We start from the raw sequence: 256,330 nt of genomic DNA, 5'->3' as shown, positions 1-256,330 counted from the left end.
AAACTTTCTGTCTGGTGGAATTGTTAAATATTCTACGTAAACTAACCAGAACCCAGCATAAAGGATGGTACATATCATTCCACAGTTCTTACAGTTGTGGCACACGTACACTAGCCTGAAGTGAATGTTAATGCTTCAAGTTCCACCCTGAGAGAAGAGAGAAGGCTTTAAGAAGCTATCCCCTCATGTTTTCTACATATTTCCAGTTTTTTATATTGTAATAGCAAGTGCAACAATGTTAACAAATAACCTTTAATTCAGTCTTTTTGTTTGGCCTTCACTGAGTACTGAGAATCCCAACAGGATCTGCCTCTAATGGGTTTGCATTGCAGGAACGCTGCAAATAATTTGCACCTGACATAAGTCTGTAAATGTCAGTAGAAGTGGACAGCACAGAGGGTAATTCAGTTAAACTAAAACACAAGGAAATCTCTTCCATTTTCACCGCCTCACCTTTCTTTCTGTCACTTTTTACCAACACCCAGCCATTCCTTATGACCTTAAACTGCCTTCTTCCTTGTTGTCTTGACATTTTCCCAGAGAGAAACAAATTCAGACAACAAATGTTAGAAGTCTACTGTCAGGATTCATCCTGATCATGTCTTTGTTAAATTCATTCAAAGTGAGTTTCCCATGTTATTTTTGGTACTTACCTTCTCCTCTCGTTTGAGGAGTCTTCACTTCCCTGGTGTCCTCCTGCTTATGATCCCACAGAGGTCTGAGCTGTTCTGGTCACAAAACATATCTAACATTTACAACCTTCACAGTCTTTAGCTGACCACACACGTAGATGGTTAAGTCACCTTTCAATGGGTACACATGAAATAGATTAGACGCCACGAGAGTAGAGACGATGTTTCAGATAATCTTCACAAATGTGATCAGCGCTCAATCCCAAATTGTTTTGATCTTGTTTGTAACTGATTAACAGGTGATGAATAAAAGGAAATGCTGGAGTTCATTAGTTCACAGCAGATGTTTCATTATCATAATTAATAATTCAGAAAATATGTAATCCAGAATTCACAGCTCGATTTCTTTAAAAGTAGACTGACTTATTGGTTTAGATACAACTTCAAATCATTGGCAAGTCACTGCATCACATTACAATAACACCTTTTTACCCCTTCTTTGTATCCATCCTTCCATGCATCCATTTTCTTGAAGATGAAACAAGCACAACCAGCTCGTCTTCACCTCCTTTTCTGCTTTGCAGGTCGCGGGAGTTGCTGGAGCCAATCCCAGCCTGCTTCAGTCTGGGTACACCCCAGGCACGTCGCCAGCGCATCGCAGGACCACATGAAAGAAACGCAACCACTAACACACACTAACCCCTATAGGGGACAATTTGGAGTAATCACTTCACCTAGGCTGCATGTTTATGGGAGGAAATCCCAGTACCTTCACTGGGCTCCCAGTTGACTGTCTGGACGATATGGGTAGAATTATCGTACTGCTGCTCCAGGCAGATGCTCCTCAATTTGAAAATGTCCCTTTCATGGCCAGGAGACTTTCTGAGAGATCTAATTATCGCACATCTGCCGTCGTAAACGGTTAAAGCATTAACCTCTCTCACCTAATTGAACACGCATCTTTCATTGACAATTCCACTTTATCTACCTTTCATGCCGCTATTGCTCAGAAGATGTCTCAAATTGTGAGTGGATTATAAATGGATTCCATTTGTCTGTCGTCTGTGTGTACTCTTTTAAGTTAAAATACCACACAGCAAATACATTCCTGAGGAGTAGAAAAACATCTTTAGTGCAGAAATGATAAGCAGCCAAGAAACAGGATGGTGTAAAATTACTTGTGGGTGATTTTTAACACGGTTACAAGTAGAGGGAAGTCCTGCATGGGTCTAAAATGAGTCACATCCAACAGTCCCGCAAAGTAGTGATTGATAGCAACGCTGCACAGCACCCACTGTCATTTCAAATGTAGTATCTATACTTATAATGCATTGGATTAGGTAAGAAAAGGCAGTGACTCCACTCTACTTAATAAACAACGCTGGTAAGACCTCATTTATTTGCTTGTGCAAGATGTTTGGACCACTAGAGTTAATAATCTATGTGCCTCATCACGTAAAGTTGCTGAACATAAACTAAGCTCATAAATTAGGTGTAACTCAGGCTCTTCATTTATTTGTGCAAAGTAACGCGACCAGTTTATCTGTCATTATTTTCTCAATTACAAAGAAGAAGAGGAAACAAAGCAAAAGATTGAAAGATCTCCAGAGTGGAGAGTGACGTCCAGACATTTATCATCCAGACGTTCTCAGGAGAGGGATTTGATTAAGTGTCACACAATAATAAGGTTTATATGTATTCAGACATCTAATGAAAGCTTGCTTTTTATACCTGATGATTAACATTAAAGTGTGTATCAGTGTGTTCTTGTGTAAGGCAGTGTCCAGAGCTGTTTTTGCGTGTGTGTGTGTGTGTGTGTGTGTGTGTGTGTGTGTGTGTGTGTGTGTGTGTGTGTGTGTGTGTGTGTGAGAGAGAGAGAGACATCTATCACTGTGGAGAATATTTGAGTCCATCTGTGCAGCTGAAGGTCACAGATAAATGAAGAGGAGACACCAACAGGCTTATTACACACACACACACACACACACACACACACACACACACACACACACACACACACACACACACACACACACACACACACACACACACACACACACGTTGGCACACACTGCAGTGACTTATTACTGTGGCGACATCACTTGTTCCTCCTCTGATTCACTCTCCTCACCTCTCTGGAAACCCCAGAGTGACACCTGGGTCGCTGAGACGTACTGATGTGGAGCGGCTGAGAAAAAAGGATTCAGAACATGTTGATGATATCACACAGCAGAGTTCACAAGACCTGCAAAATGACATCTTTTTCCTGAAGCTTGTGAAATCTGCCAACCTCGTGTCGTCTTTTCCTAACATGTTTATAAAAGAAAAGTCGGCGATTGGCCCGAATGTCATTGGTTTTTACGAGTGTGTTTTATTAACTCCCGATTCATTTGAATGCAGAACTAGTTACAGCTAATAAAATGCTTCAGTAGTCTGAAGCTTGAGCTTCTTCTCTGTCCACATAAAGACTGAATGTCTTGAAAAAATATTGCAAATTGCATTGTAAATCTCCAACCATTGTCATTACAAATTGCATGTTAAATTATAATATTAATAATATTCAGAAATAATGACATAAAAATAAGAATAATAAAGAATAAACACAGCTTTATTATCCCTCTAGGGGAAATTATTTTTACACTCTTTACTGATGCATTTTTAAAGTATGAACATTCATTTTTACAGTTTTTGTTGGTATAGAGCCCTGAAACAAACACACAACACACACCAGGGGTCTGTAAGCATGCAGTTAATACACACAGAGTGGGAAGCCCCTCAAAGGGAGTGTGGATGCAGATTTATACTACAATTTACAGCGTATATTACACATGTAATGGAAATATAGAAAAAAAATAATTTAGAAATGTATGCCTCAAATTTTCCATCCCCTGCACCACATCAGAGGTGTGTTATGTTGTGTTACAACCTCTCTCCACCAGTAACATCTCAAACGGAGTGATGCACATGTCCTATTAAAATGATAAAAAAATTCCATCCCATCTGACGTGACAACACAGGACCAAACAAAGCAGAACAAGATCAACACTTATTCAGTTTATACCACAGTTGTGTAGTGAGTTGAGTACATGCTAGGGGCCAGAGAAATGTGATTTTATGGACACTTTTGAATGGCATTTGGAGATAAGTGACCATAAATCTCTTCATAAGTCTGGTGGCCTATCTGGGTTTCTCTCTGGAACACCACAAAGGGTTCGCCCCCCTGATGCTGCACACTTCGAGGACAAAAATAGCTGTTTTCATTAACTCCTGTTCAGTCATGGCAAAGGGGAGTTGGATGGTGAGATTGTTGTTCGCTCTTGCAGTGTTATTTTCTCTGGTAACTGACAATTTTCCCTTAGTTGAATTTTAAGAGAAGAAAAAGAAATGTGTTTGGGTCTTAGAAGAGGGAGTTTGTCATCTCGGTTTGCGCTCTTTTGTAGGTTTCTTTCTTATATTTATAGCCATGACACTTTGATATAAATAAGTGCTTCATAGCTGCACACATCAAATGGGTCACTCTAACAGCAATACAAACACTTCCCCTCAAAGAGGATGAGTCAACTAAGTTTTAAAATTGCACCATTTGTGCAACAGTTTTGTAAAAAATATAACAGAAAAGAGAATATACTGCACATTAATATCAAATAGTAATATTCATCTTCTCATGAATAGACTTTCCTAACTTGCTTGCCATGTTTGCAATCTCATTTTATAGAGAGTGGAAAGAAGAAGAAACAGAGAATATGGCAGAGAAAAATGATCAAACTCTAACTCCACATCTAGTAAACAGATTCTAAAAGAGGAACTTGGTTTTTTGGGAACACGATGATCTGGATTCTCTTGTCTGTTCATTCATCCTCATTGTGTCACATCTTGGCTTGCACACAACCCTACATAGACATTTCTCAACATCCAGATTATGAAAAAAAAAAAAAGATTAAGCAGCACTTTTGTCAGCTCTAATGAAATCTGATAAGTGGATATGTTATGCTTATGTTCTGCTCTCTCTGTTGTGGGAAGAGGTAACTGAAATAGAAATAAACAAAACATTTGAAAAATACACATATTTGTGTGTGATGAATGCATCAACAGAAAACATGACACTGAATCATTCTCCGGTTATTGAAAGTTTGAGTAACAGATGTTCCAGCTAAAGTTGGTTCATGGGGCAAATCAATTTTTCACACTTGAGATTTTTTTATTTTATTGAATTTTGAATAAAATAATCATTCAAAACTTACCTTTTCTGTTTACTCAACTTCCATCTGGCCTCGAAATTTCGTTGTACCATCTCTGTGTGTGTATAATGACAATGAAGAAAGTTTGACTTGACTTGACTTTTGAACTTGTATTTGATTGATGTTCAATTCTTTTTGAAGAGTCATCAAAGTTTTGAATGAGAGCCAATCAAAAAAACAGAAGCAAGTTCAATTCACAGCACCAGATGATGCTAGAACACAATTTCCCCTAGAGTACACATTTATTGAGTATAATCTGCAGTATGGTATGTATTTATATAACTTTATGATTGTGGTTGGTTTTCTGATGATAGAAGATGGATGTCAGATGGATGTGTTTCTCTTTTCGGTGTGTGTGTCTGTGTGTGCGCCAACAAGTAAATTCAAGGTGCAGCACTCCATCAAGAAAGCCCCGAGGTCATTTTTAGAAATAACAGACAGACGAGTGTAGGAGGCTTTCCCTTTTTTTCCCCTTCTAACATCCTTTCCTTTCTTAATTTGTCTTTCTTTCTGACCACATGTCCTCCTCTCACTTCCACCCATTTTCATTTGAGACGGTAAGTATCCTAAGAGAAGATATCTCCCTTTTCAAACCCCAAATCCCTTGTGTGTAAATCTTCTTTTCTCCCATCCTCTCTCTTTCACCAGTCACTGAAATGTCAAACACATGATTATCTGCCTTTATTTCTCTCCCTCATCCCTTCCAGCTTCCCATCTCTTCTATCTTTCTTTTCTTTCCACCCCTCTTTCACAATCTGGTTGCTCTGTATTTGATGGTGTCTTAATTAAGCCCATAAAAAAAGCTGATTTATTGTTGGTTCAGTTTAGGTTTCCCAGTGTAAAGCTGTGTTCAGAGTTAGAGTTTTAACTTGATTCCAGCATATCTGGGTTTGAAGTGGGTGTAGAAAAGTAGGCCAGACAAACTACTGCATTTGAATGATGTATTTCTTTCCATTTCAACCTCATCAGATGCTTATCTGTCAGGATGGTGTTTAAAGTCCCTAAAATTGTTATGAAATCTGCAAGAAAACACAAAAATGCAGAAAAAATCGGATCAAACATTAAAGACTGTTGTACAGTCACATGTTGCTATGTTGCTTCGGTTGCCGTAGAGAGGGGCGATTAGGTTGACCCTTCATATGCACACACATGTTTCAGAACACATGACTTTGAAACAAATCTTACCTTAATTATGCTCAAATTCTCTAAAACTAGATTTGCCTTGTTTAGAAGAAGCAGCTAAAAAAAAAAAAAAAATTGGGTTGTCCTTCAAGAAAGGTAAGGCAGTGGGGAGCTGTTAGTGAAGGAAAGCAGGAACGTCTAAACCTTAAAGAGATGAAGGTAATCTGCAGAGCTGCAGCCGTTCCACAAAGAGGAGCACATGAAAGCTTCTGGCAACAATCTGAATGAATCTCCTCCAGTAAAACCTGCTCAGAACTTCCCACTAGTTGAAGTACCTGTTCTACATCTCTGCTGGTACAGATGAAGGATAGTGCACACTAGATAGAACACTCATAGCCCCACCTGATGTAATCCAGTGTTATAGATAGCCACTAGATTCTGAAAGGTCAGATGAAGACTATCAAGTCTATCTATCTATCTATCTATCTATCTATCTATCTATCTATCTATCTATCTATCTATCTATCTATCTATCTATCTATCTATCTATCTATCTATCTATCTATCTATCTATCTATCTATCTATCTATCTATCTATCTATCTATCTATCTATCTAGCTATCTATCTACACACACACACACACACACACACACACACACACACACACACACACACACACACACACAGACAGACACACGCTTTGACATCACATATACATTGATCGGATGACGCAAAAACATGTACTTTAGCAAGATCACTAGTAAATTTACAAAAAAATCGTACCCAAGTCAATCAATACAGTCAGGATACTCTCAAAACAGCAAATATGAACATATCCAATCCTGAACACTCAAACTGAATTGACTTTCATTTAATCCACTTCAGGGACACACAAAAACATGGGATGTACTCGCTGCAGTCATTTTCCAAGACAAGAAACTTGTGAAACACAACAAGGTCCAGTGCCTGTAAACACCTTTGACCACTGAGTGACAAATATGAGATGTGCTGCACACACACACACGCACGCACGCACGCACGCACACACACATGGGGCTGTAGTTCAGAGGTTGGGTAAGCACAGTTCACAGATGGGACCACACAGAGGAAGAATCAAACCAAATAGCAGCCTGTGCCTCCAGAAGTGCAATGCTCTCTTCCTCTAAATGAGCTGCATAAACCAAATGGGGCTCTTGGGCGCAGGAAGGCCTTTAAACAGATCACGGCCAGTTTGTTTTGGTCCAGAACGCAGAGAGATATGAACCAGTTTCTCAGAGATGTCCATAAGATACACAGAATACACATCCAATAGCGGTGTGCACCTGTTTTGAAATCAAGGGGCTTGTTAGCGCATTTTAAATTCAAATATAACACTTGAGATAATGAGCCAGTCTCCTTCTCCATATATCTGATCAAAATCTCAAGAACAAGGTCAAAATCAAACTTTCTCAACTATGGATTGGATTCAAAGCTCTTTTTATATGTCTCAGATGTTCCCACATCATTTTCAGGGGTATGGACTAAGTGAGTGGTTAAATGCAGTGGTATTCTTGAAGGAAAACTTAACAGTGAGTACAAAGGGAATTTTAAAGTTGTAAGAAAAAAAGAAAAACTGATGGAGACAGTGAGAGTTCATCAAGAGGTGAGGAGGTTTGTCTGCAGCTTGTCTGACTTTTATCAGAGAATAACGTAGCCAGACACAGCTGAGGACTTTCCTGCATTAAGAGATAACACACATTTTCTTGGTTGATACCCATGCCCATTAGAGTATATTTTCTGTACCAAAAGCTCATTTCACCCGACCCAAGTCAAGTAAGAAATAAGGTTTCCCTCTATTGAGCTACACCCACCAGCTGTATCACTGGATGAAAGAAAGTATACACCTACTTGTTGGGACTTACCATCCAGCTCTATTTGTAGGATTTTGAGCACCACAATCTGAGTATCAAGAGCTTAGAAGGAGTAAACAGACACCTGTATGACTGATGATCCCAAACCCCTACAAAAGCCGAAATGATTAACACTATTAAGACAATTTAATCAATCAACTTTTATTTGTAAAGCACTTAATCACATCAACAGACATTTCCAAGTGATTTTACAGGGAGAGTAGCCCAACAAAACCCTCCTGAGCCAACATAAACGACAGCAGTCGGGAAGAACTCTCTCATGAGGAAGAAACTCCGGGCAGGAGTGAGACGGTAATAATAAATTTGACGATAAAGACTAAGAAAGAAATGAAAATTTCAAAAACTCCAAATGCAATTCAAGAGTAACTTCTTTTAATGGGAGAGGGAAAAATACCTTCAGCAGTCTAGACCTATAGCAGGCTATCTGAAGGAATCTATGTTGTTTCAAATCAGTCTTTAACAAAGAGGAAGGTTTTAAGTCTACTGTTAAAAATAAGCCAAGGGTGTCTGCCCCCCCCCCCCCCCCCCCGAATTGAGATCGGAAGATTGTTGCAAAGTAAAGGAGGCTGAATCATATTATAGGTAAGATGAAAAACTGTTTTAGATTCATGACTGTCCTTTCAAAGTAATCGTTTAGGTGTCATTGCCAAAGACTTTCTGGTTTGTGAGGACATTTTTGTCCGCGTTAGCCGACACTCACCCCTGTGGTCTATTATATTTCTAAGTAATAGTTATGCCTCTTTCTTAATTCCCTTCTTTGGCAATGACTAATGGAGGGCATTCAAAACATAAAAAGAAATTGTTCTAGCCAACTGAAAGAAAGCGTTACAGAATGTGATTCCTGGCAGGTGCATGAACCAGACTTACTGAGCACTCTGTGAAAGTATGGCATCTTAAAATCAGATTAATGATGGAGTTCAAGCATATTCATATTATTCAGCCCCCCCCCACCCACCCAGTGGATGCAGGATCTATTCAGACTTAATGTTCTTGATAGATTGCAGAGACTGACAGTAGGATCGGATCTCTCGGTAGGGCTGTCAGACAGCTAACCTCATCCTGCTGTCAGATTTTTGATATGTAATAACACACTTTGTACTTTGAGCCTCCTCCTCTTCATCATCCTAACTTGAGACACCCTCTATTCCGTTCCTCCTCATTGTAGTGTCCTTTTTCTCGGTCTTTCTTTCCTCCCATTAAAATTCAAGGGAAACTTCCAGAGTTAAGAGAGTTCCACTGCACTCTTGTTCCACTATCATCTTTCCCTCCCATGATGGCTGATTAGCAGCTGCTCTCTTACACTTTTGTCGTGGCTTCTCACCCCTGTTGGAGCTCTGAGAAATTATCTTGACTTAGAAGGAAGCATGGTATTTAATATGAAGTCTAACCTTCATATTAAATAGACGAGAGTAGAGAAAAGGACGATGGAATGAAGTAGAGTCCATCCGTCATCGGTCCGTCCATCAGTGCTTACACACATCTGTATGGCTTTAATTTGACATTGATACAATAATGGACCAACTAAACGCCAAACAGAGGTCCCGAGGTGTTCAACGTGGGCTTGTGAGGCCATTACTGTACATCAAAACTTGAGGATGGACAGTTTCTCCACTTCATGGTCTCCGTTTGTCGTGCCCTACTTGGATCGTAGTTCTCATGTCCACAAACATTTCCAATGTTAAATCAGAGTTATGTGACCAAATGGAGCGAACCTGCAAGACAGTTCCGAAAACAACTTAAGCTTCACTGCTTCAGAAACACTTAGGCACCTGACATGCCATATCTTCCTCATAAGTCATCAACCGCCCCACGCCCCCCCACATATGGTGGTTTATTTAAGGTGCAACAATTTCCCAGCTCTCTCTCTGTCTCTCTCTAGGCCTGTCAGGGCCACTGCTGCTCAATGTGCAATTGCTGCTGCAATTTTAGCTTCACCACCACCCCAGCATCCACCTGTGGGCGATAAGGGAGCTGGAGAAGTTTTCTCATCACTCCCGAATGGATTCCAGCAAACACAACTGTGGGGACTGATGGTTTTGGAGTCAAGACATCAAACTCAAAGTCTGCATGTCTTACTGTAAAAAAGGACATACAGCAGTTAAAAAGAAAGAAAGAATGAACTTAATTTCAAAGATAAAGGGAGTACACACATGAGAGATAGATGACCTGATGTAAAGGGGGAATGAGATGCACATGGCAATCCTGCATTCAGATGGGCAAATAAGCAGGTACTCAGCAAACCGGGTGGAGCAGGAGAAGAGACAGGAATGCAGAACCCGCGAACAAACAGCCAGGTTTGGCAGACAGGCTTGGAGGTGTGTAAATATGCAGTCAACTGGATGGGCAGACACACAAACAAACAGAGGCGAGCAAACTTTGAAAGGCAGGATCCACAGACAAGTAAGCAAACAGAAGCAATGAAAGACATACAGACAGAGGAAGAGATGGAGATGGGAGGGATGGACACTCAGCATCTTATCACGGTGTTGCTTTACTCTTCTTCGTCATCGGACACACTCTCTCGTGCATACACAAAAACACACAAATACACAGAAACACACACACAGGGGTACATCCAAGCAATCCTGTGCCAGGCTGTGTGCCATCGTGAGCCACACACACACACACACACACACACACACACACGCACGCACGCACGCACGCACGCACGCACACACACACACACACACAAACCTGAGTTTCATTCAAACTCATTCCAAGCAGCTGACAGGATGTTAAACTATACATCAAATATTCTTCCCAGGATTTATTTTGCTGATAGAATGACTGAATTTCCTCCAGGTATCATTGAAGTTTCATCATAAGAATCTAAAGCTAAATTTATGGACACTGGTTAATGCTTGCAAAGGAAATTTAAGAGCTGGTTAAGCTGCAGCTATCATCATGCTGCTTCACGCTCTGAGACTTAGCAAACCGATACACACATTTAAAAAGCTGTCAAACTGCAGTCACTAATATGCTGGACTATGACAAGCTGTGCCTGAACCATTATCCTACTTTGCAGTTTTTGTGAGGTTCAGCTTCAACTTTGTCCATAAGATAAGGGACCACATTTTTTTTTATAATCAAGTAATGCCTTCTCCTTCAATATTTCTCATTCACAGCACCAAAAAAAAATTCTCCACCTCTAGTTCTGCTTCTGTAATTTAGGTGTGAGAACCAACATTTTCAGTCGTTGTGTTCTGGTTTGCCTTCTTCTTTTTCCCCCGACCACCTCTTCCTCCTTTTTTCATTCTATTACCCCCTGAGGGAGAGAAAATGATCCAACTTAAAATGAAAGTGTGAAATGAGCATGAGCTAACAGTAGGAGTGAAAGAAAATATTGTGTGAAAATGGTGGAAAAAAGACTGTGCGGTGGGGTGGGGTGGGGTTAAGTCGGGAAAAGATGAAGTAGAAACAATAGAAACAGGGAATAGAGGTCTTGTAGGAGATAATTTATATAGCAAGATCTGGTAAGTGAAGACTTGCTCTTATTCCAACTGGAATCATTCAGGAATTAATAGCTGATGGTGAAATAACTTAAATTAAATGGTTGAGAAGAGAATGAAGGTATTCAGAATGCTTTTAGCCACCAAAAATGTGTGCAAGTTCCATTTATAGTAGATATGGTTAGTATTTATAAGACATCTAACAGATTGTTGCATGCTAATAAAGAGCTCAATATTTTTCTCCAGTTATGATAAGATGATGCTTATAATGCATTGCACTGGGAAATGGCATTAAAGTGAACTATTGAATTAGATGTCTGTGAAAGTTCTCATTCATTCAGGTCATGGTCATCTAAAGGTGTTTAAATCAAACCACTGGATTTGTAGAAAGTTGTTGAAGATGTTTCACCTCTCATCCACCTCTAATTTCACCCCTGAATGTTGTAATTTTACCAAGTAATGATGCATTTGGTTTTAATGTGCACTCTACATGAACATAAACAAAACTGTATGAAAATGGTTTATAAATTGCATGAAAATGCATAAAAGTTTGCATAGACAAGATTTATTTATTTTTTTAGTATTATGTGCTATTACGCTTTCTTTCTGGGCCCTAACTCAAAATGCATCTCTCTACATACAAAGTCGTATATTTTATATTAATGCAAAAAGTAAATATAGATTAGTGTTAGTGTAATTATTTGATGTCAAGGCTTAAACCATTTTTCTATGCTGCTTGATAGAATTTTTTTTTGCCATTGCAATGACAACTGCACAAATTCCACGTGTTGATAAAAGCCATAATGTGTGGTTAAAAGCTCTGGGAAATACAGGAATCTTGAGTTATGTTAATTTTAACAAATTTGCATCTACAAAAAACAATTTTTTTTAGTTTAAGTAATAGAAATATATGTTTTAAAGCCACGAATAAGTTCCCCCAGAGGAAAAACAAGAACTTTTTTTTTTCTAAATGTATGATGGACAAGCGGGTTGACTTTTTTCTGTCGACTAACAATTCTATTTAATGCTCAGCAAAGTTCAGTGAAATCAGTAACAGCGGATTATATGTTGTATTTATGTGCAGGTAAGCACCTATTTGTCTCAAGACTGTTCATGATAAAACTGTCCCCATGTATGTGAGCACCAATCAAAGGACTTGGGAGATACAGTACATGTGGTAAACAGTGTAAGGTAAAAGTCAACTTTGCACTGTAGTTCATAGTTTCTGTGATTATATTGCAATGTTTAAGAGGAATTAAGAGTCTGCAAACCATTTGATTTCTGTGTGAATGGGATTGGATTTGTGGTGTTTGCACTATTTTAAGTGCAAGTGAGGGATAGATTAACCTCTTCTGAGACACAGCTCAAGATCTTAAAGATATGCAATCTGTTCAAGTTTGCCAGTTAAAGAACCACATAAGGCGCAGTATTATTGATGTGGAAAGAGAAGCAGGTGCTCCATCATGAGCTGGCATCTCATCTGGGGTGTACCCTGCTTGTTACCCATAGCCAGCGGCAATGGGCTGTAAGGAAATAAGCAGCTGTAGACAAAAAATGGGCTGAATTGATTTATTTTATTCTGGCCATACTGACAAACATACTGATGTTTCTGTTTAGTGGTAATCGTTAGAATGATGAGTAGAGATTCAATTTTAGTGTTTACAGCAGAGGCTCTGATGAAGGTCATTGTGTGGAAATGTTAAAGTTTGGTCAGTTTATCTTGACATTGTTTTTGGGTAAAAGTTAGTTTTAGGTATTTAAGATTTGCAGCATTTACATTTGAAAAAGTCACTTTTCATATCAAATAGTCACCTTTTGTGATTGATCTGAAACCATGAAACATGCTGTACAGTAAAGTTGTAGCGAATGATGTAATTCTTAAACTTTGGGAATGTACTTGGTGATTTAATCCAGTTCATCAGTGCTATTACTTTGTTTTTATCCTCTCAGAACAACATTCACTGATACTGAGGGTGAATGCCTGAGGTATTAAAAAGCATCTCAGTGCATTGGCTCATTTAAATTTGTACCACAGTTGATGAACAGATTTCTTTAATGTGTAAAGTATCCTACCTCCATTGTTTCTCAATGCCTTTGCATTAAAAGGCTTTCATGGTGTAATGAAAAAAAAAAAACCCCTGATAAACCATTAATAATTTATGATTCTTTAGATGTTTGACCTCAGAAAAGGACTTTGTGATGTCTTTGATCATTGATGTAATCTTCAAACTGATGCACAGGGAAGCGGCATCTCGGAAGACATTTAGAAGCTTTTAGAAATATGAGCACAGATTGAATCTCAGAAATATACATACCTGTCACACAGGCTGCGATATTGTCAAATCACGTAAACAGAATACTAATGATGGGATGTCCACAGATGGAGGATGGCGTTGTTTTCAGCCTATGCATTTAAAGCAGGAGAGGCAGATAATAAACCATCCACGAAGGGTCAGGTAATAATGGAAAACTCAGTTGACCAAATGTCTTAGTTAAGACGCTGATACCCTCAACAATGACTGAATTTGTAATATGACACTCAAGCTGTTTCAGATGTGACTTCATATAGCCTTCACTGATTCCGTAGCTGCAGGGTGAAAGTGTGTGTTACTTCCAACACACAAAATTGTGATCGTTTGTGTCATAGTGAGTAGGATGATTTGGCAAGAGCAAAGAGGAAATGTGTTTGCTTGAAGACTTTTTAATGCTTTTTTTTTTTTTTTTACCCCTCATGTTTCTTTTCCTTTATTTAGAGCATATCTGAATGCCGCTGACATCCAAAATGATATCTTCATTCACGCAATTTTATGATTACTGGCAGAGCTTTTAGCTGAGCCTTATGTGAATACCCCTTCTTCTATTCCCAAAGCAGTCACTGAAACCATGAAGCGTTGTGTTGTAAAATTTAACTAAATTGTACTAACACAAAAAACAAATAAGAAAACGCTTTAGGAAATTAAATTGGTAGGATGCCAGGGATTTGTAGTTTTTCCCAAGAAAAAAAGCTGAAAAGGTTTTTTATTGTAAGTTTTGACTCATAAATAAATAAATACTGTATATCATATTTTTCTGAAATAATGAATGTGATGTTTAAGGTAAATTTTTATGCGTAGATTTGTGCGAGCTGTAATGATTAATACACAATATGTCTTCTGCACAAAGGTGTTCGATGTGAGTTTAGCATTGCCTCGGGGCAAAGCTGATCAGGGCCATAATAAATACGTAAAACATATGAAGAAACAAATTACATGAATGATAACATGATTATGAGCTACAAAGTTGTAGAGTCGATGGATTTAAGCACATGGTCAGTTTTCATTCTCATCGAGCCTTTGTAGATGAAAGTATGTTCCAAAGCACAAAAAAATAAATGACAAAAACATGTCAACTTCTTTCATTCTCAGTAAGAGTCTACAGCTCTAAGAGGAAAAGCTCAGTGCAAGTTCTGGTGGTTAAATACCAGAGGAAGATCAGTACTCTTCAGATCAGAGTTGCAGTACCATGAATCTTTCCTGGTCCCTGCCTTTCCCTTCCTTGTCTTTATATGTGTGTCAGTTGGTGTCCCTGGGCGTGCCTGATCCTGGCATCGTGGTTGGCAGCAGCCACAGATGAGACTCTTTCATTAATCAAGCTGCAGCTGTATTTAACTCCCCGGTTCACCAGATCTTTCCTCTAGCTACAGTGGTTATCTCCTTCTTGACGACTGTATTGTTTTTATTTCTTTCAGATCTCAGCTCTGCTTACCAACCGTCTCTACCTACTGCCTCCAGCAGTGAGTGTGGAGAACAAGAAGTCCATCGGCGTCAGAGCTGGAGAACAAAGACATTAGGAGATACTTTCTGGTAGCTTAAGCTACAGCTGTGACCAGACTTTATTCTGGTGTCTGAATCCACCATCTAGGTATTCCTGATGGATCACATGACAGTGACCTCCCCCAGCTTGCAGGAACAGTCAGCAGCTGTCAGCAGGTGGAATGGAGAGAGTCGCCTCCCTGTGAAGGATGATGCAGAGGATTTGGAGGCGCCTCTTTAGCTTCTGTCAGATGGGCACTGAAGGAGAAAGGAAGATGATGCCATCTGCAATACCACTGAAGTGTCAGAGAGAGCTTCCAGATGGCTCAGGAGAGGAGAGTCATTCTAGGTAGGGAGCTGGACGTGAGCTGGATCAGCCTCATCTGGGGGCGCGTCACCCTGAAGGGCAAGAGAAACCCAATGATATCAGGGTTCTTTTGGTTTTTCAACTGGTTCTTGCCAGTTCTGTTTCTGTTGTCACTAAAAGACCTTGTCCACACAGATAAAAGGCTCACAGGGGTCTCTTTCAGTCCATTAGCTTAGCACACTCGCCATTTTTTAGGTTTTGAAATGAGGCAGTTGACGGAACCCCACGGATGACAACCAAGACACCCATCCAGCATGGCTTTATCTACTTTCCTTTCAACTTTGTGACGCAGTAATTGTTATAATAATGGTTTTCATTCATATCTTTGTTATCTCCTTGTTTCAGCATGCCTGTGGGCGATGCAGTCTGCTCCACCAACACAGTCGCTCAACTCAAACTATTTAGTAAGATTTTTCATGTCCCATGAAAGTGAGTTAGTCTGCAGTCCATCTTTACAACCTGCTCTCAATGACACGTGGATAAATCATTGTGCAAGTCATCACGCTTTCAGAGTTAATGTGTTGCACTGCGTTCACATTTTCGGTCTTAATGCTGTTTGAAGCGGCACCGTCTTTCATATGTTGCATTATGCATTATATATATATATATATATATATATATATATATATATATATATATATATATATATATATATATATATATATATATATATATATATATATATATGTATATATATATATATATGTATATATGTATATATATATATGTATATATATATATATATATATATATATATGTATATATATATATATATATATATATATATATATATATATATATATATATATATATATATATATATATATATATATATATATATATATATATATATCAGATTATTTGAAGAAAGCAAAAGGTGAAAATGCTGTGGAGTTACTTAACGTCCGCATACTGCTGGCAGCCTCCATCGTTCAGCAACACCACATATGCAGGTCTTTGTGAAGTAACTTTTAGGTCATGATGCAGGAGAGAACTGTAACAGCTGCTGAAAGCCCACGCAGTTGGTAGACAGATTATGAGATGAGATGCCCTTGTTACTCCCAGGTTTTAAATCCACTGGTGGTTTCACAGTGTAAATAGTGGATGAACGGGATTAAGATTTAGTGATAACATTGTAAACATCATCCACTCCCACCTGTGGTGTTTATCCCACTTATCCAGCTAAATGAATTTCATTCCTGTTTTCAAGTGTTTTTGTCAAATGAAATATTTATCATTCTAATGATTGTAATGAAATGATGGTTAGTCTTTCAGTTATCTACATTGAATTCTGTACAATATGTTTTAATGAAATCAATTTGGGTGACAAAGTTTAAAAATAATTCTGCTGCTTCCATCTCAACGCCAGCGGGTGGAGAAAAAAAATGACCTCATTTAACTCCAATTAGTTCAATTTAAACAAATTTAAATGAGCTGGAAGTTCCTTTAAAGAACCAGCAGTAATATGATAAAAATGTACTTGGACAGATACTTTTGTGCTGGGGGCTTGTAGAAACTTTGCAGCAAAGGTCCTGGTGTGTTAATAGTCCAGCTGAAATATGCATTGCCTTAAAAGTTATGACAGAGGCAGACAATGTTCTGACCAGAAATTTACCTTGTAACCTGACAATTCCAGCAAATAGCACCCACAGAATAAGTTACCATGAAATGAGAAAATGTCATTACTGGCTTGGAAATATAAGTGAATTCCCACTGAATTATTTTTTCCCTCTCCACCTTGAATGTATGAGAAATTATACATTTTTACTTAACAGTGAAAATGTCAGGTTTCAAATATTTTTATTTTATGTGTCACATATTTCCAGCATTTCTGTCTCAGAAAGAAAAAAAACAACAACCATGAACTAGTGACACTCAGCATTAGAATTGAAACTGTGAGGCTTGACTAGAAGAAAAAGAGTTTTTAAAGAAGCTTGTTTAAACATTTAAACTTCAATTTTTTCTAACTTCATTTTGTATGATCAAGCAAAAGTTGAAGGTCCTTAACTAGATGGGATTTATTTGAAATAAAACTAATTGAAGCATGTGTATGCAGTTCATGGATGTTGTCTATGTACTGATTTTGATGTACTAAATTTTCCTGCATATATTAACTAATTTTTTTTAAACCAAACCAGACTATAACCTGAACTCTACATGTATTCCTCCAACATAAAACACCATCATTTATAGAAAATACTAACAGGATTTCAAAATGTTGGAGAGAAATCTTCTCCTCTCCATCCTCATCAGGTCATGTGATATTAAAAACACACACACACACACACACACACACACACAAACACACACACACACACACACACACACACACACACACACACACACACACACACACACACACACACACACACACACACACACACACACACACACACACACACACGCACACAAACAGAAAGAAGGCAGCTTTCATGCTTTGAGAGGCATTGATAATTCGAGTTGAAATGAGCTTGTCTTCATTAATGGCAGTCACTGCTAAATCCTTTATCTTCACATACCCAGGTTACTGTGCAAAATGACTCCTCCGATGTGATTCCTACTAATAGCTCTCTTTAATGTCAACACGAGTGAGAGCACAGCCCCGAGGAGAGCGCTTTTCTTTCAGCTTGTGATAAATTTAAAATATAGATGATGCATACATGTGAAGAAATGTCAAAAGGTAAGATTACGCCAGAGCCAGAGACTCGTTTCCCTCTGTGCCCTGGTTGTCCTTATAACCCAAAGCGATGACATGTGGGAGCTAATTAATGTAATTCACTTACCTACAGTGAATCACAGGAGACAGGGATATAAATGAAATGAATAGACCGTGCTTGGCTGGGTCATGCACGGTTACTTGGCTTTGCTCAGCAAGGAATGAGGAGTATAAAATCTTTAAAAAATATTTAAGATTTGGAGGCTGGCAATACTAGCACCAAGATATGCTAATATTGTTATATGAGTGCATAGGTGTGATGTCTGTGATGTCACAGGGCGGCAGAAACATTTAGAAACAACCTGGTGAGATGAGACAGTCACTAAAGAACCTACTCAGGATTAAGTAGAATATTCTGAACATATTAGCTCAAACAGTTAATAAATTCTTGTGCCCGACATCCATTCTTAGAGTTACGTCCTCATTATTTTATTTTATTTCATTTTAGCTGAGGCTATCTACAAAATGTCACATGGCCTTGTGATTTATGGAATTGTGATTTTTGTTAAATTTTGAGGAACAATCTTATAACATATGTGTGCTTTCTTAATTTCCCTTGGGGGATTTTAACAGTTTATAAAATTAAAAATTAAAATTAAAATTAAAAATGATCTGCAAGGGCCAAAATCTGACTTGACAAATCTTTTTAAAGGATTATTAAATAATTAAGGTATGGAATACCTTCCTAGTCAATTGGAGAATCTGCGCTGATGTGAGGTTAAAACATGGATGGGTTACTAGTCTAATCAAAATTTATTTTACATGGTGAGCTCTTGTTTTTACAGGGTAGGATTGTGTTTTAGTATTTGTACTATGTTTTTTCTTATCTAGTTAACTTCTAGTTTGTGTGCCTACGAATGTTCTCCTTCAGCTCACTGGGACTGCAGATAATTTAGCTAGCAGCTAAATCTGGTGCAAACCATGATTTCTCCCTTTTTTTATGTTACACAGACCCTGATATCACTAGACCCAATATATGAAAATCAAAATAATTAATGATGAAATGTTTTTGGGGCAAATTGCAAACATGTTGATTCACTGATAACATATTTAATAAGATATTGGGAGCATCACTTTGAGATTTCTGAACATCAATGATGTCTCTTCATGTATCTGCAGCAGCAAATTAGTCATTTTAATCAGAATTTCTGGAAGATTGCATGATTGAATGATGTCCCATATTGGATTACCAAATGCATTAATACTGTAATGGAGGGCAGGTTCTATCTGAAACAGACAGCCTCTTGCTGAGTTTCTTACACCCTGCACATCAACAACATTATGGAAAACATTCTCAACAACGAACCTGCAGAAATAAATTCTGTAAAATTCAAGACTTTTAAACAAAGTTGAGATCATTGACGTCCAATTGTTTGTTTTTTGATAAATATATTGAGTCCCTTTCAACATAAAAACAACATCCTATGTCAAAACCCGTTTTCTGCCCCGCAGGTCGGTGCAGTGAGTGAAAGCTTCTGGGTTTTTAACTGCAAACTCATCAACTCTGTAGTTTGAAGCTGCTGTTCTTTCTGCTGACTCACCTAATTTCTGTGTGACTTCATAAGATAAATATGAGGCTAAAAACGATGGATAGGGCGAAAAAGGGAGGTTGAAGCTTTGTGTATTAACTCTTCTTCACTGCGCCGTTCAGATCCCTATAGTATCTAAAACTTTACTTCCTCCCCCCTCTCCTCTCTGTCATCTGCTTCATCACAGAATGCTGTCGTCATTTTTCTCCTCATGTCACCTGCAGCTACATCAGCACATATTAAAACTGCATATCTACAATAACATGCGCTAAGCTAGACATCAAATATAGAACCTTCTACATTTGACCATATATCAACCCTGAATGTTCTAATCCATTTATAAACAAAGCTAAGCTCCAAGGTTGTTTTTGACATAAATGACTTCATCACATAAACTTCCTAAAAATTACTCATGAAAAACAAAATTATACTGTAATGTGTTTTATAATATCCAGTATCGGTTAAGTATTTAATATTTAAGCATGCTGTGACAGGTTGTGGATTGTTTGTGCACTGTTGCACTCGCCAGCAGGTGGTGCTGCATGCCATCGATGACGTGACAACCCACCAGAGAAGAAGTTCCAGTGGAGGTGGCGTGGTGCTTTGTCCTGATGTGTCACTGCTAAGAGTTCACATGTTTTGTCATCGAAGAAATAAAAGTGACACCTTGTCTTATTGAACTGGGAAACATTAATTAGTGTTAATTTCTAAGTATCTGTTTACCAATACGTTCATAATAGAGCAGACGTTACATTTGACAGCTATATCGCATTAGTGCACTCAGTGATGGACAACCTTGTCAAAGCATGTCATTCAGCTGAAGCTACCAATTAAAAATGAACAAACATTTATTCCTGTGCCACATTATAATGATTTGAAAGCTAAATAAAACTAAATCTAACTTTGTTGTTTCGCAGAGGGCAAAGGTTATGCTGTTAAATTTTCGTCTATTAATTATTTGTTTGGTAAATATTTTCACTCACAAAGATTTATTAAAGGTGTCAAACTTTTTTTATGAGGGTGAGGTACGTAGTTATTCAAGCTTGTTCATAATCATGAACTCTTCTGATAGATACTGCAATTAGAAGGAGGCTCTAACTTCAAACTGTCAGATCCATCAAAGCAGCGTTTCAGTAACATTTTCAAACCCATGCTCAGCATCAGACGGCTCCGTCTTCTTATAATAAAACAAGTCCTCCAACAGACTTAAAAAAGAAGCACTTTCTGACAACTCCACCATATTCTGGTTTTATTCGCACATGGTTTCCCCAACAGTAACTTCACTGTTGCAAATGCTGCCCCACCCCATAGGCATGTGCAAACAGTCTAAAATGAAAAACACTAAAGTAAAAAAAAAAATAAAAAATAAAAAAAAATAAATATATATATATATATATATATATATATATATATATATATATATATATATATATATATATATATATATATATATATATATATATACATATATATGTATATATACATATATACATATATATATATATACACTTATTAAAAGACTTTTAATAATAATAAATTGAATTTGCCTGCTTGATTTCAGTTAGATTAGTCTTCCATGATCTGTTGGATCATGGAACAACATCCAGGCAATTTGGGATCAAGGCTATTTAATGCTGTAAAATTATTGGTGGAATGTTGCATGCAATACAAAATAAATATCCTTGCAGCATAACACTCTTTTGTCTGAAACAATTCTGCAAAATTCTCTGGTCTAGCTACCTTTACAGCATTCTGCCAGACTAGTGTATATTTTTTGTCAGGCAAAACTGGTTTGTTCCCATTTACTTTCATTTTTTTGATCAGGTGTTGTGTTGGGTGATGGTCAAGTTTAGATTTATGTTTTTTTCCACATGAGCAAAAAATAATAATAATGAATGGACACTAACTTCTAGAAATGGTTTAAAGTGTAGTAATGTTTGTGGAAAAAGTGGCCTTTTTTTAAACTTGGAATTTGGAAATGACACCACTGAATCTGGGAGTAGATTAGTGCAGAGTGAAACCAAATTTCTAAAAGCAAAGCAGAGAGTAAAGGAAATAAATGACGATCCTGAGATACAGGATTATGTCAGTGTTTTATGGGCCGAAGAAAGGAACCAGAACAAAACCAAGGGCAAGACCGTATTGAGGGCTTGGTTTTTGTTGGATATGTAACTTAATCAGAATAGACAGGACTGACCACTTCAATTTAAGGGTAAGACAACTGTCTTGAATCAGAAGTCAGTGTCATCAACATACAAGAGAGTAAACGTGTTGGAGCAGAGGAGGCTCTCTGCTGTGTGCTGGCTCTCTAACTGACTGGAACAGACTGAGGGATTCAGTTAGATTATGAAAACCCATTGATATGGGATGTGAACATGAAATTCTCCAGAATGAGCATCCTATCATAGATGGGTTAAATAAAAGATGTACAAAAATTCTGTAATAAATTTATTATATCTTGGAAGTCTATGAAGTAAAAAACGCAGTACTGAGCTGGGCCTGTAATGAAAAGCTCAAAACCTCAAATGATTAAAATCTATCAAAAGAAATTAAGCAGCACTTAACATTTGATACAGACAGCCAAACCACCACCTGAAATAGTTTCAATATCTCATAATAACCTCCAGTGACTAAAAATTAGCCACACCTGTTGCCATAACAAAGTCCAGATTCATGCATTCATAAGAAACAAAAGGTACCGCCTCAATTACGTGAAAAATGTTACTTCAGATTTAGATTTTAAGAGATAATTGTGGAATAAAAATGAGACAGAATATATGAGAGTGAAAGAAGGGAAAAGATGGGAGAGGGTGAGATGAAAGCAAAAAGAAAAACGATGGTGAAACAGAGATTAAAAAGGATTATCCAGTCAGCAACAAGCTGCCTTCTCTTGTCCAATTAAGTACATGGACTAGAAAAAACAAAAAAAAGAAAAAACTAAAAGAGAAGCTTGATAAAATAAATTTTACTCTAATGGTGCGTAATTGACCATCAGTTAACAAATATGCAGATAAGAAGACGTGAACATTTATATTATGTCCTGTTAGGACTCACAACCTTGATCTCTACACAAATATTTGCTACCACAGGATTTCCATATCAATCTATTTCTACAATATCATGTGCAAGCACCATTAGCATTAAATAAACATTAATCTAATTCATAGAAAGGAAAAAAAATGGGTGACAAAACTATTATTTGTACGAGAGAAAAGCATACACAAGTAATTTTATCAATGTAAACATGATTTAATCTAAAGGAGGCCTAGAGGAAGACCAAAGAGGAGGTTTATGGATGTAGTGAAAGAGGACATGAAGGTAGTTGGTGTGAGAGAAGAGGATGCAGAAGACAGGGCTAGATGGAGGAAATTGATTTGCTGTGGCGACCCCTGAAGGGAAAAGCCCAAAGGAGAAGAAGAAGAAGAAACATGATTTAATCTAAAAAAAAAAGGGGTTAATTTTTTTTACCTGAGCACTGATTCCTGAGCTCGTGTCACATCGTCCTTGTCCGTTGTTCCCGCCTGCAGCAAATGAGAGCGTATTGTTATAATAGCATGGGGTGATAGCATGACTGTCTCACAGGCCGGTCACAGATGTGAACAGCATATTGCTCTCTCAGCACTCATTTGCTGACAGAGCAATAGGCTTCTGTTTATTGTGAATGTAACCTGGCGTTGGAGCTGGGTGACCCTCACTACAGAAATATAAAATGCGCCCACACCAGAAGACGGGATTGACTTCAGTGCAATGCCCATCAGTCCGGCCAGCTTAGACTATTATAATTGCTTAAAGAAAGTTTATGAAGTGAAATAAAAACTGAGCTAATCAAATCAGCTCGCGAGAATTATCTCAGCTGACAAATACAGACATAGCTCACTTCTTATTTTGTCAGAAATCACTAATACATCTCTAACTGTGGTTTCTGTCGCTGTTATTACTATAAAGTCTAAGAGTCATGTTAGGAAGGAGCTGCAAGGTTGACTCACATAGCAACAGTATCTCAGGAAGGTGGGGCGTAACAAACCATGCAAAACACACACAGACACACAAACTCACACCCTACGCATCTCTGCTCCTCAGCTTTCAGTGCACAGATTCAAGGTCTCCACCCCTATTGAACAGTTCTGGTTAGACACAAAAAGGAAAAAAAAAAAAAGCAAGCAAGATGGAGAACAGAGAGCGTGGGAGAGAGTGGTGAAAGGATGGAAATGTGAAGGACTGATGGAGAAAGACGGGACCTTGACAAGGATGGTTCTACTTAAGTCTGTAAAAACGTGTAATTTGAAAAAAAAAAAACAACAACTGCAAAAATAAATAAAAAATCCAGGCATTCAGAGAACTTCTACAAAGATGGAACACATGGACACACACAATAGTCGGTATTGGCTCTGCTCTGTTTGCCTTTGTTTGTCTTTTGTTTGAAACTGTATGCCCTGTTTGACACACACAAAGCACCAATGAGAAAACAGCATTATGTTGTCAAGATGCTTTACTACGCAACATTTACTATCATGTACAATACAGAAGAATGTAAATGATTTAAACACAGTTTTAGTCTTGTTTTGTAAGAGCAATTTGTCATGAAAATGTTGCATTGGACAGTATTTATGTGTATTTTAAAATATTTTCATTACCTACTGTTATGCTATAGAACATGTGGAGATGGAGCCGCATAAACCAGTAACACTCACCAGTTGCTATGAGTAGAGGGTTTGTTTAAACTCAAAGAAGAGATGCTGCTGATCAGTAGGGAAATCCAATCTGCACAGATTACCAAATTCATTATCTACAATACTTCATCTACCAACAGGGTCATCGGCCACCACCACCACCAAGTGTGTCTGGACTCCCTGGGAGGGTTATTTTACTGCTGGTCAGAGCAGGTACCCTTCAGTTCAATTCACCCTGAAGAGTGCAGATGACAAAGACATTCTAACAGACTTTATATCATCTGCCATTAGAAAAAATAATTTTAATTTGTCTTTCCTGATTGGATTCTGGACGATTATGCCAAATTCAGGATTACCTAATGCTTCTCTCTGACTTTGGGACTATTTGGTGAGGAGCTCACAACACAGATGCTTTGTCTACAGTGGTAGGAAGAAAAGTAGGTACTGTATGTCAAAGGAATCTCATTCCACCACCCTTAACTGAATTTATTGAGCCCTTTATGAGCACCTTTGGATTTACGATGCATTTTCTTCCTATTACTGTATGCTTCCATTCCCAGGTCCTAACTGTAAATGCAGTCAGAGCCACAGGAGACCAGCTCCATCTATTTAACAGCACCTGGGAAACCCCCTGAGGAGCAGCTACCAGCATCAGGAGCATCAGTAGGTTGGAGGCTGCTGCACTCTTGCACGGTCCCTACTTTGACCAACCATGCGCTTCCAACAGACAACTATCTGGCGTTTCTCCACTGCTGTTCAAAAAACATCCATGCTGATGAAATTGTTTATTGTATTACACATAGGCACTGCTGTAGTTATTGTCGAAGCTGCACTTCAGTTGTTGTAAAATACAGGCTTCTCCAGGATTATTGCTTGAATCTTTCGAGGTCATACAATAGAGGCCAAGGTGTGTGGGGCCAATGCTGTGTCAATACTGATCACTCATTGCATAAAGCTACGCTTTTGGATAGCGATGGAGGAAGTATTGCTTATTTTTTGTAGCCATTGTTGTGCTTTAATAGATTTGTAACCACTATCTTTAGAGACGGTTATAGTAACTCACGCGTAAGAGAGGTCTTTTGTTTTACAAAATCTCTGCTTTAATAGTCTGGATGCTGTTTTTCATGGTTTAAAATCTGGGTGTTCATTTATCTCTATGACTGTGACAAATAGTTCCTGTACTTAATTATTATGCAACATAATTATAGCACAAGTAAGCTTTGTTTGCTTTGGAAATCACATAGGATATGCAGTTACATTAGTTACAGTTAGTTATGTGTGCAACAACAAACCAAAATGTGGGCGATCACATCATCGCTTCCACCTCTTGCTGTCAGAAATGTGAAAGAAGTTAACTTGAAATTCAAATGTTTCAACACTAGGAAGCCTATCAAGGGTGTAACAATATTAAAATACACATGTATCCCTGTTGGTCAGCAAATTAATGCATAATGTGTCTTTTACAAATACGGTGTCACTGTAAAATAAAAAGTATTGCTGCTTCTAAGTCATGAAAATAATAAAAGAAAGGACATTGAGAAAGACAAATTTCCTCAGACTATGTGATCGTTTTCTTGACTGCTGTCATTGCTGAATGTTTTGTTTCCTCTGAAGCCTTAAATTCACTCCTGACCTGCAATACAATCAATCAGTTTCCTGCATACATATTTTTGTACATACAGTATATACACAAAAACACAGTCGACTAAGTGATAATACGCCAACTAGCTGATTATGAGCAGGCCTCTCAGTGGAAATATTTACCAGATCCCCGAATAACTGACAAAATAAACAAATATAAACAGGGAATAAATTACTGTTGATTGAAATCTAAGAGAGAATAATATCTACTGGTAATAAATATTTAATCACAGGAGGAGATAGGAGAGACAGGGGAGGAGGTCCACCTCAGTAACTGCAATGACAGTCTGCAACATGGGAATGAAGGGAAATAGAGGCCTGTGTAGTATCACATGCTGATTTGGCATATGGGATATCTGCTAATGCTGCAGCACATAAGCTGATACAGTGGCACAATTTGACATTTGAACACGAGGCATTACAGGATGAAAGTTCAACTCAAATGATCTGATCTTTAAGTGAATCCCAACTCACACCCAGTCGAAGAAAGTTCAGTTTCAAACTCATCAGATGTTGTTCACGCAGGAGTGAGTAAAAGGTCAGTCATATTATTGACTGCAAAACTTCCAATTTTATCCCTGTGGAACGATCCACTGAAAAGACTGTCTGACCACTCATCTGCACTTAGACTTGGCTCTACATTTAGACTTGGCTCCATCTCTTGGAGGCTTAATATTCTAAGAAGTAAATTCTCAAATGTTTTTTTTGCATGTTTGTTTGAATGAATTATTGTACATACAGCTGCACATGTTATAATATCATCTATATTTATGAGTTCAGATGTAATATTATCATTTGAACAATGCTTGTAGAGTCTATGCCAAGGCTCTAATGTAATTTGCTTTTACTTTAGCCCAAGGCTGAAGGTGTCCGCTGTGTATAGACAATAGCAAGTTTACAGGTAGTGTTTCTTGTTCTGAACTGAAGGCAAGCCATATATCACTTGTACAAAGCTTTGGGAGTCCAGAGGCAAAGGAGGAATACGTTTCAGAAACAGCTCTACATTGTCACGGAAAAAAACAAAAACAAGATAAAACAAGAGTAAATGCTCCTAGAAAGTTGTTGGCCTCCTCTCCTATTGGACTTGGAGGAGAAGAAAAATAATCAAAAGCATAAATGCAAAATAAACGCCAAATGCAGAGCACAATAAGGAGAGGTAATTATCCCAAAGCTTTGTGTTTTAATGACGCCCACCATGACATCTCCTATCTTTCTGTGGTATTGAAGAGGTTTCCTTACCTCTTAGGGTGAAGACCATGATAAGCTTTGATGGAGGTTTATTCTTGGGATAATTAATCTGCATTCTATCTACTTTGATGTGCTCTATTCGTTATAGAAATGATTTGATTTAGTTCTGGCACATAAAAACATCACATTTCTAAGACAGTGATTATTACTACATAGGATAACAGAAAATTTCATGTCACAACTTGCAGATGCGTGAAGCAAACTGACCATAACAAACTTCATACTGACAAGTTATCAATTGTTTAATTATTTATTGACCTACCCATACTGTTTTTGGTTGTCCTGAGGTGTTTTTAAAGTTGTTTTTCCTCCTGTAAAAAATGAATGCCTTGCACATACTCAATGACGGTGCTTGTTGCAAAGCATCACTTTGCCCTTTCTGACCTATAGGCTCTACAGTTCAGACTGTGTGCTGCTACAAATTCATAATCAGTCAGCTTGGGACAGCAGAGTGGCACACAAGGGACAAATACCCTGATCCCCAAGGTCCACGGAGCATTAGAGTGCTTTCACATAGATAAGCAGTAGCTGCAGGTGCTTTTTTTGTCCTTATGCTGCCATCCTTGTGGCTTTACATACACACTGTCAAATATCTTTATTTTATTTCTTCGTTTTTTTCAAGTTTTTCACATTGTTGATGCTGACAGAGGAGGTACTGCCGCTTACACCTGTTTGTAGATATATTCTGGTAATCAATTAATGTGTATATCAATGTCTTTGTGAAATTAAGTGGTTGCTTCCTAGTTTCTGTTTTGCGTATTTTCATCATTTTCTACCCTGCAAGAAACCATTAGTATAATGCATTGACAATATGGTGGTATTATCCTATAAAAATGCTTTAAGATTGGAAAATTATTATGCAGTATTATAATATTATATTACACAGAACAGGACCCAGTCAGCCAATGACTGACAGCTTTTTTGTTTGCTCACTGTTGGATGATAATCTCTTGGGTTTCTGCATTAATGATGGACTTTTTTATTCAAATGAACTATTCTTGGTACAATTTCGATTGCCTTTCCATGCAAACTCGATATAAAAAAAAAAAAAGTGACTATTTCTATTTAAAAAATATATATCCACACTCACCCACAATGGAAAATGAGCATTAAAGTGTCTTCATAGAAATAAAATTGAAATGAAGTCATTTTTTCTTTATTGACAGAAAATATCAAGTTATAGCACCACACTTCATGCATAATTAAATTCTGAACCAAAAGCATAATCGTGGGCTTCATGGGGTGACATTTATTAACTCTGGCTGTAACTAAAGCTGTTGCTATGTGTTGGTGTTGATGTTTTGATCAGCGAGTATTGCAGGCAGAAATGCTTCTCAGAAGATGACACTAGACCGCAGGGAACATTCTGGAGAGCCCTCCACGTCTGATCAGTGCTACCAGGTCTCATTTGTATTCCCCCAGAGGCGTCCTCTTGGATGCATTTGCTATGTCGCTTGTTGAGAATCATCCCAGTCAGACCCCCCCACCATCATGTGGTAGCGGGTAGTTGTGTATGATCACCGTTTGGTACACACAGATCTGCCAACATTTTTATTCCACCTGTTTTAAGATGTCATTTTTCTACTTTCTAGTGGGCAGCGATCCATAATAATTACACATCCAAACCCTCCAGACATGATTCCTGTAGCACAACATTCCCTTCTATAGCTGTGACACCCTTGATCGTAGGGTTAGCTTTAATGTTTGCTTCAAATCCTGCCTGAATCTCTTTTATTTCGTTAGTTTGATGAGGAATACTGGGCTCAAATTTGACTTGATCCCTCTATTCTGTCACTTGGTTAGTTAAACAGTCTGAAAGATAAAAGATAAACCACTCTGCAAATTCGCATGTTAATTCAATCAGTTAGTGTGATTAGTTGTACCTGTAGCTTATTTCAAGCTCCATTACCTCCAGTAGTGTGTACTGGTCCGGACGCCTCACCACCGATAAACAAAAAAGACAGTACTTCCCATTCAATCAAGTGAACTTTTGACTGGTAGTGTCTGTGAATTTGTTTTATATATTTATATATTTATGTTTCATAGTCGAATTTTGTGCATTTCAAGGAGGTATGATGCCTTTTGGCAAATCTATAGTATCTACCTTTTATCTGATCTCCCTGCTTTCAGGGTAATCCCGTAGGGATTACACTAAAATACCATTGGCATTTATCTTTCAATACAATTCTATTGGTTCCAGTATTTTAATTCTAGTGTAAAGCTGTTAGACTCAAGACTGTGATCTCCCCCTTCAAAAGCTGTGAAACCATCTGCGTGATACAGAAAATTAACTAGAAACTATAAAATATATTGTCTTCAGCAACACTTAAGTGAAAGCTTTGGTTTTCCAGCCAACACACAGAAGCCCACACGTCTACCAACTTACGAAAGTGGCAGCACTGAAGTAGAAGGATATAAAGAGATCAATAAATGTTATTGGCACCATGAATGGCTGTTTGAATGGACTATTTCAGGCTCTATTAACTTCACTGATGGAGGAAAAGATTAGGTTTGTCCGCAAACAAATCTCTAGTCTCGGACTTCTAACCATCTGTACATCCATCCATCCATTTTGCTGTATCGCAGTCATCTCATCGATGGCCACGTATCCACCACGCGGGACAGGGTACACCCCAGATAAGACGCCAGCTCTTTGATGGGTGCCATCTATCCATTCTTATTCTAATTATACGGTATATCCATCCTCCTGTCTATATTTCTTCCCACCTCCACTTCTCCAGAATGACTAAAAAAACACACACAAAAAATATAACAAATAACTGCAGAAAGTAATCAAATAATCCTCATTGTTTAATCTTCTTCACCTTTACACAAATATAGTAAATTAACATACTTAGTTGTTTATCGGATTCTTAAAGTTGGAAAGTGTTTTTGATCAAAATTTTGATTAATTTATAGTTTAATTTAATGTTATTATTTGATGGCCTTATTAAACACTGTTGTGATTAATCTAACATTGGTTAAAAAAATAGAAAATTACATTCACTTAGGAAATTCATATTATTTGCTCAATAGAACTAATTATGATTTGGAACTATTTTGATAAATTGATATAACAGAAGATTTTTTCTACAATTTTTTTTTTTACCAAACAAACTAACAGACAGACAGACAGACAGACAGAAAAAAAATAAGCAAATATTTCCAAGCAAATATTTCCATAATAATATTTGCAGATACTGTTTCCCTCTTTTTCTCTTTCCTTTCTTTCATCACTTGCTCAAACATGATCTGCTCTCGACATATATGCAAAAAAAAAGAAAAAAAAGAAAAAGCTTTTGTTGGCATGATTGCTGTCAGCATGGTAAAAAAGCCATTTCATTTCCTGTGGCGTCTTCATAATAAAAGGCAGCCTTTGCTGGACATCGAAGGGCTTTTAATGTGAAGCAGTGACAACAAGATGGATTACATGCATATAACAAATCCCCTGTGAATCCCTCATGCATAGGTACAGCTGCTGGATCTAGAGACTTAAGTGGATTCAGAAGGGACTGAATAATAACGATTGTCAGAAAAAAGGCACTTGAATAGCATCAAAAAGGCTGATTTAATTTAATTTAATTATATGTGTAGGAACTTCTGTCTTTTAACATGTACAAATGTTTTTCTGTAAAACATAGTGCTTTTATTCACTGATCATTAGAGAGAAATCCAAACAGATTTCAGTGTGAAGGGTTTCAGTCTTAAACTCTTGTTTTATATATCAATTCCTATTGAATCAAGCACCAATAACTGTTCAGGAAATAATTTTAGAGACAATCATTTTCATCAGCTGCAAAAAATGAACTTGTAGTTAGCTTCAGTGCGCTTAAGATACGGCAATTGCTCTCTCAAAGTTTTGGAAGAAGTTTGGATATTTAGAGATGTCAAATTAAAAGTCTAGGTCTGTCAGTCTGGCTCTATCCATCCACCCATCTTTCTATCCATTTCTTTTGTAACACAATGACGAGTTAATATCCTCATATTGTTAAATGGAGGACAGCTCACATTTATTCATGGAATTGTTCAAGAACCCACCCCCACACACCCCCACCTTAATGTGAAGTAATCCAGGAAGGTGCAGGCACACTCTGCATCTAAAACCAGTTACTTGGAGTAGGCTAACCTGTTGTACTCTGCATGATGAAGAATTGGAAATGAAGTACTTTGTAGGTGTACTGATTCTGAAGTGGGGAAGTCCATTAACTCCCACTATCGTATCACTATCACGGTCCATTTTTTGGCACAATGACTCTGGGTGGAGTCCATCTGAGCAAAGAGTATTCATGCAGCAACAGGATATTAGTGTGGACAAGTGAGCAGGTCAAAGGTTAAGTATTTCCTACTCAGAAAAAAAATCACAGACAGAGGGAAAACACAGAGGGTCACTGGGAAAAGGTAGTAAGATCAAAACAATTTTAGACATGCAGAAGAAGCCATTCAAATTTGGATCCAGACATGAGGGCACTCAGTCTATTTTTTACCATGAAACTGAGAAGGGAGGGTAGGGAATGTGCAATGGAGTAATCATCACATGTTGGCACTCAATCCTAAATAAAACCTTCATTATTGAAAAATCTTTCTTTTGACTGTCAATGATATCAATATGCCTTTGAAATTCTATCAAGTCAAACTATACTAATATATTGATTTATCAAAATCTGTTTTCCTTACATCGCTACTTACCTAAATGTTTTTAATAAAGTTGAAATATTGAGGCATCAGGGTTGGGATGAGAGGTTCCTTTGTGGAGTTTGCATGTTCTCCGGGTTCTCCGGCCTCCTCCCACCACCAAAAACAAGCAATGTGGCTGAATTGGCCAATATCTCTTACTTTCTATGTAGACACAACTGACAGGTATTTGTAGCAATACACTTAAAAATATCAACCATCAATGAAAAAGACTTTTTCAGATGAAGTTTAAATTTGGAAATAGTTAGAAATACACAACGTAAAAATTCAAATTGCAGTCTTAAGACCAAAAGATAGATTGTAATCAGTAAACACTATTTCTGATCGGTGACCTGATCACCTATGTCAGCTGCAGAATGTTCCACTGCGTCTGGGCTAGTGTCCCCTTCCTGACCTATATATAAGCCAAAGCCTTGAATGCCTCCCTTCGTTTCCCCTCTCTCTATCTTCCACTTTCCTTCATCTGTAGGCAGGTGCTTGTCTGCTTGTACTGACAAGGTAATGGAGAGCCGAGATGCACACTGACTACTGAGCAACCATCCACGCCCACAAACGTACAAGATTAAAAAGAAAAAGAAAAAAAAAGAAAGTAGGGAAGAAGAAAGAGTGGAAGCCAACAACAATAAAAAAAAGAAAGATGCGTGAGAGATGAGGATTAAAAAAAGAGAGAATTGCAGCTCAGATTGAGCAACAACTTACAGAAACTGAGACTCTCCTGGGAAGAAAGACAGCTCCAAGGACAATTTCAGCAATAATGCCAAGAATCCCTCGGAGAAAACCGAGTTGTTGTGAGTGTGAGTTGATTGATGCTGCTAATTGCTGATTTTTACGTTTGCTGCTTCTGCATTTCCATACAAAGCAGCTGACAAGATCCAAAAGCCAGCAGGAAGGAAACAAGTACTGTACTGATTTTTTTTCCTCGGGGTATTTTGTTGCTTTGAGGATATGATGATATAAGCTATGAATAATTTAAAGAGTTTGATGGATTCTTTTGTCCACTGATTCTTCTAGGGTGGTCCTAAACTTTAACTCTCTAGTTTATGTTAAGCCAACCAGTGTCAAACAATGCAAGAAATGATAATTTCTTTTGAAGTCAATGGTAGCTGTTCTGCTGGTTGCATTATATACAAGTGCTATACACTACCAAACATCTGCTCCCACTTCATTTGTTAATGGTTGTGATGCTGCAATCATTTTCATAATGGTTACGCTCCTGTTTTTTATTGGATATCTATCATATTCAGTGTCACTATAACCAAATGCGATCTTCACATTAACATTAAACCTTGTTTTACCCTGAAGTCTCTAAGCATTTTATATATCTGTCTCTTTTTACAAAAAAACCGGAGAAGGAATGTGAGGAAATTAAAAAGTCTGTATTTTGTACTTGTTAGTGTCACATCTATCTATCTATCTATCTATCTATCTATCTATCTATCTATCTATCTATCTATCTATCTATCTATCTATCTATCTATCTATCTATCTATCTATCTATCTATCTATCTATCTATCTATCTATCTATCTATCTATCTATCTATCTATCTATCTATCTATCTATCTATCTATCTATCTATAATATCTATATATCTATATATACTGTATATCTATATATATATATATCTATATATGTATATATATTTATATATTGGAACTCAGGGCTTACTTCACATCCACCAGAGGGAAATAACCACAGTCATGTCATGCTAGTGTTGAGCAAAAAACAAAATGCTATCAGCACTGTGTCGTGATGTACTTTGCACCAACATGGGACTTCAGTAGAGCCATGATATTTATATTATATAAAGTAAAAGCAAAGCGCTGCCATGGACTTAAAAAGTCTTTGTGTGACATGAATTGACGTCTCAGCTGAAGAACCTTTTCAGCTTTGGATCACCAAGCAATGCCTCTATTTATATCAGATCTGTCTTGTTTTATTTTTTTGTCTAAGTCTGAATGGTGACAGCTTTAAGAAGATATGTTCACACCTGACAAGAGTAGAAGTCATGGTCCAATAACTGGGATGTGCCAACTGAGGAAATTGTCTGAAGGAATTGCTGCTATTATGGGGTAGCTGTCTATTATTACTTGGTATACTGTACGTCCCAGGGCAACAGTGTGTGTTGGTCTGTGGTTGCCCTTCCATGGAAACTTAATTCCAGTTAGCAAAGGGCTATTATCATCAGCTGGTTTACAGAATAATATAAGATATGTGTGTGAGTGTGTGTGTGTGTGTGTGTGTGTGTGCGTGCGTGCGTGCGTGCTTGTGTGCGTGCGTGCATGCGTGTGTGCGTGCGTGCGTGTGTGTGTGTGTGTGTGAATGCTCACTTCAGCTCCATCATGCAGCAGGTGGCATCTCACATCGTCTTTGACCTGGATGGATTAACCGCTTCATGCTCAGCAGAGCGTTGGTTTATATATATACTCTCAAGACCAAACACGTCTGTGATGTGAAAATGACATTTAACCTGATCCAGAACTCTGAAGCCATTAGAAGAGTTTGATTTACCCACTATGTGATGAGATGTAAGAGATTTGTCCTCCCACTCCATTTGTGTCGAAGTTATGCAGCAGTTCACAACAGATGAGCAATAATTCAGGTGAATGAGTCTTTAAAGTTTAAAAAAACCCCTGTACTTTAAGACAAAAACAATTACATATTGCAAGTGCCAATTTGATTATACAATTCCATTGCTGATTTTATGAAAAAATAAAAACTGTGTACCTCCGCTAAGACTCAGCAGTCCCCCACCAGGAATGGCTGCAATGAGTAGCCGTGCAATGAAAAGCAGAAGTCTGCTTCCTTATGATAAAATACTGAAAGTAGAAGAAACTTATTCCTTATTCCTGAGACCCACTCACGAACATTCCGAATTAATTGGTTTAAACAGTGAGCCACATCTCAGCCTGACCCAGTGTGAAGAATAAAAATAGATATAGGTGCTTTAGGTTCTACCGAATATCTGTATACCTTTGAGCTAAAAGCTTAAGGCAGGCATTTTAAGAGCCTACATGATTCTTAAAAAAAATACATTACTACTTTCAATAAATGAAGATGGGGTGAAACTATCATTTAAACCTATAAATGCTTATTTTTTTTTCCAATTTGTCCTGTTATTTATTGAAGTAGCTCCATCAAACAAATCCTCTCAAATGCTGACTGAACAATAGAATTGAAACCTTCACCGGTTAGGCATGAATGTTAATTTTTGATATTAATAAATTACATGCAAGATTGTGAGCAGATCCTGGCGGTGATAATTTTTTTTCTGACAAAGTCCACAAATTCTTGCTTTGTCTTCTGATTATTAAAATGCATCCAAATACTGTTACGATAGCCATGTTGGATGCTTTTCTCTCATTGGTTTATGCGTCCCACAGCCAGACAACATTTGCATGGATGGGGGTGTGGTTATTAAAAGAGCCAATTATTGTGGGGGTGCAGCAGCAGGTGGGCATATTACTATTTAAAGCATCCCAGCAGGGTTTCCAGTCAGCTTTAAAAAAAAACAACAACACAGGAGTTGTTTTTTTTTCTGTTGTGCTATGTTATAAAACTAGTGATGGGCAGATGAAGCCCCGTGAAGTATTGAAGCCTTTCATCCAATTAGCTCACTTTAGGGCAAAGCTTCTTGAGGTTTCATTTGCTCTAGTAGGACATCTACTGGATGCTAAAATATTCGTTGGCATGACTTTGAAGTGTGTGGCATTTTACAGAAAGCCAGTGAATAAAACTGTCAGCAAAATAAAGAAGTATGCAAAACACGTGTATTTTAGTGATGTGTGTATATGTGTGTGTATGTATGAATATGTCAATAGTATCCTGCTAACTTCATCCCTTGCTTCCTCCATGGTCCTCTTCTTTTCTGTTCTTGCGACTGGGCTGTGGGCTGAATCAACCATCCTCTGCTGCCAAAATATGGAGCGTGGTGCAGAATGAACCTGCCCTACACTACACATTTAATTTTTAAAGTATTTTTATTTTTGTCTGAACACTAGTACATCCAATTTACATTCACGTTAGGGCGCTGATTCTTCTTCTTCTTCAGTGTTTTTGAGTGTTTAGTGTTTTTGAAGTTTCATCTAATGAAAAATTGTAAAATGTTCTAAATGTTCTAAATGTGATTGAAGTTTTTTTTTTTCAAAAAATCTTCTTCTGAAGCACTTTAGTGCTTCATCTAATGTAAAATTGCAAAATGTTTGAATGTGATTAAAGTGTTTTTGCAAAAATCAAAAAATCTTCTCCGCGAGACTCACCTTGTCTCTGCACACACAGTCTAGCACACGTGCCCTCTGCTGGTTGGAGTTAAACATTGCTAGATAACTTTTCAAACTGTTAAAATTAACCAGCCTTTAACTTTACAGAAAACAATGTATGTGTGTTAATGCGTTCCAGGAACCACACGCGATTAATGAATTCCGTGATAGAGCGACAAACTATTTATCTTATTATTTACGGTAATTAAAATGTTTATGAACCCTCCCCATACTGATATTAAATCACGCTTCGAAGCCTCGATACGGAACGCCACACTAGAATAGAATAGAATAGAATAGTATAGAATAGAATAGAATAGAATAGAATAGAAAGCCTTTATTGTCACTATACATAGTACAATGAGATGTTGGGCAACTCCTTGCAGTGCAATAATTTAACAGGGTAGAAAAAGAGTTAAAAAGAATAAAATACAAGTACAAGTATATACAATGATTACGGTTTCGATTATTTACAAAAATATGATGAAAATAGTGACGTCCCAATGGCGCCCCATGGGGCTTCAAACCGTTTGGGACAATTGTGCCTCGGCGCCCCATTCAGTGGGAACGTGTGCGCCTTCTTTGGCAGGTTGGCTGTACTGCAACCACACAACGATGGATGAGCCTAGAAAAGAGCGCTTTGATGTTTCCTGTATTGCATATATGTTCTAAATAAAACCGAATAAAATTTAATTTAATGTATTAATCTTTGCTTGCTATAATGTAGCCTTACATTATAGAAGATTGATATATGATTATTGATCCTTGAAGGGTTCAATAAAGCAATAAGAGATATAGATTACATGTTCATGCATGTCAATGTAATATAAATATATACATGGGTGTTTGTGTACGTGATTTACATTGGAGGATTAGTGTCACTGGAAAAAAAAGAAAAAAAAAAGGTATGTTGTGAGACAAAAGTCTGAATCTTGAGACGTCATCACAGCAGCACCACCGGCGTTACTCTAATGTCTGGCTCGGTCATCATTGATGACGTGTTGTTATTGTACGTCAGGTGCTGGAATAAAGCAAATACTTCATCTGCAAATTGCATCTGCATCTTCAAATAAAGATGATGTGTTTATTCTTTTCTACCGTGTGAGCAACAAAGCTTGAAAATAAGTTTAAAAAAAAAAAATTCAAATCTACTTTGTTCGGCGGCGCCAGTTCTAAATGTTCTCAGACTTGAGATGTCTTTCTAGTTCGTTCCATTGCAAAGAAATTAGAAAGCAAACTGTCTGTCATCAATCGGAACGCTAATCTGATTAATCCAAGGGATATTGACACGTTTCATCCATTCTAACTCATCTGTGACCGGCCGGTGTTTCCAATCCCCGCCCATTGATGGGAACCACTAAACTGGTTCACCTGGTGAATGAAGCGCCAGTAGGTCACCTGTGAATGAACCACTTTTGTAGTTCAAACACCATCAATAACGTTGATTTTTCCTGGTTTTAAGTAGGCTTCAAAGCAGTGGTTCACAAAGAAACGCCTACCGAGTCCGGGGCGGACATCACTACGTCACATCACTGCTGGATATAAAACCTCATAGACGTATTACAAGTCAGCTACCTGTTTCTCCCAGAAGAGACAAAGTGCTGAGTTATTTTTAATTTTCAAATTGATTACACAAGTCATCACAATTTCAGATGTTACTCAGAGGATTTTGCCTTTGAACTTTAATTATGTGACATCTATTTAGTGACCTTCATGAATATTTAGAACTGATAATTATTTTACCATTTTTATTTGCTTAAGGTGGTGGTTAGGGTTATCATCCAGTGCTTTCTTGCTATTTTCTCTTATAATTCGGCAAAGACAAAGCATGCTTGCCTTGTTTGCAATCATTTAGTCATTGTCGCATGGCACACAGGGAAAACCCAAAACCACGACAGTAGAGCCAACTCCAAATACACAGTTTAATTACAGAGTCCAAAACCAAGTAATCAAAAGATCAGGCAAACTCATCCAATGAGGAGTGGGCAAACAGGCAGACTCAGAACACAGTAATCACATGGATCAGAATATTGGAGAGTAGCTACTACCAATCTGGCAAAGAACTGAAGACTGATCAGAAGACATGTAGTTGGATTGGATGCTGAGCGGCAGGTGAGCAACACAGGTGACAGGAATAAACTGATTGAATGCTGGAAGGTTGGATGGGGTTCTGGAAAGACAGGATATATTAATGACAGAAAAACACTAGTGTGGGTAGAATAAATGAATGGACCCAAGGCCTGACAGGAGTTGTGATAGTCATTTATAGTCATGGGCCAGCTTCTGTTCTGTTATTGTTTGGTTTGGTTGTCATGACTGGATGGAAAGAAGGATCAAACGTGTGAACTACCAAAGTATGTCGGAGTGCACTTTATTTTCTGTCCTGTATTGGATTCTTCATGTCAACAGCTATCATGTTGAGAGCATACAATATTTCCTCCCTGACAGGTTTGAAGCCAGCTTATCATGTCAGCCAAGCATAGAAGTCTGGATGAGGTAAAGACCCTCATTCAGGGTACCGAGGGCTTTAACTCAAACCAGATGGCCAAGTTCTATGACAGCTGGGCCCCGACATACGAACAGGTCAGTCTACAGAAACTGTTAAGGAAACATTTATCTTTAATTTTGGTTGTGGTCACAGCAGTATATAAATGTAGCCATGTCAAGACTGAGATGTTTTGGGGTTTTTTTTTGACAGGATATCAACATGCTGGGCTACAATTTACATCCTCTGCTGGTAGATTGTTTGCATGCAAACTTCTCTGGGAATCGTGAGGCGGTTCAGGTTCTGGATGTTGCTTGTGGGTCTGGAAGTGTTGCCAAACTGGTAAGGCAAAAACTTCAATACTCCTGCCTTTTTCATATCTGCATAAATTGACCTTTGGCATGCAATATAATTCTAGAACAATGCTTGGAAATTAAAAACTGTTACACGTATAATTTCACTCCTCATTTCTCATTCATTTTCCTACTTGTTTTTTCCCATGTTGATAAACTTTTGTAGAGGTCTTGACGGACCCAAACTTTTCTTAAACCCTGAGCGGTTTCTGTCAGGATTGCCTCAATGTTTCCCTGCTGTCTCACATAATCACTGTTAATGTTTCTCATCTTCTGTCTCTGTAGATGGTTGAGTTGGGCTTCAAGAACTTTGTGGGAGTAGACTGCAGTAAAGGCATGTTGGAGCAAGCTGCCAGGTTGGGCATCTATCAGGACCTCAAACTGGCCGTATTGGGAACCAATCCTTTGCCTGCAGAGAATGGTTTGTGAATATTACTGTGAAAATAAAGGCATAAATTATTGCAATCATCGCTATTCCTGCAGTTATCCACTGCCATTTATTGTCTCCTTCACTTAAAAGATGATTTCTTCAGAGTGACTTTAGGTCTTTCTTCAGAACCAACTTGTGGCTGTTCAACACACCACTAAAATTAGCCTGTATTATGCCTTTTGCTTTAATTATGAATTTTTACTTCCCTCTCCAAATGGACATTGGAAACTGCTGTGTTATGCTGGTGCTCTTTGGCTCTATCAGTTCTTAATTCACTTTCAGGCTGATTTTAATTTTAGTTTCTATTTTTATTTTCCAACTTCCCTCCTCCTGGTGTCAGGAACCTTTGATGTGGTGATACTTGCTGGTGGTTTAGGTGAAGGATTTGTGCCGGTGAGCGTTCTACAGGAGCTCCATAACGCTGCTAAACCCGGTAACTCTCCAAACACATCAATTTATAAAGTCAACCTTTCTATAACGGTGGATTATTGAAATTCACCATCGTCCCTCTATTTGTACAATGAATGTTTTTAAACATATTAATTGATCGGTTCCAATCAGTTTGTTTTGCGTGTCTTCTACAGGAGGTTTGATTGGCTTGTCAAAGGGGGCTCATTCAAACTCTGAGGGATACACAACGGATTTAGACAGAGAACTGAAGCGGATGGTGGAAGAGGGACTGTGGAGTCTGGTGGCAGCCAAAGAGTTGGACAGATACATGAAAGACCCTTACGTTAACACTGACAAGGAGGAGGAGCGATTCATCAGGGGGACTGCATGTCTGTTCAAGAAATCTAATCAGTGAAATTAAATATTGATCATATAGCTACTCAAATAATGGCATTGCTCGACAGACAATAAAGAACGTTGCTGAACCTTCTGTGCTAGTAGGACTTTCCGCCATATGAACAAAATAATTATGTTCATGGTTAAAGTACTGTATTTAAAGTGTAGTTCTATAATGGCTCTACTCATGAAGAGACCCCTACAGTGAAGACGAAAACGCCTTTCAATGAGTAGAAACCTTGAGTAGATCCAAGACTCGAGGTGGGTGGTTCTCTGCTTGGACTAGTTTGGGAGAGGGGAGGGCAGTTCAGGACATCAATTTGAGAAAGGGAGATATGGGAAGAGAGAAAAGGTGATGGTGTGGTTTTTTTTTAAACATTCCACCAACACTTTGTAAATTTTCTAGCCTCCTTCCTGCAGTCCTCAGCAACCTCTGATGCATGTTCTTTCAACCCTGGTCTGCATGGGACAATGTGGAATATTCTATCAGCAGAGTCGGACATAAATTTTGTGCAAATACTACAAAGGTGAGAAGAGTTGAAGCAGAATCGAGCCGGCAATGTGTATTGAAAATGTAGCTATACAATAGTGTTCAGTCTTGGGCTTCCAACGTTTTTTTTTTTTTTTTACAATTCTATACCCTTACCCCCACTTGAAATCCACGGAAACTTCTGTTTGTGTGAAAGCAAAGCAGTCACTAGAGCTAAATTGACCCTGAAGCAGTTGGATATTTGAAAACCTTGCAGCTACTCTTCATATAAAAAGGGTTAGGAAAAGCAGGAACAATTTCATAACAGGGCAATGTGAACATACGTGTAAAAACCTTGGTAACCATGACATCAATTTGAAATGTTCTAAAATTTAAAAGAATCTCAATTACTGAGACCCTGATGCTTGAAAAGAGAAGAGGTCGTTGGGGTGTTCCAAACACTGTTGAAGATGTAGTGAATGTTTTCTGTGGTGTTCAGCTTTATAATGTGCTTCAATTATTGCTTTAAAGATGTTGAAAATGTCCTGTTGTGATAAAGAAACAGAGTAGGCATCCACACCTAACAAAGCAGAGATAGAAGGCTTCCTCTGAGACACACTAACACAGTGAGAGGAAGCTACACTAAATAGAATCTTTACCTCTTCGGGTAGCAGAGATAGAAAAAAAAAAAAACTGCCGATGTAATTAGTTTTATTCCCATCATGGGATTACGATTCCTTGTTAATCTACAGAATTATTTTGCTGCGGATATTCAAGGCATGAGAACCTTACTTGTAGATGAATCTCAAGCTGCTTGGGTCACTTGTAGGTCGAGTGAATTACTGAACGTAACAAGGGCACTTCAAATTCTAATTTTTTTTTTAACCTAATAGTTAATATTATAATCAATAAAATCTAATGAAACACAAACACCCAGCTTGATATAAAATAACTCCATGAAAATGCATCCCAAGTGTGCAATATGTTTCATAGCAGAAGGAGAAAATAATGGTTAATTTTTCCATCCATCCTCCATCCTTGCCAGAAGGGGCGTCTAAGACAATAACCCTACTTCTTACTGGTTTTAGTACCTCGGTAAACAAATGTGTTCTGTCAAGTTTATGATCTTGTGCAAGATTTCAATGAGGCACCCTGTTCAATTACTGAATTAGATTCTCCTTTTTATAAAACATGCAATAGGAAAGGGTAATCTGTACAGCGTGGTGATTTTATGATTGAGACGAGCTCTTTGTCAAATCCAATCAGGATAGATGTGTAGGAAGACATCCTCCAGGCTTCACTTCTGGCTCCATAAAAACAAGATGGCCATGACCCTAATGCAAAACTCCCACCTGCAAAATTCTACAGTCTGTAAAATTCTGGTGCTTTTATGTTTGAGCTGCCCCGGGGTCTCTTTCCTGTTGGGACAACCCAAGAAAAACTTTAGCGAAATGCGTCCAAAAGCCAATTTAAATTGGATACCCAAAACATTGAGTTTAATCAAAATGATCAGGGAGATGCCAAACTCACTGCCGATGCTACACAAATCTACCTGCTGTGTTCATGCATGAATAAGATTCTGATCATTCTGGTTTTGTAGTTGATAATAGGTGTAGTTGGAAAATTCCCAGTAAAAATGTGGATGAAATGATTCATGATATTGACCCCATAAGTATGAGTATAAAATATAAAGTCAGCGCAAACACAAGAGTAAAGTTAGTGGAGTTTATTCTGAGACCCCCCCAAAAAATATTTTATTTATTTGGCAATAAAATTGATTAAACGGATGATTGATGTGACTAAAGGAATGTGTTATGCTGATTGAATAATTAATAAAAACTAAATGGATGGTTCATGTAAATAAGAGTTGGTGATATGCTTATTGAATAACTAATCTGAGTAATGAATGGATTTATTTTCTGATAAGTGTAACGTTAATCGAATGCTGTGTCTGATCACATTTTGTGTCATTCGGTACTTTATTTGACGTAGATTTCCGTCATCCATCCAGTCCACAAATCCAACAGCACTGGTTGGATCTGTTCCATTGTTTAATGCAATACTTCCAAGTGTCCATGTTTAGCATTTTTTTCTACTGTACATCTGAAACTGCAGGAGATTTGAAAGGATCAGCATGTTTTTTAACAAAGATTAAATCACAGCATTACCGGAAGCCATTGGTACGTCTGCCAAATACGTGGTAAACCTCCGGTCAGCAGGGAAAGAAGCTGTATAACGTACATTAATGAGAAACCATTTCAACCCAAGTACCATATAAAGGAGTAAGAATTGCTGGATTGAGTGAGATGAAAAGACAAAAATTAAGTCACTCATAAAGAAGCAGCAACACTAATTACACCGCTCAGTCCATGGTACACAATTGAGTGCGGCTAAAAAGTGAATGTTATGGATTAGTTTTATGGAAAGGTAAATGCTTCTCTTAAAAAAATGTTCTTGGGCTGTGATGTAAAAAAAAATTAATTCAAGAAGGTACAGTTAAAATAAATGGCATCCATTATCAACAGATAAAACATTATACATATGGTTTATTGTGTATATTTAACAATGACAAATCACATTAAATAGGGGATTCTGTAATTCACAGAGCAGACGTTATTGTGCAGAGGAGATAATATAAAGAAGGAAGGTTTTTCATCAGCAAACAGAGGGGAAGACAAAGACAGATACACAGAACTGCACAGCGTGACACAGAGGGGTCTATAGTCTTGTGCCAAATCTTCTTGGTTTTGAAGAGCAGCCAAACATGCTGTTTATATGACTGACTTTGCTGGATAGAGCGCGCACACATAAAATCACACACGAACATACAGTACCCACATTTCATAAGGTCTATGTGTATTATTGATTTTTGCATGAGCAAATAAAGTGGAACTTCAGATTTCTCCTACCAAAGCAACCAAATGCTAAGTGGAGTTTGTTAAATGAACTGCAAAGGATATGCAGATATCATGATGAATTAAAGGACAATAACAGGAAAACAAGACAAACCATGTCATATGTAGAACTAGATCGACGGAGACGCATGATTGCAGAGCATTGCCGATTTCACTACCACTTTGACAGCCAAGGATGCATGGGAAATGGAGACTAAGCAATCACAAAGAAAAACTTCTCCAACTATGGTATGAAGTGTTGGCAGCTATCACTATCGCTGATAATCTAGCCTTTAACCAGGAGTAGTCATTGCTTCAATAGTTAGAGAAGCTGTTGGAGAAACTTGAGTCTTACCTACACACTGACATACAAAAGACAAATTAAACTTTTTATAAGTTGAACATGAGCCAACATCTATGTCTGTTATATATTAAAAAGTAATGGCTTATAATCTATCCTGATGTTTCTGACTGCAGGGTGTGAAGTTAATTTCCTCTAGTTTAGCCTTAAGGGAATTAAAGGTTTTCCTTCCTCGAACTAATTTTGTTTTTCATTCCATAACACAGATGCGTCTTTGCATGGCAGCAATTCAAAGATTGGGAAATGGAGCTTACTCAATCTTTAGTGTGCTTCTTGTATGTAATTAAAATTTCCATGATTAGCTTATGCTTAAGTAATGTGTGCTGTGTGTCGACAGAATATTAATGTATGTAAACGGGTCAACCCTCATCTCTGGTGAGCTCCATGCAGCATTTTTAAAGTGATTCTCTGTTGATGATGTTTATCTTTAGAATCTCATTTAGATGTATGGAATTGAGTCCAAATTAAATTCAAGTCTTTGATTGTCCTAACGTAATGACTGACTGTAAATCTCGTGAACCGTGATTAAATATGAACACCACAAATAGTATATGGACATGTTTTGCCCTTCCGATGTAGCCATGCAGGAGTGGAAACGTGTACAGAAGCCCTCTTATGCACACACTAATTCCATGACGGTTCCCCCTTCATCTGCATTGCCTTCATCTGAAGTGTCCTCTCTGTTATCTTGAGCCTTCCTCCTCCTCATCCTCCTACAGGATATCCCCCTCTGGAGTAAAGATATTAAAAAGGATGCAGCATTCTTCTCTCACCTGAGGGAGGAAACAGATGCTGGATCTCCACCACCCTCAGAATGGTGGTTGCCAGCAGACTTGGCAAAGATGCATTAAATGATGCTACTCGTCCACTGGGTACAGTGTTTGTTTTAACGTGCTTCAGCTTGCCTCGCTTATTAAAATGCAGGTGAATTATTAATGTATTGTTTTGAATGCAAATTGACCAGTGCAGAGCGGAGCAGGTATCACGAGGCTGACTGTGTATGCATGTTTTGAAGGAGAGTTATTCCCACCTACAAGCTGACAGTCTGGTCGTGATAAAACAGATTGCTGCGGCGGTGACTTTCTCTTGGCTCCTGAAAGAAGAAAAAAAAAACCCTCTGGAGAGATCAAGTTCTTTTCTTATTTTTACTTTTTCTTTACAAAAGAAAATCTGTTGGACTGGTGCTGTATTGACAGCAAATACACCAAGAACTGTGCTTTGGCGTGGCAGACACCCTGCTGTAGCATTGTAGCATTGATATAGAGTGTCTTGTGCTGCCCGGGGGAAAATCATAATGTGGTGACCAGAATGCCCCACAGCTGGATAAGCGAGTAAGTCTTGCCCCCTCTTATCCCCTCTGGCATGAGAAACTGAATTTCACCTTGGAAGATCCAGGAAACAGCGGCCAGCTCCTTTTTGGTGGCTTTTGACAGGGAAAGATCTGAACCAGGATTTTCATTCTGTTCCATCACAGCAGGTTGGTTCTCAGACAGGAGAGAGGTTCTTCGTCCTTGAGAAGATCTGAAAAGTCCTTGAACTAAATTAACTTTACAAAAAGAGTTGGCCGGTAGAATTACGAGTGAAATAGTGACACTCTTCATTGACCTCATAGCAACATCATGCTAACTTCAATGGTCAGACCAGAAGGAGTTTTCTGGCCACTTCTGTCATTGACACCTGGCAAGAGATTATATGTTTCATGTGTTTTATGCCAACGCCATCCAAATTGTTTTTCATCACTATTGGATGAAACTTTACAAGTGCAACTCCAATTCTATGAATTCTTGATGGTGCACATATTATCCCGGCACTAAAATGTCTGAACACGACTTTAAACGACACATAACTTGATAAGAAATTGCTGTTTTGGTCCACTTTTTAAAATGCATGAAAGGTTTCTTTTGTTTTTAAGTCCATCCTAGTTCAGTGTCAAAGTATTGCTGACGTTAACTTATTGATACTGAGTAGAGTTAATAATGACAACAAACCAAAGAAAGTGGACTTTAAGCATGGAATATTTTGCCTCAACAGAGGACTTGTAGGAACATCTCTTTTTGCATCCATTGCTTTGCCACCAGAACAGAAGACGGCATTGGTCAGCAGTAAGGATACGAAGTAACAGCATAATAAGGAGCTGTTGAAATGCAGCCAACTGCTAACTAATGACTGCTAATGGTTCCTAATAGGCTCTCATCTTGTTTAGAAAGGAGAGGCAAATGGTGGATGGATAAACCGCTTTATGCAGCCAGACTTATAGCATGTCCCTTTTTGACCCCAACTAGTTTCTCTTTCATTCCTTTTCATTCTCCATCTGAGTCTTTCTCCCAATCCCAGAATGCCAAGGCCCTTGAAGAAGCAAGTTAAATGGTCGTATTGAAATAGAGACATAGAAAAAAATTACTCTACCTGCATGTGTACTAAAACAAATAACACAAAAACCCCAGAACATTCTTATGGCAAGGACCGAGACCACTAAAACCTACACGCGTACTGATCACACTAATATAAATCTTATATGAGGACATTTCACTGACAACTTACATCATGAAAAGGTATGTTTCACATAAGACTTGCCTCGCATTTGACTGGATATATAGCAAAGCAGAAGGTATTCGTAAAACATTCATGTTCTAATTAACTGTCCATGTAAGCCATGTTCTTCTGACAGTAAATCAGTATACGCAATACGAGAATCTTGAAATGGATTCCCTTGCATGTAATTAATGTCATTTTTCACCTTGTTTTTTTTTTTTTTTTTTTTTTACTTTTACACTGCAATTTTCATGTAAAATGCCTCAAAACCTGCATTCCACTGAATTACACTGTCTCCACTTAAGGTGCATTACTTTTGTCGTATGTCATGGTAAATGTAAATCCAACATTCTCCTTCCCTTTATTTCTACTTCAGTCTTTATCAACTCCTGAGGTAAATACACGACCCTTCAGCTTCCATATGTTCTGCTGTCTGAACATCTGCCTGCTAATAAGATTTACACTCTGAACGTGAGCCTCATTTTTATTAGTTCTATATGTCTGTAGATTGGATTACAAGCACAGAGGAGGAGAATGTCCCGACAAAAATACAAAGGAACACACACACACACACACACACACACACACACACACACACACACACACACACACACACACACACACACACACACACACACGCACACACTATTCTGTATCAAGACAACCTATGATGAAAAGCTGCTCTTCATCTAACAGGCAAAGAGGGTCATGAAAACACAACATTTCCATGAAACTAATCACACCCTTAAGTGAGAACTGTGATAAAACTCAGGGCAACGCTAACCCCAACTCATTGAAGACACCACTGGTCACAGACAGAGGATGGATGGGTGGACAGATCGTAGGTCGTAGTCACCGCATGTGGTTTGCTTCTTGTTGAGACTTTGAAGACTTTGCATAATCTCCTGAATAGCGTTATGTTGAAGTATCAAAACAGCCTCAGGGTCTGTTTAGTCGTGAATAAAAGAACGCATGTGACAAATGAGCATAAGACACTCACACACAGTAACAGCAGTAATTTTTGTTGTTTTCTTTTCACCTAGTTTGTAGAGAAGATAAATCATCAGACAGAAGTTATTCATATCAGCATCCTCTGCATTGTCGCGTTATTGAATTATCCCAAACGCACTTGTGGATTACAGCGATTTATTGCACCCACCATAACTCCCACCGCCAATGACCACCCCCCTACAATGACTACAGCATTTGCAGTGATGTGATATGTTAATGAATGCATGTTTACATTTGAAACTGACTATTATCTTGGTGAAATACCTTGTGAGACGATTGATTCCTTCGGAAAGTGTTTCTTTTAGACTCTTTCAGACTCAGCATATTGTTTGGAGACTCCCCAAAAATGCGATGAAATCATGAAGCTCTGTGGGTCTAACTAAAACTGGTTCTGTTGCTTTCTAAAATGGCCTCATTTTCTCAGAACTGTGTGTGCTGTTTTTGATTGTAATGTCATTTCTCTTTATTTGTGGTCTTAAGTCTGTAACGCCTCTGCAATTGTGTTATGTCCTTTGTAATTCTCACACTGACTCTTCTTTCTGTGACTTTATATAATGGTTCCCCGCTTTGTAATTCTTATAATCGTCACCTTTTCCAGTGCTCACTTCCTTGCATAACTGTCCTCTTCTGTATTTATCTCAGTTTATCTCAGGCCAGCCTTGACCTGCTTCACCATTGGATATCATTTTTCTTTGTTAGCGCATTGTCCTGCAGCAACAAGACCTGTTTTATAACATGGGGACAAAAGGCGTGAAGGAAACATTGAATGTGCTGGTGGTGAGAGCAAATGTCGTGGATTTCCACTTGTATTCATACACGCGACTACAGCAGTGAGTTTGTACTTTCATTAGTTGGAGACAGGAGGTCATCCATCACATTGCAACATGGGGGCGTTTTACATTGCTGTACAAACACCTAACCTGACGGAATCAACAATTTGACGAGAGAAAAAGTGAAATACTGACGTACCAAAGTGTGCTAGATATTTATCATAAGGGCATATTATTGTCAGTTACTCACATGATTGACAAAATTGTCTAACAGTGTCCTACAAACTACCCCTTTGTAGGAAACTGGCATTTAAAAAAATAAAATAAAATCACTGCTATTACATTATCTTACAACACTTTGTGTAATAAGATGTTCATTTGTTTGACTCTAAAATTTTTGCAAGAAAATGTGGGAAAGTGTTTTTTTTTTTCTTTCTCAACACACCAATGTATTCTTTTCTTTAAAGGGTGTGTGTTTCTCAGTGTATGTGTGTCATTATTTGCTGTGCTGGTGAATACTCTGTAAAATTAATTGAGTTTTTTCTTTTAAAGTAGATAATAGCTTTGGTAGGTGTATACTGTACAGATTTACACACACACAACAGAAAAATACACAAAAGCCATAAAAACAAACACGTAACCTGACGGAATCAAATATTTTTACTTTTAAAGTAGATCATAGCTTTGGGAGGTGTTTAGTTTGAATGGAGAAAAATTATACTGTACAAATTTACACAGATAAAAACACACAAAACCCTTAAAATATGCACTAAAATGACAGGACACAAAGCTGTCATTGTGTCATTGTACCATAAAGCAAATCCATCATAATCTGACTCTGACAATATGAATCCTTGTCCATGATAACCTGCCCCGAGTTGCCCCAGAGTCCTGAATCACATTATTATCATTGTAGTTTGATAGTCATAGAAAATTATTCAATGTCCCGGTTCTAAAATGGTTAAGTTCAGTGTTTCCTGTTGCCTTTGGGAGGAGAAAGAGGATGAGCCAGAGCCCGGACTCAAATTGGGCACATGAACAGATTAAAATAGTGATGATTCAGTTGTTTTTTAATCAAACTGTATAATGCAGAGCTGCTGATGCACATCTGATTGTGTTGAACCTGTTGATTGGTTCTGGTTGTCACTCTGCTGGAAAAAAATATTGTGTGCATCAACGCTGGTCTCTCTCTCTCTCTCTCTCTCTCTCTCTCTCTCTCTCTCTCTCTCTCTCTCTCTCTCTCTCTCTCTCTCTCTCTCTCTCTCTGTTTGACTGCTGCTCATCTCTCATACATACATCTGCATACATCGACATATTCTAATAAAAAGTGGCCAACTTTATGTTTGTGTAACTTTTTTCCGTGGGGAAGTTTTTCCAATGAACCGTCAGATTTTTGTCACGCTGCTAGTCTCAGCATACAGTTTACAGACAAAGCACATCATGATGTTGTGTGGATCCATGTCAGTCTATTTTGTGTTGCTTTGTAATATGTGGTTCATTGCTTTGTGTGTGCTTTTAATTTATTGTGACATCCTTTCTCTTTTTTTGCAAGTGTGATCACTATTTTTTAAGACCTCCCACCTCTTGTGAATAAATTGCTGATCTGCTCTCCAACAATCTCTCCCCTTGACTCTATCTTTTATGATTTGATATTGAGGCCTCGCCACTATTCATAGCTGTATTGCCCTTTCAGTACTGAGTTTCTTTTGTTTTACATATCTGTCCTCTACTGTTATTTTCCCAGTTTATCTTTTGTCCAACTTTAACCTACATATTGTTTCTCTCTTTACTTACCAGGATCCTTTTTTCCCTGTTCCTTGCAGCGACAGACCTGTTTTCATAGAACGGAGACCAAAAGGTGGGAGCGAAACATTGATTGTTCTGGTGGCGGGAGCAAAATGTTATGGATTTTCACTTGTATTCATAGATGTGAATTCAGCAGTGAGTTGGTGTTTTCATTAGGGGAGGACAGGAGGTCATCCTTCACATTATAAACATTACAACCTCGGAAAATGTAGCTACAGAAGCCCGATGTGGCTGCACAACAGCTTCTGCTTATAGAGGAACGGAAGTAAAATCTATGTGCTGCAGAGCAGGAAAATGGGTTAAATATTAGATTTACAGCCAACACAGAGCTGCACTTATAGTTCTGGTGCAAACAGGTATGATACAAAAGACCCATTTCACCATTATGTCTGAGGGTTTGTGTTTTTCTGCAAGTGAATCTTCAACACAAGACGCTGAGTGTTTCCATCACCAAAGGAGGGTTGGTTAAGCAACACAAATACTGCCTGAATATAAAGCTGAATTTCTTGCTCTTTTTGTCTTTAAAATGTTTTGCACTAATTCAGTACAGGAATAATGTATATATCTAGGGTCACAGTTTCATTTGTTTGCTGTTGTCTGTTCTGAAACTATTTTTATGTAACATCTTATTTTGTCTGTATATCTCACTCATCTTTTATCACTTTGTTTTCAATTGTCGGTGGCAAGCTTTTTAGCCGCTTCCATTGAATGCTCTGTGTTCATATAGCACTTAAGAGATGAAGATTATGGATCAGTCTTCTTTGTTTGCAATACCAAGGGCTTCTTGGTTTTCCTCTCCTGCTTTATTACACTTCGTCACATTCGTTCCCTCTTATTCATTTCATTTATGCGACTTTATTTCAACATGCCAGTTCATTAAATGTTTCGAACACTGCAATGACCGTGATGAGGGTTTAGGTAGGTGGATTACAGGAGCAATAGAGAAATGGTCTAGACACTAATGAGGAGTGTGTGTGTGTGTGTGTGTGTGTGTGTGTGTGTGTGTGCGTGCGTGCGTGCGTGCGTGTGTGTGTGTGCGTGTGCATGTGTGATAAAACTCAGTGTTCAAATGGAACACTGATTTTCTTCTTTACCTTTTCTTGCCTCTCCATCTTGTTGGACTCTTTATTTATTAGTTCATTTTTCAACAGACGAATAAATCATAGAGAAAAATTATTTCAAAGTTAAAAGAGTAAAAACTTAAACTTGTGTTACTGTCAGCAGAACAATTCAGATTCAGATAGCATAGTGTATGCAGAATCATGTTACTTCAACATTAGCTCATTCTTTGTTATGGTATTAAAAAAATAAAATAAATATATATAAATATACTATATATCTATACTGTATATATATACTGTACTGTATATATGTGTATATATAAACTTTCAGATATTGGTTCGCTATTTTTTTCTTTTGAGAAAGAAACACTGAAAGGCTCCAGACATGTTAAATACATGGTCATATAGATTGTGAGACGAACCAGGAGGCTCCAAGTGGAACCCAGAGGGGCGCAGAGAATATGCAAACTCCCCTCTATCCAACAACAATGAAGCAATTTAAAAAATCTCATTATTCATAAATGACTCGTAGAGGCTTCAGAGAGGCTGTGAAGTAAATGTACTGAAGGCAGAGATAACTGTCTGCCCACTGGTGATGCTCGGGAAAAAAAACAACATATTATTAACAGCACCAATGACGCACGTCTGCAGAGATACCTTCAATACTTTTATATTGGTCACAAATATTTCTCTGTATAGGGAGCAGGGAGCTAATGCCCCAGATTTTATTATAGCAAACAGCTGCTTATTGCCACATATACAGTGTGTACTGTAGCCAATATAGCCTCAAGGGTATTTGATATGTTCTGTATGGATTAAAGATTCAAGCTTGGTGGACCAAACCGGAGTTCTTAAAGATCTTTTCAGTGCACATTTTTCATTCAGGGTCCTCTAGACACTGTTTTGACCCACTAGTGTTGTTTCTGATGCCCTTCCTGCATCTCGATACCCCCCAGCGTACACACTTGTATGAGGGGACTTTCTGCATGTAGCATAGACTACATGTCATTATTCACATCTATAAGCAGCAGCCTTTACATACAAATAAATCTGTATTTAGTTTGATCCCTACTGTCTTCTCCTAGCTAGAGTGTTTTAGAGTCACTGTCTTCTCACATTCTCTCTCATTGTTTGGTGTCATTTCACTGTGTAAACCATACTTGCCATATACAAATGCCTTTCTATACTGTATACATATAATATTATGTTATATGATTCTCACCGCAAGCCATGATTCAAGTGAGATGAGGAAGGAATGAAACACTGTGTGTGTGTGTGTGTGTGTGTGTGTGTGTGTGTGTGTGTGTGTGTGTGTGTGTGTGTGTGTGTGTGTGTGTGTGTGTGTGTGTGTGTGTGTGTGTGTGATACTCACATCATATGGGGTTTTGTATTTTCTGCAAGTGGAAGAACAGAGTAATTTTACAACATATTAGTTTTTTTCATAGTGACTCACAATGTCAGGATATAAAAGGGACATAGAGTGTCAAGAGTATAAAGAGGAAATTGCAGGGTGCTAAATCATGTATTAGGAAATCCACACAACTCTCCATCTTCATGCTCTAGTCTTGTAACAAAACATTTTACAATACATGTTGATGCCCCATGACATTATCATGTCTGCCTGGGCTAAACAAACCTCCTCAAGAGTGTCTACAAATAACTGCCTTCAAATCCACTTTAATGTAATCAGAACTGCTGTTTTGGAAAAAATAAATAAATTTGAAAGCACCTAAAATTGATATCAACAAAAAAGACGTTCAATTTCTGGATGTCAGACTTGTTATCAGTGGGTTATCTTTGGTCAGTTTTGATCCGAGGCGCTCGTAACTGTCCGTATTCGCAAATGAAGCAAAGACTTCTTGTTAAACTAAAGCTGACATTTGTTCTCCCACATTTATGAAATTCGGAGGTCATAAATTTCACTAAGCAAAGCGCTGCTATTCATTCATATTGAGAGTATTAGTGCACCGCTGCGGGGATGTCTGTGTATGTGTGCCTCTATTACTGTTTGTCTATGTTCTGTTGTCTGCGAGATTTAAAACAGCAGTGTGATAAACATCTTAATCCCTTATAATTATATTGGATCACACACACACATGCACACACCTCGGCACGGAGCCTCTCAGGTGGGACCCTTGTACACTTTCTGGTAATTACCTTGTCTGTCAAACAAACAAACGAGGAAGGAACTAACAAGGCAAAGATAAGGAAGAACGAGACACGAGAGGAAGAGGCCGGGGTGAGGGCGATGCCGCGGGGGAGTCAAAGTTGAATTGAGGGGAGGAAAAGATTGATGCTGATAGAAAAGAGGAGTTTTAGTGAACAGAGTCAGAGAAGTCTCATACTTGTGTTTCCGATGCTTCCATCCTGTTGTCAATGTTCCTTTACTTCCTCGCCACCTGCAGATGTCAGACATAATTCTATACATTATCTCTTGCTGCACAGCATTGTCTAAAAATCATTACAATCAAACACCTGCTCGTCTTTGCACTTTCCCTCTCAAACCCAACCATATGCTTTCTCATGGCATGTTATTTTATTGCCAATAAATCACAGCACCATGCCGGATTTTTTTTTAGTTTTGTCCATTTTTTTCTCAGTCTTTTAAAAAAAAAAAATTCTTTCATCAGATATTTGCCTGTCCTTTTATAGTGGAAAATATTTTGTCAGAAAAGCTTTACCCTTCTTTTCTTCTCTTGTGTCATTATAGTTTAAAGCCCCATTCTTTTATTTTTCACCTTCATCCTGTGGCCACAAGCTGTTAAATTGTCGAATTTGTAAAACATGTAATTTCAGGCACCCTTCCTCAATAAGTCAGCTATAATGAAAGGTTTTGACCAAACCATTGGGAGCAATTTAAGGTTAAGGTGCTGCCAAAAGATTTGTTTCAACATAGAGATTGGAAAGATTACAGAGACCAAACTTTGTGATGAGTGGATGACCTGCTCCAACACTTGAGACCACATTTTAATCTGTGAGAATAAATGGGTAGATAAACCAATACCCAACTATAATATTTATATTTGGTGCTGGATATGTTAAAAAAACCCCAAAAAAACCTTGCCACCAGCTTTTCATAACAACTGTCAGCATAAGGTTCTGTTTTCCACTTTATATTCATTTGTTTCTGCACTCTGCAACCTGATTGGCACATCCAGTTCAAAGACATCCAAAGATAATTGGACCATCTCTTCTCGTTGTGCACCACATCAGATTAACAACTCACCACAAAACTGTGCCAACCATCGAGAAAACAGAGAGTAGAGATTCTACACCGGCTGACGCAGCACCTGTCGTCAAGAAGAATGTTACCTGGAGTAATGTTGGACACTTCCAGCAGCCAGCTTTGGAAATGATCCCAGTCGAAAACAACTGGGGCAGAGTGAGAAAGTCAGCACATTTACACCATTTGCTGGCACTCCGATTGTGCATTAGCATTTTTTCTATGACGATACCCCTTAGGAGCTCAAGCAGGCCTGCAGATTGTACATGGCAGAACACAGCCGGAGCCAGATTTGGTGTTTACACGGAATTCTCTTTTGGCACAGTAAGTGGTATTCATTTAGAATTAAAGTCAATTACAACTAAACTTCATTTAGAAAAAAATGTGGCCAACTCATTAAAGCATGAAGAAATCAAGCTCAACTTTGAACTTTGAAGCATTAACGTCTACATGATCACTTTTTTGTCTTATGTTTGAGGAGAGGCCCCAACATGGAGTTCCTCTCTGTCTTTGTTTGCATACTTGCATTTGCCTGCTTTGGCAACAGGAAGTTATTTATGAGACACGGAACAGTTTCCAGTTTTCCCTGGTGGGGTAAAACGGCCACATCGAAGGTACAATTTGGCAAAACAACAATTCCCTTCAGAAGACAAATTCAATGTATCTTACGGCTGTGAAGATGAGACAAGAACACATGTAAAGCATCCTGCTTTCTTGAAAAATGCTTGTTAATTTACCTGGAATGGACTATTTTATGCTACTTGAAAGATCTTACATGTAAAACATACCATGATTTCGATATAGTAAATTTATCTACCTTTAACAAAGATGATAAATGACTTCAAACCCTTTTACCCTTCTGACTCACCTCATACTTTTTTCACTTTGTTTCCTTTCCCCTTAACTAAACAGCATTTTTATATTTACTACAACTGTGTGTTACAGAAGTAAAAGCGAGGTTGTCTCTGATTGATTAACACAAAGCGATAAATTACAAGGCCCTGGATGAAGCTGACACTCGACATGGGGTATGTGTCGATAGAGCCGCTGTAGAGCTTCACAGCTAGTGACACAAGGTGTTTTAAGCGTGAATATGATGGAAGGCCTCTGTTTCAGTTGCCAAACATCATCCATACCTCTGACTTCAGCCCGACTTTGCAAGGTCACCAGAAAGTACAGCCTAGTCTTGGATTTTGTGTGTGTGAAACTATATCCTGCTAGCTCTTGAGGTAATTAAACTATAATCATCTTGAATGTTCTTATTCTGATCTCCTGAAGAGTTCACCTTTCAGAAATATACACAGTGGTACCTCTACTCATGAAATTGTCTACTTACAAATTTCTCAGCAGGAAAATTTTGCCTCTAGTTACAAAAGAAATTTCTACTTACTTAAGGTAAAAATACAGTATCGGCTGATACTCCCAGCTCCCACAGGTTCCTGAACGCACCATTCTCATAGCTGCTCTGCCATTGGGTATTACCTAGTATCTTCCTGGCATCCCATTGGCTAAGAGGGATGCCACTCCACCTCTGTATGGAGCTAGATCAGTGTTTCTTCAGTGTCCTCCTCATTCGGCTCTGGACCCGTGAGGTGTACAGATAGTTTTGCGCAAGTATACTGTATTAGCTTCTTGAGTATTCACTATGGACCCCAAGAAAGTGACGGAGAAAAGAGGAAAATAGTTTTTTTTGTCCGTGCAAACAAAGCAAGAGGTAATAGAAAAGCATGAGAAAAGGATGCGTTTGGTTGATCTCTCCAAAGAATATGGCTGTAATGCATCTACAATCACCACGTTATTAAAACTAAAGGAAGTTTAAGGAGTTTAAGGCGTTGCGTGGGTGGTTGGAGAAGTTCAGAAGGAGGACTGGAATTCATTCTGTTGTTCATGGGGGGGCAAGAGGGCATGAACCAAAGAGGGCAAAAAACAATGAGGACAGCAGTTAAAAGGTAAGTGACCGTCATTTTTATTCTTTACTCTATTCTTTGTTTTTTACATTATGCACAACTCTCATTTATTGTGTAATAATCTAATTGTAACGTGTATTTGTTACATGTTTTGCATTTTTATGCTTCATGAAACATTTATGTCTGGATTTTTGGGGGGCTTGGAAGGGATTAGGCCATTTGTATGGAAAACGCGTCTCTACTTACAAAATTTTCTACTTAGGTAATTTCTTCCGGAACCAATTAATTTCGTAGGTAGAGGTACTAATGTACAGTAATCCGTATTCGCGCTACAAGATGCCCGGCTTCACCACATCACGGATTTTTAGTAGGTAGTCACGTGATACCGTATGTGTATTCTATTGGCTGACCGAGACTCACGGAACGCAGTGCACATCGTATTTTGAAGAAACACTTAGAAGCGCTTTAAACAATTTATAAGAGCATGGGAAAAGGTAATACAGATATAAGGTGGTTTAATATCAGTATGGGGATGGTTCATAAATGTTTAAATTAGGAGACAAGAACACATGTAAAGCATCTGGCTTTCTTCAAAAATTAACAAAAAAATTGTTAAAAAATTGTTAAAAAATTAACAACTGTAATAAAATAAATAGTTTGTCACTGTATCGCAGGATTTCATTATTTGCGGGTGGTCCTGGAACGCATTAACGGCGAGTAACGAGGAGTTTACTGTAATATAATGGTTAAATGTGATATGAAGTACTGGACAGTTCATGAAGTACTTAAAATGGGCTCAACCGTAAACAGCAGAGCCATAAAATAAGTCATTAATCCAACAGCAACACAAACATAATTGTCTACATATTGCTGTTGTGTGCTCACAGTGGATATTTTCACTTTTTCTCCCTAACATTTTCTAGCAGTACTTAAATTTATTAAGGTTTTGAATAGAGAGCAGTTACTGTGGACTATTTTTACACTATGGTCTATTTACCCCACTAACGGTGATGAACACTTTGTCCACCTCTGTGCGTTGTTAATCCTGAAGCTATTGAGATGGAGAACGATATGATTACAGCCATAATAACTTCCCTGGGGTGAAAAATTTTACCTATAGAATTGTGAACTACCGTGAAGTGTTTTGGCGCCTCGGACGCCTTCCAGCCATGGATCCATTACATAACCCGGCTGCCCTGGCTCATATTTCTTCATCTCACTGTTACCTGAAGAAGCACCCCCCCACTGGATAGACCTTTGCATTTTATAGCAGTGCTATTTTCTGTCTGAACGCCCCCTAACACTGAAGCTACTCCGCCTGCAGCTGGCAGCTTCTGCAGACTGACAGAGATAAAAGAAAACACAAATGCGTGCAGAAATGAGAGAATTAGTGCAAGTTTGCCCACACAAACACACAAGTGGATTCACACACACAACATTTCTAAACTCGATGCAAGTTGTTTGGTTATGACCTGTCATAGGGAAAGCAATTCAAACAGATTTTTCCACCATGTGCAGCAGAATCTCTCTCCCTCTCTGTCTCTCTTCTTTTTTTTTTGTTGTTGTTGACATTTTCAGGTACACAAAGGTAATTTTTACTGTGGCTTTATTCTGTTCAAGCTTGAAACATATGCTAGTTCACTCTAAATTTTAATTATCTTTAGACGTCTGTGTAATGTTTTCTTCATCATCAATACCGTGAAGTTTTTTGTTTTTTTTATCAAGCGAGCTGATTGAGGCATTTTGCTGGATGATTTCCACTCGACTGGAGAAAATGAACACTCCGGTAACAACAGTGCTAAGACCTTTCAATGTCATCTCATGTAAAAGCACAAAGAGCAATTCTTTGTCCTTTGTTATTCACTGTATGAATGTATCTGTGTGATTTCTCTCCAGGATCCCTGAGATCCCTCCATCTCCTGAAACATGTACTATAGGTTGAATTTGTGACTCTAAATTAACCATGGGGGTGAATGTGATACTGAGCGGGTGTTTGTCTTTGCCCCCCATGCCTCCTATGATCCTACACAGGATAAGCTGTTATGGAAAATGGATGGATAAATGAAATGCTCAAGACCCTGGCCTGAAATGGAAACTTGTGGTTTTAGCTCTGCTCACATCTGGGCCTGGATGTGGATACAGAAAATGTATTTGACCTCACACACAGGTCTTCATCTCTAATCTGGACTCTACAATGCATTCATTGCTTCATTCAATACTTCATTCATTGCTTCATTCAATACATTTTCAACATTGCATTAAACAACAGAAAGTTGGAAAATCTTCCTAAACAAACAGAATGGAGCAGCGTTGTGTATTCTTAATTTATAAGGTGCTGTTTTGCTGTCTGGTTGATTTGAATACATGATTTGCAATTTTAGGATGCAGAAGGCTTTTAAGATCCAATGTACACACTGCAAATGAACTCAACTGAACTTGTTTAATTTTTTCTTGCTGTGGCTGTGGCAATCAAAATATATGTGAGCGTCTCTATAGGTGGTGTTTAGTTTGACCATTCAGGGCTGCTGTAGAAACGTGGTGGAACACGGCAAACCTTGGCTAGGAGGACATTCTCCCTTTGTAGATATAAAAGGCTAATTCTAAGGGAACATGACTCTTTGTAGTGCTTATACAATAGTAATGAAATAATATTGTATAAGCATATCTCCTGAATACTAATCCTTTCCCCAAACCTCTTGAACTCTGTGCAAATCAATTCACAGATGTGTCAATGGCAAACACAGGACTTCGTGGATGACTACAAGCAAAATTTAAAGCTCACGGTTCACACAAGTTTATTTAATTACCACAATATCAACTGGTTTAATTAAATTCAGTAAAGATAAATGTCTGATACATCACAGAAAGAATCGGTACAAGCCAGTAGTAATGTGCGCTGAAATCTTTGCCCGGAAGGCACCTTTCAGTGTGGCATGTGTCCACATTCAATGCAGCAAACCAAGTATATCTTATGCATGGATAGGCAAATATATATTACTGAGGCTATAAATCAACAAATATGCTGAGACAGGACTTGGTATTAACACTTGCCATCTTGCCCACGGAGAGTAAACTCGTGGCAAGTGCAATTCCTCCTGCAGTCGTCTGATTGGATGACATGTAATGTAATGTTAAATAAAGAGCGTAGCGTTTTGCTGAAGCGAGTCTTTCCAGCTGAGTTGTGTGTCGACATCCCAGCACCGTGGCTGCTTCCAACCTCACATTGGTTGTATTGCATGTTAGCTTGCAGCACATAGCTGATGGAAACATATGACATGGTAGAACAAGAGAGTATCACAACTTTGGGTGGATTCTGTTGCAGTGCATGTTGGGAAACCATCATCATCTGACTCCAGAAGTGTGGGGGCCAGCGAAACCCAACAGCTGGAGCAGAAATCTGCTCTGGGACTCGGGTTCAGTACCGGTGTTGTGTCCAGATTGTCTGGTAATGAGTAGTTTACAGATCCTGCTAGGCTGTTGGCAGACTCATTAGGGCCCACCTGATAATTCTGGTCATGTTTGATATTTTAAAGTTAAGTACAAGATGATTACATCAGCACTTTTCAGGTGAATCCTTTCTCTCTTTTTCTTTTCTTTTTTTAACTAACACAGTTGGTGCTCCTACGCAAAGTCCACTGTTACTTATTTTTCACACAGCGATGGGATAATTTGCAGTGTAGCTGACAGTCATTAACAATATAGTCTCCCTTGTCGTGAAATCAAATTTTACTGTCTGTTCTTTTTAAATGAATTAAATGATATCTAAAATCCTAACCAACAGGGGGTGGAGGGGAGTAAATTGATAATGTTTTTGAGGAGCGATGCTAGCGGCGGGAAAAGAACGAGGATGTCACTAATGTACAATTTCTTACAGATGCAGAGCAGGACGGACACAGATGATCGATGGATGGCGATGACAACCATCATCACATGGTGAAACAACAGCAGATAGGTCAATCAGACCGGAGGCGTGCTCTGCAGCTGTCAGGGAAAATGTCGAGGAGCTATAAGACGGCATTGATCTATGAAAGACCATGTGTTTGTGCATGGGTGGCAAGTGATGCAGTGAGTGTGCCGGAGCCTAATTTGCATAAGCAGTATTAGAATAAGCCATTCCCCCCACTCAAAATGCCATTAAATCATTAAAACACCATCTATACATGTAAATCCATTATAACGCAAGGAAAAGCGCATGTTGTCCACACACAGTCATCAATTTCAATCAACGCAGCACCTGCTGCACATTCTGCACACACACTGTGTGTGTGTGTGGCTGCTAATGTTATGTTAGTCCTCAGACATTCTTTTTTAATTATATGAGGTCACTAGATCTGTTTGGCATTTGGCATTTGGACAGAGATAAGAAGGGAGATGGAGGTGCACCGAGCAGGTTTCATGTGTTCCAAGATGACAATCCTCTATTTCCCTCAATCAAGCGAGCATCGCATGACTCGTCTGATGAACTGGAAGAAAGATAGTTTTGAAAATAGATTTATTGTCCACTACTTCAGCCTCTTCTAATATTTCTACTTGTTTTCATGTTTAGCTTGTATGTCTCCTAGCATCATCTCCGCATGGACACCAGCGTGCTTCGCATGTCAGAGGATTTTCTCCAACGCTGCATGGAGGAACATTAAAGCCAGAAACAGCCACAGTCATACGTTAATTATCAAGCGAGGAGCTGCACGCAATTGACTGAGTTTCTGAACATCAGGAAACTGCTCACCTCCGCCAGGTAAACACCTTCTTTTACATGTCTTGCTGTGTGGGAGAAAAAGTATCCGATGTTTTTTCCGGGGCCCGTTTCGACCTCATGTCACTGCCTAGATGAGCCCACTGACAGTGATCTTAAAATAAGGTATTCACGGAGACACCTAGTTTGTTATGCTAACCAGAAAAATAAGACGCAGATGTCATTCTTTTGCCCCGCTTTGATAAATCACTCAAGCAAAGTATCTCTAATTAAGAAAACATTGAGGCTGGTGTTATATTACAAGTGCAGGGGGCCACATCTCCTCATGGGCGACTGAGCTGCCTCTCAAAGCCGACTTCGTGAAGCTTTCACTGTGCTGTTGATACGCCACTCTATGTTTGTGAGGACTGTTCTGCACATCGTCATGGTTACCTGAAAGCAAACAGAAAGACACAGTGAGTGTGGTGAGAGAGAGAGAGAGAGAGATAATAAGAAATGGTACAATACCAGCACCCATTCAAATTGCATAAGCACAGAGAAAGTAGTCCATAATTTAATGGTCATCCTGTTATTATCATCACAAAATAGACTGCAAGATGAGGAGTGACACCATATTTGGGCAACATATTCACCTTTTTTCTCCTTCCGATGCTTTTTTAATTGCCTCTGTGCAAACCTCTGCCACCACAATGACCACCTGCATTAGAATCTTATGTCCACGAACTGATGATGTCTTTGTTTCCTGGACACATCCATGGATCAAACACCTGCAGCAAATTTCTCCCATTAGAACCAGGATGAAGGAGATGATGAAGATGATACCTCCATCAGGCAGCAGCATCATATTGTACATGGTGTATGTTAAGTGTTTGTTCCATTAAGTATATCTGGTTCCTTTTGTGAATTTTGATTTTTTTTCCTTTTGGAGATGTTCAATAAAGAAACATTTAGTCTGAATTAGAAGTGGACAGAAGATCTAAAACCCTAACATCACGGGAAAGAAAAGTTTAAATTTCTAATAAATGTTCAGGAAGAGAAAAAGTATCTCACTGTGGTCAAAGCAAGTCAAAGACAACACTTCTTTTTGATTGAACAACATTTTATTATCAAATTAACAAAAGCTTTATCATCGACAGTAAAAAAAAAAAAAAAAGAGCAATCAAACATTGTTCTGTCGGTAAATTTATATTTTAAAACCATGGTCTGACTCCAGGAGTTTGGGGCCAGTATAATCCTGATGCTTCCCACTCAACCCCAACAGCTGGAGCAGAAACCTGCTCTGGGACTCGGGTTCGGTCCCGGTGTTAAGTCCAGATTGTCTTTTAATGTGATCAGTTTACAGATCCAGCCTTACACCTGCCGAGCTGTTGGCAGACTCATCAGGGCCCTCCAGATAATTCTGGTCATGTGTGATATTTTGGAGTTAAATGCAGGATGATTACGTCAACACTTTGCAAGAAGGATTTTATATTTTAATTCAATTTTTTTGTCACTCTGACACAGTTGCTGCTTTTGGAGGTGCGTCTTCGACAACTCCAGTCTTACTTATCTTTTACTCAGCGCAGGATATTTAGCAGTTTAACTGGCTGTCATTTGAAATATAGTCTCCCATGTCGTGAAATCAAATTTCTCTTTCTGCTCTTTTAAAATGTGATCTGAAAATCCTGACCTTTATAGGAGGAATAAATTAATAATGAGAAAGTCTGAAAAGAAAATTCAGGACATGGCTTTCATGTTGGTGAATGGAGAGGAGAGGATTAATGTGTTACAAAAAAAAAAGCATGACTTTGAAACCTTGCAGGTGGTTTAATGCCCCCTGATTTATTCTTTATTATTATGCAACATTCTGATACAATTGATCCAGGCATTTAAAGATTCCCTGAAAAATACATGTCAGTTTTTAACACAATTCTACCACCCCTATCACAGTGGTATGCTCTAATGTCTTCCACCCCCCTCCACAGGTGTGGCTCATTGAAAAGGTGCCGACCAGAACAGGAAATAAGTACTTTATATGTATGTTTAACTACGAGGTTGAATAAATGATTAAATCAGCGATGAGGTGGAGTCATGAGCGTCGATGCGTGAATACGTGAGGGCACACTGTATTGATATGTTGAAAATCCCTCCTTAAAGTAAATATTTGTCTCAAATTTACTATGTTCCTTGAAATACTTTTATCCACTTTTGAATCATAAATGGCGACATGGTGCAGTGCATTTTTTCTGCAGATTTCATTAAATATACTGTATATATCTAAAATATATATTGTCAGATTTTATTATTCCATCCTATTATTTCCCAAGTGCATGATTGGGAGCAGAAAACCCAAATCCTCATTTCAGAACCTTATTAAAGCGTCTCCAAGCTGGGATGCTGAAGGAGCAATATTGTCTCTTTTGCAGAAACTGTCATAATTCTGTATTTCGACTTATTTGCTGTTTTATTTTCTGAGCTTTGGTTTTGATCTGCTTTGTTTTTTCCTGTGTTTGTGTCATTTGTGTCCCGTGCTCTCTCCACCATGCATAATGCTAAATTATTTTGCTTGTGATTCCTGTTTATTCCTTCAGCCTTTGGGGCTACTTTAATTAACTTTTTATTAATGTCTTACTCTTATATTTTCAATTTCATAGACTGACACATTTGCTGCTTATTAAGATCCATGCTAATTCGGTTTAATGCCAAACCTTGTATCAGAAATAACTGGTTAGACTAAATATGGATTAATCCCAGTACAATCCAAGGTCTTGTTTTTCAATCTCATGTCCTCGAAAGAGACTGTTGAAAGTTTGCATTAAAAGTTCTGAAAGATTCATAGAAATCATAGAAATCAATACCTGTAGTGTAATCTTGTATATGTCGTCACTGCCAATCCTAACACTTTAAATATTTCAGTCCACTGCAATCACACTTGACTATTTTGAGAGAGAAAATGATGATTTTCTGTACGGTTTCTTACATGTTGAAGCTGAATCCATGAAAAAATGCCACAAAATGAGATTTAATCAGATTTTTTTTTATTTGCTCTAACAGAAAAATAAACCTTAAAACTCCATATTTTCCACAGTGCCCTTGGAGTGTGGAAATGACTTTGGCTGGGAGGATGCATCGCTTGCTTCTAAGAGGACAAATCAAATCCGCCACTCCTATCCTCTATCTGCTATTTCCCCAGTTGGCCCTGGATGCTATCAGAGTTCTGAACAGTGTTGGCTGGTTCATTTTTCTCCGAATGGGAGCCTGAAAAAGTGTTTTGTGCAAACACAATGAAGGTAAGGTGTGATTGCAAGTAAGCAAACACAATAAAATATCACACAAGTAGGTTTAATAAGCGAAGGAAGAGCTCACAAAACCTGAATCAATACAAACACATGATTCTTTTTCATTTTTGCACAAAAAGCAGAGAAAGCCAGTGATGCAACATGTCAACTACATCTTTGAGCATTTTCCAACCTTGCGGCCTGTGTCCTCTTATTATCTGGTGAGTAAAAGCTGGTTGCTGATTGTTCTTTTTTTTTTATTTGTGTGCGCTGGTCTAATGGGAGTTGGATGACTAGTAATAAAACCATGACTGAATATTCCAACGTCTTTCAGGCTTAAAAAAAAAAAAGGTCAGTCTATGGCATTATTCAAAAGATTAAAAATAGAACGCTTCAGTGGCTTTGTTGAATTGAGAATTACTAAAACAACTCCCCAGTTTGTGCCATTATGTCAGTTTAATTATCCATCCATTAGCATCCGGGAGACGGGTGATGAAACAAAGTTAAAAAAAAAAAAGGTCATTTGGTGAGGAGATGTTCAGTTTGTGTCATCTGCATAAAATGTTAATTGACCTGGTGATAGTTAATAAAGTTTACAAATGGAGGCATATAAAATAAGAAAGTTAGACTCAGGATGTTTCCTGTTGGAATGGATCGACACTGCCACGAGTTTCGAATACTCATCACTTAATCAAATTCGGCTGTGACCTACTTAATGATGAGTCACAGATCATTTCTACTAAAATACACCGAATGGTTGATCGGGTCCAAAGCTATACTGAGGTCTTAGAGAAGATGAACATCCACATCCTTAGTGTCTACAATAATTCCCAAACCATTTCCAATTTTTAGAGGCCCAGTCGCTGCCCTGGGATTTGGAAGATAATCAAGTTGGAGCTTCTCTAAAATGCAGCCTTTGATTAAATTAAGTTGATTAAAAACTATTTCGTTTAAACGTTTAGCAAGGAACAGCAGATTCTAAAAAGTGTTGTGTCATTATTTAACTGTGACCCTTCTAGATTGGATTCTTTTTTTTTTTTTGGAGAAGAGGTTTTACAAAGCATTGACTGAATTAAGAAGTGTTTATTATACCAAGTTGTTGCTTAAGAACGCTTTGGGATCAGATCATTAACAACTTGGTTGAGATGGGGGTCGAGAATGAAGAAGCAGATTGTTAAATAATGGCATCAAATAGTTTGTTTCTCTGGATTTTATTATTCCCGGTCCAACAGAAACGATTCAAAAAAATGAAGAAAATTATTGATCAATTGAACAGATGATTTAAGGTGGTAATTATGTGACAGAAACACACTTTTCTGATAGCGACTACTGGTGTTGCTGTGTCTCCCCTACCTCCAAGATTCCACCTCCCATCCTCTCCATCCACAGCTGAGAGTAACCTGAAGCTGGGGCCACTTACTGTAGCTAATCCATATGGAGCTCTGAGAGCCCTGACAGCCCCTAATGGTGAGCCAGTGGGCCCTTGGGCAGCAATGGTGCTCTGCTTCTGAGGAACTCTTCTTCACTTTGAAGAAGAGGCGATATCTTCTGCTTAGTGTTGGCTTGACATTTTGATTTAACGTTATGTTCTGTTTCTGTTGCTCACTGGCCTCATCCTTTTGAAGTTTGCTTTCTTTTAGTTTGAACGGTTGGCTTTTGTTAAGTGGTATATAAACCATTCATTTTCCTGTGGCCTTCTTTCGTTTCGCTCCTTTCTATTCTTGCTTTAAAAATCTTTATTAGTCCCCCCCCCATCTCCTGGACCCTTCAGGGACAATAAGCTGATATAAACTAGTGAAAGGACGACTGGCCTCAGCAGAGTTTTACCATCTGAATGTTTCCTCTTGCTGAACTGAAAGAAACCTCTTGTAATGTGCTTCGTTGGGGTAAATGTATTAATTTAAAATAGCTAATTATAAATATCTCTTCACTGTAAATAAATAAATAAAGACAAAATAGCACCAGCGCTAGATATTGTTAAAACCGTGTTGATATGACCTCTGTGGCTCACCTCTCAACAACACTGAGGTGTCACAGTGAGGAAAGCTCTCACAAAGTCAGGTCATGTAATATGGGGACTGACAAAGTGTGCGACATAATTAAGGTCTCGCTGGTCACTTTCACCCAGGAGACTGGGTTGATGTCCCTCGAGAAGCCTTCTGTTTGCACGTGTAGAAGTCACAAGAGTCAAACATTTCTTCTGCCTCAGGTACGTGACTGTACCCTTAAACAGCATGGAATATTTCTTAACCATTGGTTTCATTATTTTTATTATTGCTAGTATTAGTGCATAAGTGTGAATATCATTCTTTAAGCATGCCACAGTGCATGTACTATGTAAGAAAAGTAAGAGAAATGTGGATGAGGTACATAAATCAATCATCTGATGGGAATCGGTCTGTCGTCCTCTCTCCCTTCAGGTCCAGGGTTGTAGAGGTGAGTCAGACGCTCCACCCACTGAACCCACACCTCCCCCTATGGAAAGCAGTTATAATGTCACACATCTCTGAGGTCTTGACTCAAGGTCATGAAAACCGTAAGCCGTCTTGAGTGTGAAGTGAACGTGTGGGAGTTGTAGCCTCAGGACCTGTGAACATCTGATAAGATTAGCAACCCGTTGTTTCTGGCAGGTCAGCCTCATCCTTCTTGTTCCTGTTGTCTCAGTATTTACAAAACCCCCCCCAAAAAAACCTTCTCAATCTCTTGTTTCCAGGATCATTTATGATTAAAGGTCTCAGTTATGAGAAGTAAATAAGTGGTGGGGTTGTGTTTTAGGAGCTGTTTGTCAAAGCACATTACCCACGTCACTGTTAGAGTAGCATCTTGTCAATAATAACATACAGAATTACTGCCCTATTCTGATCAAGGCATACACACATGTTCTTGTGTGTGTGTGTGTGTGTGTGTGTGTGTGTGTGTGTGTGTGTGTGTGTGTGTGTGTGTGTGTGTGTGTGTGTGTGTGTGTGTGTGTGTGTGTGTGTGTGTGTGTGTGTGTGTGTGTGTGTGTGTGTGTGCATGCACCAGCCTGTAAGCCTGTCTATGTACATTTGCATATATAAGATGGCTGATGTGCAGTTTAGGTGAGTAATTTGCCAGCTGGCTATCTCATCCCTGAGCCAATTAACCAATGAAGATTGACATTTAACCAGCATGACCACCGGATTGTTCACTTCACAGCTCGGTGATTAGCCATTGCCCACATAACAACAATTATGTTTGGCATTTGTGCAACATACACACACACTCAGGCACGGGTTGAGAAATTGCCAAAGCTAGGGTATCAAACGATGGATTTAAATGACTCTAGAATAGAAACAAGCTACTGATCAATATTAGCATCTTTGGCAAACTATTAAACTATGGTGGTAGAGAAGGGTTAAGCGTGAGTTATTTCTTCTTGTTATAGAGTTCAGGTGGCTGTTTCTCATTTTATGGGTACCATCTGTCCCCAATTTATTTGCCTCACTAGATAATCAATTTTCTGTTTTAAAGAAGGTCTAAAAAACTCAATCAATTCAATTATTACAATTTGGGAATATTTATCTGGATTCTATTCTATGTCCTGCCTTTGGTTCATGGAAGCAATGTGTGTGTATATATATATATATATATATATACATATATATGATTTACCCCTCATCTGACATGTCCAGATCTCTAAATCTGTTTCTCTTTCTTCATTACATTCATCTTGACTTGGATGGAAACATATGTCATGCCTTTGTTTTTTTGATTTTATACATTCCAAAGCCGTTCCTAAAACAAAGTGAAAGGCCCGTCCGTCGTCACACCAGATTTAGGTTGAAGGGACCGTCTCTTCCACCTCTTGCCATGCCGCTCACACACAAATACAAATGTGCCCTCAACATGGCATTCAGCACAGACAGAACAAATTCAGACTGCTCGTGGACAAGCACCGAAATCTTCCTGGCAGGCCTGTCTCGGATGGAAATGAAAATCGAGGGTAGGAGGAGGAATGGGAGCGGAGGGGATGAAAAAGAAATAGAGGGTAATAGACATGATAGAGTTAAAGATGGTGGAAAGGAGAGAGGCGACGAGAGTGACAAGGAGAGGCAGAGGGGAAGAGAGGAAGAGTCACGATGACACATGAGGGGAAAGAGAGTTGAAGTTGGCAGACAGCAGCTGGAGGGAATGATCAACTCAGCTGACACATCAGCTCATATCAACCGAGCGACGGGACAGATGGAGGGAGGGTGGGAACGAGAAAGTGAAAAAAAAAAGGACAAGTGGTTAAGAAACGAATAGATGTGGAATAAGTGAGGGGAGGGATATGAGGAGGCAGCGAGGAGGAGACAGGAAGAAGTCAATGCCAGACTTATGGATGGATAGTGGCGCAGTGACAGGATGGAGTTTGGTTTAAGAGGTGAGGGTTGGTGTTGTAGATTGTTTAACCCTGGCCTCCATCGTCAAAGATTTTTGTGTTACTGAGTTATAAATAACCCGATGCTACATGGATCGACGCCCCCGATGTGCCTCTAAACAAGCTAGCAGCCTTCATCTTTTCTTTTTTCGGGGGTTTAGCTGATTTAATGGCAGGGAAACCTACAAGATGTTTGGCTTCTCAAGATCAGGGAAGACAGGAAGATCATTACTAAGTGGACTGTAGATTAAAGAAGAGTAGATTGGGGAGGATGGATGGATGGATTGATGAAGGGGTGGGGCGGTGTATTAGAAGGAGGGTAAAGATCAAGAGATGTAATACTCTTTGTTCCTCATCCTCTCCTTTCCCTTCATCCTATAAGACATTATTTATTTATTCATATATTTTGACAGACAGGAGCAGCAATGACAGACAGATGGTGAGACAGATGGGCAGATGGACGGACAGAATCAGACAGATGATCAGGCGTACAGACAGGAGGAGGGGGGGGGATTATCAGATGGAGGTCAAATTTAAAGGGAGATAAATAAAATAATGGACAATTTTCAGAAAGTAATAGTTAAGAACAATATTATTAAAGAGAAGTTATTAAAAAAGTATTTATTAGCAACAATATTTACACACCAACAAAGAAGGTAAGTAGCAATGAAATTAATGATCATTAATTATTCAGGAGGAGGAGAAAAAAATACAAGTAGTAAAATAAAGAGTAAGCAGGATAACATCCACCAAGGCCCATCAGTTTCATTTCATTAAATTAAATCCTGAACCCTTCTCCGAAAGAGAAAAGGAAAATCAAACTGTCAAGGTTCATTGGAAATTTTAAAATTTATAATTAATGACAGAAACCAAACTGCATGCACAAGACTGGAAAGTCTCCAAAGGGAGGAGTCCAGGAGGCGTCACTTCAGATCCTCAATCACATCAGCTCACAGAGGAGCAGGGCTTCTCCTCTGGGCTCCCTCAGGATGTCGCCTCAACCCCGTCGCTGAAGCTGAGGAGGAAAGTCATTTAAGATGCACGCATATGTGATGGAGTTAACAGATAATGACAATATATACAGCTCCAGTTGTTACATAAATAAGAACAAGGTGAAGAATCAAAGGAGAGTAATGCATTTTAAATTGAGATAGAGGATTAGATATCGACCTACATTGATGTAGCACCAGAAAGAACGTCAATGCTGTAGAACACGCTACATATAGTGTGCACATACACACAGTTATTGAGAGCAAATTAGTGTTAAGTCTCATATTTGGTGTAATTATCTTAACCATGGTGAGAAAAAGCATCTTCAAACACGACAAGTTAACATCTTTTTTTTTTTTTAGCTCATTTTACTCCACAAATGACCACATATATTTTTTTTCTTTTTTTGTAAGTCATCATTCAAAGTATGGATGTCAAACAATTTCACATTTAAATGTATGGCTAGTGTCCATTAAAGAATAATCAAGTCAGATTAAAAAAATTGAAAAAAAAATCTATATACCTACATTCATTCTATTTGTAACTTACTTTTCTGTTTATTCTCTTTTTTTGTATATATGTTTAGTACTTTATTTGTTTATTTTTTATTTTTTGTACTATGCACTCTATTACTATAAGTAGGGAATTCATGTCAATGGAGAAGTGAAAAGGGATATGATTAAATAAGTTTATGCTTCATCCTGCTCCTTTTCAGGCATGTTTGGTGTGTTATTAGTATTATTGTTGTCTTGATTATTGTTATTCTGCGCACATGTTCGAAATAAAAAAAGCATTCATTCATCCATTCATTCATACATAAAACGTGGACTATTCAAAACAAAAAAGAAAAATGTTCATGCAAATATCTCCTGATATTTCATGCTCCTTCTGATGTCTCTTTCAGGAAACACTTGAATATGTAGCCTCATCGTAATCAATAACAAATCAAGAATCAAGCTCAGAAAAAACGAAATTTTTGCTTTAACAGCTGCAGTTTGTGCAAAAAAAAACAAAAAAAGTCTGCAGCTAACACATTACTAAGAAAGCGAAAGCTGGTAGTCATTTGGAAATACAGTAACTACAGCACAGCCTCCAGAGACATTTAGTGTGCAGAGTTATATATAAATCAATCAAAAGGCCTGCAGCAACAGTCAGCGACAGGAGCTTTCAAAGAAATCCCGACACCACCCGCTATCCTTCACCATATATACATTAACACATTATATACAATCGCTCCTAAAGCTGCCTGAGGAGATGACACATTTGATTTATGTGTTGTTGTGGTTAATGTGTTGCTGGTCCCTGTCCACGCTCACATTTATATAATACATGCTTTTATTTTTTGCCATAACTTTATCCAGACATTAATTATTTTGAAGCTTTAATCTGGTACAGTGCAGTAATATGAGAAGTTTAGGTTTGAATGGTATTTTGTTCCTTTTAAGTGAATAAAATTAAAATGTGAATATATTTAGTGAAGTGTAAGGGGTTCGTGTTTTTATCTCGGAATTCATCGGATGACACTCACAGATCCAAATCCGACTGAATAAACCTACTCAGATTGATTTGTGATGTTCCGAATTCTTGAGGTGGAAATGTTGTTTTCTTTGTGGGTGTTGGAACTAATGAGAGAAAATTAAATCTGCTACCCACCCTGGCTTGACTGTGTCGGGCCTTGGGATGAAGTTTCAGGCACGTTTTGTAATTAAAAAATGGTGGATTCATTCTGTTCGTGCTAATCTTGCCTCTGCGACATCGACATTTAATAACTGCTCGGGTTTTTTGGCCCCATTCATAAATATTCCCTCATTTTAATTTTCAGACTCCTGTATTTTCTACTAGATGAATCGAGTTTCCAAAAACTGGGGCAGATTCACTGTCAGCTTCGCAGTGATCAGCAAGGAACTGAATGAGTGTCCAAACTTTTCTCGTTTGCATCTCATTCACGGGTGCCAAAATGTCTTTGTTTGACTTTTGCAATATGAACATGAATTAAATGCTTTCTCAAGGGCAGAGCTGTGCTAACAATGATGGATAGATGACATAAAAAAATCCCGGGGTTACTGCATCTACGTATTTTGACCTTGTTGCTAAAGTCTTGAAAATCTGCTGAAGACACGACGATCATTGGACTCATCCAGGACGGCTGGAGGTCTGCAGGGTTAGGAGGTCAACGCATGGTGCCTCCGAGTTTCTGAGAATCTTAATTCCTGGAGACATGAATTGGGAATCTGACACCAAATTTAATCCGCAAAGTATCCTGCAGCGGGATGTACTTTCTTCCACTAGAGCTGTTGATCCACTTCTATATTGCATTTGCTGAACCTCTGTGCACATCCATCACAGTGTCAGCCTGAGCAGCCTCAGTGGGATAGGAAAAAAAAAAATCATTGAGCCTCTCCTACCTTACCTGCAGGAGTTGTGTTTCTCATAACTGGGAAGTGGGCAGGAAAAAAAATCATTAATAATACCCCCGGACACAACCTTTTCAACTCCTCCCCTTCAATGGGCACTACAGAAAAACACCCTCGTAATAGGAGGAACAGCACAAGCGGTTCTCCTGTTCACAGAAATGCTATTCTGATTGTCATCTTTCAGATCCTACACGTGCATTACTGCGCTACACAAAGACATGCATCACATTTAAATTGTCATGCATGCTTCTAGTTTTACTCTATCGTGGTCCACTTCATGTATTGACTGAGAACAGTGAGGACATTGTGTTCCTATGATGCTACAGAGACTCCGACAGCCGCAAACAAAGTGAATTGTGAGAGCAAACACAGTAAATAAATCGGATTCCCACTCTCTCAGCATTGTTTCCCCCAGCTGTATCTGTGATGCAGCATATACAGGCATTTTTGTCATGACCACAAAATCTGCAAAAAAATTATAGTTCTACACAAACTGTATACCACAGTACCTTTTTGGCTCTGTGAATTCATGATATTTCGTATCTTTTTAAATGATCTTTTGTGCTATGGTACCAGACATCTGTATTTTTATACCGGTGGTGTTGCTGTCAATGTTGTGTAGTGTCTTTCCTAATAAGTGCTCAAGTGTCATAATGATGCAGGCTAAGAAAGCTTTTGAGACAGGATGAGAGCGTGGGAGTAATTGCATTTTGTATGAGGTCTCTGTGTGAATGTGTAAGTGCAAGGATATTTGTGTGTGTGTGTGTGTGTGTGTGTTTGTGTGTGTGTTTATCCATTTTAGTTTTGCTTTCTTCCAGTTGCATTGTTACATAACTTTATACTGCAATGGTGTTGTCAGCAAAGACGACCAAACTTCTGCAACTTCTGGACACACCCATGCACACACACACATACACACACACACGCACACACATACACACTGGTTTGACCTCAGTTTCCTCTCTGTCACATTCACAAATACACAAACCACACCTACACACACTTTTGGCGCAGCATCTGTACTCCAAGTATTATATGTATTTACAGATGGATGTAATTTAGTTTCCATCAATATAAATATTTTTCACAGATTTCAGATTAGTGTTTAAAATGGTTGAGATTGCTTTTTCTAATGTCTTATCAGTTCTGTTCCCTGTGTATACCGCATTGAAGTCGACAATACTCAGACCCGACTGAGCGAGCGCATCGATCTGCTGAGGCCCGAGGCTGATGTGCAGTTACAAATGTAGTTGAAGAGAAAAACAGAAGAGTGAAATTCATCATTTAGAGGTCAACACATTGATATGCAAACACAATCAATTAAAATGACTAATGCTGTATGTGTGTGTGGACAAATGGTGATTGTGTTTCTTAATTTGGTTGCATTTGGGATATACACTAATGTTTCGGGTCTAAATGCAGAAAAAGTCAAACGTAATGAAAAACAACTTTCAGTAAGGTCAGTGGAAATGAATGTCATGGCGGCACAGTTAATTGTGGCACAGTGGTTTAATTGTGTAAATTATTACATCAGACAAAGTTTGCATCCCATTTTTGCAAGATCATAATAATCAGTGGACAAAAAACTGAATAGGCATCAGAAAAAAAAGGAATTGTTGTTCTGAAATGTTTCGGGCCTTGAGCGCCTGGTATGAAAAATCAAGAAGATCTTGTTTGATCATAAAAGGAGAGAATAATGAGTCTTATTTTACACATGGATGGTCCCAATAACTCCAGTGTCTGGCTACCATGACAATAATAACACCAGCATAAACCAACTGCAGCACATTGGGATGACCTGTAACATTCCATTAAAAATCATCATATTTCAAAGAACATTAAGTTTAATTTATTATTAATTTGTTGGAAAATGAAATTACTTTATTGGTCACGGCCACGTCTGAGCGGAATAATAAAGTGGTGATTAAATATTGATGTTGAGGGCAAATATTCACTAAAAAGAACAATCGGAGGGAGAAAATAATCTCACGAGCCAAATGTTAAACAAAATCTCCAGTTGGTCATTAATAGAATGAAGGAATTACTGCTTTCAGTGGTGATCTGCATCCCAACTAGCCAATCAAACAAGCTTGGTAGAAATACTGTGAAGTACTAGAAACACCAAAGTAAAGGGATTTGATTTGAGCTATTATTTCCAAGTATCAGGGCTGCATGATCAAATACTTTTTCTAAGTAATAAAATTTTTTAAAAAATTCCTTAAACATCCCTTTCCAGCATTATAAACATTTCAACTACAATACCTCTCAGCTTTATCATCTTAAACCTAGTTAGTGATGAAAGCCTTTGCTTTTCCCTGAAATGCTGTTAGTGTGAACTTGAATCGAGTTTCACTCTTGCTGTTTTAGTTTGCATAAGTTTTTCTGTAAGCACCAAAGCCTCCAGACTGTCTGAAGACAATCTGTTCTTTGACGATAAAACACCTGATCAGGGGGAAAAATGCTATTTTAAGCACATTTAAGGGGTCATAAAATGGCTCATATATTCGACTGAAAAAAAGTTTATTTCAAACCAAAAAAAAAAAGTGTTTTAGTTAATCACAGAATCTTTTTCATCTCTGAGTGCTCTGTAGCTCAGGTGTTCTGGCATTTGGCCACGTCAGCAGACGGCGGGACGGTCGAGGGTGTTGGTCTTTCATTCTGTACATCCTGATAACCTCTTAATGCAGGTTAGCCTCTGACATTTTAAACTTTAATTTAAAATACTACACACTGACTATTACAAATTGCAATGTAAAATTGTAATATACGTTTATAACTTTGAGTAGAACAAAAGGAAGTACCTTCAAACCAAGACTGAAACGTTCCAAAAACAACCTGTATTAAATGTCGCCATTACAAAATTGTACACCTATGTTTTGTCTTGTATTACTGAAGTTCAAGCATCTAAAACTCCTTGGTCAACGATGCAATGGCGATGCAATGACGGTGCAACCGTAAGTCTTCTGGGACAGGCTTTTCAGCAACCCCCGTAACCCACGAAAGCAGAAGAAACAGCTTGGAGAATGAATAAATCAATAAAACTCCTTGGCTTTGGTTGGGGAATTATTATAGACATGGTTAAAACAGCAACAAAGGAATAATAGCAACCAAAGTTCAGTCGCATTTTAACGTGTGATAGCATAGCATGATACATCTGAGGATATGTTCTGTGTTATTTCATACATTCTGTGTAAATCCGCACTATCTCAACAGGTTTTTTTTGAAGTTTAGTAATAAAATTTTGTGGTCACTGACCTACTTTGTTGGGATTATTTACCATAATTTATCAGCTAGATTTAGGAGACTTGGGGTAAATTTGACCCATCCATCCACCCTCCCGCCTCTCCAGATATGATCTTTGCACTTTGCAACTATTTTTCTTTATGAAGCCTGAACCTTACAATACAATAATTAATTGGACTATTTAATGATTTAGAGGCACACAGAGACCAACTAAAATCCTAGCGTGTAGTGCAGACCATACAGCATCACGTCACATTATGTGCGGTACTGGACAGACTATAGAACACTTTATCATGTTTTATCTACCATAGGATTATCCGAGGGGACTATTTGTGTTGTATATCTCCACTCTCTGGGACCAATCAGAGCTACGATCTGTATTGTTTTCAAGGAGACAATTTGTTCATTCCCCTGTGCATTTGTCATTGTAATATTTCTTTACATAATTCTTATTGAATCAATATCCATCACTTTGTTTGCTGGAACTTATTACTTATCATCCTCCCAGCATCCCAGCTAATCTTACACAACCAACCCTAATTACCTTCTGATGTCAGATATTATGGTCTGACAAGTGCAGGGAGGCCTGACCTGCACCATTTGCTTTTAACGTGCCAGGATGTGTTAAGTAAATCCACCACGGAGCAGCTCAGGCTGTGCTGAAACATTTTCCTGTTTTACTCAGAACCCCCCCCCCGCCCCCCGGATGCTGGTTAAGAACATTTTTTTATGGACAGAGGTTGAACACCTGGTTTTTAAAAGCATCTGTCATCTGCAGAAAACATCCTCATTTTTCTTGCTAGTTTCTTTGCTGTCCATCATTTTGATAGGACACATGCTTTGCATCACTCCAGACACCTTCTCTGAAGAAAATAGCTCTTTTTTGTGATTGATCGATAGATTCTGATAACTGTATGAGTAGACAACTGAAAACAGACAGGATGCAAACAGGACTGCTTTCCTCTCCTGTGTGTCTTCAGAAAAAAAGGATCACACCCCATGGCTGCAGCCAATCAGGATGTTTCCACTGACAGACAATCAGACTTATCAGTCATTCACCTGCACTCCAGTGACTGAACCAGCATGCTGCTCACGGTCTGAGCTCATCTGTGATTGCTTGTGTTGCAATGAAACACCTCAGCCAAGTGGTTTTCTTTTACAATCTATGGGCTGCAGTAACTCGTATTCCAAACAATCACATCCCGACTTTTGGGAAACCTAAGCAGGCCAAACAGAATCACCCTCAGCACGCTCTGATAATGTATGAATAAAGCAATGCAGGAATTTAGAACTCACATGCAGACACAGGAAGAAGTACGAGTTCAAGACAGTCAAGTCCAATAAATGATCTAGAGCAAAATCCAAACGACAGGTAAAAGTGATAAACTGAGCACGAGGAACATGAGAGGAAAGGTTCAAATTGACAAGTTTCAATGACAAACAGGCACCTGAAAAAGGAAATTGCACACTAAATACTGTATGCTGAGAATGAGGCAGTAGGAGGTGTGAGGAACAGCCAACAGGAAACAATGAGACGCAGGTGGGAACAATCAGAGGATCAGAGTGGAGGGAGAAATGGAGGAGACAATGGGGAAGGAAGAAGAGACGATAAACTAACTTTTATTAGAAGGCATAAATCAGCAAAGTAAGAGATGGATAGAACAAAAACCGAAAATACAGAAGACTTGGAATCAAGATGGAGGGAACTAAAGGTACAAAAACCCCCCACAAAACACACTATATGGAATAATAAGCTTACAAAGTAAGAAAGGAAACACTTAACAGAAACCATGAAGGTTCAAAACCATGACAATCAGTTTTCTCCGATTGGAACACCCCCCTGACTGATAAGCATCTTCTGTGGCTGAGTGTTTTCATGAAGATTACATCAGCGACCACATTGTGTTCAAAGTTGGAAACTGACCGACGTCGTTAACTCAAGTCAAGACACAAATCTTATTATTTAGGTTTGTAGAAGGTGTGGAAATTCATTCTGTGTTGCAACAGGATGAACTTTAACGCATCTCAAGAATTCACTCCTTCAACGAACATGTTGAGTTTTTTTGGTGGCTTCGCAGAAGTTTCCAGTGCCAACTCAGGTAATGTGAATGAAGCCAATTCTGTTTTGAAGCACATGTAGACTGGATTTCAAAATGTGGAATTGAGCTGTCTAACTTGCCAAAGTCTTGTTGCGATAGTTGAACTCAGACACAAGTGATATGTCAGTGAAATATGATTTTTTTTTTTTACTAGTACAACCAATGAGTTAACCTCATGTCCTTCACTCAACATCTTCACACTTTATTTCTGTGTTTTTTTCTGGGAGGACACAGTCCAGACACCCTGTTCCTTCCTCCTCTCTCAGGCTGCAGACTGGGTTTATTGTGGCCCACCTACACAAAAGTACAGCGTGATAATGGCTGGAGCTGACAAGTATTTTCTATCTCAGGGGACCACTGCACAGCTAAACAAAGAAGAAGTGATTATGCAACAGGATCCTCCGCCTGTTGGAGAGGTGAGGGCCAGGTCGGGAAGTTGTGTGCATTCTAAATACCTGCAGGGAATTCTGTTAACTAGGAGAAAAAAATAACCCAGAATAAATCATCAAAAAAAAGACTCCTTTTTCTTGACGAATGCAACAGTTAATCGACTCTTAATTAATTAATATATTTAGTTAATATGAACAAATGACAAAATTATGAAACTGACAGCAGAACTGACATTAATAATCTGCTCCAGAGCCATTCTGACAAAAGAAATGAAGTGATTTAGTGCTCTTTAGGATTTCCCCCTATTGTCCTCTCCTTGAATAAAATATGGGTAATAAGGCTTCAATTGATTCTGTCCCTTCAGTGTCAAAGCTGCATATCTGCAGTTAATTGCATTATTATTCTGCTCTCATAACATGCCGTCAAGCATACAAAGAATTTAAATTGAACATAAATGTAATTTCGTTGACAATGGAAACGCAGTGTAATTAATGACTTGAACGACAATTTTTTTAAATTTTTTATTTTAATGAAAGTTAGCATCACATCACACAGTTTGTCACCCCCGACTCACTGATTTACCTTAATAATCATCTGGTAAGCCAGCTGATTAATTAGCTGTAACTCCTTTACCGACGGTTGTACAGTTTTAATCAGGACTGTCACAACTAACCCGCTTGTTGACTGACTTACAGCTGGAGCTAAAGATTTCATTTAACATTTGAAAGTAGGTGATTAATTAACTGACTTGATGGCTCACATGCCAACTGAGTGATTTATTGCAAAGAGGAAAGTCCTATGTAATTTTTCACTTCTCTTGTGCATCTGTATTTAAATGACTTACCCTCATTCATATTAGTTTTCTGTTTTGCATCTGTGAGACTGTGTATTGAGGGAGTTGTGAGTATGTTATAACAGATAATTTTAAACTGCCATCCTCTAACACCCCTCACTATCATCTCTCTACCTTCTATCCTGTTTCTCCATTTCTTAAAACTAAAACAAAACATTTGTTTGCAATCTAGTGGAAAGTTTGGAGTGATCACAGCAGCCCGTTTTACAGAAGTCGTTTAGTAGCCGGTCATCCTGGGAAAAGGTTCAGCTGCGCTGCTGTATAATGAGGTGAGTCCTGTCGAGCTATTTATGTCTGTAGATAGAGAAGCAAAAAAATGTGTTTGAGAAATCGATATGATATTGTAAACCGCAGCTGAATTAATTGTTGCGGTAAAAACAGACATTGATTTATGAACGCCATGAAAGATGGAGGTGTCAGAGTCACATCAGTTTCCAGCTTTGTAAATTGTTGTACATGAGCTGTTTAGAATACGGAAGTCAATTGTTATTACCATAGCTGCTGGTGCATTTCCCATTCATCCTGAAAGAACCTGGAAAACAATGTAAGCGATAAGGGGCGGGGGGGGGGGGGTAGAGACCAGAGCTCAGCGTTCCTGCATCAAAGGAGACACATCATGGAAAAGTTCATTTTCTAAAACTCAAACATTAAATGTAAATTCTACAAAAACAAAATTGTGAAAATGTTTACTTATCATACAGGTTTCTATGTTTCTATTAACTTAGGCTGTTCCATTTGTGCTGCTGTTAATTGGAGAACAAACGAAGATGGTATTTCCTTAAAATAGCATTAAAATGTCTGTGATTTGAATTAATGTATGTATATTGAAATTACTGCAGGGATGAATATAATGGATGTGATATGGAATATTTTCAGTATTAAATTAATTTAAAAGCTCAGTTCTCTCTGAAAGAAAATAGCATCCTGGATGATTTTCAAGCTCTAGAACAGACTGCAGCACCATGGTGACTCCTACTAAAATAATCAGTGACCTTTGAAAGTCAGCTGAAAATAAAATCCCGTCCTGTTGGACCTGGAGTTGCATTTCATTTGACTGACTGTGACATGTTAATCAGTTGTTTTGTAAAGTAAGTTAGTCTGTCTGACTGAAGCAAACAGGTTCAAATCTGGATCATATGTTCATGTCATATGGCTTTAATGCCGTAACAGATTATGTCCTGGTTCCTGGGTGGAGAACACAGTTCATTCTGCAGCTCGGCTGTAAATCAGGATCAGAGCCTTTCCCCTTATTTACCACATTGATTAATGATAATAATTGGAAATTCCCAGAAATATCCATTAGAAAACAGTTGATGCACTGTGGGTAATATTATTATAATATCCAGGGGGCATTTAACAGATATTTAAAGAAGTGGTAAAACGCTCACAGGCAGAATTGAATCTTTATGCTTGAAATCAATGGTTTAACACTTCCTGAAAGATCAACAGGATCCATCCATTGTGCTTTGTTTTATCTGTTTCTCTATCATTCTCCATTCTTTAATCTCTTCACCTATCATTTCCTGTATTACTTCCTGCTTTCTCCTTTATTACTCCCCTGATGCATTAAAGGTTCACACATTTTTGGAGCAAGCCGGGCATCATTACCGACATGCATTAAAGTCTCCATCATATCTGAATCTAATTCCTCGGGTCCTTTTTATGTGAAAGATGCAACGAGGACACCAGATATGTGATAGCGTCACCTGTGAGTAAATCTTCTCATTTTACAACAACGACAGTTGAATACTCCCCCACTCACAATTTACAATACGCCACACACATTTCTGCATTTCCACAACACGTTACCAAGTTTCAAACCATCCATCCATTTCAGTTCCATTTCCACCTTTTTCCTCTTCATCACTCTCTCTCTCTCTCTCTCTCTCTCTCTCTCTCTCTCTCTCTCTCTCTCTCTCTCTCTCTCTCTCTCTCTCTCTCTCTCTCTCTCTCTCTCTCTCTCCTTTCTGTGTGTACCCCTTTCAACATGAGAGTACCAATTAATTAAAATAATTACAGACTGCAATTTAGCAGATAAATATATGTTTACTGCTCGTGGATGTTGTGTGGGCCCCGACAAACAAACACACATGAAAGTCACATGTGAAAAAGAGATTCATGTGGTTGTCCAGAAAGGGGGGTGCTGTCAGTGAAATGGAGCCATTATTTCCCTTTTATATAGTGCTGTAGTGAAAGAGACCAGCGATGGACAATAAACAAGATACTTTACCTTTTTCTTCATGCTCGAGAAAATGTCAGCTGACATTTATGTTCTTTCCCCTGCACCACTTACACATAGTGGTCAGACCATCTGTTATTGTGTCAAAGAAAGTCAGATATGTTTTTAGAAGTGATGGGAAAGAAGTTTCAATCGCCATAAAAAAATGTGTGAATACTTGCTTCTCTAGGCAAATGAATAAATATCCCTGGAAGATCCTTGGACCAAAGTATTGAAAAATGTTTTAACCATTATGTGATCAATGAGGTTGGCTTTTCTAACGTTTCCAGGCTTGTTTATTTCTCTTAATATTTATAAATGTGAAATCAAGAGAATAAGCTGAGGATAACTTCAGTCAAAGTATCCTTTGCTGCTGACCTTGAACAAGTCTTTGGCTGACATCATTACAGATAGTGTCCCGGTATCATCCACGTGAAATATGTCCGTATCTGTTCTCATGATGAAGAATGGGGGTGTGAAGAATGGTCAAAGTACATTTACACAACAGCTTGGTTTAAGGGGTTATTTAGATGTTATTGGGGGTAATTCATTGCACCTGCAGGAATCGGGGGGTCATCCATGATTATCTCACCAAGAAACTGAGTTGGTGCAACGGCTGGTGGTGGTAAATTGCAGGTTTGTAGTTTCAATTGACCTCTAAAAGGGTAAAAAAATGTCACAATCCGCTCCTGGTTTTCCTCTCATCTGCCCAGCTCTACCTGCCTTCCACTCCCACCTCATCAGTGCAACTGCCTTCACCTCTGTTTCCTCACCTGATTATCACCTGTCTGTTCAGTACATATGCCCTCCCATTCCTCTCAGTCTCTGCCAGATTGTCTTCGTATCATGCATAGCTCTCTCGCGTTGATCCCCGGACTGCTTCCTCGGTTTCGACCCTGCCTGTCTTCAACCAGTCTTCCTCGTCTCTGCCCCGGTAAACTGACCAGCCTTCTGTCCTTGACTACTCTGCCTGCTCGTTCCTTGTCTGACACCTGTCACCTGGGATTCCTGTTTACTGAGACTGTTTTTCTGGAATATTGCTGCCATTCTGTGCGAACCTCAGAATAAACTGTTGGACTATTCCTGATCTGGTCTCAGTCTGTGCTGTACTTGGGTCGTACCTCTGACCTGTTAGAAAAAAGGCTGTAAGAATCTTACAAACGTCGGAGAACCCTTGCCGCGTCTTCTCTACACGCTGCATGTTGTAAAGAATTCGGAGTCATCACAAGGAGTCTGTAATTCCTCAGAGAATTAGCAACTCTCAACACTGAATAAAGAAGAATTTCCCCGACAAGGAAAGTCCTCACTGGGCAGCAGTAATTCAATCAAGGTCAGAATAAAACCTTGAACACTGTACAGTATATACTTCTTTTGTCCGATGGTGATTTAAAAACCCCTGAATGAAGATCATTCATTAAGCTCCTCTCTGGTTATGTAAAATAATGAGGCTTGTGGGATGGCATCCAGCATGTAGAAATATCTCTACTTGATTTAAAAACCAAGCTCAATAATGTTTCCCTTATTCTCCAGGGTCGTCCATACATCAAATGTATTGTTGTACGAAAACAATTTTTGCAAAATATGTTCAAATGAAAACAGTAAAATAAGAACAGAATATAGCAGAAGGAGTGGTAGATGAAACGGCTTCATGTCATTTCATAATGCAAACTCTGATTCATCCAAAATTGTGTGAAAATGGTAAGAATGAGGTTCCTCTATATGCCTTATAAAAACAATGCAAACATATATTTTTACTCTGGGAATACATAACACACAAATATGTAACAAGCAAAAATAAGCAGAATGAAGGCTTATAATAAAAATATTCATTAATTTTAGTTGGAATAGTCACACAAACTCCCACTCCATGTTTATGGACAGTTATTTATGGAAAGGAATGGGAGAAAACCACCAAAATATGAAATATAACCGGAGCATTTCAACAGAACAAACATACACAGCATGTGTAAAGCACGAATAAATGTCTGCAAATAGAATCTGAGGTCAAAATGAAGAACATGTGTCGATGTAGAGGAAATTGGAACATATTTAAAGTCCATTTTAAGTGGTTAATAAATATCCTTGAATGCTAAAGTAATAATTTGAAAAGACAAGATGCACTTTTGCATAAGTATGTAAAATAAGTTGGTTTTTTTTTGCTTCTCCATTTTTTTTTCATATTTTATATGGTAAAAGTGTTTTTTTTTTCCCACGTCGTCTGTGTGAAAATCATGTTGGGGCACTTTGGAAGAGGGCGTGAGCAAAACTCTTTGCCTGAAATGGACAATTTTTGGTGGGTTTGCAGTGTTTCTGAGCTCTTGTGGTGCAGTTGGCTCGTGGAACATTGTTGCCTCAATTGATCCATCTTCCCTGAATGTCCAGCCTTTATCGGTCAGGATTCAAGGGAAGTGATTTTGGAAGAGGGCGATGATAACATTGCTCTCAAAGTCTGCAAAGGCTGCAATCTCCCTCCAGACGCTGTCACCCGGGGCATGGAGAGTCAGAAAGAGACCCTGCAGAGAGAAGAGCCCCGCCATCAGTGGTGCCAATGGTTCCTTTGAATTTGACAGTTTCTGGTTCGCAATTACAGCGTCAGTTTCCTTTTGCAAAGCCGGTCTTTGTTGCTTTCCTCATGCTTCCATCTTCAGTGATGGGGAGACAAGAGCAAGTTCAGGAGACATTGTGGTGCACAGGGAGGGGTGCAATTAAGATGTGAAAGTGATTTATCGAATGCCTGGTGTACTAAATTACCCCTGTGCCAGTCAAGATCATTCAATCACATGATAAAAAAAACCCATAGTCATAATGTTATTATTTAACAGGGCCTGACAACTTGAACATCGGTTGGGTAAAGTGTTATTATTATCATTCACAGGGAGTGCCATAAATACCTGTCAATTTACACACATTTACAGTCAAATATTCTCATATAAAAATCAATTTCATAGGTGAGAGGCATTAGAGAGTCAGAAAAAAACATTCATTTTATTTATTCTTCCTTTGGGAGTGGTCATAAAAACCAAAGCAAAATTTGGGGAGACTTTTCTCAATTCTTTGTAGGTATATTATTGATATACTTAAAGGAGAAACACAGCATAAATTATTTCTAAGCTTAAATTGACAATATATTCATGCAGTCATCTGTTCGTAGACATTAATATTTTAGTGGGATTTATCAACTGTTATTAATGATCTCCTCACGTATTCCTAGGTGCTGCATAAATCTCCTGCCAATATCAGTCAACAGATCAATGCAGGGCTCGCTCCTGATGAATGATGAATTGAAGGTAAAAATGAATAAATTAGCCAAGAAACACCACAAACAGATTTCTAAAATGTAGCTTGACACCAGAGTCTTTAGTTCGGTGTTCATGAAGCAGTAATCTATAGTAATCTATTGTTCATCATTGATTTATCAGACAGCAATATGTGTCTCATTCTCTGTCTGTTCTCTTTTTTCCTCAGGAACCCTTCATGTAATCTTCTCCCCATTTGGCACATGTCTTGCTGGGGACACAAGGATGTGCAAGTACCAAATTTGGACTGTGACACTTTTGTGTTAATCATCTTTGAATAACCAAGCATAAAAGCTCTGGGGGAAAGAGATTCGGGCCTCAACTCACTGGGCGAGACATGCACAGACACAGAGACAAGAAAAAGAGGGATAAACACTCAGAAAATTAGGCTGAATGAGTCAGAGAAAAGTAATTTTACATGCTCTACATAGAGAGAAGGAGGGAGCGGAGATAAGACTTCAACAGAGAGTGGCCGGCACGTCCCAGTTAACTTTGGAGAGACAGCAGTACAGGTGAGTGACAAATTCAACTAAAACTCTAAGGTCACCCGACAAACACAAGGCCTGTTACGACCCAGATTGATGGTTTAAAGCAGGACTGTCAAACTCATTTCCACCGAGGGCCACATCAGCATAACGACTGTCCTCAAAGGGCCAGATGTAACTAATAAATGTAACTAAATGTAACTCAATGTAATGTGAAATATATGTAACTACTCCTTAATGTTAAATAACTCTGAATTTATTACTTAAGTTACAGACATTACAGTTACACAGAAAAAAATATGTTTGTTCACTGTTTTAACATAAATCCTTTGAATTTGTCAGGTTATTAAACCCACAGAACTCCATCAATTAAGGATCAAACTATCAATAAAGAAAAATTTCATCAAACACAAGTTAGGTGACGTGTTCACAAAACACAGCATATCGCAACTGAGGCGGACTATCCACCAGAAACCAGGGAACCCAACAGATATCCACACACACATGCAGGGCCGTAACAAGGCCCATCTAAAGTATCTGTATATGATTAATATTTAATGATATTTCCCTATACAGTACATTACATGCAGCTCAGGAACGGTGAACCCTTTCTCAGCGCTGCTTAACCCTAATAATGTAATGCCTATTTCACTTTTCAATCGTATTAGAATTTTCATGCAGGACTATGAATAAAATATACAAATGCAAAATATATGTGAATAAATGATATAGTTTGATTAATTTGCAAGAGTCGTCAAACTTTAATCTTGCAAATATAGTTCCAGGTTCTTCACTGGCCTGTTTTTTTTTTTTTTTTTTTTTCCCTGCACTATTGTTTTCTTCTTATTTACTTCCACTCTCTTAATTTATCTGTCTCTCCCCTGCCTTTCTTTTTCTGTCACAGGAGGAGCCTCCTGTGGAGACAAATCCTCTGCTTGATTGCTCTCTTCTGATTTCGTCTCTTCGGGTGGTGTTTGTCAGGCTTGGGTGGGGAGTCAAAACAAGCAAAACTCAACAATTTTGAAACATCATGAATCTGCCGACTATTTGTGCCTGTTGGAAAGTTTCCATCTGAGTTTTTCGAAGTTACAGAGCCCAAACTTAGTAGTGGATTTACCAATTAAGTGTAGTTTATCTCTGTGTCTGTACATTATTGTAGAAAAAGGTATGTTCCAGTGGTCAAGAAACATGGGTGACGATAAACCCCTCAGTGCTTTGGTGATGGTGATTGGTTGTATTCATACAACTTAAAACCAGTAGGAAAAAGCTAAGCTTAGTGTTACGAACTACAATGTCCGATGACCAGATAATCAAAATCCACACCAAACTTTATGCTATTGGTAATCATTAATACTTTAAAAATATAATTGTGGTTTAGCATGGTTGTGAATGCTGGAGTCTTGGCTTGAAGCAGTGATTCTCAAATTGGGGGTGCACCTACCAAGGATGGGTGTGTGGTGATGAGGACCCTTGGGGAGATGTGACCCCTAGAAACACACAGCGAAACTCGCGTTTGTTTTTTCATTGACTTACCAGAGTAAAGTGTAATTGCTCATCCGCTACAGTAGGGGGCAGTGGCGCTTTCATACATGCTTAACAGAACAAAATTGAGAAGCGCTGGCTTAAAGGGATATTTTGTCCAACCTCTTATTTAACTGAATTTTTTTCTTTCTTTTGTGCCAAAAAGCTTAATGACAAGCAGTAAGTAATGTATAAATCATAAAAGGCTTTTCGATACCCTCAAAATGACTTGATGAGATATTGGTTTGTTATTGGTATCCCATTTGGCCTGATCAGGCTGTCCATTATAATGTTTCATGTAGCAGAAATTATAAACATAACCTCGAAAAAAGAGAAATGACACATGCATAGAGAAAAAAATGATTCAGAAGGTGGTGGTAAGGCAGGAGAGCAAGATGGAAGGAGTTATAATCACCAAGATGGAAAGGTCAGGTGGCTCAGAGAGAGAGAAAGAGAGACAGAGAGAGAGAGACAGAGAGAGAGAGAGACAGAGAGAGAGAGATCTTTTAGTAATAAAACCCCACCAGGAAAAGAGATGGAGAGAGACGGACAGGACGCTCCAGAGATGTGTAGGTAGCTATAAAATATTGCTGGAGGGTTACTGTCAGAAGACGAGAGGAAAGAAGCAAGTTGAGAATTTAATGACATACATTCGGATGGCTTTATCATGTTCCTTTTGAGTTTTTCTGGTAAAGAACCCATTCCAGCACTTTAATGCTAATAAATTCCCTCATCAAATGTAAGAATCTCACAAAGAAGACTGTTTTATTCACCTGTCTAGAAAAATCACATCCATGTCAGATATCACTAACATAACAAAAACCGCAAAATGCTGAAGGCTACATTTCAGTTCTACAGAACTCCACCCATGTCAAAGTTAGACTAGACATTAATTTGAGCTTTGCTCACAGATTAGAGAGCCGATCAATAGCTTTGTGGTCAATGGTGCCACTTTGGGCTGGGCTCTGTGTTCCAACATTCTCCTGCATCGGTATTCATCAGTATAGATTAGCCAGCAGCCTCTAATTTGAGGGATGTGCTGTGCATCTCCCAAAGCACTTTGCAATTATGCACGCTTTGGTGTGGGTGTCTTAATTAAATCTTCCATTCTAGCAACGCACACGACTACAACAAAGCGGGTGCACAACCCTCTGTCACTCTGTGCATTCGACTCATAAACTGACTCCAGAACAGCTGCAATGTTTAGGCTCAGTTAATGTCACAAAATTTAAACACCGTTCAAAGATCACAAAGGTATTTTTGTTTGCTTCATCTCATTTAGTTTAAAAGGGCTGAGCAGGACTGACTATTTTTAGATTGGGATGTTTTCATTTTTGTGAAACCAGACTTCAGGGACTGTTTTTGATACAATAAAAATATTTACTGCTAATTAGACAAATCTATGCTGAGTATACTAAGTAATGTTCTAATAAGTATTTTGTAAAGAACACAAAAGTGAAGAAACAAAAATAAATCTTCTTTTCCTTTCGGCTTTTCCCTTCAGGGGTCGCCACAGTGAATCAATTTCCTCCATCTAACCCTGTCCTTTGCCTCCTCTTCTCTCACACCAACTACCTTCATGTCCTCTTTCACTACATCCATAAACCTCCTCTTTGGTCTTCCTCTAGACCTCCTGCCTGGCAGTTCAAAACTCAGCATCCTTCTACCAATATATTCACTATCTCTCCTCTGGACATGTCCAAACCATCTCAGTCTGGCCTCTCTGACTTTATCTCCAAAACCTCTAACATGTGCTGTCCCTCTGATGTACTCATTCCTGATCCTATCCATCCTGGTCACTCCCAGAGAGAACCTCAGCATCTTCATCTCTGCTACCTCCAGCTCTGTCTTACTGCGGCTAACCTTCATTCCTCTCCTTTCCAGGACAAACCTCCACCTCTCTAGCTTCTCCTCCACCTGTTCCCTGCTCTCACTGCAGATAACAATGTCATCTGCAAACATCATAGTCCATGAAGAAACAAAAATAAATAAAGTCAAATATTCACTTAAATTCGATAATGTATGCCAAACATATAACATTTAAAGTAACCAAGAAAAGAAAAGCTACAATAAATAAACTCAACTAAAGTCTCAGCCTAAGTCACCTTTGCTAACCAGAACTCACTGTCTGTCCACTGCACTATTACATGTGTTAGGGTTTGGCAAAACTCTTAATGTGCATTTGTGGTGACTGCTGGCTCTGCATGCACTGAGCTATATAATAAGTAGAATTAGAAATAACTGCAGAAATGTACTGAATGATGCCTCCCTCCATGAAGGAGGTAAATGAGAACTGAAAGATCTGTTTGACAAGTGTTTGGTTCCTAGGGAGAAACAAAGGAGCAAAAAGGAGATGCAGGAATGCCAGCATCATCAATGCAAACGGCGGAAGTGGGAGAAGCTTTCTTTGTAGCCAGAAGTCCACTAAAAGCTATCATTACTGCCTTATTAGAGGTGTAGACCAGCTTTAAATCAGAAAACCCTACTCTAGCACCCTTATTTGCCAAGTCAACTGAGGGAGCAGAAAGAGTCGGGGAGCTTTTGGTGTGAAAAGCAGAGTAACTTTATAACAGCAGTGAGGTGAGAAGCAGTGATGTTTGGTTGCCCCAAAGAGCTTGAGGCCCACAGTGTTGCTCCTAGTTTGTGTTGTACCAATGGCCGGTCACCTGGGCCACATATAGACATTTTACACATTCATAACTCACTTCCATCGTCCAGAAACAGTTTGCAGATACCGTTCGGTTTTTGCAAAATTGTGCCCACGCTGCCAGTTAAGAGCCCTTTTTCTTCAGCACCGTGGACTTTGCAGGCACACTCAGAGGAGTAATGCAAGTCACAGATGTACTTTAGTGACTATGCTACAAGATATCCCGAGGCGTTCCATCTATAAAGGGTCAAGGCCTGTCAGATTGCACTATCTTGAGCACGGGAAGGCCACATATGCACAGTAAACAGCTTTACACAGCTGAAAGCTTAAATGACCACTTTTCCAGATCCCTAAAGGGGTTTATTTTGGATGGAGCATCATTTATGATGGCAATAAAAATGTTGTTACGTTACCACAGGTGGGAAAATAACGGAATAACGCACAAAGCATTCAGAGCTTTTTAATTTCGACAGACAGAAAATACATGATGTTCCATTCCCATATGTTAAATAGATACCCTGAGGTTTTAAGTGGATAAAACTAAATGACGGTAACAGCGTAATCAACCGCAATGATATGTAAGCTACTTTTAAGATATTTATCGTTTTGCTTGGAGTGCTCCTAGGTCAGGCATTTACTAACCTCTTCTCAAGCATTAAAAAATGACCAAAATCCGGAACAGAATAGTTGCAGGTCTGGATGACTGCAGTCTGATCATCTGTTCATCCTCACATTTTGTCTCTGGTGTATTTGTTACATGTGTGAGGCACAAATGACAAATACTGTTCATAATGATTAATACATCTCTAAAAAAAGATTGCAAGCGCTGCTTATGTCATCATGCAGATTTGGAGCGTTGATATAATAACACACAAGCAGGCCTTGCCTCTCATTTCTTTCCAAATTCATAAGACTGATTCTACAATACAATAACCGAGCTGCTGGAACACAATTCTGAATGCACAGATTACAAGCTGGGTCATGATGACCACAGACAGTATTGTGTTCCACCGAAATATTCTATCAACTTTCTGCAAGAGGCATATTATATCCTTGAAGCATAGCCTAACTACATATTAATATTTGACTGGAGCGATATCAAATTAGCTGGAAAATGAAAATCATATTACTTGGTTTATGAAACAAATATTTTTTTGAATACCAAAATAAAAACAAAAAAACCCCAGAACATCCTGAGAACAATTGCTCCGGGGAGCAAATTTACACACATTGTTTATGATCTGACACAGTTAATGCAATTTTAATGAGCATCAGCATCGATGACCCACAGATCGGTCCGGTTGCAAAATAGAAAACCCGGCGGGTTCATCATCTCTAAATATTTAATCAGCGTGTGAATGGTTAACTAGTAGATTAACAGATTTCCAGTGAAGCTAATGCGCTTTTAACGAGAATCATGTGTCAATTTCTCCACTCACAATCTCAGCTGAGTTGAAATGATTCTGATTCCAGGCGGGCGAGCGACCAATGAAAGTATTTTTCCTCGTGACACCATCAGGCCCCACACGCATTCACCATCGTGACAAAACACCACGCTCAACACCAGACTGGGTAAAGATCCCTCCCTTATCTTTAATCCTAGCTCCTGTTTCAATTTGCTGAATATTTAAAGAGTAAATAGGGCTTATCGTCTGAAACAAGTGATGTTCCTTCAACAAGCAGCAGTTTCAACCAAGAATCTGTTATTATCTGCACTCCCAATGAAAGAAAACACTCGACTGGTGCACACAATGCTTTGGTAAAAAGCTGGGAGGCTAAAAACACAACTATTCCTCCTTCAGACAAGCTGCACCTCTGCTAGCTATATCACACACACACACACACACACACACACACACACACACACACACACACACACACACACACACACACACACACACACACACACACACACACACACACACACACTGAGGATTGAAATATTTTGTTATCAATCAGTAAGTTACACAAGAAATCATTTTAGCTCTAATGGACGTTTTTACATTTCATCATATTTTCATTTCAAACAGATTTTAATTTAAGTTGCTATTGTTTGTCTATAGTTGGTCACAGTGTCTCCTTAAAATGGATGTCATGAGGCGTCTCATAATTTCTTATTCTCCTATTAAAAACACCTTTTCTGTTTCCATGTGTCTTTTTTTATATGTCCATCTCTCTCCTCTCCTCTGCTCTTCTGCCTCTCTTCCTTTATAGCCTCTCTCTCTCTCTCTCTCTCTCTCTCCCTCTCTCTCTCAGGGTAATGAGATATAAATGTTTCAGGACTGTGATCGCCTGCAGCACTAGACTTGTCTGTTTCTTTCCAACCAAAATACACTCATGCACCTACTGTTGCAATTACACAGAATGCAGAAAAAGATGCAAGTGATATGCACAAACACTGGGACTGACGTACATAATGTGTCGTAGTACTAGTCTTCCTGAATCTCATAGCAATTAAAAGACAAGCCGGCTGTGAGCGGAATGAGGAGCGTGTGTTTGTGTGAGCTCAACTGCATTCAAAAATAAGAGTTTAAAAAATGTGTTTGTTTTTCTTTGAATGTGTGTAGGTGGCTGCGGGGTGAGTTGGAGGTTACATCGGGGTTGCTTCACCAAATATAACCCTACTATTTCTGCGCTGAGATCAGAGGTCTCATCTGGTTCCTTCTACATTAGATTTGTTTTGTTATGTCAGATCTAATGTGTGTGTAAAAATCACTTGATCTCAGCTCCACACAGTTCATGTACAGGCTCATGTGCAGCAGCTCTCAATAGAAGCCAAGTCTGCATTCTGTGGGTTTGAATTGCTTCCTGAACGTTTATATAATAATGAATAATGTGCATAGATTATTTTGGTATTTTGGTAGATGTTACAGTATGCTTTCACATTTTTGGCAGCGAGACGTCAGTGAGCCGGGAAAGGCATGAATGGTTTCATCCCAGCAGCGAATATATCACTTGTTGGTTTTGGAAGTGAGTATATCATATTATTTTATTATGATCAGGTTTAAATTACTTTAATTTATACCTCTAAGAAGATTTTACATTTTATACTTAGCAAAATGGATGTAATCCTCTTCTGTGCAGGTGAGTTCTCAAAATCTGTCACAAACAAGTGGTTGAAAGATTAAATATCCACAAGTCATATCAGTTTCCTATAAATTCTGTTGGAACATGATGTTCCTTAACGTTAATAATAAATTAGTAAAAAGCACTGTAAGACCATGAAACTGCCAAAGCAGCTCAGATTCCCGATATGTCATTGCACCTAAAGAAAATGCTCCCATGATAGTTTAACCCTTACGAAGTGACTCTTTAGCTGTGGCAATGCAGCCCTAGAATTCTGAATCACATTGGTGCCATTATTAGCTGCTAGAATCGGCGCCAATGTCACCTTAGTTCAAGTCTGTAAGATTATTTATCTCATAGTAGCAAATTTCCCATGAGTCTTATAAATTTAAACAACCTGGATCTCCAGATTGCGAACATTCCATGAATCCAGATTATGTGATAGATGCGTGGTGGGTCACACGGTGATTGTTGTCTCATTTATGTCTGGATATCGAGGCATTTATCTCTGAATTTAGGAGCAAATATCCTGCAATTGTACCCAGAAAGAAATTCTGGTTCCAGACAACGATACAGGTTGCCACTGAATCCAATAAACTGTTCCTTAGGATATACTTTACCTAAAAAAATGCAATCAAAATCCAATCGAACAAACAGACCAACAGCAACAAACACATCCCTTTGCAGGAGATAATAATCAAAGATTAACTTTTACAATGGAATGAAAATAAGCAAAAAAGGAATCGTAAAATCTGGGAATAATCCAGGCCTTTAAACTGACGGCGGAGGTCGTGACAGGCGGCGAACTTTACCAATGGTGACACTGAACTCTTCATTCAGCAGAAAGGATAACGAGACATCGGGGGGAGTCTCGAAGGACAGAACTGTGTCAATGACTGCTGTACCATTGGAACTTAGCATCTCCTTCGTCAATAAAATGTTGGTGACTTCATGACAGCCACAATAAACCAGTTTGAGATTGTGTCTAAAGTGCTGTCATTCTTCACTGCAGAGCGATGATGGTGGGACATGTTTGTCTCAAGAGGTTTAGAAATAAAAACCCAACTTAAAGAGTGCACACTTTCTTTCCTTTAATGATGATATTCTTACTTTGAAAACCAGGAGGTCGGAACCCAAAGAGGAGCTGAGAGAGAGAAGAGCAAGAGAGAGAAAATCCACTCTGCCCAGAAGACATTGGACCAAAGGTAAAATTACACGATAGTTTAGAAAGTTTGTGTATTGAGCTCTTTAATTAGAACTACACACATCTCTGCGGCTAAACACACACCTCCTAATTTAGCTGTGCTCATTTCACCATCTCACAGCACAGAGGCCCACTCACCTATAGGAATTATCTACCAAAATATTTAGACAGAACAGTAATAATCTACTTTAATGGCAAACAAAATACCCAAACACACAGCTAACTAGTAAATTTAACAAACTTTAATAACTTCACAGAGCAGGTAACAATAAGTTTTATACACCATTTAGGCACTGAGTCCAATCATATTGCAATTGTTCCCCATCTGGGAGGTCTTGTATCATATTCTGGCGTGATGCAGCAATAAAATAAGTTCATATAGTGCAGTGTTAGACGTTACTAGATGCTCCTAAATTAGCAGTAGAAATCATGCATTAAATGACATCCTAAAATGCTAACTGGAAATGAGGTGCAGTGCATGACATCGATTATATTTTGCTTAAAGATGTTGTTAAAATCTGAAAAGAAAGCCTATTAGAAAAGTTATATATTAATGGGTCCACCATACCCTTAAAAATAAACCAGTTTATATGAACTACAAATTTGTATCTTCCAATAAACCCTAAATCACAAGTATGACCTTGTACAATAAAATCACACCTGAGGAAGTGTCACAAGAGCCACTGTACTTCGATGAATCCTTACATGGATTCATAACTTGTTTTACATTGTACATCAGTGAAATTACCAGTGAATACAAATTATATTTTTCCATGGAAATGAAAGATTTTACTGAAGTTATTAAAATATGCAAATATCCATCCATTTAATTTCCATATCTGCGCATCCTTACGGGGGGTTACAGGGAGGCTAGTGCACATCCATCTCCGCAAGGACCAATAGCGTGGGGTTCAGTCTGGTCAGGGCCAATAAAACTTCACACTTACAGAGAAATACATTAATACATTAATCTACATTGCATGTCCCAGAACCCCCTTGCAGACACAGGGAGGACATGTACTCGCAACACGGAAAGCCCCCAAGTCAGGATCTTCATCCAGACTGTCTTGCTGTGAGGTAACAATGCTAACCAACGCGCTGCTGCGAAGCCCATATGCTGCTATGTCTAGTAATATATCTGACATATTCTGTTTCTCTATGGAACAGAACATTTGTTCTTGTGTGTTTAGAATTTATATCCAGCTGGGTTGCAACTTGTTAAACAGTCTGATCAAGAGTTATTCAGAGCATCCAATTTAATAACAGCTTGATGAGGAGGAGGCGAGGAGGGGGCAGGTTCTCGTCTGAAATAGAACACAAGCATTGAAATGATATAAAATGTCAAAATGATATGTCCTTACATAGTTGCAGCCAATTTCATTTTAACTTGCTTTGGCTTTTTGTGTTGATGCAATTAATAATCTAATAACATTTCTAGTTGGTGTACTTAGATAATTAAATCATAGATTAAAATGTTAATGAGGCAAATAATAGCTTGGAACCCAATTAGAACATTCCAGTTCTGTCTGCTCCTCTGCGATCATTTCAAGCCTCTCCCCTCCCTTGTCTTTCTTTTCCATTTTCTTTGTGTTATATTTGGTCCCTTCTTAACTGATGGCCGCAGCAGCAGCATTCTCTTCAGTGTGACTGAGCGCTGAGTATATTAGTTATGTAACCGCATCTCTTATAGGACTTCATTTCATACAAGCAATTTACCCCTTTCATGTCACTTTTCATTCACTTTGCCTCTGTGATGTTCAGCCTTGTATATATGATAACATTAAGAAGTCTTGGACTTTGGCACATTTTCATTAAGAGGCCCAGTCTTGTTACTCAAACACACTTTATGAAGACGCTGCCTCGCTGTCCTGATATCCTGACACAACTGACTGATGTTTTCCTTCTGAGAAATGAGCCAATGTGCCGTAGCCGTAGCTTCCAGGGGTGACAAATTGCCCCTGATGTGATGATGTATTTTATTTCAGCTGTAGCTTAGCATAATGTGTGTCATCCACTTAGCATTAGGACGTTCTGTTGTTTGTGCACAACATCCCTGTTATAATGTGTGATGAGTAGGAGCATAAAGAAAGTTCTGCTCCGTATTTGGTCATTACCCTTCCCCCCCAAAAAAAGTGTTATACTTAGACTTCATGCACTCTGTCTTGTTTGTTTCCCTGAGGCGTTGTTATGTTGTGTCCAGCGTTTTCTATCAAAATATAATAAGCATTCCTCCTGTGTCGTGGTTATTATTATTTTTAGATATGCCATTTCTCATGTGCATTTAAAAGTTATGTCCTGGACTTTTTTAAAATGTGTTTTTCATGTGTGAATTTTTTTTTTTTTTTAGCATTAGTCCCAACTTTTCTCCCTCTGAGTCTTATTCATAATGTGTTTTAGCTTCCAGTCTATTGTGTCCAATATGGGATCCTATACTCCCATTAGTTCCATTCGATTGTGTGTTGTTGCGTAAGCGGCTCTGTTTTGTATGCATAGGGCTCAGGTTGTATCGGTCCATTTTTTTCTCTTATGCTCTGCTCACATCTGTCCATCTCATTCCATGTGACGTTAGAGCTTGGCACTACTCACTATTGTCACATGACATCTGTGTTCTGTGTTATATTTTCCTATGTATGCTGTTTTTATTGGCATTCTGCAGATTTTTTATGTGTAATATTTCCTCAGCATTTGCTGCTGTAGCCACTTATAATGAAGAAGAGTCCATTAACAGTTATCCACACTTCTCCTAATGGGCAGAGCTGTGCTGTGAGCCACGGTATCAAAATGCGTTTTCTTTGTGCCGTTTGTGTTGGATAATATGTGACGCGTCCCATCGGCTTGGCAATCTGATAATGGCAACCGTAACATTCTGAACTCCAACGCTGAACAACTGTTAGCGAGGACACACACACATCTTCATAATCTCTTTAATGGACTCTGTAGGCTAAGATCCTTTGGGACACACACACACACACACACACACACACACACACACACACACACACACACACACACACACACACACACACACACACACACACACACACACACACACACACATACTGTTTATGAGAGGAGACACCTGCAAAGATATTCATACATTATATAATTCTGGAATCAAAAGAGTCTTATTCACTTTTAATTACTGTTATTATGAACTGTTTCTGCTTTCTTGTCTCGTGTCCTCCACTTGGTGTGAAATAAACAACTCTTTCCGTTGAAGTCGTCAAATATCTGCTTTCTCTCGAGCCTGTCGTGTCTCATTTGGAAGCAGAAGGTGAATATTCTTTAGCAACTCCTGAAGGTTCTTTGTTCTATTTTTTTTTTTCCTACCAAGAATCCTCCCCATCAATGCTAAAGAAACAGTGATGGAACACGGAAGGCATGGGCCCCTCCCAAATTACTGTAACTTGTTTGGTGCCTGTTCTCAACGCTCCTGTTGGGGTTTTGGACTATTTGCTTGGAATGCATCATATTGCTAGCTTTCTTGACAAACACTCAAAAACAATTTCACAGTTCATGCTTCCTCAGGCACTCAACACACCTGCCATGATAAAGTTGCTTTGTACGACAAATACAGGACTCTACACGTTCTGTTGGTGTCAACGCTGACACAAACATTTTATTGCCTCAATTATTAAGTGACTACTGAAATCAGAAACACATTCTGCGTGTTTAAAAAGAAAGAATGTAGGGACTTGTGGGGTCTTTATTTTTGCCATTTTGACAAAGTGCTTCATCGCACTTTTGTGATAAAACACAGACAGTTTCAGAGCTGACAGAGCGACGCATCTCTCGGTTTCTTTTTTAAAGTCTTCCACATTTCAGATGATGGAAGATTGAGGAACCGGCCGCATCCTGTTACTCATTTGATGCTTCTTGGCATTACACCATTCTGGTGCCTGATGATATCACTTTCGTGCATGGAGTTATTCACCTGATTATTATAAATATACCAATCTCAGGCATATTACATTCCAAAATACTCCAGATTGACACCGCTCGGATTCCCTGGTGACTCATATACCAAGTATAAAGATTCTTTCACATCTGAAAAATTGTCTGAAAGAAGCTGAAGGAAATTCATACTCTTATTGTGCACTTTGGGTTTAAAGAATACATCCAGACCCACTGATGCTGGAGAAGTCGTCTCACGGGAACTATTGTTATCCAATAAGACGCTTATCAAAACAAGTTTTGTAGCAGATAACGACACACACACACCCGAGTCACAGTAACACATGCCTATTAGTGCTATATTTAGATATTCAGCCCTTCCTTGGGACAAGGGCAGGTAAGAATCTTATTTGGCGTAATTCTAGTAGATCAGAAGTCTTCAGATTGTAAACATCTGCATCCCTATTTTCTGAGCTGGTTCTTGTGTGTAGAGCAGGCTTATCTCAGTTTTACGCACCTAATCTTTATCCCTGGGTGCATATCAGCTCTGCAGACAGATGTAGGAAGCACATGTGACTGTTGTCAAATAACATCCATGTCTCTCAGGATGAGGTGTTATTCAACAACCTCAGTCAGTCCGAAAAAAAACCCCAAACAGGTTATTCAGGGTTTCTTGGCAACTCTAAATACATGATTGTGGTTCAGATTTTATAAGATCTTCATCAGGAAAGGGATTTTTAATGTTATATTGTATGATTTTTCACAGAAAACTCTCCAATTTGTTTTCAAATTATGTCGTAAAATAACCATAAGAGCCTTGAGAGATTTCTTTTTTCCAGTTTGAGTAATACTAATAGTATGAAAACCCATTAGTGAGGCGTGCATTTGAAAATCACCTGTTGCAGCTACGTCCTGACCTTGATAACCTGTAAGCAGAACTTATTACAGATTTGTATTGACGTAAGTGAATACGAACACAACCTTGGCACAGCCAATGTGGGAACTATCTTTTTTTTTTTTTCCTTCAATTCTTTCTTAATGGGAGCTCATCTATTTTTGTTTTTGGATTTTTGCTCAGTCCAGTAATTTTACTTTTCTGTACACTCACTCAGACGACCCCACGGATCAAATGTCTTTTTATACAATGGAACAGGACAACAGGCAGAGAGGCCATCATGCTGTCATTCAGCAACTTTCACTTGGTGGAACAGCAGTGAATGACAAGACTTAATCACTCCTACTGCATCCTTCCTCCCGTTTTTTTTTTGTTTGTTTTTTTAATTTCACACACACAGCTGCAGGACAGGAAAGTGTGACTTAGTGCCTGCTGGGATTTCTTCAGGAAATTAGTGAGGAGGGGTGACTCAGAAACAATAGCAAGAACATGGCTTCTGTCATTACTTTTAGCTACATCTTCAAAAGTGTCCTCCTTACTTGTTCTCCAGCCCCAGATTCTTCATCACCGCACCATCACCACGGAAATAGGTAATCACAGGATGAGAAATGGATCCCAATTCACAATGAGTAAAGAAAGATTGCCAGAATTTCTCTTAAATTACAGTTCTGTCACACAGGAGATAAATAAGTGGTTTAGGGACCAATTTAAATATGTATTAGTTAGCCTGATAAATGTGATGATTGATTGATGGTTTGACAAGCATTTTATTTTATATATATATATATATATATATATATATATATATATATATATATATATATATATATATATATATGAAACCTTTGTGTTGAAGAGGCAAATTCAGCAAAAGATGTACGGTGTTTGCTTGTCATCTAATACTATTTAATACTATCTAATACTATCTTATTGACTGGAGACTCTTTCACACTGATTGCTTTGAACTCTCACATTTCTCAATTTGAAACAAAATTCATAGAGCTTGTATAGTTGTAATAATATAACATACATACTGTATATTGGATTAAACAGCCTGCAGATCCAGATCAAAATACAGTCCAACAACAAAATAGACGTCTGTGTCCATTTCATACTGAAACATTGGTATTTTGTTTTTGCTTTTATCAATGACTCATTCCATTTATAGAAAATTACTCATCAGAAAAAGCGGTGATGATTACAGGATCCTTGGCAACTGAGTCACATGGTCCACATACAGTAGATGATGATGTCAAGATTGTTATTTGGTAAACTTGTAAAACTGAACTGATCTGATCACAGGTGTAAAATATAAGAAAACCCCATTCCTGGTTCAGACCTCAGTTCAGGAAATCAGGTGTGACGGCACCCTGAGACGATATGTCAGAACAGCATTGGTAACATGCCGACTGTTGTTCAGACTCATCGATCATTGGTTGATTATCAGCCATGACTGTACTCCCACTGAGTCTGAGGACTCACTGGAGCCAGACTTTTTCAAGGTAGCTGCGGTGAGGTAAGCGCTTCCAGGATTGTTGAGAGATATTAAAATGATGAGACAGTCATGAAGTCAGGTGCCGGAGTAATTCGCTTGAGTCTTGACCCTTTTTGACCTAGTCCTAAACGATCCTGCTATTTCTTGAATGTTTCCCCCCTTTAGCATAGATTTTAGATGGATCAGCTCTCTAATGGGAAACCAGCAAGGGCATCTATTTTCTCTGTCCTCTAAACAAATGAGGATGCTCTACCACTGTTCCTTCTTGGTAGGATGTCTTTGTCTGTGAGTCAAAGTACTGTTAACATCATCTGATGTCTTGCTGTGTAATGTATCCAATAAATTTCATAAACTGCGGCCTCAGACATTACCACGGAGCTGGGCAAACATCTCTCTGGAACACTGTCAACAATAATTTCACATAATAATCTTCCTCAAGTATTTGTTTCAGGGCAGGCATATTGGATGTCATCAGATGAGATAGGTATCCATGACATTGTGTCCACCCCCTGTAGTGAAATGTTCTGCTCTTTAATTAATCAATAATGGTTGTTTAAATTACAGTAATTAACATGAGAGTGCTGCAAGTATGAATTCATTAAGGTTTGTACCGGCAGAGAAGAAGTGGTGAGAGAATGTTCCAGCATAAAGAACTGACTGTGTGTAAACTACAGGTATTGTATGCATCTATATATAGCCTTGGCTTCCTATACAAATCCCCTTGTTTTGAATTGAAACACGGAACAATAGGATGTTTGCGGTACATCAGCAAGAAACTGATTCTTTCAACGTATGAGATCACGGAGGCTTTGAGAAAAGGAGGGTTTTGTGTGAGTAGAAGGCGGAAATGAAGAAGAAAGGCGACTGCCTTCACATATTGGAAATTAAAGATCTTTAATTGAATGATTTTTCAAAGTTTCATACATATACAGTATATACAGCAACAATAGAAACACACATATACAGTGTAGTTCCTCTTCACACATCCCTATGTAACAAGGTCTTTCTAGCGTCTACCATTCTATAGAGGAAAATCAGATTACATATTGAGGTATAATAAAAAGTGTCCTCCTGTGTTTTTGTTGGAGGGCATATGATGGCTGTTTCACTGTCATCTGCAGGTAGCCTTTATACCAAACTATGCTTTTAGAACCGGAACCATGTTACTCATGTAATTTTCTCCCCCTGCATCACTGAGTATACAGTCACCTTGATTTGATGCTCCTACATTCACTAAACAGATGTCATTCCTGTTATTGTATTACACTGCAAATGTCCTTCCTTCAAAGTAGATGAGTATACTACAGTATGTGCATGGATGGTTCAGTGGTTCAGGTACTGTTATCCACAGAGGGCGCCTTAAATGCCTGAAAATACAAAGCTCTTCTGAGAAACCTTCAGGCGTTGTAGAATAATTTATTTTGGCCTCATCTGGCTGGCATCAGTTGTTCATTTCCTTTTAATCCATTCTATAAAGTTCTTATAAACAATTCATCCAAATCTTGAATTGTATTTACTTTAACTTTTTTTTTGTATAGGGTTTTATAACCAGAACCTGCTGATTGTAAAGTTATTCTAAGCCACACTTATGCACGGCCCAAAGCATAGTCTGTTTGAAACTCTATCCCATTAAACTGTAATCAGTCATTAGTAATTATGGAGGTTTGAATGAAATTGGTTCCCCATTCTTTCCATGAACAGCTGGGACAATCCAAAGCAAGTTGTGTGAAGAGTTTCACTTCAATGGAAGTACACCGAAGGGATGCTAAACGGTGGCTGGTAGCTGTAATGTGTTTTGTGTATCGGTGCAACATTCTGTTCACCCAGACGACACATGTTGATGCTAAATAGTAAAGAAATTCCAACATTTAGGACCTTTCACTGAATATAGATGAAATATTCGACAATCTATATTTTCAACCAAATATATTTTAGTCTGATTGGTACCCAGGAGGGTCAGGAGTTCAACATGATGAGGTTTAGGCTTAGACTAGTCATTGCTATTTTATGTATATCTCAGTATTAACTGATGGGAATTGGATGTATTGAGTATTAACTGTTTACTAAACTGATTTAGAACGGAATCCACAACTCAGACACAGTTACCTTGGAAATACGTCCTCAGTTTATGAGTTCACCCTTATGAAAAGCACACGGCTCAGGGAAGATATTTTAGCTGGGTACTGGGAAGGTAGGAGGTAGAAGGATTGATTTTGGAGATGGAGCTGTAACGCTCTGGGACCAGACAAGTTGTCTCTGTTACTCAGCTGAAGACATTTCACACACTAAGACAGAAGTGAGCCGATACAACAACATTACAGGTGTAGAAGCGGAAACAGTAGTGAGTGTGTTTTTGTATGGAGGTGCAGTGTGCAGGTTTTTGTCTTTATAATGCAGGATGGTTTGAACCAACTAATTTTCCTTAATCACATGCATGGATATCGACACATTTTTCTCAGGTGACTCATGCGTTTGCAGCAGAGAGAATGGATGAGCTAGCTTAGAAGCAAAGTGATGGCTGGCAGGCCAATAAGTACACAAACCAAGCTCCAGGCAGGAAGGTGATGATCCATGGAACCACGACAGGAAGTACGGGCACATGAAACACAAAGACTATAAATCATCCGGAGAATAAACTGAGTTGACCCAGAGGTTAACCAGTGCTATGAGTGTGAGGGGGGCCGGGGTTAACGCATTGGAGGCAAGCATGGGAGACCGTTCCTGTGGCACAAAGATACTGGAAACATAAAGCAAAGCAAATGACTACAATAATAATAATATTAATAATAATATTATTATTAATAATAATGATAATAATAATAATAATAATTCCTCAAACTTTGCTAAAATATGTGGCACATTCATTTTTGATTCTGATCAAAATTTACAGCTTCAGGAATTTTGGAACCATGTGCCTTAACAAGTTTTAAAAATATTATTACAAAAACTGAACCAGTTATCACAAAACCTTGTGTAGGAGTGGGGCATGAGCTGATCAAGCTAAATGCTACAATTGCTTGATTTGGTGGAGGCATTAGTTCTACTCTCTGCCATTCTAGTTGATGCATAATTCGATAGGACATCAGATTTGACAGGAAGTGGGTATCAGAGCCAGCTTCGTGGGTCATACTTTGAGGATGGCGTGCTAAGGTCTTTGTACAGAAATACGCTATACTTGATCAGCTCCTATGCTCCAGATTTGGACACAATGTCACAAATGGCAGCTGCTTGTGATTTTAAAGGCAAAGATGATGATGAAAATGATGAATTAGAAGCTAAATTAATTTGTCAGGAAATAATAATAGGTAAAGAGTCAACTGGTGAGATGGATTGAGACAGTGGCTCTTCTCAAAGGGAGCACACTGGACAAAAACCTGGTCCAGACATTTACATTATACATGAAAACACAAAGTCTCATTTTTTAAATGATGCAATCTCAAGTAGATTTTTTTTTTTTGCAATTAATGCTCAGGGATTCCCTCAAAATCACTAAAATATTGAACTATCCTGATGAAATTGGAGGATTTTTTTTTTTAACCTGGAATGCCCCGTCAATCCTTTTCATTTTATTTGCCTGTAACCGTCGTCATGGTTGCGTTACAGCTGGCTGGTAGAGATGGAGATTGATTGGCTTGTAAAGACAGACAGATAGCTGTCTCACGGTGCATTCAGATAGTTCTGGAGATGTTTACGACACAATATGAGATGCAAGAAGACTGATTAGCTGCATCTGATAGGAATAAATATGAACAACAAGCCTTTTAATTTCGTTCTGGTTTGTTTTCTATTGTAGCACCTCCTTCTGTCATGTTTCATATTGGGTTAATTTAAACCATCCAGACGATTGAGGAACATATTCCTGTTGTGTTTCATAACTTGAGGCTCACAGTGGCGTATTACAGTCATATATCACACCTCGTCTCCAGGTGAATGAACACATGTCAAGTCTGCTTTTTTTGCTTACCCACGTACACATACAGTACACATACTATATGGGAACACTAGCAGGGAAACTTAAATATCCATGCAAGTGTGGGCTCATTTCTAGACAGGGAATAATGATGACTTTATTAATAGCACTTGCCAATGTGAATGCAAATAAGTAATATTTTTACATTGTTCACCCTCCAACAGGTCTCAGTGGGAAGCTGAGTGAGTTTTCGACCGCCCACATTGTAACCAGGCTGCCAACAGTGGTGCATAAAGGTGCAGTGTTTCACTTCTTGACGATGACATTCAACCACAGATTGTTAATTCTGAGTCTTCTACAGGGCTGAACTCTTGTCCTGACATTGATTTGCTCCATCATAACTCTTTTTTTTTTTTTTTTAAATCTGTGTACATAAATAAACAGTGCAGTGTGTGTTGCATCTATTTACGTCACGTACTTGATATAATCTTTTTTGTTTTTGTACCTTTGGACCGGCAATGTGGACCAGAATATTCCTGACGCAGCACCCAGGTTCGGAATAAAGCTAATATTAAGATTCCACTATCTTGATTTATGGTTGTAGACCTAAATTGTTTTTGCACCATCCTAACTTCGGGCTGTACCTGAATTAATCACAACTACAGGGAGAGGAATATAAAATGGGAATGTGTTGAGTAGTGTAATGTCATTATGACCTACTTTCTAAGTTCATTAAACACAGTGTAGAAAAAACTTCCTTCCCTTATAATATGGATGAGTACAATTCTGCTCATTCTGTGGTGTCTGTCCACAAACAGGATGCCCTTGTTTTATTTTCTTTTTTAAATATACAGAGAATCCATGCATGCATTATGGCGACACGATGTGCTGATCTGTCGCTTGAATCACACTTTTAAATCAACTGCATGCACAGAGCAGAATTCCTGACTGAATGCTAAAGTCCCATGAGAAACCCAAAACCGTGCATTCTAATTTCAGCCTAGAAATCACTTCTTACATCTTTGGTTTACTGGGCAGTCAGAGACAGTCAATGTTTGGCCTTCTGTTGCTGGACCTATGGTGGTATTTAATTGCTTGCGGGTATACAGAACCAAACCGACAATGTTGAAATGAATTTAAAATAAATAAAGCCTTTCGCTGTGCCTTACATTATTATTATTGCTACTAAATGATCTTTGTGCTTTGTGACCTCCGCTGGTACAGACGTAATATCTTTGGAACAGCAGATTTTGTTTCCCAGGTTCTCACCAGTAGAACAAACACAAAATGAGTTTGTATGTTTGTATAATTTTTTTTTTTTTTTTCGCATCTCAGTAGTCATATAATATCGAATGCATGCAGAAATGTTGGGTTGTTTTGGTAGCTGTGATTTTGGAAGTTGTCCATCATCATGACAGCCGTGTAACAGGTGAGCCGCGTCCTCGTAGCCGCTCTGGCTCCCATGCAGCTGCAGTCGATCACTGTCTATCCTAGTTTTCTTTGTAATGCAGTCATTTTGTAGAATGAAGGGTTTTTTTGTTGTTGTTGTTGCTTATCTATTCACAGCAGGTTTACACAGGCTATTCCACCTTGGCTTGTTTTTCACTTTTAGTGCAACGTAGCTTTTCATGTCGTCTGCCATTGATATGTGTGTTCTCTAACTCTCTGGCAGGTTAATTCCTACTGAATAACTTCCTACTCCTTGCAATTCACCTTTTAGAGACTCCTATTAACTAGTGATTAACAGTTAACTGGGACTAATTTGTTGGGAATGTTTGCCGTTGACTGATGCATCCTGGTATTGATTAAAACCTTTTTAGAAAGGCTGCTGCCTCTTGCTGCGATCGCTATCTATTCCTGACAGTCTACTTTTTCCTCTAGTGAGTCTTTTTGTATGTGCAGTGAGTCAGACATTTTTCATCAAACCTCCTGGGGGTCTGCACTCTCTGCCCTGTCTACACCGAGACCCTGCCCCACCCCACCAACACCACCACCACCACCACCACCCCCAGCATCAGCTGAGCAGAGTGGAAGAGAGGGAGTATATCAGCTGTATCTTGCAGCAGAAGGTGAAGGCAGGTTAGCTTGGACAAAGTCCTGCAGGGTTTTGTGGTTTTCGTTCCACTTCAGTGTTTATTCAGTTTTTAATTTTTGTAGATTATATTTTTAAATTCCTTTCCTCTCATTTCCTTTCCTTTCGTCCTCTCTTTTTGTTTTTTTCCTTTCCTTTCCTTTCCTTTCCTTTCCTTTCCTTTCTCTGCATTTATCTATGCTGTCGTTTCTCATTTGCTCTGGTGGTGTTGGTTTGTGTGTGTGTGTGTGTGTGTGTGTGTGTGTGTGTGTGTGTGTGTGTGTGTGTGTGTGTGTGGAGGGTGTGTGTGTAGGTAAGACCTGCTGAACCCCAGACAGCACTTCTCCTCCTATATCACTGACCTCTTGTCTTTCCACCCACTCCCCCGGGACCTTCGCCTGCCCCAGGAATCGGCTCCTGGGTGAGAAGCTTTCTCGGGGATTACTTTAAATAGACGGTTGCGCTTTGAACACTCATTAAACAGCATCCTTCAGCTTGTCCCCACCTATATACATTTCATAATGAATAAACGCGGCAGGTTGGGGGAGGAAGTTAAAATAAGCAAGAGTATCTTCAGAAACAACTTGAGAAGAGAGAGATAATCATGTGTGCACATTTAAAGTAAACAGGTTGCAGCATTGTATGCAAATGAGCTCTCTTATTACCTGGCTTCTTAAAAGAATGCAAACACATAGTGGTATTATTCCACTGACACATTATAGAAAACTATTTCCCACAGCATGACAATGAAAAAATATCTTTTAACATTTAATCTGTAGGAAAATCCAAAAAGAGGAAGGATGGAGAGAAAGAGCATGAAAAACTCTCGTAAAACTCTCTGTTAAATCCCACAGGAATAAATTCCATCACTGACTGTGTTGTTTTGTTGAATGACGTCTCAGAGCTTTTTCACTCCATTGTTTCAATGTGCTGGGTATGTGGACTCCCCGGTATCACACAGCTGAGTGTTGCTTTAGCATGAAAAATGAGCTTTATGAAAAGCCAGTGTGTGATCAGTCACCAGGTTTTCCAGGCTGGAACAGGGCAGCCTGTGTGTGTATGTATGTGTGTGTGCGTGTGTGTGTGTGTGTGTGTGTGTGTGTGTGTGTGTGTGTGTGTGTGTGTGTGTGCCACAGCCGTGTGCCATGATGATTCATTTGCTGTGGAGCTCTCCTTTGCATTTGTTGTTGTTGTGGACATTTCTGGGTGTGTTTGCACGTGTGTGTGTGTGTGTGTGTGTGTGTGTACGTGTGTTTGTCACATTTATGTGACTCAGCATGCTACAATGTATTTACCTGGTCAAATCTGTTGTGGCATTTTTATTTATTTTATCCGTACATTATGATGAGAAGGAGGACGCCACCAAACCCGATGGCAGCAGTCCTACAGCCGAGGCTACCATCTGTTTGTTATTTAGGGAAGGACACGTTTAAATCTCTTCACAAAGCTTCTCCTTGCGATAAGAACCAAACAAAACTGTTTCAGGATGAGCACAAAACTTAATGTATTGACACATGAAGCAGACATTCAATACTGTATTATTTCTCTTTCGCATTCAAGGTTTGAATAATCGCTTATTGAGTCTGGATTCAGCATTTCTTGCCGTGACTACATGATGTTCTGAAACTTAAATAACTATCATCTCAGAAAAAAAAAAAAGTGAGTTTGCTTTACATTGTTGTAGTTTATATGTTCCGTAGTGTTTCTAGCTAATTGAATCATAAAGGATCTAAAGTGTTTTTATAGAAAAAAAAAAAAAAGTAATTTAAGAACCTGCAGCCATAGGTTTTAACTTCCCCTAAAGCACAATAACTTTTTATGTGACATTTCCGAGCGATCGATATGTTTGCTTGGCAGTTTTATGTGTTTGCCTACATGTGGTGTGGAATTAAACAAGAGTGTTTCCAGACGAAAAAAAAGAATTACATCGCTCACACAGGAGAAACAGGGACTTATGACCCTGTTGGCATCTAGGAGTAAAAGAAACAGCAAGGAAATGTCAAGGTAACAGGAAAAAAATCAAAATGTTTATTCTAACTCATTATTTTAACGCATAGCTGGAAAGAAATAAAGGAAAGGTGCCAGATATTAAAAAAAAAGCTTCCTCACTGCTAGTGAGAGGAAAGGAAAAAAACTAAACCTTTCAAGTTAAACTACTCCAACCTGTAAAAATAAAAGTAGAGTCCGGGTTCCACTAATAAAATCTAAAGTGGAAGCTAAAGGCAGTTAAGCTACATTATACAGGGAGACCCCGGCCCTATGCACTGTATCAGAGATGAGCTAGCAGCAATTATCACACATAATAAATAAACGTAGGAATAAATGGACTCACACAATCTCCCATTTGTCTGCACAACTGGATGTTCTTCCTCTGTGTGAAGCGGGATACATGTTCACGGTCCACAATTATTTGCATCAACGTAATTATGAATCCAATTATCGGTAAGAAAAGAGGATCTGGTGAGATTTCAAAGTCAGTTGTTTAAGGCGGCCATTCAGTGAGGGGGTTTTTTTTTGTGTCTGTCTTTGTGAACACATTTGTAAGGTTGGGCTTCTGATTGGATCTGTAATATTAATGTGTGGTCCAATTCTGGTAAGGATGTGAATAATAAATGAATTTCGATTAACGTGTGTCTGGGTGTGTGTGTGTGTGTGTGTGTGTGTGTGTGTGTGCGCGCACATACGTGTGTTTCTTTATGTTCAGTGTATGTATTGAGGCAGACGAGCCGAATGTCCTTCACACTGAAAAGATCTATAAATGTAAAGTTCATCCAGTGAATGGTTTTGTATCTGTGGGGTCGTACATCTCCTGGGTTGACCTTCACAGCAAGAAAATGCTTGAGTGAATGTTTGTAAAGGGAGGGCAGATAAGATCTTTTAAAATATTAATCTAAATGGGAAGAAAGGCAGCCTCCACATTCGGAAGCAGATGTCTGTATTACTCCTGACATGTTGTAGGTTTGTTCAGTCTGAGAACGGGGCAAAGTTCCTGATGACTCACTTTGACTGAAGAGAAAGTAAAACTAGAAAAAAGAGTCTTAATTAATGCTCCGTTTTCCTCTTACTTATACAGCAGTACCTCTACTTACGAATGTCTCTACATACGAAATTTTCTACTTACGAAACGCCTCAATAGGAAATTTTTGCCTCTGGTTACAAAAGAAATCTCGAGTTACAAAAGGTAAAAATACAGTATGGGCTGATACTCTCAGCTCCCACAGGTTCCTGAACGCAACATTCTTATAGCTGCTCTGCCATTGGCTATTACCTAGCATCCTGGTATCCCATTGGCTAAGAGGGACCTCTGTGTGGAGCTAGATAGGTGTCTATGCAGCGTCCTCGTCATCCGGCCCTCGACCCATGAGGTGTTCTGATAGTTTAACGTAAATATGTTAACTTTTAGAGTATTCACTATGGACCCCAAGAAAGTGACGGAGAAAAGAGGAAAAGAAAAACACGAAGAAAAGAGTTTTTTTTTGTCCGTACAAACAAAGCAGGAGATCATAGAAAAGCCTGAAAAGGGATGCTTTGGTTGATCTCTCCAAAGAATATGGCCGTAATGCATCTACAATCACCACGTTATTAAAACAAAAGGAAGTTTAAGGAGTTTAAGGCGTTGTGTGGGTGGTTGGAAAAGTTCAGGAGGAGGACTGTAACTCTGTTGTTCATGGGGGGGCAAGAGGGCATGAACCAAAGAGGGCAAAAAACAATGAGGACAGCAGTTAAAAGGTAAATGACCATCATTTTATTCTTTATTCTTTGTTTTTTACGTTATGCACAACTCTCATTTATTGTTCAATAATCTAATTGTAACATGTATTTGTTACATGTCTTGATGCATTTTTATGCTTTATAAAACATTTATGTCTGAATTTTGGGGGCCTGGAACAGATTAGGGCATTAGCATGGAAAACGCGTCTCTACTTACGAAATTTCTTCCAGAACCAATTAATTTCCTAAGTAGAGGCACCACTGTACTTTACTTTTCTGCACCCTCTTTCCTCAAATATGACGCCTTAAGCCAACACTAAAACTGACTTTTAGAATCATAAAAACCATAATCAATATCTTTACGACACAACAAAGCATCACGTGACGTCTTGTATGTAAATGTCTTACATACTAATGGAAAACCTACAGATCTTTATCAGGCAGTGCTGCAGGTCCCTTCAGCTCTGCAGAGATTTATAGCAACTCTTAGCCAACCTTTCTGCTTGTAGAACCTGTCGCTTTACTTGTTCATGAGTCTCACTGTTCTTAACACACCCAGCAGCGTCAGCTGAAAAAGTCGGCAAAAAACCTGGACGCCACCCCACACCATATGTTATCTTAAGTTAGCAGTAGAATGGTAAACATTTATAGAAGAGTTTCCAGATGAAGACGTATGTACTGTACGTCTCTCAGGAGTTGAGGAAAGTGCAAAAGAGCTAAAAGCAGAAACATGAGGGGGACGGAGCGAACGCTCCAAATGAATGCTGATGCTGCTCTGAGTTTGCTCCATGTGGAAATTTGCGACAGTTATCCAGCAGGTTCACTATATCAGCATAAAGAGGTGTGTCAGGGTTGTGTTTGCATTCTGCAGAAAGACTACGACAGCTACAGTGCAAGGAATAAACTGTGAAATTGAGAAGGGAAATCATCTGCCCATGCAGCCGGGAGGTTTTACTTTAAATCTCAAAATGAGTCGGTTGTCTGGGAAATATTATGATAATAACCAAAACGCTAGTAAATAACTTACAAAACCTGATAATAACCTTGTGTTTGCAGAGATAAGATTTAAATAATGTGCAGTTTGTTTTGGGTTGAAATTCCATTTTTGATATTTGAAAGTTGCCGAAACAATTTTTCAAAAAGAATCCTTGGATGCATCTGGAACTTAACACGTAAAATCATTCTCATTCAAAAACCAAATATTTTGTGTTTCAATCGACTGGTAATTTTAATAATTCATGAGTTTGAGAACACGACTAACTAACCTCTGCTTGTTCAGCTAAAAGTCACAGCACCGTATCCAAAATGTCACTTTACTTTTCTTCAGTCTTCTGAGCTCAGATGCAGGGAAATGCCTCCATTCATTTTTTTTTTCCCCACATTCTAACTATTCCTTTGAACTCGCTTTATCTCTCCAGTTTTGGAGGATTATTCTACTCTGGATGAAAATTAAACTCATTTTTTGTCCCCTCTCCCTTCCCTTATGGCTCTTCCTTCCCTCTTCTCTTTCCAGCTCTTTGCTAATCCCATCGTCTCTTCCTCTCTTCTCTTCCCCTCTTCCTCTTTTTTTTCCTCTCCTCCGCCGCTGTCCCATCTCATCCTCTATTTTCGTCAATCCTCACCTCCCTTCTTATCCCCTTTCCTCCTTCATCCCTCCTCCTCCTCCTCTCTCCCAATTTCCCCTTCCCTCATCCCCTCCCCTCTGCTTCCCTCTCATTTTTGCTTTGATCCTCCTGCAGTCTTTCTTATTTCCTCTCCAGTTTTCACTCTTCCATCGCCCCTCCACTTAACTCATCCGTCGCTCTGCTCATGTTCTCCCACCCCCCATCCGTCTACTTCTCCTGCTTGCCTCTGTTGTTGTTAATGTTGACCTTTTAATTCTCGATTCCTCTCATCTGACTTTATCTCCAGTCCCAAAGAGACATTTCTCTAAACAGAGAAATGGAGAAAGAAAATCTCGACAAAGCCCATGGATCTATTCTTCCTGTCCCTTCCGTCTGCTCATCTCATCATTTCTATTCCCCTTCCTCCCCCTCCCTTCCTCCCTTTGCTCTGACTCTGGTGTGTATCTAACTGTCCCCCCGGCTTGCTGGCCAACACACACACACACACACACACACACACACACACACACACACACACACACACACACACACACACACGCATAAACACAGATGCATGCACACCCAGGCTCTGATTGCGACCTGACGGAGCGTTAAATTACAGCCTCACCATCAACGCTGCGAGGGAATTGCTGTGTGCTCTGCTTGCTGTCTCTCATCCTCTGCTCTCGCCCCCCCCATCCTCTTCCTTCCGTTTATCTTCACAGATCTTCCTCTCCACTTTGAGAAAGCTCCTCTCTCATCTGTTGTCTTCCACTTGTGACTTTTCTGTCAGTGATTTTTTTTTTTTTATTGTTGTACATCTTGTCTCCTTCTGTTTCCTTCCATGCACCTGTTGTTGCACACTTGGGTCCATCTATTATCTGGTTTTCTCAGATCTTCTTATTTTATCTTTCCCTCTTTTGGTTCTTTTTTTTTTTTTTTTTTGCTCACTTATTTTGTCAATGTTGGTGTTATCTTGAAAACATTATCCTCAAACTTCTCCCCAAAGCCAGCACATTTCTGGAATTGCCATATCAGTCTCCCTCTCTTTTGTTCCCCATCACCACTCTCCTCATCTCTCCTCCATTTCTGTGTGTGTGTGTGTGCATGTGTGTGTGCATGTATGTCAGTTTTCATTCCATCAGTGAAAGGTCAGCAGCAGGGATTTCCCTGGGCATTGCAGCTTTAGCACTCTGCATCACCAGCCTTATGTTCTATATTAATAATAGCGCCATTAGGCGTACCCCATAATGCCACCAACCTGCATATTAAGCAGCTAACACCTAGCCCCAAGCTTGAGCAACAAAGTCTTCCACAAGTGTAGGTTATTTAAAAGACCAGCGGCTTTAGCGCTAAGTGTCGTCAGCTGGTGGCTACAGCGTAGCTTAACATCAGCCTTTTGCTGGGAAATTTGAACGGCTCGCATCTGTGGCAAAAAGGGGTTAAACTCTAAGCTGCGGTAGTTTTTGCTTTGAAGGCAGGACTCGGGGGAGGTCAGGCATCAACCGGCTTGAAGATCATTTGTATCAACGATTCACTCCAAGCCAGTTAAGCCATGAAAAGTATTATCAGCTGTGTTTAGTAAGTATGAATCAGAAGCAGGGTGGTCGACCTCAGTAAAAGGTTAAGTGTCGGTGCTCAGTAAATGCCAGCGTACCAGAGTTCTGATGGTAAACGGGAGTCTGCTGGCTCAGCTCCCAGCATTAATTGGAGATATTCAGGAAAGTCTCTCCCGACACTGAGTAATAAGCTTCTCACTACTTTTGACAAAAAAAAAAAAAAAAGCTCCATTACAAAAAAAGACCACCTTGGAACAGAGTGAGTAAATTATAAGAGAAGAAAAAAAACAAAGCTTTTTGTTAGAAAAGAATGGTTTCATGGGTTATAATGATGAAGAAAACCCATCATAACTGAAGAGTTCAGCTGAGAGCACCAGAGTTTAGCTTTAGATGAAGGGGGTTTGGACACGAAGACACTTCATTACATTGTTCTTATCTTCACTACATAGGTTTGGAAAAAGAGCTTGATGTGTCCCCACATGCCCTCTGTCTTGTTAGCTGAGATTTCATTTTGCACTTGCTGTCTAGAGAGCCTCACAACCGGCCGGGTGCAGCGCTAATAAATTACTCTGATCAACACAGGATTGTGTCATGTGCAGGGAAAGATATCTTTTAGAGAAAGGAGACACATTATTCCCCTTTTTTTGAAGATTGGTTTTATGTAATTCAGATATGTTGTGGATATAAATGTGCCCAAAAGCCAGTTAAGATAGTTTTTGTGTTATTCTAAAGGTATTCTCCTTCTTTACCTATTAATAAAAATATGTCCTTGGTGAATGGGTCTGGTCTACTTTATATATTTTTTTACACATTTGAAGATACTGCTGCACTTTTAAGCTGTAAATCTTTTAATTCTCATATCTAAACATAGTTAATTCATGTCTGAGGTCAGGAAAGATTCAAAAATCTCTTCAATTAGAGTCCGGTATGGTGGAAAATAATGTTGTGCACTATGCTCTAAGCGGACGTCAGACTCAGTTAATTCTGTGTTTATCACCATCCTATTCATAAATCGTTGTGTGTGTGGCTCCAAATTTGCATATTTTACCCCAGTGACAGGCCTAATGCATTAAAAGGTGATTGACAGCATGGATAAATTGTTGCTCAGAGAGGAGAGACAAATATTCCTATCCCAGCAAGATAAACACAAGCACATGTTGGCATAACTCAAGGTTATGACCATTGGCAATTTCAAAAGAATTTGTAGATTTACTAGCAGGAAAATATGGATTAGAATCCGATCTGTGGTCTTTCTGTGGTTTCTTACCAAGGCCTGGAAATATGGAATGTTCAAACTGTCCAAAGGTGTGCATTTGAATGTCCCCATGACCCTTCAAAGTGTGAACAGCTGGAGGGAATGGATGGACCCCAAAGCATGAAGGATACAGCACAGGTGAAGATTCCTTCATTTCCCATTCTCCCAATGGACTCAGCAAAGCATTGAATGTCTGTGTGCTGAAAAAAATACTGATTCTAACTTTTATCATTTTCTGGGAAACATTAATATGAGCCAAGGTCAGCCTCCAAAATTTTAATGCATCCTTATATCTGTACTTATCCATTCTAATCGCATCTGTTCTTAGTTGGTCTTTTGTTTTATGTATTTTAAATAGTCCATTTTACCAATTTAATGTTTAAAGTTTGTTTAATGCTTATTTCTGCATATAAACGATTTATTTAGAACAAAATGTGTTAAAACTGTATGTAATTTTATTGCTGACATAATCGCGTGATTTCACATTTACCTGTTTTATAGTTTTAGTTCTACAGTAAAGTGATGGAATATGACAGTGTGATGACATTTACATTTAAGATTTTTGAAAAAAGTTAAATGGGAGAGGGATTTATCACGTAAACGTCTTCAAAAGATCCATCAAGAATAACGATGATACAGAGTTGATTAATAACATTATTAGAATCATCACTTCCAGTCAGGGAATTAAGATGCATCGCGAGCCTTGAAGCTGAAATCCGGAGACAAAATGACAAAATACTCCGCAGTCACATGGACTGTAAAAAGAAAGGCCCGAATATTTTCTCAGTGGAGATGATGCTTTCTATTCAGATTTATTAATAGATGTAGCAGCAGGATGACAGGGCGGTAATGTCAATGGCAACTCGGTGGTTCAATAACCCTCCGACGCAATCGAGGAAATAATTGTGTGAATTTGACACAAAACCTATGCTGCTGTCACTTTTTTAATATACAGTGCTCAGCAGAGTTTAACTGTTGTGCTTTGATTTTTGATTTATTATCACTATTTTTTTTAAAAAGAAAAATATCACTTATTTTGAATTTATAGCTTCAGAAATAAACCTGCTTTATGTCAGAGAGGAAATCTAATGTGTGAAATCTAATAAAATCAGAATAAGATCCTAGGTTTGAAAATGACTTGTTTGGAGACGCATAGACTTGAGCGAGCTGAAACATAAGAACTGCACAAACATTAGCATTTATAGCTTGGATCTTCCCTCTATAAGAGATGAAATTGTCCACTTACTGGTGATACTTTGATTAACCCAGATAATGTGTTTGCTTTGCCCACAGCTGGTTTACTGCAGCTACAGGGTGTTGCTTCCAATTAGCATATTCTCTGTGTGTTTGCAGCTTATTGTTCACCTCTTTCATTTACTTGATCTAATATGGATAACAGCATCCTATTATGGAAGTCCACAGGCCTAAACAAACGCATGCGAACGCATCTGTAGGCGCACACGTAATATCTAGCACCAGGCGATACAAAGACTTTAGGTAATGTGACATTAGTGTCGCCGCAAACGCTGGCGTTCCAATCCTAATGGTGCAGCGTGGCTGACAGTCTTTCTGTAATCACAGGAGATTCTAGACAGCGAGAAATCTCTCGGGGATTAGGGAGTGGTGGGAGAAAATACTTGTTTTCAATCGATAACAAGTAGCCTTCTTGGTATGTAAGTGTGTAAGTGTGATGTCCTCCCCCCACCCCACCCCCCACCCCGCTCCCAGGATGCACTAGAGCAGGAAGATAGACAGAAGGAAGGCCGGGACTTAATAACCAGAATGCAATTTAATGAGAGAATGTGTGTTTTTTTTCGCTGTGTGTGTGTGAACTATCAGAGTGTGTGTGAGCTCCAGGACTAACAGTAGAGAGGTTAAGAGTTTGGTGTGTTTTCAGGGGAGACAGAAGAACAGAATACTCCACCATCACATCATGTTATATATATATTTTTGTTGTTTTTTTTAAACCTGGAGTCGATAAGGTGAGAACAGATGTAGTGCAGGTTCCCATGCCGCGCCTCCAAAACCCCGCCCCCTGCAGAGGATGCTGGGGTGTGCTTGACCTGGTGAGAGCATATTGGGGAAAAGGGTGGGGCACACATTATTTGTGATTGACACACCGTCACACGCCCCCTGGCTCTGATTGGTGGGACAGAGTCAGGTCTCGATTCCTACACAAGGCATTCGGAGCAGCGTGTACGACTGTAAGGGTTTGATTTTAAGACTTTAATTTTAAGAAGCAGCTGAAATAACTTTTATATATAGGGAATATTTAACATCTGCCCCAAATAAATTCAGAGGACATAGCTCAGTATTTGCATCTGCTGTGACCTCTGACCTGCAGACGAGTCCAATGACTCATCACTAGACCGTCTCCATAGGGATTTAATGAAAAAAAAAATAGAAAAAAAAGTCCTCATGCTCACATTTTGCTAACTGTTGCTGAATAGGTAAAAAATAAAAAGTGTCTTGTAGAGCCTCTACCTGAATATAGACCAGACTACAGGTTGTAGGTTAGGGTTAGGATTTATCTGAGCACCATGACGCTCAGAGCACCTGCAGAAACTAAAACCTTTAACACGAAATTATTGATTAATGCAGCTCAGGAAAAAAGCTCAGATATAACATCAAGTCACCCGAGGTAGCGTTTTGTTATTAGCATGCTATGTGGTAAGGTCAAAATGTCACAAGAATCAGGGAGACATGAGATCATCAGTGGAGCAGAAAACAAAGTGTGTGTGTGTGTGTGTGTGTGTGTGTGAGGGACGTCGGAGGGAGAATGAGGAACTAAACACATGATAAATGGAAAGAAAAAGGAGATCAACATGTTTTTAAATTTTAAACAGCAGCAGATGGTTGAGGGTGATTTTGGAAAGTGTTCCAAGTGTCATTCATTCAGATCCAGTAATCATAAATTGATCATTTCACAGGTCACAGCAGCCCTGATGGATGGTCTGAGTAGAGATCTGTCCTCCAACGTTTCAACCCCTGTGCTTTTTAAATGTCTTTTTTTTTTCTTTTGTAAACTATAAGCTTCCAAATTTCTAATCCTTCCTGTTCTCCATCAGTGTCTCTCCGTCTCTCTCATTCTTGAAGTCACTTTTGCATCCTCATTCTTTACTCTCTCACATACCCCAGCAGACAGGGCATTGGAGCAGATTCACACGGTGTTCTGCACCAGCGAAGCAGAACAGTGCAGTTAGCCGGCTTCACATGAAACCAAACGCCGCGGCACGAAAGATGACAGATCACGGCATGACTGAGAGTTCAGAGGAGCGGCAGGAGAATCTAGCAGACATGTCACGCTATAGGTGTGTAAGTCCAGAGCTTCACCTGTTGCTCCTCGTGCACACACACACACACACGCACACACACACACAACCTTCCCTGTGTACTCTCCCACTTGTTTATCACTTCAGGTTTGGCAGCTGTAAATCTGTTCGGTTCATGAAAACCTTTGACCTCAAACACACACTATAATAAATTTAGAGCACTCGCAGGTTCAGGAAAACATCATCAGGAAACAACAGCTAATATGTTTTGACTTTTTTTTTCCAATTAAAATGTATAGTTTTGTTCTTTTTCAGTAGAAACATGAGCCATAACCGGGGTTTGATTTGTGACATAAATCCACCCATTGAAACGATAATTGATGCGAAGCATGAATTCATCCGAGAGAATAGCACTAATTGAAGGTCAAAGCAACAGAAAATGTATTTAAGTTTAGATTTGAATGCATCAATAAAGAAAGATCTCGTGTTGGAATCAAGGTTAATGTAGAGGAACGAAAGAGGAAGGAGGACTCCCTGCAGCCAGATGCCCTCCATTGAACTCCAGGGACACACAGGAGCCCCGAATTCAAGAGCTTTAATGCATGATGTGAGAGTTAGTTTTAATGGGGTCACGAAAGTGCAAAAGTTCAAGCCCATTTACAAAATTGTCAGTTATCAGAAGCCCCTTAGTCTGATCTGACATGAATAGGAAGCCAATAAAGTAAGGCCTCTGTAAGATTTCCAGCTTTTAGTAAGAAACTCGCTGCCCACACATGGTGTATGACATGATAAATTCAATTCCATAATGATGCACCCAGACAACAAACTTTAATACTTAATAATAAATAATAATAAATTTGCACATCTATCCCGAGTTAAAATTGCTTGAAATGACAAGAGTCTATGACTTGGGGCCGAAGAATGAAATCTGTATAAGGGACAAATTATGTAACATACTTTTAGTTTCTAGTTTTTCAGTGTAATCTTTGTAACTTGTGAAAACATAACTTGTTTTTCTGATAGGTCAGACAAAAGTCAAGCACAAACACGAGCATAAATGTCAAATTAGCTTTCCAATCGCGATTCTTGATTTGAAATGTTTCTCGAGATCAAGGACAAACAATCATCAAGGCAGAGTTTGAATCAGTGCTGAGAAAAATGTAAATTACCACTTTATTAAGGGCAGTGTCAGTGGAATAACCAGTCTTGAATGCAGATGGAAAAGGTTCAAAAATATTCTAATTATTTTTACTGAATCAAAAGTTGCAGACTCCTTCTGATTAGCTTAGAAAACAAGTTTAGGGAATGGTCTACAGTTAATTAGAGACCCTGGATCATAATGTGGTAAGTTTGAAAGGCTTAACCACCGCAGTCTAAAAAGCAGTGGGAACAAAACCTCTCCTAAGTGATAAATTAACAATAATTAGATTTTTCTGACGCGGAGATGAGCAGACGTTGTTGAACAGTTTGGGTAGCCGGTATCTGGATGACGGATCGATCATTTTGAGGTTGAAACCAGATGAGACGACGTTGTGAAAGAGTTTCCAAAGCATGTGGAGAAGGAGAGAAATTATTTAATACGTTTGTTAAATTATCAGAAAGATATCAGTTTGTGCATCAGGATGAACGTGTCTTAGACCAACCTCTGATTGTAGTCGAACAAATCTATTTAAAGTTCACGTGTGTTTAAAGGTGGATAGCCGCACCGGCAGCGTGTCTCTACGGGGAATCAGTTGGTCAGTCAACATTTTTCATCCTGGCTGCAATACTTACATAAGATGGATGAAAAACATTTGCTGTCCTCAGAGATTGAACCCTGCAGTGTGTTTGGGGGGGGTTATGCAGGTTGTCTGCTAAATGGAGAGCTGATGCCTTGATCCCCAGCTGTACCAACCTTGCATATGAACTTTATTTGTGATGACTTCTGCAGTAAATCATTGCACTGATCAATGAAACTAGGAGAGTGTAAAAAAACAACAACTTGCATATAGGGTGATGTGGAAACAATCCCAGCATGCATTGGGCAAAATACAACTGGATTTGACAGTCTGTCAAAGGACTTCACATCTGCAGGCAATATAGTTTTCATTTCTGCCTCACCCGACAGAGGAAACAGGACATTGAGAAACCATCGCACTAACTCAGACTGCACCAGGGTACTATGCTAAACATATACAGGACGTTAAGTGCATTGCACGCCTATAAAATTCAAGATCCATTTGGGCTGGTGGTCTGTGCTCTTCCTGATTTAATCCAGACTCACACAGGCCCAACATCCTTCGCTGTGTTCTTTTTAATCTGCCCTGCTAGTTGTCAAATCGTGCTCAACGTGATTTCCTCTGTCGCACTGTGTCACACCTTTACGAGACGCTGTGCTTTCCCACTTCTCTTTTTACAGAACTTAGGAAGGGTGCCGTTGCTGCAGTCGCCTTGCCCCCCCCCCCCGATTGGAACTATAAAATTCTTTAATGAGCAGTTTGGAGCAAAGCCACAGCCATTTGAGAGTCCTGATAACAGCTGCTGCAACTTCATCGAACCGTCTACAGTGGGGAAATATACCATCAGCGGCGACATGTTGTATCACGGTATTTCTTACAGGGAAAGGTAAGGGCTGCCCCAAACTGTCATCTTTACCTGTTGAAACTGTGTGACAAAAAGCAATAATTACTGTTTTTTACGTCAGTATCGTCTATTTACAAGGACTCAATAGGAAGCAGGTGGCTGCAGGGGCAAACATAATTATGCTAATGGAGTTTGACTGTTTGTTTTATGTCTTTGCTTTGAGTGTCACGCAGTAGGATGAGTAGTTTTAAATACACTTATTGCAAAAATGAGAACAAGGGGTTTCAGTGACAGCTGCTGACTCCCCCAATGTGGCCAAAAAAGGTGTCGACAATGTGTCACAAACCAGAAAAATCCAACAAACCACTTCATTCCTGTCTGTATTTCTTTACCCCCCCCCCCCATGTCATACCTATATCATTACACAAACCCACACACACACACATTATCTCTCCTTATCAGCGTGAAAAAGCATTAAAGCCTTTTTCCCTTCATTATTCATTCCAGGCGTGTTTCAGTAAATGAAAGGATTCCTTTTTGCCTTTTTCTCTCCCCTTAATGGATTCAAGGAACATAACAGAGTGCTTTCACCGAATCATCACTTTCTAATTTGGGAAGCAACACATCTGGTACTAATTAACATTGAATCTGGGCTTTTGCAGGCACACACACACACACACACACATGCACACACAAACATGCACAGACAGTCACAAAAACATGCACACACACTAACTCACACTTGTTAATTTCAGAAAGTGAATAGTCTCTCTGGTTGAGGGACACGGGAGGGTGTGTGTGTGTGTGTTTTTTTTTTTTTAGCGTCTGTTGCCTTAATGGTGTTTGTGTCAATGACATGGGTGTATTTAATATACCCTCAGGGCAACACTGAAAGATGACAGGGGAGTCAATTGTAATAATAAACAGGAATGGGGTCAAATTTTCTTTAATAAATATGTCTAATGCCAAGTTTTAATTAAGTCCAATTGCCTTGTTGTCTGTGTGGCATATAGTTGGAAAGAAATGTATTTAACTTGCATTGTCTGTCAGGTTTATTGGGAAAATATTCCACCTATTAAATGTTCACAAATCAAATAAATTGCTCAGTGTAACAGACGTAAAGGTCATTATCCAACACAAATGGGGTGAGGTCACGGTCACGCCTGACGGAAATCCTGCAGAAAATCTCAGTTGGATTAGATGGAGGTCATTGCAACATGTAATCGCAACAATATTACAAACGTGTGGGCCTTGTGCCCCCGAGGAATGGGCTAAGATTCCACAGGAATGCTAATGTTTCCTGCAGGTCAGTGCCCCCTGTTGTATCAAGGTCTTGGTTTTGAGTTTTTTTTCCCCCTGTAAGCAGATAAGAAATATAATTTGAAAATAAACATTTTATGATTGGGGCTGAATATTGTTGCTCTAACTTCAAAAAAACAAAACAAAAAAACAGACATTTATTTGATTAACTATCAGTCACGTTTGCTGCTCCAGTATTTCCCTGAAGCAGCAGCGTTCTGTTTCTACCCTTTGAATAGAATAACTGGCAGAGTTTTAACCTGGAGATTTAAGTGAAAGCCATTAGTTTCTCTGTCACACTGTGGACTCCGGCATTTGCCCTCTGACCTCTGTCAGCTCACTGTTCACTTCATTAGTCGGCTTTTCTACCCCAACACTGAATCTTGACACTCAAATCGCTGGATAATAGATCATCATCTGAACTGCCTGTACGACTGTATCTGAAGCAAACAGTATTTCATAATGTTAGTCCATTATATATGACACACACACACACACACACACACACACACACACACACACACACACACACACACACACACACACACACACACACACACACACACACACTGAGACACAAGAGAATCTTTAAACACATATAGCAGGCAATACAAGCATATTATTTTTTTCTTTCTTTGTTAGCGCTCAGTAAAGGGTGATAAAAAGTCATATCAGATAAAAGTTTGTCATCTCCATATATTCTTATGAATATTACATTTTCATGTATTTAACTATCTATGAATGTCATACAGCTTTATTCCAGGCCATCATTTATACAGTAGCAACAGTATATTTTGATGTAAAACAAAAGTACCTTTAAAACCCCACACACAAAACAAACAAAAAAAACACATCTTTTGTTTTCCTTCTCTTGGCTTTCATTCATCACAATGACTTTCCTCTCAGATGAGCGCCGGTAGCAGAAAAGTGACTCAGAGAAAGAAAACGCAGGTTTGTAACGCTTTTGTCCAAAAGGTGAGTAAAAAAATAACAGCTACACCATCACCTGCACTAGACTGGGAACTCAACGACCTGTTCTCAACAACCTTCATAGTTCACAAGACAAAAAACAAGAAACTTTCCACTCTCCTCCGTCCGATAGTCTTTATCCACCTGTCACTCAGTCATGCTGTCTCTATTGACTTCTTCTCTTGTCCTTATCGTCTTCCCATCATCCCATCCCTGTCTGAGCCCTGGCAGATAAACATTCACCTACTCTTTATCTCTTTCCTCAATCTCTCCCGCCCTCCCTTTCCTCTTCTCCCACACTCTTTCTCTACACCTCCCCCCAACCCACCCTTGACAAACATCTCCCTCTTCTTTTTTCTTCGCATTCAGCATCGCTGCAAAAACGGTACAGCTGGAGAGTTTGGTGCAAGATGTAAAACGTAAAAATAACATTTCAGAACATTTCCGTTCATGCATATCTGTTATCATTACTCTCTCTCTTTCTCTCTGTGCCCTCTCTCTACCCCCCCCCCCCCCCGTCTACTTTCAGGAGTAATGGATGACCGTGTTACAGCGGTGTCAGGGTTTCTCGTTCTCTCTCTGTGTCATTGCACCCCGCCCCAATCTTACAGTCTGCATCCCGCATGGTGATAGAAGGCCATTATTTGGCCGTCTTTCCTCAGTTACTCTATGTCGCTCTATCTGGCTGTGTCCTTCTCTCTCCCTCTCTCGCTTTGTCTGCCCCCCACTAATAGATGGCCATAGTGGGGTGGATGTGTCAGGGGAGGCATTCGTGTGGGCTCCATTAAGCTGTAACCTTGCTACTCTGAAGGAAAATGCATCTCTGTGGCTCTCTTTTTTGTTTTTTGTTTTTCTCATTGTGATTCTCTGGTGGAAATAAACAGGTATCCTGAGAGCTTCATTTACTTTGTTGCTACATAACAGATTTTGGAACTGGGAAATGTTACAAAAAGTCTTCATTTAATGGGTGATTTTTATTTATTTATTTATTTATATTAATTAGAAGAAGAATTCGTTTTATTATGGTTCTCCTTTAGTCGACCCAGTTTGGCGGAACAAAGTTTCTTCATTCACATTTCATAATTTGAGATAAGCGCGTCTGTGTTTTGGATGCAACGACTGATTATGGTCTAGCTGGCCTAGATTGGAGTTCATAGGCACAGCGAGGGGAGTGTGGCCAAACACAATTAAAAGCTATACAAAGATAAAATAACTTTTAACGGAAGCCATCAGAAATTAAATAGTAAAATAAAGTTAAATATTAGTGATGATTTCAATAATGGCTGCGTTCCATTCGGCTCCAGCAGAATCAGGTCATTACTGTTTTGCACGTTGCATCCCTGAAATAAATAAATGAAATAGAACAGCATGAAATTATTTTAATCAATGAAACTTGTGTAATCATTTATTGATAATGAAACATTTTTGAAAGGCGTTTATAACCTATATGTAACCTACATAACCTGCTTATAATCCAACACGATGTCTTCACGGGCTGAAGGGTGCAATGCACTGGATGTGTTGAGGCTGCAGCGCTGCTCTATATGTCACCAGCATTCTGGCAGAACATAAAATGGACAAAAACAAATAGAGATGCGCCCCGAGGCGGCGCAGCTGAAATCCTTCCCATGTAGACGAGCCAGCACACATTCCAGTTTGGTCCCTCAATGATAAAAGCACAATAAAGATGTCAGTTTAATGAGGAGATGGTAGGGAGGAAGAAAAAACCCCCAAAACTGATTATACCATCCATCAGCACGGCTTCAAAATAAAAGGTGTCAGGGATACTGTGGTTGTATCAGATTGAATAGAAATGATATTTGTTTTGATCGTGTTGGCGTCTCACAAAGGCCTTCAGAAAATTAACTATTTTATGTCCTCAACATTTAGAGTTTTTCTTGTTTTTGGTAATATTTGCTTCTGTCAGTTTCTTTTTAAATTATACACCCAGTGGTTTATTTGTCTTTATTATCAATAATAACATGAGTTTCAGTGTCATTCTCTAGACATAAAGGGAACGTGTTCCAACATGGATATTCCCAATGTGTCTCCAAATGAAAATGAGATTTTTGAAGCACACACACGCAAAGTCGATGAACATGGTCGCATTCCAATATTTACCTGTAATCCTCCATGTTAAACATTCCTGTAGGGTTCTTAATTAAACGTTAACTTGCAGCTAATCATCACCAGTCAATTTCTTCATCGGGGTAATCGACGATCTGTCTGCCTGAGGCACTGATTTCTCATGACCGTCTGATTGATCGATTGGTATATTGACTGATCAGCCAATGTTGAACTGACAAGGCCAGAGAAGCCGCAGCGCAAAAAAAAAAAAAAAAAGGAAATCAGTCTTGATTTGTGATTGCAACCTGGGAAATAAAGTGTGTGTCAGTCTGGCAGGAACAGAAAAATGGACGAAGATAAAATCCCTGGGATGATATAACAGGAACATTAAAGTCGACCCTCAATGCACTGCGACTGAAAACAATGTGTGAAAATATCAGAAACCCACTGAGGTATTAAATGCCGATTTTTAATGCTTTACTCTAGCAGTAAACTCTAGCATTACATTTATAACATTTACTTTATCAAATGTAATAATTCACGTGTCTACCATATTTGTATAAAAACATAATGCTTCAATAATTTCAGTTTTCATTCATTTGTGTTCTCTGCTACCCAAATGAAATCCTTTTCTCACATCATGATCTTTATATTTATTCCATTTCTGTGTGTTTTTTTCTTTTTTTTTAGTTCATTAATCCTAAAGAATATTTAAGTCCAGACACTCTGGACTGTGCATAAATCACCCACCCACTTTAGAGCGAGGTGTCCCTTTGAACTCTCCTTCCACTCATGCCTCATTTCCATATTTTGAGAGTATAGGAGATGCACACACACACACACACACACACACACACACACACAAACACACACACACACACACACACACACACACACACACACACACACACACACACACACACACACAGGTCACATACTGTATGTTTTACTGATGATCCACAAAAAGATCAGACTCATCGACACATGATATGTAAGTGTAACTGGAAGCTTTTAAGAGTTGGCAATTATGAGAGACAAAGTGTGTGTGTGTGTGTGTGTGTGTGTGTGTGTGTGCGTGTGTGTGTGTGTGTGTGTGTGTGTGTGTGTGTGTGTGTGTGTGTGTACAGAGCAGGAGAGTTGGAGCGGGAGAGATCAGAGCATGTTGAGAGGAGCTTTTGGCTTTTCTGTCTGAGGATAAAGCTTGTTCCGGACTTGTGCGGCTGAATCCCGCCGCAACACTGTCCATGGTGCTGAATCGGCTCGAGGGAATTTCCTCTCTTTATCTCCCTCCCTCCCTTCCTCTCTCTCTCTCTCTCTCTCTCTCTCTCTCTCTCTCTCTCTCTCTCTCTCTCTCTCTCTCTCTCTCTCTCTCTCTCTCTCTCTATCTCTCTCTCCTCTGTCTCCTCTCTCTTTCTGTGTTTTCTGTTTCTTGCACTAAACTTTTGTTGTTGTTGTTGGTGTTTTTGGTGACAACACAGCCAGATGTCACATCCTGTCAATGCAAACAATTCTGAAATCGGTGAAGCAGAAACACATGGTGAAATACACACATCTAAGCAGACCGATGTGGATTTTTCTCAGTTTATTTCACTGCATATATGGAGACAGAACATCACTCGAAATAAAGCACATCAGTTGTTTGTTACTGCCTAAGCTAAAGCCTCATTTGCCTCACCAGCATCTGTTGTGGCCTCAGTTAACAATTGGGTTTGAATATTCAGTACAATTCCACACAGCTAGGATTCAGGGAATGGTGCACAATTTACATTTACCACCTAAACGGAGCCTATGTGTGCAATGTAGCTAAACTTCGTCGCCTTAGCTCAACCTTTACTCCATTTCTGAGTCATCTAATAATTGCTCAGTCTATGAGGTTGCCCACAGTTATATCCTTGAAGTTTCAAAGAGTCTTCAACAAGACAGCTGGAGAAACAGATGGGTTGTATAACCCCAAGAATCTCACCGCAAACCGTCAGAAACCTCAGGGAAGTTCACCTGCACGCTTGTCATCCTGACCGGTGTCTCGACCCGACTGCTGTTTCGTCGTCATGACCGACTCCAGTTGGAAATGCTCATCTCTGAAGTCGTCTGGCACACTGGAGGGGTAACTCAGAACAAAACGGTGGGTTAAAAAGCGCCGGTCGGGAGGCGTACGGTCTGTACGCTGTTGGTGCCAGAGCTAAAGTGGGGTTGTGGTATCCATTCATCCACTACTATCACCTCATGTTGCAGCATTGATAATGCACCACCTCTTGTTGAATGGACTTGTAAGCTGAAAACGTTCCATTTGCTTCCTGGCCTGTATTCTCACCATACGGGTCAGCAGCTGATTGTGTTTTGGACGCTCCGATCGGCGAGTACGACAGAGAGTCCCGCCAACACCTGGAAACTTCAGTCCGCTGCAGAAGAGGAGAGGAATAATTTTCAATAGGCTGCAGTCAACAGCTTCATCAGTTATACGTAACGGAAATACGTCGTTCTGTGGCAGGAAAAGGATTTTCATAGCAAACACCAGCTGGTCTTCTCTGTCTGTATCCACCCCTAGATGTTAGATCAATGTATGAATGTTACCTGGTTTTTTACGTTAAGCAAGACACATTCTGTTTTTCTCAGCTCCTTGATGAGCCACACCCGTTCAGTCGATTGTGGTGAAGAGAAGAAGAAACACAACCTCCTTTACACAAATTGCCAAACCTGTGTGTTTGTGTTGTGTGATAAAACTATGCATTTGATGGTGACCTTTCATGTTGGTCGTCCCAAAGCACACTTGTGCAATAATCAACAGAGTCCAATCAGCATCTTGATGCGCTGCATCCATCAAGGTCAAATGCCCCTGAACATGGATTTAATTTGTGAATAAGATTTGGGGTCTGAAATCTTTTTACTCTGACGAAAAGGGAGCAAAATTAAAAATAAAAATAAAAATGCTGCATTCATGTTTTTGTGGAGGTATTTATCACGCTCTAATAACACGACTCGACAGGAGCCTGTAGGTCATTGATTATTTTTCATAGGGGATTAAAAAAATTAATAAATGTTTCCCCCCGTGGACATCCAGCCCAATTAAACTACAGCTACTGCGGATAGGCAGCAATGGAAACAAGACTCTGACCTTGTTCTACCAAACATGCTGCTGCAGGATTATTAAAATCTCATCACATAACCCCTTTCAAATGCCTCTGGAAGTGACTTTTATGCATGTTTCCTAAATCAAACTTCCACCGCTTCTATTTGCCCCCCTCCCCCCCACTTCCTCTGTCCATCACTCTCACACATGCACACCTACGATAAATATATATATTTATTTCCTACCGACTGACCTTTTTCCCCTTTTGCCCAGAGGTGTTTCTATTTTGATTGAGAACATGAAGGGAAGCAACACAGTTTTCATTTTCCTCACCCCAGATTGATCTGTGTCTAGTTTTTTTAATCTGCCTCTTTTTCCGCCTTCCTCTGTAATTCCATTTTCCCTCTTTATTATATCCTGTCGTTCCATCTGCCCTGCCACCACCACCACCACCATCATCATCATCATCATCATTATCATCATCATCATCATCATCATCATCATCATCAAAAACAACCTTCAACTATTTTTGTACTCTGGCACCATTGCATCATCAAATGCTAATCAGATAATTACACAACACCTATGCGTCATAATCCATGACATTTTGCAATAATCTGTACAATGATCATGCTAATCTGCAGATATTCACCTATTTTTCCGATGACGGAAGCTAAACCTCACTGCAGCTACCAAATAACTCCACCGTTAGACATGTTTGATCGCTTTGGTTATCTTGTTTCGAAAGAAAAAGTCACATGATTATCGCCTAAACATGAAGGTTTGTATCGAATAACATGCTGATCTGGTGTTGTTTCCTGTTAATTATAGCTGTCACTTTGGAGAACCCAAATGCTGATCTCCACCCCCTCCTTGTCATCTCAATTCTAAGTGTTTTCTTTTTTCTGGTGACATATTACAAGGCATCACAAATAATTAATGCGTGTCAAAATAGGCACCTTCACAGTAAACTGGTGACCCGCCAGATTGTAATGATGAAGCTATACTTACGCTGCTGAGTGTCACGGAGCTGACAGCCCCTCTCATTATCATCATTATTATATCTATAGGGGGATCCGTATTGGGAAGTATGACTATTTGCATTATTGCCAATAAGTGGGTGAGAAGATTGCCTCTCACATGCTGGTTAGCTGATAGATACTGACACACTAGAAGAAAAAAAAACAACCTTTCAGATTCCTTTTAAATGTGATGGCGTGGCTCATTTCAATAGATTTCATTGTCATTTCAATCCTACTTGTGTTTTTTATTAACTTTTGAGGTAGCTAATTTCTGTCAGTTGAATTAAAGAGACACTTCGGTGCAGTCATTTTCTAGAACTTGTCAGCATGAACCAGATTGGATTCCAGATCTTTTGTCTATTTTTTCTCTCTTTATATCAAATCCACCTTTACCATCACCTGTAAACTCAGGTTTGACCTGTTTTACAATGACTTAGGATCTTGAGTGCATAAAATATGCAGAAGCATTATTTGTCAATGTTACCCCATTTGGAAAATCGGTGTGCAATATATATATATATATATATATATATATATATATATATATATATATATATATATATATATATATATATATATATATATATATAATGAAATGTGTAGATTTGGATGTTTTGGCTTTTGGATTAAGATGAGTCTGCATTTATTAAAATCAGTATAACAATGTTACCTTTCGTGCATTTTATGTTTCAGAAAATATTGTATCTGAATTGAATAAGAACAATTATAATATATTCAAAACAGAAAGAGAAGCTGGTATATTTTACCTCCTGACCGGCCTGCATTCACACGGCCCACTTGAGGTCACCGCGCCTCATTTTGAGAACCTCTGGCGCGCCTCCAGATAGATCCCAACTACAGGCTCTCAGCTACTTCTGCCAGGCAAACGCCCCAGTGATTGCATCACGCATAGTCATCATAACGTATCCATCCATTATTACCAGCCTGTAATCCCGGAGAAGATATTTGTCTTATCGACAGTGCGGGACGCGGACGCAGAGGGAAGGAGCCGGACTGACAGGAGGAGCTGGTCGGTGCGTCGCCTCTCGGGACGAAACCGCGCGCAGTGTGGAAGAAACTGCAGAAGGGGACGGAGACGCGCACCGATTCGGACCAGAGCGCTTTTTAAACCACAGGAAAATAAAGCATGGATTGACACGGTGTGTTTTTGTTTTTTTTTTCTACAATGGGACACGACCTCTGATTGAGGCTTACCTTCTTCTTTTTTTTCTGACCTGCAACGCCTCCATCCACAGACTACCATCCACCGGGCAGCGCGCACCGGCGTCTCCTTGACGGGGGGAAAAAAAAAAAAAAACGACCAGAGGAGAGAACAGGGGAGGTCAAGACAAAGTCACTTCTGTGGCTGGAAAAGAGGGGCGACCGTTGATCTAATCTCACAGTTTATAATCCAACCATTTCGCTCTTATCATTCAACATTTGATTGTTATTGGTCTTTTTTTTTCTTTTTCTACCGAGCCAGAACCGGAGAGGAGTACTATTCTCTTGGCTATAATCTAGCAACGCAACAGAGCTCTGGATGAGTAAAATGTGGTGTTGGGTGCAGGAATGACAGCTGCTGGATGGAGGGGGGGGAAAGCAAAGAGCACCCATAGGGGATCTTTAGGCTGAGGAGCCTCATAACGACGGCCGTGCCCGGAACATCCGAGAACAGACGCGTTTCCTCTCTGCGCGCTAATCGTCTTTCCGCCGTTCTTTAACTAGACCTTCAGCAACACCAGCGCACGACTGCTGGTGCGTCAGCGTCTCCCCCAGCTCATAGTTGCGTCCCAGTAGATCGGACGTCGGTCATACGCATCCACCGGTCTCCAACTACCGGGGTTGCGCTTCAAACTTGACGGGAACTACAGTGAAGCGTCTGCTTTGCGCCGCCGCTCCTGGAGGCTCGCAGCGCGCCCAGCCTGACGCGGTCCACGACCCCCCCCCACACACAAAAAAAAGTGGATATGATTCCTTAGATATTTGCTTTAATATTGTCTGATCAGGAGGATTACTTGATCTATTCTGGTTCGACTTCACCTGGCACTTGTCTCGACCAGGCGGGCGGTAACGGGGAGGAGGAGACACCGCTTCTACCCAAACCTGGGGAAGGAGGAGGAGAAGAGGGAGACCCGCAGGTATGAATGTCTCTTTATCTACTTTTCTCATCGTCCGATTACCGCATCCCCCCCCCACACACACCCCACCCGTCACCTCCTGCTTATAGTGTCTTCTCACTTATTTGTGCAGTGATGTTTTAAAAAGCGGCTGATTTGGGAATTTAGAGGAGACGAGTTGAGCGCGCACTCACACACACACACACACACACACACACACACACACACACACACACACACACACACACACACACACACACACACACACACAGAGGGGCAGATGGGGAGATAATGGCGCTGGTGTTTTCTCTTCCAAACGGTTTAGAGATGGTGATGTCCTTTCTCTAGATTAAAGCCTGGAGGAAAAGGATGGGGAAAGGAGAGGATGGTGTGTGTGTGTGTGTGTGTGTGCGTGCGTGTGTGTGTGTGTGTGCGTGCGTGCGTGCGTGTGTGTGTGTGCAAGGCATGGGAAGTGTGCGCAAGTAGGTCTGAAAGGGAGGAGAAGTGAGAGGGTGAGATATGAAGCAGACACAGCAGATGGATAAAACTGCATGAGGAGGAGAAGAGGGGATGAGGATAGATGGGTCTGAATAGAAGGGTGGTTGAGAACAATTTAATTCATTATACTGGGAAGGGTGGGGGGGAGGCAGAGGAGTGAGGCGAGATGGACTGGGTGGGCACATCGATAGAAAAGTGAGTCAATTAAAAGAGTTTTTTAGGGGGAGAGATGTTGGCAGGTGAGAGGGAGGACTGCTGGAAAGGTGAGTAGACAGGAGAAAACAGGGGAAGGCAATGCAGTGGGATAGTTTGGGTAGGCAGCGATTGGGGTGGGGAGGGTCCAGAGATGTGCAGGGGGGAGGAATGAGGAGAGAAAGAGAGAGAGCAGGTGTGAAGCTGCCATTGAAATGATCCCTTAAGTAAGCTCTAACAATAGCATGCTTGAAGGCCAAGAGCAGAATAGTGCTGTGCTGGAGCCCCTGCATGATATTATCCAATGGATTTCTCTATAATAGTCATTGTAGCACCATGGAGACAGAAAGTGAGCCACAGAGAGGAGGAGAAACCACGGAAAGCTGCACACACACACACACACACACACACACACACACACACACACACACACACACACACACACACACACACACACACACACACACTTACACACACACACACACACACACACACACACACACACACACACACACACACTACTAAAAAAAGACTCGTCAGCTCATCAGCTGGCATTTACCCGCTAGATTCTCCTGTCCTTAACCGATCCATTTGCATTTTGATGGAGTTCTGCAATGCCTTTAAGATGCCATAAAACAAAAGTAAACACACTATCCAACTCAGAGGAGGTTTTGAGGAAGTGATTTGGATGACTTTCCTGTTGCTCGTCTCCAGACGCTGGTACGTGCAGCCCGGTGTTGGTGCATATTTTGACGAGTCGTGTTTTGAGTGTTAACACTTTTTTGCTGATTACACGCATCGGACTTGACAGATTACCATGAAACTGGTTGGAAGGCTGGGGCATGTGCCACAGAGGAAGTCATTAAATTTCTAAGTTGATCCGGATAAAGGAGCTGCCAAGCCAATAATGATAGCAATGTGATTCTAAATCCAAAGGGAAGGTCGTCATCATCCAGGGGTCACTTTATGACGGTCAAACTAACTTTGTTCTTTTTTGGTGGAATGCATGTGAAGCTAACCTGGGTGGAGGCTCTAATGATATGCTGATGAATATCTGATCACTGTCTTAAAGCATGCAATGACCCCATTCCATTAACATGCTGCTCTGTAAATGGGAAATGCTGACAATACATGGAATTATGAAGAACATTCCCCGACAGTGGGATTTTGATCGTCACCCATTTGAATAAGAACATTAAAAACTAGTGAAACTCATATTAAGATAAAAACTTTGGGTAAGAGCCTCAAATATAGCAAATGTACCCAAAAATGATTATTATCTGATATTTTTTCCACACTTATAAACAAATAGACAAAAAAAAAATGATTTCACTCGAAATGTTCTTTCTTGAGGATAATTACTTGTTAATGTTTTTTTTTGAGCATGTTGTATTGAAGTAGGTTATTTGTCTGTTGTGGCCAATGTGCAAGCAGGATTTTGAGGAACAGCTCATATTTTGGTCAAGTTCTTATTTGGGGCGCACTATCTTTATATTCCCCTCATGAATACCGCTGTATACAAATAAAAATAAGATTCTCACACTGTCATGGAAACCAAGTTAATCTGCCACAGGGGTATATTGCTCGTTTCCACCTGCTTTTTCCTAGTTTTATCATTACATAAAACACATCTTTTTTAAAAAAATAATAAACATATGTAATATTCACCTGAAGCAACTCAGAAACAAAATGAGCATCCTCAGAATAATTGTATGTACCTTCTCCTACAAACACAGTATAATAAAAGGTGTGAATGTTTTTCAAAAAGAGCTGGCTGTAAGCATTTCTGGTGCGTTCACATACAGGTGAGGAATAATTGCACATAAGCAAACGAATGATCACAATAGGACCGGTTTCTGAAGTTAATAATCCATGACATTATATTGTGTTCATTCATGTGGGAAAAGCATCTTGTGTTCCTCAAAGTCACACGTTACTTCAGCTATTTTAAACCCTTTTAAAACCAAAAGACATTGTTCACACGTGAAATGAAGTTCACGGTTATTAGAGTGTTCCATAAGAGCGACGTTCCGTCCTGATTAGCTGATGAGGCGGCAGCGGGGTGAGCGGCGTAAGGTGAGAATCTATAACAATCAGGGTCTGCCAGACCGCGCTGGTCTTACATGAGTAGTTCCAGGTCTGGAGTATCACATGGTAACACTCAATGTTAAACTATTTCTAGCCTGTAGGTTATGAAACCTACATGAGAAGAAACTTGTCTCAGCATCGATGAACTCCTGGGGGGGAGGAAGGTGGTGCAGTTGGTGGAACCATACAAGAAGAAAAAGAGGAAGGAAGGAGGTCCTGGGTTCAGATCCACCTCAGGACATGGGACCATGTCTTTTGGGGTTTGCATAACCTCCGCTTATGGGTTCCTTCCAGGAACATGCAATAGAAGGGAAGTGGTGACGTTAAACTGTCTGTAGGTCACGATGTGAGTGTGATGTGTTACCTGTCTTTCAATGTGGCCTTGTGATGAGCTGGCGACTCATCCAGGATGCCCCCCAACAACATATTCGTAAGCATATTTCCCAAGATTTTGACCAAAATCTTTAACCATTAGGTGTCATAATGACTGATTCCCATTTACCACCCAACCAGTTCATAGACGTGTGCAGGAAACAAAGGCATTTTCTGCAGAGTAAGGCTACTGACTGGTTTGACCCTGATTTTCAGTATGGAAACAGTTTGTGAAAGGGGCACTTCAGAATCCCTCTGGCTTACGGGGGCTTGGACAGAAGGCTTTAAAAACATACTTATAAGATAACCGGGGTCAAGAAGTGATCGAAAACTGCTGTCAAACCTTCTGATCATTTTGAATATGGTGTTGATGTGTAAACATGCTGCTACCCGTCTCTCAGGGGGCCGTAAACTCAAAACGAGTGAAGGGTTGCATTCTTTTCTTCCATTTAATTGAATGCAGCATAGGTGTAAGATTGATCGAGGATGACATGCGGTGATTAAAGAGAGAGTCTCTTAACACTTTGCTCGCATCTGCAAATAGCTGACAACATACGGCACAATGACATGTTTACAGTTTATTGAACAATGTAGAGTGAAGGAGACGAACAGGAGGCGCTGCTGTCTGAGGGGAAAGAAGGCATTTTGATTATTTTGAAGCATTGAATAAAAGCTATTCCAGTTTTACTTGGGAACCCTTATTACCATAACATAATCTGTGTCTGTCTCTGTTAATGAATTCATATAATAGATTAAACAATTACAAGCCCTGAGTGGCATTGTGTTGTTCTATCAACGCGGTGAATAATAATGTAAGGTGTAATTTCCAATCAACTTTTTGAACCAGCGTGGAGCAATAAAGATTTTTGTTTTTTTGTATCTCGGGCACCACAGAAATACATTTTTGTTCTGTCTTTTAACGTCATATTGAATAATGAAGCCACAGAGAAGTGTATATTCTCCAGGAGTATGTGTATAATTGATTGATGTGTCTGTACAAGTGAGTGAGATTGAGCAGAAGAGAAATTGAACCCACACAGAGAAGCTCAATGAGTTTTCCAAAAGAAATGGAAAATACATTTTTATCTCCATGGGTACGTTTTGTAGGTCTGGAGGTGGGAGCGAGGCTCTCTCTGTGGTATTTTTAAGTATGAATTGCACGTGTAACCATACGCACGTTAACTATTATGCCTGTTTTTTTTACTTTTTTATTTTTTTGCTACAAAGAAAACGTGAAGAGATGGGATGGTTGAATTAATGTCTGCAAGGGATTGCATGATGTTGCATTGACAAGACATGCAAAGAAAAGAGAAAGAAACGCCTGAGTTATTAGGAGGAATGAAACGCTGGAACATTAGAAGCTGCAGGAGGGGGGTGGGTGGGTGTTGTGACCTTTATTTAAAGAGGCGGGTCAATTAAGAACAAATCCTGCATTTGGATGAAGCTGAGAGAGGAGGGTGGATGGAAATGCAAATTGCAAGGAACAAATGGAGAGAGACGGTTGATTTAAAGAGATGAAGGAAGGATGAGGAAGAGAATGGAGAAGTAGAAAACATGAAGAAGGAGGATGAGCAGAAAAAAAACAAAGAGGGTGTGCAGAAGGTGAGAATATATCAGCATGAAGCTCTAGGTGTTCAGATAATACGGCAACACGCTGTTTTATAGTCTAAATGTCCAAAATATGTCATTGTGATGTTCCTAACACAGTGGCATGGTGCCCACTACTGTAGGGGTTTAAATATCCGCACATTTTTCCTGTGTGTGTGTATGTGTGTGTGTGTGTGTATGACAACAGATGCTGGTTCAGTGGCGCAATCCCACCTCACCGGGGAACAGCGGGTGAGAGATGCTGATGAAACAGAGAGAGTGAGGTGGGAAGAAGGAAGGGATGGTTTCAAGAGAAGGAGGGCGAGAGCAGGAGCCAGCTATCGGTGCGCTGAATGTCAATCAGCGTGGCATTAGTGTGGTGCTGTGTGTAGCAGGCACACACACACACACACACACACACACACACACACACACACACACACACACACACACACACACACACACACATACAATGGTACGTAGCCAAACCACACAATCCTACACATTTCCAGAACTTCACTTCTGGAGATGATATTATCTACATTTCTCTGTCTTTTTTCTTCCAGAAGTAACATATTGAGATGTTTTAGATGGTGCTATTTATGGGATATATTTATTTAATGGCACTCTTATTGTTAATCTTTGTCACAAGGCAGAACACAAATAAAACCATGAAAAGAAAACAGTAAAATACTGACCTATTACCGATTTGCTTGCGTTATCATTACAGGAGCTTATAATCCACTAATGATGCCTCTGATTTGTAATATCAGGGTGTAATTTTGTCAACTGTTGACCCATCTTTGCATCATCACCGTGTGAAACATGCAGACGTGCAGAATCAGAGCTCTGATTTGGTTTATCTGGAGGAGGACGGTGCGTGTATAGGGACACACATCCTTTATGTATTTTGACATTTACATTCACTAACTGACAGATGTCTCTGTCTTGGTCAATTCTGTCTGTCATTCAGGAGAAATTGGTTTTGAAGGGCATGGAAAGTGTTTGTCTGTTCATGATATACGTAGGTCCCCTACACCTTTTACCATTAGTCACCATTATTTTTGAATGCGTTGTTACAGGACTGTAATTCAATTGTACGTTAATTTAGCATATTTAAGAACATTATCACCCACTTATAGTCGACTATAAGCTGAATGTTTGCACTAAAGGGCTTTCTGTTTTAGGCTTTTGGTGGATACATGGAAATGTAGAAATGTTTTGTTAACCATGGTGAAGTACTGTCACGAATAATTATGCAGCTTCTTAACGTAAAGGCCCTTATCCTTTATTTTTGCTCAGGCTTGAGTGTAGCTTTTACATTGTTTGCCATTAACAGCATGCAGATGTTATTGCACTTGGATTTAATGTTGCATGAATATAGTGAAAGTACCTCCTTCCCTTAAAATTGTCAACTAAACATCTGAATGTAGTTTTATGTTTAACAAATGGATACCAAAGGGGATTTTCTCTATAGGATTTGCTTTAAAAGATAATTAACAATTTATTTTTAACAGTTGATGAATTAAATGTGTTATTATGTTCCCTTTCAAATGAGTAACAAATGATCTGATAAATAATAATGAATATCCTTGAACCACTCTGGTTCTACATAACGATGAATTAAAAAAGAGGCAGATGCTATATTAAGTGTTATTAGTACTGTACTATATTTTAAAAAAACAGAATAATTCCCATTTAATTTGTTTGTACACTGAAACAGCTGCTGTCGTGTCATTCATGAATAGCTGATAAATGTTTAAACAACATCCCCTCCAAGGCTGAATTACATACATTGTCATAAGTCATTACATTCTGCACACAAAAATAATCATGAGATAATGAATAGACGCATTGTTCAGTAGAAATAATCATGTTGTCACTTGTAGTGTGTAAATTTGACTGTACAGTAATTGACAATTTCTGTCTAAAACTACACACTGACATCTTTCTGCACATATGTGGGGACAGTGGAGTAGGATAAACGCTGGAAATGTATTCTGTTTCCTTCTTCCTTTTCTCCTCCTCCTCCTATGACTCCATCCCAGCTGTAAAAACACAGTCGAGTTGTTCTTGCTTATTTTTCTTGACTACTTAGGCCCTGCTGTTTTCCTTGTATTGTCATATTGTGTTGTCAAGCCTGTAACAAACTACATACTGTATTGTAAAGTGATCACATTAATGATTGATCCCAGTCACACCGTTTTCGGTTGAACAGCTGCTCCGTGTTGGGGTCTGTCACTCCCTGTGTTTGTACCCATGTGCTTGGGAGCAGCTGCACCTCTTTTCCCTCTGTTTAATTGTCTTGGTGCGGGATAACAGAGCAGACCTGACAAACGATCCCAGATAGTGAGCACAGATAGATTGAAGAGGGGTGTTGGCTCTCCCTTCTATCACTCCTCATCTATTATGTGCAAGAGCGAGAGGCAGCTCTACATGATGGATTGGTGTCCTGCTCTTTCTCTGCCCACCTCTCCATTCACCCATTTTCCTACACTTGGTCTCTCTTCATCTTCTCATCACATCATCCATCCTGCCTCCATCTTTCGAGATTATATCTTGAAGACCTCTCTCGTTTTGTAACTATCTTTCATTCTCTGTCACTCTTGCTCTGTTTTTATTTATTAATTTATTTTTGTCAGCAATGGATTTATAAGGAAGCCGGCTTTTGTGCAAATGTTTAAATTCTAGTATATCTTTAAAGGGACCGACATGAAGCCAGAGTTTATAATTATTGGTGCTCTCTGTCCCTCTTTGGCTTTTTCCATTATCAGTCTATTATGTCTTTATAGGCGTAACTGCCTGTCGCATAGGAAAAGTATTTACATTCAATTATCTGCTGCAGGGACAGTAGCTAGAGCTTGTCAATTGTAAATGAACACAGAAAAGAGCTTGGCCACAAAGACACCTAAATTAAATGTAGTAAAGCTGGAAGATGTGTGTATTTCTGCTCAAGAACGTACAGTACTTTAATAGCTGCAATTGCTTTTCTTAATGGTTTTTAAATTGGGACCTTAAAGAAAACCCACTAATCAACAGAAACAAAATATAAAATGAAATGGACCATTTTCATATGCCGTCCCTTTCCAAGGTTTTACTATCCAATCACAGAGGAATACTTGCTCCAAATAGCTTCCAACTGGATCGTCTCTTCGCTCCTTCACTACTGCATTTCTCTCCATCATTCAGGCCCCTGACTAATCCAATACAGGATTTCCATACCTATATTTCACATCAGAAGTTCTACACCGGATGCTCTGCCTCATTTATTCAGATCTGGAACCGGTACCGGGAATGCACTGGCCTTTGTACCCCCGAGTTCCTCCCAGCATTATCAAATAGTGATACTGTTGTGCTGTCTCCAGATAAAAGTAGCACAAAGGATGCAAAATGCTGACCGAGACATTTCCAACCAAAGTTGCATTCATTATTTGTTAATTATCTCCACCAATGAGAGTTGGAGAGCTGGTTATACGACTTGGACCATTTGTTTGTTTATCTGTGTGTGTATTTGTTAGCATCTCACCATAGTTTTTCAGCTGATTTCAGAAAATGGTTTGGACCAGGATTATTATTCCAGTCTACTGGGATGCCAGCACCCTCCCTATGCTGTCTGTGATAGTCTTCATTATTATGTGGTCTGAATCTGTGAGTGAGGGACTAGATGGGAAATGTTGTCACCATGTCTGGCCAATCAGAGGCCGTGGAGGGTCATTTTTTGGCATTGGCGTAATAGGATTCATTCATTAATTTGCTTTGCAGAGCTGTATGTTCTGTGCTTCACTCAGGTTTAATGAATAAGGTGCTTAAAAATGATGTCCAACACAATCAGTGATGTTTTTTTTCTTGATCATTGGGTGAAAAACATAGTAGATACAAAACCTGTTGATATTGATCAAGGACAAGCCCCTTCATCATCTATAGCACCACTTCTGCAGATTGGCCAAGGGCAACTCCAGGCACACATTTCAGCAGTAACAAAGTCACATTCAGTTGTGACCTTTTCATTCTTTGATTTTTGTGAGATTTTTGAATACAAGACATATATTGGAAATGTGTTGCAGTCATGTAATCGGTGGAATGAATTCTTTTAATCATATTGAATAATGACAGGGAAAGAGAAGGTGGCCTTGGTCGAAGCTGACACAATGAGTGATGGCATGAATGAAGCGAATGATGGGTTCTTCCTTTGCTTCTGGAATGAAACGTCTAAAAGTAAAAAAAGAAAACTCCTATTTTGAAGGTTATTAACAATTATACATGGCGTGTCATCCTGAATATCTCTTTGTGTGTCCATACAAAGTTCAATATTTCTAAAGTGAATACCTTGATTTGTGTGCACAGCAGTGGATGAGGGATTCATCTGGTAATTTATTCCAAAGAATAGAATAGATTTGAATGAATTTTGAAACACTTTAGTGTTTGGAACACATATTAAACCTTAGCTCATTGCCTATTAGCATGCACATTAATAGTGTATAGGCTTGCATTATGAAGTATTTCCATCTTTCTCTAGCGCTACCATCACTTAAAAGTATTCTCTCCATAACCCCCTAATTACAGTATATGGATAGTAAGCAGCTAATCTTTTGCACATGAATGCTCTCCATATGCTTAGGTCTCTGTGGCAGTAGCACCACAGGGATGATCATTCTCCATCACTAACCCTCCATAAATACGGTGGATTCACTTGTAACAGGACAGAAACGTCAAGGTTATGAGTCCAAGTGTCCAAATAACTCATCATTGGAACTCAGAATATGTTCCTTATTTAGAAAGGAGGCGTTGCTTGTCATTTGATACTTACCCTGTTAGACAAATCAGAGACTGAACAAAAAGTTATGGTGCAAGAGTTTGTCATTAATAATACATAAAACGCTTACAGAATGGTGAGAATGGAACGTCTCTTTTAATAGTAAAAATAAACATGACACAATATTCAGAAACAAATTGCATTCTCATTAGTTTTGGTATATTTGGAACTCTATTTCTGTGTTCCTTTAAAGCACACCAACTAATTTTAATTTCAACAGATGCATTTTCACAAAATCAAGGGGCTCTGCTTTACCGATTCCACAGGCAATCCTTTTGCTTGAAATATATGCAGAGATGTTTTTAAAAGCCCTGGAAAATGCTGGCAAGTAGATTTAAACATCTGTGAAGCACTTATTTTCAGAATGGATGGAAAAAACTCAACTTGCATGTTTTGCAGACCTCTACCTCTAACATTTACCGAATAACATTAACTGTCCAAAAACCAGCAAGGAAGATGTTCTGCGGTTGAACACCATATTCCTTCGTCTGTGAACCTTTTGTGCTTCGATAGTCCTGGGATTCTGAGTTACCAACTCAAACTCGATTCCCTTAACCGGTGAACAGTGCAAATAATGTGACAAGTGAAACCAGAAATTAATGATCTCACAGAGCCCAGCTCTTATATAATGATTCCACAAACTTGAATGTCTTCCCATGCCTCTTGATCTTAAAGACGAGGAACATTTTCCACTTCATAGGATACAGTATATACTAAACTGTATCCTATGGCTTTTACTGCTACAGACAGTATTTGAGAATGTGTCACCCCTGGATGATGCTATGTCCAAGCATATGCCAAATAACAAACTCTAACCTTGTCACTGATTTTGGATTTTGGATGATGAAGGAACAGTCGCTTCCTCTGCTTTGATGCATCCCACTCAGCAGTTCACAAAATGAGCATATAATAACACAGGCTGAGAGGACAGGCCCTGTTGGGTTAAAATGGTCCACCTGACACACCATCAGGCGGATAGTCTGCAAGATAGTCAGGAGAAATAATTAGACCTGAGTGCAATCTACTGTAGATAATTAGTCCTCTGAAGGACCTTGTAGGAAGGTTCGTAAACTCAGTGGTCGCTGCTTTCGGAGAGCACCCTGATTATCAGCTTAGTTTTTATTCTAATCCCAACAACCATGCGGCACGGCTATCTATCGGTTTCACCCTTTTGTATTCTGAACTGGGCAAACAACACTGGAGGTCTGTAAGTGGACGTTGTTGGATTGACCGAGATGTCGCAGTGTCAAGTGCTTAGCTAGTTACAATTCTCTCATGAGGCGCTGGGGAAATTATCTGGCTGATACTTTTTTTTTTGGCGAGCCTGTCGGTTAGTTTGTGAATGCAGAATGTGGGTTAGATTTCTCTTTCAGTATGGCTATGAGGCCGATACACATTGCGGTTGGGCTCAGTCTGCAGATGCTGTTTGGCACACAGATCATAGAACACGTGCACGGAGGCACGTATCGCTCTCTGCTCGCACACACACACACACACATGCTACACGCTAATTTCTTTCCTGCTTTAAAGGCGCCTGATGCATATTTGATGATGGTTTGATTGACAATGGCGAAAGGCTTTGTGGGTGTCTTTGTGTGTGTGTGTGTGTGTGTGTGTGTGTGTGTGTGTGTGTGTGTGTGTGTGTGTGTGTGTGTGTGTGTGTGTGTGTGTGTGTGTGTGTGTGTATACGTAAGAGAGAGAGCAGGCAGCAGCTCATATGAAGAAGAGCTGATGATTATGCAAAGTGCCCGAAGGTGGAGTACCACTGATGGCAACAAGATGCCAGCTATAAGAAACCTTTGGATCCAATGGAAAGTCTTTTTATTAAAAAGTGTTAAATCTCTTGAAATAATCTACTCTGCATTTGCACCAGTGTCAAAAATTATATTTAAATTGTTGGACAAAATGACACTTGGACAGTTTTTCTGCAGATATATGTGGGCTTTGATTTAATTGCTGAACATATAGATAGACCTTCACTGCCATTATTTTTCTGAATTTGAATCAGAGTTCTTCTACTTTCACTTCATTTTTATACCTTGTTGAATGTCTGTCACATATCCCTGGGTTTTTTGTCTTTAAATTCTAAAGGAACATATTCTGCTGCGCCCATGGAGTAAAATGTGAACGCCATATCATTTAAACAAAGACACTACTTTTAAAATTTTTTTTTAACTTTCATTGAGCAACTGCAGCTGCATTGAATGGCAGTATCTAAATTGGGGTTTTTGTGGAACCACGTTGAGCTTTTTAACCCGACAGATGAGTCAAATGTATCGTTAACTTGAATTACTCCATTTGTTCCATTGGTTTTTGTAGTTCTCACATTTTTACAGTGCCAGTCATCTAAAATTGCTGCTCTCAGCCTGAGGCTCTTTTGCTTGCCAGCCAGCTGAGATCCAGTTTCCAGCCTCTGTGAGTCTACACCCCCCCCCCCCCCCCTCTTGTTTCCTGACACAGCGTGTCTGGATTTATCAGCATGGGCGCTGTCACGGTCCAGCCAGCTCTTCTTGAAGGCGGCATCTGTAGATTGTCGACATAGCTTCAGGTATGCAACACAGAATTAAACTTTAACCCTAATGTATCATAGTTTATGCATTACATTGAAATTACCACACACAATCTTGGATTAGTGCACAAAGAAATACATTTGCCTCCGCTGCCACCCTGCTGACGTGGATGCTGACTGATAATCCTTCACACATGTAGGATATTTTCTCACATTCAGTCACAACTTTTTAATGTGGATACAAGTGATCAGTGAACTAAAGGCGTAAAACCTGAGCGGGGTCTTTTATATTCAGCTCCCCACGGCGAGGTTTGCTGCTTTCTTTAGTTGTCCAGCCTAAATATTTCTCATTTTGAGGATTCTCCTCCATTCTGATTTTTTTCTCAGTAGCAGGCAGTGTTGTGAAAACTCCCCCCACGGTGCACGATTACACGACCCGCTCAGCACCAAACGGCAGATGGGTACTGCTGGTGACTGGCTGGCCAGGTATTTCCATCAGGGGCTGGTAAAAACAACAACAAACCGGAGCTAAAGAGGGACTTACATTTGCTGTGCAACCAGAAACACAACTCCTGTTATACTAAAAGCTGTTGTCTCGTACAATGACTAATATTTCTATCTGATGGGATATAATTTGTGAGGGTAAAGCAAGGTGAGTGTGGGTGTGTTTCCTCCTCTCTGAAAAAAAACATGCTTTAAATCGCGTGTGTCAAACTCAAGGCCCGGGGGCCAAATGTGGCCCTCCACATCATTTCATGTGGCGGGAGCATTAAAGGTCAGAGTGTCTAAAAATAAGTAGGTCAAATGTGTGCTTTGACCAAAACTTAAATTTCCCACAATTCAGTAAATAAGCCCATTTTAACTTTGACTAAAACCATTTTGAACAAAGTTAACGTCCTAACTTGTGTCTGATGTTATTTTTCTTTATTCATTGATAGTTTGATCCTTGATTGATGGAGTTCTGTGTGTTTAATAACTCGACAAATTGAAAGGATTTATGTTAGAACAGAGGAACAAGCAAACACATTTTTTTTCTGTGTAACTTTAATGTTTGTAACTTCAGTAACTAATAAATTCAGTTATTTAACATTAAGGAGTAGTTACATTTATTTTACATTACATTGTGTTACATTTAGTTACATTTATTAGTTACATCTAGCCCTTTTAGGACAGCCATTATGCTGATAAATCCTCATCTGTGACCTTCACAGATTAATCTTTCTCCATGATCTTCTGTAGCATGTGATGCTGCACACATTAAAAGTAAGTCATTCATGACTTCATGCTGGAATCGTTTAACGTCGATGTATTTAAATACAAGATGAAAAACAGACCTGGAATGCTCGGGCAAATGTGATTCAGAAGAAAACCAAAGCGAATTGTTACGCATTAAAGTTTTACAATCCCGCTTCACCCAAAACAATCCATCATCGTGAGCGTGAAGATTCTTCTTGTTATGGCTCTCCAGACAAAGTCAGTATACTGTATGCATGGGATGGATCTTCCATCTGATAAATGTCGCCCCGGATCATCGATCGGTCCGCTGGATCAACACACACTTGATGAGGTTAGACATCTGGCTCGGGCCCACCCCACTCAAGCTCGTCCTGTTTTAGATAAAGTCACGACAATGCCCCCCCCCCCCTCTAGAACTGGGTGGTATTTGCTGGTGATGTGCTGAGCACTCCATAAATCAGGTTATAGTGGTGCGCAAATTACTTTGCAACGGCTAAAGGGAAGGCGTTTGAAGGCCAAGATGGTCACCATTAAGAACTGGAGTGACCAAACAATCCCTGATTGGTCTGATTTGTGCACATTTCCTGCATTTAGTTTTCAGGTTTAGTGTGGCTTTATAAGCATTCTCCGCATAATCAGTGCTTACAGGACATTTATAGCTTCGGTTTAATGGCGTCCAGCATTTACTGGCTCGGAGCTGTGTGTGTGTGTGTGTGTGTGTGTGTGTGTGTGGCAGCTGTAGAAGTCCTTGTCCCAGCTGTTGTACTTTGCTGCCAACTCAGTGAGCTGGCAGCTGTTACAATAAAGTTGTAGTGTGTCTCCATGCCATCCTATAATAATCCTGCGAGAATTTCCAAACCATTTGAATCACTCCAGATTCATCGCTGACATTTATCATTGCTCGTGGGTGTACACCTTGTTTTCTCCAATTTGGTGGTTGTCGTGACGACTGTGACAATAATGGGACATTGTACGTGATAATTGTTGTCTCACAAATAATGATTTAATTGCCTTTCTCTCTCCGACCCCCCACCCCCCCCTCAAGGAGGCCAAATAATGATCTGAGCATGTTATATAATGTGCAAATAGGTCACAATCTCAGAAAACAAATTGCCGTTTGGAGGAGTCACGTCAGGCTGTGCTATGACTCTCATGTTGCCCACTGAGTCACATTTAGTGAGTGGATAAACAGAAACTAGTGGATTCATAGCAAAAGTATGGAAGATGAAAACTATTCAAGAGGAGTTGCTGCTCGTACGGCTGTGGAGAGCTTTTCTAAAAAAAAAAAAAAGTTTCCACAAAGTGATTTTTTGTATGTTTTTAAAACCACTAACTGTTAATATCTAAATTACCCCAATTGCCAAATGACTCACCCCCATGCATAAATAGCATAACAACCCTCACCACACGTAGCTGTTATCAGTGCATCGCACATGGTAATGAAATAATTCTCTGATGAATTTAACAAGCACTTACATCAGTTCTTTGTGGAGCTTAAACTTCTTCTGACCTTCTCTGACAGTCGCTGCCTGGAGATTTAAGCAGCGTGTCCCGAATCTATAAGTAAGAGCCTCATTGTCCAGAGAAGAGGAAATATTGACTTATTTGCGTCTTTTTTTTTTGCAATTATTTTATAGGTATGCTTGTCGAAAATAACCAGCCAAAGTTCATTTGGAATTAAAAAAAAAAATTATCCAAAATTTGCATCACTTATCTATTTGAATGTCAAAGCTTTCTAGCAGTTTTGAGAAACTTCTTTCTGGTGTTTCTGAACTTTACTGGTAGAATTTGGGAGCTGTGTGTTTGAGGAACAGTGTATCCCACACTGCATTTGAGGGAAATATAAAAAAGATTCACTTCATGTTGGCCAAATGAAACTAACTCTGTGTCGAAGGAGCATTGTGGAATTTATTTTCATCAACATTCTATATTTTAAGAAACCTCTTGGCTGAGAGGTGGAATACATTCAAGCTTTTCCTGCAAGTCCAGCTGAATTTATTCAACACAGAAATCTAACATGGACCTGGATGACTGAGAATGTACATGAACACTTTGAATAAATATTTCACTTATCTCTGCTCAGTGAGATGTGATACCAATTTCTTGGCCGTGGTTTCCTCTTCTGGATTTAGATTAACGTCGATATGATATGTCAGTGAGGATTAAATCTCATGCTATGAGAACAAATCGCATAAAATCACACTTCATTCCCTGGTAATGCTCATTTGATGAGGAGTGCTCGTCATGTAAATACGTTCTCGTATTGCCTTTAGGTTACGAGCGTGGTTAAGTTTTTGAAAAGACGAATTCTTGAATGTAGTAGGAAATAAATTTAAAGTGGCCACTGGGGGCTACCTTGAGCAGACAGCGCATCTGAAATTCGATGAAAAAATGTGTACGAGTCAAGCGGGAGGCTTACGAGTGAGTGGGATTTACTGAAAATGAGAAGATTGCTAATCTCTATTCGACATCCTTAATGTTGTTTGCAATCTGCAATCTCCACTGGCATCAGACACCCTCAGGAAGAAAAAAAAAAAGCACAAGCAGACCAAGCTGATTATATTTCTAGTCTCCACATGCTATCTCTACAGTGACATCTCAATCAGAAGACACTTCATGAAAGTGAATGAAATGATTTTATTGCCTTGCGTGGAATGATGGAACATCAGAACTGAGGTGATTAAGACACCCACCCCCCACCCCCACCCCACACGTGTGATTGTCGTCATATATGAGCGAGCGATGAAGCTGTGAGATGAGGAGGAAAATTCCCCCCAGACGCTACTGCTGACTGACTGTGGTGGTGATGATGGAATGGGGGAGGAAGCTGGTGGAATCTGGATGTGATGAGGAGTCTGATGAGTTCAAGCCTGTGGAATGGATATGATGAACTGGAGGTGAATGAGGTGGAAGGAGGTGTCATTGCGCTGCGAGATGACAGCTGACAGAACCAAGAGGAGAACTGGTTCAAGGCTTGCTTGGTAACAATGGCTGATAATGGATATAGATCGGAAAAAAGAATCTGAAAGAGTGGAAGACAATGGCTCCAGACAGCTGATTAAGGAAAGAAGACGGGCAGAGAGAAGATGAACGACCCAGAGTAAATGTCAGGAAAAATTAGGGGCTTCACATAATGAAATTAAGCACTTAATCTTGAATAATTTCAGCAAAACAATATCTAATTAAAAACCACTAAGAAGTTTGATGATGGGGCTGATGATGAGCACAGTTCCATCATATGAAACCGCAGAGTGGAACATTTGTAGTGGGAAAAAAATTAGTGAGCCTTTCATACCAGACGGTTGTACATAAAGGATTATTTAATTATCTTTAGATGACTATTACGCTTTAGTGAAGGGTTTATGCACATCCTGACAGTCGTCTCTGGTCGGTTCGAACTGCATGACACGTGATCTCAGAAAATGTTTTTTGATGGCATGTTTCTGAGATTCTAAATCAACACAAGAACTTCTTTTCTTTGTTTTTTAAATTTTTTTATTCTATTTAATTAATTTTTCATCACACATAAATTGGGGAACTTTGGTCTGCACTCATTTTGAAGCATCAGCGTAAACGATATTGCCAGTCTTTGCTCACCCATTAAAAATAATCAGAACCAGGTGTTCCGGTCACTTCCGTGGCCACAGGTGGATAAAATCAAGCACTCAGGCATGAAGACAGCTTTTACAAACATTTGTGGAGGAGTGGGTCGCTCTCAGGAGTCACGTAAACTGATGGAGCGGGGTCAGCGGATGCTGAGGCGCTTAGTGCGAAGAGGTCACCAGCTTTCAGTCAATCGCTGCAGACCTCCAAACTTCGTGTGAGCTTCAGATTAGTGTAAAGTATGGTGTAAAGACAAGTATAACAGTTTGGTGTGGATGAACTGGACTGGCCTGCACAGTCCTGACCTGGACCTGACGGGACACCTTTGGGATGGATTAGAGCGGAGACGGAGAACCAGGCCTTCGCCTCCAACATCAGTGTGTGACCTCACGAATACGCTTCTGGAAGAAGGGTTTCCAAAAATCCCCTGAACCTTGTGGACAACCAGAAGAGTTGAAGCTATTTTAGCTGCGAAGGTTGAACCGACGTCACATTGAACCCTGTGGATTAGGAAGCGGATGTCACTTATGTTCATATGCAGGTCAAGGTAGGTGAGTCAGTATTTTTGGTAATCTTGTGTATATCGAATCCCTTCTTTCACATTATTTCATCTTTTTAGTTCAACTTTTAGCACAATTATAACACATTTCTTGTTCTCTGTCTTCAGAGTTTCTTTAGTGATCACAAAATGTTTTTTCTGACTCTTTAGTATTTCAACTAATTACATTCTGTCTTTTAGATTCCACAAGTACTTCATTTAGCTTCATTTCCACAGTAGAAAGTTCAGTTTTACAGGGATTAGAGAATGATGATTATTGTAAATGTTTAAGGCAATCCATAATTGGTCTAATCTTGATGCACTATGAATGCATTTACTGCATGTGTCGCCTCTTTATTCTGTCAAATATTAAGCATTTAGGAAAGAACTTCTCTTCTTGGCTTGTTTTTATTTTATTATTTATTTTGTTCACATCTGATGTGCGTGGGAGACGTCTTGATGGTTTTCTTATAGCATCGATGGTGATTATGTCATTGTGAATGGAAAAAATGTGAATGGGTTTTTCAACATGAGGTAGAGAGGGAGTATGCGTGCATTTGTCATGTCTCTCTCTCACTCTCTCTCTCACACACACACACACACACACACACACACACACACACACACACACACACACACACACACACACAGCTTGTTTGATCCTCAGTTATATTAATGTTCTTGAATGTGTAGACCGTTGTCTAAACATCTTTTGTCTACATTAGACTTTTGAAATAACACCATGTTTGTTTTGTTCATCATTCATGAAGGTTGGAATAATCCATTAGCAAATCAGCAGGCGGTTTGGATTAAAGCAATAGTTAAACAACAGCAGCCATAAAAAACAAAAACAAAGTGTAAACAGTGTTTTTAACCCGTCGTTGTCTGTCAGTAGATGTAAGCAGCATCAGCTCCGGCTCAGACTGTTGGCCTAGAAGGTAAAAATGATCAATAAATGATGCCATTAAAGCTAATCTTCTGATCCACTTCCTCTTTTATGCTGTCTATATATGCTGTCGATACTGGTGCTTATCTATGAGTTAATTAAGAATATCTATGGCGTCTTTCAACAAACTGGTCGTCCCCGTGTAAAAGCACTGTTATGATTGACGGCGTTAGATTTTTGGGACCAGACTTTTTTGTTCAATATGAATGTGCAGCTATAGGACGATATAAACATCAGTAACTGTACACAACAGACATGGCTTTCTGACATGGAAGCATGAGCAATGAAGCATCCATCATGGAATCAGATTTTGTTTCAGGATGTGCCTATAGACCGGTGTTGTCTGCTATTGCAGCATGCATTCTGCACAGCTCCTCTAGTGTGTTTCCATCAGTCTGGATTTGATTTCATTGTTATGTCTGACGCAAACAATACCTCTCCAGCCTGTGTTTGAATTTTGAATAGAATTTTACATCTCCTCCGATGCTGCTTGCATCTGATTTGCAAAAATTGGATTGAATGTGTTTTTTTTCCTGCTGGAAAAACAAAAGAATTGGGCTGAGAGTCTAATAAAATCTTTAGTGGGTTACACATTTAAATCTGACCGTGTGTTGTCTGAAGTATCGGTGCAAATTTTCATCAATCATTTCCTAAGACAACTTTATGCCTTTGCTTAATGTTGGTCTCTTCCTGTCTCCTGTAATTTACCGAGGTCATAAAATAACCCACGGAAACATAACCTCTGTGGTAGAGGTAATTAAGAAAAGACCAGTAAAATTTAATATAAAATACTAACATATAAACCAAACAACCAGAAAGATCAATTTTCAGTTCATTTCCTGAAGAATACCAGTTGTCAAAACACGTCTATCCTGTCGTCTTGTTAAAGAATCATTTTTCTTGAATAGACTCAAATCAGTGAAGGCATTTTCACCACATCCTCGACTCGGTGATGGTTTGCTCAGAGTAAGTCCTTCATAGTCCAAAAAACATGCCTCAAGAACCCGTCAATAAACTGAAGCATGCTCAGACTAGTGTAGAAAACCCATTTCCATTTCAGGTGTATCCTTCTAGCCTGAACAGGTCTGGTTATATCCTCTAATTTATTGCTGACAATGCAGGACCACTTTGTTTCTGTGTGTGTTTGTGTACGCATCAAGTCACTGCCAATAATTTTTTCGTGTGTGTGTGTGCGGCCCACATCAGACCTCTGCCACACAGATGCTCCTCTTGCTGCAGCCTGCTTCTCAGCTGTGTGTAAGAGCAGCCACTTTAGAGATTGATAATCAGCGCAGCATGCAATTTACCAATTGATCCTCATCAACTCCCATTTTTCTGCCGGAGCAGCTGACTCTGTCCTCTTCACTTCACTTATTCACACTATCAGCTGATTTCTATCTTTCAGGCACACATTTATCTTCTCTCTCCATCTCTGTATTTTTGTCTTTCAAACTCGTGTACATTCGCCGTCTCCATCTTCTTCTCGTACAGAAGCTATGTCGATATGAACGATTCAAAAACTTTTTACACGTTAAAAGAAAAATCAATTATGTCCGCTGACTGGCATGTCAATGCCTGCAGCGGTTCGACGTTCCTCAGTCATCCAGGAGTGTTCATCTGTCTTCGTGTCTACTCAGGCGTTCACATACGAGACGGGAAAATTAGCCTTCAATATCATTTTTTTACATTTTTTTTTTAGTTTCAGCAGTTTTACAACGTCCAGAATAATAAAAGCAGCCACATAGACATTAATGGGTGTAAAAATTCACATTAATTGTGAAGACATTTTGCAAAAAAAACATTTTGCATCCTAATTACTTTTATTCTACTGCATTGATGATGATGCATTAACTTGAACTTTGACCTTGTATGGAAGCTATATGAATTGACACTGGGACACACCGTTGAGAAAGCATTTATACAATCTATTTACTAGATGTTGAGATATATTTCACTGGCTGGGAGAAAATTTATAAATCATTTCAACAAACCAAACCAAAAACCAAATATAATGGTAATTTAACCTGTCGTAATATGAATAATGTGAAATATTTCATTCTGCATCGAGTGTTGGAACAAATAAACAACTACAGTGCTTGACTGTATAATATATTCAGTTGAATGCAATGCAAAGGTGAGCAGCATAGTGCCAAACAACACTTTTTGTGGGTACTGCTGGTATCAGACTGACTTTGCAGAACTGTGAGTCTGACATCCTGTTGAATCCCACAGGGTCCACAGGATTCCACTGGGAGGGAAAGGGCCGTTACTCGGTGCCATCAGGAGCAGGTTGCTCAAGATGCGCAATCATTTGGGCAAATTGAATTCAGAATTCCACCTTCCGGGGCTTTTGTGTTCAGCTGTGAAATGGTAACCCCTATTGTTATCCATTTTGGCATCCCGGGTCTAGGAGGATTCTTTTCTCCAACTGTTGCCAATAAGTCTCAAATCCTGCATTTTTTTTTTTTAGTGTTACTAAAAATCATCCACACGTAAAAAGGGCCAAAAACCCAGGAATAAATTTCTTTGTCACACGTGTATTTTGTATTGCTTCATTTTTTTTAAAATCACAATCATCACTTAAATTACAGCTAAGAAATGTTACCCAATACCTGAATAGTATAACACACACAGCCTTAAAGAAGTTTATATTATAATTACAATGAATGCATCAGTGAGTTTGTCTACAGTTCTTTCGAACCAAATCAACAAATGTTGTGAGAAGGCTGTGTGCATACCTTGTTCATACAGTATAGATAAATCTAAATTTATGACATGTTTTTAATGAAAAATGTAATAATCCTCTCCAGAGCATGTTTTTGGCTGCAGGTAATGCAAGTATTTAGAAATCTCAGCGCTGCCTCTCACAAGTGACTCATTAGAAATCTCCATATTGAATGTGACGGGAAATAATGAATGTGAATGATAATCAGAATTAATGAAATGTCTTGTGAAACAGTCGCACCGAACGCATGTTCATATAGTTGATCATGTTCTTACATGTTCACAAGGGCATAGGGTTCAATCTTAGATGGTTTTTTTCTCTATATCCTATGTTCATGAGCTCACTTAAGAAGATTTTTTTCATTTTTAGAAGCCTTTTGTAGAACTTCCTCGGAACTGCACAGGACGGCCCAAACTTTAAAGGAGTTACATTTAATTACTCTTCCACTTCTTCACATGTGCTGTCTTCATTTGCCTCTGCTCTCTTTTCCCCTCTTCTCTCTTCTCATCCACCTAATTTTCCTCCTCTTCCTTTTTCTCTCCTCTGCGATTTCAGGTCACCATGGTGACTCAGCTTTTCTCTTTTCACCGGCCACTGACCGGTGACCAGAATCCCAATCAGCCTTTGGTCTCACACACAGACACACACGCACTCGGTGCCAGTTTGGTGATGCCAGAGGCCTGATGAGAGTAATGACAGATTAATGAGTGTCTATCTGTCACAGCTGACCTCTCCTAAGGCAACTCATAAACAACTCATCTCGTGCTCCTTCTTTCTTCTTTTTTTATTTCATTTCCTTTGCCTCTTCTTGTTCTTCCTCCTTATTTCATCTCCCTTTCCCCTCCTCTGTCATTTCTTTTGTCTCCTCTGGTCTAAAGTAATTGGTTCTGTATAGTTTGGAGCCCAGCTGCCAGAAGTGATATTTTATTGGTCTGAGTCAAGCTCATCTTGCCTTCTTACAGGGCTATAAGGTACAGGAGACAACAGCTAGCACACACGTTACTCTGGCTGCTGTAGTAGCCGATTATATCAAATGACAAGCCTTTGAGATCATTATATGCTGTTGTGTTGGTGCACCTAAACAAGAAAGTCAAGCACTATTTATTTTAAAGTGCTCTAATTGATACCAATTGCACCAAGCTACCAAGTGCACCTTTCACGAGTGTATTATCTGATATCTGAAGCCCACTTATGCAAATCAAGTACATTAGAATACATGAGTTGCTACAGCATCCACACAAACCAGAGGAATCACAGTCAGCCAGTCAGCACTGAGCATCAGTCCAGTGTGCAGATATAGAGGAACACGGGTGTGTTACAACACAATTTACATGGTAGTTTTGACAGGCCAACTCATAAAAGCATCACAAACGAATGTTTAAATAACCAGCCTCATGTTGATCAGTTTTTCTTGATATCCATATCGTTTATTGGTCCCAGATTTCTTTGGTCTTCTCTTCCACCAGCATGCTAACTTTATGATAACAAACTGTGGTCTTTGAAAGCATTCTAGGAAAACCAAAAATGCTTTATTAGATAGCTAAAATGTTGAGATCAAGGTCCCAGAGCAACCCATAATAAAAGTATTACATTGTGCTCTCAGTGAAGCGGCTTGTCAGGAGCTCTTTCATTTGGATCTCACTACGTTTAGTCTCTGGAGGATTCTGCTGTTTAAATGAACGTTTTGGAAATTAATCATGAACGTGTGCCTCAGACTTACTTTTCTCATTAATTCAAATCAACTTATACCTATTATCTACAAAAATTGTATATGTACACCTCTTAAATGTATGACCTAGCTGTTACACCCAATCTGCTTTTTATTCAAGCATTCAGAAAAAATGAAGACCAGTGCATTTCAGCCATACCTCTCCTGTTATAATATAAGCTATAAGAGGACTTGCTGTAGAGAGCCAATATACGAACATTTGAGTAAATCATGGTTAAGAGGCAAGCCCCACCCCCGCAATCACAAAGCATGGAATCAGTAATGGAATGGAATTGGTAACCACCATAATTTATGTTAAGTCAGGACAATTTTATTTGAGCGCATTACTACAGATTGGACCCTAATTTTGTAGCTTAACAGCACTTTTTTCCTGAAACCACCTGATAGGCAGCTCGATACGTGAGCCAGACAGTCACAAGAAACACGTCTCCTACCAGCCTCGCCGTTGATCACATGGGAGTTCTGATATGGTTCAACGTGTCTCTGTGACGTCTGTTTTTTAGCACTCACCAAGCACCTTGCTGATGATTACATCAAATCAAACAGCTCGCAGTAGAAGAACCCTTGAAAGCAGTGGGTATTGCGCCAAAAGCTTCCATTGAAAAGCTGATTCTGCTTCAAGATTCTAGGGGTAGACATCTTCCAAAAGCCACGGATGGATCTTGAAGCAATTTATACTTTATAGTGACTGTACTATACGTTCCTATGTGTTCATTGACTGAGGCAAGTATTTAAAGCCTGAGGATGTCACACTTTGAAGCACGTTTAGACGTTGCATTTTTCTGTTTTGGGCTATATAGATAAGACTGACTTCAGACTCCAAACAAAAGGAGGTCAATTCCTGAATTCACCACAAGTTAAATTATATTAAAAAAAATCTAGGTAGTGTTTTTAGCAAAGCCACAGCTACATGTAATTAATTCATTAATGTTCTTGAAGGGTTGACAATCAGTAAGGGTCTGGTCCATAGATATTTATCTGAAGCCGGGTCACAGGTTACACTGGAGCCTATCCCAGCTGACTGTCTGTCTATATGTCTGTCTATCAGATAAAACAGACAGATAAAAAGTGATGTGTGATTTATTTTAGAGCAGGCCCTGTCAGTCACACATCACATCTGACTTTAGTCAAACTTGTAGAACTGTTGGTTTCTGTGACTCAGCATGACTCACCTTCATGAGCACGTGCAGCAAAATTTAGGTTTCGTAAATTTCCTGAAGAAAACTGGAAAGCGGTTTTTGTTTCAAATGGGAGCTTTGGATGCTCTCACAAGATAGCAGATGGACTGATGATGTTCCTCTGCATCATTTACTATTTCATCAAAGTGAAACTACTGCACCTTGTGCTTTAAATTACGAAATATTGGTCTGAAAGTTGTCCACATTCAAATAAATTATGGTGAATTTAGCGCACTTGAATATAAGTCGCACCAACTCAATTTTAAAAGAACTTATACAGGCCTCACCTGTCTGTAAGCCGGCAGTATAGAATTGCTGCAATTTGTCACAGGTAATCCAGAAGGGATCAGGTTCAGCAGTACTGTCACCTAATCAAATCTTGTATGATACATATAAATGCAAATAGGAAAAAAACAACAACCATGCTTTGAATGCTATCTAAATTCTCTAAGCGCTTCTGGCGCTCTGAAATGGAATGGAAATAAAGTGGCCCATTGAATTTGAAGCCATCATCTAACGCCGCATGCCTCTAACTCAAGGTAAAATTTCAATGAGAATAAATGTGTATTGACTTATTTGGTGAGTTCTTACATTCTTTTTTTGACAAAGTTTATTTTTTGCAGAGTTGGACTTGGTTGCGCTGCCGCTGGTATATTTGACTGGAGCAACCTTCCATGACTGTGACGGAGATCAGTGGATCGATATTAACGTGTAGATACTCCGTCACAGATGTAGACATCAGACCTGTGAGAGACTGTGAAGCGTTTATTGCTTGATTTTACTTTCTATCCTTTTTTTTTTTTTTTTTCTGGTGACAAAGGCTATAAATAACAGCTCTGTGTCATTATCTGCCTCCACAAAGGCAGCTCACCTCTGTGTGTGATATTCAATGTGACTTCTGTGAACTATGTTGGCCTGTTATAGTTCAGACACCATATTAGCATGGCCTCTGTAAAGTAATAATATTGTTAGGGCAATTGTCTTGAGGCACCAAGCATAGATTTAGCTGCACATCCCTGTGTTAAACATTGACAAATAAAGATGATCAATTAAAAGTGAAATAGCAAATCTGCATCCATACAGTTGATTTTACAGCATGAGGGTGATGGGATATGTCGTCACATCCGGGGGGGGCTTGATCTGGATTAATCCAAGTCAAGGTTAGTGTGTCAGTGAATGTGATAAACACAGGATTAATTCACACACACACACACACACACACACACACACACACACACACACACACACACACACACACGTACGTAAAAGCAGACATAACAAACAGGTGGACTGGATGAGGGAGTGCTTAGAGAGGAAGAGAGCGTGAGAAGACGATGAGGATTAAAACCAGGCACAGTCTGGACTGTTTTTTTGTTTTTTTTCTCCATTGATTTCTCTCTAACTATTCTTCCATTAATTCAACCAATTATCCAACAGTGGTCCCTTACTTTTTTTTTAAACTTTTTTTTTTAAATGCAAGACTGATGAAGTGTGCCTTTTCAAATTTCCGTGATGCAATTTAAGTTCCTTATGAAGTCGTTTGTCATACGCTTAACCTTATTTCTCATTTCTCCCTCTCTTTTGCAGCAACACAGAAATTATTTGCTTAAAGTGGCAAATTTGAGATGAAAAGCACAAGGGAGGGGTTATAGATTCCTCTCACCAGCCCTCCATCGCGCCACCGACTGTTTTAAAGAAAGGAAAGACATACAGACCGTGGGTGGGAGGACATGAAGGGAGGGAAACAGCTTGAGAGAAAGAAAAAGCAAGTTGGGGAGGGGGGTGGATGAAAGGGATGCAAGGGGCAGCAGGGAGAGCGGCGAGACAAGAACAGAAAGTGGTGGCCAGCTGTTTCTCCGTGATGATCTCCTGATTAGCTGTTCCGTCACGGAAATTCATAGACAGCATTTACTGCAGCTAGATTTGTTGCAATATGGAAGAAGTCATAAATAGGACCAGGAATTGATGATTATGATTAAATTATAAAAGAAATTTGGGAAAATCGGTAAAATTCTGTTCCAAAAACGGTATTCAGAGATACGTCGAGGTCAGAAGTTTCCATGTCCTCCAGAGGTATTATTGCCTTTTTAATTAATCTTTTGGTCTCTTATAAATAAATTTGAGTCAAAGTTGGCGACATTTATGATTTTCCTGTATCCACTTCACTAACTTCACAGTTGGGTAACAAATTAAGCAAGTTTAACCAACGTATTGCACAAACTGCTTCTTGCTATATGGGATGCTTCTGTCGGCGTCGCGCTGTGTGATTTGTTCTTTCTGCTTCTCTTTCATTTTCCCCCTGAATCGTTTTCTTCTGTCAAGGAAAGGAGTTAGTTATGGTGGAGCCTGCAGAAAGATCTAATTTTGCTGGTTATGCTCTAATTCTCAGTATCTCTGTAGTGCCTTATGGAGTCTTAAGAGCCCTATAGAACAGAAGGAACTGTCTGTATTTCCGCTGCAGACACTCACAGGCTCCCAACGTTGCAGGATGAGGCCGAAAATAGGTTGTAGACCCGTCTCTTGTGCACCCCCCCCCATATGACAATTGAGACAATGAGATTTAATGAATCTTGATTTCAAAGCAGAGGCTTTTAAAAGCAATATCCAAAAGACAATAAAGAAACATATCTGCATATATCTTGATTCCAACAATGTGCCAGAGGTGTTTCAAAATAAATTCTTTCATTGTCATTGTTGAAGCAAACACAGAGGTGCAGTCGGTACGTCACTTTTGTCACTTTAAAACTGGTGAATAAAGGTGTTAATCCGTTACAGTACATTACAATACAACACATCTTTCATGGGGCTTTTAAATTCCAATGTATGTGGTAAATAAATAACCACATGTTGTGTTCACAATCCAATTAACAATGTAATAGTGTGGTTGTTCAAACCTGCGGTTTGTGTCCCCACATATTTAATCCAGTCAGCCTGAAGTGAATAAACGTATTGAGTGCAGGGGCTTCCACACACATGAGCACTCAGTAAATTATGTGAATCACGTCATGCACAGTGGGTCTGTTTCAGCAGCCGAACACGGAGGATTACGTATGATTTAGAAGAATGGGAAGCACGCTGAAGGAGTTAAGTCAGCGTTAGCCTTCATAGCCTTCATGCAGAAGAAGAGTTCACTTATTACCTTTAGAGTTTTGCAAAGAGTAAGTAATTGGAAATGGAAGTAATGAGTGCATTTTCAGTCAATAACCAATAACCATTAGGTCAGCCTTTGCAACGGGAAACCGAGATCTCTTGACAAATTGTTTCTCCTGCTCGATATCTTTGGCCTTAGGCTTGACAAGTTGAGAAGGAGCTTGAACTTTCGCTGTGACGCCCCTGGGCAGCTGGCTTTTTGTGAACTGCAGTCGAACTTTATTACTTTAATATGAACATACCATTTTCTCGAAACTCAACACTTTTGCAGTTGCATTCGTAAAACCCCCACGAGGGTCGACAGTCGCTGGCGGTGGCAGTAGCAACCTCACACACACGCTGTAATATTCAGCTGAACATCGACTGATCCTGGTGACCCCCTATCCGCGTGATTTCTGCCTATGTTTTATTTATGCACACACCAGTCATTGTCTGGAGAAGCTGGGTGCTTGCTTAAATGTTGAGTTGCACTTTAAAAAAGTGCATCCAGAATGTGTGTGTGTGTGTGTGTGTGTATGTGTTAGGCATTAAGGCTGTTCCTTCTTTCCAGTAGGGCTCTCAGGACTGCATAAAGCACCACAGTGGTGCTGCACGAGTCGCTGCAGACGGAGAAACCTTTGGACTAAAACCCTTCACCTTCCACTTAGGTTGCGAAAAGAATGATGACAAAATGCTACGAGTAAAATCCCCTTTGAGCAAAGATTTATTTAAACACTGTAGATTCTACTTTGAGCAGGCAGCAGGGACTCGTGTTGCATGATTGATGTTTATTTCATTCAGTGTTTTGTGCTGAATAAACTACTGCAGACAGACAGAGGTAAATCTCAAATGTGTTTCCATCCCAAAAAGCTATCATTATTTCTGTATTATTCCTCGCCTTGTTTGACATTGAGTTTCACGGAATTGTTCAGTTGTTATTTTTTGTCTTTTTTTTTTTTGGGTGAAATTCTCAAGGCTTTCTATATATGTGGTAGTTTACAGAAAGGTTGTCGGTGTGTGTCAAGCAATTCTGATGATGCGAAACGCCAGCATGGTCCCAATGAACTGCAGCATAAATTTTGCAAAGAAAAACAACCAAAAGGAATAAAAAAAAAAAAAAAGACAACCCTTTTGCTCCACAGGGCGACCACATAGTTTCTAGGCAGATACGACATTTCCTTCTCCTCTGAGCCGTCTGTCTTAGAGAGAGAGACAGAGAGGAGGGAGAGAGATGGAAATAGAGAGAGATATGTCACATGTGCCTTCACTCACTGTGAGAGCTGCCAGTGAAAATTCAAAAATCATATCACACGTGGGCACACACACACACACACACACACACACGAACACCCATTAACACACGCGCACAACTCGAAAATCCCCTCGTGTGTGATGACAAGCTGCAACTGTCAGCACGCCCCGATGCAAATCTGTTTCTCACTCCCCATCCCTCTCTCTGCTCAAAGTACCTCTCCTCCTTTCTCTCTGCTTCTACCTCCCTCTCCCTTAAGATTCTATTTTCTCTCCATCACCAAGTGGATGACTTCTCTGTCCTCCATTCTCCCCATTTCTGAAATCCTCTAAGGCAGTATTTTAACAGTTGTGAACAGTTCTGGAACGACAGTTGTTGCAATGAGACGGTTATGAATATGTCTGTGTCTGCAGGGGGACCGGTCATTTTTTTTATTTTTATTTTTGCAAGCTTTTCCATGTTAACAGCTGTACTGGATAAGTCCTTGTAGGAGATTCTCATTTCTATTTGAGGCCTAAGTCGGTAGAGACATCAAGACAGCGAGTCTGCCTAGACTTCTAGTCACTGCGAATTAGCCTGAAGCCGCTTGTCTGCATGCTGTTGAGAGAATCAAGAGAGATTCTGCACCAGAGAAATCTGTGGTTTGGCAGCTCTGTCCCTGTTCAGTGTGAAGTCAAAAACACACGCCTCATGGGGGGAGCCTGCCATTTTCTACTCTGATGAGCAGTAATGCACATAAATACATATAAAGTTAACCCTCAGAGGTTATCATATTAATATGAAACCTTTCAAGGCCTGGAAATGCTGACACTTAACGTAAGCTGCCGCTTAAATGATCAGAGGAGTGATGTCTGACTAAATATTTAACATGCAACATTTTATGGAGGCAAATGGCAATATTTTGTAGTTTATTTGTTCTAAATATGCTAATTATATATATGTATATATGTATATATGTGTATATGTGTATGTATATATGTATATATATATATGTATGTATATATATGTATATGTATGTATATATATATATATGTTGCACAATAAAAAAAGTGCATCAACATCTCAGTGTGACCTCACCAGAAATTAGAACAAAATTGGGGAAAATTAAGCAAAGATGCCAAAAATAATGACAATAGGGTCGTTACTGTGTCCCATAAATTAAATAACAACTCCTCTTTCTGCTTAAGTGGACATTTTTAACAAAAACAGTCCTCCTACCATTTGCTGTCCCACTACACTCTTTAAAAAAATAATAATAAATAAATCTTTAAACTGAGTGAGATCCTCAGTTCAATTTTGGTTGCATTTTTCTATCAAAAATTTAAAAAAAAAAAGTGCAAAAGTTAGTGAATGAGTTCACCATGTTGTGTGCATGTGTGTTACGAGTAATGCGTTTCATTTTGTTGTGATGAGATATTCATCCTGGGACAGATCAGTGCACTTCAAAGGGGTTGCTGCACCAAGTTCATCATACTGACTATAGGAGAATATATAAGTGCATGCTGCAGGATCTGAGCTCTTCTCACTGTAGTTTAATGTATGAGATAGGTCTTCTCAATATTTAATGTCACATATGGCTTCACATAAAGTTAAAAACTTAATACAGCATGTCGTCTCCCCTTCTCTCAGCCCACTTATTTCTTCCTAAGCATTCAAATGTGGAGTGTTTTATCCAAAAGTGTCGGTTTTTAGCCCGTCAGGCTTAGTAATATTTAACACTGAGCCTGTTTCCATCCTATACACAACTTCAACAACCTGTGTTAAAGGATGTTGTGTAAAATGAACTTCTTCTTTTTTTAAACAAGTCATCAAGATTTTTACAGCTATGCAGAAAATGTGGACATTGTTAAGTGTTGGATTAGAGCTATTAAGCTTTCGTCTCTTTCCCTCTCCCTCCCCCCTCTCTCAACACGCTCTACATTAGTATAATGCTCTTTAATGTTTTATACGAAAAGAATTAAAGGTCAGACAAACCGTCATGATATTACCCCAACTGTGGTGTGTAGTATGCAGTATGTGGCAAACCCTTCGTGGCTCTGGTTTTCTAACAATGGATGAGTGTTTTGGGTATTTACTGCTCAGCTACTTCTGTGTTTGTTGCATTTTGTGGAGAGTGTTATCTATGGAAATTAGTTCATCAGAGGAATAACGTCTGTACTTGTGAGTTAAATGGTTTTGATTTGACTTTTAGGTTTCTGATTAAACCACTGAAGCTTTTACTATATAATATACACTTCTAAAACACTGATACAGAAATAAGTTGTGTGTGTGCGTGTGTGTGTGTATTGCATCAGATAGCACGGAGTAACAGAACATGAGACCATTTTCCTCATCTATTACTCATCTCATATTTCATCTCATTTTATAAAACCACTACACTTTGTTATTTTGAGTACTAATGAGCGTCATCAGTTATGATAAGTTAATAGTATCAAACGTGAAATGAACCTATTCAATCACTTTTAACCTCAGTTTAGAAGCAACGACTTAAAGTTGATAATTCAGTTTTTACATTATTTATTCATTAGAGCAAATGAAATCGAACTAGATTTAAAAGAGACTGTATTAACCATCCTGGGAGTTCAGCGTTAAAGAGAGCACTTTTCTCTTCAAGCCTGATTCTGACACGTGCAAGTATGAAACCATCCTGGCAAGCTGAGCTTCTTCCTCCTGGAGAAAACGTTGCTGGTCCATGCATAGTTTGGATTTAGCATGCACTTAACTGATTTTGGACAGATTAAGGGTAAAGCAGACTGCTTGAGTGAGCGGCCCATCATTTACAGTGTGACCTTCTGCTCAGACGAGCACAGAGCGAGGGCTCTCATCTTGTGTAAGTGCTGTCACATTTCTGACTCGCTAAACTTGGCTGGCGCGGTTTTAGTCCCCCCTCTGATAGACGTGCCTGCAGTCCCATCTGTGTGAGTGTGTCAGAGTGTCTGCTCGCGCACGTGTTTGTGTGTGTCGGTTGTTTCGACGTGTAGGTTTTTTGTGTTGTGTTGGAAAAAGGAGCCTAGAAATGTGTGTGTGTGTGTGTGTGTGAGTGTTTACGTGGTTCATTAATAGCTTTGCTAGAGATGCATGTGTCTCGGAGCTGCCCACAGACATCAAGGAACACAACAAGATGTTAAGGAAGGGAAGAGGAGAGAGAGACAGATAGAAAGAGGGTGGCAGAGGGTGGAGAGAGATCAGACATTAATAATAATAATACTATGTTCGTAAAGTAACATTTCTCATCTGTCTGTCCTTGCAGAGTTTGGGGTCTGCAATAGCTTTTGTCTGTCTTCCACTGAGTGATATCAGCAGAGATTTCATTGTTCAGCTATCCCCTTGATGGTGTGCTATTTTTATTTTTTTTTACCAGAAGCCAACATCTTTGTTTTGTAGGATGCATTATTTTGTATAATTCAAGATTTGCAGAATCATATTTTGCTTTGTAGGAAATATTGGGAGTTGTAGCTGCAGATATGATGGACTGAAGTTGCACGTTAGTCACGCAAGAAATTCAAAGTCTTAGAATTAAGACAAGGTTTATGGTTTCCCCCTTCTTCACATGTACAGCTTGAGCACCCCCGCATTCACTTCAGGTGAATAAGTTGCAAAGCAAAACACAAGTGTTTCCTAGAATGGATCGAGTCAGTGTCTTCAAAAGAGTTCCGATCAAATAAAACACAATCACCAGTGATTGTGTTTGTAATGATCGCTGAGACTGCATGAAGGGTAGGATATAGATTGAATTGTTTGTTCCCGTAGTCATTATTTCCAGGTAGAGACTAACAATAAATCCAAATTCCTCCTGTGGGGGGAATTATACGTACAACTTTCAAAAGGTTATTAAGCTAGAAAAAGCATCTCATTCATCATCAGAAAATGTTATTATTACATCATCATTATTACTTGGAATAACAGGAATGCTGTAGATCAAGCAGACAAGAACACATTATTGTGTTTACATTGTGTGTATTTTAAGGCCGCACAATGCAGCAAAATGTAAGAAAAGCTTTTTAATTGACATTTTCTGTGAGCTGTCTAGACTTATGCGGTGTCACTCTGTAATATCATGTGTTTCTTTATATGTTCTTTTTATTTGTTTTTTCATCTGTGCATCCATTTAAGTGACCCAGGAATGCATCTGTTGCAAAATAGTGTTTATTCAGAGGGAAAGTGGCGGTGACCATTAGGGAGATGCGTTTTGGGAGGGAATGTGGGTGAAGTGTGCGGTAAACCAATTTCATACACACACATACACACACAACTTTCTAGCCAGGTCAACCTCTGACGCCGTCAGTGACGAACTTTAGGTTCTTCAACCAATACTTTTTTTTTTTGACTGCAGAGAAATATTTGTATAATGAAAAACAAGTAATTAAATTCCTCACCAGCCTAATCCTTGTCGCTGCCAGCGTGTTGACTGTTAATGCTTGCGCTTAAATCATCCGCCTGCTCCCTTTTACAAAACCAACCACACTATTTACACAAATAAAATCCTGCACACACCTGGATATTCATCATCATTCCACCTTCACCTGTCTTTTTCTGGCTGTATTTTTGTATTAATTATTCCAAACAGCAGGAGCTCTAATGTGATTTCTTTATTGAGTGTTGTATTGATGTGTGAATGTTCTTTTACAGTTCACTGTTGAAGGTAGGATGCTGACAGATGCGTGGTACTGTCGCGATTACAAATATTCTGGGATCCAAAATAAGTCGAAGCCCAAACAGGAGAAAGGAAAGTGCTTGAGTAAAATAGAGCAAAACTTATGATTGTGTTTGAATGAAAGTATTGATTTGACTTGCTTTAACAATTATCGGCTGCATTGCTGTTGGACTTTTCAGTGAAATTTGAATTTGCTTTCCACATTTTTGTTATCTCCACTTAGAAATAAAGCTCCAGTGCCACTCTGGCTCCAGAAATTATATTTCATATACCACAAACATGGTCATGTTGAGTTGCTTTTATTGATTTAATGGAATGTTTAATAGAAAACTCCCCATGACTCCAGCAATACATCCCCATTGATTAAAAATGCATGTGGCAGAGAGTGTTATTTCCAATTACCTCTTTTCCACTGAATGTATTTAAGAAACATGCATTTGTGCACATGTACACACACACACACACACACACACACACACACACACACACACACACACACACATACACATCTACATATCCCCTAACATGTTAATGAGAATATTACTATTATTGCATGGTCATGTATTATGTTAATTGCATTTAGGCTTTTAGTTCATATTCAGTCACAAATGTGGATAATGGATGTCTGCTGGCTGTTGATTCTTGTTGCTACAGATAGACTGTACGAATCCTATCCAATAATAACACCCACTGCGTATTGAGGATATTTGACTTCTTATAATGAGGTTGTCTAATTGTTTGAACATAGTAAGTCATTACTTATACAGCCATACAGGTTATTCTTTAATCTACAAATTTTACTGCAACAGTCAATTTCCTCTGACTCTCATTCTAAGTAGCGTTTTTTTGTTGTTGTTTTTGTTTCATGTGGCGTTAAGTAGGACGTTGCGGTGCAGAAAAATGTCTAAAGAATGTCAAGTTCCTCCCAGATGAAGCATTTTATACCAAGTATTCAGACATGACTTTACAGAGGTGTTTCAGAATGACTCCATCACTCCCTCAGCAAATGTATTCAAGATGTATTTGGACCGGATATCCCTGTTCCTGCCTTGGAAAATGTGAAAGGAATGAATTTGTAGATGGTTGGTTTGATTGAATGATCCCTTCGGCTGAATATCAAACATGTTAACCCAAACAGGAACAACATAAAGTAGGAGATAAAATGATTTACAGTGTAATTTTCCCCCTGCAGTCATTTGCAGCTATTTCCAAACCTCCACTAAAAACTCTAAAGATAGTCATTTTGTGGGGATTTATGATTTAGAGCGAGCAAAGCAAGTCTCACCAGTCAGGTAAGTGCTAGGAGAGAATTGTTGCCTCACTACGTCTTAGGTTGTTAGCGGCAGCCCTGATCTTGGATCAGTGTCTACAGCGCTTAGTCGAGCTGATCTCGTTTATCATTCAGAGCACAATCTGATCCTTTCTCAGCTATTTGTGAGGCTTAGTGCCAGCTTCAGGCATTGCTAGGCAGCAGTAGACCCAGGTGTGGGAATATTTTATGTGCCCATCCCCTCCACTCGTCTGCCTGCATCACACACTGAGACATACTGAATTTCTTTGTGAGAAACTCCATCGGGGGCCCAGAATCCTGTGCAAACAGGGACAGCTTGAACTGCTTTGCTCTATTTTCACGGTATCTCAATCCCCTTGTGGAAATCAAGGGGAAAGAGTTGTGCAAAATTGTACATTGATAGTAAAGGTAGGGCAATTCAGAGATTAGAAGAACAGATTTTTGAAGGGTAAGGTTGAGTTTCTGTCCTGATTCTTTATGTAAAGTGTCTCAAACTGGAAAGACTGTACAGATTGACCCATCTGACTTGTGCTTTCATCGTGTTTGTCTTTGCTCTCCAGTGATATCTTGCTCGTGATCTTTGCTCTTCTTCAGTTACACATATAGCTGGATTGCCTTGAAAAGGCTTTTGTCCTTTCATTACCCTGCACACAGAAAAACATGCTTACGTCTCTCGTCTTATACTAAAGGAGGCGAGATGCATTAGCACTTAAGTTTCCAAAGTCTTTCTGGAACTGGTGTCATTTAAAGTTGCTGGTGTTGTTTGCTTAAAGTGGTGACAACTGGTCTCATTGGTTTTCTGGATCATGGAGATGATCGGCTGTCATTGGAGGTTTCTTCCACCTGACGCTGACAGGTGCTCATCGTCAAATCACGCAAAGAACATTGACGGCAATGTTGGCAACAAGACTGAAGCTGTATGACCAGCAGGGACCCTTGTATATCTTATTGCTTCCCTCAATCTTTCAATCTCCTCCTCTTGTCCGAACTCTCTTCTCAACCACTTCTTCTCTGGTTTTTCATCTTCCTCTTGTTTCCCCATCTTCTCTCTTCAAATTTTATTTTCATTTGCCACATGTCTCCTCTTGATCTCTCTCTCGTCTCCTATAGACAGATGTCTTTTGATCACATTTTTATCCCCGCACATCGTCATCACCCCTTTTGTTTTCTGTCGTCTGGCATAAAATATATTTTCAGGCTTCATTGCCATTCCTGATTAAAATAAGTCACATACAGGAGTCTTGGAATCTCTGCAAGTGACACCGCACCAAGAATATGTGGACATCTGAGGATGAAGGATTGCCACTATGACTGTACATGACACTAAATCAGGTTGCGTGCATTTTTTTTTGGAAGAAGAGTTATAAACATTTTAGCAATTGAGGGCAAAAAAAAAGAATGTGAGGGCTCTGAGAAGACTGATGATGTAAAAGCAAAAAATAGAGACAGAAGCAGTGAGAGGGAACATAGATGGGACAGACAAATAAAACTGACACTCTGGGGAGGATGCTGGCTGTGATAGACAGGGAAGTCAACTCACTGAGCTGAGAAAAGGGGAAACACAAAACAACAGGGAGGGAAATGGAAATCAGACCAATAACAGGAAGGAACCCCTCAGAGATAGAGAGGTAGAGAGAGAGGGGGGTGGGTGGGGACCAGAATGTGAAGTTCAGGTAGATGACAAAAATATTTGCACCCATTCATGGTAAATTATTGCTCTATTTCCAAAATTCTGATTAAAATCTATTTATGTAAAAATATAATATTGCCATGGCAACGTGCCATACTGATGGACCAGCATTAGAGTGGTGTAAAATCAGCTTATTTCACTGGAATGAATGGAAAAAAGTATTGTGTGTTAATCTTTTTGGTTACACTGTTGTTGTCCATCAGTAAAAGATCACACACATTCTACTGTCTGTAGTTCATGATAACAAACCACAAACCTTCTTATCATGAATTTTATGCTGCTGTTAAAGTGGAATTTGACAGGACGGACAAACGCTAAATCTAACTTTAAATAAAATGGCTGGATAAAACAAAAGTTCACGATTTCATATTTCACTTCTGACAACCCAAAAGCAGCAAAAAATGAATTGAAGGAACAGCAAACTTGTCCCCCTAAACATTACATGATGTATATGAATTATTCTAGTCCTGTCTATAATTTCATATGGGAACACCTGACATGTTTTTTTGCTTTCTATTTTGCCAAGTACCGTTGCCAAGCAACACAGCTAAACATCTGATTCAGACACTCTGACTTGCTGTGATGGAATCCACTAGAGCATTTAGGAGTGCCCAATTCAGACATGTGACGCTAGGCTGCACGAACAAATATTGTGCCTGAAGAATTGAGAGATACAAACAGATTGTTGGTTGATGATATGCAATGTGTGTGTGTGTGTGTGTGTGTGTGTGTGTGTGTGTGTGTGTGTGTGTGTGTGTGTGTGTGTGTGTGTGTGTGTGTGTGTGTGTGTGTGTGTGTGCGTGTGTGGTGCTTTTAAATCCAATCCAATTCTGTTGAGGTAAAAAAACAAAAAACAATCTGTAGCTCAGACCATTGTAGTGCCATGAAGCTTCTAAATGCAACCTGAAATTTGGAAGTGTAGACACCCCACTGGGTCACAGAAGGTTCTTGCTGCAGTTCAGTCAAGCAGAAACCAGGACACCAGTCTCCAGTTGCCTTTGTGACTGGTTGTTGTAAAAGAGCTCTGAGTGTTCCTTACACAGGCCTCTTGAATTCTGCAAAGCCTTAACGCTGCACATCATAAATCCCTAAGCAGTAACACTGCAGGAAGCATTGGATATGAGTACTCACATGAGCAAACAGACTGTTAATACTCCACCTGAGCACCTAATAATGATAACACTTATTAGTAGGTAATAAAAAAAAAATCCTGGACAAGGCCATTACTGGATTTATCTCCCCAATGATCACATAGCGCGAAGAAATCAGAGATCACTTCCTGTCCAATATAAACTATAGATGCATTATATTTCCTGAGTAATGGGACCTGCTCTGAAAGGAGGAAAAAAAAACAGAAAACGGAGTGGTGAGAGCAGAGGAGAGGGAGAGTCATTCCAGAGGACGGATGATTGGTATTGTGCAGTTATACCGGTAATCGATATCGTGCGGAAATCGATCGGCAAAAAGCAAGGAATGAGGAATGTAAACTGGGAGATGGAAGGGCTGAAGAATGGAAGAGGTAGGGATGACATGGTGGATATTTCTGAGGGAAATTTTTTCCTCTCTTTGCCATTATTATTGCATTAAATAATGTTCGGTAGCTCCAAACATTTCATCATTTATCCCTTCAATTCTTTCAAATCTTTTCCTCCCTCCATTCAGAGTTTTGTGAAAGCATTCATTTTATTAATAGATGCTACAGCGTATTGCATCGGAGGGTAAATGGGCGCCCTCCAGCACGGAGTTTTATAATGGAGTGATCGCAAATGGTGTTGAAGCTTCGTGTGGCTTTGTCCTGAGGCAGCTCTTATGCAGAGCTCTAACTACTGCCAATTAAACTGAGAGGCACATACTGTAAATACTGCCTGCATGCAACCACCTACAAAAAGCTGAGCTAGTAAATGCTTGCATTAAATGTGGGGAAATATATTTCATACAGATATTCAAAAGATACAAAATACCTGTTCTGAGTTAATATTCTCACGCTCTTAACGTGTTATTATAAATAGTTTGTGCAATGTAGTGTAGCAATAAAGTACCCGCTACACCTCCGTCCCCCCATTAGTATGTCACTGGCAAAGCAGTCTCCTTAAACAGTGTCGACAGAACAGCAAAAAAAAAAATTGAAACACATACCTTTATTTTTCAAAGACCGTTTCATTATAGTGAGTGATTAAAAGCACACTGTCAGAGAGAACAGGGCTGTGGCTTCAGCTCTGAATATGAGGAAGCCTGTCGAAGCACCCGGGAAGATTTTTAATTACATTCTGATGCTAACTCCAGCATTAACCCTGAAACAGCTGTTTGCTCATGGAAAGTTACAAAACATTTAGCAGCATTGATGCCATTCGAGAATGAAATATTGAAATGCCCAAAAGCACAAAGAGTGGATGGAGAACAGTGTGTATGCATACTGTATGTGTGAGATGATATAACTGTTACCAATGGTACCCAGTTATGAGATATTTCTGGTCTGACAAACAGTACTTTGAATTTTGCAACGTTCCTACCTTTCCTTTTAGAATTTACTGTCTGAACATGAAAAAAAGATTATTATGCAGACTTTTTGATTCATGCCGTTCCCTATGTTCTTCTTGTTCCTACTAGTGTAACGGTGCTCCTAATAACCTGCTAAACCTCCTTTCATCACAACGCCTCAGCCTCTGACTCAAAGTACAGTTCTACTTACCAGCTGTTAAGTCATCAAAGTCCTCATAAAACTGTCAAAAGTAACAGTTTGACTAAAATGAAAAATATTGTCGGTCATCATTTTGAAGTCGATAAGTGTTAACATTTACCGTTAGTTTGTCGATGTTCCTCTTAGAATTGCGTGAATTCTAATTCACAGGAGCCACAGTGGGTAAAACATGAGTGCTATTACTACTTCATATCTTTTCTTTTTAGACTAAGTGCTTTGCTAAAACAGCTTTTCTTGAAAACTTCTCTGCCCTCACTAAAATAGGCATATAGAGTTACCCGTTGTCCATCTTTACACAATGGGATATGTTCTTTCTACATTTCCTGAAAACCACTGGACAGAATTTAATGCTATTTTATCAAATGATTTGTAGCAGATGGATTTGCATTTGTCATGGTTTGCTGGCTTTGTTTTCATTGTTTTTTTTCTCTCAGGAGTGGGTGTATCGCAATAGAATAGAAGCTTGAAGGTGGTGGATTAGAAATAAACCACTAAATTATGAAGAAGGCTAACTTGCTATAGTCTGACCAAGTTTATGGGACATTTGTGACTCATGTTAAAAAATGACAGCCGTATTTTAAAGAGAAATGAGATGCTAATTTGTTGAAAGTAAAATGAATATTACTTTGAATAAATAAAGAACAGATGGCAGATGAGAGAGGGAGGAAGAAGGAAAGCAGGAGAGAGGATATGTGCGATACTGTGCGACTCCCACTGGGCGTACTGTACTTAGCATAATGCTAAGAGGTATGTCAGAGGACGACAGCTCAACCTTCTCACAGGGTGTGTGTTTATGGGGAACAAATCAATTTCTTGTTGGATGATATTTAAATAATGGAATTCCTGGAACAGAACTCTTCTATATTGTGAGTACGTGAGAAAATGTAATGATGGTGGAAATGGGGCTATGGAGAGAATAAGTGCCTCCATGGGGAATCAGTTAAGTAGAAAAGACTAAGATATTTCTGTCTTGTATCTGTTCTAATAAATAGAATGAACTCTCAATGCTGCATATGCACAGATGGATGGATAGGTTGATTGATAGATCCATTTAAATAGATCCATTTTGTTCTTCTTCTCTACGTTTATCTGACTTGTGGGTCTCTGGTCTGCTGGATCCTGTTAGAGTTGGCTACCAGTGACAGGCAGGGAACACCCTGGATGAGACACCAGCTCATTGCAGGGACACACACAAGAAAATCACACATACTGTAAGATACGTAAGCATATGCAAATACATGAATATATACTGTATGTATGGAGGAAGAGCGAGAGAGATGGGAAATACACACACCAATCTCTTATTAGTCCCCATATTACATGATTACATGGAAAGCATGGCTGAGCCTGAATATATATGTGGGGGCTGTGTCGTGAATATATCATGCAAAGTCCATCTATTATTAAAGGAGTGCGATGACGTGTTTTCTCAGCAGAGTAGAAGATGAAGCCACTCGAAATCCAGGGCTGCTTCATCTCACACATACACCTGCAATCCTGTTCAATCTCTATGTGCACACACACACACACACTTGCATTCACACTGAAATGCACAAACAAGCCGCAGTGGATCAACAGTTGCCGACACCTTGAAAACTTGGCGACTGTTATTAAATTAACTAAAGGCGTGAACATGGTGACATATTTTTCCAGCTATGGAGACTTATCCTCGGAGTTACGTATATTTAACTCTTAAGGATGAGGAAAATACTGTAAAGGATTTGTTGAGTATGATCAATAAAATTCCTGTTACCCACATGGAGACGATTGCAGTTGTGTCATCTATCAGAAAATAGATTGATGGATGGATGGAGGATCAATAATAGACCACAAGGTTCTTCAGGAAATACAACCTTGATGCAACGTCAAGGAAACAGCTCTTGTTTGTTCCTTTCTGTAATGTCATTTATAGCAAGTTGAACCAGTGATCAGTCATCCCCCATAAAACAACTTCCACACACTGTTACAGGAATTTATAGTATTCACACCAAATTTAGTGATTTATATTACTTAATTTTCTTTTCAATAATTTTTCATGTGTAATAATTTATCAAGTGTAGGCCTCAGCTGAACATCTTTATCATAAACCCTGGACAGAGTCATGGTGCTCTGCCCCCCTACTATGGGTTTTAAGATGTCTGTTCTTCTCCAGAGGTTGTATATCAAGTCTGTCATGGAACACACAATTTAAAAAAAATACACGCTGATGCCGTCGTACATGAAATTGTTTTCCCTACAATCTCATTCAATAACACCAAGACAATTTCCTGATTCTAATTCTGTATTTTCTATTTGTTCATCTTAATCTTGACAGTTTTTTTTTTCTTTGTTTTGCCATCACATAAACTAAATCTGCGCCTGTCGTGTTTTTCATGTTAAACATGTCACACTCTGGAGTGAAACCTGGTTTGATGATTTAATGGCAAAAGACTGAGTCACCAGATAAGAGAGACAGTAGTTTGAAGTCATTCTTCAAAGAACCAGGACAGATGTGACAAGACTCATACCACACACTGCATACTTTAACATACAGAGAGATTACTTTGAATGTTTGCGCTATCAGCCTCTCAGAGCAGGAGGGAGATCAGGTGTAAAACAGGCCATAGCTGACTCAATTTTATGTGAGAAAGAGCAACAACCATTTCCCCACTTCACCTGCACTGGAGATATATTTTAAGATGACTGAGCAGCTACAGCCATGTGAGTGTGTAATTATACATGGAAGTGCATTGAGCTAAGTGTTTGCATTTGCATGCCAAGGTGTTCATTATGACCACGTGGCATCTGTCTAGTAATCCATCGCTCTAAACTGATTTCTACCTCAAATGTTGGTTCTGGGATTGTCTCTCTGCTGATGAAATGATGGATTAGATAACCGGTATCTAATCTGATTATTGTATTGATTCTCCAGGGATTAGACTAGTGGCACTAATTTGATCGTTCTGATAAGAGTGTGAGGAAAGCTGTGAAGTCATCAACAGGGGTCATGACTGGCACAGTTCTGCCTTTTGATCACCATTTCACAAGCAGCCAATGGGTGATGAGTGTTAGAATGAAATTAGATCAGAATTTTGATAAACATTGTATCACCGCAATGGAGTTTGTGGATTTTTGAATATTTGGCACGAATACAAGAAAGTAAAGTACACTGAACTATTTTGCATGGATGATAAAAAAAAAAGTATTTTTCCATTTTGGTTCTACCAGGATAATAAATTGCTCCAGTGCATCTTCATTTGAAATGGTGACTGCTAGAAACTTTTGACAGCATGGTTGGTTACTTTTCAAAGTTATAATTGAGGAGATACCATATTCCCCAGTGTATCCTTGTGAAATTGACGATCTGACTTCAGACAATCCTGGCCTGTTTCCAAAACTTTACCAGTTTTCTATTATGTAATTTTTTAAAATGTATACAGTATTTTGGAAAGTCTGGTTGAAACGTGAGAGAGGGGAAGTTGGGTTGGGTTGGTTGTGTATTTTAGGAGGATAGTTGAGTAAGGAAAAAGGTTGGAGCTGCCATCTTCAGCATCCTCTATTCTTGGATAATACTCTAGATGATCTGCTGTGTCCAACCCAGAAGGGCAAATGCCAAAAGCTAAAAGAAGTTAATTATAAGTCTTTGTCAAATTAACCTCTAAAGAATTCATATTTACCTTATGAAACATCCTGTTAAGACTTTAAGTATGTTTTATGAGTTTATATGGGGTCTGTTTAAACATAAATTCAGATTGGGGAGCACATAGGATGGCTTCATTAGGAGAGATTGTTGTGCCTCAGGCCAAGTGGCATCCTGACTCGAACACCTCTGTACTTCTGAGGTTGCCAGCACTTTGTAGCCACTGGTTGTGTGATTAAATTGTCGCAAAGTGCCAATTATAGAGAGGAAAGGGGAGGAAACGAAATGAGGAAATGGGAGTAATGGAAAAAAGATAGGATAGATGAATCAGGAAGTGGAATCAATGCAGAGGAGAGAGGAAAAAAATGGTTGTGAGGAATAATTTGGAAAGGTGACAAGAAAATGTGAAAACAGTAGAATGAGAGAGAGATGCTGGAATAGCAAAGTGTTTGTTTGTTTCCCCTCAGGGAGGCCTCAGGATAACATTAGTCTACGCGGAGGAACCCTCTAATATACTGTATATGGGAGTCATTGATACAGTGTGATTTTTTTTTTTTTCATGATAATTTATCAATGTGAAGCAGAAGGCAGATCCCAGTTGCAGAGGAAAGGAAAAGGATGTAGATGGGGGGCAGAGGATAAACATAGCTTCCTTTTTCAAGACAGATTTATATTTTATTGGAATAAAATACATGTTGCAGTTCTTATAATAAAAATGTTGTCCTTAACTTCACATCTAGTGAGTGGAGTAATTATGGACCAGGTAAATTTGTGGTGGGGTTTGGTTTGAATTCAGTGGCCATCAGACAGAGTGCGGGGGCGGTTCAGGGAGCAGGGTTGGAGGTGTAGGGGGGTAATGATGACAGGTGTTTGGGTGTCGGACTAATTGTTTTATCTGGTTGGAATTGATGAACTTGGTGAGAGTTGGTTTGTGAAAGACTGAAGCCTGCTGCACAAAGGGTGTGTAAGAGGGCAACAGTAAGAGCTACTGGGAATGAGACGAGACAAAAATAATGCAAAACTTTAGTGATGTCTTGTCTTTTTAGATAAAAAAAAATAGTAGTTAAACTATCCAGAAAAGAGTGAAAACAGGTTAAACTAATATTGATAGAAAAAACTCCATTTTTAATTGGAATAATCTGAGCTATTAATCAGAAGAAATTAAATAAAATGGGTCTGTAATGCTTGAGTAGAAAAAGTGTGCAAAACACAGAGTGGGTAAAAAGTATTAATCAATGAGGCAACCGATTAGGCCTCATTGATAGAGCCATTACATTCACATTTAACACATAGACACATTTTTGACCTTATACAACCAGGGTGTCAAACTCTTATCCATCGAGGGCCACATCAGCATAATGACTGTCCTCAAAGGGCCAGATGTAACTTATAAATGTCAGTAAATATAACTCAATGTAATGTAAAATAAATGTAACTACTCCTTAATTGTAAATAACTCATTCAAGTTACAAACATTATGTTGCACAGAAAAACTGTTTCCTTTTTGCTGTGAAAAAATAACCTCAAACACAAGTTAGGACACTAACTTTGTTCAAAACGTTTTTGTCATAGTTAAAATGGGATTCATTACTGCATTGTGGGAAATGTAGTTTTTTGGCCAAAGCACACTTTTTTTTTATTTAAAAATTTTTTTTTAAGACACTCTGACCTTTTATGCGCTCACGGGCCACATAAAATGATGTGGCGGGCCACATTTGGCCCCCGGGCCTTGAGTTTGACACGTGTGCTATACAGCATTAAAAGCATGAAACAAATTGGCATTGCTGCTGTCTCCTAACTGGCTTTGATCATGTGGAATCTTCATCAACACCACAGAATTATTTCTGTGATCCAAATATTGACTCAAACATTTCCAGCAAATATTTTGTTCATTTCACCCAATGTGCCTCGGAGCTCCACATAAAGAAGCCTCCAGATGTGGCTTCAACCTTTTTGTGCTCTGAGGCAGCAGTGGTGACCCCTGCACCATTATGGTGCAACAAACTATGTGTGTACAGGACATGCAAACCTGACTTCATGCACACACTGAGGACACATTCATACCTTCATCACACGTGTGTCTATGAATTGGTTCGTGATGATTTCTGAAAGTCTTTCATTTATATTGAACTGAGCCTCCGGGGGCCACAATAAGAGCTCTTCCATGTTACCAGAGGTTGAAGTCACAATCTATCACCTTGAAAGTTGAAAAGGTGGGGAAAAAAAAGTTTAAAAAGCTTTGAAGGACAGATGAGATTCTCTAGTCTTACTCATCCAGGGCAAACCAAGAGATCCCACTCATTCTAAATGGTTTTTGTATAATGTATTTTTGTCCAAAAAATTAAAGTAAAATCTTTACTCGTAATACAATTATAATATGTAACCGTCATTCTAAAAGTATATCTTGCATATTTCATACTTTACTCGTAATACAATTATAATATGTAACCGTCATTCTAAAAGTATATCTTGCATATTTCACATTATTGTAAGATACAAAAAGGATGATGACAAGATTTATCCTCGGACTCCATTGGTCATTTATTGAAATTGATTTGGGTGAGTTTGATTCTAGACTTGTGTACAGCTTATTCGTGTCTAGACTCTGTTTTGCTTGCTCTATCAGACAATATCTCTCCTTATCTTTGCTGTAATGTGTTTGCTAGCAATCATAATCTCATTCCCTCCAAGATTTATATATTTACTTCAAAGAAACTAAATGTTATTTATGTGTAAAGTATGTAGAGTTGCAGTAAGTCAGCCCTTAACGGAGTCTTTTTTGTAGCATGGCTTTATGCTCACTGTGTTTTTCATTCATTACAGCTTCAAAACACTGTTTCTCTTTTGTTCTTAAGTGGATGACATTATCCGCTGCTCTAATTTGAAAATGGCTCAAGGCTTAAGAGGTTGCCTCTGCTGAATGAAAACCAGCTGGGATAAATTAAATTCAATTGTTTTATTGATGGTCAGTATTGAATAGAAATCTAATCAAAAACACTCAGTGGCCATTGGCCTTAAGCCATTTGTGTTTCTAAAGCTAACACGATTTAGGAATAACCGACTTTTCTCTGCAAAAATACTGAGAAAATCAACCACAAAACAACAACTTGTCTCTCGTGGGTTTATGCCAACACCCCACAGATAAATGTCCATTATGGGTCATCGCAACCCTCAATGTGAGTCATAGTGCATTAATTCCATTGGTAAAATGGGGAGACTTTACTTAAGAAAACGTTCAGTGAATTAAAGGATAAACGGACAGGAAATGATTGCATTTGGCTGAGAAAGCAGAATCAGTGCAAAAGGGGTAGAAAATGCTTGAGAACCTGCATTTTCAAGATGTATAGAATCATTGTAAGTTGACATAAATTAAACTATGAGTTAATAAAATGAGCTAAGTTGATGGTTGAACAAAAACACTGACTATTTGTCCAGGGGTTTCAGATTGAAATTCCTCCTATTTTAATACCGTCAGTGTTTGGATGGTCTTTCTAGTTGTTGTCTTTAAATGGAAAACTACACGGGGTTTAAACTGAAGAGAGAGAGAGAGAGAGAGAGGGACAAACACGTCGAGGGATGAAGTGAAAAGAAGGGATGTGAGGGATGGAAAAAGCTGCCACTGTGTATGTGTGTGAGATGTCAAAGTTTCAGACATCCCCCTCATTATCACACACACTCACACACACACAAAACTGCATGGGGTGGATAAACAGAGAAGTGAACGAGCACTGACCATTGCACAGTTGAGGAAGGCAATGAGGAGCAGGTGGGAGGGAGAGCGCAAAAAAAAAGAAAAAAAAGAAACGAGGACAAGCAGGCAGATAGAGGGGTGGGTGGAAGGAGAAATTACGGCTTTGACATGGAGGAGGGAGGACAGGAAATAGTTTTTAAAAAAAGTGCAAGAAAAGGCAATGAGGAAAAGGAGACACTGGGGAGAGGGCAAACATACCGTATTGAAATTACGTTTAAATTCTTGCAGTAATTGCAGAATGAATTCAGGGAGATTTGAAAGTGTGGGATGCACAAATGAGTAGGTGATGGATGGATGGATGGAGGAGGAGGCAGTGAAATGGAGGGTAGGCAATTTAAGGAAGGCAAGGAAGTGGTCGAATGACGAAAATGGAGTGAGATGGTGACAAATTTAAAGTAGGGGACGACAAGATAGAAGGAGAGATGGCCAAACGGGAACAAAAGACTAAGAGAAAAAAACAAAAACTTACAACATGAAGGGATTATCAGGGTGCAGGAAAAAGGGGGAGATAGTGAGGGAGGCACGGTGTCGGCAATGAGGATATTAGCATCTCAAGGTCGAAATGCTGATCATTAAAACTGAGGAGTAAAGGTCATTTGCATTGTGCAACACTGGCAACTTTGGGAAAGTAATAATCGTGAGAAAAATCCTGGTGGTGTTTCCACCACTGGTTCACAGGAGAAGGAACCAGCTCTCCAATGGGAATGATGCTATAGGATGATGTCATTGTGTAGTGTTACCAATGGCTACAGATTTGGAATGATGGGATGGGCTCATGTTGGTTCGTACAATCAGATTTTGAAGACAGGGTTGAACGGGGGTCTTGAGGAAGCTGAAGCAATTAGGAAGCCGAGGTCGAGACTCAGCTTGGGGGCTGAGCATGCAGCTTTATCATCCCTCCCCTGTGCTTCCTTGGACTGTTGGTGCTCAAATCTGGGGCTTTGCTGCTGCGGCATAGCTGCACTAGAAGCCATTCTGCCCTATATAGGTATGCATATATATATATATATGGATGACTTACGAGGCAGAGGGGGTTCAATAAGCAAACGAAGAAGTTGTAGAGAAGGAAAAGAAAAATGAGATGGTGGGTTGGTCTCCTTCTTGAACTTCAGAAACAAGTCCTGAGTAGGAACCCTCCACAAATATTCACTGGATGGCCTTGGAATTTGTTAAAGACCGTGTTCAAGGGTCGTTTGACAATGAATCCAAATGATTTTTGGAGGGATGGGTAGACATGCGCCGTGTCAAACCATGGATTACCCTGAAGAGGAAGCTGCAGCTGTAACAGCTCACCCCTGATCAGTGTGGGAGTATTTTAGAAAGAGATCCAACAATGTGGTTTCCTGTAAGCTCTGCAAATTGTAAAGGGCTTATCACAGCAGTGGAACGACCATAGAAAACTTGAGGCAAGAGATCCCCTTAGCACTCTGTCAATATGGGAGTGACAGCAAGAGAGCACAGTCCTGGTTAGTGTTTATCCCTCGCAAAGTAGGACATATTAATGTTATCAACATGCAGATGTGCAGCTGAGTCATTTACAACATTATTTAATCTCTCATTTCACCTCTAAATGCACCAGGAGGTCAACATTTAAATTAGAAATGTGTTCTCGTGTTTGTTTTCAAATCATAACCTTACTTTGAAAGTGATATCACAATCAAAGTGACCATGATCACAATTTTTATCAGGCCCACAGTTTGTTGGGCATTGAGCTTGGACGACTCATGTTATGGCGCAGTGTGTTGACCTAAGGTTGAATGGAAGGAAGTGAAGGTGAGGATGAAATTAACAATGGAGAGACAGCAACAGCAGAAAGAGTGTGGAAAATGGGATACACTCTAGTATAAAGTTGTTGTTTTTTTATCTGGCAAGAAGTCTGAAACCAAAAACCCTCCCAAAAAAAAAGTAGGGCAGCAGATGTGAATAACAAAGAAATTTGTGAGATGCAGCAGCTGTAGATAAGGATACATGGTGTACTGACGGATGAAGGAGGCGAGAGATAGACAGTGTGGAGTAGAGAGAGAGAGAGAGAGAGACAGGTGGTATGATGTGGTAGAGGGAAGGCAATGGAGAGGTCTGTGTTAACTGCTGCGGTCTGGTTCTCTCCCTGAGACCTATCACAACCTATCAACTCACTCTGATGGAACATACACACATAGTAGCTCCCGGTGATGTAGACAAGGTAAATAGAGAGAAATAGCGCTGCTGTAAGTGGCTGGGAAATGGAAAGAGGGAGGGAAAGAAGATTGTTTCAGATGAGAGAAGCCGGTGCAAGATCATAGTCTCTCTCTCTCTCTCTCTTTCCCTGAATGTGTGTGTGTGTGTGTGTGTGTGTGTGTGTGTGTGTGTGTGTGTGTGTGTGTGTGTGTGTGTGTGTGTGTGTGTGTGTGTGTGTGTGTGTGGTAGTGTGTGTGTGGTAGTGTGTACTCATGGATGCTTCTGTGTCTTTGATGGAATCCATTTAAGGAGTGCGACAAAGTGGATCACATTGCCTGGAGGAGAGTCTGTGATTTGTCCGTGGCTGGTCTGGTAAAGGTCACCGACTGGTCGGCACTAAGTTAACCCCATCGACCTTCGAACAAAGACTACTGGTCTTTGGTTAAAGAGTACTTTCAGAGCCTATTGTCTGAAGCAACACTAGACCATGAATACCATTACTTGAGTGACTACACTGTATATGTATATATAGAGTGAGTTTGAAGACGAAGAAATCAATTTAATATTTTTTAGAAGATAGGATTTTTCATTTTTTGAAATTTCTAATGAATGGAAGGTTCTTACAAAAACACTATCTTTATTCCAAGGAAAAGCTTTTTTTTCCCTTTTTTTTTAATAACAGTCTTAATTTGTAAAGATTGAACAAACAGTGAGATAATGAGGAAGCATCCTCTGTGAAGACCACATTTTCATGCTCACAACCAATCTACGAAACAGATCCTAGAGGACAATTTTTAAAAATGCCATCTTTGTTCTGATGAAGGATCAGTGTGAAACACTGTTTACAACCTGTTTTTTTTTTGTGGTTTTTTTGCAGAACTAAAAATTTAGTTCTTTCAGTTTGTAGACAATTGATTTGGGTTCATCCACAAGTTTTCCAAGCTAATTTTAATAGTCAGGCAGGTATGGGTACTTTAGTCCCATTTATAATATTATTCAGATTCTATATATGCAAGACAAATCTGTGATGTTCAGCTCTATCCCCCCCCCCCTCTTATCCTTTTATCATCATTCCCTCATTGTTCCTTTTTATTTTTACCTCTCCTCTGCTAGTCATCTCTGGGAACGAAATTTAAGTCCGTGTCTGTTCTTTTTACAATTGAACCTGTTTTGCAGCTGAAACCACATGATGGCAGTGAGCCAGGTTTCATTACACGAATAAGTCATTTTCCTTCATCCATAATTAAAGTGAAATTACTTGTCATAGTTTTAGTGCAGCTTTTCCATCCTGATGCAAAATCAGTCTTCAGTCAGAACATGTTTTCATTTTCCTGACTGTCTAGTAAGCAGATCTACCTCCGAACTTGAGGTATCTGTCAGAAATAATTTGTGGTTTATGAGTTTATAGTTTTTTATTGCTTGTTTTTTGTTTTGTTGATTTTTTTTTCCAGAATGATGCAGAAAGAGACCGTGAATTCAAGCATCAAACAGATCATCTAGTCATCTTGATTTGCAGTGTCTCTATTTAAAACAATAGCACAAAAAAAAAGATAGAAATTAAATGTCTTATAATTACCAGAGCAGATCTGATTAGAGGTCAGGAAGGATGTTATCAGTGTTCTCATGTGCAGTTTGGAGTTGGGTTTGTTTATCAAAGATCTAAGAAGCTTATTTGTTTGGCATGCAGTTCTCCTCACCTTAAGACGGACTCGAGAGATATTGTAATCCCTCCAACAATGATACGCTGGTATTATGTGATAGCATCCTCATGTATTATCATGGCAATTAGAGAAAACATCCATTAGAGGAACACATTCAGGAAATTCTGTTTGCCAATACATATATAAATATATAATATATATATATATATATATATATATATATAAATTTTAATGATCAAAAAATTTTTCACGTACAGTATTTTCCGCACTATAAGGCGCACTGGATTATAAGGCGCACACAATAAAAAATAAATTTATTTGATAAACTGCTGCGGCTGTAGTTGCGCAATCCGTCCACTAGATAGAGCCGCGCTGCTCAGGCAGTCATGATTGTATTCATGACTTCCTGACTACCTTTGAATGGCCCCTATTTTTATTTCAATGAAGCCATTCTGAGCCTCATCAAGGAAACCTGATCACTTGATCACTTTTCCATCTTAGAAAGAAGTCAACACGCATATTAAAAAACCTGACGTTAAAAACTGGTTAAATTCATTACGAGTGCAGTCAGTGCGAACAGAGCGGATTATTTCCTGATTTGAAGTTTGAAGCAGATATTTAAGCTCCGATATTCATCTTCGTTTATTAATTAAATATTTTTTTACTGGTAAATATGACTCTGTTTTACTCCTAGAACTGACTTTAACGTCGGTGTCTCACCGCCGTGAATCTCACCGCACGTTGCTGCAGACAGAATACACAAGCCTGAATGCGCCCCTCCGCCGCCTGCCCAGAGATATCAACTACATTTGTAAATCAATGCAGCACACCAGTGACCTTTGTCTAGCAGTGACTGGTCTTGAAATTTCCGAAAAGGCTGTAAGTTCAGCTTTGAGGGTCTTTCATTCAACTTTATGCCAGTTTCTCCGTGTGTTTCCACAGACTAATAGAATGGACCGTCACTAGATTCCAGATGACAGCACAATGGCATTTTTAGACCAATTCAGTTTAAAGTGGGTTATTTCCGACGCCAAATAGTTAGGAAATACTGAGATCAGTCAGTCAGTCAAACTTTATTAAGAGAATTGTCGAAAGTTCTTTATGTGTTGCTACGTAATCACCGGTGCTCCTACAGTTTGTTCTACCGTCTGACAGCAGCTCAGGTGCGGCTTGTAGTGCGGAAGATACGGTAAATATAAATGTGTTCCTTATGGAGTACAATAGAAAACCTAAGATAAATACATAAAAACAGTCGTGAATAACTAAGAACACAGTGCTGGTGCTTTGTGTCCCGTTCAAAGTGAATCCCACACTTGCCTGGTAGATCATCACAGGTGAGCTGATGGTTGGATCTCTTGTGGTAGACGCCATGTTTTTCAGTGAAATTACTCAATTTCACATTATTGAAACTAATCATGTTTGATGCATGCTGCTCCTTTAATGGGGGGGGGGTCCTTTCCCGATCATTTTGTTGAGATACTTGGCAACTGTATGGAAAGGCGGTCATCACAGTTGCCTCACAGAGAGGAGGTTGTGGGTTTGAATCCCAGCTTGAATTCTCTGCTCGTGGAGTTTGCGTGTTCTCCTGCCATCCTCCACAATCTGCAAATGAGCAATGTTGGATTGACGATGCTAAATTGATTATTCGTAGCAAAGAGTAATTGAAAGAATAAAAGGACATTCAGAACAAATAAATTATAAATGATCTCAACTTTAAATAAAAAAATCTATATCTTGACACGACTGTTTTCATGCAGGTCATATTCCACATTAACTAGAACGTCTATCGCTGAAAACATGTGATGACCTATATCCGTGTGTATCTGTGTGTGTGTGTGTGTGTGTGTGTGTGAGAGAGAGAGAGTGTGTGTGCGTGCACACTTGTAGGTGCAAGCATTAATGTTCTTGAGTGCGGAGGCACATATGTGTGAGCATGGCAAATGACACAACATCAGAGCCGGAGATCAAATGCTACGCCATGTCCAGATGACTTCATGCCCTGGTGTGCACACTGACACAACACACACACACACACACACACACACACACACACACACATGGTCATCCACACGAACACATATGCTCTGGCATGAAATGGTGAAAGCGCTCCCTGTGAGGTTGTGTGAGTAGTGCTAAAAGGCTTAGCCGTCAGATGGAGCTTCTGGACGCCATCACGACATTATTTCACTGCATGAAATGCTCCGTGATGGACATTTCTGCACTTCACCAATCTAACACGTTTTTTACAGTTTCGAATCAAACACTCCTGGGTAGATGCTACTGGTGCTGCACAGGAAGAGATGGATTATTGAATTCATTAATGTTTTTGCATTCAATAGATGCCTTGAATAATTACCGTACAGCCTATAAGACGATTGGACTGAGCGCATTTCATTAGAATCATGTGTTTATTGTTCCTGCTTAGGGGGTGTTTTCTATCAAATATATTGCATAATGCTTTTTGTAATTATGAGCCATCACATTTTGGCAGCTTTACAATCTTTCCCCTTTAACTCTTAAATCATGATGAGCTAAATTCAAAATTTCTAATCAAACGTTATGCTCCCGTAGGTGTAATGAAGTAATTTTGAATGTTGACATTAATTTCTCAAGAGAAAAGCTGCACAAACGACACAGATTAACTGGACAGGATACATAGCAAACTAGTGGTTGCCATGGTTACAGTTGCTCCTCATGTATCATATGCTTTCATATACTTTTGTCTATAAGTGGAAGTCTCACAATTCTCTTCCAGTATTTTAGCTTTATCCTCAATGAGGACTTGAGTCAGTGTGAACATGGTTACCTCCTGGACGCCATTGCATTATATCACAATTTTTATTTTGTGTCTCAGCAGGAAAACAATATCACACAGGTTCTTCAGGTCTTGGCATGGTTTGTCTGTTGTTTTTGACAGTTTTTCTGTCCTTGAACGTCTGGAAGATTCAACAAAGTCTCACATCTGCAGGTGTTAAAACTGAACAAAAATAGAACGGCAGAATAAAATCATTCAAATCAATCACTATTTTTAAAATACTGTTTTGTTTTTTTTGTTGTTTTTTTTTTAAACAGAAAAAAAAAGGTGCTCAACACTCAATCATCTACAGATCTCAGTAGATTATTCCAACATCTTGACTTTCCTCTCAAGATAATTACCTCATACCAGTTACGGAATGTGTTCAGTCACTCAAGTGGCTCCAGTGATGAGACGTTAAGGGAAAACTCCAGACAAGGAAAGGGAGAAAATGTGTGTATGTGTGTGTGTGTGTGTGTGTTTGCATGTGTGCGTGCATCGAATTTGCTTTCGTATGGCCATGCGTTTCTGTCATTGGTTGCATTACAAAGTAAAGCAGAGCAGATGGGTTCATAATGAGGAAGCAGAATTATTCTGATAATGATGACCAGATAATTATACGGTATCTGAAGGAGGGAGGGAGGGAAGGAGGCTCAGGGAGGACGGCGGTTGGGTGGCAGATTAAAAACAAAAAGGCAAACGGGAATGAGAAAGAGGAGTGCAGGTACCCGAATCAGAGAAATCAGAACAGAATATGAAGTGATGGGATGGGAGGAGGGCGCAGGAAGGTCCATTAAAGCATCTTTAAATATCTCATGTTGAAATACTGCATCTAACTTGAAAGCTCAAGGCCTATAAAGACAACCGTAAATACTCTTCTATTTTTCATGCATACCTATTCCTGAATAGGTTGTCGGCTTATGAATAATACAAAAAATACTTTTGGCATGTTTTGGAACTGGAGTCCTTCTCAGAATGGATGCACTCGCTTTTTGTTAATGCTGCTGTCCGCCCACATTTCACACAGCCAAGTGGCTGAGCTGTTTTCTAATATGTACCGGTCATACCAGCTTTATTCATTTACTTTTAATACCTATCAGACAAGCAGTCATAAACTGAAGCAGAAGTTAAATCAGGTATATATGGTCCCAGCACACTGAATCCATGTTCAAGTCAATACTTGAAATTAGTTTTCAAACAATTACGCCACACAAACGGTATGAACTCAACCTATAGATACAAATTTGATTGTGTAAGAAAATCAATTAAGTGCAATATTTGCCACTTTAAGTTATGAATATTCACAAATACTCATCTCAAAAAGGCAATTCTCAACAGCAGGGATCAATATAACAACACCAAGGCCTCACAGAAGCAGCTTTATTAAGTATAACCCAACTCAATGTTCAAAGAAAGAAACCTACAGTAGAGACCTGAATACACATTACAAAGCCTCAGCTGACAAAAATATAGCATACTAGTGTATTTATGATAAATAGCCAAATGATAAAACCTATTTTTCAGTTGTCAATGATGACAGGAATAACAAATACATATTTTTTAAAAAGATAGGAAAGCACAAGTTTGGAGATGGATGTCTTTTTCTTTTTTTCTTTTTTTTACCTGAAACTTTGAGGTCTATAGTGTGAGACATTTTTAAGATGCTGTGGTTCACTCAATTTACCCATCTATTATTCTCTTGTTGCACTTGCTGTAGCCGTGTTACTATCCCTGACAAACTATTTCGTTAGGAAGTACCAATACAAGGTAAAGGCCAGTATTTGAAACACAATAAAGAAAACGTACCATTCACTGAATTTTTGGCATGCTGTTCCCAACACAGTGAGGCCTTTACATTGTAAATGGGTACAATTGAAGGTTCCTGTTTCATGCAGTGAAGAAAAAGCAGCGGCAGACCTGAGAACAGGGCAGCTTCATAGTAGCCAATCATGCCAATAATACAGAGAGAATTGGAAATAAAGACCTGCCTCTAAAATAGGCTTGTCTCAAATAAAGGCTCAATATTATAATGTATACAAGAAAATGAAGGCAGTAGCTTTTATATGAGGAAAAAGACCATTACCAGCTCTGCAGGTTTGCAATTAACCATTCAAGTGGTGAACATGTGCTATTATATACTAGAATAAAAAAAAGAAACAAATGGAAGCCAAACAAGGACTTCCCAGTTTGACACATCAAACTAACACTCTTGTGTGTGTGTGTGTGTGTGTGTGTGTGTGTGTGTGTGTGTGTGTGTGTGTGTGTGTGTGTGTGTGTGTGTGTGTGTGAGAGAGAGAGAGGAACTGTTGGGGGTTTCTGCCCTGATTATTTTAATCATTCAGATCTCTAAGGTTCTTTCTCACATGACTCCTTTCTCTCTTGTCTCACTTTCAAGTTCAAAGGGAGAGATTGAGGCAGATTATAACAGCATATCACACGCATACAAATACATACCTCGCAGCTGCACGTCCTATATGCTTCACACTCGTGCTCACTCTTCTTTGTATTCAAGCAAACACACGCATTAGCGTGCACATACGTTGTGAACTCCCTGACAGGTCATTTCAACACAATCTATCGCAGCTGATTGGATAGAACAGATGCTAAATACCAATAACGTTCAATGGGAACTACAAAGTTGCTCAATGCGGGGTTTAGAAATAGTTAATGGTAATAGATTGTATCTACAGATTTGAAATTGTGTGTTAGACAACATTACGATAGGAGAACAAATCTCTCCAGCACTATTTTGATGCGACCGTCAGAAATGTGTCGTCGTTTCTGCTGCTCACAGGTTGAAGTTGTTACGCCGAGCATCTTCTGAGAGAGGAACCCCACGGAGAGACAGCATTTTGTTAAATAGTAAACCGCTTTAACAAGTCTAGCTCAAGGAGAAATTTGGTCCCAAATCTCACAACAGGTGAGTTGTTGCAGGAAAAAGCAATAGCGGAAACATGAATAAAAGATAAAGCGAGGAGTCTGGAGTTCACCGAGTGGAACTGTAGGTCTGATTTTGTTTGTTTACAAAGTTATGGTTGGATATTTTGCCGATTTTCAACAATGGAGACGAGGCGGCAGCTGCTGCAACTCACCTCCTGTGAGATGATACACCAGAACTTCACCGTGGCCAAGTATAATTTGTGATTCATCACAAGAATTTTAAAAGGTCAATGAAGAGTTACTGTTCTATCTTTGTGTGAGTCCTTTTCTGGTGTTGGCAGACAGTGGAACAATCTCAGCCTGTAAAATGGCAAAAACACACACTTTTATTGGATGTAACTCTGACAGCCAGTTGCCCCAAACAGTTATGTTGAAAGTGTGATGTGGGTGTCAGATGAATCATTCTGTTGGACCCAATCCAAGGCTTTTTCCAAGTCATTTTCACACTAATATACAGTATCTGAGCATAAATCCAAGATTTAACCATGCTTGAATTAGCCTTTACAGAAGCTCTTGTCATAGAGGAGGGATACAAACGGTCCTGACAGAAGCATGGACAAAGATAGGATCGTCGTAGGGACACATTTGTGACTGATCGGTAATGCCAGCGTGATTAGATGACAGATAAATAACAAAGTCAACCCTACCTGCAATGTGTTCACCGTGTACCCCCACCAAACGTAGCAGCATCATCAAAAAATGTCAAAGCAATGCGATGAGAAAAAAAAATTGTTTCTTGTAAAGCAAAAACTTGATTAGAATTTCACTGTTACATCCTCTGTGGTAAACTAGCAAACAAATGGAGTTTAAAATGAAATATTAAATAATTTGGAGGCATCAATAGTTTTAATCCACATATCTCAGTGACATCCAGGAGTTTTAGTACCAGGGTATCACCCTGTGATTAGCCTGACTCTTGGGAGACTGGCTTGATTTTGGAGAATGTTGTTGCCAATGAGAGGGAAGCAGGGGTTCCTGCATGAGGGTAGATTCATTACCTCTGCAAATGCATCCTTTGTGGTATTTGTTCTGGTTCCCTCACATTCATTCTATTCCAGATTTGGTGCAACATTGTGTGTTTGTTTCATTATTCATGGTTCAATAACGTTATAACTAGATGCTTAGGCCACCTTTGTACATGTAAAGCTTAGAAATGTGGCACTAAATGAATAATGTAATGTGATGCAAGGTGACAGGCTCTAAATGGCCTGAATAATTATTCACATGCTGATGTAATTGTGTGGTTGTATTGGGCTTAGCTAATAAACATGACATTGTGACATTTTTACACATAAACAAATGGATGTTATTTTGGTAACTAATTTTAACAAATTCTTTCAAAATCCTTTAATTACAATTCTCCCTCTAGATTAAAGGAGAGAGTAGATGGTTGTTCATTAGTAAGAGAAGTGAATAATGGCTGCATGTTAGGAGGGCAGATGTAATCAATAGAGAAAGAGTGTCGGTTGGGGGGGGGGGGGGTCAAATAAATCCAGGGAATAAATTTGCACACAAAATGAATGAGGTAATTCAGGGTAGAAAATTCCAAAAATAAGGTAGAAATTGTAAATACAACAAATTATTCATTCTCCCCAAAGACTGATGAGGCTTAATAGCTTGTTTACTTAAGGAATGTTTTTCCTATTAAGAATTAGCATATATTATTTTGGGATGTAACCCTGATGTTTCATAAAAGCCGCTCCACTGAAGTTTACTATGATTTGTTCATCAAAGCCATCATGTGTCACAAGGGGCTTAAAGATAGCTGCTGCACCAGCATATCAAACCAAAGAAGGCCTCCTGTGTATGGCTGTTTGCATAGTAGTGTACGGAACAAAGCAGTGTGACCAAAATAAATAAATAAAAAAGCATTTTAAAGGATCGGAATGACAAGTAACTCTATAACACACACATGGTGCAGTAACAGCAAGAACCTGTGTTTGTGTGTTGGCTTGGAAACATGAACTTCTCTTTCTTATACATATATAAACTATAGGTGTATTCTCCTGAATTCATCCACATGTCTAGCACATCTCTACATATATAGGTGTGTGTGTGTGTGCATGTTGTGAACACCTACCCTAAGCAGGCGTGTGTACCTGCCATACTGGTGCAGCTGTCACCACCGACGGTATCGTCGTCGGTGTGTACATTCACCTACATGGGGAGTGCCATGTTTGCCGTGATGAGTTGATCACCGCCCCAACACACACACACACACACACACACACACACACACTGTGCAGTCGCACTGCTGTCTCATGTCATCATGATGAGACTCTGAACCCGTGATGTGAGTAATGATCATCTAAGAACCTGCAGCTTGTTAGCTAAACTCGCTGGAAAACTGTCAAAGTAGCTGCACCCTATTTGTGTGTGTGTGTGTGTGTGTGTGTGTGTGTGTGTGTGTGTGCGTACGTGCATTCTACTTAAATACAAAAGCACAGACTGTCAGTTTCAATTTGATAGCACTTTCATCCACATTGGATGAATTCTTGAAAAAAACTGACATAATTTTTGCATCAGTGCCCACATTTTGTGGTGTCAAAATTAGTTTCACTTTAGGATTGGGAATTTATTTTCTGACTTCTAGCATGCTGTTGGCCATAAATTTAGGTCATAACTCAGCCCTCGACATTTTATTTTTGTGAACCTTCAGCACAGATTTCCAAAAACTGTTGTGTTGGAAGTTCTGAACATTGATTTAAGTTTGACAAGTCATACAATGAAACTCAAAATCCAGAACATTACGGGTGGAGTGGACATGACTTTAAAGGTCCGGTCATGTTTGATGGTTGGGGGGCAGCTTTATAGTAGTGGGTCACTTGAAAAGTGTTCATAAAACAACAAATCCTATTTATCCATACGTCAATGTCTGCTGGTCACTCACCACCACCATCATCAGAGGCTGTTTTCCACACATGGTGTCCACTCAAATAAAATTTTATTTCTATATTAGTGATGTGCATATTATATGTAATGCATATGTTCTTAGTGTATTATAAATATATGAATAACACTTTTCCTAAATCTGTTCTCTTTCTCAGGTATTTGGATCTCTCCAGGCCATCACTCTTACTTCGGTTGATCTCTCAGTCCCCATAATGGATCTTCATGTTGAATCAAAGTAAATCCCAGTGCACCTGCTAGAGGTAAATATGGCTTCATGCTCAAGTTTACACTTTTTTTTTCTTCTATGAATTCAAAACTTTTCTAATTCAGCAGTGCTAAACACTCCCTGCTGGGAATGGTGTGTTTCTTTTCAATAACATCTGTGCCGTTATTCACATGTGAATGTAAATGTGTTCCTGTGTATAAGCGCTCCATCTGTTGCCGAGTATGCTTCGGGCAGAATGATGTGCTCTGCCTCAGCAACAGACAAATTAGCAATACTGCAGGAGCACAAAGACCAGCTTTGTCTGCAGGCGTATAGCCATTACAAATATACAGCTACTGATATTGAGTAGAGGATACATCTATTGATTAATCTAAATTATCAGTAACTGTAGCAGCTTTCTTTGTCTTTTTAGGAAATAAGGAGCCAGTGAAGCATACTTATACCAATTTTTGATTAAACCAGTCAAATTGTGAGTATCATAAGGTCTTGACTTGGGGATTGGAGGGTGGCTGGTTCAAAACCAGCTTGGAACAAAAAAGATTGCGTATGAACTGTTGAACACCCTCTGAGGCTTATGTGGCTGCCTGCCGCTACCATCATCAACTGACATTCTTGCAAGCCCCTTTTGTATATGTGTGTGCACTTGTGTGTGTGTGTGAGAGAGAGTGTGCTCTGGCTTGTATATATGAGTGTGATATATGAGAGTGGAAAAATAATTTCCCTACGGGGATCAGTATAATATGTATATAAAAAACTATGTGGGAAATGAGTTCCTTTTACATATAATACAAAAGAACATTTCAAAGAATGTTAGCTTTGGCTTCAGATGAGCTGACGTATGAAACGGTTGTTTCCTCCCTACTAGATCCAGTTGAGTGTCTATGTAATAAAGAACATGCTCTGGGCCTGTTCTTTATTGGGTTGTGCCTTGAGACAACTTCAGTGACTTCAAGTAAATTCAAGTCAAGAAAGCTTTTTTTGGTCATTCCAACCCTGTACATGTAAATGTCTGTGGACAATAAAAACACAACAAAACACCCAACAGAATTAAAAAAAACACATGAAATCGAGCAGCTCACTACATTCATAAAGTGAATACTGTATGTGTAAGATGATGAGCATATTGTAAACTAGCCTTTCTAACAGTTTCGTTTTAAACATTGCCAAAAGGGAAATGTGGATAGAAGACAATGTAGAGTGCTAATGATTGTCAATTAAGTTGATGTGTTTGTGTGTCTGTGTTTTTGTGTATATATTATGTGTGTGTGGGCTTTAAGTCCAGGCAATATGTGTTGAATATTGTGAAGAACTGGTTGTACAGTCTAGCTGCAAGAGCCCAGATGCGTTGGTGCTTCTTACAGAGGGGTGAGGAGTTTGTGTGATGGCTGCGTGAGGTCGCCCATGATGTTTGTGGCTTCCTGGATGCAACGCATCTCATAAATATGTGTGATGGATGGGATAGAGGAACTGATGATCTTTTCAGCTACCTTCACCACCTGCTTTATGGTCTTCTTAGACAGTGTAGTTCCCAAAGCAGGCAGTGATGCTTCTTGTCACAATGCTCTCAATAGTCCTTCTGTAGAAAGTGATGAGGATGGGGGTTGGGAGAGGAAGTCTTCTCAACCTGCACAGGAAGTTCATGGCTTCTGCCAAGTGTACATCAGGGAATTTAGTGGTTCCTACAATCTGTATGAGAGCTGTTGGTGTTACTCCTACTTCTTAGGCAACAACTATCTTTTTTGGTCTGTGCTCAGAGAAGTTGTTAGCTCTGAACCAGTCCATCAGGCACTCTTTCTTAATGCTGAGACATTGATGAGTCCTACATTCACTCGTGGAACTATTAAAATAGACTGAATTGAATTGTAAACTGGATCAAAAAGTTAACAAAATTCACCAAAAATTCCTTCACCATTGTTCCTTGCCTCACAGCAACAAAGTTCCAGGTTCAACTTCTATCTGTGGCGAGTTTTTGTTTTCCCTATATGCGTGGGTTCTCTTGGGGTTCTCCTGGTTCCTTCCATCTCCAAAAACATGCAATTTCGGTGAATTTTGCCTTTCACCCGTAACTGAGATAGGCTCCAGCAGACCCTTGACCCCAAAATTGAATGAACAGCTGTAGAAAGTGGATGTATAGATTAATGGATGAATGTGTTATTCCATTTACCAGAGGCTGGGTCACAGGGGCAGCAGTCTCAGTAGAATTAACCCAAGCATCCCTCATCCCGCTCCTCAGCAACCTCCTTCAGCTCTCCTGGGGAGTTTACATTACCTTCCCGAACCAGTCCAGAGATTTCATTACTCCATTGCGTCCTGGGACTACCGGGGTGTCCTCCCGGTGGCAGCGGCCTGGAAAGCTTCTCCAGAGATCCTAACCAAATAACCAAACAACCCAAAATGACTGGGCTCCTTATCCTATCCTTAAAGCTTAGTCTAGACACCACGTAGAGGGCACTCACTTCAGGTGCTTGTAACTGTGATCTTCCTCCTTTTACCATTATCCCTGAGTTCATTACCACAGCTGAGAGTTTAATTTGCGATTATGAATGTAGAACACTATTAAATTATGCATTTAGTGACATATATTTACTATATAAATTATCAGGAAAGCTAGGAACTGACACGGTAGATCTACCTCTTGATTCACATAAGCACTTTTATATATGTTTGTATATTTACTGTGAAACATGGAAATAATGTCAGCCACAGAATCTTTACTAACCCTGCACTTAGTATCTGCTTTTTTTTTTCTCTTACACTATGTGGTGTGGAAATGTTTTGTTGCACCAGGTATGAGCTGTGCCAAGGCTTGGCTACTGTAGAGTCAGAGGAGGATCTATGATGTGCTTCAGAAAAGCTCTCCAGGCGACCTAAAACAGCATACAAACTGTGGTTTACACACTATTTGAGAAATGGGTTGAAAAACGATTGTATTACAGAGGTTACAAAACAATTTGTACCATCCAGTAGTCAACTTACTTGTAGCCTTCTCTGCTTTCCCCAGACAGTGTTATTTTCTACTAACACCCAGGAGAAAGATCTGCCATGAGCAGTTTATTATAGTGAAATGAACAACCAAAATGTCCAGGACATTTTACATTTCAATACATCTGTTCAATCTTAACAAGATGGAAGATATAGCCACTTATCCGAGCACAAGGGATATGATTTCAAATGAGACTTTTTTATTTTACTTTAAACCGTTTTTCTATGCAGTAACAATAAAAGATCAAATCAAACAACCAGCTTCTTATCTTCTCACTAGTTTAAGATTACTCAAGATTTGTCCTTTGAACTTAATGATATCCATTGCGATTTTTGTCTATTTATATTCTCTAATTCCCTTGTGAAATCTTCATAGATTACATATCTGAGTCAAATAAAATATGCAATGTCATATCAAAGAAGGCTCATCTTATCTACGATTATTCATTTCAGATATTGAAGGGGATTGATGTGAGGGAATCAGATATTTGCAGCCTCTGGAGATGAAGGCACATAAGTTGACAAAGCCTAGAAGTCTGGAATGGGCCGGAATAATTCCTTAATGCGTAGCTGTACCTAGAGCAGAAAAAAGAATAATTGGTATATTTTCCTTTTCATTTCTGTTGTGTTGAAGTTTGCCTACAATTCTTTATTCAGATGTGTTTTCTTTTTTTGTAATTCTAATGTTTCTAAATACAGCCTACATATGGTGTAGTGATGAAAGTGTCACCTTCTTATATATTGTGATTTTCGGATCCATTTACCTTCCAAAATTCTGTCTGAAGCCCAAACTCATGGGTCATTCATCCTTTTAAGAAGACTGTATGTGAAATGACTGTCAACAAGAACTTGCCTGTGAAGCAAGTTGATGTTGATTTTCAACATATATTATGAGCAATTATTCCGTTTGTCCATCAGTCTATCCATCCATCTTCTACTACTTATCTGGGGATGAGTTGCTAGGGAAACGGTCTGAGCAGGGATAGCCATACGTCCCTCTCCCTAGACACCTCCTGTAGCTCCTCCGGGGGGATCCTGAGGCGTTCCCAGGCCAGCCAAGAGACAGTCTCCCCAGCATGTCGTAGGTCTTCTCCAAGGCCTCCTACCAGTGGGACATGCCCAGAATATCTCCCCAGGGTGGCATCTAGGAGGCATCCGAAACAGATGCCTGAGCCACCTCAGCTGACCCCTGTTGATGAGGAAGAGCAGCAGCTCAGAGTAGAGCCGTTGCTCAATCTAGTGACTGAGCTGCATCTCTAAGGGTGCACCCAGCCACCCAACAAAGGAAATTTATTTCGACCGCTGGTATCTGGGATCTTGCCCTTTCGTTCATGACCCAAAGGCATGGAATGAAGGAGATAGTCCAAGTATTTTCTTTCTGCACAACAACATCCCCAGTTTGAGGTCAGCGGTTCCGTGCCTCCACTGTAAATAGTGTTAGTGGTGCACCACTTTCCTCTCCTTAGGCACTGCCAGACATTCCCAACAGACCCTCCTCCAGACATTTCTAACAGATTGTCACTATACTTTTAGGCCTGTCGATCCTGTCCAGTTCCCTACTCCGTCAGCGGATCCAGTTCACCACTAGGTGGTGATTGTTACCATGTGCTCTCATGGACATCCCTCTGCTTGAATAAGGTATTCAAAGTCCAATAATGGAACAACACTCCTGAGTCCCAGAAACCGCGTTCCTGGGCCTGGTTCTGGGAAGGGGCCTCGTTTGTACCGTACGGGGCGATGTCACGGTCCTTGGGTTTTTGAACTGTTCAGTTTGGTCCATCACCCACGACTTGTTTCCCATTAAAGCCCCTACTGGGATCAAAAACATACGGGAAAGTAGCTCCTAGGATCATTCGTGTGCTCAAATTCCTCCATCATGATAAGGAGGCCGTTCAGTGGGACATATACTATCAAAGGTGGCAAAAACATTGAAGATGGGGCGAAGTCTTACATAAAAAACAGTAGTGATATAACTTCTTTAATGGTGCAAATGTGAAAAAGTACAGGCTTTGAAATGTTGCCCTTTGGAGGACATTTCTACCTGCTGCTTCTCTGCAGTCCGAACTCAAGCTCCTATCATATAAATTTGATACCCATTTAAGTGAACTGGGATTTCATTTCTCCTTCTATTACTGGCAAATAATATATATAGTTTAAACGACCATTATGTAGAACACGAACGCCAATGAGGATAGAAATACATTTTCTACACCGTCATCGTCTTGTTCTGCTTCATGTTGGATTTGTCTGTATGCGCACCAATAACGACACTGGGGGACCACCTTTTCTTTCTATTATTGATTGTTTAGATGGAAATCAATCTTGAGGCTGTGACAAATATGTTTCAAAAAATATAACTGCATTAGCCTGTCGGGAGGAAGAAAAAAAAATTCTCCAGTAAAGTAAAAATTCAGCTGAAGAACAGTAACAAAAATATTGCACATTTAAATCATCAAAACACATGCAATTAAAAATATAATAAATGACAAATATATCAAACAAGTGCACAAACTCACACCACAGCAAAATGAAATGACGTTTCTGTGAAACACACATTAAACACTTTACACACATCCAACTACAGAAGCTGTAAAAGAAAAACTCTCTAAACAGCACACTAAAGCAAATGATGGACCACTGTCCATCAGTGGGATCCTTGCTGCCTGTTGGGAATGTTGGGGAAATCCACAAGGGGTCCAGATTCAGCACCCTGGAGAGTGACTGTGATAACTGGAGATCCAAGATGGAGGAAAATGGATGAAACAAGTCCTGTAGAGATCATTGTGTGATCCTAGGGAAGAGGCTTTGGAGTATGTGTCCCTGTTTAGCCCTTCCTTACTCATCCTGCTCTGTTCCCATTGTGCAGCATCATGCCTGTCTCACTCAATCCATCCAGTTGTGTCCCAGTTTGCCCCACTGACCTGTGACCAGCTCGTCATCATATCACTTACATGTTCTTCATCACATGTGTGAATATAAAACATGTCAGGGCACATTGTGGCAAAGGTAAATAACTTAATGGATTTCCCCACCCATAGACCCCAGATAAATAGAGAATCTAAATATTCCATTGAAGCTGAGAAACATGACAGCCATGTAATTCCCTAAGCTGCCTCTAAAAGCCGTAATATTCATATTTCTTTATAGCAATAAAACCACATTACCATATGAAGGCCATAGGATAATATTATTATCACCCAGCTCTCTGTGTGTGCCTCTCTAGTGGCAGGGATCAGTTCAAAGCACAGCCCAAAGCAAGTGTGTATATGTGTGTGTGTGATAGAGAGAGACAGTGTGTGCATGTGTGTAATGTGCATCCCTGCAGGTGTGTTTGTGTGTATGAGCGTGTGTGAGATCACTTCCCTGAAGCGACAGCTGCACTTGGAATTCCTGAATGGAGAAGGCATCTCTGTGATGACTACCAAGTGGCACACATGTCTCTCCAACCTCATTTCTCTTCTCCTTTCTTTTCCCTTTCATACTTTCCCTTATCTCTCCTGTTTGACTTTGTTCCCCCTTCTGAGTGATTTTATGCTGATCAGCATCTTATATTCCCTATTTCTGTTGTGCTCTCCTCCTGTTTGCCTCCTCTTCTCATTTCTGCCCTATCAGCTCGGCTCGTCCTGTCTCTTTTTCTTTTTATTATTACACCACAATCACCATAATAACAGAATCAGAAAAGGCCTGCCGCTGCTCTCTGTGCAAAATGAGACACATCTTTCAAAGCTAAACCCAGCAAAAAAGAAGGCAGTGAATACGAGCAGGTGAAAGAGGGGGGTGGCAGAAAAGAGGAAAGGTGAGGTTGAATGAAACCATAAAAAGTCAAGAAATATATCATTGGAATGTTGATGGAGAAGCCATTAAGGAGAGGTAAGAAGTGCAAGACTGGTGGCAAACTTGATGAAAATAAAGCATCTATATTTACTTGCGTTTCTGATTGGGAAATGGATGTCAGAACCCCATTAGCTACAGAAGTGAGTTTTTAGAGAGAGGTAGGGTAGATAAGGTGTGTGAGTGTGCATACTGTAAAAGGAAAACTGGGATAGATGAAAGGAGACGTCATGGTTCCTTGGCTTGTGAACCTCAAGGTATCATGAATCTTCATGTGGGAGTTTCAAACATTAAGAAAGCACATATACGTAGTCCTCAACATACAAACACAACTGATTTCTAGAGGCTGTTTGTAAGTTGAATTGTTTGTAAGTTGTTATTGTTATTAAATTTCAATCGAAGTGCAGTGTGGTCCGAGACTCATGGAACGCAGCGCACTTCCATGAAACATAAAGGTGCTTTAAACAGTCTATAAGAGCGTGGGAAAAGGTAATACAGATATAAGGTTGTTTAATATCAGTATGGGGAGGGTTCATAAATGATAATAAAATAAAGTTTGGCGCTATTTTGTGGAATTTTGATTTTCGCGGGTGGTCCTGGAATGCATTCACCGCTAGTAATGAGGGATTACTGTACTCCGTAAGATGTAGTACCGTAATGTCACTTACGTTTAGACTCCATCCCCCTGGGGTCATGGACTGGTACTGGTCATTGGAATGCTTCTTTGTGCAGGGTAAAATAGCCCGTGAGGAGAAGGAAGAAGAACGTACGACTTCAAAGACATGGAAAGCTGCAAAATACCAGTTTATACCACCTTAAAGGCCAGGCATGAAAATATTGTCAGACATTAAACCGGTTCAATGTTGTTAGTGGGTATGGGCCACAGGTAGGATGTGAGCTGGAGGAGAAAGATAAATTCTGGTTGGACTTTGTTGAAGTGATGCAGAGCATACCTAGAAGTGAGAGAGTTGTCATTGGAGCAGACTTCAATGGACATGCTGGTGCAGGAAACAGAGGTGATGAGGAGGTGATGGGCAGGTTTGGTATCCAGGAGAGGAACACAGAAGGACAGATGGTAGTTGACTTTGCAAAAAGGAAGGAAATGGCTATAGTGAATACTTTCTTCCAGAAGAGACAGGAACATAAGGTGACCTATAAGAGTGGTGGTAGGAGCACACAGGTAGACTACATCTTGTGTAGACCGTGTAATCTGAAGGAGATCAGTGACTGTAAAGTAGTGGAGGGCGATAGTGTAGCCTAACCGCATAGGGTGGTGGTGTGTAGGATGACTCTGGTGGTGAGGAAAATGAAGAGGACAAAGGCAGAGCAGAGGAAGAAAAGGTGGAAGCTGAAAAGGGAAGAGTGTTGCATGACTTTTAGGAAGAAGTTAAGACAGGCTCTGGGTGGTCAGGAGGTGCTTCCAGATGACTGGACATCTACAGCTGATGTGATCAGGGAGACAGGTAGGAGAGTACTTGGTGTGTCATCTGGAAGGAAAGTAGATAAGGAGACTTGGTGGTGGAATGAGGAGGTACAGGAGTGTATGCAGAGAAAGAGGTTAGCTAAGAAGAAGTGGGACACTGAGAGGACTGAGGAGAGTAGACATGAGTATAGGGAGATGAAGCGTACCGTGAAGGTAGAGTTAGCAAAGGCCAAACAAGGGGATTATGATGACTTGTATGCTAGGTTGGACAGTAAGGAGGGAGAGACTGATCTATACAGGTTGGCAAAACAGAGACAGAGATGGGAAGGACGTGCAGCAGGTTAGGGTGATTAAGGATAGGGATGGAAGTCTATTGACAGATGCCAGTAGTGTGATGGGAAGATGGAAAGAGTACTGTGAAGAATTGATGAATGTGGAAAATGGAAGAGAAAAAAGACTAGAAGAGGTGACTGTTGTTGACCAGGAAGTAGCAAAGATTAGTCAGGATGAAGTGAGGAGGGCATTGAAGAGGATGAAGAGTGGAAAGGCAGTCGGTCCTGATGATATACCTGTAGAACTTTGGAAGTGCCGAGGAGAGGTGGCAGTTGAGTTTCTGACTGGGTTGTTCAACAAGATCTTAGATAGTGAGAAGATGCCTGAAGAATGGAGAAGAAATATGCTGGTGCCCATGTTTAAGAACAAGGGAGATGTTCAGAGTTGTGACAACTACAGAGGAATAAAGCTGATGAGCAATACAATGAAACTATGGGAAAGAGTAGTTGAAGCTAGACTAAGGGCAGAAGTGAGCATTTATGAGCAGCAGTATGGTTTCAGAGTACTACAGATGCAGTATTTGCTTTAAGGACGTTGATAGAGAAGTACAGAGAAGGTCAAATGGAGCTGCATTGTGTTTTTGTAAATCTGGAGAAACCTTATGACAGGGTGCCCAGAGAGGAACTGTGGTATTGTATGAGGAAGTCTGGAGTGGCAGAGAAGTATGTTAGAGCGGTGCAGGACATGTATGAGGACTGTAAGACAGTGGTGAGGTGTGCTGTAGGTGTGACAGAGGAGTTCAAGGTGGAGGTGGGACTGCATCAGGATCAGCTCTGAGCCCCTCCTTGTTCGCTATGGTGATGGACAGGCTGACAGACGAGGTTAGACAGGAATCTCCATGGACTATGATGTTTGCAGATGACATTGTGATCTGTAGTGAGAGCAGGGAACAGGTGGAGGAGAAGCTAGAGAGGTGGAGGTTTGTCTTGGAAAGGAGAGGAATGAAGGTTAGCTGCAGTAAAACAAGGTACATGTGTGTGAATGAGAGGGACCCAAGTGGAAGAGTGAGGTTACAGATAGAAGAGATCAAGAAGGTGGAGGATTTTAAGTACTTGGGGTCAACAGTCCAGAGCAATGGAGAGTGTGGAAAAGAGGTGAAGAGGCGTATACAGGCAGGATGGAAAGTGTCAGGTGTGATGTATGATAGAAGAGTTTCAGCTAAAATGAAAGGAAAGGTGTACAAAACTGTGGTGAGACCAGCGATGTTGTTTGGTCTAGAGACAGTGTCACTGAGGAAAAGACAGGAGACAGAGCTGGAGGTAGCAGAGATGAAGATGCTGAAGTTCTCTCTGGGAGTGACCAGGATGGATAGGATCAGGAATGAGTACATCAGAGGGACAGCACATGTTAGAGGCTTTGGAGATAAAGTCAGAGAGGCCAGACTGAGATGGTTTGGACATGTCCAGAGGAGAGATAGTGAATATATTGGTAGAAGGATGCTGAGTTTCGAACTGCCAGGCAGGAGGCCTAGAGGAAGACCAAAGAGGAGGTTTATGGAGATAGTTAGAGGACATGAAGGTAGTTGGTGTTAGAGAAGAGGATTCATAAGACAGGGTTAGAGGCAACTGATTCACTGTGGCAACCCCCTGAAGGGAAAAGCCGAAAGGAAAAGAAGAAGATTAAACCGGTTCATGATGTAAAAAAGGTTGGGGCGTGGTTTTTCGTATCAATGAATGTTCGAAAGATGTTCCTGTCTTGGGGACAACTTGTATGTTAAGATAAAAAGATTTTTTTTTTAAAGAAACAAGAAGTTTTAAAAAATCACATCCAACTCGATTGCATTCGTTGTCCTTCCCATCTTTGCGCCTTTAATCAAATCTACATGCTATCACCTTGCTCTCAGCTTTTTAAAGTTTATCATGTGTTCAAGGTTGACCTGACTGTGCTTGTTCCTGCATATCAAACGACAGATGATCAAAGAGCTTCCAGATCTTCATATTCCCTTGACTTTCATGGTTGCTCTTATTGCGAGGTGTGATGATATTGTCGATGTCTTGACGTGAATGCCTCTTTGCTACTTGTACTAACAGAATCAAGATGACTGCAGCTTTTTCAGAAGCTCGAAGAGCACATACTGCGACTTGAGAAACTTGTGAAATGAGGTGTCACATTTTCAACTTGGCTAAAGGTGGAAAAGGAGAAAGCTTTTGGGAATAGACTTTTAAATACACACAGTAATATGTGGTGTCACTCGTGGTGCTTTCCTTCATCCTACGAGAAATCTCCCAAAAAATGGCAATAAAAAGAAGTCGCTGGTGACACCGATGCAACAGCTTCCTCAATGTGAATCTTTGGCAACCCCCGTTTCTTTCAGTGTAATAAAAACAAAAGTGGGTACGATGTGTTTATTGCGAAAGAAAATACAATGAATCTCCTACAGGAAGCAGCACAAAAATTCTGCCATACAGTATAGCACAAATACGGGGATTGAAACATGAACTGATCTAACTTGCCGTAACGTCAGATTCTTCACCAGGATGCATAGCATACTAATGTAGATGTACTGTATCTATTGACATTAAACCAACATTATGAAAACGGGTGAAAAGTGTGGAAATCAAAATGTATAAATGCACCAAAATTTTAATTGTTCAAGCAAATTAATAGACAGACTGGAAGTATTAAAATTAGACCAAACACAGGCAGGGCTTTAGGTTACATATACAACACAAAAAGGAAGGATTATCGATGTTTGGAACTATATCATATACGACAGTGGTAATGGAGATATGACGACTGTCCTCGAAGTACGGAATGGTCACTGGAAGTCACTTTATCTCATAGAAGATGAGAAATAATGATGAATAAAGATGACCACAATTAGGCACAGGAGTGAGGAGAGATGTGTGCAGGAAGAGGAAGTGATTGATGTGTATATTAAATATTCTGTTGCACCACTAAAAGACAACAAGAGGAAGCAAAATAGCATCATTTGTATCAGAGAGATGGATATCAGCTCGGATGTGTGTTCCAGTCTATGCATTTGTGTGGTTAGCATTACAGTAACCCGGAGGCTGCGGTTAGTGTTACAATAGAGTGCAGTGCGACAGGCATTGATGCACTGCGCTAGCGGCTTCAGCTAATTATCTACTGTACTGACAGATACAGGGCAGTGTTAGAAAATCAACAGAGTGGGACTCAAGAAAAAAAATAAAAATAGAGTAACGATAACAGAAATGCTCATGACCCACAAGGCGGATCAGCGAGACAATAGTGATCATGTCATCTACAAGAAAAAGGATGGATGGATAACAAAGGGAAATGGATTATGAGATGGAATGAGTGAGAAAAAAAGAAAAAAGAGTAAACAGAGAGAAAATGTATGTGTCCCTTCTCCACTCACGTGTGTGTGTGTGTGTGTGTGTGTGTGTGTGTGTGTGTGTGTGTGTGTGTGTGTGTGTGTGTGTGTGTGTGTGTCGCTCAGATCCTAGAAAAGTATCCAATCCATTGTCTGGGCAACTGTGTGCATCAGAACCTGTACAGATGTCTATTTGCGTAAGCCTTTGCGTGTGTGTGTTTGTGTGTGTGCGCGCGCGTGCATGTATCTGTGTGTAAATGCGAGGAAAGCAAATTTGCTCACCTTTGTGGAGAATGATTGCGATGCTGCAGGGAATCCACAGAGAAGGACTAAATCTGTGACCTTCTAATCAACAACATAATAACACTGACTTTGACGCGACCCTGATGAACAAAATAAACCACAAAACAAGTGATGCAATATCAATAGAATATTTAACAGGAAAACATCAGCAGAATATATATTATTTTTTTTATGTTAGTTTTTGCCCTGATTTCAATTTTTTTTCAGAGCACATTTGCGGCAAATAAAACTTTTATGAGGCCTCCTTGTGAAAATATTAGATGATCTAAGCTACTGAATGCTGTTTACTGCAGGTACTGCTTCCCAAATTTGCAGGCTGACAGCATAATACGCCAATGCAAGGTTTTGCCAACAAAGGGGTGAATTTGCTGTAGTATTATTAGCTTTTCTTTGCCATTCGTTAAGTACGTGCGAAGTATTTCTTGACTTGAACCTCCTCCACATACTCATATTAATTGGCTTGCTCTTGTATGTGTACCATGTGCGCAGATTTGTGTAGCTGTATGGAATTAATTTACTTGGACACATGATTAATGAGGTACTTTTCATGGTGCATTTATGTTCAGGCTTTGTTTCTACCACATGCTGCTGCCTCGACTCAGCTTTGGTATCGTAAGTGCACTGTTTCACGTCTTGCTATAAAATAATTTTCTTAGTGACTTTTCCCATTTCTTTCTCATTGACTACCAAAGAAAGGAATATCTTCTCAATTATACACCCATTATTTTTCCATATCATTTTCTGTAATCTTAATTACGTCAGATCAAAACCTCACATTTTAGAGAGCAATCAAGATCATTTGTTACAGATAAGTAAAAGACGACAGTGTTAGTTGCATTGTGATTTCTCAGAGACATATTATTGTTTCTGTGTTTAAATGATGAACATCTAACACACGTTGCCCCCATTAATTTCAAAAGGTTAGCAGTAATAAAAATAACACTGATCCCCACACAGAAACTGCTGCTCTCTCATTTTCCTCTGTGGGAAGGTCAGGGTCAGCTGCAGAACAGCACTATCAGAGCCAACAGACACAACTTCCTGTTTGGCAGGGATGTCTTAGCTGGCACAAGGTCTCGCAGCTGAACACTGTGCTAACTAGGTAACTGATCATCAATTACAATGATTGAAAGATGTTTATATCAATGATGTACTGTATATCAAGGTTCTATGGTAGTAGAGAGAAATCTACTTGATCTACTTCAGTTCCAAGGTGACGATTTACAATTAGCTCATGCTGGAGTGATTGTTTTTTAGCATCTTTTTTTAAGGCCACAACATTCAAATTCAAATTATTTAACTGACAAAGTTCTCACTCAGTATTAACACTTTGACCGTCAGCCACTGGTGCAGGAGATGTTGTTTTATAATTGAAAGCTTAATAGAAGTCTGGAGTGTTGAAATTGATTTTGGATTATACATAAGGTCAAGAAGCAGCTTCCGTTTTTTTGTAATTACTTTTTCTTCCATGATTTAGTAACGGTAATTATTTTATACTGTTTTTATTTTCCCCCGTAGCACAATCATTACTACTTGTTTGCAACGAACGCAACCATAACACAACAATTTTCTGCGAAAAAGCATTTATCGCCACACTTGGCTAAAGTTAGTAACCTCACTGCTTCATTAAGGTCAGTCTTTGCTGCAGTCTAGAGGTTCCTTGAATACAATTCAAAGCAGATATTTTACTGAAATAATGTCAGTTATTCAAGTACATCTCTACTGAATTGCTTTTGCTTTGTAATTGTTCCCTCAATTATTATGAAAAATTAAAATTCAACATATATTATTTATCGTACAGCTTAATGGGTCCATGGTAAAAATTTCACCTTGAGACCGAGAGAATAAATGCATACATTGGCTTTTATGATAACGCAAGGACACATTGATTTGTAGCTTGGACTAAAATAAACTCTGAAATACTACTCTCTCTCTCTCTCTCTCTCTCTCTCTCTCTCTCTCTCTCTCTCTCTCTCTCTCTCTCTCTCCTCCCCCCATCTTCCCCCTTTCCCCTCACATTCAGTCTCCCAGATGCTAACACTTCAGATTCATTACTTGCAAGATACAAAAACCATTCTTGCACCTTCTCACAGCCCCCATATAAACACCACACAGTAACATTACAACCCCCCCCCCCCCACACACACACACACACACACACACACACACTTGCCACCTCCACACTATTACCATCAATGTGTCATTGGCTGTTGCTAAGTTACAAGCCCCCACCAAGTTTTTTGTTTTTTATTTTATTTTTTCGACCAATGGAAGGATAGCCTTCGCCGCTGCTGTTGACAGATACCCCAGTTTGTTGGCTGACTTTTGTTTTCCATCAGATATAGAATATATTTCCACATGACTTCTCTTTGCCCTGTTTTACTCGCTTTGCTTTCAGGCCTTCCGATGCTTTAATTTCTTGTCTTTTCCCGTTTTGCTCCCATTTTCGAAGGTAAATTTGGTTCAGTGACAATTGATATCCTGTTGATGTAACTGCGGAAACTGTACAGATTTACTTTACCATTAATTTCCACAGCAATGTGCAGATTTTAAGCTCCATCAGATGCATGCTGCTGTAGACATGGTTACTTTAGTATGGACCAATAAATACAGTACACGCACTTCTAAACAAACATATTGTTTAGAAGTGCATGTACTGTATCACACACACACACACACACACACACACACACACACACACACACACACACACACACACACGTGTTTATATGTGTAAGAAGCAGATGGATGACGCTGCTCTCAAAGTCATTAATATCACAATGTTCTTGCTGGGCTACACTACACAAACGGGATAAACACACACACACACATGCAATATATGCAGCTATGCTCTTGTGCAAAGAGTAGCAGAGATGTATCAGCAAGTGCTGCTGTACAACAAGTGTTTTTAAGCGAACGCTACTATGCAGAAAAAAGTGTAACACACAGGTTTCTGTACAAACACAAAAAGTTGCATGCATGAACACACAGGCAGGTTTCAAGGCACCAGAACCCAGCTAGATATGACTGAAGGAGGTACATATGAAATGCTCTCAGTGAGCGTTTGTGCTCATACGCATATGAACATGTTCACACTACTGCACAGACGAAATAAATTACACACAGAAGACACTCCGCTGTGGTTCTGGTGAGAGCTGACAGGGTAATCCATCTCCATTGCGAGGTGCAGTGCTCTCCCAGAAAGCATGCTCTACACATTATACGCACACTCAAATGTGCACAAATAATACGTACAACCATACACGACACCGACACATTCTCTCTCTCACTCACATGCACGCGTGCACACACACACACACACACACACACACACACACACACGCATGAAGACATGGATGAATTACTGATACTGGGTGCACAGATCGCATCAGAAGATTATTTCCAATTATAATCCAATGAATGATGGCACACGGAGGCGGGATGAAAGTCCAAAGGTGCACTAAATCTACGCTGATGGCCACAGCATATGATTTAATGTGTGCTGCATTATCCAAAACACCTGTTCTTTAACTGTTAGTGATTTTTTTTTCATTCTTTACTTCACTCAAGCAACAGTAAAACACTACTGGGTATAAAAATCACACAGCTACGAAATAATTTTGTTATTTTGTTCACTGCGTAAGGAAAACACTGATGTCATCATACTTGTTTAAGCCTAGTTCATTAAATGGAATTACAGGTACATGTTTAGTTCTACAGAATATATATTATAGAATATATATTGCAGAATATAGTATTATTTTTTGTATTAGTATTAGATTTTGAAATTAATTTTACAACTGCAGGGCTTTAAATGTGATTTTTTTTTTTAAATCCATGTAGATATACAATCATATTGATGTTGTACAGGTTTCCTTCAATGGTGGAATAAGATATTTGCTTCCTTGGCAGTTAAAAATGATCTGAGGAGCCTCAGATATTTTAAAACTTTAATTGTCTTTACATGTCTGGGTTGAACTACGTGGGGCAAATGCAATTACACAAAGCTATTAATGAATCTTCACGTCTTGAAACAAGCACAGACTCAAATTGCCCTCTTCTAATCTCATTACACTCACGTCCCTGCTCATTCTTCTCACTAACTTCCATCACTTTTTTTTTTGTCATTTTTACTACTGTAGTGGTTTCTGTGATCAGTCTTCATCCTCCTCCGTCCCTCCGACGTCCTTATTTATGCATGTCCGCATATTAGCATTGCTAATTGTTTTGGAAGAGGCTATAATCATGCTTTTCTGAAGTTCTTTTAGTTCTAGCTCTCACAATCACTGATCTCTTTGCGACTTCCAAATTATTTCTTGATCTTATATTCTTTAATGAGAAACTCCTTCCTGCTGGTTTATTATCTGTTGGGCTCTAAATGCATCACACGTACAATGAACATAAGTAGCTTTCGGAATATTTGTTCGCCTGATGACTAAAGGGGCACAGACTTCATCATAAGAAACATTAATTCAGGGGAGACTCAACTTCACAGCTCCTTCTAACAATAAACGCATTAGTAAAAACGCTTTTACATGTCTGGTGAAACATTGAAGAATAATAGATGGTGAAAAACACGAACAACAGACTGTCTGTAATCTTATCATGTAGAGTTGATATATATTCAGAGAAAAACATCGTTTTTATACTTCCAGATGATGGACATGTTGAGCTTTTTGTTGGTAATTAATGTTTTCTTCAGGTCTTTCTACTATAACTTACTGAGCATAAAGAATTCAGAATAAGCTGTTGTTTTAATCTATTTCATACAGTGCTTGAGGTGCATATCTTGCATTTTTCCCCATAACTAATGACCATTCTCTTCAAAAGACAGTTTGCAACACTAATTGCACAGTAACATTTCGGTCTGCGGCAATATCTGTCCTACACACGTTGAAAAATACCCTGCCTGGGAGGAGCTGATTGATTTACAAAATGCAAACCGGAGATCATACTGTCAGGAAAAACAAAGCTCATCAGTGAGTGTTTGTATTTTTGCACAAGCATAAAAAACATAAACATTTGTCACTCCTACAGACATCGGTAATGCTTTTTTTTTTTTAAATTTTCTGACAGTTTTTACAATCACTCGTAGAAAATAAATAGCAATGCGGAGCTCTCCAGTGCAATTAGTGCAAAATAATGCCGCGTGTGTTCCGTGTCTTACTTCTGACTTTTAGACATTAAAATACACTACACTCCAATGTATTGGTCTGACATTTAGCTCAAGGAGTCTCACTACGAGTTTGAATATATATTCCAGTGACATTTTAACTGTTCCTGGATAGCAGTGTTGTGGGATTTTTGAGGGCAAATGCAACATACGATGTGATTTACCAGGTAGAAATTAAAGGTTCAAGAACTTATTCAAGACTAAGGCATCCATCATTTATGAATATATTCTTTTAATTCAAATAAAAATGGTGTGTGACTGTAGTATATTAAACAGAAATGTTCTCAGATTTAAGTCCCTGGAGTCCCATTAAATTGGACTTACATGGTCTGTTAGGAATCTGAGTTACAGACTTACTTAGTAATATGTATGTGGAAGTCCTGAAATGACACTGCCAGCTTACCCTTCGTCTTGTAAAGGTTCTTATCCACCCTATCCTAGTGGCAAACTCCTTTTCCTTCCAGTCAGGTGGTTATTTATCCATATGGGTCGTAACGAGGTTAAAGGAGTTCCTGATTTATCGTCTGTCATGAGACCTTCCCACCTCTGTTGACATCTAATGGCAATGATAAAGTTTAGTCTTGTCACCTGTGAAACCACCAGGGCAATCTACTATAAATACATACACACAGTGATGTATAACATTTATGTAACATGGGTGAGAATTAAATTTATGTTGACCATAGATGGCTTTGTGTTTTCTTATGTCACAAACCTTCACAAATCTTCCAATCAGAGTTAACGAGAAATGCTAAAACATCCAGACCATCTATCATATCTAAACCTTTTTTCAAGTCAAATATTGTGTAGATCACGACTGTCAAATCCAGCAAACTGTAAACATCAGACTTTACTGTCGTGACACTTTTTCTTACTTCTTGAAATCTCATGATCAATCACAATTTTCCAACAGGCCATCATTATCATGTCTGAAGTCTGGAAGGCTTCCAGGATACCTGTCACATCTTGTACCTATTTTGGGTCACATTTTCTCAGCAGTTGACTGTTAGACTACCATGCAGCGTGGGACTTTTAGTATGAGTCTATATAACTCAGTCAGTAACCGTCACATTTGATTCACACACATCCATCGACCCAAAATGACTCAGGACTTAGCATTTGCAGAGCATTACACCATCGTTCAAGTCTTTGCCACCAGATAATTTTGTCCAGTTTGCTTGATAACAGGAAGTAGATTCTCTATCACTGAACAAGCTGGACTTATTGCTCTTATTCTCACTGAATTTCACTGATAAACCAATGAGTCCATGCAGGGAATCCACAAGTGAGTCGTTTAAATGTTTAAAATAGAATAATGGCCTTCACATGCAAGCTGGAGCGAGATTTGTCAAGCCAATTGACGGATGCATGGATTGAAAAATCATTGCTGGTAGCAATGTCTGTAACTGTTTACCGAAAGATACTTTAAATAAAGCCATCGTAGAAGTGATTGAGACAGGATAAGGGATGCATGAGGTGGGGAAAGCATGAAGCAAGAGATATAGGAAAGGGGATGGTGAGATATATGATCAAAACAAGTTAGTGAAAATGAAAGCAGGAGTACGGGGAGGTGATTAAAAAGAAAAATGTTCCGATAAGAAAAGAGTTGATCCAAAGGAAACCATAGAGAAGGTTTAACTATGTGAGTGTGGCTGTATGTGTGTGTGTGTGTGTGTGTGTGTGTGTGTGTGTGTGTTTGTGTGTTTGTGTGTGTAACGATATTGGGGACAGTGGGAGAAAGAATCGAGAGCCAAAATGAGTGTAGATGAAAGAAAATCCATTTGTTACAGGAAGTGATGGAAAGCTACCAATTCGTTAAAAAAAAGTAAAGGAAGACAGAGGCCGAGGGGAAAGAAACAAATGATGCTGTTTTAATACAATAAGAAGAATGGGAAACATGTATAACATTAGGTATTCCCATAGTCATTTAAAAAAAAAATATATATATATATGTATGTAAAAAAAAATAAAAAAATTTCCCCCTCACCCTTTCAAGGTGGTATCTGTGTGTCATCCTCAAGCTCGGGTCCTCTACCAGAGGCCTGGGAGTCTGAGGGTTCTGCGCAGTATCTTAGCTGTTCCTAGGACTGCGCTCTTCTGGACTGAGGCTTCAGATGTTGTTCCAGGAATCTGCTGGAGCCACTCTTCCAGTTTGGGGGTCACTGCCCCAAGTGCTCCTACTACCAAGTCCACATTGACCTTAACCTTCCACATCTGTTCCAGCTGTTCTTTCAACCCTTGATATTTCTCAATCTTTTCGTGTTCCTTCTTCCTGATGTTGGCGTCAGCTGGAATCGCCACATCTATCACCACTGCTCTCTTCTGCTCTTTGTCCATCACCACAATGTCCGGTTTGTTAGCCAGTAGCTGTTTGTCGGTCTGGAAGCTGAAGTCCCACAGGATCTTAGCCTTGCCGTTCTCAACCACCTTCGGTGGTATGTCCCATTGGGATTTGGGTACTTCTAGTCCATACCGGGTACAGATGTTCCTGTACACTATCACAGCTACTTGGTTGTGCCTTTCCATGTATGCTGAGCTGGCGAGCATCTTACACCCGGCTACAACATGCTGGACTGACTCTGGGGCTTCTTTACATAGCCTGCACCTTGGGTCAGATCTACTGTGGTAGATATTGGCCTCTATTGCCCTTGTACTTAGGGCCTGTTCTTGTGCTGCCATGATCAGTGCCTCTCTGCTGTCTGTCAGTCCAGCTTTATTCAGCCATTTGTAGGTCTTCTTGATATCAGCCACTTCCTTTATCTGACGGTGGTACGGTGTATGTATATATATATATATATATATATATATATGAAAAAAAGACGTGATTGAAGAGACAGTGGCAAGGAGAGAATGGAGCGTGATAGATGGTTGAATAAAGTGTCGGATTCTGGAAATAGCCTATATAGACGCTATGGTGGAGCGGATAATCAAGACTAGTGGAGAAAAACATGTTTAGTGACAAAAAGAGGATCGACTGATTGAAACGTGTGTGTATGTGTGTTTGTTATAGCTAATGTTATTTAGCTTGTTACTGGGAATGTGGCACAAGAGGGAAATCTACGATTAAACAAAATCACGTAGCAACATGCTATTTTTCTTTAGACCAATGCCATCCAATAAAATATGTCTTCAGTACTACAAGGACCGCAAATAGGTCTCTGGAAAAAGTCATGTTTGATGTTCTTCATCAGCTTGACAGACTGCTAGAGCAGATATAGTATATTAGTGCCTGGTTGCACACACACACACACACACACACACATACACACATACACGCACACACACACACACACACACACACACACACACACACACACACACACACACACACACACACACACACTTCACAAATGTTCAGCCATATATAAAGCATTCGGAAATTGGTATGGTTCCATGTTTATCTGCTTGTTTAAACCACGGCAGGTGGAATTTGATCCTCGGGGACTTTGTTGACAGCTACAGCAGAAGACATTAAGTTGCTTAAAAACAACACAAATTCATGTATTCCAGTCAAATATTTTATCTCGCATTGACTTGCAACAGTTGAGAAATTGTTAGACTCAAGATATCAGATCATACCTGGTTAAACATTATAAGGGGTTGATAACTTAATGGAATTCATGTGGAAAAGCTGTTGAAGACATTTGGATGATACATTGGGATCAACTGTCATTGGTAATTTACATCATGCATTACAGGAATTTAAAAAAAAACCATTTTGTGCTTTATTTCAAAAATTTCATTTTAAGACTTACTCTGGGTATGACAGCTTGATGAAGTTCCCAGGATTTTTTTTACTTTTTTTTGGGTGCTGGGTAATAATCTGTCTGTGTTGAATACAATGATTCTGTCACTCAGTCAAAGTCCAGAATCACATCAGGGCAAGAAAAAGCACAGTGCAGATAAGAATTTAGTATTCTACAAGTACTTGCCTTTGATTTACTGATATATTAATAAATTGCAATTTGGACACAGCCATATGTAACTAAAAGGGTATTTTTAATGAAAAAAAAAAGTCTAATTATGACTCAATAAACGGGGACACAGACTTGTTAAGCAACCATATCCCACTATTTATCATCCACAATTAGTTTAATAGCCCCTACTGTGTTTTATTATTACAGGTGTGATCCTGTCACTGCAGACAAAGGTCAGCATCTAATTATACATGTGATACTACTAAAGGGTTCTTCTACACCTCGACAGGTTTTTGTTTGGAACTACTCATACTGAGCAGTGGAGGGGCGGTCCTGAAGGAGGTTAAGTTTAGTCTAACAATTTATGACGGAGCTGCGTTTGTGTATGTCCCTCATATCCTTGCTCATTTAAGTGATTTTTTGCTGCATATACTTAGAAGGTCAAGTGTATAGTTATTAAACATAAAGAAGTCTTCACTCACTGCACAATACATTTGGATGAAAGTGTTCCTAATGTTTTGCTTTGCTGGCATTACAGTGATGATAGGATTAGAAATACAGTGCAAGATTACTATCAAGGAGATTATGTTAATGTGGGCTGTGTAAGATGACATCACCACATTACACATGGATTCTAAACATGCATTTGATCAAAGAAAAGAATTTGATTTGTTGCCCAGCATTAACAGGCAGTAAACTTGGCTTTGGGCATCACAGAACCTGCTTGCAGTTTAATGTGTTTTATGTTTTCTTATCAAAGCTGACATTAAGGTGTTCAAGGGCAGTCAGTTGTTCACCCCATCTATAAAGCCATATGTAATGTGTTTGCAGGCTAGCCAACTTAGTAAAGATAGAATTTGTCATTATTTTCATTAATTCACTCATTTTTGTGAAGACAACTAATAATTGTCTCATCGTCAGCCATTCATCTGAATTCAGGTCACAGTTTTACGCTGGAGCCTGTCCCAGCTGACATTGAGCAGGAAGCGGGGTACACCCTTGACAAGTCACAAGTTCATTGCAGGGGAACATAGAGAGAATAACACCTATTCATTCACACAGTCAATTTAGAGTGGCCAATTCACCGCTGTTGAATGGAGAACCCGGAGAGAACCCATACAAACATGGAGAGAACATAAAAAAAAAAAAAACTCCACAGAAGGTTGAATCAAACCAATGACGTTCTTGCTGTGAGGCAACAGCGCTACCCACTGCGCCACCATGCTGCCCTGTTCTTTTACGTGTCTGGGGATTACTTCTGCGTCTGCTTCAGTTTGCTCAATTTGGCTGAACTTTATTTATCTGTGTCACGTTTGACATCAGTGCTGCTTCTGTTTGACAAATGTATGGAACTTGAGATAATTCGAAAATAACATTTGTGGAGTTGACGCAGACCACAGAGTGCCACACTTATTTATAACTTAATGCCTGCCATGCTTGGCCTTTATTATTATTATTATTATTTTTATTATTCCCTTTCCCTATTGTCTTAATTTTCTTCAATGTATATTTTCCCTGTTTCTGTCTGTTTTTATATTTAAATGCTACTGTAATATTTAAATTTCCCAGTTTGAGATGAATAAAGTATATCCAAATACTCTACGTTTGTCTCAATGACTGAACAATTTGCGTGTCAGTGATCCTGTCACTTTCTTTTTGTTGAGTGACACTTGACCTGTGTCTGTTCGTTGGTTTGTTGTTTGGTTTGTCTTTATTAGCAGGATTAAGAATTGGCCTGTAAGAAGGTGTTACATTTTGGGGCTACTCCAGCTAAACTCCATCTTTCTTTTTTACTTCCTTAACTTCTTCTGCAAAATCTACTGATGCAATTTCCATTAAACTTTATACAAGTTTGTGGCATGCATCAGCCATTGCAGACAGATGTTCAGGACTGTCAGCTGTCAGCTGAGTGCCATTTTTACTTGTGTTGAGTTTGTTTTCCTTCTGTCTTCCAGTTGCCCTGTTCCCAGTGGAGGATAATGGAATGGCTGTGGTTCTCTCTGCTGTTGCTGGCAGCAGCATGCAGGGGACAGCCATGTCCAAAACGCTGCATGTGCCAGAGCCTTTCACCATCGCTTGCCATCCTCTGCTCCAAGACGGGCTTGCTCTTTGTTCCCGCTGCCATTGACAGACGCACCGTGGAGCTCCGGCTTCAAGAGAACTTCATTACAGGTAACACACTTGTAACTCTAGGAACAACCAATCGTCCAGCCTTTTTCATAACCATCAAACAACACTTAAATGATCTCAAGAGGCAACTGGGATTTTGCGCTAGCAGATGTATATGAGCAAATAGTGAGTGGCAGCAGCTGCACCGAAAGTGTTTGGTCATTAAAAAATATAATAGCAGCATGGTCACACACAAAAAAAAAAAGATTGAGTAATGAACTGAATCAAATTCAACTGACACACAGTGTTGAATCAAGACATATATGAGCGTATCACTGTGCAGTAATTGGTTCTATTGTTTGCACAGTTTGAGAGCATAAATAATACTTCACAGTACTTCTTTTTTACTTTCCTACTTCAGTCAAACAAATCTCATTTATCATTTATCCCCTCCCTTTATCAAAGACTTCTCTTTGAAATGTACTTATTTTTTAAGAAATGGAGTGTTACTTTATCCTTTAATTATAATCTGGCTTCCTATTGGCTCCAAACGATGCAGCCAACTAATCTTCCCTGCCTGGACTTAGAAGAAATAATTTTCTTCACTTCACCAAAACAAAAGGCACACAAGTTAAATTAAGACTCGTTTCCACAATGTCCAGAAAGAAAATTTCATTATTTATTTTAGGGGGGGGGGGAGACCAGATCTGCTGTCCACTGCAGTTCTTTGTGTATATATAATAGGCGCAGGCTCTGAATGCTAAAGACACTTTTTCTGTGCTTTAATTCATACATAGACGATGTGCATCTCCTCATTTCTTGGTATCCCCTTGCGGGGATCAATAAAGTATACTTCTTCTTCTAATACTAGTGTGTAATATATTTAATTCTGGCACTAATATTAAGTTAATGAAGTCTTTATGTTTACTCTGCACTCTTTTAGCTGTCCGAAGAAAGGACTTTGCAAACATGACCAGTCTTTTACACCTGACCCTGTCCAGAAACACCATCAGTCAGATTCTGCCATCAGCTTTCAGTGACCTCCGGCGATTGAGAGCACTCCACCTAGACTCCAATAGATTAACTGTGATCAAGGTAAGACCAGTGGATGGGTTGCTCTATGGATGACTGATTGTTATTGGGTGCACAGAACTGAACAAAAGAACCACAATGCTTCTGACAGCGTTTTCACCGTTTCACCAAACAGGATGAACATTTCAAAGGCTTGACGAACCTCCGTCACCTGATCCTTGCCAACAACCAGCTCCACTCAATCTCTCCACATGCCTTCGATGACTTCCTGTCTACCCTGGAGGATCTTGATCTCAGTTACAACAACCTTGCCCAAGTGCCCTGGGACACAATTGGCCGCTTAACCAACGTCAATACCCTAAATATGGATCATAACTTGATAGAAAATGTTCCACAGGGTGTATTCACCAACCTGCACAAACTGGCCAGGTAAAGGATTGGAGCATTTGTAGAGATACATCATGAATAGACGCACAGTAGGTTTGCTGAGGAACTGAATACATTACTGTTCATCTATTGATGTCTATATCTGTTTCTCTTTCATCCCTCTCTTATGCATCCCCCAAATTCTGTCTACCCCGTCCTTTAACAGGTTAGACATGACATCGAACAAGCTGAAGAAAATTCCACCAGACCCGTTGTTCCTGAGAATCCCAGTTTATGCCAAGTCCAAAGGCTCTCCCCTATCCTCCCTAGTTTTGAGTTTTGGTGGCAACCCACTTCACTGTAACTGTGAACTTCTGTGGTTGAGGCGACTGACCAGAGAAGATGACCTTGAGACGTGCGCCTCACCCTCTGACCTCAGTGCCAAGTATTTTTGGACAATACCTGAAGAGGTGACATTTAGAAAAGTTATCTCATAATCTTAAACTGAGACTCACCTTATTATTTAAATATCCAAGAAAAATGAAAGAGATATTGAAAGTGTCTTGACTTGATTCTTCATTGCCCTTTAGGAGTTTATCTGTGACCCACCAGTTTTGACTCGTAAGTCGCCTCATACAGTCACTATGGAAGGACAGCCTGCAAGCCTCAAGTGCAAAGCAAATGGTGACCCAGAGCCTGAAGTTCACTGGATCAGCCCTGAAGGGAGGCTTATATCAAATGGGTCCAGGTAATAATAGTCTTTCTATACTGTCTAGTATCATACACTGTGAAGTCGTACATTTCTCCATAGTGTTATGCTTTGTAGACTTTCTGAAAACATAGGGAATGTGTTAATTAAAAGAAAAGAAAAAAGATTTACTGCACTGGTCTGTTTTAAATGTCAGAAAATTGGCGGCCCAATAACTCTATCATGGTATGTGGAAATGGGAAACAGGGTCTAAAACGCGACACGTCTCACTTCATTTTGGGGCTGTACCGGTGGGTGTAGGTAAATCTATTGAGGGAAAGCCCCTGAATTAGTATTGCTGGGCTGTTTTTTCATCTTTCTTGATGTTTTTATCTGGCACGAAACCAGAATGGAGTTGCTTCATCCATTTTAACTGACAGAATAATGATGGGTAATTTCTCCAAAAGAAGTGAGCATACTTTTTCCTTAATTGAAATTAATGACTTGCCATATTTTAATACCTGAATTCTGATTGCCAACCCAAGACTCAATCTATACTAGTGAGAAATTCAATCATCCAGGATGTACTAGTCTGCAGATTTGAAAAGGAGGAAAGAGGAAAGTGGAAAGTAAAGGATTAGAGGTGGAGGGATTTTATTCCCTGAAGGTTTTTAAAGATCACATTGTGTTTAATAGTGGTGTACATTCATTCGTCATTTAAGTGATTGACTGATTTCTCATGATATCTTAAATTGTTCCAGAACTTTGGTTTTCCCGAATGGAAGCCTGGAGATCAATGTAACATCCTTGAAGGATTCGGGAAACTTCACCTGCATTGCCTCCAATGCAGCAGGTGAATCCACTGGAAGGGTGGAGCTAGTCATCACCGCAATGCCCCATCTGGCAAACAGCACAAGCCGCAGCCGAGACCCATCCTCTGAACCTGCCCCCTCTGACATCCTCACCTCTTCTAAGGTTGCGCTGCCAAACAATGAGACAAGAGGGATAGACCGGAGAGTCTCACTGGTGGAACTGACAGGAAACTCTGCCCTAATTAGGTGGAGCAGTCAGACTCCTATAACTGGAGTCAGGATGTTCCAGGTCCAGTACAACAGCTCTGGGGATGACACGCTGGTTTACAGGTTTGTCTGTCCGCACACTCATTTTATGTTCTGTCTGGATCTTCTGTTTATGTTCTATTGTGACTTCTGTTAAGGCTGTGGTGATGCCTTTTCGTATAAAACATTCTTGCACTTGTTTGTGTTTTTTAAGCCAGTATGGATGGAGTGTAGTTGCATGTACGTTAATTTCGGCTACGTCAGCTCCTGCTCCGAGGATCAGAGCGGATGATAGATGAGTCGTGAGTGATTAGAAAGTCATCCAGTCGGTAACGTCTGATCAGCTGCATGATAAAGAAATCTGCAGTTGAGAAGTATCACCGGGTTTGCTGAATGCAGTTGAATACCATTGGAAAATTTGACAAGTGTAGTCATAGAATGTGTTTTGATCTCTGTCAGTTTGCTTCAGGGCTGCACTGATGCACCAGTAACGTTGTCACTGATTATTTACTCATAGGTTAGATGCTTTTCTGTTTTTATTTGGTGGGTTCACTTGAGAAGAACATTTCTTTAACAAAGTAATGACTCTTAGTCAAAGTTATTACCTTGTCAGATTTGAATCAGAGGCAATATCAGAGGCATTGCCTCTGATTTAAGTAGTGAATCAAAAATGACAGCTAATACCACCAGTAGAATATTACCATTTTAATCCAGATTGGCAAAAGGTTCTCTGAAGAGTAATCGTAAATGAGGTTTTAAATCTTGATAAACAGCTGATTTTGTCTCTCTGGAAGAGACGATTGTGGGAAGAGCAGTTTATCAAATCATGATTGTTCTCTTTGGAAAATGTGACACTTTTGACACAGCAGTGAGATAGTCTATTGAAAACTGTCTAAGAAATATTATTTGAAAGGTAGGACACCCGTTTATTTAGGCGGTTTGGTTAACTGCGGGAGACAGGCGGCTTCTTAGAATTCCTACCACAACAGCTGACCATCTGCACCCGCCTGGGTGCTGTTAGTTGGGTCAGCGGCTCTGCAGGCATGAAAAGAAAGGCCTAACTAGTCAGTTGTATGCATTTAAATGTGTGTCTTACCTTGTGTGTACACAGATAACTCTTTCTTTGCTAACCTCTTTATTTTTATTTTTTTGGGAATTGATGAAAGAACCACTATGAGCGTCTAGATGAAGAACTGTAGGTGACAAAATGCACACATCCTACTTTTTGGCACGGTGATCAAAAACCAGCTTGATGGAAGTGAAATACACCAGATGGTCTGCTGTTGTATTTCTTAAAAGGAAACTGTTTTATTGTGGCACTAATCCTAAATGAGAGAGTTTAACATTTGGGGGGAATTAAATTAATAAGTATAAAAAGATATTTATAAGAGAATGAGTATTAAAGTAGGGATGATTTTAGCCTTTAGTTGCAGTGCAAATGGAATGTGTGGGACAACCATATTGGCTGTTTTTTCTCAAATTGATGTGATGCGACATGAACATTATTTTTTTGTAAGGTCGTAGATGAATCACAACTTTGATACCGTAGATGGAATGAGATGAAGGTGTTATCATTAAGCCAGCTCTGTTCTGAGGGAAAAAGAAGAGAAGAAAAAAAGCCCTGAGTGTATCTTTGTGTATGTCAATGCATCTCCATCCTCTCTTCTGTCTTTCTTTGGTCAATATCCATTAGGAGGGGTGACACAAAATGCCATGAAGAGAGAGGCTGTTTGAGAGGCGAGGTGTGTGTGTGTGTGTGTGTGTGTGTGTGTGTGTGTGTGTGTGTGTGTGTGTGTGTGTGTGTGTGTGTGTGTGTGTGTGTGTGTGTGTGTGTGTGTGTGTGTGAATGACGGGGGTGGGGGGTAGCAGTGTGTTGTGGGGAGGAGAAAAAAGGAGACATGAAAACAAAAAAGAGAAAAAAATCTATTTTGTGCTATTAGGAGGGCGTTTGAGTTCAACAAATATATTTAGCTTAGCTCTCGCTCACCCCCCCTCTGTCTTCATATATATATATATATATATATATATATATATACATACAGACACACACACACAGGAGTGGTTGCCATAGCTTCCATGGTGAGACGGGTTTATCAACTTTTATTTTAGACTTTTATTGTGGAGCAAAAATTTGATAGAATTTCCATTGATTTTTTCCTTACCTTTTAAAGAAATAAGAAGAAATCAACCTTGAGCATCCAGATCCTATCATGTTCAACTCTAAAATGCCCTGTTTCCTTTATTATTCAACCTCTGCTTTAGCAAGCAGCTTAGTTTAGGACCATTTTCACTTCAGAGAGACGACTAACAGTCCAGAGATTTTCCGAGGAGTTCAGAGCACAGAAATAACTGTCTGACACGGCCTCCAAAACTCCCTGTCTGCTTACGATCAATGCCATTACAGCCCCGAAAGCATGTGATGTAGTGTGCAGGTGCATTGGTGTGTACGTTGCACACTTGGAAACCATCAGCCAGCACTGAATTAGTTAAACCTGCATCAGAGACATGCTCTTCTACCCCTCTGACTAATAAAATCAATGCCTATTCAGAAGTGTGTTCCTGTGCACATGTTCATGTGTCGTAAGTGTTTATGTGAGTACACACTGGATCAGCTTACAGCTGTGCTTTATCCAAAACGCCCAACGTCAGTCATCCGTTGCAACAGACCTCACCAAGAGAGAGACTGAGTGTCTCCAGTGTCTGTTTCTTTCTGAATGTGAGTATTGAGGGTAAAGTGAAACTACACAGCAACATTTTCGTCATTTATTTTGGTCTAACTTACTAATAGTAACACAGAATAACGTAAATTAAGTTGGCTCAATCCATAAAAATGCATTTGTTATAAAACGGGCGTCTTGAATTGGTTTATGTGCATTAGGATTAGATCTCAGAGAAATGATTGATTATAATTGGGAAAAGTAAATATGTTACTTGGTTTAATACTTTTGCACGCAACCTCTTAGAATTTTTTTCACAACTAAGTTCTCCAGCTTGATTTAAAATGGGGACATGACATTTAAAGTTAAACTGAGGCAAAGGCAGTGGCCTATGTTAAATAGTGTTAAAAGTCATTTATAGGTGATTTAGTGGTTTCTAATTGCAGCTTGGACACTTTTTGGCTTTCCTTACTCTTTGAAATACACTAAAAACAGTTCTTTAAATCGATGTTTGGTTTGTCACTAAGGCAACAATATCACAATGATTTCTCGTACCACCAAAACCATAATTAGTACAATTCCATTGATGTTCCCATACACTAGACTGTGAATCTAATCAAAAGTAAACCATCTAAGCATGCAGAGAGTCCGTTTTGGATGCTTTTTTAAGGGAATAGTTTCTGACTATAGTACTGGATTCATCAAAGTAGGGTTTTCTACTGTGAGGGTGTTCCAGAAATGCCGAGGCAGCAATAAGCCGTAGACTAGCCCGGGCTTCTTGGGCTGGAGCCTCAAACAGTTCTCATTTATTTCTGGATAACCACACTCTTACGTGTCATTGTGTCACTGAAAAAGACTGTGTTGTACTTTGTGAATTTCAACATTGCAATACAGAGCATGACACGGACATTATAGGACATCATTGCAACATGCTAGATAGCTCCCCCCGCTGACACAAACATGCCCAGTTAGCCAGGGGAATATGAGTAGATCAATGGAAACAAATAATGCGGATTCTTTTGTCAAAAAAAACATAAACTGGCCCATTTTTATGCAAAGAAATGCATGCATTAATGGATTCTATCAGACACGTATAGAAAAATGGACAAACAGTAATAAGATCTTTTAGACATATTTTTTCCCGAACTCGCAAACTTCAAAGACAATCGGATTACTTTCTCGAGGATTAAATTCCATTTTCTAATTTTGTACAACTCAAAAAGGTTCCATTAAAATGTTTGCTTTTTGAAAAAAAAAAAAAAAAAGAATAAAAATCCCAGTGTTATGTTAAAAGACTATGTGGAAAAAAAACCCAGTTTCTTATGGTCTAACTTAGAGCTATGAAGCAGCCGCAGCATGAAAGCAACAGAATGTGTAGGGAGAGAGAGAGCAGGGTACTGATGGAGTACTTAGAGAGGAAGAAGAGACAGCGGTAGTCAGCAGATGATGGAGAGCTCAACACAGCACTACACTCCATGAAATGCATGTGAAAATAATGTATGCTGTTGTGTGAGAGTTTAAAAGCACACACACACACACTGACTAGCATCCTCCCAGACCCATCTGGGCTGAGCACTCACCATCCTCCAGTCTGAGAAACGCCCCTGGCTGCAGACAGCTGATACCATAATCTCTGTTCGCTTTCCAGTGATAGACTTTTCGGTGCAGGTCAGATTGAGCCATCAGAACCCGACTCTGATAAAAAGTTGGAGTAGAAAACCATTTTTAATTCTAGCACAGGACAGTGGCTATATTAATTTTGCTTCCTGAATGGATGAGATAAATGCGCAGTTTCTTTTTCAACTTGGTGTTGTCGTGTTAAACTCCCTTTTATCTGCTTTATTCCAGTTTTGTCAAATTTCCTGCTTTAATAACTTCCCCTTTTGCCCTCCCTTTTATCTGGTATTTTTCATACTAATCCCCTTTTCTCCACCGCTCCTTGTGAATGATGCGTTTTGTTGGTTCCTAAGATATCCCAGTGTTATTTAATTGAAGGACAATTTAGTGGAGATGGTGTCTTTTTTCTAACACTTGACACTTAGAAATATCAGCACACGTATATCATTCATATTTTGCCTTCCATGTGATGCAGATAGAGACAAACTGTTTCCCATATTATATGAAGCAGATTGAGCTTTTGGAAAAGTGACAAGACTTTATTAAAAATTAGATTAGATTAGTTAAAAATTAGTTAGATTCAGCATGGCTTGTACTTTCTTTTTTTTATGGAAAACCACAGAAACTACTTAGTTTGGAAAGTACTAAACAACTGTTTTTGATTAAATAAAAATGTTTTGTGACGATGTAAATTAGTCATCCTAGTCGGATAATTCTGCAGTGTTTTTTTTTTTTTTTTAAGAAAAAGTAGTTGTCCACTATAAGCACACACTATACATAGATACAGTGTATAACACTGTCATACACTAAAAACACATTCACCACTATTCACTACCTGCGACCCATCTTTCTCTTCTCTGTGTCATTTCTGCATCCTATATGAATTTGCTATTCTTTGGATAATGGGCTCACAGATGTAAAATTTACACAGACCAGCAGGCGAAGGAAACAGTGACTTGGAAATGTGCATTAATAACTCGTTAGACCAGCAGCAGTAAATTGCTGCTCTCATGCTTGTTGGGTAGTTCTTTTTCTGAGATGCTGTGCATATTAAGTGACCTGAGCGAATGCTAAATCCAATCTTTGCATTTTTATTTTTTTCATACAGATATTACACTCCACTGATTCTTTACCACACTGTTCAATAATTACTTTATATTATTATTTTTTTAATCAATGAGGCATTATAAGTAAAAGAAAATACCCATATGTTAATTTCAAAGGCATCATCTCTCCGTTTTAAACTCCAGTTGTGGAACTTGTAAATCATCTCTGCTGACAGGATTACACCAGGATGACACAACGTTTCACAGAAACCTTCTGTGGTAAATTGAGTAATACGGATAATGAGCTAATCTTGGCTAGCCTTTTGCCAACCAAATTACAATTTAATGAGTGAGCTCCTGGCCTCATGCTTTTGACCTTGGAATGGGAATGAATATATTGTATGGCTCATAAAAAAACACGGGGGGCCGACGTGCGTGTCAGCTTCCCCTGCTAATGTCTGCTCCGGAGAATTTTTTTTTTTTTTTAAGTTTAACATTGTGACCATTGGAATACACTTTTACTTAAATACTGTTGTGTTAATGCTTATACACTCATAAAAATGTGCAGAAGTTGTGTCATATTTCAAATGCCTCCTCAACCTGATTTTCTTGAACTAGACCTTCTATTAGTCAGAAAATAAATGTTAAATTTATCCTTCCTGTTAAATTGCCACATGTCAACATGTGATTACTCCCACCACTGCTATTGGTGGTTCACTTTAGAATAATTCCATTTTGTAACAAAAAAAAAGGATTCATTAGCTCCTCCTTAAGTATGTTTTCAAACGTGCAACATTATTCAGACAGGATATTCAGGGTCATACCTGCTTAATTTATGATACCACCAATCATATAACACACTCACACACACACACACACACACACGCACACACTTTCTGCAGTCAGGTCAGTGGCACTTGCTATATTGGTGCCTCTTCAATGCAGAACTAATGAGTTAGATCAGAGAGCTGAGGTTCAAAGACTTTAAAAACATGTTTCTGTTTCTTTGCTTCTTTGTTTGTTTCTTTTTAATTCCTGTATTTCCTGGTTCCTCCCAACTGTCTTCTTTCCCATCTTTACTCCTTATTCTCTTATCTTTTACCACTGTCATTCCACTTCCCATCTGTATACCTCTATGTCTCACCTTTCCCTTTTCCTCCCTCCATCTCTTCCTTTGTGCTCATCCTTTTCCTTTCCTTCTATTGGATATTTGCAGCGCACAGCAGAATGCCTGTGGCTGCCCAACCCATAATCCCCTTGTTTGGCATCTTGTTGCTGTTTTCATCATCAGCCTAAATCGATGTTTAATTATCCTGCGACACACCCCCGGTGCCCCTTCCACAGTTCCCCCTCTGTCTTCCCCCTCTCCATCCACACACTCCGGGATTCAGGCCTTCATGGGTGGGGGAAGAGTAAGTAAAAGGACACATCACGCACACAGTGAGGAAGGGTGGTTGGTGGTGGGGGGAGAGAGGGCTAGTAAATAAGAGAAGAGGATGATGAGAAAAAGAGGCTGTGGGTTGGGGTAGGAGATGGTGGGGCATGAAGGGGAGGTTCAGAGCAGATGGATAAGGAGAGGATAATGGGTAAAGAGAGCATGAGAGAGTAAGTAGGGCTAAGAGAGGAGAGGAGGTAAGATGGATTGCATCCCAACACAGTCGGTGAAATATGAGTAAATACACTCTTCATTAATGTTTGAGTTTACTTGAACACATAATAGTCTAGCTTGGTTTATCTTTGTTTTAAGTTGCCTGGTTTAATTGAACTCATGTTTTCTTACAGCAGCTTTTAAAAGCTGTATCATCACAACATTGTCTATGAATAGTCATGTGAATATGAACTCATATTACAAGGTTAGTACTCAAGTCGCGCGTGTGTGTCTGTGTGTGCTCAGTGAACTAATGAAGCTGTGAGGTGAACGTTGAGCATGAAATGACCAAAATGATGATGACATTTAGAAACTGCAGCCTTGCAACAACTTGATAAAGTGTTAAAGTTGCATGTTTTGTTTGTCTGACGATCCACACTTTTTATTACTTTCTTGCTTAGTTCCACTTTGCAAATATGCACCCAAAGATAAGCTAAATAAAAATCTTAGAAAATGTCTGTTTCTTACATGTTGTGTGGGATTTCATCTGTAACAGAAGCAGAGTGTTTCTGTCACTCTTCCAAGGTGTCTGCCTGCGGTGTGTTTTATTGTATTCTCTGTGGTTTTGGAAAAAAGTCATGCATTTATAGTAGTGAATCCTGCAACACGGACTCCATGGAAGTCCAAGATGTAGTCACTTCAGTGGAGCTAAAGAGGGAAGTAGGAATGAATGAATGAATGAATGATCTATTGAAAAATACAATAATTGTAAACCTTAAAACCTACCTGCAATTCTAACCAAAACCACAATCTCCAACCCCAAATCTAGCTACAACCAGACCAAAATTACACTCTGGTTAGGGTTGAGGCTAGGGTTAGCATTAAAGGGTTGACACTTGGGTTAAGATTGGGATGGAGTTTGCAGCTTTGGATAGAGACAGTAACTACAAGCCTAACTGTAAACCTAGCTTCAATCCTAACCCTCAATTTACCTGCAATCCTAATTCTAACTGTAGCTTCAACCCAAACCTCAACTCCAATCTGAACCAGTAGTCTCAACCCTATTCCAAAACCTACATCCAACCATAACCCTAGCTTCAAACTTAATCCTAGTCTTCCTAGCCATAACCCTAGTCTTTCCAAAAATCTCCCCTACTCTTCTCCATCTCAAATCCAAACCTGACATTCACTGCACCTCTGTCCTCTCCCCTAACGCTGGCCTTATTCCATCCTAGCCTTAACTCCAAACGCCTAATCCTAACACCAAACATGGTTGTTATTATTAGAATTATCACAGTGCCCATTTTAAATGTGTACGATGTTAGGGGCTCTTTGACACACCATGCTAGATGTCATTTGCATCATTGCTCAGTCAGTGATTGCTGCTATCACAAAAATGTTTTATAGATGACAACTTCCTGTATGATTCTGTGCGGTGTTTCTGTCATCCTGTTTAAACCGGTGCTGCAGACATTACAACCATTTCTTTTGCTCTCCATCTTAAAAATTTCACGCACTTTATATTTAACAAATTCTGACTTAAACATCATAATCCCAGTCTGTGTTTCATTTGATTCTCCTTTCTCTCTGCTAAGCAAAGAATCAAGGTATGATATAAATACATTTGCATTTTATGTACATGACTGCATGACTGTTTAATATAGCACAAGGGCATATGACATATGAACTGATAATGAGGAACACTTCTCACCAAGTCATGTGAAACATGACTGCAGCAGAGGTATTGATGTTCTGCTCTGTGGATGTATAGGAACTTGAAGAAAGGTCTATCCTGTTGGTACAGACTGGAAACACGACACTAGAGCTGCTTTTCTCTTTCTCGTCATCTGTCTCTCTCTGCTCAGGCTCCATCCTCTTATTCTTTCATGCTTATTTTCCTCTAGCTTTCAATCGAAGATTCCCACTATAACCATACTTCATGCCTCCACATACATGAGTACAGTATGTAATCATGTTCCCCCTTACTTTTAAATTGGGACACACTGTTACATTGATCAGCTGTATTGACCATGAGGAGCTATTGTTTGCATCCTATGTACAATCTCAGGATATTTCGATCTCTATCCAACTGCTTGTTTAATCCATTTGACCCCATTAAGTGTGTATTGCTGTACGGCTGTATGCACTCTGGAGATTTAGTAGCATTAGTGACACAATGATATTAAGATAACATTATCTCTATTGGGAACTACTGTGCTTAAATTCTACGCCTTTAACTACCACTATAGTAAATTAACAGCATACTGAGATAAAACAAAACGCGATATACATATAAATTGAACCAAACATATCAACCTTGCTGCACACATGCTGTGTTTGACTTCACCGATATTGCACACATTAAGAGCTCCATGAAGCAATTTCAGTATTCCCATAGTGTTTTTTTTTTAAGTAATCAAAACAATAAATGTTGACAATTTGGAAATGAATCTTGACAATTTGTATTTCTCTTTAAACCAGAAGAATTTGATAGTAATGCTTTCTTCATGCAACAAGAGAGAAATATAAAGATAATTGTCTCTTGATTGGCGTTTTGCTTTTAAACACTTTTTTTTGTTTTCCACTCATTTTTCTTTTGTACCCAAAAGTGGACAAACTGAAAATGCTGGAGGGGAAAAAGGTGCATGGAATACAGTGGGCACTTTAAAGCTGGTTTTAAAGCTTGGATGAAAATTCAAGATGCAGTAAAGTCCAGATTGAGACATTTTAATTATATGGCATCTACTGGATTTGATTCTACTCACCTTTCATTGGCCGTTCTGTAAAATATGCTTGGTAGTTACTATTTGGAATGAAAACTGCTCAAATATAAAATTATTACAGTATTTCTTCTCTTTGTTAAAATATATGTACTATAGATGGACTATAGATTCTTCAAAAACAACTGAATGATAGATTCCTGTGAAGCATTTGAACTATAAAAGCAGCTTGACAAGAAAAGAACACCTAGCAACCTCTGTATGAATGTTTTATCAATCTGTTCAATAATTACTGCTGAAGTCTGCTGAAGCCATGACTACATGACGATCGAGATCGTCATTGGCTTAGAGTCTATTCTAAAAGTAGGAGCCGGTACTAAATTTAAGTAAAAGCTGACGTTGTTTTCAAGATTTTCCGACATGTCCCAATGCAGACCTTCACTTTCTCACTTGGTCACCTGTGTTGGCCGGTCTCTGAAGATGTTAGCTCATGTCTCATCTTCTTAAATGTCACAGGAAGCTGTTCTGGTGAGCAACCACATACTGTCCTAATTACCTACAGTCCTGAGAGAGTTCCTACAACTCAACATTTCAGGATAACTCTGATAATCAACTATATATCCTGTATTTCTGCTTCCAATATCAATATTGTTCTTAAATTTAGATGTTTTGTTGAATGCTGGTGAAGTTCTGATTTGCATTTCCATGAGCATCATCTCTTTTCTGCCCAAATGACATCAAACAGGCTTAACTTAAGTCCCAGTGTTCTTTGATCCTTCTTTACGTATACATTTTGGGTTTTGTTTTTTTTTTATTTTGCCCAGCACTCCAGAGAAGTACATACATTTACTGTCAATTTATTTTGATGCAAGGCAGAGAGGGAGAAAATAGGTCTGATGGATAAGGGCGATGTGTATGGGGAGGGGGACTTTGAAGGAGTTAGATGCTAAAAAGAAGGACTTACAGGTCAGATTTCAGGATGGATGGAAGAGAAGACATGAGAGGTGGGTAGTGGGGAAGGAAAGAGTAGGATTGGAAGCACAAATGGTGAAGGAGCATGGAAGGGCAAGGAACAAGATGCTTTTCATCTTGTTCCTTGCTCCTTGAGAGGACGTGGGTATGGGGGAAGCGAAGGGTGAAAGAGTGAAGGATAAAAGAGGGATGAAATAAAGGAGCAAAGGAGAATAAGGGTGGGGGTCTCATTAGGATGGAGGACCCTGGAGCCGCTCCATGCAGAGGGCTTGCTTTCAGGGTTCTTCTCGAATAATTGACCTTTAATGTGCAACCAAGCCAGCGACCTTCTGAAAACACACTACCTCACTCCCGTCTTCACAACGACTGACAGACGAGCAGAGAATGAAGTGTGTGAATATTTACACAATTCAATATGAGGCACTTCTGAGCGACAAAAGTTATCACAGAACTGTCGCCCATAGATGCCCAGATGATGGGAGTCTGGCCTTCTGACAAAAGCTCCTTTTCTGTCTTTAAAGAGTTTTGATTTTGAGACAAATACAACAACATGAAAAGATTTTTATTGTACAACTAATATTATAAGAGAATGTGATGCCAAGTCGGAGTCAGAGCTAGCTGTCCCTGAGATGAAAGAAAACAACATATCTAGCTAAGCAATGATTTTGATGCATTGGAAGCTGCATACAAATCACATGACAAGACATCACCAGCTTCTTTATGAATCTGTTGTTATCATAAATATATTCTGAAAACTCTGCTTGACAGGACGACTTCAATTTATTAGCACATCCTGGTTTTAGAAGCAGGCTGTAATTAACCACATCATTGTTCTTAGCATCTGTTCATAATTCACATCTCATTTTATTTACAGTACCTGTCATAAAATGTAAATCTTTTTGCTGCAACTGAGGCGTTTGAGTTAAAAATCATGTCCATGTTACTTTTTTTTTTTTTAAATACTTGTTTATTTTTCAGTCTCGCTCTGAGCTGAAGGCGTCACATGTGCACTCAGGAATCATTGTTAATTGTTAAAAACAGTGTCCCGTCACTGTTAGCAGACCGATGTCTCAGAGGTCTCGTTTAATTGGCCTATTTCAGTTTGTTAGTCCCTACTGTGGTGTGTGTTGTATGTGTGTGATCACTCAGGCTCATGTGCAGGATCTGTCACTGATTACAGAGGCTGGTAATAAGTATTTCTGTCCCACTGTCCCTCATGCTGTACCCCCAGCTCTCTGTGTCATTGTAATAGTTGTTTTTTTTTTATCCTCTTCTATTCTGCACGTCTCTTCACCTCCTTTCTCCATCCCTGTCTTACGCCTCTTGTCTCTCGTAAAGCAGGGAACTAAAGCAATCAGTCATAAAAAAAAAAGAAAAAAAAATCACAAACACATTTGCAGTTATATGAGCAAGACTCATATACACTGCAATAGAAGCTCTTATGGAAATATGTGAGCGCTTATTATGAAGAAGGAGATGAAGAGAGTGAAAACGGAATGCATGCATATCCAATTTCTGTGCCGTCATTTGCTATGCGCACAGAAAGCACATAGCCGGCTAAAGGTTTTGCATGTGTGCATGCATGCAGGAGCATTGATGTATATGAAGGCCTATTATAGCAATATTCATTATGTAAAGGCTACGGTTTGTCTTCAAAGACATGTTGTTTTAGGTGTGTGTGTGTGTGTGTGTGTGTGTGTGTGTGTGTGTGTGTGTGTGTGTGTGTGTGTGTGTATCTGTGGCGTTTATTGGTTTTGCTGACTCTTCGTCTGCGTAAGTCAAGTAGATAATTTGCAAGAACTGCATGTGTGAGGCAGAACCCAGCCAGTTTCTATGAGCACATAACATTAGCATTAATATGTTTTTCCCATTAGAAATGCCCAGCCACCCTGAAAACTCTCCCTAGTTGATTCATATTTACTCACAACAAATTTTACCCACCACCCCAACCATTTTCCCTCATTTTTCCTATTCCTACATTCTAATTTATGCACGTTTCATTTTCTTTTGAAGGATCTATGTGAAGCACAGTCTACTCCATTAGAAAAAAAAAAAAACTTTACCAAGACAGGAGTCACATGATTCTCATTTAGGACATGAGGACATTCAAATTCTTGAATTCTTCCCAACTGAACAGAAAACGTGTTTTTCTTGAGCCCTTAAAACCTCCGGCGTGGATCAAGAACAACTTGTCATTGAACTCAAAGTCTATCCCAGCAGTTACAAGACTCTTAAGCCATTAACAAGCACCGGCTTCATCCCCACTCTCTCCCCCTATGGCCCACTTAGATGGATGTAAAATTAGGCTTTAATCCACCAGCTGAACTAAATACATGCTCCCCAGTGTCAACACTGCACATTCCATAATCATTTCATCATTCCTCAATTCTTTCTCCCACTTGCTTCTGCAGTTATATCCCATCTTTAGGTCCCCTTCTCAAGCTCAAGCAATCCCAGCGTCTTCTTTTTTTTTTTTTTTCATTCATTCGCTCTCTTTCCATAATTCATCTACGATAGATGTGCTAAATTTAGTAAATGGCCCCAACTGTCAACACTGCCCTTTAAATGAATGCAATCACCCCTTTCTCTCATTTTTTTGACCCCCTTTTTGTTGCTCTTCGTGGTTGATGAGCCATTGGTGGTTTGTGGATCAATAGGTTTGATAAATGTTAGGCAATCTGGCAATGCTCCTGGAAATATATCGTATTAGAGCAGTTTTAGGTTAAGAGTCAGTATAGATGTGCTGAGCTTACTTATTTACTGGCAGTGAAAGAAGCAGATGCACAAACAGTATCACATTTTTATGGGCATATTCAGAGGAACACAATCCAAAAGCATATAGAAAGAGATGCAAAAAGATGTGTTTAATACATTGCTTGAATTCGTTGTGGGAAAAAAGTTGAATAGATTTATTAAATATGTCAGTGGATGCATTTTAAGTTGTATTTGCACATCTTCAGATCCACTATTACATAATAACAAGAATCTGTTGAGAAAATCAACAAAACCTATTTTACATGTTTAAAACATATATTGATTCTTCAATATTTCTTGGTTTTTCTAATCATTTTTTGTGGTCATCAATCCATCCATCCATCCATACCCCACGAATTTGTTGAAAGATGCAATACTGCCAGTGTCCACTACTGAGCTGGGGTTCCTAGCAGTTATTTGTGTGTGTTTTACAGGCTATAATTCTATACTGAGATTATTTTTAAATGACTACGCAACTGTTTTACCTTTAGAACACACATTCCCCTCACACAAGCAGGGGAAATCACCAACCTCTAGAAAATGAGATACATGGTCCTTTCAATTACTTCACATGAAGTGCCAGCACCTTGTCGTGCCTTGTCTTATTTGTATGCACCTCTTCTTCAGTGTTGTGTGCGACAAGGACACAGAAACGGCAACAGGCTGTATGGTCGCTTGTGAAAAAAGGACCTACAAAGTGAATTGAATATGGAAAAGCAGGAAAAGAGAGGCAGAAAAAGTTAGCCAGAGGGAAAAAAAAAGAACAAACACAGACCATCACCTCAGTATTTTTGCTTTCATGCCATTAAATGCTGCTCCATCTCTCACATAAATTAGGGTAAGAATTGTGTGTCATTTGGGATGGAATCAGTCATTCTGAGGTCTCAAAAAACTCAGCTGGTTACAATGATAATTCACAATGAAGATAAAACCCTTCCACTTTGTGAACACTTTCAGTTCTTAAATAATAATAGCAGAAACCAAATATAATGAGACCAGCTTATTGATTTTGACCTAAAATAAATAATTGCATTAGGTAAAATTAGAGATTGTTCGGTATAACAAGTGTAGCAAGTGGGCAACTGGATGCCACAAAACGACCCTTACGTTATTCCATATATTACAGCATATAGATATACTTTTTTTCCTGAAACATGTCACATTTGATACGCAATAAGTTATTTGATTGAGAAACACAATTTCTGTTTCTGAAAGAAAACTTTTATTTTTCAAAAGCTCTCTGTTTAGTAAGAAAAATAGTTTTTGAAGATGGATCTAACTTAAAAAATAAAGGTGATTTAAGTTTCCTGGTAACTGGTGAAAACAGCCACCATTACTAAGGTTCTTATCAGTAACTGCTGAGAAATGAAGAGGATGTGAAATTTAAAACAAGAATTAAATCTCAGCAATTTTCCAACATAATTTATTTAAACTTTTTAAAAACCCTTTTCCAATTGCTCGTCCTCCTGGGAAGTCATTTGCTTATATTCTTACGATTTATCTGTGATGAAGCTAAACCCGATTTTGTTTATACAGGCATCAAATATTTGAATAGATTTGCTCTGTTTCACTGCAGTCTACATTATACTGAGTTATGGTAAGCAAAATGCCTTTTGTCTTCAATCGCTAATATTTACTGAGAAAAGGATCTTGATTTGTGTCGCCATCCCATTCAGCTGCGGATGTTTGCTTCACATAATATTTTCTAAATCAATTCACGACTCTCTCTTTTTTTAGATGCCGTTACAAGCTGAACTGTATGACAGCTGAGAGAACAGGGACATAAAGGAGAAGTTGTTTTTTTTTGTTGTTTTCTTTTTAAATAAATCCTTCCCAGAAACCATGTCAGACACAACAACAGATAAGACATGCTACACATTATAATCCACTGCAGGTTGGAAGACTGACAGTATTTTAAATTCTCTGTGAATAATTAAAAAAACACCATTAAATATCAGCAACTGTGTGCCCACCCAGAGCTCCCAATGTTGCTGCTTCATTTATACACATTATGCATACCTGTAACCACATTCACCTTATAGATTTTGAAGGAGACTCTTGGTTTTGTTTTGTTTTTTCTCACAAGTTGGATACCCCTAAACCTCCAACCTTGACTGTAAATTTAGCTTTGATCAAGACCAATAGAAACATCCCATATTGCTGAAGCTCTACTAAAAGCCCGTGTCGGAAAGCTGCTTTCTCCTCCTGGTGCTAACATACCCGATGATGCTGTCGTATCGATACCAGAGCTGCTCTTTGAACTGTGGACTCCTCGTGTGCCTTGATGGCGATGGCGGGGGGGGGGGATTAGGTTTTGGCTGTTTGTGTGTCTCTAAATCCTTCGCAGAGCTGAATGACCTTGGGGCGGATGGAGAGAAATGAGTTCATCTTCAAGATAAGCACACTCAGATACTCGGATACTCTCTCCAATAACCTAACCCCCACCTCCGCACACACACACACACACACACACACACACACACACACACACACACACACACACACACTTACTCGCCATTCTGTCTTCTTCTCTTTCAGATACACACAAACACACGGTTTGGTTGAATAATAGCCCAGTGAGTGGTGCGCCTATGGGGAAAGCTGTCAGTTTAATTGAATCCAGTGTTCTGTATTCTCCCTGCCTGCTAATTGATTCTGTCAGGCTCTTCTGCTTGACAAAGAGATTGACATATCCCCGTGCATGGTTACTACTGTCACAGTGTGAGTGACTATGTGTGTGTTTGTCCTTGGACATTATTTACTCAGAGCCATGATAACCCTCTCTGTCTGTGGAGTGTGTGTTTGGTCTGTGACTATTGTGTTATAAGCACTGACAAGGAACTGACAAGTTGAATAAGTGTGAGTTCATGGGTCTGTTTAGTCATAAATACTACTACAGTACTGCTACTACTACTACTACTACTTATTATTATTATTATTATTGTAATTAGGAAATGTCTTTACTTAGATATCATTGATTAAGCACATAAATTCACATGAATTGAATGTTAGTTTCCACAAACGAATCCTCCCACCCTCCCAAACCCCACATTTGATTCCCAGATGGTATTTTGCACCCAAAGAAGAAAAAAAAAAAAAAAGGAAGCACTCTGACACACCTTAAAAAAAAAAGTCTGTGAAATATGACAAAAAAAGAGCAATCATTTTTTATTCTATCTATTCTTGTTCTTTGGACAAGGCAACAGTTCAATTCGACAGATCCTCCCCAGGCTGGAGGAAGAGGAAATAACCAAAACCCATCAGTCCAAAAGTATTCTGACAGACTGCAGTTACTTCAGCTTCTGTTTAGTTTAAGAAATGTTATTTTCTTTTCTTTTTTTTTCCTTGTAACTCTTCCCGACTGTCTATCATCATGTCCAGAGGAGCGTTTTACCCAAGTGTCAACAACACATACATCATTTTTATTTCATTACACATCACTAGTGAATGGATTGCATTCACTTCAGTTCAGCACACCCCGAGACCTCTTTGCTGCCCTTTAAATAATTTGAGAATGGCAGTGGAGAACACACACACACACACACACACACACACACACACACACACACACACACACACACACACATCGAGAGAGAGAGATGCACTCAACAACAGAACCGACAAAAACAGGATAACAATATGACCAATATGCAACCTGGAATTATCTGATTGAAATGCGCAAAAAGGAAAAGAATGCAGGAAATGCTTTTACTGTGATTTTAGCACTGTAAACAATGCAGTGCAAGTTCTATAAAATATGTAACATATTTGCTGTGTGGTTCATGGTTTCTATAGAAAGGCAGGCAGGAAAAACTACAATAATGGATCATTGAGCATCACGCATTGCCACTTGAAAGCTATTACCTGACTTCTAGAGCAGGACAAACATGGGTCATGGCACATGTCAAAAGTAACTAACCAGGTTGTTGAGATTCACTTTTAAAAAGTTTTCATTGTTCAGGTATAGCCATGTCTCTTCATTGTAATTTTCTTTCTCTTTCTTGTCTCCCTTGACTCTGACCTCTTCGTCCATTCCTGTCTCCATCTGCCTATACGTCAATCCTGAATTTAGCTACCCCAACCATTCACATCCACACAACATATAGTAGACACAACTAATCTCACAATAATCTCTGGCCAGATAATCTTGTTCCCATTTGCAGCAGTGATGGGATGGAAGGGAGCGGAGGGAGGGAGGAAGGAAGAGAAGGATTAGAGTCGACTTCTCTATTTTCATACAAATACTTCTTATGAAACAGCAGCAACTTATACTGATATTAAGCTCGATAAAGACATCCTCAGATTGACTTCCCAGATAGACAGATAAAACGTTATTAAGCTCCACAAGGGGAATTCCCTTAATCCCTAAATTCCCTTCTTATACTGCAGTCAGACAATTTGATTGTACAGTTTGCTGTGAGAGAAACTCTCATTGCTGCTAAATAGTCTATCAGTGCTTCATTAAGTCATTATTAAAGCTGTGTACTTGAGTTTTTCTAGAGCTTTTTCAGTCACTTTAGACAGTAAATCTATCTGAAAATCAGTTTTGTTGCAGTAGTGCATCACTTAGATTAAAGAACTTGTTACAACATAAGTCAGTCAAGATGGAATTTAAGTTTCGTTAAAGACAAAACAGAAAAAGTCTCACTACAACATCATCGCTCTAACAAATGCTAAAATGTGTTTTAACCATATACGGCATTTATATTTTCAGTTTCATCTGTTTCCGCACTCAGGAATCAGGATTAAACTAGGGTCAGGGTCTTTATGCTGATTTATAGTGTGATGTTACAGTACAAGCCATTACTAAAGTGCAGTATTTATATAAAATATGCCATTATATTGTGCATTTATCCTCTAAAGGTCATCTCATTGTTCTTCAGTGTGGGGCCAAGCTTTCTATCAAGTCAGAAATCATTACTGTGGAGAGTAGCAGAGATTATTCAGTACTGATTGTCTCCTTTCTTCAAGTAAAATGTTGAGCAATATTCTCTTTCAGCTGTACAGTACTTTATTTTTTTTACAGCAGCTATTTAAATAGTTCCTCCTATACTTTATTGCCACTGGCAACCGCAACAACTGTTGTTTTTTATGTTTTTTTCGGGTTGTCTGTCGGCCGCATTCTCACGAGCACAATAGTTTTTGAATATCATGAGGAAATTTCATTATTTGATGCAAATGTCCATTTTGACTGAAGGAGAATCTAAAGTCCACAGTGATCATGTTAAACATTTATATACTTGTTCGTAAATACCAAATTAACACAATGATTGTGACAAATTTTCACAGAAATATCACACAAGACAAAATGTTTAATAACTAAATGAATTTCATAACCGAAATGTCAAAGCTCATATTCAATTTGAAGTCGAAATAATCAGAAAGAAACACCATTATTGAATGCTGTCACTGTGGGAACACAAGGGAAGAATGTGTCCATGTTTCATATTTTATTGGATAATAGTGCGGTGACAGGCATCCTTGGAGTGCACCATAAAATTGTGGTGGAACTTGCACTCACGCATATTAGCATTGTCTGCTGTCAAGGTTACAGCTTTGACATCAGAATGAAGTTTATTCACCAAGCATGCAAACACACTCAGGACTTTTACTGTGCATTGTATTTCTTTCAGTGGAGTGACCCGGCTACATCCACTGCAGGAGAGGAGAACAGTGTGTTCTGTCATTTGTCCCTTCCTGCAGAGTTTATTCTCGTGAAGCCGATCCATTTATTCTTTCTGATATAGTTTCAGGTGCATGTTCTTGCAAAACTAATGTCTGGACGAAGACAGTATGTTTGTCATTGGAAAAATGATTCATGGGAGTCATACTTGTCAATAATACAAGATAACTTTTATTAGATCCTTGAACACAGAATCAGAATATAGTGAATTTTCCATTTTTGCCAAAAAAAAAGAGAGAAAAGTTGACAGCTTGGTGGAGGCAGAGTTACTAGTTGCTGGCTGTAATATTCAGGGAGCAGTTGAATAAAGACACCACTGCAGGACTTAAAGTATATCCAAGCAGGATGGACTCTATCTTGCACCGTAGCTGATCTTGATCTCTGATATCTGTGTAGAAAGGCATGTCAAGAGGCACTTTCCCCCCAGCGAGATTTCCAAAACAGTCTCACTGTTAGAAGCTGTAGACACTGTCAGTAAAAACATTATGTGTAATATCAGCTCAGTAAAAGCTAGCTGTAATGTTGTTTACCAGATATGAAAACTTAATTTATCAGAAAACTGTTTTATTACCAAATGCTAGACCATAAGTTCGATAATGTTCCATGTTATCTGTCCTTGTTTTTTGTTTTTTTTTGTATTTTTTTGTATTTGCAACCGGAAACCACTGCTTTGCAAGGCGAGACAGCCCAGTAGAACAGAACACTGTGGTGTCTGACATGCTCAGTACAACCAGAAAGGGATAATATCCTTCGATTAATATGCACATTTATTAATAAGAGTGTCATTATGAAGATATGAGATATCAAGCTGGCAGAGCTTTAGGCTTTTCACATTATTACTTAATTAATTTTCACACTATGGTCACCATGTGGCCAAAAGGATCCATGCACAAAAAAGAATTCTGGATCTGAAGTCTTAATGTTTCTGGTGATTATCGACATGTTTCACAATTAAGGAGATATCAATTGTTTTTTGTTTAATAGCTTCAACTTTATATGAGGATGACCTTTACGTCTGAGTTTGTCTTTGTCATGCTTTCGGGAAAGTAGAGCGGGAACTCAACTCCATGTGTGACAGGAAGCACTTTAAAACGTCCATCTATTTCTTAATACCTTTAAAGTTGTGTTCGGATATTTTTATCACAATCATAAATATTACACAAAGGTTTCTAAGGGGGCTTAAGAGCGATTTCATTTTAACAGCACTACATTCAACTGTAATGTGTATTCATCTCTGTGTAATGTGTCATAATATTATTCCAAAGGTCAATCCAGAATATTAAGTCAGTAAATCACTTTTGTATTTCCTCACAAAGGACATTGTCCCCCTGAATCACAGGATTAAGCCATAGGTAAATCCTATAGATTACTTCTATTTTTATCTCTTATATGAAATCCGTTAATGAAAGCCAGGGGTTTGCAGCTTGCAATATAAAATGTTTAATCCGAATCTGAAGTCTTGCCTTGTCATTATAGACAGTAGTGACACTGGGGATTAACACGTTATCTCATATTGGTTATCCATTGCCCTCTGACTCGATCAGAAAGAAGGTCATACCTGGCTTTGTACTGGATCACAGATGAACCAAGAACACTATTGATCTGGTCTATCTATAAGGTCATGTTATTAATATTTAAGGTAAATATTAGCTTTGTCGAAGTAGAACACGTAGCCATGGTGTCAGAGCACATCACTGGTAGTATTTACATAGAGATTCATTGAAACTGCAAGTTCCGATCGCAATTCTGTCAGCTGACCTACTAACTGTTAGCATCCTATCGCTGAAATCCATGACAGATATGGAATATATGTCTCTGACCATTACAAAATCAGTCCAGTTCACACTTATACAACCTATTACCTTCCATTTCTCATTCACTTTGCTTTGTTCATCTCTCTGACATCCTGTCCCATAAGGTTTGTGGTGTTTAACGTCTGTCTACCACAGAAGAATGGTGTAATATTTGTTTTGCCGGTAAAGAGGGCATTAGAGTGCCCAGGAGGGGCATCCAAAATCATACAAATAATCTCGAATGTAATACGTAAAATAGACTTGTACAATAAAGGACACATAAAACAATGGCTACATTTAGTGGAACATACATGTATTAAAAATATATACACTACATGTCTTCACGCTCAATGAACAAAGAACGCTGCTTATTGCTGCGACACCCTTGTCCATATTTTATGAACAACCATCTTCCTTGCAAAAGCATCAGCCACATTCTATTAATTATTAAACGTCTTCACATAAAGACAAAATCTGGTTTTCCTGGCTATTCTTTGTTGGACCAGGGACTCGTACCGATCAGCGTCTATGGTAAAGACATTTTAAATCACTCCCAATGTAATCCAAATTCATTTTCTGTATTTCTGTAATCTTAATTTTCATTCTTTTACCTGGAACAGGCTGCACCCTGGACAAAACGCCAAGTTATCACATGGCTGCACATAGACATACAAACATGGTCATGTCTACTGATTTAGAGTGACCAATTCATTTATAATGCATGTTTTTGCTGGTAAAAAGAAGCCACAGAACCCCGAGCGAACCCAAAAAGACACTCGGAGAACATGCAAATTTCACAATTGGATTTGAACCCAGGACCATCTTACGAGGAAACGGTGCTACCTATTGATCCAACATGCAGCACATACCCCAGCATCCCTTTAAAGCCTGACCTGGGCTGTCCTGTCAGTCGATGGCTGGTAAACTTTAAAAAAAGACACAAGGAACTGGAAACCCAACCAGGCTGCGAAGTTTTAAACCTCAAAACATCATTATGATCACTGATGTCGATTATCAATCTTCCTTCTTTCACCGCAAAAAACTCTTGATCTACCTGGCAGATCGTTCCTCTGCCCCGTTTGAACGGCAGACGGAACCTGACAGCGACACCCGAGGAACTCGGCAGCAACACGCTCCGCTGCACACAGGAAATCACAGTCTGTTAAGTAAAAAGGAGGAACATCCTTTTTAAATTGAAATGCCATTATAATGTCACAGCACTGCACACTATGAGATGTCGCTCAGCTTTGATTTCCTCCCCACGTCCGGTGAACCGCTTGAAAAAAAAAAAAAAAAAGAAGACTCTTGCAATGTCACATTACAGTATCCACATCACATAATGGACACCTTGGACGCTGTCTTTAAGCAGCCAGCAAGATAAACATTTACATCATTAACGTCTCCAAAAATGATAACGTGTTTGAGTAAGGTCAAATAGAACAGCGGCCAGGATTCTAAAAGATTTCTAAAAACAAAAAAATAGTTTGACAGCATTTCATTTTGTGGTGTTATATCTTTAATGTCCAGTAATAAGGTCATTTCATTAAACACGTCGTATTATCCTTTTTTTCTCTCGTGAATATTGTGACAAACTGTCACTCTGACTTGTGGATTCTTGAATAAAATCAACATATTCATAGATCTTCTCCACAGAAAGTCATCCTAAGGAGCACGACTACATATACATGAGGACAGGAGCACATTTTGAATTTGCTAGAGATGCTGGATGATATTATACAACACTGTGATAATCATTAAATTAAAAAATGATATTAAAATCCGTTCAGTAGAGGCGGAATTGCTAGGTTTTTTTCATTCTTTGAGTTTCCGTGGAGGAGCAAGGTATGAGTAAAACTTTAAAAGTTCGAATATAGTTTAAAAGTCAATGTAAAATGCATGACTAACCACATACATGAATCATCAACGCTCTGCGATGTATTTTCCTTCTCTTTTTATCTTGGACTAATGAATCAGAATTTAAAGATTTAAGTACATTGAGAGAAAAAAAAAAAAGTTAAGTTAGTACAGAAAGTATATTTTCCTCCTGAGTGAGAACAAGCTCTTCCAGCATGAGTTTATTACTGCTGTTTTCTCATCTTCCATTTTCGTGTGTGTGTGTGTGTGTGTGTGTGTGTGTGTGTGTGTGTGTGTGTGTGTGTGTGTGTGTGTGTGTGTGTGTGTGTGTGTCACAGCTGTCTCGCTGTCATAATTATAGTGCTGAAGTCTGCAGAGGACTCTGATTGACTCTCGGCTCTCGCTCTTGAGACTTTTGTTCGGCTGTCAGGCTTGCGCTTGTCTTTCAAAAGGGAAATCAGCGAATCACAGGCATGTTAGCTTATTGTTCCCAACTGTTTGGGAAGTCAGTGACTTGTGTTCTCTGCTGCATGAAAAATACTGTATGTAAAGGTGCAATCTCACATTTACTATTACTTTCCATTATCATTGCCATCAATCCCCAGGATTTCTAATATAGAGTTGAAAGAAGAATGTGAGATTTTAATGACTTCTAATTTACTTACACAGAAATATTTGCACTCCACTCTATTCATCATTTATTTTTTCTGTGAAATTACATTGTGATATAACATAAACGATATGTGGTAACTATTGCATATTAAATCACTTCATTTACATAATGAAATGAAGCTGTAACACTATCTGTAAAATGAAATGCCGTATAATTTGTTAAACAAGGATTACGGTGTTACTTTTCATCGATCCTGATTCATTTGACAACAGGCCTGCTCCTCTTAAAAATATAAATAAAGTTCTTTTAATTACTGAATCGATTTAAACCCAAGATGCGAATTGCAAAACGCATAAGAAAAGCCTGTAGGGATCTATAAATAGGATTCATCTTCATTCTCTGGTCAACATAATTGATCGAGCTCCATATTGGCTCACGCTCTATCAGCTCACTCCTATAGTGTTTCATTATGTTATATCTTTTGTCTCCTCACATAGAGATTCTAAATGCTAGTGGTATTGTAATCTTGTGGAATGGTACTAGTACCAATTTTAAATGCTTGATCCATCTCTGAATTAAATCACACTTTAAAGTCTACCTTTTCCAACGCAATTGTTGAAAATCTTTGAAGCAGCAATGATAGAAAAAAAATATGTGGGTCAAAAAGTATGAATGAATTTTGGCACGGTCTTAAATAGTCTGAAATAAATACATAGATTTATACATTGTAGTGTTCAGAAAAATACTACCCATTCAAAAGTACGTAAGTCAGTTAAATGTAGACGTAAGATTATGGTTAGCTCCATCGTTTAGAGAAACAGTACTGGTGAATCTACTAGCATAGCAATGCCACAGAATCACTGGATGAGTCTGATGTAAAGCTTGAACCATGCTGACAGTTTATATCATCAATAATAAGTCAATGTAAAGGATAAAATGTAAGAGTCTTTACGTAAGGAGGATGAGAAAATAGTTGCTGTTTGAAATGCAACATGACGGGACAAAGTGCAGTGCCACTCATCTTTATTGTCCCAGTCGAATGCAACAAAAAGAAGATAAATCTACATGGAGCAGAGGTCACCCCAGATTTTTCTCATTCCTCAGAAATATCAGGATACATCTGGTCAAAAGTGCACGCAAACTAACTGATGCGGGCTGAGTGCTGCTTTTGTTTGATGTCTTTAAGAACTCTTTGCAATTACTTTTTTTTTTCTTCTCCGTCAAAGGAAACAAGGCTCAAATATGATTAACTACCCCATTAATAACATGTAAGGCTCGCACTGGACGACAGTGGAGCTTGATTTATTCTACCTTATTTTGTCGTTTGTTTTGTTCTTTAAACGGGTCAAGCCAGCAGGAAAACAATCATTTATATTCCAGCTATGGACAAAAAGGTTCAGGCCACCATCTCTAAAATCACTAAAGTTTTTGTAAAGGCCTGCTGGGCATAAAAACATATACAAACTACTTTTATTTTGCCCGCTGTTAGTGTGGAGGTCATACTACATCCCCATGATGGCACACTGATGCTGCACTGCAGTTTCACACCCAAATTCCGGTCAAACGAAATGAATACAGAAAGTAATTAGTGCACAATGTGTTCACATCCTCTCACATATGCACACGCAAACCTGAAGTACAATGAAACAAAAGAACTTTTCTGTTAATGATGTTACATTCCTGACTTCCTTTGTCCTTTTCCCATTGTTAGTAACCCAAATTAACCCACTGCCAAATACAGTAGAGGAGCTTGTTAAAAACTTGAATGTGAGATTTTACTGGGGCACAGCAGATGAGTAATAGGGAACACAAGCCCGGTGAGATGGATGTGGTGGAGCATCTATTCCTGTCTCCTATTCCAGTCTTTTGGTGCTTCTTTTTTTCTTTAAAAAAGCAAAGAATAAGCAGAAGAAAAGCTATTATGTGTTAGGGAAAAGTGCTGTTCGTACTTAGTGACACATTTCCCGTCTCATTTCAAAATCTGTTGGAACTTTAGGCCGTTTAATGACCTCTACCTGACCTACCACTCATATTACGTTTTAATATCAGCTGAAAGTGGACATTTGAATATGGAATAGTTGCCCAGCAGCAGGACGGCACCATTACCCTGTTGAATACTGTACTGTCTTGTTTAAAGCATGTCATGAAAATAATGAAATCACACAACTTTGAATTGTAAAGAAAATAAAGAATGAATTTTTTACATTATAATTATAATTATGAAATGTGCTTGTATGTCACCAGTAATTACGAGGCCTATCTAAATGATGTCAATGTATTCATTGCACTTTTAAAAGAACAAAAAATGTTGCTGCTAAATTGATACAAGTTTTATTTTGAAGAAATTCATCCAATATAATGCGTTAAAATGGATTTGCAGTGTGTAAGGAATGTAAGCGTTACACTAGACAAAAGATGTGATCAAACTGTCATGTCTGATATAGAAAATGGCAGAGCAGCAAAAAAAACCCGGCTGTTGATATAAGTTTCATGTCTAGAGTTCGAGTGAGTTAGTGCTAATCCCCCCACCCCCACCCCACCCCGTTTATGCAGCTGGCTCCTGGATTATTGTCACTGCTAATAGAAAATATATCTGATGATTTAATCACCATTTACATCTGCTCTAAAAGTGATTTAAGTGCAAATGTTCTCGTCTCGCTGCTCGGAAAATCTGATCCGTGTGGATGTGGGTGACGGGAAAGAGGGTGAATACAAATGATACAGAGGGAGATGCAGAAAGATGGGCTGTGTCTAAACGCTGGTGGAGTGAAAATCTCACAGTGGAAACACTGAATCAGACGCCCAGGGGAAGGCAAAAGGGGGACAACTCACCCCTTAAGAGGGGGTGACAGGACGAGGCCTTTAGCGCCCCGACTCTCAGAGGTGGAAGGATGATTAATTACGTGGCACGTATTTTCATAATTAAAGCTTGTAACATCAACCTCTGTCCCTTGGGTCTGGCGAGAATATAAAAGGTCACTCATTTCTGCGAGAAACAACAAGCTCAGAAATTCTAATTAAAATGTTTGCTTTTATCAATCATAATTTGCTGACAAAACACTGTTTTTCATTCGGAAGTTATTATTTAAATGCTAACGTAGGCTTGAAACATCCATCTCTGAATCCACTCGGGTGACATGTTATCTTTTTTTTTCTTGGGTCGCATGTCGAGCTGGATGATGGGATGTGAGCTGCAGTGACTTTACTGTCAACCTCTTGCCCTCTTGTGTTCTGCAGCACCTCTACTGGAGGAATAATTGGCATGTTCAATTATTTAAAAACAGCCAGGGCACATTATCATAAATATTCACTTGATGTTCTGCTTAGATCAACAGTCAGAACCCAGGGCTCTCCATGCGACTCCATGACATCTCGTTTGAAAGTGTGTGTGTGTGTAACGACATGTGAGCGAATGCATTGTGAGTGCCCACGGGGGCTGATTGATGGACAGCATTTACAAACCAAGCGTCCTCCCATCAGTCAACATAAGTGAATGCAGACAGCATGAAAATGTCAGGCTCACTCACGGACACATACGTGCGTGAGAGCGTGGATATCCACAGAGGGCACGGGAAAATGTCAGCCCTACTGGTGAACACACAGCTCACAAAAACAGACTCCCTCGTCATTTTGCTGTTGAACAAGTGCCTCTAACGAACTGGTGACTGTATCGCCCCAGACAAGACAATAACGACATGCTAATAAAGTCGAGCCGCTGGTATCTGTTAGTCTGTTAGTATCGCAGCGGATGTTGAGTCAGTCAGCTTCAGACTGACGATACCTCTGCTGTATAGAGTCTGTTAACCTGCGTGAATGTCAAATGTCCAGTGCGCATTTTTGATGGTTTCCACATTCGTGTAAGTCTGGGGAAAAATTTAAATAAATAAACCTGAAAAGAAATCCAAAAAAGTTAAATCCCAGATTTTAGAATGTCATCTCACAACTGTGTGGGTTTTTGTGTGTTATAGTGAACAGTCCACCTGCTCCTGTTTGCTGAAGTCAAAAAAAGTGTCTACCTGTCAGTCTGCTACTGAAGGATCCAAAGTTGTTGAAGAAATTGTGGAACTTTTGTTAAAATTCTCTGAGGGAGCCCCCGTTGCCGTTACGAAGCAGTTAGATGGCGCATTGCACATTTAAGTGTGCTTTGAGCCATATGGGCGAGGAATAACCTGGGGAAATGACAGTCAGACAGTAATTACCAGTCTTCAGTTGGAGTGGTGTTGGAAAGCAGTTGGTAGGAGGGGGTGGGATGTCAATAGAAATTGTGATGAAAAGTGGAAACGCATGAGAAAAATAGGCCTGATGGTATCAAAACACGATGACAGGAGACAGAAGTCTCCAAACAATTCTGTCTGAACCGGATCACACACATGTGGAGAGGCAACATTTCTACTGTCTTGTCTCACCGGGTTCTCACTCAACGCAAAAAAAAAAAAAAAAAGTTGATATTTGGGGTTTGTGTGAATGGATATTAGAACACAAAGATAAGAAAAAACTGTAGGGGGATAGAAATTTAAGAACTTTATACACACAATTGCAGAATTCATACACAGATCAATCCCACGATGCGCTGGCGACACATCCAGGGTGTATCCCTCCTCTCACCTGCAGTCAGCTGGGATGGGCTCCAGCAACATCCATGACATGGAAGGTATATACCCTATATCAGTCACATGTGTTCTATGTATTAATACAAGAGTTTTTACAACTACACTAAAAGCAATACAGATTCTCACTTACCTCATTATGTCTCTGTGCTCAAAGTTGACGGTATCTTTCATTTTTTTATACTATTTGATGTGTGTTTTAGAATTTCATAGATGTTTTCTGTCATATTAGTCAAGTTATAGTATTCAGTCCAGAGTGATCATGAAAACCCTGAAGCGATGCAGGTTTACGGCGTCCTGGACATCATTGTCTGAGACGACTTGGATTCTAAAGGCTCAGAGCCGGTTTGGTTTAAGGTAAAGTAATTCACACTTCGACTGCAGTGGTGGACAGGAAAATCTGTGTGTTTTTAATTCATGTTGAAGTAATCTCCCCATTTATTTTTTTGAGGGATTACCAGTTTATGCAATCACATTTGAGCGGGGAGATACGTTTGAATGTGTATCCGAATGAGTCTTGCAGTCTTGTAGCTGCATGCCGTCAACTACTTGCGTGTGTGTGTGTGTGTGTGTGTGTGTGTGTGTGTGTGTGTGTGTGTGTGTGTGTGTGTGTGTGTGTGTGTGTGTGTGTGTGTGTTTCATGTGTGCTGGTAGGTGTGAGGAAAAACCGAGGAGTGAAAAAAATCAGAACTGACTGTTGATCTGTTTGTCCATTGTGTGTGAAAGAAGCAGTTGTACAAACCATTAGTTTTCTCTGTAGCTCTGTGTCTTTGTTTGTCTGAATTGAGGAGGAAAGGAATCCATTAAGCTGTTTAACTTTATCTGAGCGTGTGTGTGTGTGTTTGTGTGTGTGTCTGTGTGTGTGTTTGTGTCCGGTTGGACCCATTAACTGAATAACTCATCCGGTATTATTGCAGTGTCAAATGTGCTTATTGAACCATGTCTGCTTTGCCTAACAGCCCAAGTCCTGTTTTTCTAAAATCCTGATATACAAGAACTCAAGATCCCAAAGAGCCACAGATAAACTTTCATCAGTGAGTAACGTGACGTAGGCTTCAACAGATCTGTAGTCGATTGAATGAGAAAATCAAATGCTACGTGCTAATATGATCCAAAAAAGTCATTTTCTGCAATATGTAGATGTTTGCACACATGACAGTATAATAAGAGTGTAACCAAGAGATATTAGATCTTTCCTCCTGAAAAGATGTTCTGTAACCAAACCCAGACAAAAAGAACCACCCGTTCCAGATAAGCATTGTCTAAAAAAATAAAAATAAAAAAAGATCCTCATGTACTTGGCATTTAAGTATACATTTCTATTCGGGGGATCGTTCGGGGGAAATCTGCTCATTCAAATTTAACAACACAGATGGCGGTTGGATGGTGGTGGTGGTGGTTTCAGATGGTGGATTCTGTTTTAATTGTGAGAATTTCCTCCTCATCCCACCTCATCCTTCCAACTTGCTTCTTGGATCACGTACAGTTTTGCCTCTTGGCAAAGCCTTGGGCCAATGGAAGTTTCCATTTCTTAATCCTTTTAAGAACAGATCACTTGCATAGAGGAGACACACGGAGGCATTTTAGAGACGGTTTCCACAAGAGCCTGCCCTTCATGATAATCGCAGGAGATTATTTGGAGGGGGACACCTATGGTGTGCAAAGATTTTAAGGATAATATTACGAGGCTCACTGATTTGGTTCCATCTAGAATAATTGATGCGATTAGTTTGAGCTGCTTCATTGACAAGAAACACGTTCTTTCCACCAATCAAGAGGCAGGAATTCAGCTATTCCTCACATTTGGGCGCACAAACTGCTTCCCACCAGTGTTACCTAGACTATATAATAATCGTGCTGTTGTGCCCACAGTATGTAAGTGTGATATCTTGTTCAGTGTAGCTGAAGAGCAGAATACACTTATGAAATTTCCATGACAAACAGCTCACTTGAAAAGCACTGACATAAAAGCAGAATACCAGAAGATCGTCTTGACTGGCAGACTGACAGAATTGAGTTCAGAGCACACAGGAGCTCCTTCATTAGTTCCTCTCTTGTTGTTATATATTGGCAGAGTACCTCATACCCACCTCTCTGGTGAATTCTCACTGTCTGAAATGACTGCAATTATTAGCAGTGTTTTTCATTATAAAGGAATTGCAGTAACACAGAAAAATGTATCATTACACACAGATTACAGCCCTCAAACGTCCTTATAAAAGAAAAGTTATTTTTTCTTGTCCCAAAAAAAAAAAAAAAAAGCATGTACAATTTTCAAAGTGATGATGCCTGTTGAAAGTTGTTCCCTGTCTCCATGACAATTTCACATATTATCGGTCACGACTTTTACATTACCCAGTTTGAGTCAGATTATTTAGCTCCTGCCTCACTTTTGCACACGTCAGTGTGTGTGTGTGTGTGTGTGTGTGTGTGTGTGTGTGTGTGTGTGTGTGTCACAGGTTTTGTTTTCACAGAAGGCAAACCTATGGTCTGAGTTTAAGCAATAAATTGCTTGTTAAAATGGAAACCAGTGTCTCATACTGCAGATAGTGGATTAGAAGCCCACGTGTGCTTTGAGGCTTTAACTGAAGACACTGCCAGCCCTGGTCTTCGACTCATTTCCCAGAAGTTTCTGCCCTAATAAACTATGATTTAGTTTGTCACACTGCGAAGATGAGAAGAGAGGCACACAACCACGGTATCATTTGTTCAAACAGAGTTAGGAGACCTCCCCGTCGGTAGTTTTTGTGAGGTTTTTCTTGTATTCGCCATTTGAAAAATTGCTTATGGGAAGCTCAGTCCTGCATCCCCCCCCCCCCCCCCCCCAATCATGCTGTTACCCTTCTGCAAGACATCATCACAGTTCGTGTTGAGAGTGACGGGGCTACCTGCCAACATAAACGTTCTGGTGTAAGTCCAATAACATAAATGAGTTTGACACTTCGACTCCTGCTGTTTACTGGCTGCAATTAACACACAATCTCATTTACTTCCCACTTTAGCTATATCATAAGCCTACACGTCTCAGCAGACATATAAATACATTTATGAGAATGGATGGATTAGGGTGAAGGTCTTAAAGTACAATGGGGTGAATGTGGATTTAGCAGTAAAGAAATATAACTTGGGTAACTTGTTTACGTGACATATGAGTGTTAGCTTTACTGAAGACCCCTTGAGAAAGCAAAACTAAAGCCTCTTTAGTTGAACGGTATTTTCACATGGAATTGTTTACTGGAAAAGTACAAGAGGGGATGTCAAGATAGAAGGGATAAGTAATTAGATTTTAAAATGTATTTAATCGATGAATGAATATTTCTGCAGCTGAAAGAGGCAGAGCTGTGTGAGGGTCAGATCCCAGATTACGCATCTAAAATCCATGAAATTAGAGTGAGAAGGTGACTATTGTGGCACAGGCAGTGAAGCATGGAATATACAGTACAATATGACTGTGATGCATATGTCACAGCTGCAGCTTTCATATAATACACACAACAGAATACCAGAACAGATGTAGTGATGACTCACTGCTCGGTTCACTGGTACAATGTGGTAGCGGATGTACAGGCCTGGGTTGACAGAGGGGATTGGGTCGGCAGGTATTTTGTCTCTCTGAATCACTTGTATGACAGATCAGAGCAGCCTCATAGTGTACTGTCATTGAGACATTGTTGTAAGGTGTGTAACACTTACACAATTTAATCCCTTTGGTTTAACTTTTTGTTTTTGTACCTATGAACTACTGATTTTTAGTCAAGTTCACCACAATAATTGCAATTAAGTAATCTTAAATTGGAAAATAGATTAGAAAATGTGTTTATCTGGCAAGAAATCCTTGGGAATTTCTTTCAAATAAAAGTCTATGGGTGCAGGATAAAGTATATTTCCATTATAAACTTTCAAATTGCATTACAAACTTTTATGTAATGTGTTAGATAAACTTGTCATGTGTTCAAACCAGAGCTTTGAACCAGTTCATGGAACAAAAACGAAAACCGGAATCTTTTGGTATTTTGGCTGGAACGAAAACCAAACCGAAAACTTTACATTTTTTTAATGTTCCGCAACAGGATCGGAACAGAAAATAATTGTAAACTGGCGCATTGTATAAAGAGGTGCTATCTAAATTACGGAGTTTATTTCTGTACTTCGATGTGCTATTTTCTATGTGCTGGTGCTTTGTGTTCTTTTTCTGTGTTTTGTGTACTTACTATGCTGTGTGCGACGGAGAAATTAATTTCCCTGACGGAACCTCCTTAAGGTATAAATAAAGTTATACTCTACTCTCTCTACTTTTACATACAGTGCACCTTATTGTTCGGTGCATGGTCGCTAACAGAAGCAAAAAGGTGACTGTGGTTGAACTGTGTTTTACTACGTATTTAAATTTCAAAAAATACACCGACATTTTTTAAATGTTATTTCTTTATTTTTTGATAAATCTGTGCTAAATCCTTCAAAGTCCTCATCTTCAATGCATCATCTGCATTGAATATCTCGGTAGTTTCTGTACCGCTGACCGTCTGGTTCCCAGGGGGCTGTCCGGTAATGATGCCGGCTTTAGCGAAACATCGGACAAAAGTCGAAGCAGACACGTTGGTCCAGGCATCGGCAATCCACCACATTTTGTGGGGGTGTAACTCGCTCAGCACTGCCCCCAGTCCTGGTGTGTTCACGTCTCTCATCCATCGCTCCAGACGCACGCAGCTTAACTTTAAAGGCTCTGTTCACACCGATGTCCAGCGGTTGGAGTTCTTTCGTTAATCCTCCAGGATGAAGACAAGCTCCGAATTCAGCCGCTTGACGTGGTTTTGACAGAAGCGGTGGTGTGTGTTTGTGTGTGGGTGGATGGGGGGGGGCATGGAGTCACAGATCAAGAGAGATGGCGAAGCGTGAAAAAAGCCCCCCGGTCTCTTTACGTGAACCGGAACAACCGGAACTGATAGCCTGGACTTTACATGTTGCGTCGTAAGCATGTCTCTTCACTGACGTCATTGTCGGGGGTCTTTAGCCAATCAAATGTGGTTAACTGCATACCTGCGGTACAGTACCAGCATATACCCTATACCGGTACCTACCGGAGGTGTGCCGGACGGAGCCTCGCATCATGTTCTCTAATTGGTCCATCGCTGCCAGCGTACGTAGTGACGTAATACGTCCTATGTCGGTGGACAATGGTCGATCTGGCGGAGCGCTGACTAAAGTCACACAAAAACATTTTTACAGATTTGTGAACTCAGTGAACACAGAAGACGCTTCATGTTAAAAGGCGCAGCTTTGATTTTTGAAAAATTTTAAGGCTTTCAAGCACATCTTATGGTGTGCAAAATACGGCACCTACGTATTTATATTTAAAAGGAACGTTATTAACCGGGAACTTTATTTTTTTGTTCTAACCGGTTCAGTTTATGGGTGGAAGGCAAAACCGGAAACATTATAATTCCATTTCTGTTCCGTTTCAAATGTTAAATTGACCAGCCCAAATGTTTTAAGGGCCAATTAAACCTGTTGTAGTGTGTCTTTATTTTCAATTTGTTGCAGCATTAGGGTTCAGTAATTATCCTACTTCGTTTTCCCAGCAGGTCTCTGAACCCATTTGTTGAGGTATACTAGATGACCTTCTTGTATATGCATTATTAAAATACATTAAAAAAAATTGTAGGTGTCTAGTAACAATTATTGTGTATGAATTCATTGAAAAATGTGTCTATTTAACATTAAATCACTGTTCTGATGTCTGCTAACACACAGTCGCACCTTTAACACCCCCATGATGTTAAGTAACTGCTAATATTACATTTCCCCACACTTACATCTTTGGGTCTTTTGTCTCTTCCTTTTCCTAGGATGATTCCATCCAGCAGCAATGACTTCCTGGTTCGAGACCTCGCTGCTGGACGCTCCTACGACCTTTGTGTCCTGGCTGTGTTTGATGATGTCATCACATCCCTGACTGCAACTCGTCCTCTGGGCTGTCTGTCATTCACTACGGATACAGAGTTCAGCCAGTGCCAAGCACTGCACAGCCACTTCTTGGGTGGCACAATGATCATCATCATTGGAGGGATTATCGTTGCTTCTGTACTGGTTTTCATTATTATTTTAATGATCCGATACAAGGTTTACAGCAACCAAGGGGCTGGCCACGGAAAAGCGACAATTGCAGCAACTGCGGCGAGACCACAAAGCAACGGACAAGGAGGAGCTGGACAGGTCCAAGTCCTCCCTCGCTCTGCCTCAAAAATACCTGAAAATGAGGATGACCAAGCGCTACCCTCGGCCAGGGCAATGTCACCTACCAACACTACGAGAGACACTGTGGCATTGGTTGAGGAGGATTGCAGTGGTCGGAGCAGAATGACAAGGACTGATTCCTTGGCTAATGAGGAGTTGCTCTCACCCACAAAGACACGCTTCTCCTCCAGGGTTGCCATTGAGATGAAAAGCAGACCGTCATCTGTCGCCAAAGAGCCCACCTCCCCCAACAAACTGGCAGGTAGTAAAGAGATAGGGGGGAATAGACAAACATGTACTACAGAAATATCGGGTGAGAGATAAATGAAGAAAGTAAGACAGAAAGAGATACTGTGGAGATTTGAAATCGGGCAAGATAGAGCCAGACAGGAACAATGAGCAAGAAACATCTCATTATTGGGAACTTAGAGACTAGACAGAAAGAGAGGGTGTGATTATTATTGAATTAGCATCCCTACTTGTTGCTCAAACTCACATCAGAGCTTTTCGCACCCTGTTGTTACATGGCCAAACTTGACTGATTGTTGAGTCTGGCGTCACGCTCTTGTGGTGTTCTTGGTGTAATTTCTAAAAAATGCAAGGAGGTAAGTAAAAGGCATGAAAGGTTTTTAGAAGCTAATGAAATTGTTGTTTTGTTTTGGGGGTTTTTCCTTCTATTTTGCACAAGTTGACATGATGCTGACATCTTATTACCAGAAGATTCACTGACGAGCCAAGGAATGGCTAATGCTGGTGGAATCATTTGTCTCCCCACAACTATTATTCAACTTTTGTTGGTTTTCCGTTAGATACCAAATGCTATTAGACTTGGGAGGCAAGTTTGCCATAAAGAGTTACACAAGCAGAGTGACTAAGACCGAAAAACAAAGGATGTCTCAGTCCGGAAGAAAGGCTATTCAAGGTTTGCCAATATTCAATAACAGACTGGAAGAAAAGCACTTTTCAGCTCTGTTTAAAAAAGTTTGAATGTCTCAAAGAAACTAAAAATTTGCACATTTTATTTATCATATCTCTCTTCTTTGGTTACAGCGTGTCACACTGTTAAACATAGCATGACATTATCTTTGTTTCTACCTCTGTCTCTCTCCACTCAATCAGTCAAAGTAGATGGCTGCCCCCCATGACCTTTGGGTTCTGCTCAAGGTTTCTGCCTGTTAAAGGGAACTTTTTCTTTGCCTCTATCCCCAGAGCGCTTGGCCAGGTGGGACAATTTGAGTTCTGTCTTTCCCTGCAGGTCTTTCTCTGCTCATCCTTGAAATTATTTATTATAATCTGACGTTATATAAATGAAAATGATTTGAATTGAATACACATGAACCTAACAGCAACTACCTCAAATATTTTATTTGTATACAGTGTTCTTATAAATACATTAACAAAGCCACCATACAATGAGCTGTTAAAGCACATCATCATAACCTTAAGCTTTTACCAGTGTTTTTATGTACGTATTTATTTGCTAATATACACTCACAGCTCAGACATACCCTCAGGGTTCTCTCTGTGTAAAGCCAAGAAAAAACTTGCTTTAGGTAAAGCCGGGAGTACAGCTGAAACCCCTCCAGCGGTAACAAGGCAGAATCCAGCAGACATCTAATTTGAAAGAAATGTCCTTTACATAATAGATAATTACATAAAGACAACTGATGCAGTCAAGTGTGATCAGTTTTATTTATAGACTTATGTGTAGTGAATCACAATTTGCCTCAAGGGACTTCATCTGTACATCATGCAACACTTGAGTTAATGAGGAATACGTTTTCTTTAACATGGAATACAAGGAAAAAACATCAGGAAGATCCAATGACAAGGATACCAGGATAGAATAGCATTCAGCGACGTGTTCGGATTCACAACAGAGAATGCGACTGTAAAATTGACTGACACTGTAAAACATAGATTAAGACAACTGTGCATCTTATGTCACCTATTAAACAGGATGATGGGAGAGGAAGAAGAGAACAGAGAAACAGACAGAAAACCTTAATAAGATTCAGATTAGGGAGAGAGAGAGGCTGAATGGACCAGATGAGATCCACGATTCGAGGAGACGAGAGGAGACGTACCCGTGGACCAGCAGGGAGCAATCTGGATGGGAGAGAGATGGAGGAGCAAACACAGAGAAAATGAGAAGGAGAGAATGGGACACAGGCGCATAAACAGGAGAGGGTTAGAGAAATGGAGCCTCAGAATCATCAGAAGGAACACAGACTAAGAAATTCACTTTAACTAAGGGAAGCACGGAACAATAAATACTAATCAAAGCAGCAAGTCTCACCGCTGGATTAGAATGTGTACGAAAACAAAGGCATAGTGGTGGAGGAGGAAATCGATAGGACTGGTAAATAGTGTTTGTTGGAGGTCCCCAGCTTCAATAACTAGTCCAAATAAAAGCCAGTGGATTTAGGATGAGTTTGTTTAGATTGTTTATTTCACAGAATGCCCCACAATGACATGTGCTGAATAAATAAAAGGACGACAAACAAAAGGAAAAGGTTGACAAAAGGTCTGCTGTATATCAAGATGTTTTTGTTTTTTTTTCTCAGCTGAAGTTGGAATCATTCAAGATGGAATGTTAGCTTACAACTTTATTCAGGTAGAGAAAAAAGCATGCAGGTGAATCACAATGCTGATACACATCTGGAATGTGCAGTATGTGAAACTATTATGTTACTCAGTCACTGCCAGCAAAGGTGTAAATGGAACTTACATTTATAGAGTCAGGTCCCAGATCTCTCAGTTTGAGGTGGTAAAGTTATCATAAAGTGCTAAAGATGCTTTTTTTATTTTTTAGATTTTCCTGGTGTGAAGCCACTCCAGTGAACCTCCCCTTTAACACTATCCACTCAGGAAATTGGGGTTGTATTAGGACGAATAAATGCGGACGCCATTACAGAGTGACTTAAAGTGCTGACTTGAAATACTTTATCTGGCTATTATGTCACTCAGCTGGCCTCTGTGAACGCGCTGAAATGAGGTGTTATTAAGCCTCAAGTTGATTGCAGAAAAGGAGACGAGTGATATGTGTGACGGCCGGCAGTTTAGTTCGAGGAAAGTTTATACCCTTATGAACTCTGCTGGATCGGTAGCCAGTCTGACATTTAAACCACAATTAAAAACCCTGGACATCTGCTCATATCACGGTCTATAACAAATAACAACAGTATGGGAAAAAAATAGATGTGCAGATGCTCAATGGCATCAGGTGCCACACTAAATAACAGACTGCCTTGGATAGTACTGCATAGTGAAACTTGTTTTCCAATCTTTTTTTTTTTTTGTATCTACTGTAATTGAGGGAAAGATTGTGCACCGGATCAGCAGGTGTTCTGAATCTTTTTACTTTGGAAAGTAAAAGTTGTTTAACTTTGCAAACTTTTCTTTTTCATTTTCCCCAATAGTCCTAATTAACAAGCTCCAACCTCATTGCAACCAAGTGAAGTGTGTCAGTCAAAATAACTTCCAAAGAACATCTCAGACTACAAAATGACCAACATACAAGACAATTATTACTTTTTATTGTGGGACAACATGCAGAGAGGAAAAAAGAAGTTACTACTGGCCTTTGTCTTCTTTGTTTCTTTGATTTCACGATTGCTGGCACTTTGAGGGCAAACCTACAATGACGGATGATACTCGTGTTTGCACAAAGGCTGCCGGGGGTCTCTGGGGGGTATATCTGCGTCTGTGATGTGTTTCATTGGTTGCTGCATTGCAGAGAGATCCTACATTGATCTGATCAGAGAGAGCGACAGTGACTCAGAGCACCTGAGGAACACAGCAACTGACAGATGCACAAAGAGACCCCATTAAAGGCCCACGGTTGTCAAAAATGTGACTCGACAGGAACAATCTGCACATTGTGGGTAATAGTTTGGAACAATACATACCTAAATAGAGGCCTAATTTTGATTTTATTGTAGCATTTTTATCATACCAAGTATGATTTTTGAAAGTGGAATGGAATAAAACTCATGGGATATAATTTCAGATATAACTTGATAATCTATCCACATATAGGAAGAGTTTTGGTTTCTATAGTTATTTCTAGATCATCAGAAGAACCACAAAATCCACACTCCTCACTCTCTGAAGTAATCAAGAATTTTCAGCAGTCTAAGATAGACAAACAATGCAGGGATCTTCCAGAGTAACAAGCTTTTTAGTGGGTAATAGAGGGAATAAAATATAAGTAGAGCAAATATTCCAAAAAGACAACACCTTTGGGAGAGCACACAAAAAAAAAAAGTCTGCTGAATTCTTTCATGCATTTTTTACAATGGAAAATGAAAGGAAAATGGAGGAGAGAATCAGGAACGGAAAAAAACACAATTCATATTTGCATCGACACAGGTTCAAAATAAAAGTTTGAGCAGATTCCATAATTTAAAAAATTTAAAAAAATACAAACTTAAGAACGTTTTTCAGCCAGTTTTGACTTGCATGAGTTCAGACTTGTGAGAGGAAGCTGCATAAATTCAGAAGTCACTCTTTAACCTGAATGCTAAGTGGTGAATTTTCTACCAGCATTAGCCGTTATTACATGCTTGACACAAACATATTATAATGATGTCAAGCAAAGTGCTGTTAATTCAAGAGCAGCTAGCCAAACATTGAATATATGAGTGTGTGTCTGATGCACTGCTTGCATTGCAATGATATGATTTCCATTTCTATTAAGGGGGTTAAGAATCATAGTTTGGCTAATTTCAGGCCATGTGAATAAAATGTCCTCACGGCAACACAGATCTGTTTGTGTGTAAACACTGTGTCGGCTAAATCCCCCGCAGGTCTGTGCATGCAGATGTGTGTGTTGTTATGTACGGGCATTAAATGCCTTGAGCCAGTGCAAACACTCTGACAAGGTTGGGCCGGATACAAATATAGTCGAGGATAACACAAGGACGTGTGTGAGTTTGTGTGAAGTGCAAGTGTGTGTTCTCCCCAATGGCCCATCCGTGACCCTGTAGCCTGTCTGTCCTCTGAGTATTTTAATCTATCATCACTCCTGTCAGTGCCATCCGGTATGCTCAGCCTCATTTTTCACTTTTGTATGTCTCTTTGAATCCATCCACGGAGTCTCCCTCTCTCTCTCTTCCCATCGTGTTTCTCAAACTCTCTCCGTCACGTTCCCATCTGTGTTTGCTCCACCAACTGTCCCGTCAACTTTTGCTTCCTCTCTATATATATATCTCATATTTTTGCTACTGTTTTGCTGCATCTGTGTCAGTACTTTTCACTGTTTTCATTGTTCCTCTCCATGTCTCTCTTGCTCTCCTTCTCTCTCTCTCTTCCTGTCTCTTGGATGACTCCAGTAGCAGATGTCAGGCGGCCTCATAGTGTCGAATGGAGAGACTTCAAGATCTGAAAGTCTCCTGGCCTAACAAAAAGAGCACACCGACAAACACCAAGAGTAATGAACTCCACTTAAAACTTAAGATCTCTCTGCATTTATTACCTATACTCTTTGTACATTTCCTCCTTGTCTCCCTTTGTCACCGCTCTTGACCTACTGCTCCCGTACCAGTCTCTGAATGCTGCCGTCAGACTCTTCTTAATTATCAATGCTTGTTTTCCGGAGAGGTTCACACATAGAATAAATTGGACATAACCAAAGTCCTTGAGATACTTGCTTCCACTGTGATACAAGAACACCTTTAGAGATTTCATTTCTGGAGCTCGCAGCAACGAAAAATGACATTCAATTTGTTCAACAACGTGAAAATGCAATAATTCATGGCAGAAATGTAATTGATTTTCATAATAAATTGATAATGTAACTCTTTATTTTCGTCATGTATGTCTGATAGTTGGTATTAGCTAATTATTTGATGATTCAAATTATTGTTCATGCACTAAAAGAAAATCCAAAATTACATGTTTTTCTTTCATTTCCTGCTTATTTTAAAAACATGCTTGCTCTTTGCCGTGATCAGCACAAACACTTACGTGCAGCTGTAGTTAATTTGATCGATGCAAGAATCTAAAGGACAGGTACGTCAAAGGTAAATACGATTGGCGTCTCATTGGAACGGACGCTAATGGCTAACTGAGCCGCCATGCGAGACTCCAGCAGGGCCGCTGAAATGAAATGAGGGTTCGGTGTCCTGCACGAATCGAGATTAGTGGACATCTTATTCGACATCCCAAACCACAACCACCCATCTAAGTCAATTAAACCCACCTGCGGCACAAACACATCTGCAGGATGAGACACCAATACAGAAAATTACTTCTTCTTTTTTTTTTTGGAGTGAACTGATCTTTTTATTTATTTTGTTTTTCATTTATGTTTTTCAGTTTCTTTATAAGTCCTCAAAACCTTTCCACCCTATTGATTAACTCTGTATGTTTCAGACATTTTCAACAATTTCTTCCAGATGTGAAAGTATTTTTTTAATCTAACCTCATTCTATCCTCCTTCATTCTCCCCCCTGCTGATCACCTTTTCTTCTCTAATACTCTGCTTGAATAGATTGCTGTTTATCTTAAATCCTTTAACACCTCTCCCTTTCTTGTCTTTTTCAATTTATATCAACATTGCCTTTGTGGTTATTTTTGATTTGCAATATGCTTCCAATCCATCTTCGTACAACTCAAACTTCATCCTCACTCGCCTCTTTCTACATTTTTCATGTCTGAACCACCACGTCTAATATTCGTCAGTATGGCAAAAAAAAGAGTGATGTGGAAGAATAGAGAAAGAGGAGAGTTGGGTGATGGAGGAGAAGACAGGGGCGATGTGCAGTAGTAGTGATGGATGAATACAGTCTGAGGCATTAAGAAGACGCTGCTTCATTCTTAAACTGACACAATAAGTGCTGGCTGTACATAAATGCGGTTAAGAAATATTCCTCCTGACAAATACAGTTTAGAAATGTTCGCCTGACAAACATGCACATTACAAAAAAAAAACTGCTGTGGCAATATAACACCAATAACAAGTGCAGTTTCATCATCCTCCAAGCTATTGCACTTGTTTAGGTTTCTCTGTCAGGAGGATCTTCCTATA

The 256,330-nt window shown here is 39.3% G+C and overlaps 2 protein-coding genes and 1 long non-coding RNA gene across 3 annotated transcripts; 2 read left to right on the top strand and 1 right to left on the bottom strand.

The window, feature by feature from the left end:
- Positions 1–15,394: 15,394 nt before the first annotated feature.
- Positions 15,395–32,093, bottom strand: LOC137596357 (uncharacterized). Its single transcript, XR_011035537.1, has 3 exons — positions 32,001–32,093; positions 23,224–23,276; positions 15,395–15,542 (listed from the first exon to the last, which is right to left on the bottom strand). It is a non-coding gene; the product is annotated as an uncharacterized lncRNA (long non-coding RNA).
- A 6,316-nt stretch (positions 32,094–38,409) lies between these two features.
- On the top strand, positions 38,410–192,888 carry LOC137596217 (methyltransferase-like protein 27). Its single transcript, XM_068316526.1, has 7 exons — positions 38,410–38,618; positions 38,713–38,847; positions 38,963–39,091; positions 39,388–39,523; positions 39,873–39,965; positions 40,117–40,311; positions 192,635–192,888. Exons 2-7 carry the CDS (start codon positions 38,731–38,733, stop codon positions 192,886–192,888), a joined length of 924 nt encoding a protein of 307 aa, XP_068172627.1. The 5' UTR covers positions 38,410–38,618; positions 38,713–38,730.
- Positions 188,624–254,686, top strand: zgc:172282 (leucine-rich repeat and fibronectin type III domain-containing protein 1-like protein). Its single transcript, XM_068316525.1, has 9 exons — positions 188,624–188,680; positions 211,862–212,078; positions 212,959–213,110; positions 213,223–213,476; positions 213,640–213,883; positions 214,004–214,161; positions 214,863–215,243; positions 248,910–249,559; positions 254,634–254,686. The coding sequence occupies exons 2-9, from the start codon at positions 211,886–211,888 to the stop codon at positions 254,684–254,686; spliced, it is 2,085 nt and encodes a 694-aa protein (XP_068172626.1). The 5' UTR covers positions 188,624–188,680; positions 211,862–211,885.
- The last annotated feature ends 1,644 nt before the right edge of the window (positions 254,687–256,330 follow it).

Source organism: Antennarius striatus, chromosome 6, assembly GCF_040054535.1.
Source record: "Antennarius striatus isolate MH-2024 chromosome 6, ASM4005453v1, whole genome shotgun sequence".
In the NCBI taxonomy this organism is placed as follows: Eukaryota; Metazoa; Chordata; class Actinopteri; order Lophiiformes; family Antennariidae; genus Antennarius; species Antennarius striatus.
This window is presented reverse-complemented; position numbering and strand designations above follow the sequence as displayed.

Coding starts and splice junctions, on each gene's coding strand:
- LOC137596217 (XM_068316526.1), top strand. CDS start 38,731: ATGTCAGCCAAGCATAGAAGTCTGGATGAGGTAAAGACCCTCATTCAG. Junction 38,848..38,962: donor GGGCCCCGACATACGAACAG/GTCAGTCTACAG, acceptor TTTTTTTGACAG/GATATCAACATGCTGGGCTA. Junction 39,524..39,872: donor TCCTTTGCCTGCAGAGAATG/GTTTGTGAATAT, acceptor TCCTGGTGTCAG/GAACCTTTGATGTGGTGATA.
- zgc:172282 (XM_068316525.1), top strand. CDS start 211,886: ATGGAATGGCTGTGGTTCTCTCTGCTGTTGCTGGCAGCAGCATGCAGG. Junction 212,079..212,958: donor TCAAGAGAACTTCATTACAG/GTAACACACTTG, acceptor GCACTCTTTTAG/CTGTCCGAAGAAAGGACTTT. Junction 213,477..213,639: donor AACCTGCACAAACTGGCCAG/GTAAAGGATTGG, acceptor GTCCTTTAACAG/GTTAGACATGACATCGAACA.